We start from the raw sequence: 259,099 nt of genomic DNA on the forward strand, positions 1-259,099 counted from the left end.
AGGCATCGCTGAGTGTCCTAAGACTACCTACATGCTGTCCTGAAGACCGCCTATCAACCTGGACTCTAGATTCTCTCTAAAGAGGATCAAAGATGAGCCCCGGGGGACAGCATGAGCCAAGCAAGATGGCGCCTCTATAAAACACTTGTCTGCGCCACATTGGGCTGGGGCCGACCACTAAGCCCACCAAGAAAGCCTACCGGCGCCATAGGCAGAACGTAGTAAAATGTAAGAGAGAGAGAGAGAGAGAGAGAGAGAGAGAGAGAGAGAGAGAGAGAGAGAGAGAGAGAGAGAGAGAAAATTATTAGATCCTTAGTTCCATTAGGTACTGAAATAGATAAAATAGATAGTAAAAAATTAGATTGATCAGAATGTGAGACAGGTTCAAATTTATATAATCCTTCGTTTTCTTAGGTATTAAGATTAAAATAGATGAAATAGATGAATGTGAAAATAAAGAACGATAAATAAAATTAGATGAAAATAGATAAATAGACTCTTAATATAGGTCAAAATGTATAAGAGAGAGAGAGAGAGAGAGAGAGAGAGAGAGAGAGAGAGAGAGAGAGAGTTAATGTGTGTTTGCCATTTCTAAGGACCCAAAAATCTCCTCTTTTGAAGGAAGAAAGTTAAAGAAAGTAATGCATTAAGAAAAAGAAAAAGACGAGGAGGGCGAAGAGGAGGAAATGCAGATCCCAGAGAAAAATTAAGGAGGAAATATGAGCTGAAGAGAGAAAAAACGGAGGAAGAAGAAAAGGAAGAGGGAGGAGGAGGAGGAGGAGGAGGAAGAGGATAGATATGTTGTTTCTGGAGATTAAAATGCATCCGTGTTTTGATTTAAAAGACGTTTAAAACACAGCGCCGAGGAATGATAGAGGAAGAGGAGGAGGAAGAAAAAAAGGAGAAGAGGAAGAAGAGGATAAATATGTGTTGATTCTGAGGACTAAAATGCTTCCATGTTTTAACTTAGAAGACGAAACAACGCACCGCCGAGGAAGGATAGAGGAGGAGGAGGAGGAGGAGGAGAAGGAAGAAGAAAGGAAGAAGAGGAAGAAGAGGATAAATATGTGTTGTTTCTGGAGACTAAAATACTTGCTTGTTTTGACTTAGAAGACGAAAAAAACGCAGCGCTGAGGAAGGATAGAGGAGGAGGAGGAGGAAGAGGAGGAGGAGGAGAAGGAGGAGGAAGAAGAAAAGGACAGATATCTGTTATTTCTGGAGACTAAAATACTTGCTTGTTTTGACTTAGAAGAGGAGAAAAACGAAGCGCTGAAGGAGGAGGAGGAGGAGGAGGAGGAGGAGGAGGAGGAGGAGGAAGAAGAGGAGGAGGAGGAGGAAAGTGTCTGCGAATGAGGTTTAAGACTCGCAAGAAAAATTTGGCGTCAGTGTGGGAATTCGCCTCTTAACTTTGAGGGGAAGAGAGGGGAAGGGGGGGAGGAGAAGGAGGGGAAGAGAAGGGGGAGAGGGGTAAGGAGAGGAGGGGAAGGAGAGGGGATAGGAGAAGGGAAGATAGGGGGGAAGAGAGGGAGGAGGGGATGGAAAAGGGGAAGAGGGAGAGGAGAGGAAGAGTGTAAGAGAGGAGAGGGGAGAGAAGGAAGGAATAGGGAATGGGAGAGGGAAAGAAAGGGGAGGGGAAGGGAGGAAAGGAGAGAAAAGGGAATAAAAGGGAGAAAAGAGAGAGAAGGGAAAAGAGGGGAACTGGAAAGAAAGAGAGAGGAGGGAGAAAGTAAGAGAGGAGAGGGAGAGAAAGAGATAAGGAAGAGAAGAACAGGGTAGGGAGAGGTAAGGGAATGCAAGTGGTGAGAAGGGAAGGAGAGGAAGGGAGGAGGAGTAGAAGGAGGGAGGGAAGGAGGGGAAGGGAGGGGGAGTAGAAGGAGGGAGGGAAGGAGGGGAAGGAAAGGGGTAGGGAAGGTCTCCGCTTGCCAAAGAATCTCCTAAACCCGTTGAGTGGTCTGCCTCCTTCTCTCTCTCATACATTCTGATCTGTTATTAATATTCCTTTTCCTTTACTTACCCTTCCTCCTCCTCCTCCTCCTCCTCCTCCTCCTCCTCCTCCTCCTCCTCCTCCTCCTCCTCCTCCTTCACCTTTCCTTCCCCTTCCTCTCTGTTTTACTTCGCGTTTGCTTCTCCAACATCGTTTTCACATTATGATCACATTAATCTTTTCAACACCTCCTCCACCACCACCACCACCACCGTCACCACCACCATCACCACCACTATCACCACCACTAATACCACTTGCACTTTTCACCACCACACTGGCCATCACCACTAACAAGAATAAAATCACCACCACCACCACCACCATCATCACCACCACCACCACCAACATCACCACCACCAACAACAACAACAATAATAACAGCTTTTACTACTACTACTACTACTACTACTACTACTACTACTACTACTACTACTACCACTACTACTACCACTACTACTACCACTACTACTACCACTACTACTACTATTACTACTACTACTATTACTACTACTACTATTACTACTACTACTACTACTACTACTACTACTACTACTACTATTTCATTTTGCTCCTTTCTTTACAAACGTCTTATCTGCTTTTTTTTTCCCTCTAACATTTTACATTTTTTTTTTCACTGCATTCTACATTTTGTTTTATTTACGTCCTTTCCTATATTGATTTTTATACTTTATTTTTCTATTTTCCTCCCTTTTCCTTACTTCTTATCTCTTTTTTTCCTTTTCTCCCGTTTCTCCTTCTTCTGTAGTTTTATTATCTTTGTTTCTCTTTTTTCCCTTTTATTTCTTTCCTCTTTCTTTTCTCTTCGCCTTCCTTTTTTTCTTTTCTTTTTTGTCATCCTTTCATCTTTCTTTCAATTTTTGGTTACTTTTTGCTCTTTGTTTCTCTTTGTTTCCTGTTTGTTTTACTTCTTTCTCTATTTCCTTTTTCTACTTTTTTATCTTTCTCTCTTTTTCTCTCCTTGTAATTTCCTTAACTTGTTTTATTCTTTTTTTCTTCATCACTCGTATATTTTTTCAAACTTTTTTTCTTTCCTCCATTGTTAATCTTTTTTCTTTCCCTTATTTCTTTACTCCTATTTTTTCTCCTTTCTTTTTCTTTTTTTTCGTGTTTTCATTAATTTCTGAGCTCGTACATTTTTCCAACTCTTTTTTTTCCTTCTTCGTTAATCGTTCCTCCTTTCTCTTATTTCTTTACAACTATTTTTTCTCCTTCCTTTACTTTCTGCTTAATTTTTTTTTCTTTACTTTTTTATCATCATTTTCTTTTCTTAACTCGTATATTTTTTCCAACTATTTTCTTCCTTTTCATAAATATTTTCTCGTTACTTTAATTTCTTTCTTCTTTACTCTTTACTTCATTTTTCTTTATCTCCTGTTTCTCTTTTTTCCCTCAGTTTTCTTTTTCCAGCACTCGTATATCTTTTTTTCGACCTTTTTTCCCTCCGCCATTGTCAATCTTTTCCATCAGTCCCTGTCACCACCGACGTTGTCATTCTTTTTTTCCTTTTCCTTTTCCATCAGTCGCCTCGTCTTGCTGAGTCACGCCTCTCTCTCTCTCTCTCTCTCTCTCTCTCTCTCTCTCTTTCTTCACTTTCTCGTTTGTCTCTTTTCCTTTTCCAACTTTTCTCGTATTTTCTCGTTCTTCACTTGGCTCCCTTCCCTTCCTCTTCCTCCTCCTCCTCTTCCTCCTCCTCCTCCTCCTCCTCCTCTTCCTCCTCCTCCTCCTCCTCCTCCTCCTCCTCCTCCTCCCTTCATCATCATTATCACTTCTTCCGGAATCAAATTTTCTGAAGCCCCAATCGCTTAACTTTTTTCGGAGGTCAATTTCCTTCTGTCATCTTCGCCTCGCCTTGTTTCCTTCTTCTTCGTTCGCTGGTTTTCTTTGTTTCTTTGTTTTATTTCTGTTTCCTGTTTGCTTTCCTTCTTTTTCCTTCCTCTTGTTTCTCTTTGTCTTTTTGTCTTGTTTGTTTTCCTCTATTTTCTTTTTTTTCCTTTTGTTTATTTCTGTTTCTCTTTGTTTTTCATTCCTGTTTTTCATTCTTTCCTTTTTTGTTTTCCTTCTTTTCCTTCCTCTTTTTCTATTTTTTTATTTGTTTTCTTCTTTTCCTTCCTCTTTTCTATTCTTTTTTTTTTGTTTTCCTTCTTTTCCTTCCTCTTTTTTTTCTTTTCCTTCCTCTTTTCTATTCATTTTTATTTTCCTTCTTTTCCTTCCTCTTTTTCTTTTCTTTTTTTCTTCTTTTCCTTCCTCTTTTTCTATTCTTTTTTTGTTTTCCTTCTTTTCCTTCCTCTTTTCTATTCTTTTTTTGTTTTCCTTCTTTTCCTTCCTCTTTTCTATTCTTTTTTTGTTTTCCTTCTTTTCCTTCCTCTTTTCTATTCTTTTTTTGTTTTCCTTCTTTTCCTTCCTCTTTTCTATTCATTTTTATTTTCCTTCTTTTCCTTCCTCTTTTTCTTTTCTTTTTTTCTTCTTTTCCTTCCTCTTTCTATTTTTTTATTTGTTTTTCTTCTTTTCTTTCCTTTTTCATTTTTTGTTTTGTTTTTTGTTTTCCTTTTTTTACTTCCTTGTCATCTTTTCCTTGCCCTGTTTTCTTATTTTTCTTTCCTTTTTTTTTATTTGTCTTTGTTTCTTTTTGTTTCCGGTTTGTTTTCTTCTTTTCTTCTTTTTTTTCTTTACTCTTTATTGCCTTATTTCTTTCCTCTTTCTTTTCGCTTTGTTTCCTCTGTTTTCCTTTGTTTTCTCTGTTTCTCTTTTTCTCTTCTTTCCTCTTTTTTTTCGCTTTCTTTCCTCTTTGTTTTCCTTCGTTCCTCTTTTGTTTATCCTCTGTTTCTCTTTGTTTTCCTCTTTTATTTCCTTTTTTCTTTCCTGTGTTTTTTTCTTTCTTTCCTCTTCCCTTGCTTCCTTCTTCTTCCCTCTTTATTTTCCTTTGTTCCTCTTTTTTTTCCTCTTTTCTTTCCTGTTTTTTCTTTCTCTCCTCTTGCCTTGTTTCCTTTTTCTTCTTTCCTCTTTGTTTTCTACCATTTCGAGTTTTTTTTTCGTGTTTTCTCCTTTTCGTTCTTTCTTATTTCTCCCTTTTTACTTATTTGTTATTATTATTTCTTTCTATTATTTATTTATTCTTTCTGTAACACTTTCTCTTTTTTTGTCCTACTCACCTTTAGTCTTTGTTTCTTTGTCCTTTTTCCCTTTTCTTCATATGTGCCATTTTTTTTTTTTGCCTAACTCCTGTTCTTCTTTTGTTTCTCTCCCTCTCTTTTTCCTTCTTTCCTCTCTATAGCACTTTCGTTTTCTTTTCTTTCCCTTCCTCTCCCTTTTTTCATTCAGGTTTTACGCTTTTCTGCTCTTTTTTCTCTTCCTATATTAAACAATGGAAAAGAAAAAAGAACAAAGAAAAGAAGAGAAAGTGAAATATTCTTTGATCTCTTTTAACAAACTTTCTTTTCTTTATATAACGCTTTTTCTTTTATTTCCTTTCCATTTTTCTCCTATTACCTCGAACCTTTTACGCTCTCTCTATATTTTTGTTTTCTTTTTTATCTGTGTCCGTTTTAGATAACTTTTTTTTTTCTTTCTGTAACGTGATCTTTTTATTTCATTTTCATATTTTTTTACTTTTTCACTCAGGGTTTTTTTATTTTACATTTTTCCCTTTGCGTCCTTTATTCCTCCCCTTTGCTCTCCTCTTTCTATCTTCATCTTTTACCTTCTTTTCGCTTTGTGCCTTTTATTCCTCTCCTTTGCTCTCCTTTTCCTCTTTCTCTCTCTCTTTTACCTTATATTCGTTTTTTTTTCTCTATTCCTCTCATTTGTTCTCCTCTTTCTCTTTCTCTCATTTACCTTCTATTCGTTTTGTGCCATTTATTCCTCCCCTTTGTTCTTCTCTTTCTCTTCCTCGCTCTCTCCTATCTCATCGTGTCTACATTTACAGTCTCAAAGGAAAAAGGAAAAGTACATCTATAAGGAAAGACCCGCCAATACTTTCATCCTTCAATTCATTTTTTATGCTTTTCTTTCGTTTCGGGTCACCTTTTCCTTCTCCTATTTCTCTTTCTTCCTCTCTCTCTCCTATCTCATCGTTTCTACATTTACAGTCTCAAAAGAAAAAGGAAGAGTGTACATATAAGGAGAGACCCGCCAACACTTCCTTCCTCTCTCGCACACTGAGGCCACAAAAATTTGCATTGTGAGAGCCATGAAGGACATCCGCACTCAATACGCTCCATCGAGACGCCTTTTTGATGGATATTTACGGCCCTCTTTACAGCGTCGATGGGTGTGTTTGCCTTGTGCTGGGATGGGGTGTTAGTGTGTAAGGGGAGTGTGTGTGTGAGGGGATGTGTGTGTTTGTGTGTGTGTGTGTGTGGAGAGAGGAGAATGAAGGAGGAAGGAATGGAAGGAGGTAGTGGGTGGGTGCATGTCTGTTTTGTTTGTGTGTTTGTGCGTGTGTGTGAGTGTGTTTGGGTGGTGTTTGTATCGCCTCTGTACGTGTGTGTGTGTGTGTGTGCGAGGAGGAGGTGAGGAAGGAGAGAAAGGAGGAAAAAGAAGAGGTAGAAGTAGGTGTTTGTGGGGGGGTGGGAATGTGAAAAAGGTGGAGGAGAAAGAAGAGGAAGAAGAGAAGGAGAAAGTGGAAGAGGGAGAGAAAGAAGGAGATGGAAGAGGAGGAAACGGTGAAAGAATATGAGGAGGAGGAGGAGGAGGAGGTCTGTGGGGGAGGGAGAAGGAAGAGGAAGAAGAGGAAAAGGACGAAGAAGAAAAGGAGAAAGTGTAAGAGGTAGAGAAAGAGGGAGTCTTTTATTTTAACTCGAGTAGTGTAGTTTATTTGGTGTCCTTTTGTCATTATTATCACCAGCGTCAAGACAGGCAGCTCTTTACCACTTACTTCACGCTGCAGAAAACTCAGAAAGAAAAAAGTATTATTGAAAAATATATCAAAAACTTTTCAAATAAAACCAAAAAAAAAATCTACGATATTATCAACAGCGTGTAGGCAGGCAGGCATCTCTTTGGCACCTACTTCACGCTTCAGAAAACTCGTAAAAGAAGGGAAAAGTATTATTAAAACAGTATTATCAAAAGAATATTCAGAACTACTCAAAAAAAAAAGAAAAAAAAGGCTACATTATTACCAAGTGTGGAAGCAGATAGGCAGTTCTTTGTCACCAAATTCACTTTATAGAAAACATAAAAACAAAAGAAGTGTCATTAAAAGGAATATTAAGAACTACTCCCAAAACAACGGGAAAAATCTAGAAATAAAGGAAAAGAGAAGATAGAGAAGATAAGGAAGATAAATACGAAAAAGAAGAGATAAGAAAAGATAAGAAAAATAAAATATGCGAAAAAGAAGAGATGGGAAAGAGAGAAGAAACGAAAGAGAGAAGAAACGAAAAAGAGAAGAAACGAAAAAGAGAAGAAACGAAAAAGAGAGAAAAACGAAAGAGAGAAGAAACGAAAATGAGATAAGAAACGAAAACGAGAAAAGAAACGAAAGAGGAAGAGAAGAAAGAAAAAAAACGAAAATGAGAAAAGAAACGAAAGAGAAAGAAAAGAAAGAAAAAAACGAAAATGAGAAGAAACGAAAAAGAGAAAAAACAAAAGAGAAAAAAAAAGAAAATGAGAAGAAACGAAAAAGAGAAAAGAAACGAAAGAGAAATAAAAGAAAGAAAAAAACAAAAAAGCGAAGAATCGAAAAAGAGAAAAGAAACGAAAGAGAAAGTAAAGAAAGAAAGAACAAAAATGAGAAGAAGCGAAAAAAAGAAAAAAAAAGAAAGAAAAAAAAACGGAAATGAAAAGAAACGAAAAATAGAAGACAAGAAACATAGAGAGAGAGAGGGCGGCCGGCAGCTCGTTGGTACCTAATTCACGCGAGGAAATCCTACACTCCCCTGTTCTCCCCGGCGGCTGCATAACTTTGGCGGAAATACGTGTTATTGTAAGGCAGGGAGCCGGAAAGTAATGGGCGAGCCGCATTTTATCCGTGAATGAGGGGGAATGTGCGACACCGTATTGTCATCCCGTTGGACAGAGTTACGGGGGCGAAATATAACCTTGGCGGCGGCACTTATGATGGAATTTAATCTTTTATTCGTTTTGTTTCTTTTGGGTGATTCATTTTTGGGGGTTGTTCATTCTTCTCATTTTTCTTTGGGATTTTTCTTTATTTTCTTATCTTCTCTATCCTCTTGTTTATTTATGTTTACTCGCTTTTACAGTTTCCGTTTTTCTTTTGTTTCTTCCTTCAAAAATAAACAATCCATTCATTAACTGACGAAGAAGAAGAAATGACGGCAATGAACGTGATTGAGGAACGAAAGAGAGAAGAAACGAAAAAGAGAAGATACGAAAGACTTATACAAAAAAATTTAGATCTAGTTGGCTTTCTTCTTCCCGTTATAAAAGACATACATAGACCGGTTTCCTTGCCCTGCTGTAAGAGGCCTAACTAACTACCGTGTCATCAGAGTAATTGAAAAGGATGAAGAGAGAATATAATTGGTCTGATTGCTCTCAAGACTCTTCACGGCCCCTCTCGGCAGCCTCTCCGCTAATGAATTCCTGAGTGTTATTTGTTAATCCAATTGTGAGAGGCTCCAAGTCTATGTTAGGAGGATTTAGGTCATTATTTCTTCATCTATTATTAAAACCGTTGCTGCTGGGGCTGTTGTTATGGAAGGGAGTGAAGATGATAATGGTGATAATGATGCTGATAAAGATAACTGTAATGATGATAATGACAGTAATAATAATAATGATTCCACGAGCAGAAAAAATAAATGCAATCGGTTGTAATATTGGTGATCGGCATGGATTAGGGGACTCTGTGTGTGTGTGTGTGTGTGTGTGTGTGTGTGTGTGTGTGTGTGTGTGTGTGTGTGTGTGTGTGTGTGTGTGTGTGTGTGTGTGTGTGTGTGTGTGTCAGTCTCTGTCTCTCTCTCTCTCTCTGTGTCTCTCTCTCTCTCTCTCTCTCTCTCTCTCTCAAACACTTCCTTACTTTATTAACTTTTTTTCCACATTCAAAAGATTATTTACTCCTTTTTTTTTTCAACGCTTACATATTCTACTAACTCCATTTTCCTCGTCTTTTAACATCTCAAACACTCTGAAACACAAACACGTTCTTTTATTAACAATTCCTTTCGCCTTTCAATTTTTTATACCCTTTTCTATACTCTCAAAAAAAGAAAAAGAGAAGATACAAAAAGTAGAAGATAAGAAAAAGAGAAGATTAGAAAGATAAGAAACAAAAAAGAGATTACAAATTACATGCATAACAATCATCGTCGAGGGTAGGAATGAACCCCATCTCCACAACATGATCTATTCCGTGTTTCCAAGATTAGCGGAACTCTGATATAACGTTGCTTTCTCGCTTCGTTGTACGCAAAAGAAGGAACAGACGCAAGAGTTCCCACGCAGCGCATTAATAAAACAAAAGCCCATCGCTGGAGGCACACAGACGACTCGATCCTTCGCTGGAATCCTTCTTATTCTTCTCCTCCTCCGAGCCTTTCATCCACGGAGTTAATACAAGGTAGTGAAAGGCTGTTTCTTCTTCCTCGCCGAGTTTCCTCCTGACGAAACTAACACAGGTTCTTTTTAACCCCTTGACTGCGGATTTCCTACAAGAAGACATCACCAAGCTACAGAAATGGATCAAAAAGTGGCTGCTAATATTCAGTGAAGTAAAATATAAAGTCCTGCACCTTGGGAGTGGATATCCAGCACACCAATACCACATGAGAAACACTCCACTATCCACCACAGAGGCAGAGAAATACCTGGGAGTATGTTTCAAGCTATTAGTAAAGGTTAAACCCGTGCCAATCGCAGCGGACGGGTTCATACTTAGGAAGAAAACAAGGAATTTAGATATATGGTGAAACAAAAAGGACAAAAGAGAACATCGTAGAAAAAAAACGAAAGAAAGAGAATAGAAAACTAAAGATTGTATAAGACTAAAGAAACACGAATCTTGAAAAATGTTGAAAAGAGAATCGAAGAAAAGGAACTCTTGTGAGGAAATGAAGCCAATAACCTTACCGAAGAGTAAAACAAACAAAATAAAAGTGCCCCACAGAACAGAAGGAAGCATCAAACTCCACTCAGAATTGTGAATAAACTAAATGAAAAAAAAGAGGAATGAGTAATCTTTTGAATGACGAAAAAAGTTAATAAAGTAAGAAAGTGTTTGAGAGAGAGAGAGAGAGAGAGAGAGAGAGAGAGAGAGAGAGAGAGAGAGAGAGTAGAAATGGAGTACTTAGGAGAACGAAGGAATTACACACACACGCACACGCACACACGCACACACGCACACACACACAGTTCCCTACCCCATGCAGACCACCAATATTACCACCGATTATATTTATTTTCTGCTCGCGGAATTATTATTATTATCACTATTATTATCACCATTAACATTAGAAATTGGAGTCATAAAGAAACAAGTATCAAAAATATATATGAAAAGTTAATTATAAAGAAGGAAGGTAAAGCAAGGTAGGAACAGGCTGTCTCTCCTTCCGTTAAATTTCCTCCTGACGAGCTACCGCAGAATCTACATAGAAGTTATTTAATGGTTTACAGGAACAGAAATCAGGAATGGAACTAGAAAGGAATTGAAAAAGAATGAATAAAAATGTAGATAGAAATAGAAATAAATAGAAATAGATAAGAATAAGTAGAAATCAACTGACGAGCTAACGCAGAATCTACTTAGAAGTTATTTAATGGTTTACAGGAACAGAAATCAGGAATGGAACTAGAAAGGAATAGAAAAAGAATGAATAAAAAATGTAGATAGAAATAGAAATAAATAGAAATAGATAAGAATAAGTAGAAATCAACTGACGAGCTAACGCAGAATCTACTTATAAGTTATTTACTGTTTTAAAGGAACAGAAATCAGGAATGAGGCTAGAAAGGAATAGAAAAAGAATGAATAAAAATGTAGATAGAAATAGAAATAAATAGAAATAGATAAGAATAAGTAGAAATCAACTGACGAAGGTAACGCAGAATCTACATAGAAATTAGTTAATGTTTTACAGGAACAGAAATAAAAAAAAAAACAGAAATAGGAAGAAATAGGAAAGGAATAGAAATACTAGTAAAAAAAGACAAAATGTGGAGAAAAAAAAATCGCATTATAGAAAAAACAAATAATAAACAAAACGTGATAGTGAATTAGAGGTTGTATAAGACTATTAAGAACTGCAAATTTAGAGAAAACTAATGTGGTACAACAGAAGAAAGATTATCAAGAAATTAATAAGAAAACCTCACTGAAAAAAAAAGCAGAATAAATAATAAACACTGAAGGGAAGCAAAACGAAATTGGAATCATAAAGAAAAGAGATAAAATAAAAAAGGAAACAGTCATAAATAAAGAAAACGGAGAACTCCACAAAAAAATACAAACAAAAAAAAACAGACACAAAAAAAACAAGATAAAAACGAAAAAAAAATAGAAAGGACAAAAAACAGAATTAAAGCATTACGAGAATAAAAAGCTGAGAATAAACTAAAAATATAAATAAATAACTCTGATTCGAAAATAAAATCGATATAGAAATCAAGATAAAAACGAAAAAAAAAAACAAAGGACAAAAAACAGAATTAAAGCATTACGAAAATAAAAAGCCGAGAATAAACTAAAAATAAAAATAGATAACTCTGATTCCAAAAATAAAATCGATATAGAAATTAAGATAAAAACGAAAAAAACAACAACAACAAAGGACAAAAAACAGAATTAAAGCATTACGAAAATAAAAAGCTGAGAATAAACTAAAAATAAAAATAAATAACTCTGATTCCAAAATAAAATCGATATAGAAATTAAGATAAAAACGAAAAAAAAAACAACAACAAAGGACAAAAAACAGAATTAAAGAATCACGAAAATAAAAAGCTGAGAATAAACTAAAAATAAAAATAAATAACTCTGATTCCAAAATAAAATCGATATAGAAATCATCCGAAGAAAAGCCATAGTACCCGAGGGAGCTACCATTGCAGAGCCAGGCTAAGCTCTTAATCCACCTGTACGCCATCTGTCTGTGTAAAGGGGAACAAAGTGAAAGTGGACGGGAAAGAGAGGACGTGGATATGTGTGAAAAGCAGAAGAACGATAAAAGGAAGGGAGAAGAGAAAGTGAATACGTTAAGGGCAGAAAGTAAGAGACTGAAGATGGAAAGATTGATGGAATACCGAGGAAAAGGGGATTAAGTTTGGAGGTTCATAGAGAGAAGACGGGTATGTGGAAGAAGAAAGACTGAGGATGGAAAGATTGATGGAATACCGAGGAAAAGGGGATTAAGTTTGGAAGTACATAGAAAGAGGAAGAAGAAAGACTGAGAATAGACTGAAGAAGGAAACACTGAAGAAAGACTGAGAAAAAGATGAAAAATTAGGAGTATATAGAAAGACTGAGGATGGAAAGACTGATGGAATACCGAGGAAAAGTAGATTAAAGTTGTAAGTACATTGAAAGAGGATGTGTGGAAGAAGAAAGACTGAGAATAGACTGAAGAAGGAAACACTGAAGAAAGACTAAGAAAAAGATGAAAAATTAGAAGTACATAGAAAGACTGAGAATAGAAGGAAAGACTGATGAAATACTGAGGGAAAGTAGATTAAATTTGGAAGTATATTGAGAAAGGATGTGGATGTGTGGAAGAAAATAGACTGAGAATAGACTGAAGAAGGAAACACTGAAGAAAGACTGAGAAAAAGATGAAAAATTAGGAGTACATAGAAAGACTGAAATTGAAGGAAAAACTGATGAAACACCGAGGAAAAGTAGATTAAATTTGGAAGTACATAGAAAGAGGAAGAAGAAAGACTGAGAATAGACTGAAGAAGGAAACACTGAAGAAAGACTGAGAAAAAAGATGAAAAATTAAAAGTACATAGAAAGACTGAGAATAGAAGGAAAGACTGATGAAATACTGAGGAAAAGTAGATTAAATTTGGAAGTACATAGAAAGAGGATTTGTATTAGGGGAAAAACTGAAGAAAGATTAACGAAAAGAAAGTAAAGAAAATAGAAGTACATAGAGAGAGTATGGGAACGTGTGGAAGAGGATTGGTGATTGATGAAGGAAAATAAATAAAGAATTAGAACTACATTAAGAGATCATGTGGAAAAGAGATGAAAATTAGAACGAGAGAGTTAGTTAATAATAAATGTAACTAGCAATCTCTGAAGTACCTAATTTAGAGAAGGATGAGGAAATAGCAGGATGGCAGTGAGGAAATTGAGGTAAAAGGTCGGAACTGGTTAGGAGAAAATTCAAGAGAAGTGGGAGAGAGGGATTTGAAAGAGGGTGGAGATGGGCGTACTGTTAAGGGGGGAAGAGAAATGCAAAAATATGTAATACGAAGAATGAAAAAAAGTGCAACAAGGAATTTTAAAGGACCAAAATATAGACATAGTTTTAAGGGACTGGAATGAACAAAAATAAATAAAAGTAAGTACAACGAAACAATGAAAATAAGTTGAAATCAAAGAGAAAGCTTGAATACAGTTATAAAGATAGTGAATAGGCTTACTGGATTGAAAGGAATTAAAAATGAAAAATGTAAAAAATAAGGAATACGAAAGAAAGAAAATGGGAAGCAAAGAGAAAACTTGAATCGAGTTTTAAGATATAAAAAAATAAACGATATCCTAAGAAAACTAGAAGGTACAAGAATAAGAAATGTAAAGAAAACGAAGGAAGAAAAAGTAGAATACATTGGAATACATAGGAAGAACAGACACCAGAAGACCTATCGGTCTATGACGAGGGTGTCTGTTTACTACCGCTACTACTAGTAATCTACGTGTGGTAGGACAGGACAGAATAGATGAAGGCTCCTCCCCACCCACCTCTCCCTCCGGCAACGTGCCGGCAGGAAATAGTTAGAAGAGAACACCATGTGCCTTTAAGGAAGAAAGGGACATGGAAATTTTACAGTAAAGAGAGAAATAAGAGGAAACTACTACCCTTAACTTACACTACTGGTAACCTAAGCTGTGGGGGAAAATGACAATTACATAAGAACATAAGAACACAGAAACACAGGGAGACTGGAAGAGGACGAGTGGCCTACACAGGGCAGCCTCAGAATCCCCCCTAATACTCACGATGGGTGAGGTGTAGTTTCAGGGGCACAGGTGGAGGCTTGATCCTCGTTTCACCGGCGGTACTAGGCACGGCACCAGTAACCTGTCACCTTACTGCACCCACACCTCACTCCACCTGTCATGCGGACATTAACTGTTGCTTTACTCTATTGTTAACTTACGCTACTTGCAATCTAGGTTGTGGGGGAGAATAATATGGATTTAGGTTGACGTCTTGCTGCAATCTGGCTGAAAACATGCGAAGAAGGGTCAGTATAATCGTATATCCCTGAAGTACTTATCTAATGAAGACTTGAAGCTATTGATACTCTGTGCGCTAACTACTGACGGTGGGAGTCTATTCCAGCAAAGAGAAAGCTTGAATACTGTTTTAAAAGACCAAAAATAGGCATATCGGTAAGGGAACTGGAAGGGAATGAGAAAGAAACGTAAAAATAAGTAATACCAGAAAAGAAAAAGAATAGGAATCAAAGAGAAAGCTTAAGTCTACTTTTAAAGGACCACATATAAGCATGATGACTAGGAGACTGGAAAAGGACTATAAGGTCATATTTTAAAACATTTCCTCGCCCAAGTTCACATATTTGACAAGCCTTTCGTAGGAGTTTTGGGCATTTCCAGGGGTATGGGCATTTCCAGGGGTATGGGCATTTCCAGGGGTATGGGCATTTCCAGGGGTATGGGCATTTACAGGGGTATGGGCATTTACAGGGGTATGGGCATTTACAGGGGTATGGGCATTTCCAGGGGTTTGGGCATTTCCAGGGGTTTGGGCATTTCCAGGGGTTTGGGCATTTCCAGGGGTATGGGCATTTCCAGGGGTATGGGCATTTCCAGGGGTATGGGCATTTCCAGGGGTTTGGGCATTTCCAGGGGTATGGGCATTTCCAGGGGTATGGGCATTTCCAGGGGTATGGGCATTTCCAGGGGTTTGGGCATTTCCAGGGGTTTGGGCATTTCCAGGGGTATGGGCATTTCCAGGGGTTTTTGCATTTCCAGGGGTTTGGGCATTTCCAGGGGTTTGGGCATTACCAGGGGCATGGGCATTTCCAGGGGTTTGGGCATTTCCAGGGGTAGTTTTATGACCCTGGTGGTAGTTTGATCCTTCCTCTGTAGCATGAACCTAAAAAAAACACTAAGTAGAACCTGAATCATCCCCTCTTTGACCTTTTGAAATAGCTGATGTGAGAAGGGAAAGTCTTGTAATACCGGCCTGGATTAAGAATAAGATGCAAAAATGAGTGATATGAAGGAAGGGAAACGAAAACAACAAAAAGAAAGCTTGCAGTGTGTTTAAGAGAACCAAATACTGTCACCATAGGAGGGTTGAGGGAACGAGAATCTCTTAAGCCGTGAAATTAAAGAGATATGTTAAGAGGATGAGTGAGTCGGAGCAGAAAATTAAAGCGAAAAAGACGGAAAGATCAAGAGGTAAGAAGAAAGTCAGAGAAAAAAATTAGAACAGAGTAAGAAAACGTTGAGGATATCTGACGAAATATTGTGAGAAACAGAATAGCGATAAAAGGGAGGAAGAGAAAAAAGTAAATACGTTAGGATCAGAAAGTAAAAGAAAGTCACAGAAGAGAAAATAATTAGAACAGAGAGTAAAAGAACTTTGAGAATATAAGAAGAAATATTGTGAGAAGGAGAATAACGATACAAGGGATGGAGAGAAGAAAGTAAATACGTTAAGATCAGAAAGTAAAAGAAAGTCACAGAAGAGAAAGGAATTTGAACAGAGAGTAAAAGAACTTTGAGAATATTATGAAGAAATATTGTGAGAAGGAGAATAACGATAAAAGGAAGGGAGAGAAGGAAATGAATCCGTTGAGATCAGAAAGTAAAAGAGAGTTACAGAAGAGAAAGGAATTTGAACAGAGAGTAAAAGAACTTTGAGAATATCTGAAGAAATAGTGTAAAAAGGAGAATGACGGTAATGAAAGGGAGAGGAGAAATGGAATACGCGAAGATGAAAAGGTAAAAGAAAGTCATACAAGAGAAAATAATTAGAAAAGAGAGGAAAAGAACTTTGAGAATATCTGAAGAAAAAGTGGGAGAAGGAGAATAACAGTAACGAAAGGGAGAGTAAGACAAAAAAGAAAAGAGAAAGAAAAATAAGGAATAATTGTGAGAACATGAAAAAAAAGATATATGAATGATTGAAAGAATGAAAGACAAAATGACAGGAAAAGATACAGAAATATAAGAAAAATAAAAAGAGGAAGAAGGAATGACCGGGAAAATGAAGGAAAGAAAGAAAGGAGAGAAAGAGCGAGACGATGAAAGAAAAGAGAAAGAAAGAAAGAATGAAAAAGGAAGGAAGAAGGAATGACTAAAAAAATGAAGGAAAGAAAGGAAGGAGAGAAAGAGTGAGACGATGAAAGAAAAGAGAAAGAAAGAAAGAATGAAAAAGGAAGGAAGAAGGAATGACTGAGAAAATGAAGGAAAGAAAGGAAGGAGGAAAGAAAGAGTGAGTAGATGAAAGAAAAGAGAAAGAAAGAAAGAATGATTGCTGGAAAAAGAAGGAAGAAGGAATGAAGAAAAGGAGATTGGAAAATGAAAATAAAATAAAACCACACAAGAGAAAAATATTGAAGAGAAAAAAAAAACTTCAAAATCCCTTAAGAAATAGTGTAAAGACCAGAATAACGTAAAAGGGAATGAAAAACAATAGAAACGAAAGGTTGAATCATAGGAACAATGAAGTGTGACGAAGACAAGAAAGGAGATAACGAAAACAATATCCAAAGGGGGAAAGAAGAAATAAATGTCAACAAGAGAGAGAGAGAGAGAAGAATGGAATCGTAATCGTGTCAGAGGGTGAGACAGAGACGAGAGAGAGAGGATGACAGGGAGAACAGAACACGGAGGTAAGAGAGAGAGAGAGAGAGAGAGAGAGAGAGAGAGAGAGACAGAGACAGACAGACAGACAGACAGAGACACAGAGAGAGAGAGAGACAGACAGAGAAAGAGAGAGAGAGAGAGTAAACAAAATCTAAATCATTCGTGACAGAAATTGATATAAAGAAAACAAGAAAAGAAAATAAGAAAATAGATAACAGAAAGAAAGAAAGAAAGAAAAAAGGAGAACAAAGGTAAATCAAAATCAAGCTCATATAAGAATTAACAAAGTGAAATCAAAACAATAAAGACAAAAAGAAATATAAGAAAAAGAGTTAATAGGAAAACGAGGGTAATTAATTCTCCATAAAAAGATACCTCATTATAATTATTTTGTCCGTGGAAATTAAGTGAGCAATTATGTTAAGCAGGAAAAGCGAGCGGACTGACGAAGAAAATGTATTGAAGAAAGGAAGAAGAAACAGTTGAAAAAAAACGAAAGCATTTTAAGATCCTGTGTTTTATTGCGTCAGAGGAAATAAGATCGACATTAGTATAAGGAAGAAAAATGTTAAATAGGAAAAGAGAGCGGACTGACGAAGAAAATGTATTGAAGAAAGGAAGAAGAAACAGTTGAAAAAAACGGAAGCATTTTAAGATCCTGTGTTTTATTGCGTCAGAGGAAACAAGATCGACATTAGTATAAGGAAGAAAAATGTTAAGTAGGAAAAGAGAGCGGACTGACGAAGAAAATGTATTGAAGAAAAGAAGAAGAAAGAGTTGAAAATAACGAAAGCATTTTAAGATCCTGTGTTTTATTGAGTCAGAGGAAATAAGATCGACATTAGTATAAGGAAGAAAAATGTTAAGTAGGAAAAGAGAGCGGACTGACGAAGAAAATGTATTGAAGAAAGGAAGAAGAAACACTTGAAACAAAAACGGAAGCAATTTAAGATCCTGTGTTTTATTGCGTCAGAGGAAATAAGATCGACATTAGTATAAGGAAGAAAAATTAAAATAAAATAGTGAAACAAGAGGGAAGAAGGAGAAAAAGATGAAAATTTTGAAGTACATAGAAAGACTTAGAATAGAAGGAGAGACTGATGAAAAACTGTGGAAGAGATTAAAATAGAAGAAATATAAGAAAAAGATATAATAGGAAAAAAACGAGGATAATTAATTCTCCATAAAAAGATACCTCATCATAATTATCTTGTCTGTGCCGAGGTTAATGGAAAGGTCGCTCCATGCATATTTCCTTCATGCCATCTTTCTTTCTTTCCTTCCGTCTTCTTCCTTTTATTCTTTGACAATTATTCTTTCTCGCTTTCTTTTTTTTTCTTTCATCGTCTTAGTCTTCCATTAATTTTCTCAGCCATTCCTTTCTTTCCTTGATTTTCCTCTTTTTTTCTTTCTCTTTCCTCCCTCCTTTCTTTCTTCATTAATTTCTTGCGTATTCAGGGAGGAAGAAAGACTGGGGAAAACTGAAGAAAGATTAGGGAAAAGGAAATAAAAAATACAGAAGTACATAAAGAGAGTATGCGAAGGTGTGAAAATATTGGAGACTGATGAAGGAAAAGACACCAGGTTTTGTTGTAAGGGAAAATTTTCTTATATTCCTTTAATCTTTCCCTTTCTTTTATTTCCCTCATTCTCTCAATCATTCATATATTCTTTCTTTTTCTACCAATTATCCCTTCTTTTTCTTCCTCTTTTCTTTCATCGTCTCAGTCACTCTTCCCTCCTTCTTCTCTTTCATTAATCTTCTCAAACTTTTCTTCCTTCTCCTTTTTTTTTTCTAATTCCATCAATCATTTTCTTTCTCAATTATTCACTTATTCTTTCTTTTTAAATAATCGTCCCTTCTTTATCCTTTTTCCCTTTTCTCTCTCGTTTCTATCTTTTTTTTCCTCCTTCCTTTCTCTCCTTCATTTCCTCAATCATTCCTTTTTTTCCTCCTTTTTTCTAGTATTCTCTCAATCCTGCTTTCCTTCTTTTCCTTTCTTCTTTCTTTCAATTATTCACTTCAATCTTTCTTTTTAAACAATCGTCTCCTCTTTATCCTTTCTCTTTTCTCTCTCGTTTCCATTTTTTTCCTCCTTCCTTTCTCTCCTCCATTTCCTCAATCATTCCTTTTTTTCCTCCTTTTTCTTGTATTCTCGCATTCTTACTTTCCTTCTTTTCCTTTCTTCTTTCTTTCGATTATTCACTTCAATCTTTCTTTTTAAACAATCGTCTCCTCTTTATCCTTTCTCTTTTCTCTCTCGTTTCCATTTTTTTCCTCCTTCCTTTCTTTCCTTCATTTCCTCAATCATTCCTTTTTCTCCTCCTTTTTCTAGTATTCTCTCAATCCTACTTTCCTTCTTTTCCTTTCTTCCTTTTTGGTCAGCGTGCGGGCGTGGTGAACCTGTGGACTTAGATTCGAATCCCACCAAAACACACTAATTTTTCAAGCCATCGCTGAGTGACGGAAGATTACCCACATGCTACCCAGATCTTGAGTCAACCCTAACCTCAGCGACTTCGTTTAAAAGGAGCACCGGGGGGCAGCATGAGCCAACCAAAGAGTCATACATCACGGCAGCCACTATAAATAGCATTCGCCCGCGTCACTAACGAGCTGGTGCCGTCCAAGAGGTCCCTCAAGAGAGCCTACCGGCGTTACAGGCAGCAGGTAAAATAAAAAGTAGAAGCTAAGGTATAGAGTAGGAAGATATAAAGAAGGAAAAGATAGAAATGAAGAAGGAAATAAAAAAGTGTGAGTCAAGGAAGAGGAAAGAAAAAGATAACCACATAAAGAAGATAGAAGATAGAAATGATAGAAGAAAGAAAAGAAAAAAAAAGATAAAAAATAAAGATAGAAATGAAGAAAGAAACAAAAAGTATGAGTAAAAGAAGAGAAACTACCATGAAAAATAAAAATAAAACCACAATCTCCTTTAAAATACACGATCGGGGATAACATTTAGCAGGAAAACAGTAAAGCAAAGAAGTATAAGGTAAAGAAGATTAGTATAAGTGAAAGAAGAGGGAATCCTGAGCAAACCAAAGCATTAAATCCCCCTTGAAGGACACGCACCGCTATTTTGTCTCTGAGGCTTAGTGGGCGCCGCCTCTTCCTCGTCTGAATCCTGCAACATGAGACCCAACCCCTCCCCTCCACCCCCACCCCCTTCCACTCCTCCGTCACCCCCCCCCTCCCCCATGGCTCCTCCTACCTCTGTTTACTTTCTTTATCTTTCCTCGTCTCACTTTCCTTCCCCCTTCCTCTCTTTCCCTCATTTTCTCAATCATTCCTTCTTTACTCCTTTATTATTTCAGTGTTATCCTTCTTTCCTTCTTTCCTTTTCATTCTTTCAATCTTCCTTTCTGTATTCTTTTCCTTCTTTCTTTCATTTTTTTAGTATTATCCTTATTTCCTTCTTTTCCTTTCATTCTCTCAATCTTTCTTTCTGCATTCATTTCCTTCTTTCATTCATTTTTCTTGAATTATCCTTCTTTCCTTCTTTTCCTTTCATTCTTTCAATCTTTCTTTCTGCATTCATTTTCTTCTTTCGTTCATTTATTCTTTCATTTCTTTCTTTCCTTCTTTCTTTTTTTCTCTCCTTTTCCTCCTCCCTCTCCTCACATGTCTCCAAGTCTCCCTTCCATTCCCTCCATTCTCTCCCCCTTACCTCCTCCTCCTCTCAATCTTATTCCTTCCCCTTCTTCCACCTCCCCACTTCCTTCTCTCCACCCCTCCCTCTACCTCCAATCTCTTCCATTATTCCTTACTCTTTCTCTCATGCCTCCACTTCCCCTCTCCTTTCCCTTCCCCCCTCCACCTCCCCTCCTGCCTCCACTCCCTTCATTCCACCCCTCCACATAACTCCAATCCCTCTCTCCCTTCCCTCCAGTTTTCCTCTCGCTTCTCTCCAGTTTCTCTCTCTCCCTTCTCTCCAGTCTTCCTCTCTTTTTCCTCCACCTCTCTACACCTATCTACCTACCTCCAATCCCTTCCTTCCTTCCCTCCACCTCCCCACTCCTTCCCTTTCCTCTCCCCCTCTTCTCCAAATTCCTCTAGTCTTCCTCTCCTTTTCCTCCACCTCTCCACATACCTCCAGTCTTCCTCTCCTTTCTCTTCACTTTCCCATCTCCTTTCCTCTTCCCTACCTCCCTCCCTCCTCCCCTTCCCTCCACCTCCCCAGCCTCAAAACCACTCCCTTCAGGACCCAGTGTACCCAAAAATCTCTTACCTGAGAGAGAGAGAGAGAGAGAGAGAGAGAGAGAGAGAGAGAGAGAGAGACAGAGACAGAGACAGAGACAGAGACAGAGACAGAGAGAGAGAGAGAGAGAGAGAGAGAGTAAACAAACTGAAAATGAGTCATAACATAAAGCTGATATTGGAATTAACAGAGTAAAAAAAGATAGAAAGACAAAAAAAAAGAAAAAAATATTAATTCTTCATAAAAAGATACCTAGTCATAGTTTGTCAGTGTTAAATAAATTACCAATCTACCTGTATTATACCTCACCTGTCTTCCACTCTACCTGTCTTCCACTCTACCTGTCTTCCACTCTACCTGTCTTCCACTCTACCTGTCTTCCAATCCACATGCTCTTCTATCCACTCCTCCCAGTCCTCCACCGCCCTGTTCCACCCTTCCACCAGTCCTCCAGTTCACATCTTATGCCCTTCCACTACCATTTTGTCATCCACTCAACTTCTTTATGTGTGTGTTTGTGTGTGGGATGGGAGGGGGTAAGTGTATGGGGGAGGGGGGGGCTTGTGTGTGTGTGTGTGTGTGTGTGTGTGTGTGTGTGTGTGTGTGTGTGTGTGTGTGTGTGTGTGTGTGTGTGTTGTAATTTCTGTCTTTCGTCTTTGTTTTGTCTTTGTTTTTTTCTTTTTCTTTTCTTTTCCTTTCTTCTTTTTTCTTCCCTTATTCCATTCATCCTTTCTTCCTTTCTGTTTTTTCGTTTATTCCCTTCTTTTCCTTTTTTTTCTTTTATTACATTCTTCCTTTCTTCTTCCTTTCTTCTCTTGCTTTCTTCCTGTCTTTTTCTTCTTCAAGGAGAACGAAACTTTTCCCTCACAAAATTAAGCATTCCTTCGTTAATTCGTTAAGCCTTACGAAGGAGATTACGGAGAGTTTATGAACGGAGAGCGGAAAGTTAGGCGAGGAGGATTAACTGCGATTGGTAAAAAGATAGTTTAGTGTTTTAACCCGTGTCGAGAAATTATCAGGATTATGTTGAGTGGGATTGAAACTTTGGAAAATTTTGTCTTAAGGGGGGGTTGCCTTAAAATTAAAACATATACTTGTCTTAAGGGGGGGTTGCCTTAAAATTAAAACATATACATTTACTTATTCTTGAAATATAAATATGAGTTAGGATTTTGTTTTAAGTTAGGGGATGTTAACTGAGAGAAGGACAATGGTTTAATGGAAGAGGTACTGAAAGAAAATCGGGTTAAGGTTGCCGGGGATGAGGTTTAAGGGGGGCTACTCTAAAATTAAGGGAAAAGGGGTCAGATAGGTAAAAAGATAGTTCAGTGTTTTAACCCGTGTCGAGAAATTATCTGGATTATGTTGAATGTGATTGGAACTTTGGAAAATTTCTGTCTTAAGGGGGGGTTGCCTTAAAATTAAAACATATACAGTTACTTATTCTTGAGGTAAATAAATAAGAGTTAGGATTTTATTTTAAGTTAGGGGATGTTAATTGAGAGAAGAACAATGGTTTAATAGAAGAGGTACTGAAAGAAAATCGGGTTAGGGCTGCCTGGGAGGAGGTTTAAGGGGGGCTACTCTAAAATTAAGGGAAATGGGGTCAGATTTAGAGGATGGAAAAAAACTCTGGCTTTGTTGGAAAATACGTAAATTGTTCTTGGAGAAATTAACAAGAAATATAACTAAAGAAATGCAAACTACTAATGTGAAAAGATTATTGGTCATGGATTAGTTTGACTTAGATTGAAACTGGATTTTCTTTTTTTTTTCGTTGTAAGAAAAAAAAAATATTGCGTCTTTATTCGAAAATGCGCTGCGTTGTGAGGTAGTGCGTGGCGCCGTGTGGTGGCGTGGTGACGGCGTGATGATGTGATGGTGAAAGAGTGATGTAAAGTGGACTAATAGCTTTGTTGTTGTTGTTGTTTTGCGTTGCGGCATTCGTGTTGGGGTCTGGAGGTCGGCCCAGCCCGTTGTGGCGCAGGCAAGTGTTTATAGTGAGACCATCTTGCTTGACTCATGCTGCCCCCCGGAGTTCATCCTTGACCCTATCCTTAGAGAGAAAATTTGGAGTCCGGGTTGATGGGTGGTCTTCAGGACAGCATGTGGGTAGTCTTAGGCCACTCGGCGGTGACTTAAAAATCCCAGCTTGTGGCACCGGGCGGTAACCACTCAGCCACCGCCTCAACAGTGGTGTAGTGATTGTGGTGGTGGTGGTGGTGGTGGTGGTGGTGGTAGTGAGGATGGATGGATCTCGTTTCCAATGACACCACCACAATATCCGGTATGGGATGAGACCACCACCACCACCACCACTACTACTACTACTACTACTACTACTACCACCACCACCACAACTACTACTACCACCACCACCACCACCACCACCACTACCACCACCACCAACGCCACAACCACCACCATCACCACAACCACCACCATCACCACCACCACCTCCCCCTACTTCTACCATCACCACCACCAACACCACCACCACTAGCACCACCACCTCCACCACCACCAACATTCATACCATCACCATCATCACCCACCAACATTTTTCTCTAATTTTGTCTTTCCTCTTTTCCAGCTTCCTCTCCTCTCCTGTCCTTTCTTCTGCTCTCCTCTCCTCTCCTCTCCCTCCTCTCTTTCTCATATTTCAGCCTCTTCAAACCTTCTCTTTTTTATATTCCTGTTATTTCCTCTCTTTCCCTCCCTCCTTCTTCCACCACCTCATATTCCTCCATTTCCTTTAATTTGATCTTTCCTCCTCCTCCTCCTTTTCCTCCTCCTTCTCTTCTCTCCATTCACAGTTCTCCCTCCCTTTCCTTTCCTTTTCGTTCCCTCATTTTATCTCCCTCCCATCCGTTTACCTTCTCCTCTTTTTCCTTTCCCTTCCTCCTTCTTCTTTCATTCTTCTTTCCTCCTCCTCTTCTCTCTATTCCCATTCTTCCCCTCCTTCTTCGTTTCCCTTTCTTTCTCCTCTCATTCATATATTCTTCTCTTTCTCTTCGCTTTTCTCCCTTCCTCTTCTTTATTTCAATCCCCTTCTCTTCTCTCTAGTTCTTCCCTTCCCTTTTCTCTTTCCTTCCTTTCCTCTCTCAGCCATTTTCATTCTCTCTCCTTCCTTTCTCTCTCCCTTCCTCTTCTTTATTTCAATCCCCTCTCCTCCTCCTCCTCTTCCCTTCTCTTCTCTCTAGTTCTTCCCTTCCTTCTTCTCTTTCCCTCCTTTCCTCTCTCAACCATTTTCATTCTCTCTTCTTCCTTTCTCTCTCCCTTCCTCTTCTTTATTTCAATCCCCTCTCCTCTTCCTCCTCTTCCCTTCTCTTCTCTCTAGCTCTTCCCTTCCCTCTTCTCTTTCCCTCCTTTCCTCTTTCAGCCATTTTCATTCTCTCTCCTTCCTTTCTCTCTCCCTCCCTCTTCCTTTCTCTCAATCATCTCTCCAGTCTCCTTATCTCTTTCCTCCACTCGTTTTCTTCCTCCCTCCACCTTTTTCTGTCTCTTCTTTGTCTTCCCTTGTAATTTAATCCTTCCTTTTCCTTCTTTTTCTCTTCCTCTCCTTCGTTTAGTTATCCTTTCCTCCATCTCTTCTCTTCCCTTCTCTTTCACCTTTCTTTATCATCTTCACCTTCCTTTCCCTTTCTCTCATACGTTGATGTTCTCATTTCTTCATTTTCCTTTTCCTTTCCCTTTCATTCAGTCCCACCTTATCTTCCTCCTTTTCTCTCCCATTCCTCCTCCCTCTCTTCATTTCCCCTTCCCATCACCTCCCATCCATTTGTATTCCCTCTTCTTCCCTCTTCTTCATTTCCTTCCTTCTCCTCCACTTCTCTCCACGCCAAACCGCCCTCCTCCTCCTCCTCCTCCTCCTCCTCCTCCTCCTCCTCCTCCTCCTCCACCACCAAGCCCATAACTCACGCTTTGGAGATTGCTTCTTTACTTTGCGGTGGTGGTGGTGGTGGTGGTGGTGGTGGTGGTGGTGGTATTTGTGAAGGCCTGGTTAGACTTAGTTGTAGCGAAGGATGTAGTAGTAGTAGTAGTAGTAGTAGTAGTGATTGTTGTTGTTGTTGTTTTCTTCTTGTTCCTGTTATTAGTGGTGTTGATGTCGTTACTTCTCTTTTCTTACTGTTGTTTTTTGGTTGTCTTTTTAAGGGAGACGTGATGGAAGGGGTTGTTCGGGTTGTCTCATTTTTATTTATTTTTCTGTAGATTTTGGTTGCAGCGCCGAAGCCGAAGAATTGAAGAAGCAATCGAGTCTTACTACCAGCCAATACTTCGATCCTATCACGTCCTTGCTCCTCCTCTTCCTCCTCCTCCTCCTCCTCCTCCTCCTCCTCCTCCTCCTCCTCCTCCTCCTTTTTCTCGTCCTCTTTCGATGCGCCGTGACCTGCAACCTTACCTCCTCCTCCTCCTCCTCCTCCTCCTCCTCCTCCCCACCGTTGCCAAATACTGATGTAATCTAAGCAAACATTTTTTTTCTCTCCCTCTTTCCTCTTCTTCCTCTCTTTTCTTACAGCGAGGTTTGGCTAAGAAATATCTGCCGTTTACATTTTCATTTCCTTCTTTCCCTCCAGACCTCATTGTTTCCCTTTCTCCCTCTGTCTGTCTGTCTGTCTGTCTGTCTGTCTGTCCTTCGGGTTAGTCAGTGGTAAGATTGACCTCCGAACTATCAAACTCACCAATGTTCTGAGCTACTTATAGGAGACCATTTGTGTTCCCCCTCTTCATCTAGTTTCCCTTCCCTCCTCCTCCTCCTCCTCCTCCTCCCCCTCTTCCTCCTCCTCCTTTTCCTTATCCTCCAATCTCTCATTCAACTTCCTCCCATTCCCCTCCTTCTCCATTTTTTTTCCCTTCTGCTTTTATTTTTCCTCTTTCTCCTCCTCTTCAGCTTTTTATTTCCTCTCTCCCTACTCCTCCCATATCTTTTTTTCTCTCCTACTTCTCTTCAAACTTCTTATTCTTCTTCCTCTCTTCTCCTGATTCCTTCTCCTGCCAACAGAATTTTTTGTTTACTCTTCTTCCTCCTCCTCCTCCTCCTTTTCCTTATCCTCCAATCTCTCATTCAACTTCCTCCCATCACCCTCCTTCTCCATTTTTTTCCCTTCTGCTGTTACATTTCCTCTTTCTCCTCCTCTTCTTTCTCCTACATCTTCAGCTTTTTATTTTCTCTCTCCCTTCTCCTTTCTCCTCTCCCGCGGTTTTTTTTACCTCCTACTTCTCTTCAAACTTCTTATTCTTCTTCCTTTCTTCTCCTAATTCCTTCTCCTGCCAACATACTTTTTTGTTTACTCTTCTTCCTCTTTCTTTCCTCTAATTTATGTTTTCTTTTTGTTCTCCTTTTACTTACTTTATTTTGCCCTTCACTTTAACTGCCTCCTTTCATTTATCATCACCTTCATTAATATCTTCAGGCATCACTATCCAGCTCATTGCCAAAAGCTCTCCACCTTCTAATCATCATCAGCAATCATCATCATCATCATCCTTAGTCATTACAACTCAGCAGTAGAACAAAATCTTTCCACCTTCTAATCTGTAATCTCTTCAGCCCTTCACTCTTTATGCGCCTCTATTTAGCCTATCTGTTAACCCTCCTCCCTTTCCTCCCTCCTCGTGTAAGCCATTCTCCCCCCTAAGGCAATCATCATTATCATCATCAGCAATTTCTAGTCAGTTAATGGACAAAGGCTTTTCAACGTCTAATTTGTGCCATCTGTAGCTCTGCATCTCCACCCAGACAGTCTCTTAATCCTCCACGCTTTCCCTCTCTGCCTCTTAAGCCACTCTCACCAGTAGAAGAAGGGACATCAACACCACTACAACGTTTGGTTTTCCTATCGTCATTTCCCTTCCCTTTTCTCTCTTATATTCACCTTCTCCCTTCTTCCTGTTCCTCTCCCTTTCTCCTTCTTCTATTAATTCTTTTTGCTTCTCATATTTTCTTCTATCCATGAGCTAATATATGAACCAAGTCTGAAGTCTCTACGATGAAGAGAACCGAAGTTATGGACAATCTCACGTTTTATGCGACCTTGACCTTTGACCTTTGACTTCAAAAACATAATTGGTTCTATTCTGGATGGACACGAAGCTTCCCTGAAAAATTGGTTGAGATTTCCGCAAAATTTTCTTTCTTTCTCCCTTTTCCATTCTTTTTCCATTTCCCTCGTTTAGTCCCTTCTCTTCCTCCTCTACTCTCCCATTCTTCCTCCCTCTCCTCTTCGTCTCCCCTTCCCTTCACCTCCCATCCATTTGTATATTCTCACTTCTTCCCTCTTCTTCATTTCCTTTCATCTCCTCCACTTCTCTCCACGCCAAGTAAAGAACAAGAATATCAGACTTGTATCATTATCAACGTTACCACTAGAACAACAACAGATACTACTACTAATACTAATACAGCTACTACTACTACTACTACTACTACTACTACTACTACTACTACTACTACTACTACTTCTCTTCCATCATCGTCATCATCATCCTCAGCCATTAATAAGCAACAGCGTGACACAAGCTTTCCACCCTCTAATCTATACTCTCTTTTGTTCTTCACTCTTCAGGCGCCTCCATCCAGCCTGTCTCTTCACTCTTCCTCTTTCCCTCCCTCCTTTCTTTCTTTGTTTCATCCTTTATTTATTTATTTTTACTTTTTATACCTTCTGTCGCTGTGAAGAAGGGGAGAAAAATAGAAGACAGAAGCAGGAAAAGCAGAATAGGAAGAAAATGAGAAGGACAGGGATGGGAAGAAGTTATGGATCAGAAACCGGAAAATACAATATGCTGAGTACGATAATTCGGTAACGCTGCCCTTTACCTGTACCCCTTCACTCACCTTGCCGCCACTTAACCTCTATGGTCCTACCCGAGTATACCTGACATCACCTGTAAGTCATTAGCTCGCTGCGGAAGCCATTGGACCATACCTTTAAACAACTCGGCGCTCAGGCACACATATTTGGCAAGGCATTAGAAGTTGTGGGGTAGTTTTATGACCCTGGTGGTAGTTGGACCCTTCTTCTGTAAGCAAGGCATTCGCAGAAGTTGTGGGGTAGTTTTATGACCCTGGTGGTAGTTGGCCCCTTCTTCTATAAGCAAGGCATTCGCAGAAGTTGTGGGGTAGTTTTATGACCCTGGTGGTAGTTTGACCCTTCTTCTGTAATCACACATATTTGGCAAGGCATTCGCAGAAGTTGTGGGGTAGTTTTATGACCCTGGTGGTAGTTGGACCCTTCTTCTATAAGCAAGGCATTCGCAGAAGTTGTGGGGTAGTTTTATGACCCTGGTGGTAGTTGGCCCCTTCTTCTATAAGCAAGGCATTTTTATGACCCTGGTGGTAGTTTGCCCCTTCTTCTGTAATCACACATATTTGGCATTCGCAGAAGTTGTGGGGTAGTTTTATGACCCTAGTGGTAGTTTGCCCCTTTTTCTGCAAGCACACATATATGGCAAGGCATTCGCAAAAGTTGTATGGTAGTTTTATGACCCTGGTGGTAGCTTGACCCTTCTTCTGTAATCACACATATTTGACAAGGTTTTCGTAGGAGTTGTGGGAGGCATTTCCATGGGTAGATTTATGACCCTGGTGGTAGCTTGACCCCTTCCTCTGTACGAACACACATTTGACAAGGCCTTCGTAGGAGTTGTGGGCACTTCCGGGCGGTAGCTTAATGACGATGTCCCCTCTTTTGTACCATGAAAATAAAAATAAAAATAAACATCATAACTCGATTGACATTCTTTTTGGCCTTGGGAAATAACTGATAATGAGGCGTTGACAAAGCTTTCGTTGGAGTGTTCGGCATATCTAGTGGTAGTTTTATGGACCTGGTGATAGTCTGATCCTTCCTCTGTACCATGAAAGTGAAAAAAACACGTAATAACCCGACTTATCTCCTTTTCTTTGTAAATGATTAATATGAGGCGTTGACAAAGCTTTCGTTAGAGTGTTCGGCATTTCCAGGGGTAGTTTCATAACCCTTCTGGTAGTTTGACCCTTCTTCTGCATCACGAAAGTAAAATAAAATACTCAATATAACCAGACTGATCTCTTTTTCGGCCTTTATGAATTGTTGATATGAAACCTTGACAAAGCTTCCGTTAGAGTGTTCGGCATTTCCAGGGGTCGTTTCATAACCCTTCTGGTAGTCTGACCCTTCTTCTGTACCATGAAAGTAAAGAAAAACTCAATATAACCAGACTGATCTCTTTTTCAGCCTTTAGGAATAGTTGATATAAGAGGTTGAAGATTCTGCGACCACCAACCATGCACTGATTCACTCCACTTCATGCTAGAGTGTGTGTGTGTGTGTGTGTGTGTGTGTGTGTGTGTGTGTGTGTGTGTGTGTGTGTGTGTGTTTCTCCGGCATTTACACTCTCCATGGTTACGCCAGTGGCTTCATAACGTCAGGCAAAACGGCTAATAGACGTATTTTACCCTCGCCAGTGTTGCCAGACCCAGCGGAATGGTCGTACCTCTCTTTCGCCTCTGTACTCTGGGATGCTTTTGTGCGCTGGGGGAGGGGGGGGAGGGGGCCGTTATGTGTGTGTGTGTGTGTGTGTGTGTGTGTGTGTGTGTGTGTGTGTGTGTGTGTGTGTGTGTGTGTGTTTTTATATGTAGAGGTCATAAGTGTCTTCGTCAGGGCTTCTTTTGAATAACAGGGATGGTAGTGGTGAGAGAGAGAGAGAGAGAGAGAGAGAGAGAGAGAGAGAGAGAGAGAGACTGCTAATCCTATCCACATCCAACCATAATAAGAACTTCCACTCACTCACCCAGTCACCCTTCCACCTATCCACCCCCCTCATGTCCTATCTCCCTATCCACTCCACTCTTCTCTCTAGTCCTACTCCACCACCCATCCACCTATCCACACTTGTCCTCATCTCCCTATCCACTCCTGCCTCTAGTCCACCATCTAGTTCTCCATCATCCACATCTTTCATCCACTCTAACCAACTCCACCGCTACCCCATTTGTTAGATCCACCCGCATCCACACCCACAACCATGCACGCTAACACCATCCACTTAAATTCCACTCACTCACATCCACATCTTTCACCTCTTCTAACTAACCACTATCGTCGTTCTCTTGTTGTTGTTGTTGTTGTTGTTGTTGGAGAAGCTTCTAGCGGGTCTTTTTGTTCCTGTTGTTGTTGTTTTTTTTGTGTGTGTGTGCCCTTCAGCTGCCTCCCTTAATATAAAAAATAACTCTTCCAATAACGTACAAGTTCCACCCATGTCTAATCGCATAACCACACCACCATCATCCACCTAAGCCCCCTCCCCCCCAACACCCACTAACACACACACACACACACACCAACCACACACACAGTCCATAATCCGACCTATTTGCACGGTATCTAAACTAACCAAATACACCCACACACACCCACAGTCACACACATACACACACACACATCCCATTCATAAGCTCCACCTACTCGCATGCTCTCTGGACTAACCCAACAGATAAACTCCACCCACCTTCTTTAACCAACCCGAACGCCACCAGAGGAACAATCTATTATATGAACTCTGGACGGAAAGAAGCAAGACCATTTGAGCAACACAAGATAAGATAACTAGATAAAGAACAGCTAGAATAAGGAATCGAAGAGTGAGAATAAGTAAGTACAAATAAACACAATAAAAGAGCTGTTAAGGTAGGGAGATCTCAGCAGTTTACAGTCAGAGAAGTACAGAAAAATAGGAAAAGGTAAAGGAAAAGGAAAAAGACGAGGAAGAAGAAGCTGAAAATGAAAGTGAAGATGGTGATGTTGTAGTAGAAGAAGTAGAAGTAGAAGAAGCAGAAAAAAACAAGGGCAAGAACAAGAAGAACAATAACAAGGGAACCGCCGCCTCGTCAAGATTACGATAAAACACGAAAATGACTTAATAAAAACGACGATAGAGACAATAATAAAGAAAATACAAATAATAAAAGATTAGAGAATGAAGAAGTGAAGAATAGAAAAAATAGATATGAAAGATACAAGAACAAAAGATACAATAAAGAAATTAAAAAAAAAACGAAAAGAATTTGGAAAGCCGAAATTGACCTCACTTTTGGCCATTCGTCTGTACTTTCTTACATAGAGGCAGTGATTAGAGAGCTCTTTTTTTTTTTGCATTTATTTTTGCCCTTTACTCTAAAAAAAAAAAAAGATACGATAAATGATTCAGAAATACAAGGAAAAGAAACACGAAAACAACAGAAGGGCAGTTAAAAAGCCAGATCTCAACAGTCCATCTTCTCTAACCAACCCCACCACCACCACCACCATCACCATCACGAGGGAAATGGAAAAGAATGGAAAAGGGAGAAAGAAACTGGATGAGCGGGGATAGAAAGGAAAGAGGAGACGGGAGGAAAGAATTAGAGAGAAGAGAAAAAATATGAGAAGGGGATCGATAGAAAAAGGAGGAAGGGAGAGGAACAGGAAGTGAAGTGAGAAGGAAGAAGAGAGATAGGGGGAGTGTTGATTTCTTTACGTGTGAGAATGATTTAGCCCAGTAGCTGCAGGGATCATGTTTCTTAAAGGCCCCTCTAAGCGAGAAAATGAGAAAAAAACATCACTCACGTAAACCATTTCATAATATATATCAACGCATTTGTGATCAATTTATGAATCATCTGTTTTGGGGGTTATATCGTTGCAAAAATTTGGACCGTCGCTGCTACACGGTAAAGCCACACATTAGGCCCGTCGCTGCTACCGGGTTAAGGAGTGAAGGAAAGCAGTTAAAAAGGCAGATATCAGCAGTCCATCATCTCTAACCAACCCCACCACCACCACCACCACCACCACTCCATCGAAACCCGAGCTCCACTTCCTCGCCTCCTCGCTTGAGTGAACCAACAAATAAGTTCCCTGCACGCTCCCAACCCAAACGCAAGACTATTCATAACTTCACCCTCTCACACCCCTGCCCAGGCTTTACCGTCCACCGATCCGCCCTCGCCTCCTTTCCAGCGCCAGCAGCAAACAGTCGTCAGCATAAAATCACTCCACAATCTCACACTCCCTCGCCCGAAAGGAGTTTGACCAGCCGGCGGTGTATCTCGATTTGCTTATTGAGGCTCTGTCGCTAAATTGCCTCTTTCCGAATACATGGGAAAGGTGGAACTGATTGGGGCTGAGGGTCATATACTTTAACATTTCGGCGCCCAAGCACATTCATTTGACAAGGCTTTCGTAGGAGTTGTGGGCATTTCCAGGTTTAGTTTGATGACCCTGGTGGTAGCTTGACCCTTCTTCTGTACCATGAACTTAAAACAATACTCATTAGAACCCGATTGATCTCTTTTTCGGCCTTTGGAAGTAGTTGATGTGAGGTGGAAGAGTCTGAGGATACCGACCTGAGATAGAGAGATAAGGCCAGGGAAGGGAAAGGAAGGGAAGGGAAAGGAAAGGAAGGGAAGGGAAGGGAAAGAAAGGGAAAGGCAAGGCAAGGCAAGGCAAGGCAAGGGAGAGGAAGGAAGAGGAATTTAAGGGAAGGGAAGGGAAGGGAAAGAAAGGGATGGGAAGGGAAGGGAAAGGAAAGGAGGGGAAAGGAAAGGACAGGACAGGACAGGGCAGGGCAGGGCAGGGCAGGGAAGGGCAGGGAAGGGACAACTACGAGGCTCATGAACAAAAGCGAGGATTGGAGGTGCCGGGTATCATGAACTGTTTATTTGCCGGATTCTGCATGATTTATTTAGTGAGTTTGTTGTTGTTGTTGTTGCTGCTGCTGTTGTCGTGGTGGTGGTGGTGGAGGTGGTAATACTAGTGGAGATGGCAACAGTGGCGGCGGTGGTGGAGGTGGTGTAAGGGATGGTGATGGGACTGTCAGAGTTGTTGTTGTTGTTGGAGGTGGTGGATATTGTGTTCCCAGGTGTGGAAATAATAATAGTAATAATAATAAGGTATCTTTATGACGGTGTGTGTGTGTGTGTGTGTGTGTGTGTGTGTGTGTGTGTGTGTGTGTGTGTGTGTGTGTGTGTGTGTGTGTGTCTGTGTGTGTGTGTGTGTGTGTGTGTGTGTGTGTGTGTGTGTGTGTGTGTGTGTGTGTGTTTAAGCAAAGGAGACAGCACAAGGGCACAACAACAAAAGGAAACAACAACAAAAAAAAGCCCGCTACTTGTGTGTGTGTGTGTGTGTGTGTGTGTGTGTGTGTGTGTGTGTGTGTGTGTGTGTGTGTGTGTGTGTGTGTGTGTGTGTGTGTGTGTGTGTGTGTGTGTGTGTGTGTGTGTGTGTGTGTGTGTGTGTCTATTTGTTTGTATATGTCTATCTTTCTATTTGTTCCTTACCCCGTCTGTCTGTCTGTCTGTCTGTCTGTTTTTTTTATCTTTTCACACTTCGAGGTTTGTTTTCTTGTTTTCTTTGGTATTTCAAGTTGTTTCTTACACTTTATCACGAACCACTAACGTCTGAAATCGATTTTCTTATTCTTTTTTCATCGGACACTAAAACATTTCACTTTTGCATATTTTTTCTCAGGATCATTTTAGACGCCTTGCAGCAGTTAGTTCACTTTTACCTATATATTTGTACTCGCCAATCATTCTCCGCGTTAGACAAATGATAAATGTATAGTGGCGTTAGAAGCAGTGACAACCCAACTCGAATTCTTCATTCTTTCTCAAACAGTAAACCATTTAACATCTCGATAATATTTCAGGAGGTATTCTTTCTCATTTGTCTTATTTTCTTCTTTTTAGTCTTTTCAGTCCTTGTTTTGACACGAATCACTAACATCCCGACGCGTTTTCTTTCATTTCTCTCTCAAAACACTAAACCATTAAACATTTCGATCATATTTCTGGAGGTATTCTTTCTCAGTTGTCTTATTTTCTTCTTATTTGTCTTTTTAATCTCTATTTTGACATGAATCACTAACATCCCGACGCGTTTTCTTTCATTTCTCTCTCAAACAGTAAACCATTTAACATTTTTATCATATTTCTTGGGCCACTCTTTCTCAGTTGTCTTATTTTCTTCTTTTTAGTCATTTCAGTCCTTGTTTTGACATGAATTACTAACATCACGACGCGTTTTCTTTCATTTCTCTCTCAAACAGTAAACCATTTAACATCTCGATAATATTTCAGGAGGTATTCTTTCTCAGTTGTCTTATTTTCTTCTTTTTAGTCTTTTCAGTCCTTGTTTTGACATGAATCACTAACATCACGACGCGTTTTCTTTCATTTCTCTCTCAAAACAGTAAACCATTAAACATTTCGATCATATTTCTGGAGGGATTCTTTCTCAGTTGTCTTATTTTCTTCTTTTTTGTCTTTTTAATCCTTGTTTTGACATGAATCACTAACATCACGACGCGTTTTCTTTCATTTCTCTCTCAAACAGTAAACCATTTAACATTTTTATCATATTTCTGGAGCTATTCTTTCTCAGTTGTCTTATTTTCTTTTCTTTTTTGTCTTTTCAGTCATTGTTTTGACATGAATCACTAACATCCCAACACGTTTTCTTTAATTTTTCTCTCAAAACAGTAAACCATTTAACATTTTTATCATATTTCTTGGGCTACTCTTTCTCAGTTGTCTTGTTTTCTTCTTTTTTGTCTTTTTAATCCTTGTTTTGACATGAATCACTAACATCCCGACACATTTTCTTTCATTTCTCTCTCAAACAGTAAACCATTAAACATTTCGATCATATTTCTGGAGGTATTCTTTCTCAGTTGTCTTAATTTCTTCTTTGTCTCTTTAATCACAGTTTTGACATGAATCACTAACTTCACGACACATTTTCTTTCGTTTCTCTCTCAAACAGTAAACCATTCAGCAGTTCTATCATTTCTCTGGAGCTTTTCTCTACCAAACACTAAACCAGCTGTCTTCTTTTTCTTCTTTTTAGTCTTTAGTCTTTTTTTAGTTACTGTTTTGACATGAATCACTAACTTCCCAAACATCTTTTTTTTTCATTTTCTTCTCTCAAAACAGTTAGCCAGCTGTCTTTTTCTCTACATATTTAGTCTTTAGTCTTTATTGTTTTGGCTTTTATTTACTGTTTTGAAATGAATCACTGACAACCTAACACATTTTCATTCATTTTTCACTGTCAAAACACGAAAGCAATTGTCTATGTCTCTTCTAATCACCGTTTTGACATGAATCACTACAACCCAACACATGCTCATTCATTTTTCACTGTCAAAACGCGAAAGCAATTGTCTATGTCTATTTTAATCACTCTTTTGACATAATCACTAACAACCCAACACTTTTTCATTCATTTTTCAGTCACAACACGAAAGCAGTTGCCTATGTCCCTTCTAACCACTCTTTTGACATGATCACTAACAACCCGGCACAATCTCTTCCCTTTCCCTCCCCCTCAAACACTAAACTCTTCAATCATGTCGCTAAAGCTCTCTCTCGCGTGGCCGTTCCTTCCCTTTTACCTATATCTTTACGGCCACCAATCCCTCTTTCCACTTTTCCTGATTCATTCCCCTTCCCCGCCGTGTTGTTACTTCCCATTTGTCTCTCGGCCCATTAGTACGTGTTTCCAGGTAGTCGTTGCGCGGGACACGGACCAGCGAGCACCGGCCATTCTTTGCAGGGACGACACTCGCGGGCCATTATATGCACTCTCACGACGCTACTTCAGTCCCTTTGTCTCGACCGGTTCTCGTCCTCCGCCTCGTCCCATCCTTCTTCATCCTTGTTCTCTTCTTTTTTTCTCCTTACTCTTCTCTTTTCTACTCCTTCTACTCTTCTTCCTTCCTACAACTTTTCCTCGTCTTCCTCCTCCTCCTTGATTTTTCTTTTCCTCCTCTTCTCCCTCCTACTCCTTGTCCTCTTCAGTTTTCTCCTCCTCTTTCTCCTTATCTTCTTTCTCTTCCTTCTTGTCCTCCTCTTCCTCTTTTATCCCCTCCTTTCTCCTTATCCCATTCTTCTGTCTCCTCTTCCTCCTCTCCCTCTTCTTCCTTTTCCTCCTCCCCCTCCTCCTCCTCTTCCTCCTGTTCCTCCTCCTCCTCCTACTCCTCCTCCTCCTCCTCCTCCTCGAGTTTTGCGCGCTTGGATCTCGAGACTCAAGGACATAACTCGAGAACGTCGTGAGCTCTCCTTGTTGAGTTCCTGTCAAGACGCACCTTCGCCCTTACCCAGAGTTATGTTGTTTTCTGCTCTCCGACCATTTGTTCACTCTTTGGAGGCTCCTTTGTCGCAGCTTACCAGATACCGAATAAGAGGCGTGTTCGCATGTGTGAGGGGGGAACGGAAAAGTTGGGAACCACTGATCAACATCCTCCGTTTCTTTACAGCCTCTCCTACGTCTGCATACAATCGACAAGCGAGGAAGGATTTTTTTTTCTTAGTAATAAAATGGGGGCTTCGTGGTGCAGTGGTTAGCACACTCAGCTCACAACCGAGAGAGCCCGGGCTCGATTCCCGGGCGGAGAGGAAAAATTTGGGCGGCTTTTCCGATACCCTACGCCCCTGTCCACCCAGCAGTGAATGGGTACCAGGTATTAATCGGAGGTTGTGTCTCGTCTCCTGGGATCTGTTCCCTTCTATAATTCCTTCCCCTTCTGTCTCTCTCCGGCATATGACCACAGATGTTGCGCCGACTAAACGAAACTTTCCAACTTTCTAGTAATAATAGACAAAAATGGTGCTTCTAGTGAGACTTAACCCTGTACACCTCCTCGCTACGGTACATTCTCAACACTGTATCACTTCCCAGTCTCCCAAGTGCCCCGAAACCGTCACTAGAACAAAAAAAAGAAAGCCTTGAAGAAATAAAACCCTGTCATCCCAGTAAACGTAGATTAGGAAGTACACATAATAAGACTCACCATCCGCCCTTATGTAGATTTTTATTCCGTTCTTTCCAACCCTTTTTTCCGCCACTTAGAAGCTCACAGGAAGGCTCAGGAAGGTTACGGTCTGTCTGCCGGGGCGGACCAAGAGCTGCCTGCTGTTAGGAGTGCAAAAGTTGGAACAGTTCTTGAGCGAGAGGAAAAATGCAATGGTTTATGTTTTCCTGACACATCTTTTTCTTCCTCCTGGCTGGTTAGGTTGTCTGTGTCTGTCTGTGTCCGTCTGTCTGTCTCTTGCTCACTATCTTTCTCCCTTTCTCGTTCTCGCGCTCTCGTTCTCTATATCTCGTTCTCTTTCGTTCTCTTTCGTTCTCGTTTGTTCTCTCGTTCTCTGTATCTCGTTCTCTATATCTAGTTCTCTTTCGTTCTCTCTCGTTCTCTTTCGTCTCTCTTCTCTCATTCTCTCGTTCTCTTTTCTCTCGTTCCTTCCTTTCCTTCCCTTTCCTTTCCGTTCTCTCTCGTTCTCTTTCGTTCTCTTTCCTTCTCTCTTTCTCTTCTTCTTTCTCTCTCGTTCTCTCTCGTTCTCTTCCGTTCTCTCATTCTCTTTCATTCTCTCTCTCTTTTCATATTTTCTTCTCTTCATTACTGTCTTCCTCTAACTCCTCCTCTTCTTTTTCATTTTCTTTCTTCTCTTCTTCATCTTCATCACCATCATCATCTTTCTTTTCATCTTCTCTCCACTTCTCTTCTTCTACTTCTTTCTTTTCTCTTCTCTCCCCACCTTCTCTCGCTAAGGACTGTTATTTATGGAAGATTTTAGTAAGTGTAAAAAAATATGTTAAGGACAGGAGATAAGAGAATGGTTCCTTTTTTTTTCATCTCTTCTTCCTCCTCCTCCTCCTCCTCCTCCTCCTCGTCCTCCGGCTCCTCTTCCGTTTTCTTCTAGTTCTACTCTTCTACTTCCAAACCTCCTCCTCTTCTTCCAGCTCCTCTTCCTCTCTATTTTATTTTCCCTCCTCTTGTTTTCCCTCCCACTCCTTATTGTCCTCTTTATTTTCCTCTTGCTTCACTTCATTCCCCTCCTCTTCCTCCTTATCCCCTTCCTCTTCCTCCTTATCCCCTTCCGCTTCATCGCCTTCCTCTTCCTCCTTATCCCCTTCCCCCTCCTCCTTACCCCCTTCCTCTTCCTCCTTATCCCCTTCTTCTTCCTCTTCATCACTTTCCTCTTCCTCCTCCTCCAGAAACTGTAACTATACATGCAAGAGGAATCGGATCTTGGGGTCACCATCAGCAGTGACCTGAAGCAGACAAAGCACTGTAAAAAAATCATATCACAAAGCCAATACTATGCTCGGGTTCATAGCGAGGACCTTCGAGTGCAAAACGCCTGAAGTAATGTTATTCTTGTATAGCTCAATGACAAGGCCGCACCTCGAGTATGCAGTGCTGTTTTGGTTCCCTAATTACGAGCACAGGAAGGATATTGAGGTATTAGAAAGCGTTCAGCGCCGCGCTACGAAAATTATTATGCCAGACTCAATTAAAGGCTCAGCAGCACGAGGAACGACTCAAGCGACTCAGGGCCATTTTCACAGTTCGACATGATGGGTTAGTAAGCCTCGAAACCAATACCAAATTCCTTGTGTAGTGTTTGGTGTTCATATATAAGTTTAGAAATTTGAGGAAACTATGCTGGAAATCTCTTGTGTTTCTGGTGTTGCATGGAAAACCTCGCCATTATGAAGTGTAAAAGATTGAAGAGTTTGTTTCGGCGATGACAAAACCACTGTGTTGGACTGTAAAAATGGCCCTCAATCTCTGCACGCTGGAAAAGAGACGCTTACGAGGGGATATAATACAGGTGTTCAAGTACCTGAAGGAGTTCGGTAACGTTGACCACTCCAAACTCTTTGAATTGCACATCAACACAAAAACTAGAAACAAAGGTCTACCCTTTCACGCGAGGCGATATAGTACAATTTTCCATCAGAAATAGTAAATGCGAATACCATCAACCTTAAAAATCGAATCGAACGTTATTTAGCTGCGTCAGGAGTGAACTGAATACGAAGTGCTTTCATCTGCTCTGCGGCACCAAGGAACTGTCGAGCAGATGAAAGCACCAGAGCGGGCAACCTCGTACCGGGCTAATAGAATTTATGTTGCCTCTATGTTTCCATGTTTCTTCCTCTTGAACCCATTCCTCTTTCTCCTTCCCTTCCTCCCCGTTCCTTCTGTTTCCTCCTCCTCCTCCTCCTCCTCCTCCTCCTCCTGCAGTAATTGGGTAGCTTCAAGGGGCGTCCCAGGGATAACTCAGCCCCGAAGACGATACAACTCAGGCCACACTTTACGGCGCCTCTCTACGCCACCGCCGCCGAAGCTGTCTCCAGGCCCTTTACTGCCTCTGGTCTTGTCTCCGTCGCCACCTTCTTCGCCGACCTCCTCCTCCTCCTACTACTACTACTACTACTACTACTACTACTACTACTACTACTACTCTCCTTCTTCCTTTATTTTCCACCACCTCTATCTTCCTTGATATTGTTCTTCTGATTCCGCCTCCTCCTCCTCCTCCTTCTTCTCCTTCTTCTTCTTCTTCTTCTTTCCTCCTTGCCCTCTTTCACCTCCACTTCCTGGGGGTTTTCATCTCACTTTTTCTTCCTTCCTCCCTTCACTTCATCATTCTTTACCTCTTTTATTATCCTTTCAATCTTTTTTCCTCTCCTCCTCCTCTTCCTCTTCCTACTTCTTCCCTCCTTCCTTCCTTCTTTTTTCCTTACTCACTTCCTCTACTTCTCCCAATCCCTTCCTCCCTCCTCCTCCTCTTCCTCCTCGTCTTTCTTTTTTCATCATTTTTTAATTCTTTTATTTTCCTTTCAACCTTTTTTTTCCACTCCTCCTCCTTTTCCTACTTCCCACTTCTTCCTTCCTTCTTTTTTCTTACTCACCTCTTCCTTCTCCTCCTCCTTCCTCCTCGTCTTTCTTCTCTTCTTCCTTCTTCACTCACCTCCATGTTTTTTCCTCATTCGTTTGCCTCCTCCTCCTCCTCTATCCCCCAACCCCTTTCCCTTCTATTTTTCTGATACATATGCAAATTTTTCACCGTGTAAACACTGTCGCTGTCTTCAAAACAAACCCAAAGTAATACACGTCATACAAAACTACGTAATAAAAAACAGAGAAACACCAATACATCGTTTATCACTTGCAACTTTTCAAAACGCACAATCATCGCCTTCAGCACTAAATCTCTGAAGGCAAACAACTGGAACTAAAGGAAACATATTGGGGGACTTTCGCGAGGGGACGAATAGCCTAGGACGCGACGCTAGGCTAGGCTAAGCGGAAAATAGAAGCGCGAGAAAGAGGAAACTATAAAAAGCTGTGAAAATATGGTACGAGATTCGCTTCCCTCGTGGCGACAGTAGGAGAGTGAAGGGCCTTGTTAGCGCTAAAGGGAGAAGGGGGAATAGGAGAAGGAGGAGGAGGAGGAAGAAGCGTACAGGAGGAATATATGAGAAGGGAGAGACAGATGAAAGGGAGGAAGGAAAAGAAGGAAAGGTGGGGAGATTAAAAGAAAGGAAGAATTGAATGAAGGGGTGTATGGAAAATAGGAGAAGGAGAAGAAGAAGCAGTACATGACGAAGAAAGGAAAAGGTAGAAACAGATGGAAGGAGACCAGAAAGAAGAAGGAAGAGGAAAATGCGGAAAGAAGAGAGGAAGAAAAGAAAGAAGTAAAGAGAGATGGAAAGGAAGCAGGAAAGAAACAAGGCAGGAAACAAAGGAGAAGGAAGAGAAAATCGGACATGAGAGTGGAAAAGAAGGAAAGGTGTAGAGATAAGGGAGGAGAAAAAGAAGAAAGGGAGAAAAGTCGAGCTGAATGGAAGAAAAAAACAATACGGATGGAAGGAATGGGAGAAGAGAGAGAAAAGAGAAACTAAAGGAAATGATAAAGAAGTAGGAGGTAGAAGGTGGCGGTGGAAGCGGGGAAGGGCAGGAAGGGGAGGGGTAATATCATAGCTCATTGCAAGTAGAAGAAACAGAATAACAGAAGAAGGAGGGAGCGTAAACTATACCAAGGCGCGAGCGAGGACTGGCGCCGCGCGGGGATCAAAGAAGGAAACAAACTTCGATGTCTCGCCAGTGTTGCCAGAACCCAAACGACGCGATACCTTAAAATAACCACCCTGCTCTCAGCGCCTTCTTCCTCTCCCCTCCTCCTCCTCCTCCTCCTCCTTGAAAGGCTATTGTAGTACGCGGAAGGTATCGATTTATTAACCAGAAATGAACGGATGTGATTGCAAGGCAGGAAAAAGTCTTTGTGGTGTTCTGAGTATTGTGTGTGTGTGTGTGTGTGTGTGTGTGTGTGTGTGTGCGATTGATCTCGAAATGTACTGACTGACCGACTGACCGACTGCCTCACTCACGGGTTGCCTGATTGACTGACTGACTGCCTAACTGAATGCTGGGGAAAGATTAAAAATGAGGAAAACAAAATCTATCCACTTATTTTTATGGTCCTATTAAGAAGAGATCACTATCGTCGTTGTCTTACTTATATAATTTACTTTGTTTTCTTTTTTTCGTACAAAACTTAAAGAAAAAATTATATAGATGCTTAACACTATCGTCCTTATTCTTCAACATTTTGGGGCTCACACACTCGCATTCGATAAGACTTTCGTAGAGGGAGAGACAGATGGAAGTAAAGGAGACCAGACAGAAGAAGGAAGAGGAAAATGCGGAAGGTAGAGAGGAAGGAAAGAAAGAAGCAAAGAGAGAAGGAAAGGAAGCAGGAAAAAGACAAGGGAGGAGAAAATCGGAAAGGAACGGAGGAAACAAAGAAGAAGGAAGAGAAAATCGGACTTGAGGAAGGAAAAGAAGGAAAGGTGTGGAGATTAGGAAGGAGGAAAAGAAGAAAGGGTTGTGTTTTTAAGCCTAGTGGTAGTTTGACAAGGCTCTGCACCGCGACCATGAAAAACAGTTACCAGAACGCGATTAACCTCCATTGTGGCCTTTGAAAATCCTTGTTGGGAGAGGGAAAAAAATAAGAGAGAAGAGAAGGGAAGAAGAGGAAGAAAGGGCAGAGAGGAGGACGAGAAAGGGAAGAGGGAGGGAAAGAGGAGAAAGGGACAAAGAGAAGAGAAAAACAAACAAGAGTCTAAATGAATGAATGAATGAATGAATGAAAGAGCGTTAAGAAGGAATACAGGACAATAATCATCCATTTCTTTGTTCTCATAGGAAATAAAAACTGTTCCGGGTCTGTTATCACGTATATTGTTCCCTTTCATTATTTCCTTTCAATATATCACTCCGTTTTTTTGTGGTGTATCGGTCTATAAGAAATAAAAAGACTACGTAATCTCAACGCGTATTCACTGACAAAAATCAATGGGGAAATCAGTCAGTCTTTCTTTGGTAATAGTGACAATATATCTAAAGATCCCGAAGCTTTTTGGATAATGAAGGAGAATTAAATGAAAGAATAGACGGAGGAAAGGAAGAATGAAAATAGAATACGAGGTTGGGATAAATGAAGGGAGGAGGAATGGAAGGAAGGAAGGATGTAAAGACAGAAGGGAAAGAATTTGATTTGGTAAGTTTCACACACAAAAATAATGATAGTTAAAGAGAGAGAGAGAGAGAGAGAGAGAGAGGGGGGGGGGAAGGGGGGGAGTGACGGGTCTTGTTAGCGCTGAAGACGGAAGGAAGGAGAATGAGAGAGGACGTAGAGGCGAAGGAGAGGAGGAAGTGAAAAGGAGAGGAGGGAAAGAAGGAAGAGAGGAAGGAAGAAAGAGAAACTAAGGTGGGAAGATTAAAAGAAAGAAGGGAAGAAGAGAAGAAATATGGAAAGAAAGAATGAAGGGAAGGATAGAACGAAGCAAGGAAGAAAGGGAGGAAGGTGGAGAGTCTAGTAAAGAAGGGAGGAGGGAAAATAGGAAGAATAGGAGTCTGGAAGAGGAAAGGAAGGAAGGAGGGAGGGAGAGAAGATAAATAAACAACTAAATGAATAAAGGAATGAAAAACAAAAAAAACAAGGACAAAGTAGAGAAAGAGAGAGAGAGAGAGAATGGGAGAGAGAGAGAAGAGAAAGAGGGAGGGAAGGAGAGCGGAAGATGAGAAAAAAAAGAGAATAAATTGATAAATTGAGAGAGAAGGAGGGAGGAAGGAGAGAGAGAGAGAGAGAGAGAAAAATAAACAAAAAATGGTTGACAGAATAATAGAGAGAGAGAGAGAGAGAGAGAGAGAGAGAGAGAGAAGAAGAAGAAGAAGAAGCAGAAAGAGGGAGAGAAAGAGAAAGGGAGGAAGGGAGAGGAGAGAAAATAAGCGAATCAGGGAATGGAAAACAAAAAAAAATCGGAGAAAAATGCGACAAACAAAAAAATAACAAGAATAGTAAAGAAAGAGAGAAAGAAAAGGGGAAGAGAGAAGGAAAGAGGGAGGAAAAGGAGAGAAAGTAAACACAAATCCCAAGCTGAAAGGATGAATTAACAAAGGACAGAAAGGAGACGAAAAATAATGAGAGAAGAGAAGAAGGAAAGAAGAGGTAGAAAGGATAAAAAGGAGAACGAGAAGGGAAAGAGGAGTGAGGGAAAAAGAGGAGAGTAAAACAAACAAAAGTCTAAATGAATGAATGAATGAAATGAATGAAAGAAACAAAAAAGGGGACAGAAAGGAGATCTGAAGGAAAGGAGCACAATAGCCCACCTCGCGAGCCGCCTCTGTGAAAGGATTAAAGAAAGAAAAAGCTTGTTGGATCAGATTGTCTTACGTGCGAGGGGATGAGTGTTCTGAAGGCGTGTTCCGTGATGGTGGAGGTTGACTATTGTTGTTAAACGGATGATGATGATGATGATGATGATGATAACGGTGATGGTGATGGTGGTGATGATGATGATGATGATAGGAAGGAAGGAAGGACAGGAATAAAAACGAAGAAAACGAAAGATAACAAACAGAAGAGGAAGAAGAAGAAGATTAAGAAAAAGACGAAGGAGATTAAGAAGAAGAAGAAGAAGAAGGAGATTAAGAAGAAGAAGAAGAAGATTAAGAAGAAGAAGAAGAAGAAGATTAAGAAGAAGAGGAAGAAGAAGAAGAAAGGAAGAGGCAAGAAATAAAAGACGAAGAAAGGGAAAGACAAGAAACAGAAGAAAAGAAGAAAAAGAAGAACAAGAACAAACAAGAGCAAGATAAGGAAAGAGAAAAAAACAAACAAAAAAGGACAAGCAAATGAAGAAAGAAAAAGAGAGAACAAGAAACGAGGAAGTAGGACAAGAAAAAGATAAGAAAAACAAAAAAACAAAGAAAAAGAAGAAAAGAAAAAAAGAAAATGAAACAGAAACAACAAGAAACAAAGATCAGGACGAAGAAAACAAAAAGAAAGAAAAACGAAAGAAAAAACAAAAAAAGAAAAATGGTGAAAGGAAAAGAAAGAAAAAGTACGAAAAAAAGACGAAAAAGGAAAAAGTAGAATAGAAAAAGAAGTTGAAGAAACAAAAAAAGAAAAACGTAGTAATATAAAATAATTAAAAAGAGGATGAAAAGGAAAAACAGAAGACGCAAAAAGGGGGAAGAATAAAACAAATGAAAAGAAGACAAACAAAAACAAAATGAATAATAAGGAAAAGAAAAACACCGAAAAATAGACAAATAACCTTGAAAATAATAACAAAAAAAGGAGAAAAAATAAATTATATAAAGAAAAAAAATTCAAGCATTAAAGAAAAGTGAAAAACAGTGCTGGGCGAAAAGAGAAAAAAAGCAATATAAGAAGGAAAATAAGGGAGAGGCGAGAAAGAAGAAGCGAAGACGAAAGAAAGAGGAAGGAAGGAAGGAGAAAAGAGGGAATTAGATAAAGAAGTAATACACGAAGGAAAATAAGGGAGAGGCGAGAAAGAAGAAAAGAGGAGGAGAGAAAAAAGAGTATAGAAGAAAGAGGAATAAAAAGAGGAGATGAAGCAATAAACGCAAAGAATATAAAAGAGGTAGAGAAAATGAGGCAGTAAGGAGGAGAAAAAGCAGGCAAAGGAGTGAGGAGAGAGAAGAGAAGAGAGAAGAGAAGAGGTGGTGGAAGAAGAGGAGAATGAGGAATAAAAAGAGAGGACAAAGTGATATATATAAAGAGAGAGATAGTAAGGCAGTAAGGAAGGAAGAAAGCAAGCAAAGGAATGAGGGAAGAGGAAGAGAGAAGAGAAGAGACTGAAGATGGGAGGAGAGAGACAAAGGGAGATAAAAGAGAGAGGAAACGAAGCAGTAAGAAAGAAGAGAAGAGAAGAGAAGAGAAAAGGAGGTAGGAGAAAAGGGACAAATTAATATAAAAGAAAGAGAAAAATAAGATGCAAGAAAGAAAGAAAGCAAAGGAATGAGAAGAGAGAAGAGAGGAGAAGAGAAAAGGAGGTGGAAGGAGAGGGACAAAGAAAAAGCTTATGAGCAGAAACCTTTGATGAAAAATGGAGAAGGTTGCAAAATTAATTGTTGAAAGCTGTTGAATAGAAAACGAAGGAGAGTGTGTGAGCGAATGGCTGGCTGGGCAGGGAAGGGACGAGGCGGATTAGTTAAAAAGTGACGGGGAGAGAGAGAGAGAGAGGGGGGGTCGTCGTTAAACTTAATCCAGCTGATGGAGATAGAAATGAGCCTGTTGTCAGTTATCCTCCATCCCTCCCAATCTCTCATTTCTCTCTCTCTCTCTCTCTCTCTCTCTCTCTCTCTCTCTCTCTCTCTCTCTCTCTCTCTCTCTCTCCTCGTCTCGTCTCCTCTCGTCTCGTCTCGTCTCGTCTCGTCTCGTCTCCTCTCCTCTCCTCTCCTCTCTTTCCCTTCCCTGATACACTAGGGCCCAGCAGGGGTGGAGAGAATACAATAGTTGTTTGTGTATTTGAACACGAATACGAATACTTCAGATTCCAACGGGTACGAATTCGAATACACTGCAATGGTTTTCATTCGAATACAAAAACGAATACTTCTTGAAAGTATTCATGAATACTTTTCATTGAAAAATAATTTCTTGACGTAACTTGGTGAAGCACTGTTGTAAAGTTATGCAACAGTAAAATGTGCGCCTGAACCTGTACCATACACGACCACTACACGTCCGCCCAGGAGGCTGGAGTTGTCAGGCACAGCGACTGGTATTTGTGATAATAAATTTTGAAGTATTTGTCAGATTATTCGCAGAACACGAATATTTTTTCCTTGTATCCGAATACGAAAGAGAATGCTCTGATTTCTATCAATAATTACTCGAATAAGAATACATCCAAATACGGTATTTGAATGTATTCGAATACGAATACTCCATCCCTGCAAGGCCCAGCAGCTCCTCCTCACATCACGCCCAGCACGCGTTCAGCCTCGAAGCCGGTTAGGTACAGAGACGAGGCCCAGGGAAGCTGAGGGGGCAAATCACCTCCAAGTGTCGGGCCGCACAAAGGAGCCGGGTTCGAGTTGTCGGCCACGGCTTCGAAGACACAAAGGTGGTGGCCCGATGGGGGGGGGGGCCAAGGGAGGGGGTGATGGGGGGTGATGGGGTCTTTGTGAGTGGCGATGTTCTTTTGTTCTGTCCAAGTCGATCTTACCAGGAGGCTTTTGTTTTAGTTGTTTATGTTCGTCTCCCTCTCCTTACTTTCTCTTTCTCTATGTTGTTTCTCTCTCTCTCTCTCTCTCTCTCTCTCTCTCTCTCTCTCTCTCTCTCTCTCTCTCATATATTAGGCTCACTTAATTATGATTCTCACTAGTCTTATTTTTTTCCTCCCTCTCGGCCTCCCATTTATCGTAGGAATTATCTCCAATGTTTTTTTCCTCTCTTCCTCCCTCCCTCCCTCTCTCTCTATCTCTCTCTCTCCTCCCTGTCTTAATCTGCCCCATTAGTTCGATAAGTGATCTCTCGTTTGTTGTTGATGTTTTTTTGTTTGTTTTTTTGTATTAGTGGTGATGGTGGTGGTGATGGTGATGATGGTGATGGTGGTGATGATGATGAACTTCTTAACTTATTATTTTTTACACTTTTCCTTGTTTTGTGCTTATTAGTTCATCTTTGGTAGTAGTAGTAGTAGTAGTAGTAGTAGTAGTAGTAGTAGTAGTAGTAGTAGTAGTAGTAGTAGTAGTAGTAGTAGTAGTAGTAGTAGTAGTAGTAGTAGTAGTAGTAGTATTTGAAGTAGTAGTAGTAGTAGTAGTAGAATTATTATTATTATTAGTAGTAGTAGTAGTAGGACACTTATTAATACTTCTTCTAAGTACGTCCATCAATAATATTCGTTAATTGTGAAATCCAACTAACCATTTCTACCTCTATTACCATATCATATTTTTTTCCTTATCGATAACATTCCAATCATCAAAAACACCTAATTAATAACCGATCCTTAATTAAACACCAACACGGCAAAACAAACTATTCCCTCGGTTATTAAAATTAGCGTTCGCACCAGTGTTTGCATATCGATTAATTAATATCCGACCTGTTTAATCCATCTTTGTATTAATTAACCTGTTTTCTATTAATTTATTTTTTATTTATCTATTATTTTATCCTTTTTTGACCTGTTTAATCCATCTTTGTATTAATTAACCTGTTTTCTATTAATTTATTTTCTATTTATCTATTATTTTACCCTTTTTTGACCTGTTTAATTCATCTTTGTATTAATTAACCTGTTTTCTATTAATTTATTTTCTATTTATCTATTATTTCACCCTTTTTTGACCTGTTTAATTCATCTTTTATCACTAATTAACCTCTTTTTTTATTATTTTTCTATGTGTTGTTTTACCCTCATTCGACCTGTTTAATTCATCTTTTTTTCATTCATTAGCCTGTTTTCTTTATTTATTTATTCATTACTAATTATCTATCTTTCTTTTGCCTCATTCGACCTCCTTAACTCATCTGTCTTTCATTAATTAACCTTTTCACTATTCATTCTTTGTTAGTTTGTTTTGCTACAGTAAAGGAATTAGCTCAAGGGCAAAAAAAATATATAAAAATGAGAAAAAAAAATCTACACTGCCCCTATAAAAAAAGTTCAGAAGAGTAGCCAAAAGCGAGGTCAATTTCTATTCCTATTTCTATTACTATTTCTATTACTATTTCTATTACTATTTCTATTCCTATTTCTATTACTATTTCTATTACTATTTCTATTACTATTTCTATTACTATTTCTATTCCTATTTCTATTACTATTTCTATTACTATTAACCTATTTGCTTATTCACTCTCATTACTTAGTCAGGAAGCAGATTCGTCGCGGAAAGAAGAGGTAAACATTCTTTTTCTCTTATCTTTTTCTGTGTCTGGCGAGGTTGAGAAACATCGCCGGAGACAAGCACTTTGCCTAATGAAGGAGAGGAGGTGTGTGATGAAAAGAGAAATGTGAACCTCCTCCTCTTGTTGATGATGGGGGGGAAGGGGGAGGAAGAGGAGAGGGAGGATGGGGCGAGAGGGAAACGGAATGGGGGGTAAGAGAAGGGATGGAGGGATCGTGACAGGAGGGGGGGAAGGAGGGAATAGGGAGGGGACTGTGGTGGTGGTGGTGGTGGTGGAGGAATGGGTAGACAGGAGGGAATAGGGAGGGGACTGTGGTGGTGGTGGTTGAGGAATGGGTAGACAGGAGGGATGGGGGGAGGGGAAAGGGATTGGACTGTGGTGGTGGTGGTGGTGGTTGGGGAAGGGGTAGAGACAGGGGGTACTGGGAAAGGAGGGAAAAGGGAGGGGATTGTGGTGGTGGCGGTGGTGGTGAAGGCTAATACGATGACCAACCTTTTTCTATATTATTCTTTCTTGCTTTGCTGTATATATGAGACGCCAAGAGAAGGGCGTAAAGGACAAAGCCATTTATATCTTGTTTGCACTGGGAAAGGCAGACCAGGTTACACATCCCAGGAAGAACAAGATATAAGCTGCAGAGGAAAAGCGACCTTGTATTTAATGTATGGAGGGTCGTTTTTCCCTTGCCCCTAAAATCTTCTTCCTCTCCCAGTGCTGACTAGAAAACATGGCTCTGTCCCAGACGCCCTTTTTCCGCCGGACGCCTCATATAATCATTTCAATTAGTTTACCTTGTTTTTGTTTACATGGATAGACTCATTAGGTTCCTTGACCCCACTTTAGGCTCTCGATTCAAGGCCGTTTTCCCTCTCTCTCTCTCTCTCTCTCTCTCTCTCTCTCTCTCTCTCTCTCTCTCTCTCTCTCTCTCTCTCTCTCTCTCTCTCTCTCTCTCTCTCTCTCTCTCTCTCTCTCTCTCTCTCTCTCTCTCTCTCTCTCTCTCTCTCTCTCTCTCTCTCTCTCTCTCTCTCTCTCTCTCTCTCTCTCTCTCTCTCTCTCTCTCTCTCTCTCTCTCTCTCTCTCTCTCTCTCTCTCCTCTCTCTCTCTCTCTCTCTCTCTCTCTCTCTCTCTCTCTCTCTCTCTCTCTCTCTCTCTCTCTCTCTCTCCTCTCTCTCTCTCTCTCTCTCTCTCTCTCCATCTCTCTCTCCTATCCTCTCTCTCCCTCTCTCCCTCTCCCTTCCCCACGCCATCAACAACAGGAGGAGGTTCACATTTCTTTTTACGTGAGCTTGTCCGTGCGTCTATTTGCTCGTCCAGCTGACACATCGATCGAGAGTTGAGTTCCTTACGCCCCCGGAGCTCATTTTTCATCCTCTGTTAGGGTTAATCTAGAGTCCGGGTTGATAGGTGATGTTCAGGGTATTATGTGGGTACTCGTAAACCACTTGGCTATGGCTGAAAAGTGTCAAACCCTAGTCCTCCAGAATGTTGCGCCCACAAGCTAACCACTCAGCCACCGCTTCCCCTACTATTATTACTATTACTACTACTACTACTACTACTACTATTACTACCACAAATAGCACCAACGTCACCCATAACCTTATCACTCCCTCATCCACCACCACCACCACCACCACCACAGAAATATGACACCACCAATTACAGCATTCTTTCCCAGCCTGAGTGAAGGCCCCAATTAAAACGTGTCCCCTCTCAGCACACATTATTAGATCAAAGAATTTCTCTCTCGCTCTCGCTCTCGCTCTTCTCTTCTCTTCTCTTCTCTTCTCTCTCCCCCCTTTTCGTTTCACTTTTTCTCTTCACTCCTCCCTCTTTCCTCCTCTAATCATCCCCTTCCTTTCTCTTCATCATCATCCTCATCCTCCTTCTCCTTATCATCATCATCATACTTCTTCTCATACTTCTAATCTCTTTTCTACTTACATTTCTTTATTTTGCTTCATCTTTCTTCTTCTCCCTCTTTCTCCTTTTCCTCCTCCTCCTCCTCCTCCATTTTTTACTCAGCTTCAAACTAACATGAAAATCTGAAGAAAAAAATGTCCTACCAGTTCAAACGAAGTGATGCAGGACAGACATCACCAAGCCTTTCATTATGTTCCCTACTTTATCTTGAATCTCTTCTTCCACCTCCTCTTCCTCCTCCTCCTCTTCCTCCTCCTCCTTTTTACCCAACACTGCAGTATCCCATCCCTCCTCCTCTTCGTCCTCCTCCATTCTCCTTCTCCCACTCCACTGACCCCCATAGCTGTTACACTCTTCATTATAGTCTACGGTAAAAATGTGTGCTCGTTCATCTCTCTAATTATGACCCCCATCCTGGAGCCTCTGGTCGGCGGGGGAAAGTTTCGGCTGACTCTATCTTGTCTGGCTAATCGTTCTGGTGGGGCAAGGCAGGCTGGCTCACTCTGTCTCTTAAGGGGGGGGGCGTTTTCTCTCTGTGTGTGTGTGTGTGTGTGTGTGTGTGTGTGTGTGTGTGTGTGTGTGTCTGTCGATCTCGCTCTCTCTCTCGTTCTCTCTCTTGCTCTCGTTCTTTGTTTCTCGTTCTCGCCTTTTCATTTTCGCTTTCTCGTTTTCTTTCTCTCGTTTTCTTTCTCTGGTTTTATTTCGTTTTCTTTCGTTCTCGTTCTCTCTCGTTCTCTCTCGTTTTCTCCCTCGTTTTCTCCCTCGTTTTCTCTCTCTCTCTCTCTCTCTCTCTCTCTCTCTCTCTCTCTCTCTCTCTCTCTCTCTCTCTCTCTCTCTCTCTCTCTCTCTCTCTCTCTCTCTCTCTCTCTCTCTCTCTCTCTCTCTCTCTCTCTCTCTCTCTCTCTCTCTCTCTCTCTCTCTCTCTCTCTCTCTCTCTCTCTCTCTCTCTCTCTCTCTCTCTCTCTCTCTCTCTCTCTCTCTCAAATAGATTAAAGAAAATGTTTTATAAGACTTTGATGTTTTTAGACTGATTCTATTCCTTAATCTTTTTCTTCTTTTGTTTTGCTGATTTATCTTTTCACATTTATTTTCCCTTGTGTTTGTTCATTAGGGTTTTGTGTTTCTTTGTTTGTTTATTTGTGTTTTTGTGTGTATGTATTGGTTGTTTGTTTATTTGTGTGTGTCGCTGTGTTTGGTTATTGCTGTCGTTCTTTTTTTATTTTTTCTCTTTTCCAGCATGTTTTTAGACTCTCTCTCTTTTCTTCTCTTCTCTTCTCTCTCCCCCCTTTCTCGTTGCACTCTTTTCTCTTCACTCCTTCCTCTTTCCTCCTTTAATCATCCCCTCCCTCTCTCTTCATCCTCCTCCTCTTCCTCTTCCTCTTCCTCATCATCTTCATACTTTTTCCCATACGTCTAATCTCCTGCCTACTTACATCTCTTTATTTTGCTACGTCTTTCCTCTTCTCCCTCGTTCTCCTTTTCCTCCTCCTCCTTCTCCTCCTCCATTTTCTTCATCTTCAAACTAACATGAAAATCAGAAGAAAAAAATGGCCTACCACTTCAAAGGAGGCGATGCAATACAGACACCATTAACCCTTTCATTATGTTCCCTTTCTTACCTATGTGATATTTGTCTAAGTTCTCCATTAAGTATATTTGTCAATCCTTATCATTTTCATCTAATTGTACCTCTTTTTACTTACTTTCGGCTGCCTCTAGCTGTGATATTTGTCTAAGTTCTCCATTAAGTATATTTGTCAACCTTTATTTTTTTCATTTAATTGTTCCACCTCTTTTTACTTTCTTTCGGCTGCCTCTAGCTGTGATATTTGTCTAAGTTCTCCATTAAGTATATTTGTCGACCCTCATCTTTATCATCTAATTGTACAACCTCTTAACTTTCTTTCGGCTGCCTCTAGCTCTGATATTTGTCTAAGTTCTCCATTAAGTATATTTGTCAACCCTCATCTTTTTCATTTAATTGTACAACCTCTTAGCTTACTTTGGGTTGCCTCTAGCTTCCCATTTTCTCCTTTTCCAATCATCCAGCGCTATATAACCCTTGCAGTTGCGGCCCCAAAAAACAGAACGTCCAATCATTCATTTCGTATTCAATCAGTACCTTCGTCTTTTTTTTCCTTATTAACAAAAAAAATATGAATACGAAGATGCATTTCTCAGAGCTATCATGTTCCGGGAAGGTGTTTTTTTTCGTTGTTGTTGTGTGTATGTGTGTATGTATTTAAAACCGGCTACGTCTCTTTCATTCCGTATTACAAAAGAAGCTAAATATACATACACCTTTTTCGGAGCTGTCTTATATCAGGAATTATTTTTGTGTGTCTAATTTAAAACTCTACACTCCACTAAGGACTCACTAAGGACAGTCTGCCCATTAATTCTAGGCGTTGGCAGCGTAATTTACTGCAAGGAGAAAGTGTATTAACACATACAAGAATACATACTTTGAATACATAAAAGAATACATACTTTGAGGAGATGAGGGTTCGAATCGCCCTTTCTACATATCACAAGAATACATACAAGAATACATACTTTGAATACATAAAAGAATACATACTTTGAGGAGATGAGGGTTCGAATCGACCTTTCTATACATCACAAAAACACATAATTTTCCCAAGTATATTGCAAGCCACACAGACGCCTCCATTCACTCTTAGCGGCCTTCTTTAATTAAACCAGAGCAGGAATGTTATATAAAGGTACTAAATTGGACGCTATATCTACTATACATAACGCTCTAAGTAATGGCATATGCTATTTTGTTGATTTATACATATCCACATTCCTTTCCCTCGTGTTTGTTCATTAGTGTGTGCGTGTCTTCTTGGGGGGGAGAGGGGGAGGTGTGCGTGTGTGTGTGTGTGTGTGGGTGGGTGTATTTTTCTGTTTTCCTCCTTCGCTTCTTCCCGTTAGAGGTCGCAATAGTGGATCATCCGTTTCCATCTCCTCCTCCTGTCTTCTGCATCTTCCTCTGTCACGCCAACCGCCTACAGGTCTTCCCCTTCCCCCCTCCGCCTCACCACATCCATAAACCTCCGCCTTGGCCTTTCTCTCTCTCTTTTCCTCTTCCTGGCAGCTCCATCTCCAGCTTTTTCCTGATTTACCCAGCATCTTTCCTTAACATGTGTCCGAGCCATCCCCAGCATCCTCATAGCCAGCCTTCCTCTTCACATGTTCAAGCCATCTCCTGCATCCCTCTCCTGATAATACCCAGCATCTCTTCTCATACATGTCAAAACCCTCCCAAGTATACTCCTCCTGTACCCAGCCTCTCTTCTCTCCTCATGTTCAAACCCTCCCCAGCATCCTTCTCTCCTGATATACCCAGCCTCTCTCCTCTCCTCATGTTCAAACCCTCCCCAGCATCCTTCTTTCCTGATATACCCAGCCTCTCTCCTCTCCTCATGTTCAAATCCCCCCAGCATCCTTCTCTCCTGATATACCCAGCCTCTCTCCTCTCCTCATGTTCAAACCCTCCCCAGCATCCTTCTCTCCTGACATACCCAGCCTCTCTCCTCTCCTCATGTTCAAATCCTCCCCAGCATCCTTCTCTCCTGATATCCCAGCATCTCTCCTCCTCTCCTCATGTTCAAATCCTCCCCAGCATCCTTCTCTCCTGATATACCCAGCCTCTCTCCTCTCCTCATGTTCAAATCCTCCCCAGCATCCTTCTCTCCTGATATACCCAGCCTCTCTCCTCCTCATGTTCAAATCCTTCCCAGCATCCTTCTCTCCTGATATACCCAGCCTCTCTCCTCTCCTCATGTTCAAATCCCCCCAGCATCCTTCTCTCCTGATATACCCAGCATCTCTCCTCTCCTCATGTTCAAACCCTCCCCAGCATCCTTCTTTCCTGATATACCCAGCCTCTCTCCTCTCCTCATGTTCAAATCCTCCCCAGCATCCTTCTCTCCTGCTATACCCAGCCTCTCTCCTCCTCCTCATGTTCAAATCCTCCCCAGCATCATTCTTTCCTGATATCCCAGCCTCTCTCCTCTCCTCATGTTCAAATCCTCCCCAGCATCCTTCTCTCCTGACATACCCAGCCTCTCTCCTCTCCTCATGTTCAAATCCTCCCCAGCATCCTTCTCTCCTGCTATCCCAGCCTCTCTCCTCTCCTCATGTTCAAATCCTCCCCAGCATCCTTCTCTCCTGATATACCCTACATCTCTCCTCTCCTCATGTTCAAATCCCCCCTGGCATCCTCCTCCTGTACCCAGCCTCTCTCCTCTCCTCATGTTCAAACCCTCCCCAGCATCCTTCTCTCCTGATATACCCAGCCTCTCTCCTCTCCTCATGTTCAAATCCTCCCCAGCATCCTTCTCTCCTGATATCCCAGCCTCTCTCCTCTCCTCATGTTCAAATCCTCCCCAGCATCCTTCTCTCCTGATATACCCAGCCTCTCTCCTCTCCTCATGTTCAAATCCTCCCCAGCATCCTTCTCTCCTGATATACCCAGCCTCTCTCCTCTCCTCATGTTCAAATCCTCCCCAGCATCCTTCTCTCCTGATATACCCAGCCTCTCTCCTCTCCTCATGTTCAAATCCTCCCCAGCATCCTTCTTTCCTGATATACCCAGCCTCTCTCCTCTCCTCATGTTCAAATCCTCCCCAGCATCCTTCTTTCCTGATATACCCAGCCTCTCTCCTCTCCTCATGTTCAAATCCTCCCCAGCATCCTTCTTTCCTGATATACCCAGCCTCTCTCCTCTCCTCATGTTCAAACCCTCCCCAGCATCCTTCTTTCCTGATATACCCTTCATCTCTCCTCCTCCTCATGTTCAAACCCTCCCCAGCATCCTTCTGATATACCCAGCCTCTCTTCTCTCCTCATGCTCAAATCCTACCCAGCATCTCTTCTCATACATGTCCAAACCATCTCACTCGCAACTTCATAAGCCACACCATTTATTATGCCCTAAAACGTTCTTCTGAGTCACGTAATTTACATTCGTATAAGTATTTTGCAAGTATTAAAGTCATTCTTCATGATTCGTGACCTTATTCTTCCCACAACACAAGCAACATCGTTTTTTATGTCAATATTATACTTTTTGTCCCTTAGACTTCTGTGTGAGATACGTAATTTACATTCTTATAAGTATTTGCAAGTATTTAAGGCATTTTCATAAGTATTTTGCAAGGAGGTAATTCATTCTTGATCACTCTTAATTAGCCCGTCTGCTGTGATTTGCACGGATTCGGCTTTCACTGGTAGCCTGGTAACACATAGTCCCAGGTCCTTCTCTGCCTCTGTGGTGGATAGTGGAGTGTTTCCCATGTGGTACTGGTATACTGGATATCCCCTCCCAAGGTGCAGGACTTTACATTTTTCCTCATTGAATTGTAGCAGCCACTTTCTGCTTCATTCCTGTAGCATGGTGAGGTCATCTTGTAGGAAATCCGCAGTCAAGGGGTTAGCCCATTCCCCGCCCCAACACAGGCCACACCATCTATTACCTCCACTCCAGGCAGTCCGCCCCACAACCTGGTTAGCGGCCGTGTGTACGAATTCATTCCGCCTTAATCGAATCCCTTTATCAGGAAAAGTTACGGCGAAAAGGTTTTACCGTGTTAATCGTCCTTTGGGTCCCGGGAGGCTTGAAAACAAATGAATCACGATTTTTTTCTCCTTTAAAATACAAGTCGTAATCGCCTCTTACGTTTATCGAATTTGGATTTGTGTGTGGAGCGAATTGCCCGACGTGTTTCTTTCCTGCGTGGTATAAATTGCCCGACGTGTTTCTTTCCTGCGTGGTATAAATTGCCCGACGTGTTTCTTTCCTGCGTGGTATAAATTGCCCGACGTGTTTCTTTCCTGCGTGGTATAAATTGCCCGACGTGTTTCTTTCCTGCGTGGTATAAATTGCCCGACGTGTTTCTTTCCTGCGTGGTATAAATTGCCCGACGTGTTTCTTTCCTGCGTGGTGTGAATTGCACGACGTGTTTCTTTCCTGCGTGGTATAAATTGCCCGACGTGTTTCTTTCCTGCGTGGTATGAATTGCCCGACGTGTTTCTTTCCTGCGTGGTGTGAATTGCCCGACGTGTTTCTTTCCTGCGTGGTATAAATTGCCCGACGTGTTTCTTTCCTGCGTGGTATAAATTGCCCGACGTGTTTCTTTCCTGCATGGTGTAAATTGCCCGACGTGTTTCTTTCCTGCGTGGTATAAATTGCCCGACGTGTTTCTTTCCTGCGTGGTATAAATTGCCCGACGTGTTTCTTTCCTGCGTGGTATAAATTGCCCGACGTGTTTCTTTCCTGCGTGGTATAAATTGCCCGACGTGTTTCTTTCCTGCGTGGTATAAATTGCCCGACGTGTTTCTTTCCTGCGTGGTATAAATTGCCCGACGTGTTTCTTTCCTGCGTGGTATAAATTGCCGACGTGTTTCTTTCCTGCGTGGTATAAATTGCCCGACGTGTTTCTTTCCTGCGTGGTATAAATTGCCCGACGTGTTTCTTTCCTGCGTGGTATGAATTGCCCGACGTGTTTCTTTCCTGCGTGGTATGAATTGCCCGACGTGTTTCTTTCCTGCGTGGTATAAATTGCCCGACGTGTTTCTTTCCTGCGTGGTATAAATTGCCCGACGTGTTTCTTTCCTGCGTGGTATAAATTGCCCGACGTGTTTCTTTCCTGCGTGGTATAAATTGCCCGACGTGTTTCTTTCCTGCGTGGTATAAATTGCCTTTCTTCTGGACCAGTGAACCAAATGCTGTACGTAAGACTAAACACCAGTGAGATCAAGAACCGGATAGAAAAGATTAAAACTCAACCTGGTATTACAAGACACTTTGCCTTCTCACATCAGCTATATCTAAAGGTCAAAGGAGGGATCAATCAGGTTCTAATGAGTGTTTTTTTTATGCTCAGGGTACAGAGGAAGGATGAAACTACCACCAGGGTCATGAAACTACCCCTGGAAATGCCCACAACTCCCACGAAAGCCTTGTCAAATATGTGTTTCTAGGTTCATGGTACAGAAGAAGGGTCACACTACCACCAGGGTCATAAAACTACCCCTGGAAATGCCCACAACTCCCACGAAAGCCTTGTCAAATATGTGTTTCTAGGTTCATAGTACAGAAGAAGGGTCACACTACCACCAGGGTCATAAAACTACCCCTGGAAATGCCCACAACTCCTACGAAAGCCTTGTCAAATATGTGTTTCTAGGTTCATAGTACAGAAGAAGGGTCACACTACCACCAGGGTCATAAAACTACCCCTGGAAATGCCCACAACTCCTACGAAAGCCTTGTCAAATATGTGTTCTTGGGCGGCGAAATGTCTCATCATACGACCCATTATTTTGACCCCTTGATTCTTATTCGTCTTCAAATATACTTAATTTTGCTCTTTTTAGCATTTATTTTTAACTGTAAGCCCAAAGCACTATTAGGCTATATCTTAAAGTGCACTATTAGTCGGCCCCGTCTCAGTGGTACCGCGGGCTGATTTTTTTTATAGTGACGCCGTGATCATTCTTTGCTCACGCTGCTCCCCACCTTGTCGGAAGTCGCTGATGGTGGAGTTTATGGACTAACTCACTACTAGATAACACATTCTTTTACATATTTGAATTCACACTCGGGTTGTCCTATAAATGTCCAGGCAACTTCAAAATTGATTAGCCATGTATCAGTATAAGCCGCTGAGAGACTACGGCAGCCTAACTTAGTAACATATTTAGCAGGTCTTCTAAAAACCAAACGATACAGCTTCACGCTTATTCTTCAACCCAGACAAGACCCTTAACTATTACGAATCGTCTTGTTGCCTCTAACCTAACCTAACCTAACCTAACCTAACCTAGCCGCTGAGAGATTACGGCAGCCTAACTTAGTAACATATTTAGCAGGTCTTCTAAAAACCAAACGATACAGCTTCACACTTATTCTTCAACGCAGACAAGACCCTTAACTATACGAATCGTCTTGTTGCCTCTAACCTAACCTAACCTAACCTAACCTAGCCGCTGAGAGACTACGGCAGCCTAACTTAGTAACATATTTAGCAGGTCTTCTAAAAACCAAACGATACAGCTTCACGCTTATTCTTCAACCCAGACAAGACCCTTAACTATTACGAATCGTCTTGTTGCCTCTAACCTAACCTAACCTAACCTAACCTAACCTAGCCGCTGAGAGACTACGGCAGCCCAACCTAAGCAGTTCTTCCTCTAGAAACCCAAAACATACTTCATCACATGTTCTGCAGCGCCACGGAGACCATTAACTACCATGAACCCTTCTATTACCATTTCCGTAAGGGGCTCCGACTATTGGTACACGCGCGGAGACCATTTACTATCATGAACCTTCCTGTTACCATTTCCGTAAGGGGCTGCGACTATTGTTACTTAAGCCTGGAGGTCGATAGTCGTGTCGCGAGAGGTCTTGGCAGTGTCACGGGGAGGGAAGGAGAGGAAGAAGGGAGGACAAGGGAGAAGGCTGAGACCTCTTGTGCAGGGCTGGATTTATCGCGGGAGTGAGGTAATGAGGAGAATTGTCCCGAGAAGCAAGGCGCAGTAAGAAGCTGAATTTATAGCGGCAGGAGGAGGAGAAAGGAAGGAAGGGAAGGAGAGGAAGGCCCCAGGGATTAAATTTTTACCTGGAAATGTAAGGTGGAGTGGTAATTGCCTGAGTGGAGAGGTATTTCGAGTAATTGAGAGGGATGGAGATAGCGGAGTGGAATGGCGGTGGTGGGTATATTTCTTGTGTGTGTGTGTGTGTGTGTGTGTGTGTGTGTGTGTGTGTGTGTGTGTGTGTGTGTGTGTGTGTGTGTGTGTGTGTGCGTGCGTGCGTGCGTGCGAGAATTTACTGTTGGTAATGCAGGTATTCTAGCGCAGAGATCCTGAAATTTATCCATGTAGGTAAAATTGATATGGAGATAGGCAGAGATTGGGGTATTCGTATTCTGTATTTTTATTCGAATACATTCGAATACAGTATTTTGGTCTATTCGTATTCGTACTGGAATACTTGTCATCTGACATCAAAGTATTCGCCTTCGTATTGGAATACTTGGGAAAGTATTCGTCTTCTTCGAATAATATGCCGAATAATCTTTAATCCATCATCAGAAATAATAGTTATTGTTTCTTCCAAGTTACCAATTTTCGTTCCTGTTTGTCCGACGTGTATGACACAGGTTCACTAGCGTGGCCGCTGTGACTGTTGGGGTCAGTTGCCTGAGACATGCACAGAACACTGGCATCAGCTAGAAGTTCATGACGTCATTTTACTATTGATTAACTTTAGTACAATATTAGGCTCATTGCCGAGCTACCTACATGAAAAAAATTATTTTCAGCGAAAAGTATTCATTAATGCATTCACGAATACTCTCATGAAATGTTCGTATTTGTATTCGAATTATCAGTATTTCAGAGTATTCGTATTCGTATTCGTATTCGTATAAATATAAAGTTGTATTCACCCCATCCCTGGAGATAGGTTATTACAGCACAGATGACACAGACCAGTTTTGCGTATTTTTGGTTCAGTGTAACAGGCCGTACATATTGGCTATTGGCTCACAACGGGGACGCGTCACCCTTTGTTTACCAACTTTTTTACAATTTCGGTGTTGGCTACCGCAGCACCAGCACTTACTGGAGGACCAGAAGTCGAAATAACCACACCTTCAAAAATAATAACCACCAAACACGAATTATATTATACTAGAGAGGCTAGTAAACAAAATACAACCACGAACGATATATTTAAGGGACGAAACCTCTGATGTTGCCTCCTGCTGTCCGCGAGGTAGATAAGGCCTCCCGTACATTTGGGACTCAGTGATCATATACACAATACAAAGACGCAAGCCCTAAAACCTAAGACCAATGGATATGTTTTTTTTCCGGGCCAGCCGGTTTAGTGTTCTCCTTTTTCTCCTTTCTCCACTTCCCTTCCCTTCCCTTTCTTCCCCTTCCTGCCCTCACCTTGTCTTTCCTTTCCTTTTTTTTCTTTCAGTATCCTATCTTACTAAAGCTTTCTCTCCCTTCCCTTCCTATTCCTTTCCTTTTCTCTCTTTCTTCCCTTCCCATCCTTCCCCTCCCTTTCCTTTCCTTCCCTTCCCATCTCTTCACTTTCATTTTCTCTCATTCCGGTGTTTTGACAGGACTCCAAATAATAACGTATATTCCGGAATCCCGAAATAGAAGAAAAAAAACGAGTTCCGTAGTAATAGGACATCTTTGACAGTTCCCCGTGTGGCCGCGTGTGACGCTCCGTGTAGAGCCAATGTCGTATATTCTTAGGTCTGAAATTTCTCCTTTTTAACGGCACTCATTGATGATTTTTTTTTTTTCTTACCGCCTGAGTCATTTGTTTACTTTGTCTTCTTTCCTCTTTGCTCTTATAATTCAAAATATGGAGTTTGTACTTTTCGTTTATTTAATAGATGGCGCCACTATAAACACTTGCCTGCGCCATGACGGGGTGGGGCCGACTACCATCCAACCCCCTCAAGAGAGCCTACCGGCGCTACACGTAAAAAAAAATGCAATGAAAAATGTGAGCATCTTCAATGTTTTATGTATTTAATCTTATTTATAGAGCAGTTTAAAGGCAAAAAAAGTAGATACAAAAAATTTCTTCCGATCACTGCTCCTCACTAGCGAAAAATGAAAGAGCAACCAAATACATATATCAAAATAAATATTAGTATAGATATCTGGGATCATATAAAGCCGCAGGTTAGTGAGAGCAATATCCAGGTGATCACACGTAACACCTTTGACACGTAATACCAGTAACATGTAGCCATTCCCGGCCATTCCCAATTCATTACCGCGGACCTATTGACCGGAATGCTGTTATCCACTGATCCAATACTGAGTGTGATGGGAAACCGCTCAGTTCTCATTAGTCATCAGTTTATGTGGTGTGTGTGTGGGGTGTGTGTGTGTGTGTGTGTGTGTGTGTGTGTGTGTGTGTGTGTGTGTGTGTGTGTGTGTGTGGGTGTTTGTGTTTGTGTTTGTGTTTGTGTTTGTGTGTCTGTGTGTGTGTGTGTGTGTGTGTTTTTGTGTGTGTGTGTGTGGGTGGGGGGTTTGTGTGTGTGTGTTTGTGTGTGTGTGTGTGTGTGTGTGTGGGAGGGGGGTATATGTGTGTGTGTTTCTGTGTGTGTGTGTGTGTTTGTGTTTGTGTTTGTGTTTGTGTGTCTGTGTGTGTGTGGATGTGGGTGTGGGTGTGGGTGTTTGTGTTTGTGTTTGTGTGTCTGTGTGTGTGTGTGTGTGTGTGTGTGTTTGTGTGTGTGTGTGTGTGTGTGTGTGTGTGTGTGTGTGTGTGTGTGTGTGTGTGTGTGTGTGTGTGCCTGTAGTTTTCTCCACATAAGTAGAAGGGAGTGTGATCTTGCGTGTGTTTGTGTGTGTGTGTGTGTGTGTGTGTGTGTGTGTGTGTGTGTGTGTATGTTTCTTTATTGGTGTATGTGTCTGTTTTCTTTTGTCCTGTTTTGTTCTGTGTGTGTTTTTGTGTGTGTTTGTCAATCTGTTTCTTTTCCTGAACTCTCTCTCTTTTTCTCTTCTCTCTTTTCCTCCATTCGCTTTCCTTTCTCTTCTCTCCTCTTCCCTCCCCTGCTCCCACCCTCTTCCTTTCCTCTCATACACACACACACACACACGTACATATACCCACAACCTTCCTACACACACACACACACACACACACACACACACACACACACACACACACACACACACACACACACACACACACACACACACACACACACACACACACACACACACACACACACACACACACACACACACACACACACATCATCATCATCGTCATCATCATCTCAGCGCTCTCCGCCCCGACAAGCGCAGAGAGCCTCGCTAATGTTGAGTTCCCCCTCGTATGCACGGCAGTCAGAGAAAACGGGATTAGGTTGCTACATTGCTAAGAGAGAGAGAGAGAGAGAGAGAGAGAGAGAGAGAGAGAGAGAGAGAGTGCAGTACATGTTTTCTCTCCCTTCATGGATAAAAATAATGAAAGTCAAGTTCCTAAAGTATTTCTCTCTCTCTCTCTCTCTCTCTCTCTCTCTCTCTCTCTCTCTCTCTCTCCCTTAGCTTCATCACATAAATTAAAACAGTAGGCTAATTACCTAGCACAAATATTTTTCTAGTTAACATATATCATTTTGTTGTTGTTGTTGTTGTTGTTGTTATTGTTCTAGGGCAGTGGTTCCCAAACTTTCAGGTCGTTGTTCACTTTTCCTACATGATCCTTGTCCATACCCCCCTTACCTCCACCCCCCCACCACCACCACCACCCCACCTCCCCCCCCACCCACCCCCACCCCCCAACCATAACCCATAACTACAGTGAAGGTCTACAATCCTACACTCATTAGGTCCATATAAAAACCACCCTAGCAAATCCTGTAGTTTTATTGATTCCATTTGTTAGTTTGTTTGTTTTTATTTCTTAAGTATTGATAAAGATATTTGTATTTTGCCTTTGCTGAGTCTCATATAATTATTGAGTTGGTATTAAAGAAGTAATATAACGCCAACCCGCTGAGCTCCTTTGCTTTTATTTACGCATAGAAGTTGATCACAAATAAATAGATCAGTTGTTTTTTTGTTTTTTTTACAGCACAGGAGACAACTCAAGGGCTCAAAAAAACAAAAAAGAAAAAAACGCCCGCTACTTGCTGCCCTTAACCACTGTTCTATGGGATTGTTTAACTGATATTTTCTCACCTTTTCGTCATCGTAAATCAGTTAACATCAATGCGGAAAGTCTTACAATTGTGCCGTAGAAAGAGTAATGTTACTTTTAATTTGTATTCTTTAGAAAGACTTACTGCTTGGTGATCTAGTCGAATTTCAAAGGTTTAATTGGCACTGTTGTCGCGGCGCCATGAATACTATAAATCCATAAAAAAAAGTCAATCAATCAATCAATCAATCAAGAAAAAGTTCGATATTTTCAGGGTCCAAAAAGGAGATAAATAACAACTATATCAGATCAATTAACGAATCTACACCATACACTATACACTCCTTCTGTCTTTCCTTCTCCCCAACCTGTAGCTTCTCCACTAACCCACCTCCTCTTGCTATACCCTTGATTAAGAATAAAGTCGATTATATTTACGTTCAAGAAGGAGACAGGGCAAGGACTGGCTCACGAATAGGGTTATGGATCGATGGAACAAGTGTCATTACCCTTGATTAAGAAAAATGTTGATTATATTTACGTTCAAGAAGGAGACAGGGCAAGGACTGGCTCACGAATAGGGTTATGGATCGATGGAACAAGTGTCATTACCCTTGATTAAGAAAAATGTTGATTATATTTACGTTCAAGAAGGAGACAGGGCAAGGACTGGCTCACGAATAGGGTTATGGATCGGTGGAACAAGTGTCATTACCCTTGATTAAGAAAAATGTTGATTATATTTATGTTCAAGGAGACAGGGCAAGGACTGGCTCACGAATAGGGCCATGGATCGGTGGAAGAAGAGTGATTTATGTGTAAGTTATGCCGATACAATGGAGGGGTCATATTGGGGTTAGGATGATTTATGGGCGTGGAAGGCGGAAGGGAATATATGATGTCCTGAAGTTACCCTGTTCTTCTTTGTTTTAGTGTATTCTTATTTTTTTTTATTTCATTTTGTTTATCATTGAATAACTAATGTCCTGAAGTCACCGTTTTATGTTGTTTTAGTGTATTCTTTTTTGTTTCATTTTGTTTATCATCGAATATTTAATGTCCCAAAGTTACCCTGTTTTATATTGTTTTAGTGTTTTCATATTTTTTCTGTTTCATTTTGTGTATCATCGAATAATTAATGTCCTGAAATTACCCTGTTTTATGTTCATTTAGTGTATTCTTTTTTTTTGTAGTTTCATTTTGTGTATCATCGAATAATTAATGTCCCTAAGTTACCCTGTTTTATGTTCATTTAGTGTATTCTTTTTTGTTGTTGTTGTTTCATTTTGTGTATCATCCAATAACTAATGTCCCTAAGTTACCCTGTTTTATGTTGTTTTAGTGCATTCATATTTTTTTGGTTTCATTTTGTTTCTCATCCAATAACTAATGTCCCAAGTTACCCTGTTTTATGTTACTTTAATGTATTTAGATTTTCGTTTGTTGTTTGTGTCCTTTTGTCTCGTCGAAGTCCATTTTTTAAAGATAATCAGTGAACTAACGGTCGAATAAGAATGGACGTATATCGTATTGTCTTCTTATTTTTGTGTTCTACTGTTTTTTTTCTTGTATTTCTTTCTCGACATTCAATAAACTAACAAAAGACTAAGAATGGACGTATGTAGTTAAATAAGTTTCTCGTGTTGTCTCCTTTTTATTTTTGTTTTCTTCTGGATTTTTTTCCTTGTTGCATTTCTTTCTCGACATTCAATAAACTAACAGTCGACTACGAATGGATGTATGTGTTTAATTAAGTTTCTCGTATCATCATCATCTTATTTTTGTTTTCTTCAGGGGTTTTTTTCCTTGTATTTCTTTCTCGACATTCAATAACCTAACAAACTACTAAGAATGGACGTATGTGTTTAATTAAGTTTCTCGTGTTGTCTCCTTTTTATTTTTGTTTTCTTCTGTTTGTTTTTTCCTTGTATTTCTTTCTCGACATTCAATAACCTAACAAACTACTAAGAATGGACGTATGTGTTTAATTAAGTTTCTCGTATCATCTCCTTATTTCTGTTTCTTCTTTATTTTTTTTTTCTTTCTCGACATTCAATAAACTAACAAACTACTAAGATTGGACGTATATGTTTAAGTCTCTCGTCTTGCCCTTTTTTTATTTATGTTTGCTTGTGTTCTTCGTTCTAGTTCATTCCTTTCACGGTAATTGACAAGCTAACTACTACTAACTAACTAACTAACTAACTTACTACTACAAATGGATGTGTAACTTTTAAGTTTCTTGCTTTGTCCTTTCATTTTTGTTTCCCTATATTTTTCTTCGTCGTGCATTTCTTTCATGATATCTAACTGACGTATGGATGTATATATGTGCAAGACTCTTTTTAATGTTCTATTTATATGCATGTGTCTCCGTCTGCCTCTCTCCAGACTGCATTTTGGCCGAATATGTCAAGTCACTTCTATTGTTTATTTCAGTCTTGTTTCTTCTTTTTCGTTGTAGAGCAATTCATTTACGATATCAAATGGACAAATAGACTTATGTGTGTCTCTTTTGTTCTTCTTTGCTTTGCTTTTCGGCGCAGTGTGTTTCTGTTATGATATCTAAAGAGCGAGTGCTCGTATAGATGTAAATATCTTGTAGTTTCTTTATCTTTTTTGTGTCTCCTGATGTCTCGTTGAATGTGTATATGCGTAAGTCTCATGCTGTGTCTTATTCTTGTAATTCATTGTGTTTCGTAGTTTGCATTTTTTCCACAATACTTAATGAAGAAATAGGCAAAAACCGGCTTACGAACAGAGTAGCGGAGGAGCGGAACAATCTGAGCAGCGATGTAGATGAGGCTCCCGAAATTGACCTCACTTTCGGCCACCTCTTTTGAGTCTTTTTTGTTTTAGGAGCAGCGAGTAGCGGCCTTTTTTTGTTATTGTCTCCTTTTTTTGTGCCCTTAAGTTGTCTCCTTTGTTGTAAAAAAAGAAAAAAAACACAACTGAAACCTTTAAACGGGGATTAGATGCCTTAACGGACGGAAGGGACTTTGGTAAACAACCCATCTTCAAGAGCTGCCTTGGGTGGGTCGTCTGGCCTTTTGCAGTCACCTTATGTCCTCGTGTATCCTTGTGTAACGTTTGAGGAACTGTATCTGAACATATAAATAGTCGACTTTAGTTCCTTACTCACAGATACATACAGACAAAGGGCACTATTCGTAGACGCTTCCACCTCACATATCAACTACTTCCAAAGCCCTAAAAGGAGATCAATCGGGCTTTCATGAGTGTTTCTTCACGTTCATGGTACAGAGGAAGGATCAAACTACCACCAGGGTCATAAAACTGCCCCTGGAAAGGCCTAAAACGCATACGAAAGCCTTGTCAAATATGTGAACTTGGGCTTCGGAAGGTTGGAGAATACGATACGAACTCCCCTCTCTTGAAATGGTTGTCAAATGTTTCCCTCGCACACATTTTGTTTCCATTGTTCTTAAAACGCTTCCGCCTCTCACATCAACTACTTCCAAAGCCCGAAAAGGAGATCAATCGGGCTTTCATGAGTGTTTCTTCACGTTCAGGGTACAGAGGAAAGGTCAAACTACCACCAGGATCATAAAACTACCCCTGGAAATGCCCAAAACGCCTACGAAAGTCTTGTCAAATATAAGCTTGGCCGCCGGAAGGGTGAAGAATGCTGCACAAACTCCCCTCTCGTGAAATGGTTGACAAATGTTTCCCTCGCACACATTGTTTCCACACTGCCTTCTGAGTAAATACATCAAGCAAACACAAACCTTTTTATGCACAAACACAGACAGACGCAATATTTCCCTTCCTCCAGACACACAGAGAGAAGGGCGAATGTTTCCCTTACACAAATGTCCTTCACTTTGCCTGTTGAGTTAAGGCGTATCAACAAACACGAACCTTCTTATGCAAACAGACACAATATTTCCCTTCCTCCAGACACACGGTCCAGAAAACATGTCATTCTTCACGAGACGGACCGGGTCATATTTTTAAACAACTCGAGGCCAGAGCACACACACATTCGGCTCTCGTAGGAGTTTCGGGCATTTCCAGGGGTAGTTCAATGACCCTGGTGGTAGTTTGACCCTTCCTCTGTACCATGAACCCAAAAGAACACTCATTAAAACCCGATTGATCTCCCTTTTGGCCTTTGAAAATAGTTGATGTGTGGAGTGGAAGCGTCTGGGAAGAACCAACCTAAAGGCGACTGTGTTTTCCCTCTCACGTAATGCCCCGCTGTCTCCACCGCCGCCGACAACTCACGCAGACACGCACCTAAAAATAAACACCCAAACACCCAAACACACACACTCCACAACGAACACCGAGCCGCGATATATATTTCCCCGGGCGAGACGCTTCAGGAAACCCGTCACGTCCCTTCGCGTTGTCCCTCCATCCCTTTTTGATGTCCGAGTGGAGTGGCGTCCCGTGAATCTGGGCATCGTCGCGGCCCAGCGGAATGTTAAGTCAGCGTGAACGACCAACGGGCGACTCGCGGCCCAGACTGACCCATCGGTATTGACTGGCGGCGGCGGCGGGGACGGGGGTGGAGGCGGTGACGGAGGAGGAGGCTGAGGCGGTTTCTTCGGGACGTGGCTGTGATGATGGTTGGGTTTGGGGGGGGGGGGGGGGTCGGGAGGGTGAGGGAGTGAGTCTGGGTCCTGTGATGGTCTTTTTCAGCCGCCGACGTTGATGTATCGCCGCCGCGGTCCCTTGGTAAAACTATAAACAGGAGAATGATGGCACGCGAGGCCTCAAAAGACAGAAATAGCGGTGAGGAACGGTGACGATGTGGAGGCAAGACCTTTGATTGGGCATTGTGGGTTAGCTTAGGTGCTACGTAAGACCATAACAGAAATAGCGGTGAGGAACCGTGACGGTGTGGAGGCAAGACGTTTGATGGGCATTGTGGGTTAGCTTAGGTACTACGTGAGACCATAACTGAAATAGCGGTGAGGAACAGTGGCGGTGTGGAGGCAAGACGTTTGATGGGCATTGTGGGTTAGCTTAGGTACTACGTGAGACCATAACAGAAATAGCGGTGAGGGACAGTGACGGTGTAGAGGCAAGACGTTTGATGGGCATTGTGGGTTAGCTTAGGTACTACGTGAGACCATAACTGAAATAGCGGTGAGGAACAGTGACGAAGTAAAAGAAGAACGTTTGATTGGCTCTCTTAGCTACTAGGTAATATCAAAAAGACAGAAATAGCGGTGAGGAACAGTGACGAAATAAAAGAAGAACGTTTGATTGGCTCTCTTAGCTACTACGTAAGATCAAAAAGACAGAAATAGCGGTGAGGAACAGTGACGAAATAAAAGAAGAACGTTTGATTGGCTCTCTTAGCTACTACGTAAGATCAAAAAGACAGAAATAGCGGTGAGGAACAGTGACGAATAAAAGAAGAACGTTTGATTGGCTCTCTTAGCTACTAGGTAATATCAAAAAGACAGAAATAGCGGTGAGGAACAGTGACGAAATAAAAGAAGAACGTTTGATTGGCTCACTTAGCTACTACGTAAGATCAAATAGACAGAAATAGCCGTGAAAAACGATGATACAATAGAAGCAGCACTCATAATAGACGATATTGGCTCTACACGCAGCGCCACCCGCGACCACCCGGAGAACTGTCAGAGGAGTAATTTTCCTAGTGAACTCTGCTGTCTTTTTTCTATTTCGGGACTCCGGAATACAAGTTACTGTTCGGCGTCAACCGTCCAAACACGGCACCTGCTGGTCGGGTAAAAAATATATCGTTACCCTCATAAAATAATCGCCTAAGTCATTTTTCAGCGATTTCCAGGTTTTTCTCTACATCAATCCATTTTTGTACAGTTGCCTTCGTCATTCAGGGTTTGAGTGTCCTAGAATTGGCCTTTTCATTCCTGCCTAAATCTTAAGCCAAATGAGATAATGACAGTTCTTTTCTCATTTCCTGTAAAGTAGAAAATAATGACTTAGGCGGTTTGTTTACGAAGGTGACGATATATTACCCATTGCTCGTAGGTTTTAAGGTTTGCGTCTTGGTATGGTGTATATGACCGCTGAGTTCCGAATGTACGTGGACCCATACCCCCCTCGTGAACAGCCCCATACTGAACTTGAACATAGGTCGGTATATTCTCAGACGGTTCTGCCTCTCACATCAGCTACTTCCAAAGGCCGAAAAGAATATCAATCGGATTCTAAGGAGTGTTCTTTTAGCTTCATGGCACAGAAGAATGATCAAAGTACCAAAAGGGTCATAAAAGTTCCCCTGCAAATGCCCGAAACTCCCTTGAAAGGCTTGTCAAATGTGTGTGCTTGGACGTCGAAATGTTTAAGAATATGGGCCTTTAATTTGGGAGTCACCTATGGCTGTATTTTGCTTTCTAACACCTCTATTATAATTTCATTTGATGTTAGATGGGTATTGCTTTGAAGGTGTGGTTGTTTTGACTTCTGGTCATGAAATACGTGCTTTATACGCGCGTTTCTGCGGTAGGCAACACTGTAAAAAAAAGTTGTTGGCAAAGGGTAAATCGTCCCCGCCTAGACGGTCTATCAGATGCTAACCTAATAAGCACGGCAGCGAGAGGGCAGTTTATGTGAGCTCAGACGGCTAACCTCGGAACCACACTGCCTTTCATTGTCTGGGCATGGATGACGTCTGGGTCTTGTTAGAGGAGGTCCTGGCCACACTAACCTCGCCATTTCAGCGCTTACAGCCTCCCAAGAGACAGACGATTGGGCCATTCTTAGTTTTCTCTCGTTTTTGTGGCGATTTATTTTTTTGACGTAAAATAGTGTTTCGCGTTGTCTGTTTTCAATGTTTTTTTTTATCTTTGTCATTTGTTCAGTTTCATTTTTTTTTCTTATTTTCTTAACTGGCTTTATTTCTTCCACTTCCGTTTTCTGGTTTTCTGTCCTTTCCCTTTCCTGTAATCCGCATTTTTATTACTTTTTATTCCTTTTAACTACAAATATATCTTTCCCTCCTTCGCTCTACCTTTTCCCGCTCATTAAGCATTTCGGCGCCCAAACACACATTTGATCAGGCTTTAATAGGAGTTGTGGGTATTTTCATGGGTAGTTTTATGGCCCTGGTGGTAGTTTGACCATTCTTCTGTACCATGAACCTAAAATAACACCCATTAGAATCCAATTGATCTCCTTTTTGGCATTTGGAAATAGTTGTGGGTATTTCCATGGGTAGTTAAATGGCCCTGGTGGTAGTTTGACCATTCTTCTGTACCATGAACTTAAAAGAACACTCATTAGAATCCAATTGATCTCCTTTTTGGCATTTGGAAATAGTTGTGGGTATTTCCTTGGGTAGTTTTATGGCCCTGGTGGTAGTTTGACCATTCTTCTGTACCATGAACCTAAAAGAACACCCATTAGAATCCAATTGATCTCCTTTTTGGCATTTGGAAATAGTTGTGGGTATTTCCATGGGTAGTTTTATGGCCCTGGTGGTAGTATGACCCTTCGTCTGTACCATGAACCTAAAAGAACACTCATTAGAATCCAATTGATCTCCTTTTTGGCATTTGGAAATAGTTGTGGGTATTTCCATGGGTAGTTTAATGGCCCTGGTGGTAGTTTGACCATTCTTCTGTACCATGAACCTAAAAGAACACTCATTAGAATCCAATTGATCTCCTTTTTGGCATTTGGAAATAGTTGTGGGTATTTCCATGGGTAGTTTAATGGCCCTGGTGGTAGTTTGACCATTCTTCTGTACCATGAACCTAAAAGAACACTCATTAGAATCCAATTGATCTCCTTTTTGGCATTTGGAAATAGTTGTGGGTATTTCCATGGGTAGTTTAATGGCCCTGGTGGTAGTTGGACCATTCTTCTGTACCATGAACCTAAAAGAACACTCATTAGAATCCAATTGATCTCCTTTTTGGCATTTGGAAATAGTTGTGGGTATTTCCATTGGTAGGTTTATGGCCCTGGTGGTAGTTTGACCATTCTTCTGTACCATGAACCCAAAAGAACACTCATTAGAATCCAACTGATCTCCTTTTTGGCATTTGGAAATAGTTGTGGGTATTTCCATGGGTAGTTTAATGGCCCTGGTGGTAGTTTGACCATTCTTCTGTACCATGAACTTAAAAGAACACTCATTAGAATCCAATTGATCTCCTTTTCGGCCTTTGGAAATAGCTGATGTAGAAGGCGGAAGCGTCTGGATATACCGACCTCTGGAGTTCCGTGCGTGAGCGGAGAGAGGAAAAAAGAATGGGTCTAATCCGGCGTTGCTCTTGAGGACGCCTGGCTGTCTGTCTCCGGGTGAGCTTGAGTCTTTGGGAATGAGAGAAGCTTATGGACTTTGGAAGAACTTTAGAGAAAATATAAATGGGAGAGGAAGAGAGGGCGAGAAATAGGAAAAGAAAGGAAGAAAAGGAATGATTAACGAAGAGAAAGATAAATAGAAAGGCAAATATATCATCACAGAGAAAATAAAACGGAAGGAAAGTAAAAAAATATATATAAAACGAGAGAGAGAGAGAGAGAGAAAGAGAGAGGAAGAGGGACAGAGACAGAGAGAGAAGATGGCAAGAAAGAAAGAAAAAAGAAGAAAAAGAGAGCAAGTAAGAAAGGAAGCAAGCAAAAATGAAAAAAGAAAAGAAAGAAAATAAAGGAAAAAAAAGCAAAGAAAGTCAAAAAAGGACACAGAGAGAGAGAGAGAGAGAGAGAGAGAGACAGAGACAGAGACAGAGAGACAGAGAGAGAGAGAGAGAGAGAGAGAGAGAGAGAGAGAGATTCGTCCCCAGCTTTACGGACCGCTGTTGACTTCTGTAGAGTGCGTGACGCGGTGTTCAGAAGCAAGATTACAGAGCTCAGTGTGTCCAGCGCCAGTTTATTGAGTCTGCCAGCGAGTCTCCGAAGCTGTGGGGGCGATTCTTCTTTATTAGCAGCTCAGGGTTCAGTCTTTCCTACCCGCTTCCCTTCCTCGTTTCATCCCAGCACGCACACACGCACACACACACTCAATACAGTCCCTTCCTCCCCTATCCCTTCTTCTCTCCTTCATATCATAAACATACCTCCCATTTCCTCAGTACACCCTATATCCTCTCCTTTCCATTCCTTCCTATATTCCAGCACACACAAACGCACACACATTCAGTACAGTCCCTTCCTCCCATATCCCTTCTTCTCTCCTTCCCATCATAAACATACCTCCCATTTCCTCAATAAACCCTATATCCTCTCCTTTCCATTCCTTCCTATATTCCAGCACACGCAAACACACACGCAAACACACACACATTCAGTACAGTCCCTCCCTCCCATATCCCTTCTCTCCTTCCCATCATAAACATACCTCCCATTTCCTCAATAAACCCTATATCCTCTCCTTTCCATTCCTTCCTATATTCCAGGACACACACAAACGCACACACCAATAAGAAACACCAGCAACACACGAGGACACAGTAAAAAAATTGAGAAAAGGAAGATGCTTGAGAGACATAAAAAAAAAATATAGCTTCCCGCAAAGAAACATAGAGGTTTGGAACAGGCTAAGTGAGGATGTAGTATCGGCGAAGAGTGTGCACAGCTTTAAGGAAAAACTGGACAAATACAGATATGGAGACGGGACCACACGAGCGTAAGCCCAGGCCCTGTAAAATTGCAACTAGGTAAATACAACTAGGTAAATACACTCAATATATTACCTTCCTTCCCATTCCTTAACTTTCGCCTTTCCCATCACACACACACACACACACACACACACACACACACACACACACACACACACACACACACACACACACACACACACACACACACACACACACACACACACACACACACACACACATCCCATTTTCACATTACAGCCCCTTCCTCTCTTCACCCTTCCCAGATCACACACACACACACACACACACACACACACACACACACACACACACACACACACACACACACACACACACACACACACACACACACACACACACACACACACACACACACACACACACACGCTTATATATAGAGATGAGCATGAACGATTTATTACAGGGAAACAATATCACACGTATCTTTACAAGCGAGTTATACGATCCTGCTAAAATACAACAGAAAGAGGAGACTAAAATCGATGTGAAAATACAACACGCACCGAAGTCTATACAGAAACATTAATAAGTGAATGAATAATGAAGAAAGACCAAAAAAAGAAAACCGTCAGGAAGAGGAAAAAAGTAACTGATATACTATAATTCCACCTCGATAAACACCATCCCAATAAAAAAGCGATTAAATAAAGGATCCAGCACCATTACGGGAACGCCAACATATATCTTAGTCTATATATACATACATAGATACATAGATATACATGACTTCTCTTCCGACCACTCCCCTTTACTCTTTTATATAGGAGCAGTAATTAGCGGGATTATTTTTCATTGGTATTTTTTTTCATTTGCTGTAAAAAAAATTCACCCTACCCCCCCCCTTCCCTCTCTCTCCCCTTCCTTCACATACATACATACATACATACATACATCTCCCCAATACACTTTTTCTCCCTTTTTCCTTCGTCTCTCTCCATCACACCCACGCACACACACGTACACACACACACGCACACACACACGCACACACTTTCAATCCTTCCCAGCCACCTGCAATTCATCTTTCCACAAAACATTATATATTACTTTACCTATACTTTCTCTCTCTCTCTCTCTCTCTCTCTCTCTCTCTCTCTCTCTATCTCTCTCTCTCTCTCTCTCTTCTCTTCTCTTCTCCTTTTTTTCTTTTTTTCTCTTTTTTCTCTTTTTCTCTTTTCTTTTTCCTTTTATCTTTTATTTTTGTATTATTTTCTTTCCTATTTTATTTTTTCTCCTTTTTCTTCTCTTCTCTTCTTCTTTTCTCTTCTCTTCTCTTCTCTTTTCTCTTCTTCTTCTCTCTTCTCCTCTTCTCTTTTCTTCTCTCCTCTCCTCTCCTCTCCTCTCCTCTCCTCTCTCTCTCTCTCTCTCTCTCCTCTCCTCTCCTCTCCTCTCCTCTCCTCTCCTCTCCTCTCTTCTCTTCTCTTCTCTTCTCTTCTCTTCTCTTCTCTTCTCTTCTCTTCTCTTCTCTTCTCTTCTCTTCTCTTCTCTTCTCTTCTCTTCTCTCGCTCTCGCCTCATAAAATATATCCTCCTCCTTTCCAGTTAGAGAGAAGAAAAAAAAAGGAAGAAAAAAAGAACATAAAAAGGCAAAAAATAAAATGAAGAAAGCCAGCGCCATTACTTTCCACCTCGGTTGATAAAGTCTCGTCTCGCGCTCTGGGGGGTGAGGGGAGAGGGGGCGGGGGGAGGGGGGGAGGGGGAGAGGGGGAAATTTCTCTATATAATATCACGCAGTATAGACTCTTAAGATGTATGTTGGCGTCCCTCGTAAATGGTGTTGGATTCCTTGTTTTTTTAATCGGGTTTTTTTCGGGGTTTTTTTTTTTTTTTTTTTTTTTTTTATTGGGATGGTGGTTGTTTGTCGAGGTGGAATTGTTATGGTATCACTTTTTTTTTTCCTCCTCTTCTCTTCCTTTTTTCTGTCAGTTTTGTTTTGTTTTTTTCTTTTTTGGGGAGGTATTTTTGGGTGTCTTTTTGGTAGTGGGTATTTTTTGGAGTTGGTATTTTTTTGGTATTTTTGTTTTTTGGGGAGGGTATTTTGGGGGGTATTTCTGGTATTTTTGTTCTTTTAGGGGAGTATTTTTTTAGTGTTTTTGGTTTTGGGTGGCATTTTTTTGGTATTTTAGTATTTTTATTTTTTAGGAGTATTTTTTTGTTTTTTTGTTTGTTTTTTGGGGAGGGTATTTTGAGGGTATTTCTGGTATTTTTGTTCTTTTAGGGGAGTATTTTTTTAGTGTTTTGGGTTTGGGGGGAGTATTTTTTGGTATTTTGGCATTTTTTATTTTGTAGGAGAGTATTTTTTTGGTATTTTTGAGTGGTTGGTATTTTTTGGTATTTTTGAGGGATTGGTATTTTTTGAGTATTTTTGAGGGATTGGTATTTTTTGGTATTTTAGGGGGGTTGATATTTTCTAGTATTTTTTTGGGGGGGGGTACTTTGTGGTATTTTGGGGGGGGTTGGGTATTTTCTGGGGGGTTTTCTTCCTTTTCTTCTTCCTGTCATTTTTTCTCTTTTTTGGGGTATTTTCTTTTATCATTCATTCTCTATTTATTCTTTTTTATTGGAATGGTGTTTATCGAGGTGGAATTATTAATGTATCTTATTTTCTTCTCTTCCCTTCTTCGTGTGTTTTTTTTTATTTTTTTTATTTTTCATTCTTTATTTAATCGTTTTTCCTTTTTTTATTGGGATGGTGTTTATCGAGGTGGAATTATTAATGTATCTTATTTTTTTCTCTTCCCTTCTTCGTGTGTTTTTTTTATTTATTTTATTTTTCATTCTTTATTTAATCGTTTTTTTCTTTTTTATTGGGGTGGTGTTTATCGAGGTGGAATTTTTATGGTATCAAGTTATTTTTTCTCTTCTTCATCTTCCTCCTTTTTTCTTGTCATTTTTTCTTTATTTTTTTCTTATCTATTTTATTATTATTCATCGCGTGTTAAGGTTTATAAAGAGACGTTGTTTGTTGAGTTAGAATTAGTATAGTATCACCTTATGTATCTTTTTCCCTTTCTTCCTGTCAAGTTTATCGATTTTTGTATTTCTTTTATATTTTACTGCATTCGCTTATTAATGGTTATGTATAAAGAGAAGTTCGTGGTTCATGTTGTATTCTTATTTCGTTTTCTTTTCTCTATTTCTTTTATTATCATTTATTCGATTGTTAATATTTATGTATAGATGAATTTCTTGGTTCATATTCCTACTTTCATTTCTTTTAGATTTCTTTTCTGTGTTTTCTTTTATTTTCCTCTCACTTATAACGTTTGTGTGCTGTATTTTCACTTCAATTTCTCTTCCTTTCGTATCTCTTTCCTTATTCATCCGCTTGTTAACGTTTGTGTATAGTCTCGTTCGTTGGTGCGGGTTCTATTTTCATTCCGTTTTAGTCTCCCTCTTTTACCTGTGTTTTACCAGGATCATATAACTCGCTCGTAACGTTGTGTGTGTGATATTGTTTCCCTGTAATAAAGCGCTCGTGTTCATCCCTATTTATAACCATGTGTGTGTGTGTGTGTGTGTGTGTGTGTGTGTGTGTGTGTGTGTGTGTGTGTGTGTGTGTGAGAGAGAGAGAGAGAGAGAGAGAGAGAGATTTACATAGATTTACATAGAAAATCAGACCACACAGACCCCATGGTCCAGACTTGGTGGTCTGTCCTTAAACCTAAGTGATTTTACATTAATCAGAAGACTCCAAAACGTTGCATTTCTACTCTAGTTGATATTAAGTTGAAGGAAGTGACGGTCGAGCTTATTTTTGAAGGAGTCAATCGTGTTACACTGGACCACTGATGATGGGAGCTTATTCCATTCTCGCACTACAACGTTGGTGAAGAAAAATTTGGTGCAGTCTGAATTTACTTGTCTACATCTGAGTTTTACGCCATTGTTCCTCGTGCGCAAAGTGTCATCGATCATAAACAATGTTGATCTGTCTACATTCGTGAAACCATTAAGTATTTTAAAACATTCGATCAGTTTTCCTCAGGCGACGTTTCTCAAGAGAACATGTTAAGGGTAGAAAGCCTTTCTTCGTAGGATTTGTTGCGCAAGGAAGGGATAATTTTCGTTGCCCGACGCTGAACACCTTCTAATTTAGCAATATCCTTTGCATGGTGAGGAGACCAAACTGTACCGCATATTCCAAGTGGGGTCTGACTAAACTGTTGTAGAGCAGGAGTATTACATCTTTATTCTTAAATAAAAGTTTCTTTTAATGAAGCCCAACATTCTGTTCGCTTTATTTGCTGCATCGATGCATTGCTGTGAGAATTTGAGGTTTGACGCGATTTTGACCCCCAAGTCCTTGACGCATTGAACGCTTTTGAGTTTAACGCCGCGCATTTCGTAATCAAACTTTTTATTCCTCGTTCCAACTTGAAGGACCTGGCACTTGTCTACGTTAAAGGGCATCTCCCATCTATCCGACCAAGCTGAAATTTTGTGCAAATCCTCTTGGAGGCTTTGCCTGTCTTCGTCAGTGAGAACCGAGTTACCAATCTTTGTGTCGTCTGCAAATTTACTAATGCGGTTATTGAGTCCAACATCCACGTCGTTGATGTAAATAATGAAGAGCACTGGGCCAAGAACCGAGCCCTGAGGGACGCCACTAGTGACAGGCGCCCACTCTGAGTTAAATCCGTCAATCACTACTCTTTGTTGTCTGTTGCTCAACCAATTCGCGATCCATTGGTTTACCTGACCGTCAATACCTATTTGTTTTAATTTGTAAAGTAATTTATGATGCGGGACTTTATCAAACGCTTTCTGGAAATCAAGATAGACTACGTCCAGTGATTTGGTTACGTCATAAACAGTGAAGAGGTCGTTATAAAAGGTTAATAGATTTGATAGGCAGGATCTTTTGTTTCGGAAGCCATGTTGTGAGTCCCCAATTAATGAGTGGCTTTCAAGGTAACTCACAATTTGTCTCTAATTATGCCCTCAAGTAGCTTACCTACAACCGAAGTTAGACTAATGGGCCTGTAATTACCTGGTACTTTTTGTCTCCTTTCTTAAAATCGGTGTCACGTTAGCCTTTTCCAATCTGAAGGGACAATGCCTTGTCGCAAGGACATATTGAATACGGTTGTGAGGGAGGAGAGTATTTCGCTCTTTGTTTCTTTCAGCAGAGTTGGATATACTTTATCAGGTCCAGGACTTTTATTTGTTTTAAGTGATTTGAGGGCTTTAAGGACTTCATCGGGTTTTATTTCAAAGTTAGACAATGCATGCTCAGGATTTACATTAGTACTGGTGTTGGTGGTGGTGGTGGGAGGACTGTTATTATTAAACACCGAGGAAAAGTAATTATTTAATAGGTTTGCAACGTGTTGGCTGTCAGTCACTAGTGCACCGTCGCTGTTTATTAAAGGTCCAATTCCACTTCTGATCGCCTTTCTGTTGTTTATGTAACTGAAGAAGGATTTCGGATTATTTTACAGTTGGCTGCAATATTTTCTTCATATCTACGCTTTGCCTGATGCACTAATCTTTTTACTCGTCGCCTTGCATCATTGTAAAGTCTAATGTTTTCGGGCGTGCTTTGGTCTTTCTTTAACCTGTAAGACAATTTTCTCTCCTTGACTGAGTGTTTAATTTCGCTATTAAACCAAGGTGGACTTTATTAGTGTTAATTCGCTTCTCGCACAAGGGGACAAATGTGTCCTGCTGAGTGAGTAAGTGATTTTAAAGTTTAGCCAGGCGTCCTCTGCATTGCCGTCATCTGATAGTTGCATATCTATTAGTTTTCGTCGGATTTCTACGAAGTTGGCTCTTTTGAAATTGGGCACCTTAACTTTATTTTCAGTCACCGATGTTTGAGCTCTAATGTCAACGCGCACTAGTTTATGATCGCAGGAACCGAGGTGTTCTCCTACCGTGACATTACTGACTAGGTTATCTTGGGTCGCTATAACAAGGTCAAGTATGTTATTTTGTCGAGTTGGTTCAGAAACCATTTGGCTTAGATAATTTTCCTCTAGAAATTCGATCATTCTATGGGACTCACCTTCTGTACCCGACAGTGTCGCCCAGTCGATATGGGGAGGTTAAAGTCTCCTAGTATCAGTGAGTCGCTGTTATTAAGTGACTGCCTTAAGACGCTGTACATTTCAAGATCGCCATCAAGTGATTGCCCCGGAGGCCTGTAAGTGACAGATATATTTAAATTGACTTTTGCAATGTTTACTCGCACAAATGTTCAACGTTACTGTTTCTTGGTGTTTTGTCAGTAGGTTGCAAGTAGCTTTTGACAAAAGGGCGACACCACCCCTACGGTTTACACGATCATTGTTGAAGAATCTGTAGCCATCTATGTTGTATTCGGAACTTAAATCAATATTAGTGGTGTCGATAAATGTTTCGGTTATAGCAATTACGTCAAAGTTTTCTGTCAGAGCAAGACATCGCAGTTCATCAAATTTGTTTCTTAGGCTACGCGCATTGAAACTAAGGACTCTTAGGTTATCTTGAAGCTTGGTAATAGAGTTACTGGAGGGTTCAATGTTACGAGTCTGTTGCGGTGTGAGGTGTCTATTTACACGGGCAGGATGGAAGGACGTGGCTGAGAGTCGTTTTTGTTGTTCAGGCGTTACGTACGGAGAGAGAGAGAGAGAGAGAGAGAGAGAGAGAGAGAGAGAGAGAGAGAGAGAGAGAGAGAGAGAGAGAGAGAGAGAGAGAGAGAGAGAGAGTGTGTGTTTGTGGGGGGGGGGGATTGGTGGAAGGGGGAAGAGAGTGTGGAAGATAATGAGGAGGTGAGAGTGTGTTAGTGTGGGGGGGGAAGATGAGGGGAGATGTGCTGGTTTGTGTGGGTGGGGGGAATTAAAGGGAAGGGGATGGGAGAGTAAATGAGTGTGTTTGGGTGTGTGGGGAGATTGAAAGGTGTGGGGAGAGGGGAGTTAGGGGGGATATGTGTGTGGGAGAGATAGGTGGGGGGAGAAGGGGGGAGGATGGAAGAGTGTGAAGGGGAAGATAGAGGAAGACAGAGGGGGGAGATGGAAGGTGTGGGGGGGACATAGCAGGTGTGTGTGTGTGTGTGTGTGTGTGTGTGTGTGTGTGTGTGTGTGTGTGTGTGTGTGAGTGAGTGTGTGTGTGAGTGTGTGTGTGTGTGTGTGTGTGTGTGTGTGTGTGTGTGTGTGTGTGTGTGTGTGTGTGTGTGTGTGTGTCTGCGTGTGTACATTTACCCAAATTATCCATCTCATCATAACTTCCCTTCATTGTAATAATTATGTAAATGCAACTTCATCATAACCCCGAAAAAGGAAAAAAGTGTGAATCATAGTATCATTTTACCGACACTTGCAATTACTTAACTATATTTCCTCGTTATATTTTGTTATTTTTATTTCTTGATTTTTTACTTCATCCGTTTGTTTGTTGGTTTTTCATGTGTGTTTTAAGATATTTATTTCCCTGCACTTCTGTCCCTCTATTTCTATAATCTTCTATATTCTCTCGTCCTCTTTCTCCTTTTCTCTCATCGCTTTCACTTTCATTTTCTCTTTTTAGGCGTCTCAGGTGTTTGGAAATAATAATGATAATAACAATAATAATAATAATAATAATAATAATAATAATAATAATAATAATAATAATAATAATAATAATAATAATAATAATAATAACAATAATAATTGTGAGACTTTCAACAACACTACAAACTTTCACTACAAACTTATTTACTCACTTACTTACATACTGATCAATTAAAACAGTTGAAAAAGTATAAAAAAATAAAGATAAACTAAGTAATACAAAAATATAATATCCAAAACTATCAATTCTCCACCCAAAATTACCCTGATCTCCATTCCACATCAATAAGTAAGATGAAAGCAAAAAACAACAGAAAACTCAGCGTCTGGCGAGTCTGGCAATCCCCTAATCGAGAAGTATATAAACGCGGGACCCTTTCAAGTTTCAACAGTCGAGGCAGGAAGAATTATGAGGTGACAGCTGTTATAAGTTGGCTGATTAGAACCGCCAGGCACTCCACTTGATTTCCCGGGAGAGTCTTTGCATGAGAGAGAGAGAGAGAGAATACTAGACAGACAGACATATAGACAGAACTAGACAGAAAAAAAAAGACAGACAGACAGACAGGGAAACAGACAGACAGGGAAAAGGACAAATAAAAAGACAGGGATATATAGACAAAAATTAAGAGAGAGAGAGAGAGAGAGAGAGAGAGAGAGAGAGAGAGAGAGAGAGAGAGAGAGAGAGAGAGAGAGAGAGAGAGAGAGAGAGAGAGAGTACTATTTATTATTTTTATATGGTTTTACATAACGTGATATATTAGTTATTACAAATCTGACATGTTTACTTACTCTTCCATTACTTTTTTCTTTCCTTTTTTTCCGCTGTAAGATGTTCCCATTTCAAAATGCTGGGTGAACGCGAAATCAATGGAGAAAAATATTTGACCGCGCGATGATATGGATGAACTGAAATTTTCTTATGTAATTAAAACACACACACACACACACACACACACACACACACACACACACACACACACACACACGTAAACAAATACACGCACATACACATACCCACGAAGCCAACTTACCAAGCGACGTGTGTGTGTATGGATGTTAGTATTTGTGCGTCAGGAGGGGAAAGCCGGCACAGAGTTGTATATGTATGTAATTCTGTATAACATAACGCAGAAACACACCTTACCCTCCACCAACCTTACTGTATCACCGGGCGGGCACTTCAAGGTATAAATCAGTCTAACCAAACTCTCTAACTGAACTATCTTAAACACCTCTTCTTTTTATAGTCGCGGAGAAAGTGATGGTTGAGGTGTTGGTGGAGGTGAGGGGATGAACTCGTGGTGGTGGTCGAGGTGGTGGTGGTGGTGGTGTTGTTGCTGCCTCTCCCTAGTGGTGGAGATATGGGTAGTACATTGGTGGTGGTGGTGGTGGTGGTGTATGGTGTTGGTAGTGAGTTCTGGCAGGTCAAGGTATAAATCAGTATCTCCCAAACTTTTCCAGGCTGGCGCCCCCTTGACCCCCAGGTAAATTCCAATCGCCCCCCCCCCACACACACACACACATACAAACACACACATCTTCCTCGGTGTCTGGTATACTGCAAATCGAAACCAAACTCACGATAGATTGAAGGTCATGTTTCTCGTTTCAGTTTTATTATCTACAAAGCATATACGTGTTCCCTTAGCTTACCCTTAGTGATTGTGGCATAGATTTTCTCATTCAGATAATGGAAAAACAAAGATATCAGTTACTCCAAATGACACCCCGCCTCCCGCCTACCCCACCCCCCGTTTTCCTCATCGCTTCCCAGATCTTTCCACTGACCCTGAGATCTTTCCATCCCCCCTAAATCTTTCCACTACCCCCCAGATATTTCCACCACCACCCCAAGCCTCCCCACCGCCTCCCATATAGATTTTTCCACCGTCCACTTTGAGAACCACTGTTATAAAGCATCGCAGCCACAATCTTAAACCTTATAGTGTACGTGAACGCCCTCTGGAGGCTTGAGGATTTGTAGGACCAGTGCGCCGGGACATTTGGGTACGCGGATGGCCCCTTGTGGTAAAGCTGTTTTGGATTTCAACATGCAGACCACACCGTTCCTTGTGGTCTGGTGTTCTGTTGGGGGGGGGAGGGGGAGTGTTCGTGGGCTGAGTTATCATTAAGGTTTTTTTAATTTTGTTCTCTTTCCTTCGTCCTTCGTGGTGGTGGTGATGGTGGTGGTGGTGAAGGGATAAATTGATGGTTGGAGTCGAGATGGTGATGGTGGTAGTTGTGGTGGTGGTGGTTGTGATGGTAGAGGTGAAGGAATGAAGAGATGGTGGTGGTTGAGGTGGTGATAGTGACGATGGTGGTAGTGATGGTGTTGGTAGTAGTAGTGGTGGTGATGGTGGTGGTGATGGTGATGGTGGTGGTGATGGTGATGGTGGTGGTGATGGTGATGGTGGTGGTAGTAGTGGTGTTGGTAGTAGTGGTGGTGGTGATGGTGTTGGTGTTAGTAGTGATGGTGTTGGTAGCAGTGATGGTGGTGGTGGTCGTGATGGTGGTGGTGGTGATGGTGTTGGTAGCAGTGATGGTGGTGGTGGTCGTGATGGTGGTGGTGATCTTTTCTGGGAAGCCCCGTGTCTCAGCCGGCCTCTCTTCCTTGAACTGAGTCACCCTTAGCTAAGTGGTTGGCTCATCTTCGTGGGGTTTATTTTTTTACGTATAAAGAGAAGAACCGTCCGTTTGAGCATAAAAACTCTCGCTTGTGTTCCATTTTCTAAGAGAGCGTGGGCGGTAGAATGGGACGCACTTTCATACCATAATATATTGGCTTTTTTAACTTTTCCTTCTGCGACCCTTTCTTTAACCCGGTAGCAGCGGGGATCATGTTTCTTAACTCCTTGAATGCGGATTTCCTACAGTCAGACATCACCAAGCTACTGGAATGGAGCAAAAAGTGGCTGTTACAATTCAATGAAGAAAAATGTAAAGTCCTGCATCATGGGAGGGGATATCCAGCACACCAGTACCAAATGGGAAACACTCCACTATCCACCACAGAGGCAGAGAAGACCTGGGACCATATGTTACCAGGCTACCAGGGAAGGCCAAATCCGTGCCAATCGCATCGGACGGGTTAATGGTCCCTCTAAGTGAGAAAAATGAGAAAAAATCATCATTCACACAAACCATTTCATAATATATATCGAAACATCTGTGATCATTTTATGTATCATCTATTTTGGGGGGTTTAAATCGTGGCACAAATTTGGCCCGTCGCTGCTACACGGTAAAGCCACAAATTTGGCCCGTCGCTGCTACACGGTAAAGCCACAAATTTGGCCCGTCGCTGCTACACGATAAAGCCACAAATTTGGCCCGTCGCTGCTACACGGTAAAGCCACAAATTTGGCCCGTCGCTGCTACACGGTAAAGCCACAAATTTGGCCCGTCGCTGCTACACGATAAAGCCACAAATTTGGCCCGTCGCTGCTACGGTAAAGCCACAAATTTGGCCCGTCGCTGCTACACGGTAAAGCCACAAATTTGGCCCGTCGCTGCTACACGGTAAAGCCACAAATTTGGCCCATCGCTGCTACCGGGTTAAGCATTGCCGGTAGATTGGGACGCCCTTTCATACCTTAATATATTGGTTTCTTTAACTTTTCTTCCTGGGACCCTTTCTTTAAGCATTGCCAATAGAACGGGACGCACTTTCAGAGCCTAATATATTGCTTTCTGACCGTTCTTTCTGCGACTCTTTCTTTTAAACACTGCCCTTACGACTCAATACTTTAAGGCCAGTTCCAAAGTTCAATGCAGCGTCTTTGTACATGCTCAAACTAAACTTGTCCTTCCGTTATGATCGATAAACATAAACAGAGGAAAGTAGTGTCAGAAGGAAAATGATAAATGGAAAAACAGTTAGAGAAAGATGAAGGAAAGAGAATGAAATGAATGAAGGAGGGAGAGAGAAGAGAGAAAAAAAATAGACAGAAAAAATAAGAAACAGTTAGAGAAAGATGATGGAAAGAGAATTAAATGAATGCAGGAGGGAGAGAGAAAGGAGACAGTCCGCTAAAAGAACAAAAAAAAAAGAAATAGAGAGAGACAGACAAAATAAGAGTGTCCAAAGAAAATGATAAACGGAAACACAGTAAATGAGAAAGATAAAGGAAGGAGAATGAAATAAATGCAGGAGGGAAAGAGAAAGGAGACAAAATATGAGTGTCAAAAGATAATTGTTAAAAGAGGGAAGAAAGATACAAGGAGAATGATATGAAAATGCGTACGTGTGTCTGTGTGTCTAAATTCCCCGTACAATTTTATATTCATGAGATACATTGGCCTCTTCAGATTCCAATATTAATGTCGGTAATGGGAGCTGCTAAGTCTGGGCTGGCAGGATTTGTGAGCGATCCGTTTTCTTCGGTGATTCGTTTGAGAGAAAATGTGGGCGTGTTGTCTAAGGCTGAGGATGTGTGTGAGAGAGAGAGAGAGAGAGAGAGAGAGAGAGAGAGAGAGAGAGAAAGAAATATATGAGTGAGAAATAAATAAATAAAAAGAGAAATAAATAAAAAGAAAGAAAGAAAGAGAAAGAAGAGAGAGAGAGAGAGAGAGAGAGAGAGAGAGAGAGAGAGAGAGAGAGAGAGAGAGAGAGAGAGAGAGAGAGAGAGAGAGAGAGAGACCATAAGATTTGCAGTGATAGAATTGTTTTGCCAGACTTAAATTGTGGGAGCGTTGGGTCTTCAGTGTGTGTATGTGTGTGTGTCTGTGTCTGTCTGTTCCCATGTCTACCTTTAACGTGTGTGTGTGTGTGTGTGTGTGTGTGTGTGTGTGTGTGTGTGTGTGTGTGTGCGTGCGTGCGTGTGTGCGTGTGTGTGCCGGCGTTCATTAGAAGCTAATATCCGCGCTGTGCCTCCTGTTAATAGCCACGGACACAAAAACACAATACTGGAACATCGTAATTTTTTCCTCTCTCTCGCTCGACCGTTTCAGCTTCAATGGGACGAGGGAATGGACTCCACCGATTCCACTTTACCTGTACTGCGAAAATCGGTGCACCTGAGTTAGTTTACCTATATAATTAGTGTTAGTCTCAGGCAATTAGTCAGTTCAGATGATAATAGACCTGAAACGAATACAGTCAGTGATAGATATAAAGTGAATATATGCAGCAGAAAATATACGGAATACTAGAAAGCAGAGAAAAAAGAAAAGAGAAAATAGGAGAGGAAGACGAAAAAGAAAGAAAATTATATACAGAATAGTAGAAAGAAGAGGAGAAAAAGGAAGGACAGAAGAAGAGGAAAAGGGAAAGGAGGAGGAAAGAGAAAATAAAATATGTACAGAATAGTCGAAAGTTTGAAGAAAAAGAAGGGAAAGGAAGAAGAGGAAAAGGGAAAGGAAGAGGAAAGAGAAAAAAATATGTACAGAATAGTCAAAAGATTGAAGAAAAAGAAGGGAAAGGAAAAAGAGGAAAAGGGAAAAGAGGAAAAAAGAGAAAAAAATATGTACAGAATAGTCGAAAGAATGAAGAAAAAGAAGGGAATGGAAGAAGAGGAAAAGGGAGAGGAAGATGAAAGAAGAAAATTATATTCTGAATAGTAAAAAAGAAGAGAAGAATGAGAAGGGGAAAGAAGAGGAGGAAAAGGGCGAGTAAGAGGAAAAGGAAGAAATCTACTTGTATTTACTTAGTTTTAGTAGATTAGTTAGTCACTTAAGGTGATAATATACTCTTAGGTAGATATATAGTTAGAGAAAGTGAAAATATTAATGAAGAAACTGTACCGCTGAAAATCCATCCACCAAAGCTATTTAACATATTTACTTCGTTTTAGTAGATTAGTTAGTCAGTTCAGGTGATAATATACTCTTAGGTAGATATATAGTTAGTGATAGATAAAGAGAAAGTGAATATATACGGTGATTGAAGAAACTGTACCGCTGAAAATCCATCCACCTTAGTTATTTATCATATTTACATCGTGTTAGTCAGTTAGTTAGTCAGTTAAGATGATTTTCGACTCTAAATATACAATGAGTGATAGACGTACAGTAAGGGTAAATATACTCTCCTCCCGAAATTGACCTCTCTTTTTGGACACTCCTTTGACCTCTGTTCGGGAGCAGTGAGTAGCGGTTGTTGTTTTTGTTTTGTTTTTTGTTTTTTTGTTTTTTGTTTTTTTGAGCCCTTGAACTGTCTCCTTAGATGTAAAAAAAAAAAAAATCGGTCCACCTGAGTTAGTTTACATATATATTTAGCGTTAGTCATTTACACAATTCAGGTGATAATTAACTCGACAACACGATTAACCCATATAAAAACAAGCTCGACCAACACTTCTATCAGCTTCAGATTTGCTAAAGTAGAAATGTAAAGTTTTGGTGTTCCTTGGTTTGATATAATTTCACTAAGGTTTAAGGACAGACCACCTATTCTAGATCGTAGGTTCTGTCAATTCAGGTGATCAACGACCTATGCGAATTTTAATTAAGTAAAAATTCACGCACCTGAGTCACCTTTCTAAAACCTTTTCTGTGTTAATTAGTTAGTCATTTCAGGTAGATACGTTTTGAATATTAAGTGTGTAAAAACTCCACCCATTTGAGTTACTATATAAAATGACATTAGTGCATTCGTATCTCTCTTCGGTGGGCAATAAAAAGATATTAAAAAAATACCTTGCTTCGACAATAATGATTAAACTGGGACATGACAGGAATATGTATAAATTATTCATCTAATTACACCAATCTTTTTAATTTCGCTCATTGACATTCATAATTGTATTTATCACGGTAATAATTTTAAAAGGTGATTGAATACACACGCAAAGGTAAATGAACAAATACAGAGGATAAAAAGAGAATAGATAAATATAATAAAATGAAACAAAATTAAGATAAATAACAGACATATGCAGAAATGGAAAATATAAAAATAGGTGATAAAATAGAAGTCAAATGAAATATATAAAAGAAAAAATTAATATGATGGATAATAGAAAAATAAAATAAGGTAGAAAATCAATTGAATACATGAAAATAAATAACAGATGAATATATAAATGAATACAAAGAAAAATATATAGAAAAAAACGAGATATATACAAAAAAAAATAGATAACAAATTCTAAAAAAAGGAAAAAGTAGGAAAATCAAAAGAAAGTAAAAAAAAAGGAGGATAAAACAAGATAAATAAAAGGAACAACAATTGGAAAAAAAATATGTAAAGAAGAAAGGAGATAACGCAGATTAGAGATAAAGAAGAGACACAAGAATCGAATAATGATGAAAGAAAACGGGAAGATTAAAGATGTGAAAGAGTTAAAGAAAACCAAATAAGAGGATAAACTAAAAAAGAATTGATGTTGAGTTAAAGAAAACGAGAAGAGGAAAATTGTGAGTCAAAGAAAACGTAGAAAGAAGGTAAACTGAAAAAGAATTGATTTTGAGATTACGAAAAGGAAAATGAGGTTATGAGAACATTGTATTTGTTAACCCGTCAATGAAGAGGAGGAGGAGGAGGAGGAGGAGGAGGAGAAAGAAGAGAAGAGAAAGAGGAGGAAGAGGATGTAAAAGTAAAGAGGAGGTGGAAGAGGAGAATCAAGAACAGTAGAAAGAAGAAGAGAAAGATAGGAAAAAGGAGGAGGAAAAAAAAGAGGAAGAGAAAGAGGAAGATGAAGAGGGAAGGAGAAGAAGCACCAGGAAGAGTGATGGGGAGAGAGAAGCGGAGAAGAGGAATAGAAAAAGAAGAAAAAAAGGAACAAAAGAATAAAAAATAGAAGAAGAAAAAGAAGAAAAGAAAAAGAAGGTAGGAGAGGAAGCATCAGGAAAACTAGAAGAAAGAGAAGAATGAAGAGGAATAGAAGAAGAAGAAAAAAGAAGAAGAAGAAGAAGAAGAAGAAGAACCAGTAGAAGAAGAGAGGAAGAGAACCATCAGGAAAATTAGAAAGGAGGGAAGAATGAACAGGAATAGAAGAAGAAGAAGAAGAAGAAGAAGAAGAAGGAAAAAGAAGAAGAGGAAAAAGAAGAAGCTATGCGGTCCGTTTGTCTTGTTGGGAAAATACGTGACCAAAAATTTTATCTCGGAATCCAAAAGAGAGAGAGAGAGAGAGAGAGAGAGAGAGAGAGAGAGAGAGAGAGAGAGAGAGAGAGAGAGAGAGAGAGAGAGAGAGAGAGAGAGAGAGAGAGAGAGAGAGAGAGAGAGATCGTTGTTTTCTTTGTATTTCTTGATGTAAATTTGTATATATTGTTTTTTTCTTATTAAGTTGTTATAAAATAATTATCATTTTCGTGTACCGTTTTTGTTGTTGTTGTTGTTTTTGTTGTTGTTATTGTTGTTGTTGTTGTTGTTGTTGTTGTTGTTGTTGTTGTTTGTCTCGCTTTCTTCTTTCTTGTCTTGTTTTCTTCCTTCTAGAACGTCATCGTCATCCTTTCTTTTCATTATTATCATCATTTTCTTTTCTTTTCTTTTCTTTTCTTTTTCTTTTCATTTTCATTTTCTTTTTCTCCTATTTCTTTCTTTTTCTCCTTTTTCTTTTTTTTCTTCTTCATCTTCACCTCTATCTTCATCTTGTTCTTCTTCCTCTTCTTTCTCTTTTAATTTCGCCTCTCCTCCTCCTCCTCCTCCTCCTCCTCCTCCTCTTCCCGAAATAATCTCACCCACACAAAAGCCTTCCCTTCCATCCAGCCCCCCCCCCTCCCCCTCCCCTACCGTCCCCCCCCCCACACACACACACACGTCAGGGGGAATGACCAGGAGTCCCCATCAACGCCATGTTCCTTGATGGGGAGGAGGAGGAGGAGGAGGAGGAGGAGGGAAGAAAGAAAGACGAGTTGAAAAAAAAAGGGAAAAGGGAAGTGATAGGCTGAGGAGAAGGAAGGAAGGAAGGAAGGAAGGAAGGAGAAAAGGAAGAAAGGGGGAGAGAGAAAACCAAAGAAAGAAAGATAAAAAGTAAGACATGAAGGAAGGAAGTTGGGGAGGAAGGAAGTAAGGAAAGAAGGAAGGAAGAGAGGAAGGAGAAAAGGAAGGAGAAAAGGAAAAAAGGGAGAGAAAGAAAACCAAAGAAAGGAAGATAAAAATTAAGGCAGGAAGGAAGAATGTTAGGGAGGAAGGAAGGAAGGAAGGAAGGAAGGAAAGGAGGAAGGAAAGAAGGAAGGAAGGAAGTTAGGGAGGAAGAAAGGAAGAATGTTAGGGAGGAAGGAAGGAAGGAAGGAAAGAAAGGAGGAAGGAAAGAAGGAAGGAATGAAGTTAGGGAGGAAGGAAGGAAGGAAAGAAAGGAGGAAGGAAAGAAGGAACGAAGGAATTTAGGGAGGAAGGAAGGAAGGAAAGAAAGGAGGAAGGAAGGAAGGAAGGAAGGAAGGAAGGAAGGAAGGAAGGAAAGAAAGGAGGAAGGAAAGAAGGAACGAAGGAATTTAGGGAGGAAGGAAGGAAGGAAAGAAAGGAGGAAGGAAGGAAGGAAGGAAGGAAAGGAGTAAGGAAGGAAGGAGGAAAAGACAAGGTTGAAGAAGCATAAGGAAGATTGGAGGAAGGAGAGAAATGGAAGAGAGAAAAAATACCTTCCTCTTCTTCTTCCTTCTTCTTCCTTCTTCCTCCTCTTCCTCTTCCTCCTCCTCCATCTCTTCTTTTGTTTTTCACTTCTCGGTATCTCCTATTTCCTCGTTTTTCTTTCTTTATCTTTATCTCTGTGTGCTCCTCTTCCTCCTCCTCCTCCTCCTCCTCCTCCTCCTCCTCCATTGACTTCGCCTCACTGAGTATAATGTCTTCCTGGATTCGTTCTGGGCACCGATCTTTCTTTCTTCCTTTTTTTCTTCCTTTCTCTCGATTTCATTACTCACCTCCCGCCCGTGATAATGGTGGCCCGTCGACTTCATTCGTATGCCCTGACCTGAAGCTGACCTGACCTAACCTAACCTGACCTCACTTCCATCTGACTCTCCCTGACCTAGCCTGACCTCGCCTGACCTAACCTAATCTGACCTCACTTCCATCTGACCCTCTCTGACCTAGCCTGACCTTGCCTGACCGAGCTTAACCTGACCTCACTTCCATCTGACTCTCCCTGACCTAGCCTGACCTAGCCTGACCTAACCTAATCTGATCTCACTTCCATCTGACCCTCTCTGACCTAGCCTGACCTTGCCTGACCGAGCTTAACCTGACCTCACTTCCATCTGACCCTCCCTGACCTAGCCTGACCTTGCCTGACCCAACTTAACCTGACCTCACTTCCATCTGACCCTCCCTGACCTAGCCTGACCTTGCCTGACCTAGCTTAACCTGACCTCACCTCCATCTGACCCTCCCTGACCTAGACTGACCTTGCCTGACCTAGCTTAACCTGACCTCACTTCCATCTGACCCTCCCTGACCTCACTTGACCTAACCTAATCTAGCTTGATCTGACCTAACCTAACTTAACCTAACCTTCCGCCTGCCTGACCTGACCTAACCTAATCTACTGTTACCTATCCTGACCTAATCCCTTACTGACCCTACCTAACCTAACCTAACCTGACTCCCGCCTAACCTGACCTAACATAACCTAACTTGATCTTACTTGACCTGACCTCTGCCTGACCTGACCTAAACCTAACCTAACGTAACATAATCCAGCCTGACCTTACGCATTGCCTAACTTAACCTAGCTTGACCTTGCATCCGTGACCTCGTGTTTCTTGTGGGGTCATTGTTAGTCTTCTTGTGTGATGTCTTTTCCTTCCAATTTATCTTCTTCTTCTTCTTCTTCTTCTTCCTTTTCTTACTCCTTTTCCTTCTCTTCATCTCCATTCTCTTCCTCCTGCTTCTCTTGCTTCCAATCTTACCCCTCTTCTCCATTCTCTTTTCCTTTCAATCTTTATCCTCCTCCTCTTCCTCCTCCTCCTCCTCCTCCTCCTCCTCCTCCTCCTCCTCCTCCTCCTATTTCTCTCTCACTTTACTGTTTCCTTTTGTTTCCTTGCTCTCTCTCATTCCTTCTGTCTTTCTTTCCTTTTATATATTTCATTTTTACTTTACTTTTTTTCCATTTTATCTTCTTTTTCTTCTTCTTCCTCGTCTTCGTCTTCGTTTTCGTCTTCGTCTTGTTCTTCTTGTTCTTGTTCTTGTTCTTCTTCTTCTTCGTCTTCGTCTTCGTCTTCGTCCTCTTCCTCTTCCTCTTCTTCCTCTTCTTCTTCGTCTTCGTCTTCTTCTTCTTCTTCTTCTTCCATTAATAGCGTTGTAATTCTCATCAAAACTTCTCATGATTTCCTTCTTCCTCCATTATTCTCTTTGTCTTCTTCTTATGTTCGCGATTATCATCCTCTCTCTCTCTTCCTCTCTTTATCCGTTTCTTTCTCTTCCCCTCTTCCCCTCCTTCCTTCCTTCCTCTCTCTCCCTTCCCTGTTTCACACCTCGTTTTCTCTCCTCTCTTTGTCTCTCTCTATCATTATCATTTATCTCTATGTCTCCTTTATTCTTTTCTTCTTTTGTCTTGTTTTATTTTTCTTTATTCATATTTTTCTGTTGTTTCTCTTTCTCTTTTCTCCTCGTTATCTTTTTCTCTTTCTCACATTTCTCTTTCTCTTACTCTTTCGCTTTTCATTTCTTTTCCTTTCTCCTCTTCTTCTTTGTCTTCGTCTTTATCATCATCATCATTATCGATCTCTGTTTCTCCTTTCATTTATCTCTTTTTACTTTCTCATCCTCCGTTTCATTCATCTATATTTTCGCTTTCCTCTTCCTCCTCCTTTTACTTTTCCTCCTCTTCCTCTTCTTTCTTCTTTTCCTCCTCTTCCTCTTCTTCTTTCTTTTCTTCCTCTCGTTTTCCTCCTCCACCTTCTTGCCATTTATATCTATTTTCGTCCTCTTACGTTTCCTCTTCCTCTTCCTCCTCCTCCTCTTCTTCCTCCTCTTTATCGCCTCTATCTCACTCCCCTCATTCGTCCTTCTCCTCTTCGTCTCATTGGTCAAGCTCTTAATTTGCTCCATCATTATATCCTTCATTCTGTCTGGCTGACCATTCGTTTCCTCCTCCTCCTCCTCCTCCTCCTCCTCCTCCTCCTCCTCCTCCTCTTCTTCTTCCTCTTCTTCCTTCTCTTCCCCTCTTCACTTTGGAAAAGAGACGCCTGCGGGGAGATATGATACAAGTCTTTAAGTACCTGAACAAGCTCAGCAACGTTGATCACTCCAAACTCTTCACGCTACAAACTAACCTGAGAACAAGAAACAACGGAAAAACAATTCAAGCAAGGCGATGCAATACCGACATCGGCAGGAGTTATTTCTCGAATAGAGTTGTTCGCCACTGGAACAGCCTTCCTGCAGAAGTGGTTAGCGCAGAGAGCATCAACTCCTTCAAGAAACGCATTGATCGCCACTTTGCTGCATCGGGAGTGAACTGAACGTTCCCAAGAGTAGGTACACAAGTGCTTTAATCCTTCCCTGCAAGCCACTCCTATGGCAAACGGATTGATTGAATCACTGAACGCAGGCAGCCTAGTAATGAGCCAACAGGCTTTCTGCTGCCTGCTAGTCCATGTTTCCATGTTTCCATGTTTCCATGTTTCCTTCTTTGTTTGTTTCTCTCTCTCTCTCTCTCTCTCTCTCTCTCTCTCTCTCTCTCTCTCTCTCTCTCTCTCTTTTCACGTAAACGCCTCTTTTTACTTTGTTTTCCTATTTCTTTTCTTTCTCCTTTTCCAATGTTCTCCTTTTTCTTTCTTCCTTCCTTTTATTTTGATTTTTCCCTTTGAATTCCCTTCTGGTTTTCTGTGTTTAACTTCTTCCTTATGTTTTTTTTTTTAATGTTTCTTCTTTATTTCATTTTTTCACTTTTTCTTTCCTTTTTTATATTTTTCCTTCCTTTATTTCTTTTTTATGCCCTTCTTTCATTATTTAAGCCGTTCCATCTTCCTTGTTACTCTATTTTTTTTTATTTCCCTTCCCTTCCTTATTTTCCTTCTATTTCCCTTCTTTTTCCTGCTCCAACCCTTCCTTCCTTCCTTCCTTCCTTCTTTCTTTCCTCCCTCCCTCCCTCCCTCCTTCCCTTCCTTCCTTCCTTTCTTCCTTCCTTCCTTCCTTACTTCCTTCCTTCCTCCCTCCCTCCCTCCCTTCCTCCCTTCCTTCCTTCCTTCATTCCATCCTTCCTTCCTTCCTTCCTTCCTTCCTTCTCCTCATTCGTCATTTCTTTCTTCATTCTTTGGCTCCTTCCTTCCTTTCCCTAATTCCTTTCTTCCATCCTTCTTCCCCCTCTCTCCCTTCCTATCTTCGTTCCTTCTTCCTTCCTTCTTTCCTTTCATTCCTTCCTTCCTTCCTTCATCCACTCATTCTTTCCCATCATTTCCATTACTCTCCATTCCATCGTCTCCTCCTCCTTCTCTTCCCTTTTCCTAATATTCTTCCTTCTTTTTTCCTTTTATCCCTCTTCCCTCCTTTCCTCCGTATAACGTTTCCCCTTCTTAATTGAATATTCTCCTTCTTCCCTCTTTCACATCCCTTCCCACCCCCTCCCTCCTTCCCTTCCTACATAACCCCTCCTTCATCCTTTCTTTTCCCTTCCCTTATATCTTTTCATCCTCTCTCCCTCCCTCCTTCCCTCCTTCCTTCCAGTCCCTCCATCCCTCCTCCTTCACATCCTCCCAAACCCCTCCTTCTCTCCCTCCCTCCCTTCCTTCCTTCCTTCTTGGCTTAATAACTTCCTAACATAATGACTTACAGACTTAATGAGATGCAACATAATGAGTGAAGGACAAAGTAGCCTATCATCTTCTCGTATTAACTTGAAGAGCAGACTAGCCCCGCCCCTTCCACCCGTCGAGCCTCATGATTGGTTAGTTTAAAAAATGAGCCCCGCCCACTCTCGCTAGTTATTTTAAGCGACGTATAAATAGATAAAAAAAAAAGCGGTCCAAGAAATTAATCAAGAGTCTAGTCTGTAAAAATGTCGATATAAATAATACTCTGCCCTAAAAACTGTCAATATAGGTTCTTTCTTATAGTGGGCGTGGCTTAAATGCCAAGTTATCCTGAATATAATGTGTAAATAAACAAAAAATAAAAGTCTTCTCTGTAAAATCTCAATATAAACAAAATTAAAATAAAATCATAAATAAAAAATAAAAATAAGTAAAATGAAATAAAAATTAATATAGATAAAATAAAATAAAAATAAAAATAATAGTCTTTGTAAAATCTCAATATAGATAAGAGTCTGCCCTGAAAACTGTCAATATAGGTTCTTTATGATAGTGGGCGTGGTCTATCTAGCACGTTATCATAAATGCAATGTTTAGGTAAATGAAAATAGGTCGCCCTAAGAAATATAACAATAGTCTGCCCTGTAAAATGTCAGTATGGGTTTTTATAAGACTTCAGAATCAAAAGTTGACATAAAAAAACTCAAAAGAAAAAGGTATAGCATTAAAAGTGTAATATGAAAGTTCTATAGGGCATTTTCGTAATCAAGAATATTGCTATTATGTATATTAACTATCGGAAGAACAGGCGAGAAAGGTTTGAGGTAAAGATTAGGTTCTCTTTACAAACATTATTCTCTCTCTCTCTCTCTCTCTCTCTCTCTCTCTCTCTCTCTCTCTCTCTCTCTTCTTTCTGTCTATCTATCTATTTATCTATCTATCTATCTATCTATCTATCTATCTATCTATCTATCTGTCTGTCTGTCTGTCTATATCGGTGTTTCTTTGAATAGATGAAGAAAGAAAGAAAGAAAGAAAATAGGAATAAGAAAGAAAGAAAGATACGTAGTTACAGAGAGAGAGAGAGAGAGAGAGAGAGAGAGAGAGAGAGAGAGAGAGAGAGAGAGAGAGAGAGAGAGAGAGAGAGAAGAGAAGAGAAGAGAAGAGAAGAGAAGAGAAGAGAAGAGAGAGCACCTAGGGAGTTTTGCCAGCCAGACTAGTGTTCTGCGTGGGAGCCGAGGAGCGGGGATCGAACCTCTGTCAATACCCTTTGTGTCGCGCCCTTTATTTTTCCGCGCCAGGTAATTTTAACGCTGTGTTGATTAAAGGTATGAGAGAGAGAGAGAGAGAGAGAGAGAGAGAGAGAGAGAGAGAGAGAGAGAGAGAGAGAGAGAGAGAGAGAGACACAGACACAGACAGAGACACAGACAGAGACACAGACAGAGACACAGACACAGACACAGACAGAGACACAGACACAGACACAGACACAGACAGAGACACAGACAGAGACACAGACAGAGACACAGACAGAGACAGAGACACAGACAGAGACACAGACAGAGACACAGACAGAGACACAGACAGAGACACAGACAGAGACACAGACAGAGACAGAGACACAGACAGAGACACAGACAGAGACACAGACAGAGACACAGACACAGACAGAGACACAGACAGAGACACAGACAGAGACAGAGACACAGACAGAGACACAGACAGAGACACAGACAGAGACACAGACAGAGACACAGACAGAGACACAGACACAGACACAGACACAGACAGAGACAGAGACAGAGATAGAGATAGAGATAGAGACAGAGACAGAGACAGAGAGAGAGAGAGAGAGAGAGAGAGAGAGAGAGAGAGAGAGAGAGAGAGAGAGAGACTATAATTAGCCATCAAAGAGCAGATTTGGAAGATGATACGTAATTTTTTTTTTTAATCTATTTTTCTATCTAGTCTGTAAAGCTATCTATCTGGAAGTTTATCTGTCTATCTATCTCCATCTGTGTGTGTGGGGGGGGGGGTGCTTAAAGTTTTGGGGGAAGGGAGGGGAGGGAAGAGTGGGGGGAGGGGGGCGGAAGGGAGAGGGGAGTGAAAAAAAAAAAAAGAATTTGCTCCCTACCAATTCGCTATATATATTCTGTTGTATGTTATTTATTCTCCGCAACCTGTTTTTTTTTTTTTTTTTGTAATGTCGATCTCGTGTGTGTGTGTGTGTGTGTGTGTGTGTGTGTGTGTGTGTGTGTGTGTGTGTGTGTGTGTGTGTGTGTGTGTGTGTGTGTGTGTGTGTGTGTGTGTAGATATATATTTATCCGAGTTTTTTTCTCTTCTTTGTATCTTTGTGTTTGTGTGTGTGTTTGTGTGTTTGTCTGTCTGTCGTGATCCGTACATTCATCTTGGCTTATCCTTATGTGTGTGTGTGTGTGTGTGTGTGTGTGTGTGTGTGTGTGTGTGTGTGTGTGTGTCTGTGTGTCTGTGTGTCTGTCTGTCTGTCTGTCTGTCTGTCTGTCTGTTTGTTTTAGCCAGTCTCATCTTCTTGTATAATGTTCCTGTTTACTTAAGTCACCCTCCCCTTCCTCCTCCTCCAACTCTCTTTTCTTGTCTTTCTCTTTTTTTTTTTTTTTTGTCTTTTTTTGTGGGTTTTTCTTTCTCTTCCTGTCATTCGAATTATCTGCTTTTGTTTTTGTTTTTCTTTCTTTGCTATTTTTTTTCAGTTTTACTTTCAATTCCTCTTTTTCGTAACATTTCTTTTTTGTTTCTTTTTCTCTTCCCTCTTTCGTAATATCTGGGGGGGTTTTCGTTTGTCTTTCTCTTCCCTTCTTCGTAACACCTTATTTTGTTTGTCTTTTTCTCTCTTTCATAATGCATGTTATTTTTCCTTTTTTATTCTTTTTCAGTAATGACTTCTTTGTTTCTCTTTCGTATAATGTCCGTTTTTTTCATGTTTCTCAATTTTTTACCTATTTTTCATAATATTTTTCCTTCTCTGATTCACTCTACGTTTAGTGTGTTTCTTCTTTTACATCTCTCCTTAGTAACGCCTCTTTTTTTGACTTGGTATATTCCCCCTTCGTCTATATATAGCAGATTTTATCACACTATGGGTCGTATTACAAGACGTATCGCCACCCAAGAACACATATTTGACAAGGCTTTCGTCGGAGTTGTGTGCATTTCCATGGGTAGTTTTATGACCCTGGTGGTAGTGTGAGTCTTCTTCTGTACCATGAACCTGAAGAAACACTCATTAGAACCCGACTGACCCCCTCTTTGACCTTTAGAAATAGGTGATGTGAGAAGCGAGAGCGTCTTATGATACCAACCTATGTCTCCTCTTTTTTATATTCCTACTCATCCTCCACCTTTGAATTCAACACTCCCTCCCTTCGCAACACATCCTTTACTCACCTCTTTTGCATGTCCCTTCTCAACTTCTACCTTCAAATTATTCGCATTCTTCAGTTCCAACACCCTCGCATCATAACACATTCCTCTTCCGCCTCTCTTTTATATTCTGACTCAACCTTCGCTTATTAATTTAGTTTCAACACTTCTTTGCAACACATTCTTTCTGGTCTCTCTTTTGTCCCTACTCACCCTCCATCTTCAAATATATGTTCTTTAGTTTCAGCTCTCCCTCATAACTCTCTCTCTCTCTCTCTCTCTCTCTCTCTCTCTCTCTCTCTCTCTCTCTCTCTCTCTCTCTCTCTCTCTCTCTCTCTCTCTCTCTCTCTCTCTCTCTCTCTCTCTTATTTCTCCTTACTGTATTTTTTTCTTTTTCATGTGCTCTTCCCTTTTTCCTTCTCTGCCTTTCTTTTTCATTGTTCCTTTTCTTTTCTCTTAAGTGTCAACACCTTGCAACACACTCCCCGTCCTCACCTACTCTAGCTTCAACACCTTTCAACTCTTTCTCACCTTTGTTCTCTTCGTAGCATCTCATCTCCCGTCACCTCCCAGCATCTCACTTCACCTGACCCGAATGTTATCTCGGCTCACTCTTATCTAACGCACATAAACTGGACGCCTGACATTGCTCGTTAACTACCGCTCTTTGTTGCAGGAAAAAGTGGGTAAAGGTTGGCTGGAGGAGAAGAAGGAGAAAGAGATGAAAAAATAAGATGCAAGGAAGAAAAGTATAGGGAGGGAGAGGGATGGATGAAGGGATATGAGAGTAAGAAGGAAGTAGGAAGGGAGAGAGGAAGAGAGGGAGGAAAGAAGGAAGAAAGGAAGGTAGGAACGAAGGAAGGAAGAAGGGAAAAAGGAAAAATAGGAGGGCGAAAGGATGTTAAGAAAAAGTGAGAGGGAAAGATATTGAAAGACAGAGAAGAAAAAAAACGGAAAAGAAGGAAGAGAGAGAAAAAAGGCAAAAAAGGAAGGAAAGATAGAAAGACAGATAAGAAAGAAGGAAAATAAAGTAAAAAAGAAGGAAGAGAAAGAAAAAAATTGAGAAGAGGAAGGAAAGATAGAGAGATATGACGGAGGAAAGAATGGATGGAAAGAGAGAGAAAGAAAAAGAAAAAAGAGAAGAAAAGAAAAATAAGGAACTACTATGGAAAAGAAGGAAGAGGAAAGAGATACGGAAATAAAATAAAAGGAAGAAATAAAGGAAAAAGCAAGTGGCAGAAAACAAAAGGAAGGAAGGAAAAAGACAAAAAATAGAAAGAAGGAGATGAAACAAAAAGAAAGGAAAATGACAAAGGAAAATAAATGAACCGAAAGACGAAAGGAAGGAAGGAAAGAAGGAAGGAAGGAAGGAAGGAAGGAAAGAAGGAATGAATGAAGGAAGGAAGGAAAGAAGGAAGGAAGGAAAGAAGGAAGGAAGGAAGGAAGGAAGGAAGGAAAGAAGGAAGGAAGGAAGGAAAGAAGGAAGGAAGGAAGGAAGGAAGGAAGAAAGGAAGGAAGGAAGGAAGGAAAGTCGCATAAAATTTCTACACGATAATTATTCCCCGCTCCTGTAAAAAAATAATAAAATAACTTAACATGTGAGAGTAATATGTTTGTTTCTCTTTCTCTTGATATTTTGCTTTGCTTTAAGACCCTGACGTAATTATGCCGTTTGGGGAGGGACGGGGAGGGAGAGGGATGGAGGGAGGGGGGAAGGGAGGATGGGGAGTGTGTGTGTGTGTGTGTGTGTGTGTGTGTGTGTGTGTGTGTGTGTGTGTGTGTGTGTGTGTGTGTGTTTCCCTCTGTCCATTTGTCTTTTTTTCTTTATTCCTTCTCTTTTATCTTTTCTTTCTTTTCCTTCCCTTTTCCTTTCTCCTTTTCTTCCTTCCATTCTTTATATATTCACTCCCTTTCATTTCCTCCCTCTTTATCTTCCTTTCTCTTTTGTTTTTCCTTCTTTTTCTTTCTTTCTCTTTTCCTTCTTATTCCCAGTTTCTTTCATTCATTCTTTCTTTCCTGTGTGTGTGTGTGTGTGTGTGTGTGTGTGTGTGTGTGTGTGAGTGTGAGTGAGTGAGTGTCTGAATGTTTTAATACCAAGTCACTAACAATAATTCCTTAGCAACACAATCATTTCCGCCTTTCAATTATTTGTGTATAAAGAACAAACATAAAAACACCTGAGGAATGCAAATGACTCCGAACGCAAACTGGCCGAATGGAAGCCGGCAAATGTCACATAGACCATAAAACACTCCCCGGAAATATAGTTGTTCGTATATACAGAAAACAAACAGATAGGAACCCCGCCATAGCAAGTAACCAGAAAACAACAACAAAAAAATATATTCATTGTTTGTGCTTTGGCAGACTAGATACATTTTCCGTCTATAAAGATCACTCTGTACACGTATAAATAAAATGACCGCGTTTGAATATGTGGGAGTGAAATTTTAAAAGGCAATATTAATCAATGGCAAATCTACGTCGTGTGTTCCTGGAAGAGTAATTTTTCCTTTCTTCTATTTTCTTACTTCCTTTATTGCTATTTTCTCACTGTCAATGTTCTTGTGTTTTATTTCTTATTTTCTTTTTCAATATTTACTTGACATCTAGTTTGTTTGTTTTTTTCACTGGTTTTGCATTTGTGTTTTAGCCTTCTGAATTCTTTGTCTTTCATTCCAGGGTTTTTTTGAGTAATTTTTTCTTTCTTCTATTTTCTCGCTTCCTTTATTGCTATTTTCTCGCTTCCTTTATTGCTATTTTCTCGCTTCCTTTATTGCTATTTTCTCGCTTCCTTTATTGCTATTTTCTCGCTTCCTTTATTGCTATTTTTCAGCAATATATACGAGCAATAAATAGCCGAGTTAGCCGACTTCGTTTTCCGGAAATATGTTTGTGCATACTTATTTTAGGAAAGATGAAAGGAAAAATAAATGAAGGAAAGGTCTGATAAAGAAATAAGAGAGAGGAAGGAAGGAGAGAAGAAAGGAAGAAATAAAGGAAGGAAAGAAGAAAGGAAGAAATAAAGGAAGGAAAGAAGAAAGGAAGAAATAAAGGAAGGAAAGAAGAAAGGAAGAAATAAAGGAAGGAAAGAAGAAAGGAAGAAATAAAGGAATTAAAGAAGGAAGAAGGGAAAGAGGGTAAGGAAAAAGAATAGATAGGCGGGAAAAAGGAGGGAAGGAAGGAAAAAAGAAAAAAGATATAAAGAATGGAAAACAGGAAACATAGAAGGAAGGAAGGAAGGAAGGAAGGGAGGAGGGAAGGAAGGAAGGAGGAATAGATAATAGGAAGGGAAGAAACATGAAAGTAGATCAAACAAAAAACATTAAACAAACACCAAATCACTGAGCAACACACACACACACACACACACACACACACACACACACACACACACACACACACACACACACACACACACACACACACACACACACACACACACACACACACACACACACACACACACACACACACACTGAAATTTTTGAAAAAAGAGATAAAAGCTGAAAATGGAGGAAAAGGAAAAGGGAAAAAGACACTAGGAAAAGGAGACACTGATGGGAAAAAGGCAGTAAAAAAAGAAGATAGGGAGTAAGGAAGAGAGGAATAGTGAAGGGAATAAAGAAGGAAGGAAGGAAGAAAGGAAGGGAGAAAAAGAAAAAGGAAATAGGGAGGTAAAACGGTAAGGAAGTAAGGAATAAAAAAATGCAGGATTGAAACAGGAAAGCAGTAAGGAAAAGCGATGGAGAGAAGAGGGATGGAGGGAGGGAGGAAAGGGGGAAAATGGAGGAAAAGAGGGAGAGAAAACAACGGGAAGAAAGACAAGTGAGTGTGAGGAAAGGAAGAGAGAGAGAGAGAGAGAGAGAGAGAGAGAGAGAGAGAGAGAGAGAGAGAGAGAAGACTGGATACAGGCGAGATTGTTTTTCATGTTATCCTTTTGTTTCCTCCTCCTCCTCCTCCTCCTCCTCCTCCTCTGAAAATAGGCAAATAGGTAAATACAAACACACACACACAACCCAACCCAATTCAACCCAACCTAACCCAACCCAACCCAACCCAACCCTACCCAATCCTACCCTACCCTATCCAACCCAACCCAACCCAACACAACACAACACACTTCTGCAAACCTCATTTCTTCCCCCCATGAAAGTGACAACTCTTGTGTTCCGCAGGTGTGTTCCTCGCCCTGACTCTGCTCCTGTGTCTGGGCAAAAAGCAAGCCTTCTACGTCCGCCTCTGGTAACCATGGAGACGCAGGTGAGGAAGGAAGAGGAAGAGGAAGACAGGAAGCGCGGCAGGAGGCGAATGAGGAGGAAGAAGAAGCAAGGGAAGGAAGGAAGAGGAGGTGAAGGGTAAGGAAAGGAAGACCAACCACCAGCTGTCTAAAGGAAGGAAATGAAGAAAAGAATGAGAGAGAGAGAGAGAGAGAGAGAGAGAGAGAGAGAGAGAGAAGGAAAAGAAAGGAAAAATAAGGAAGAAAGACAGAAAATACAATCCCTACAGATTTCACGGTACAGACGAGGAGGTTCAAATTTAGTTACGAGAGAGAGAGAGAAAGAGAGAAAGAGTGAAATGGAAAGAGAGAAAGAATGAATGAAAGAAAGAATGAATGAAAGAAAGAAAAAGAAAGAAAAGGGGAAAGAGAAAGAGAGAAAGTAAAAGTGAGAGAGAGAGAAAGGAGGGGAGGGGTACCACCATCCTCCAACACTTTCTCATTAATTCATTACCTTATTTTCCCCTCACACTAAATTATCATCATTATTCACATTTATCATCATCATTATTACTACTATTATTATTACCATTACTATTATTATTGTTGTTATTATTTTTAGGCTCGTCTCCCGCCCCCCTTCCCCTCCCTCTCCCTGTTTGTTCACCGTATATAAGAAACAGGGAGACTAACAGAGAGGAAAGACGGCACGGGATTGGTCAGCGCCACAGCCAATAGCAACACGTGTCTGGTTGGTTCCTTTTGTGTTTATTTTATTTATTATTTAAGTTTATTTTTGTCCCTTTTCCTTCTGGTTCTATTTTCTTGTTTTATGCGATTTCCTCTTTTTTTCTGATTATATTTATTTCGTTTATTAATTTCCTCTTTTTTTATTTTGTCTTAGTTTTTCTCATTGTCTTCTTTTACTAAATTTCCTCTTCTTCCTGATATTTGTTTTGTTTTTGTTTTACTTTTTATTACGTTTTCCTTCTAATCGTCTTGTCTTTTTTATTCAATTTCCTCTGTCTTCCGATTTTCTTATTGTCTTACTTTATCAAATTTTCCCTTTTTCTCGATTTTCTTGTCTTCGTTAATGGAATGTCCTCTCTCTCTCTTGATTTTCTTATTGTCTTTCTTTATCCAATTTTCTCTTTCTCCCGATTTTCTTGTCTTCGTTTATTGAATTTCCTGTCTCTCGATTTTCTTATTGTCTTACTTTATCAAATTTTCTTTCTCTCGATTTTCTTGTCTTCGATTATTGAATTTCCTCTCTCTCCTTATTTTCTTATTGTCTTACTTTATCAATTTTTTTCTTTCTCCCAATTTTCTTGTCTTCGTTTATTGAATTTCCTTTCTCTCCTGATTTTCTTATTGTCTTGCTTCATTTACTCTCTTCTTTTTTCCTAATTTTCTTGTCTTTATTTCTCTATTTTTTTCCTTCCTTCTAATTTTCTTGTCTTCATTTCTCTGTTTTTTCCCTTCCTCCTCATTTTCTTGTCTTCATTTCTCTATTTTTTCCCTCCTTCTCATTTTCTTGTCTTCATTTCTCTGTTTTTTCCCTTCCTCCTCATTTTCTTGTCTTCATTTCTCTATTTTTTCCCTCCTTCTCATTTTCTTGTCTTCATTTCTCTATTTTTTCCTTCCTTCTCATTTTCTTGTCTTCATTTCTCTATATTTTTCCCTTCCTTCTCATTTTCTTGTCTTCATTTCTCTATTTTTTCCCTCCTTCTCATTTTCTTGTCTTCATTTCTTTATTTTTCCCTTCCTTCTCATTTTCTTGTCTTCATTTCCCTATTTTTTCCCTCCTTCTCATTTTCTTGTCTTCATTTCTCTATTTTTTTCTCTTCCTTCTCATTTTCTTGTCTTCATTTCTATTTTTTCCCTTCCTTCTCATTTTCTTGTCTTCATTTCTCTATTTTTTCCCTTCCTTCTCATTTTCTTGTCTTCATTTCTCTATTTTTTTCCCTTCCTTCTCATTTTCTTGTCTTCATTTCTCTATATTTTTTCCCTCCTCATTTTCTTGTCTTTATTTCTCTATATTTTTTCCCTCCTTCTCATTTTCTTGTCTTCATTTCTCTATGTTTTTCCTTCCTTCTCATTTTCTTGTCTTCATTTCTCTATTTTTTTCCCTTCCTTCTCATTTTCTTGTCTTCATTTCTCTATTTTTTTCCTTCCTTCTCGTTTTCTTATCTTCATTTCTCTATATTTTTCCCTTTCTTCTCATTTTCTTGTCTTAGCTAGTTACTTAATTATATACATCAAATTATCTGTTCACACCAATTTCCATTATTTTTTTTCCTTTTTTAAGATTGATTGATTGATTTCACAATTTAAAAAAATAACAAATAAGGATAAAAAGGACCTTCTCGCGACCTCAACCTTTAAATAATATCAAAAGGTTTTATTTCAATGGTTCTACTTTAACATTTGAATACTGTAGTTTTATTTTTACATATTCAGAATTATCTTTTTTTTTATTTCCCTTTTTTTTATTTCCATGCATTTCTTATTTTATTTATTTTGTTTATTTATTTTGTTTTATTAATGTTATTTTTTCCATACATATATTTATTGTAGTTTCCTTTCTACATATTCAGTATTATAATTTTCGTTTTCTATTTTTATACATTCGTTTTATTTTTTTCTCTATTCATTTTTCTTATTTTTATTTATTTTGCTGTATTTTATTTCTATTTTTCATACATTTATTTATTGTAGTTTCCTTTTTCAGGCATCCAGTATTTTCATTTCCTTTACTATTTCCTTATATTTATTTTACTATGTTTATCTTATTTTATCTATCTTATTTGTTTAGTTTATTGTGTATATTTTGTGTAGTTTCCTTTTTATTTATTCGGTATTATCTTTTCCCTTCTCAATTTTCTTTCACTTATTTCCATTCTTTTTTAGCGCCCCTCAATTCTCTCCTAATTCGTATCAATCGACTCTAATCCCTTTTTTCCCCCTCGCCGCTTCCATTTGTTACTTTATATTTTTTTCTACCCCTCGGCAAGGTAGGTTTCCGCTCCCTTTTTTATCCAATAACAATTTCGCTTTTCACATTTTTTTTTCACCCGACGCAACACTCCTTCCTTTTCCGCGTTCGTTTCTGGGTGAGCGGGCAGGTCGGGGCAGGTCGGGGCGGGGCTGGGTGGGATCGGGACGGGGACTGGGTGGAGCGGGATGGGGCGGGGGAGAGGTGGAGTTGAATGTGCGGTGTTGTTTGTGTTAGTGGTGCATATCTTTCTCTTGTTCCTTGTGGTCACTCGTCTGCATACCACGCCCTCTCCACACACCCTTTCCGCGACCTTGCCTCACCCCTGCCACCTCCCTTGCTTCTCCCTGTTAGAAAGCGTAAGGAAGAGAGAGGGAAGAAAGAGAAGGAAAAGGATGAAGAGGGATTCTTTATGCTTCCCTGTTCGAATATCACACCCTGTCCACACCCCCTTTCCTCGACCCTGCTGCACCCTGCCACCTACCTTGCTTCACCCTGTTAGAAAGCGTAAAGGGAGAAAGAGAAAGGAATGAAAGAAAAAGAGGAAAAAGATGGAAAGGTGTTATCTATGAAGGAAAGATGAGGAGGAGAAGGATAGCAAATGTTGGAAGAGAGGGAGGAGAAGAAGGTATTGGTGAGAAGGAAAATGGAGGAGGAGGGCGAGATTTGGAAAAAGGAAGGAGGCGGAGAAGAAAGAAGGAAAAGGAGAAGGATATTAAGAGGAGGAATTAAAGAAGGAAAAGCAGGAAAACTAAAAACCAAATAACTCAATCTTACCCGGCGACAACATGAAAAATAAGAACAACAACTATATCTGACCAGTCTGTTAGCTTGGCGACGCAACACAAGGAAAATGAAACACAAGAGGGACGGAACACAACTGGGACATGAAACGCAAGGGGGACGGAATACAACACAACTGGGACGGAACACAACACAACTGGGACGGAATACAACACAACTGGGACGGAACACAACACAACTGGGACGGAATACAACACAACTGGGACGGAATACAACACAACTGGGACGGAATACAACACAACTGGGACGGAACACAACACAACTGGGACGGAACACAACACAACTGGGACGGAACACAACACAACTGGGACGGAACACAACACAGGGGGAACGGAACACAACACAACTGGGACGGAACACAACACAGGGGGAACGGAACACAACACAACTGGGACGGAACACAACACAACTGGGACGGAACACAACACAACTGGGACGGAATACAACACAACTGGGACGGAACACAACACAACTGGGACGGAACACAACACAACTGGGACGGAACACAACACAACTGGGACGGAACACAACACAACTGGGACGGAACACAACACAACTGGGACGGAACACAACACAACTGGGACGGAACACAACACAACTGGGACGGAACACAACACAAAGCAGATAAAACACAAGATCAGGGGAACACAAGGCCAGGGAACACAACAGACGCGGAACACAACGGTCACGGAACACACGGGAGGGCGGGGGAGGGGGAGAGGGGGGAGAGGGAGCTTTGGCCACGAACTCCGCCAACTCTCCGCGAACTATCGGCAACTCGTATTTATTCACCACTTTATTATTGCTCAGTTGAGTGAACTCCCCAGCGGCGTGACACTCGTTCATTTGGCGTGCGTCCGGGCGAACTGGGTGGGGGATGAGGGGAGGGAGAGAGGGAGAGAGAGAGAGAGAGAGAGAGAGAGAGAGAGAGAGAGAGAGAGAGAGACAGAGAGAGAAAGATGTGAATAACAGGGTCAGGAAGGAAGGAAGAAAGAATGCAAGGAAGGAGAAAGAAAGAAGGAAAACATGCGAGATTTAGCAAGAGGAGAAAGAACCGTTACAGAGAAAGACAAAGAGAAACAGAGATAGAGAGAGACAGACAGACAAAGGGGAATATCAGTTTTGGGAAGAAAGAAAGGAAGAAAGGAGAAAGAAGAAAACATACAATATCTAGCAAGAACTCGACCAGGAAAAGAGTACAAACAGACAAGTAGATAAGGTAGATGATGATGAATAAACTTAGATAAGGAAAGATAGATAGTAAAATAAGAGACAGGAAACGATGAATATCAGTTTGGGAAGGAAGAAAGGAAGGAAGGAGAAAGAAGAAAACATACAATATCTAGCAAGAGTTCGACCATTAAAAGATTACAAACAGACAAGTAGATAAGGTAGATGATGATGAATAAACTTAGATAAGGAAAGATAGATAGTAAAATAAGGTTGGCTAAGACTAGAGAGGGTTAGGAAAAGATCAGGGGAGGATGGAAGCGAGGAGGGAAGAAAATAAAATAGGAAGAAAAGAAGGAAGGAAGGAAAGAAACGAACGAGATAAGTAGATGAAATAGATAATGTTGGATAAGGTTAACTAAAGGTTAGATAAGGTTAGATAAAGCAGAAAAAAGATTGGGGCAGAGAAGGAAGAAAGGAAAGTGGGAAGGAAATAAAAGTAGGAAGGAAGGAAAGAAAGAAACGAACGAAAGAAAGAAGGAAGAGAGAACAAAGGAAGAAAGAAAGGAAGGAAACACATAAACGAAAGAGAGAAAGGAAGAAAGAATAATACAAAGGAATGAATGAAGGAAGGAAGGAAGGGAGAGAAGAAGAAGGGCAGCAGAGGACCGTATGGAGTGCCTGCCTGCTTAACCCCCCCCCCCTTCCTCCCCCCCCCCTCCCCCAGCTGAGTGCCATTACTGCTTCGAGGTGAGGTGAAGAGCTAGGCAGGTGGGCGGGTTACCATAGCGACGGGAGAGAGAGAGAGAGAGAGAGAGAGAGAGAGAGAGAGAGAGAGAGAGAGAGAGAGAGAGAGAGAGAGAGAGAGAGAGAGAGAGAGAGAGAGAGAGAGAAGGAAGAAAGAAAGAGGAGAGAGAGAGAGAGAGAGAGAGAGAGAGAGAGAGAGAGAGAGAGAGAGAGAGAGAAGGAAGAAGGGACATAAAGGGGAAAAGAAGGAAAGAAAGAAGAAAAGGATAAACAGAGGAACAGAAAGAAAAAAAATGAGAGAGAAAAAGAGAGAGAAGGGAGGAGGAAAGAGGATGGAGGGAGGGAGAGAGGGAGGAAAAAAAATAGAGAAAGGAGGAAAGAGGAATGTAATACACGAAAGGAGAGAAGGAAGGAAAATGGAGGAAAAAATATGAACAGTTGAGAAAAAAATAAAGCTGAAGGTCTGGAAAGAGAGAGAGAGAGAGAGAGAGAGAGAGAATAGGAAAGAAAGAAAAAGAAAAGAAAACAAGATAAAAAATAGAAAATGTGAAAGAAAAAGAAATTGAATAAAAAAGAAACAGGAAAGAAAAGAAGGAAAAAAGAAAGAAATGAAAAAAAAGAAAGAAAAAGAAAGAAAGAAAGAAGGAAAGACAAAGAAGCGAAAGAAAAAAAGAAAGGCAGAAATAAAACAAAAAGAAAGGTTAAAGAAAGAAAAAGAAAAATATAGAAAACAAAGGAAGAAGAAAAAAGAGAGAGAGAGAGAGAGAGAGAGAGAGAGAGAGAGAGAGAGAGAGAGAGAGAGAGAGAGAGAGAGAGAGAGAGAGAGAGAGAGAGAGAGAGAGAGAGAGAGAGAGAGAGAGAGAGAAAAAAAAATCGTCTCAAAAGCCAAAAAAAAAAAGTGAGTGAATGACAGTGAGAGAGAGAGAAAAAAAAGAAAATTCATCTAAAAAGCCAACCTCCGCAAGTCCGTTTGATCAAATTAATGTACATTCAAAGGCAAAGGGCTCTCCAGGTAAGCTTTAAAAGGCATAATTAGCGGCCTTTGTGTGCGATTCAATGGCCTCTAAGATTATAAAAGGTCGGAACTCACACCCATCTTCATCCCCGAGGTAGAGAGGTGATGAAAAGACTCCTACACTCACCCCATCATCTTCTTTCATCCCTTCTTCTTCTGTCACTCCTTCTTCTTCTTCTTTCATCCCTTCTTCTTCTTCTTCTTCCATCCCTTCTTCTTTCATCCCTTCATCTTTCATCCCTTCTTCTTCTTCTTTCATCCCTTCCTCTTCATCTTCAGTACTCGTATCTTTATCTCTACCCTTCTTCTCCCCCCCCCCATCATTCTCTCTCTCTCTCTCTCTCTCTCTCTCTCTCTCTCTCTCTCTCTCTCTCTCTCTCTCTCTCTCTCTCTCTCTCTCTCTCTCTCTCTCTCTCTCTCTCTCTCTCTCTCTCTCTCTCTCTCTCTTTTTGTTTCTTTCTCCTCCCTTCATTTGCTTTCCTCACTTTTCTCGCTATTTTTTAAGGCATTTAAAATTTATCTACGTGTATATATTCCAGACAGTCATTTGTTTCCTTTCCTTCATTAGTCTCTTTATTTCCTCCCCTCCTTCCTTCAATACGTTCTTTCTCATTTCTCATTTATTTTTCATGGCATTTCAAATTTCTCTTTTTCATCTCTTTCAGTCATTCTTCCTCCTTTCTACACGTCTTTTTTTATTTTACTCTTCTCATTTCATTTCCTTCTTCTTTTTTACGTTTTCTTCTTAAAATCTCTCTTTCTATTCTGCTCGTTCTCCCTTCATTTAATTTCTTCTTCTTTCTCAATCCTAAGCGCATTTCCAGCGTCTGTTTATACCTTTATCAGAGCCATCCCTTCTCGTTTCCACATCTTCCTCCTTCTCTTTCACTCCTCTTCACCTCACTCTGCTTTAAGATATTTTCCAGGGCCGAGCTTTTCCATATACGTGTGTCATGGAGGTGGTCTTTCCTTTTTCCCACTTTTACCTCGAATTCCACCTCCCCCATTGCTGTTCTCTTCTCCTCCTTTTCCTTCCTCTTTCATTTCATCCACACGCTCCTTTCAAGACCTTTCCCGGGGCGCTTAGATTGTCTCCTTATGTATTTATCTCTCTCTCTCATACGGTTAAGTCCATTTCTATTCCGTATTCTTCTTTTAATTGACATTCCGTGTAAGGTGTAAATGTCACTTCACCTGTGACCTATCCTTCGTGTTCTTTCAGCCTTTTATTCTTCCTCTTTTTCCTTTCTCAGAGCTTCTTAGTGTCTCTTGAAGTCTTCGTTTAAAGGTTATATTGTAGAGAGAGAATGGTTAGGTAGGTAGGTATGTTTATAGATAGATAGATAGATAGATAAATAGATAGATAGATAGGCAGGTAGGTAGACAGATGTAAACAGACAGAAATAGATAGAGAGATGGATAAATGAGTAGGTAGACAGAGAGACAGATAGACAGATATAAGTAGAGTGATTGATTGATTGATGAATAGGTTTGTAGGTAGAAAAGTAGATAGACAGAGAGACATATTTTTACAGTAAAGGAAGCAGCTCAAGGGCAAAAAAAGATACAGAAAAATCCGCTAGATAGATAAATAAAGAAAGAGAGATAGAGACAGATAGATAGATAGATAGAGAGGGACACTTTCACTACTACTCTCACTATCCAAAAAAACTAAAACGATAGATAGATAGATAGACAGATACATAGATAGAAGAATAAGTAAGTAATTAAGCAGGTAGGAGAACAGACAAACGGACACTCATAAAGAGATAGACGAACACTAATAGATAAAGATAGATAGATAGATAGATAGATAGATAGGTGGAAAGAGAATTAGATAGACAAACAAATGAATAGAAAAGGAACAATTAAGTAAGGGGACAGATAGACAGACATATAAATAAAGAGATAAACAGACACTAAGAGAGAGAGAGAGAGAGAGAGAGAGAGAGAGAGAGAGAGAGAGAGAGAGAGAGAGAGAGAGAGAGAGAGAGAGAGAGAGAGAGAGAGAGAGAGAGAGAGAGAGTGTAAGGAAACAGGAATTAAGAAAAGCAAAAAAAAGAAGAAAATAATAACCAAAAATCAGACTCGTGACTGTAATCTAAAAGTGTACGAGTAATATTCCTCATGTATACGAAGCCTTTTACCTCTCACTTAAGCTTGATAACGCAAAGAACATCCGGAGTGAAAAAAAGAAAAACACAGGCGGTCATTAGGAAGATGTATATGCAAATGCGGCATGCTGGGACCGTAGAGTTACACAAGGGGATCAACTCGGCCCAGCAGTGAGATAGTAACGAATTTATATAAACCAAGTGATGCAGTTGTAGTATTCCTTATTGGTGATGGTGGATATCAAGAAGGAATACTACAACTGCATCAAAGAGTCTTTATTCATATACATAATCTCGCATCAAACTCCGCATTGCTATATCATCTTGAAGTGAAGTTGGTCGATGAGCGAATTAAAATAAAATAAATCGTCCAGTCTTGAAATCCACCATCAATAAGAAACACTCCAATGGCATCAAAAAGGCTTAATTCATATACATAATCTCGCATCCAACTTCGCATTGTCATATCGTCTTGAAGTGAAGTTGACCGAGGAAGCGAATTCAAGAAAAAAATAAATTCGTCCACCCTTGCAATCCACCATCAATAAGAAACACTCAAATTGCATCAAAAAGGCTAAATTCATGTTCATAATCTCGCATCTAACTTCGCATTGTCATATCGTCTTGAAGTGAAGTTGACCGAGGAAGCGAATTCAAGAAAAAAATAAATTCGTCCACCCTTGCAATCCACCATCAATAAGAAACACTCCAATGGCATCAAAAAGGCTTAATTCATATACATAATCTCGCATCCAACTTCGCATTGTCATATCGTCTTGAAGTGAAGTTGACCGAGGAAGCGAATTCAAGAAAAAAATAAATTCGTCCACCCTTGCAATCCACCATCAATAAGAAACACTCAAATTGCATCAAAAAGGCTTAATTCATATACATAATCTCGCATCCAACTTCGCATTGTCATATCGTCTTGAAGTGAAGTTGACCGAGGAAGCGAATTCAAGAAAAAAATAAATTCGTCTAACCTTGCAATCCACCATCAATAAGAAACTCAAATTGCATCAGAAAGTCTTAATTCTTATACATAATCTCGCATCTAACTCTGCATTGTCATATTGTCTTAAAGTGAAGTTGGTCGAGGAAGCGAATAAAAATTTAAAGAATCGTCCAGTCCTTGAAATCCACCATCAATAAGAAACACTCAAATTGCATCAAAAAGGCTAAATTCATGTTCATAATCTCGCATCTAACTTCGCATTGTCATATCGTCTTGAAGTGAAGTTGACCGAGGAAGCGAATTCAAGAAAAAAATAAATTCGTCCATTCCTTGCAATCCACCATCAATAAGAAACACTCCAATGGCATCAAAAAGGCTTAATCAGTATACATAATCTCGCTCTAACTCCGCATTGCCATATCGTCTTGAAGTGAAGTTGACCGAGGAAGCGAATTCAAGAAAAAAAAAAATTCGTCCAACCTTGCAATCCACCATCAATAAGAAACTCAAATTGCATCAGAAAGTCTTAATTCTTATACATAATCTCGCATCTAACTCTGCATTGTCATATTGTCTTAAAGTGAAGTTGGTCGAGGAAGCGAATAAAAATTTTAAAAATCGTCCAGTCCTTGAAATCCACCATCAATAAGAAACACTCCAATGGCATCAAAAAGGCTTAATTCATATACATAATCTCGCATCCAACTTCGCATTGTCATATTGTCTTGAAGTGAAGTTGGCCGAGGAAGCGAATTCAAGAGAAAAATAGATTCGTCCAGCCTTGCAATCCACCATTAATAAGAAATACCTCAATAGCATAAAAAAAGTCGTAATTCATAAACACAATCTCACATCAAATTCCCGCATTGTCACATCGTCTAAAGTGAAGTTGGCCGAGGAAGCGAATTCAAGAGAAAAATATATTCATCCAACCTTGAAATTTCACTGTCGCAAAGAAATTGGACACCTAATTACTTTTACCTGAGATTGACGGCCAGGTGTTCCGAGCCTTCAGGGGGGAGGAAAAGGCTCGTCCATCACCCAGGGGGACATTTAAAGGCCAGGGGGAGACTTTTGTTGATGTAAAAGGCAAAACAAGTTGAGATAAGTGAAGTGATCAACCCATATGTTTGTTGTTGTTATTGTTGTTATTATACGTTTTAAGGGGGAGAGAGAGAGAGAGAGAGAGAGAGAGAGAGAGAGAGAGAGAGAGAGAGAGAGAGAGAGAGAGAGAGAGAGAGAGAGAGAGAGAGAGAGAGAGAGAGAGAGAGAGAGAGAGAGAGAAACACGATTTAATTACTAGCCTCAACGCCATCCCCAGAGAAATACTTCCTCCTCCTCCTCCTCCTCCTCCTCCTCCTCCTCCTCCTCCTCCTCCTCTCTGTACCCGGCAACCTCTCCACCCACCAGATCGTCTTCCTCCCCTCGCACACACCCTCAGTTTATCCACTTTCTCCTCCACACGTGTTTTCAATCCATCAACACCTCCCTCCTCTTCCACTTAGGCCTATCATCCACCTTATAGCCACAGGTGAATTATCTTCTTCCACCCTCTTCCTCTTCTTCCTCCTCCTCCTCCTCCTGCTTTTCTTCTAATAATTGGTATCTTTGTGTCCGCTCTTCCTTTCCCATTTCTTCTTTCTCTCTCCTCATTCACTTCTCTTTCTTTCCTACTTTTTCCTATTTCTTTCCTTCATTCCTCTTTCTTTCCCCACCTCCTCTTTCTTCTCTTCCTCTCCCTCTAAACGGTATCTCTGTCTATCCTTTTTCTTCCCTCTTCACTCCCCTTCCTTTCTCTACTTCCTCTTTTTTCTTCTCTTTTCTCTAAACGATATCTTTACTTTTTTTCCATTCCAACCTCTTTTTTTTCCTTCTTCCTCATCTTCGTTCTCTCCTTTTCATTTTCCTCTTTTTTCCTTCCTCATTTCGTCTCTCCTTTCCTCTCCTACTTCTTCCTTCTCCTCCTTTCCCCATTTCTTCTTTCTCCTCTTCCTCTTCTTATCTCTTCTCTTCCTCATCACCACCATACCTTTCTATTCCCCTCTCCTCCCCTTCATAATAAGCCTCCTTACTCTCCCTCTCTTCCTCTCACTCTCGCTCTCTCCCGCAGTGTAGCCAGAATAAACAATCACCCCTAAACTTTCTGGATCGATGTCGTACAGAAGTTATCCTCTATACTTACGGTACGATGCTCTTTTGTTCTTTCTTTCTGTACGTGAAGGGCGAGGATGGTCACTTTGCTGGTGGTGGGTTCTCAAGGGAAAGGTAACCAATCAAAGGTGCTCAGAGACTTCGAACCCAAACCTTTTTATTTTGTTGTTGTTGTTGTTGTATTTTATTTTTCATCAGTATTTTCAGCAATGTTTTTTTTTCCTCCTTCAATAAACTGTATCTTCGTTTTTTTTATCTTCTCCCTTTCCCTCTTCCTATCTACTTCTTTTCCTTCCTTATCATCGTCTCTTCTCTTCCTATTTTTCCTTTCGTTTCCTTTATTTTGATTTTTTTATGCTACTTTATTTTCTCTCGTGTGTCATGTTTCTTCTCTTCCTTTTCTACTTTCTTCTTCTTCTTCCTCATCTTCGTCTCTTCTCTTCATTTCCTACTTCTTCCTTTCTCCTTCTTCCTCATCTTCGTCTTCTCTTCATTTCCTACGTCTTCCTTTCTCCTTCTTCCTCATCTTCGTCTTCTCTTCCTTTCCTACTTCCTCCTTTCTTCTTCTTCCTTTCTTCTTCTTCCTCATCTTCGTCTCTCCTCTTCCTCTCCTACTTCTTCCTTTCTCCTTCTTCCTCATCTTCGTCTTCTCTTCCTTTCCTACTTCTTCCTTTCTCCTTCTTCCTCATTTTCGTCTCTCCTTTTCATTTCCTACTTCTTCCTTTCTCCTTCTTCCTCATCTTTCTTTCTTCTCCTCCTTTTCCACATCTTCTTTCTTTTGTCTCTTCTCTTCTTCCCTTCCCACTTCCTACTTCTCCTCCTCCTTCTTTATCATCCTCTCTTCTCTTCCTATCCTTCCTTTCATTTCCTTTATTTTGATTTTTTATGCTATTTTTTTCTTTCTTGTATCGTGTTATCATTTTTCTTTCCTTTCTGGTATATCTTATTTTCATCAGTATTTTTAGATCGCTTTATTTTCTATTTTGGTTAACTCAATTGTGTTATGATGTCCCTTTTTGATCCAATCGGGCGTATTCTATTTATATTTCCAGATCGTTTTTTTTGGTTTCGTCGATGCTCTTTTGTTTCTCTCGTATATACATGAAAGGGTTTTATGACACGTCCGCTGTATGTCGGATCCGCTTCGCTACGATTCTTTCAAAATTCCACTATGGTATGTTTTAGGTCTATCTGAAGTGCACCGTGATATACAACAAAGGCCTGCAGTATGGTAGAAAAAAAGAGATACCTGAAAAAAAATATATATGATGTCCCCACGATTAAAATGGATATGGCAGGAACGATCATTAGTTTTGAGGGATGTCGTGTGTAAAGAGATTTTTTTTTTTTTTTTTTTTTTTGGCAACGTTTTTGGGTCACACGAAAAAACTGTGTACTCTATTTTTTTTGTTGTTGTTGTTTACGGTCCTCGTTTAACATCCTACGGCACCACATCACAACGCTATTATATTTTTTGTACTATCTATTTCTATCTATCTGCCTCTAGCTATCTATTTATCTACTTTATCTGCCTGCTTTTATTTTTCTACGATCCTCTTCCATTCTACAACACCGCATGTCAACATTATTATATATATTTCTATGCCTTTTCCATCCATCTGTCAGTCTTTCTATCAATCTATATCTAGCTATCTATCTACTTTATCTATCTACTTATATTTTTCAACTATCCTCTTTTCATTCTACAGTACCGCATGACAACACTATAATACATATTTTTTATGCATTATCTCTATCTCTATCTATGTATCTATCTACTCTTTATCTATCTACTTATATATTCAACTATATCTATCTATCTATCTATCTTGCATCATACCACACACACTTCGTATCAGAGAAATAGAATTGGAACGTTTGCCCACCATCGCAGGCGCGGGAAATTCAAATAGATCGTACAACAACACTTTTTTTCTATCTCTGTCTATGTATCTATCTACTCTTTATCTACCTGCTTTTATATTTAGCATACATATCTATCTATCTGTCTTGCATCATATCACTCACACATTTCATACCAGAGCAACAAGACAGGAAAGCTTGCCCATCATCACAGGGACCAAGTTGTACAAATAGCCAGAGAAATAGAATAGGAAAGTTTGCCCACCATCGCAGGCGCGGGAAATTCAAATAGATCCTAATACAACACTTTTTCCTGCTCTGGGTACCTGCTATTTCGAGATCCTAATGATTCCCAGAGCATAAAAAAAATCTCTTATATCAGCACTTATTTGAATTTCGCGCGGCTGTGATGAAGGTGGCCGAACTCTCCTATACCGTGATCCTGGTGGTCGGTACATGCAGCCCGCCACAACCCGTAACACACACCCAGGTATTCACGAGGTGCTTGTGGCGCGAGAAAATGGTCCTCATAAACTTGAATAAACGCCACGGGATGCAGGATTCACGGAGTAATTTTGCCGAAGAATTGAACTTTTTTTTTACGCCCACCGATATCATGTGAATCTGTTGACCATTACCAGCTTGTGTATCGCGTAATAATTCATCGTTTAATAGGGCTGTGGAGACAAGGTTAGTGGGTATGTAGATGTTAGGTTGTTGTTTTCATAAGCCCACTAATTTTATGTGAAACTATAAACCATTAATATTTTTGTATCAGTTATTCACTTGCTTCACGTAATAGGAATTTAAAATACGTGTTTCATACGAGTTTAATACCGGTTTAACGGGTTTGTAGAAATTGAGTTTTTGTGTAATACTCTCATCGATATTATGGGAAACTATAAACCATTAATATTTTTGTATCACTTAATCACTTGCTTTGCGTAATAGGAAGTTAAATACGAGTTTCATACGAGTTTAATACCGGTTTAACGGGTTTGTAGATATCGAGTTTTTTGTGTGTAATACTCTCACCGATATTATGTGAAACTATTGACCATTAATATTTTTGTGTCACTTAATCACTTGCTTCACACGTAATAGGAATTTAAAATACGAGTTTCATACGAGTTTAATACCGGTTTAATGGGTTTGTAGAAATTGAGTTTTTGTGTGATACTCTCACCGATATTATGGGAAACTATAAACCATTAATATTTTTGTATCACTTAATCACTTGCTTCGCGTAATAGGAATTTAAAATAGGAGTTTCATACGAGTTTAATACCGGTTTAACGGGTTTGTAGAAATTGAGTTTTTGTGTAATATTCTCCCCGATATTATGTGAAACTATTGACCATTAATATTTTTTTGTCACTTAATCACTTGCTTCATGTAATAGGAAGTTAAATACGAGTTTCTTACGAGTTTAATACCGGTTTAACGAGTTTGTAGATATCGAGTTTTTTTGTGTGTAATACTCTCACCGATATTATGTGAAACTATAAACCATTACCATTTTTGTGTCACTCAATCATTTGCATCATTTAGTAGGAATATAGATACTCGCTTTCTTCTTTTCCTACCATCCTCTTTCTCCCAAAACCTTTCCTCAGTATCCTCCTTCCTTCCTTCCCTTCTTTCCCTTACACACACACACACATATACACCTGCCCTCTTCTTCCCTATTATTCTCTTCCTTTCCTTTCTTTCCCTAATCCTCACCCTCTCCTTCCCTACCATCTTCTCCCAGAACCCTTCCTCAATATCCTCCTTCCTTCCTTCCCTTCTTCTTTCCCTTCCACACACAAACATATAAGCCTGCCTGCTACCTCCCCTTTCCTATCATTCTCTTTCTTCCCTTTCTTCCCCACCTCCCCTTCCTCTCCTTCTCTGCCGTCCTCTTCCTTCCCTTTCCTCCCCTTCTTCTCTTACCCCCCTCTCCATCCTCTTCCTTCCCTTTCTCTACCATCCTCCCCCTTCCTTTCTTCCCCTCTTGTTCACCCCTCTCCTTCCCTACCATCCTCTCCCAAAACCCTTCCTCAGTAACCTCCTTCCCTTCCCTTCCCTTCCCTTTCTTCCCCTCTTCTTCACCCTTCTCCTCCATCCCTACCGTCCTCTCCCAAAACCCTTCTTCAGTAACCTCCTCCCCTTCCCTTCCCTCCACACACATACGCATGCCATCTCCCCCATTCCATACCAATGCCTTATGCTATCCTATCCTCTCCTTTTCCCTCATCCTCCGCAGTCATTACACTTAGCATAAAAGCATCGGGCAAACTCACACAAGCACCCGGCCTGTAATACTCCTTCCATAATTAATACCAGCGAGGGAAATGGAGCGGAGTGGAGTAAAATTAGGTGTATGATTACCGGGAGAGAGAGAGAGAGAGGGAGAGGGAGAGGGAGAGGGAGAAGGTGGAACTGTAGAGAGAATGTAAATGAGGGAGGAAAAGGGAACAATAAATAGGGAGAGAAAGAAAGAAGGAATGATTAGCGAAGAAAAAAAGAAAAAGAAAGGTAAATATGTCTTCGTAGAAAAAATAAACAAGAATGGAAGGACAAAATATATGAGAGAGAGATAGATAGATAGAGATAGAGAGAGAGAGAGAGAGAGAGAGAGAGAGAGAGAGAGAGAGAGAGAGAGAGAGAGAGAGAGAGAGAGAGAGAGAGAGAGAGAGAGAGAGAGAGAGAGAGAGAGAGAGAGAGAGAGAGAGAGAGAGAGAGAGAGAGAGAGAGAGAGAGAGAGAGAGAGAGAGAGAGAGAGAGAGAGAGAGAGAGAGAGAGAGAGAGAGTTTAAACCTATTGTGGAAAGTTGCGAAGGGTGAGAAGCAAAGAGGAGGAGGAGGAGGAGGAGGAGGAAGAGGGGGAGGGGGAGGGGGAGGAGGAGGAGGAGGAAGAGGAGGAGAAGGAGGAGGTTGCATGAGGTGACGGCAAAGCAATATTGAAAAGTTAGAGGTGCTTAAAAAGGGGTCGAGGAAAGGGAAACGCGAAGGGAGGAGAAGGGAAGAGTAGGTCTGAGAGGAAGGTGAAAAGGGAAGGCGTTGGGATCATGATTTACATAGATTTACATAGGTACTCAGACCACGTAGAGAAGTGAAAAGTTAGAAGTGAGGTACGGAGATTAAAATAAAGAAAAAGAAAGGAAAAACAGAAAGCAACAGACAGACAAAGAAACATGAGACAGAGAACTTAATAACAGAACAAAAACGGTCTACGATTTAAAAGAAGAAAAAATGACGGAAAGGGAAATGAGAAAAAGAAAACAACCCCCCAAAAAAAGACAAATAAAAAAAATCTTGCAAAATCGGACCGAAAGACAAAAAAACAAAAGAAAAGCTTAAAAATTAAAAGAGAAAAGTCACCGTATGTTAAATTAAATGCCGCCAAGACTTTGCATTTCTACTTTAGTGAATGTTAAATTGAAGAAAGTGTCGGTCAAGCTTGTATTTAAATGAGTCAATCTCGCGTTACACTGGATTACTGAAGGCGGGAGTTTGTTCCATTCTCGCATTACAACGTTGGTGAAGAAAAATTTGATGCATTCTGAATTTACTTGTTTACACTTAAGTTTTGTGCCATTATTTCTCGTTCGCAAAGTGTCATCGATCATAAACAACTTGGGTTTGTCCACATTCGTAGACCCATAGAGTATTTTGAAACATTCGAAGGAAAAAGAAAAAAAAGTGATGTTATTAAAGGGAAATAAGGTGGAAAGGAGAATAAGATAGAAGGAAAGAAAGAAGAGTAAAAGAGACGAGGCAGGGCATCATGAGGGTAAAAGGGAAAAAAGATTATATTGTAAAAGAGAATTTGGAAAAGAGACTAAGAGGAAAGGAGAAAAGAGGAAAGAAAGGAGGGATAGTATGATGAGAAGGGAAAAATATGAAAAAGATTTATAAGAAGGTAGAGCTTTTTGAGGGAAAGAGAAAAATAGGAGAGGAATAGAAATAAATAAAAGAAAAGAGAAAGTAAATGATATATAACAAAGAATAAGAGAGAGGGAAGGTGAAACTTTAAAGAAAATAAAAATAGATAAGGACGAGAGAGAAAATAATATAAGAAAGAAGAAAAATAAGGAATAATGAATGAAAAGAATTAGAAAAAGAAAGACAAATATACCTTCACAGAATAGAAAAGAGAAAGGAAGAAGTAAAAACATATATGAAAGGATAAATAGGAAAGAAAATTTTTTAAAGGAAAAGAGAGAAAGAAAGAAGGAAAGAAAGAAAGAAAGGAAAAAAGGAAAAAGGAAAGAATTAAAGAAGAGAGAGAGAGAGAGAGAGAGAGAGAGAGAGAGAGAGAGAGAGAGAGAGAGAGAGAGAGAGAGAGAGAGAGAGAGAGAGACACAGAGACAGACAGACAGACAGACAGACAGACAGACAGAAACAGAGACAGAGACAGAGACAGAGACAGAGGCAGACAGACAGACAGACAGACAGAAAGAGAGCGAGAGAGCGCAATCATAACCAAAACCCAAAACGGAAATGAGAAACGAGGACTTACTTAGCGGTGCAAGGCGAGTCAATATTTGAGGGAGACGGAGAGGGAAAAAAGGAAGGAGGGAGGAAGAGAAATATTTAAGGAAGGGGAAGAGGGGAAAGGGCACTCTGGAGGAAAAATCAAGAGGGAAATGAGAGAGACAATTCAGGGGGGTGCGAGGGAGGGAGGAAGGATCTATTTAAAGGGGAGAGGCAAGGAGAGAGAGGAAGAGAAGGAACATTGAGAGAGAGAGAAAGAAGGTCGGGTTGAGCTTATCTGGTTGTCCCGAATTCTCAGACATTTTCGCCACTCAACAAATATATCGAAACCCCACAGAGGAGATTAACCAGGTTCTTATGACTGTTTATCTACGTTCACGGTGGAAAAGTCTTGTCAAACTACCCGTGGAAATACTAACAAAATCGCTACGAAAGCCTTATCAAATGTGGATGTGTAAAACCCTTATCCTGAGACGCTTTCGGCTCTTACAACAAATATATCGAAACCCCACAGAGGAGAGTAATCGGGTTGTTATGACTGTTTATCTACGTTCACGGTGGAGAAGTCTTGTCAAGCTACCCCGTGGAAATGCTAACAAAATCGCTACGAAAGCCTTATCAAATGTGGATGTGTAAAACCCTTATCCTGAGACGCCAAAGAAATGAGACTCGTACATAAACAAAACCTTGAGATAGAGATTTAAAAAGAGAAGCGAGATACATAGAGCTTTAAATAGAGAGATTGACAGGGATGAAAAAGGAGGATGAAAGAACAGAAAGCGACAGACTAACAAGAAAAAAAAACATGAGACAGAGAACTTAAAAAACACTCACGAGAAAGAAAAAACGTCCCACAAATAAGATATAGAAAAAGAAAAAGAAAAACACTTGCAAAACGGAGCCGCGAGACTAAAAGAAAACGTAAAAATTGACAGAAAAAAAATTGACAAAGGAAAACGAGAGAAAAAAGTGACAAAGGAAAACGGGAAGAAAAAAAAGCAACACAAGAGAAGAAGAAAATGAAAACAATCTTGCAAAATAGAACCATGAGAGAGAGAGAGAGAGAGAGAGAGAGAGAGAGAGAGAGAGAGAGAGAGAGAGAGAGAGAGAGAGAGAGAGAGAGAGAGAGAGAGAGAGAAGGTAACAGGGTATAACATTGAAAGGGAGGAAGAGGAGGCCTACCAATGTTTACCTGTTGTTAGCTCTCACCTGCATCTCCTTAGGCCTACCTGTTGTGCATTGATCGTCTTGTGTGTGTGTGTGTGTGTGTGTGTGTGTGTGTGTGTGTGTGTGTGTGTGTGTGTGTGTGTGTGAGTGTGTGGGTTTAGTAACTGTCTGTCTGTCTCGGTCGGTCGTTTTCTCACGTTTTCTCGTTCTCTCTCTCTCTCTCAAGATCGATAGCCTCTCCTGCTCACCTGAGAGAGAGAGAGAGAGAGAGAGAGAGAGAGAGAGAGAGAGAGAGAGAGAGAGAGAGAGAGAGAGAGAGAGAGAGAGAGAGAGAGAGAAAGTTGAACTGGTCTCTTCCCAACCCGGTATTGACTTGCCCATTCATGCCCTTCCTTCACCTCTTCCTCCTCCTCCTCCTCCTCTTCCTCCTCCTCCTCCTCCTCCTCCTCCTCCTCCGCCTTGAACGAAAGCAAACAGTCTATTGCTGACATGGTTACTCCGCCTCCTCAAATTATTCCTTCTTTTTATTCTTTTTTTTTTATGGCTTGTCAATTTCGTTTTGCTCGTTCGTAAGGTTTTCCATACTTCATTTTTTTTCGTTTTTGTTTTTTTTTTTTTTTTTTTTTTTTGTTTTTTGCTTCTCTCGTTCTGTAATTTTTTTTTTTTGGGGGGGGGTCAATCGTGCCCCGTTATGGTATGCTTTTCTTTTGTTTTGTTTTCTTGATCTTATCCGTATTTTCAATTATACATCTTTTCATCTTTTTTTTCTTTGTTAGCGTTAAAAATTTATACATGAACCTTTTTTTATTTCTCCTGTTCATCTTTTCCATTCTGCTTTTCTTCTATTCCTTTTTTATCGTCTTACGCATTTTTTCATCTTTTTTTATCTTATTTATTTTTCCTGTTCATCGTTTTCATTCACTTCTGCTTTTCTTCTATTCCTTTTTTATCGTCTTACGCATTTTTTCATCTTTTTTATCTTATTTATTTTTCCTGTTCATCGTTTCCACTCACTTCTGCTTTTCTTCTATTCCTTTTTCATCGTCTTACGCGTATTTTCAGCTTTTTTTTTCTTATTTATTTTTCCTGTTCATCGTTTTCATTCACTTCTGCTTTTCCTCTATTCCTTTTTTATCGTCTTACGCATTTTTTCATATTTTTTATCTTATTTATTTTTCCTGTTCATCGTTTTCATTCACTTTTGCTTTTCCTCTATTCCTTTTTTATCGTCTTACGCATTTTTTCATATTTTTTGATCTTATTTATTCTTCTCATTGTTACTTAATTCATTCGGGAACCTTTTTTTTTCTTCCTCTTCTTTGTTCCCATTCTCGTATGCTTTTCTATTTCATCTTCTCTTATTCATATATTCATCTGTATTTCTTTTAATCTTCTTATTGTTAACGTTATCTAATTCATTCGGGAGCCTGTTTTTTATCTTCTTCTCCTTCTCCTCCTTTTTCCTCCACCTTCACCTCCTACCTCCTCAAAGTGATCATTTAGGAAGAAAGCAATAGTCTAACTTGTGTAAATCGGTTCCACGTGAAATTAGGCGGAAGGAAGGAAAAGGGGAAATGAGTTCAGTGGTAGCGGAAAGATGAAAAAGTGTTAGTGGATGGTGTGTGTGTGTGTGTGTGTGTGTGTGTGTGTGTGGAAAAGAAGGTAAGAAAACAGTAATGAATGAAGGAAGAAGGAAAGAAAGAAAGGAAAGGAAAGAAAAGGAAGTAAAGGAAAGAAAGGAAAAGAAAAATGAGGCAGGGAGGCATGAGGTGTGTGTGTGTGTGTGTGTGTGTGTGTGTGTGTGTGTGTGTGTGTGTGTGTGTGTGTGTGGAAAAGAAGTCAAGGAAAGGGGTAATAAATGAAGGAAAAGGGAAAGAAAACATTGAAAAGGGCATGAGAGAAATGGGAAAAAAAGAAGAAAAAGAAAAGAAAAGGAAGGAAAGGAAAGAAATGAAAGAGAAAACTGAGGCAAGCAGGCGTGAGATGTGTGTGTGTGTGTGTGTGTGTGTGTGTGTGTGTGTGTGTGTGTGTGTGTTTTGACTGGCAGCGTCCAAGAATCGTGTGCCTTACTGGAGGTGGCTGCGGCAGGGGTATAGAGGACCCCATGCCGCCCCTACCATCTCGGCTGACCCCCCCCTCACAGCTCCCCCTGCGCCCCCCACGCCAAGGGACTGGGAGGGGGGCAGCTCTTTATGTATTAAAAAAAAACACCAATAAAAAAATATAAAAATAAATAAGTGCTAGGCATTTATTTTTCTATTAAGTTCGACCACAGCTGACTTATTTGACCATGTGTTTATGTATGTACAAAGCTTACTTACTTAGCATCATATTTTCTGAATGTCATGTTTTCTTCTGCATATACTCAAACACTTGCGTGATGTTAACTAAGAACCATTACGGTGAACTTGGAAAGAGCACAATGTCGAACGCACTCACAGCTGCATTCCTTAAGCGGCTGTTACACTGGGCATGTTTTCCGTGGATCTTCAGTCAAACCACGATATCCGCTAACGTGGTTCTCAATTGTTTCTTGTTATTGCTGCTGATAAAGATAATGAGTAATACCGTCGTCCTTCAGTGAAATCCACCGTAGCTTTGGAAGATCGTGGACACGTCAGAAAACCACGCAAATATGAGAACCACGCCAGCGGAAATCGTGGTTTGACTGAAGATCCACGGAAAACTTGCCCAGTGTAATAGCCCCTATACTATATTAGCAGGCAACCCCCACCTCTTTGTTTTCCGTACGTGATGGCTTGTTCATTTCGTATCGTAATTTGTAGTCCAGCCGTGACCTGCACCTACTGTTAAGCTTACGTGTGAGGGGGCAACCCGCGCCACACCGACGGGCTTGTCACGAGGAGGCAGCCATGGAGGAGAGGAGGGCGTGGAACCGTCAGCCATGGGTGTTCTCAAGGAGTCTATAGCCCGTATTTTTAAGCCCCGTTCACACTGTGCCGACTCTGGGCCACGACTACCCTCGACTCTAGGGTACACGAGGTCTTGGGCGTTGATGTGAAAGGGTCGGGCATGTCTTGAAAGAGGTCTTGAGGTTGCCGAATGCTGCGCCGACGTCTTGGAGCTTGGGAACCAACTTAATTGTCAAATAGAAAAGTCGCTGGGTTGTCGTGGCACAGAGTCGGCACAGTTTGAACGGGGCATTAAACGTCTCGGGGTCTCAGTTCGTCTGTTTGAAAAGCATCTCGTGGTAGTTGCTGGACTTTTCATGGACTGTTTTGCGATTCCCGTGATAGTTTTACGCGATCTCTGCTCCCTGGACTGGTAATCACCCATGAAAACCTGGTTAATCGTCCCTGTAGCCTTGGAAAATAATCGTAATTTGACCCCGAGACGTTTGAGAATATGGACTTAGAATCTTTGAGTGTCCTCTGGCACTTCATTGTCCTCGCGCGAAACATGGAGAGAGTGCAAGATTGGAGACCACGGTTGCCAGATTATCGTACTCAGAGCCGCGTATTCATCTGTTTCTGGCCCATAACTGTTGCCAAGAAACACCAATAATTAACCATTTAAACGTTAATCATATATAAAGGCAGTTATTTGGGTGATGAAAGCAGTCTTGAGGTCGGAAATCGGCAAACATAAGAGGCAGAGTACGACAATCTGGCAACGTTGACGCAGCGTTGCCAAATTATCGTACTCAGCGCATTGCATTTCTGTAGTTTCTGACCGATAACTCTAGCAAAAAAGAACGAAACCTATCAATATTTAACAGTTTTAACCCTAACTTTAATTTCCTATCGTTATTTGTGTTCTTACGACAGTCTTGGAGCCTAAAAATGATAAATGCAATGTTCAGTGTACGACAATTTGGCAACGTTGTAATGGAGATGCTGACAAGATCGTCCTCCTCATCCTCCTTTGGTTTTGAAGACGGTCGGCGAGGAGTGATTGTGTGCTGATGGATTGGTTCTTTACTTAGCTCGTTGCTGACTCACTAATTGGTTTTATATTAGCTTTTCATTCATGGTTGTGCTTTGGTTTGCTCAGTTCACCTTCTCTTCTGTGTTCCATGTAGCCGACCACATGTAACCACGTCTGAGTTGAAAGGCTAGACTGATTTTCCCTCCTCTGAAAGGTTCATGTTCTGTACCTAAGGATTATCATTGTGCAGTTTGTTTAGTTCGCCGCTCACGAGTGTTCTATGTAGCTGACTTGTACCCCCGATGCCCTTACATTCGACGGACGCCCAAGGGTCAGCTCCATAGTCCAACACAGTGTCTTCGTCAGCGCTCAAACCAAACCTTTCCGTCATGACCACTTCTTCGGCTTTTCATATAATAGGCCTACTAACGAGATTTCTGTATGGTTTCCCTAGATTTCGTGCATTCTATATCAGCTCCGAACAATATATTAGTAGATTCCGTAATATTTTGTTTCGTTCAGTAGCTTGTGAACCCGTTGGTGTCGAATTCATCTTGCACTAAAAGAGATTTCATGTTTAGTTTCCTCAGATTTCTTACCTTCTATGTGACCACCAAATACTATACAAGAAGATTTCGTAATATTTTGTTTCGGTCAGTAGCAATTGTGAACCCGCTGTTTAGTTTCCTCAGATTTCTTGCCTTTTATGTGATCACTAAATAATATACGAGAAGTCTTCATGGTATTTTGTTTGGTTCAGAAGCTTGTGAACCCGTTGTGTCGAGCTCACCTGATACTAATTAAAAGAGATTTCCTATAATCGAGAACCTAACCATTATGAACTGTATAAGATTGAAGAGTTTGGTTCGAGTGTTTACAAAGCCACTGTGTTGGACTGCGAGTTCGGCTCTAAGACTGGTTCGGAGCGTCCCGCCTGTGATACGTGGTTCGCGTTTGGTTCGGCGCCGCTGCTTCACTTCGAGGTTGTGTTGGTGTAGCATAATTTTAGCGACCATGTATTTTCTGTTCGTAAGGTTAGTTGAATGGGTTAACGTCTACAGTGTAAGTTTCCAGTATAAAGACAACTGTTATAAATATATGACTTGCAGAGATGCGTTTCATTGTATTTCTCCTCAACCCCGCCATTATGTGTGTGGTGAAAGTTGCCGGTTCGTCACTTTCAGGTAAGGACAAAATCATAACGGGTCCAGTCTTCAGGCCGAGCAGATGCTGGAGTTTGCTTGTGAGTCTTTGTAAGTTTGAGGTTGATGTTCCATTCACATCGCTGCCCAGGCGTAGAAGAGGAGTCGTCGAGATCAAGAATACTGACACTTATTGACCAACTGCATCCATGAGGTGAGTGCTCAACGAGATGATAACTTACCAAGGGGTCGTATTCCTAAACATTTCGGCGCCCAAGCACACAAATTTGACAAGACTTAAGCGGCTATTACACTGGGCAAATTTTCCGTGGATCTTCAGTCAAACCACGATTTCCGCTAGCGTGGTTCTCATTTCTTTCTTGTTGTTGCTGATGATGAGGATGGTGAGTAGGCTAATATCTTCGGTGAAATCTACCGTAGCTTTGGAAGATCGTGGACACGTCAGAAAACCACGGAAATATGAGAACCACGCCAGCGGAAATCGTGGTTTGACTGAAGATCCACGGAAAATTTGCCCAGTGTAACAGCCCCTTAATTACGCGCATTCTCCGCTCCTATGCTGAATCACCACACTAGGCGACTGATCATGTGACGGGACTTTTAGAACCAGACTAATCTCCCTTTTGGCATTTAGAAATAGTTCATGTGAGAGGCGGAAGTATTTTAGACTACTAAACAATTTTCTTTGATGCGTGAGCTGACTTATTCAGTTTGCATATGTGTGTGGGTTGTCACCGAGAGGCGACCGTGGTGTAACGGGTAGCACGTCCGTCCGGCAAGTGGAAGGACTCGGGTTTGATCCCCGGGCGGTGCTTGCCTTTCCTGGTGAACATTTGCATATACAATTTAAAAACTGCCCACATCTCGCGTACCCTCCCCTGTTTTTAACTATAGATGTATTCCTCTTCAGTTGTATTGATCTACTCAGGAATCGTTATAATGATGATTCCTGAGTAGATCAACACAACTGAAGAGGAATACATCTTTAGTTAAAAACAAGGGAGGGCACGCGAGGTGTGGGACCTCTATATGCAATTTAAAAACTACCCACACCTCGCGTACCCTCCCTGTTTTTAACTATAGTTGTAATCCTCTTCAGTTGTGTTGATCTACTCAGGAATCATCATTATAACGATTCCTGAGATACACAGCGTCCATATGGTTGTTTTGACACCTACAGGATTGGAACATTGATGAGAGATGAAAACGATAGACCAACTCAACTGTGAAATCAGTCGGGGAGTTCCCTGGCCAAAACGCTGCCAAATCTTATCTAATGTACAGGCACAGAATATATGATGCACAATTTCAAATAGTACGTAGATGACATGAGAGGGTGATGTATGGGGATGATGCGGCAGCGCTGTGAGTCTCGGGCCCAACCCAAACTGCCCATTATGTGTGGGACTACAGTATTCATAACACTCCCAATTAACAAGTTAAAAGTCAGTACTAGAAGTAAGCTGGAAATATACCAAATTCAACTTGAATAAGATTCCAAACTAGGCTAGAGATTGGCGCCCTTACTGAATGGTATAAAAACCGAACGTGAAGTGTAAGAGTAGGTACAGCATGTTGGAGAGTGATGACTTATTGAATCCAAGATACTGTAATGGTGTGTGTAATTCACCACCACGGCCTGATCACGAGTTGGACTCGAAATAGCTAGCAGGCACCTACCCTCCCGACATGATTTGCTCTTTTATAGTCGATCTCTGGGTACTGCCAGGACCTCACACACCACACACCCCATCCACCTTGCACAAGGGGAGACAGTAACCACTCCTTGTCAACGGAGAGAATCCGGCCTGAGCGGGGCTTGAACCGCCGCCTGTTAGGCCATGAAGCCTGACAGCGCAGCGCTCTAACCTATTGAGCTAGCGGAACGGTGTGTGTGTGTGTGTGTGTGTGTGAAATAAAAGGGAAGGAAAGTAGTAGTAAATGAAGGAAGGGAGGGAAACGCTGAAGAAGGAAGAAGAGAAATGAAGAAAAGGGAAGAGGAGGACCAGAAGGCCGTAATAGTGACATTTTCTTATATAATTTGTTCCCCAGTCCATCACGTTCTGAGTGCATGTTGTAATCTTTAATACATGCATGTATCCAGACCATTGCCATTCCTTGATTCCGATTACCTTAATTAATCATATCATTTAATTTTGCCCCACTATTCACTACTCACAATACCAGCATGTTTTGTTGTTTTTACAGTAAAGGAAGTACGTAGCTCAAGGGCAAAAATAAATGAGAAAAACAGAAGGGAAAAAAATATGGATTGAATTGTTATGAGAAGAGAAAATACAGAGAAAAAGGAAAAAACAGAAGGAAAAAATAAATAGAGAAGAGAAAATACAGAGAAAAGGAAAACAGAAGGATAAAATATGGATTGAATTAAATGTTAGAAGAGAAAATACAGAGAAAGGGAAAAACAGAAAGGGATAAAACGTGGATTGAATTAAATGTTAGGAGAAAATACAGAGAAAAAGGAAAAAACAGAAGGGAAAAAAATATGGATTGAATTGTTATGAGAAGAGAAAATACAGAGAAAAAGGAAAAAACAGAAGGGAAAAAAATATGGATTGAATTAAATGTTAGAAGAGAAAATACAGAGTGAAAAAGGGAAAAACAGAAGGGAAAAAAATATGGATTGAATTAAATGTTAGAAGAGAAAATACAGAGAAAAAGGAAAAAAACAAGGGAAAAAAATATGGATTGAATTAAATGTTAGAAGAGAAAATACAGAGAAAAAGGAAAAAAACAAGGGAAAAAAATATGGATTGAATTGTTATGAGAAGAGAAAATACTGAGAAAAAGGAAAAAAACAGAAGGGAAAAAAATATGGATTGAATTAAATGTTATGAGAAGAGAAAATACAGAAAAAGGAAAAAAACAGAATGGAAAAAAATATGGATTGAATTAAATGTTATGAGAAGAGAAAATACAGAAAAAGGAAAAAAACAGAATGGAAAAAAATATGGATTGAATTAAATGCTAGAAGAAAAAATAAAGTGAACAAGGGAAAAACAGAAGGGAAAAGAGAAAATATGAAATGCATTAAACGTTAGGAGGAAAAGAGAAAATACAAAGTGAAAATCAAGGAAACAAGTTGCCAAAAGAGAGGTCAGTTTCTGGAGGAGATCAAGGTCTTGGTAACAACTACTCCCTAATATTAAACATCCTCTGGGAAATAATACACATTCATAAGGATGGTGTTTATTTGTGATGTAGATATGAGCGTTGCAAAAGACTGAACACACACCAGGTCGAAAGATAAGTATAAAAGAATCACTAATGCAAATGCCACACAGCTATTTGCATGGGACTTCAGCTACCAATACATGACTTATTTTGACATAGATGAGATATAGGGTCATATTAATAAGACATTTCATCGCCCAAGAACACATATTTGACAAGGCTTTCGTGGGAGTTTTGGGCATTTCCAGGAGTAGTTATATGGCCCTGGTGGTAGTTTGGCCCTTCTTCTGTACCGTGAACCCAAAGAAACACTCATTAGAACCCGACTGACCCCCTCTTTGACCTTTGGAAATAGCTGATGTGAGAACCGAAACTGTCTTATAATACCGACTATAGTAAGAATGAACAGGTAAACAATGTATATATTATGATAGGATGAAAAAATATACCTTACTGCTAATATGAAAAGGGTGAACGAAAGTGAGCAAAAAAGGAAATTGGATAGGAAAATGCAGAGATAATGAAGGAGGTGGAAAGAATAGTTAAGATAAAGATAGACAGGGAGAAGAGAAGAAAATGTGGAGTGAAGATCAAAAAATACAGGAAATCAAGAATACAGAAATGTAGAAATAAGGAAAAAACAGTAAGGAAAAAGAGAAAAAAATAAGGCTTGAATTAAATGGGAGAAAAGGGGAAAATACGGAGTGAAAATAAAAAATAAAAAAATACAAGAAAGCAAGATTTATAACAGTAAAGAAATTGGGAAAACACAGTAGAATGGAAAAGATATAACATAGTGAAAAATAGGAGTAGCGGGAAGAATAAATAGCTTAGAAATAGGAAAAAAAGACCATATAGAGAAAGGAAAAGATAAGAGTGAAAAATAGGAAGAATAAATAGCTTGGAAATAGGAAAAAAAACAATATAGAGAAAGGAAAAGATAAAATAGTAAAAAATAGGAGTAGAGGGAAGAATAAATAGCTTAAAAATAGGAAAAAAATACAGTATAGAGAAAGGAAAAGAGAAAATACTAGTAAAAAATAGGAGTAGCAGGAAGAATAAATAGCTTAAAAATAGGAAAAAAACACAGTATAGAGAAAGGAAAAGATAAAATAGTAAAAAATAGGAGTAGAGGGAAGAATAAATAGCTTAAAAATAGGAAAAAAACACAGTATAGAGAAAGGAAAAGATAAAATAGTAAAAAATAGGAGTAGAGGGAAGAATAAATAGCTTAAAAATAGGAAAAAAACAGTATAGAGAAAGGAAAAGATAAAATAGTAAAAAATAGGATTAGAGGGAAGAATAAATAGCTTAGAAATAGGAAAAAAATACAGTATAGAGAAAGGAAAAGATAAAATAGTAAAAAATAGGATTAGAGGGAAGAATAAATAGCTTAGAAATAGGAAAAAACACTGTATAGAGAAAGAAAAAGATAAAATAGTAAAAAATAGGAGTAGAGGGAAGAATAAATAGCTTAAAAATAGGAAAAAAATACAGTATAGAGAAAGGAAAAGATAAGAGTGAAAAATAGGAAGAATAAATACCTTGGAAATAGGAAAAAAATACAAAATAGAGAAAGGAAAAGAGAAGATACAGATGGAAACTTTAGTGTAGGAAGAAAAATGGATATACGAGGTGAAAATTCAAACTTCAGAAAGAAGCAAAAATAAACTGTGCAATAATAGGGAAAATAGAAAGAAAAAGAGAAAAATACATAAAAAAAGTTAAGTAGAGCAAAGCAAGAAATGGTCTAAAAAGGAGAAGGGGAAGTACGAAGGAAAATATCATGAATAGAGGAAAGGAAGAATAAATTACAGAGAAAGAGAAAAAACATATTAAAGAAGGGAAAAGATTAAACATGATAAAAGTGGAAAATAAGGAAGTAGAAGAAAGGAAAGGATAAATCACAGAGAAAGAGAAAAAGCATATTAAAGAAGGGAAGAGATTAAACATGATACAAGGTGGAAAATAAGGAATAGAAGAAAGGAAGAATAAATTACAGAGAAAAAGAAAGACACATTAAAGAAAGGAAAAGAATTAAACATGATAAAAGTGGAAAATAGGAAGAAGAAGAAAGGAAGAATAAATCATAGCAAAAGAGGAGAAGAAAATTATAGAAAGGAAAAGATTAAATGCAATACGAAGTGAAAATTAATAGAAGGAAAGAAAAAACATAATAAAAAAAGGGAAAAATTGCAATAGAGAAGAAAAGGGAAAATACAGTGAAATTTAAAGTAGAGGAAGGCAAGAATAAATAATATGGAAATAAGTAAAGATTCAACAGAAAGGAAAAGCTAAAATAGAGAATGAAAAATAGGAATAGAAGAGGGCAGGAGTGTAAGGTATGGAAATAGGGGATAATGCAAGACTGAAGAGAAAATAAAGTGAAAATTAAAGTGGAGGAAGACAAGAATAAATAACAGGACAAGAAATGCTTAAAATATCTTGCATAGTTTCACTGCAGTCTCGGAGTTATAGTGGATATGGTTCAACACAATACAAAGAAATGCAAGTGTAATATGTAGATAATGTTAGCTTTAGGCAATGATGTGTTGGTGATGAACACAAAACTTGGCTCACATGAAAACCCTTCTGATACAACTAATGAAAGAACCGAAGATAATATTAAACCAAAAAATAAGCTCAGGTTAGATGTGATGGGCAGACTGCTGAGAGATGACAGGGAAGAGCAGAGTGCAGCCTTGATGTGAAGGAAATTAAAAGGGAAAATCCATAAAACCCAGCCATGCTTTAATCACTACTGGTTAAAATGCAACTTAATTTGGTAGCACATTCTTTGGAGGCCGTAGCCGGGAGTCTGTGGGTATGGTGCTCAGCTCATAACTGATCCCAGCTCAAGGCGGCTCACTGGTGAGAGGCAGCGCTCTCTAGTAGCCCTGGCAGAGCTGCAGGGTCTTAGCTGCCTGGTTTAGGGTGATTCTTAATTTCCTTTTAATTCTTTAAAGAAACAAAGCAACCAAATAAAACTGATGTATGTATTACAAACATTTTTTATTGGGAAAAAATGTTTGTTCTCAGTCTTTTTACAATCTAAGTAACTGTGCTACATAGAGTTGATGTGATGAGTGACAGTTAAGTATTTGAGAACATTTCATATTGGAAAAATTTAACGAATTTTAATGTGCCACATCTTATTCACTAGTTATTTTGTGTGTGTGTAATTGACTCATGGTCTGATTATGTACTGGACTCATGATTGCCAGCCAGCACCCTCCCAGAGAAAGCTTTGGAGACCATTCAGCTGATTTTGGGGCATAGCTGGGACCCCTCCCCCTCCCCCTCCCCAAGGGGGTTGCTCAAGTGGGGACAGTAACCATTTGTCAGCGAAAACATCTTTCAGCCAGAGCAAGGCTCAAACCTCAGTCTGCTGGGATAGCAGACTGAGAGTATAACCACTACACCACAGGAGTAATGTATGGGTGTGGGTGGGTGAGTGCATGCATGTGTAACAAGGAATCAGGCTGCCTTTCCTTACTTTGGCAACATTATAATCTTGTAAAGGATAAGTGTAAATCATTTGCATAAAAGATTTTTTTAACCCAAACAATCTTTCATGGAATTTGTGAAAAAAAAATGTGTTACAGGAACATGGCACATGTTCCTTAATTCAGTGTATACAGTGCAGATCAGTTACAAGATTTTCTGATTGTATACATCATACTCAGCACTGTAATTTACAACTGCTAATTATTAAATTTACCACACGCAATTCCTGATTCCATGATATTCATGTTCTCCTGTAACATTCATCGTAAAGGTTTACAGATTCACCAACAAACTGTGGACTGTTGGTACAATGTCATGTGTCCTAAACATTTTAAAATTCAATTTGTTCTGTGGCTTAGTCCTGGCCACAATGCTGAACACAATTGGTTCTACACACCACATCCAGCAAGGCCAGTCCTTGACATGAAAGATAATAATAAGCCATCATTGTATGGCAGTCTGAAAACAAGCAGATAGACCTATCCACACAAACACACACGCACAGACATGAATGTAGGCCTAGACAACAGACCTTGAGGCCAACGCAGGGTCTGGCACTTTGATGGAGCAGTGGTTATTATGGTTCTGCCCCAAACTGGGAATGTGCAGGTTTACTTCTTACAAATGGTGATACAGAAATTGCATAAGAGAAAAATATTTGTGTATTCGTACATCAACCTGCATATTTCATCACAACAGTGAACCAATCAGTGTCATTTGGCATGGCCTGTACATTGACCTATGTTAAGCCATTTGGCAAGGCTTGGACAGCACAAGGCTGCCCGAGTCAATGATGAAGCATTCAACACTGGAATGTGTGTCTGGAAGCACAAGATGTTTCTCGTTCTCTCACAGATTTGTACTCTCCCTGATGTAGCTATCCAGAGTCAATAGAAATTTAATAGACTGATAAACATCTATACTCATATAAGTACAGTTAATAAGTATTGTCTTCTAAACTGAAAACATGCTAGTGTTTAGTAGTCGTGAAAGGATTCTCTCTCTTGCACTCAAAAATAATGCAATGGTCCGACTTTCATTTCACAATGTTTTTCCATTATTATCAGTTATACAGACGGAAAAAGGATTCACATTACATAAGCAAGAACTAAAATGGTAGCATTAAAATAAATTCATATGATAATAACAAGTATTGTATAAGTTCACAAATTACTGTAATGGGTTAAAAGTTGAGACAGAAAAGAAGGATCATATCATAACAGCCTTTGATCCATTCCATACAAACACAGCTTTTTAAGAGGCAGTGAAGTGCCACAGCCAGCCTTAGTGATCATGGCACATTGTAAAGGTAGAAAAAATAATGGTTACTGAATAAAATAGAAGACATCTAGTAAGCAATGTATGGAAATTATGGCAAGCTAGAAATGAAAACTGATATGATAAAGAGTACTAAGCAGTCACTGCAAATTATAATCATCATGACATTTAACTCAACAGTAATTATTTTTTCATAAACATTAATGATATCGGCATGACAACCTGTTTAGATTATTGCAATTTGTTGTAAAATTAGGACTGAAAAAAATTAAAATGACAAATCACAGACCACCAACCAGTCACAATTAGGCAAAAGCTTCATGACAACTTGCAAGCATAAAGAAAATCAAACAACTGTAACTAGGGTTATAAGCGTGTTAACAATACTTGGAAACCTATGAATAATATTGATACTGAAAAATTACAAGACTTATACTTGGAATATGGGATGAGAAAGACAAACTCCTAAACCTATCACTCATGACACAGAACATTTCAGCCGTCTGCAAACATTGTGATATGTACTTTGGAAGATTCTTGAGCCAGTGTGACACCAATCGCATGTGACTGCTTCAGACTGTCCGTGTGATTCATCCAAGGTCTGATCACGTGCTGGACTCAATCACTACCCTCCTGGAGAGCTAAGAGTTTACTAGCTGATCTACAGGTACAGCTAAAACCTCCCCCCTCCCCCTCTTTCCCATCCCCATTGATCAAGGAGGGACAGTAACTGCACCATGTGAACTAAAAACTTTTCTGCCTGAGCTTGGCGTGAACCTCAGTCTGATAGGTGACAAGCTGAGACTGTATCCACCGCACCACCATATAGTGACGTGAGACATAGATAAAGGCTTCTAAGTCATCATATCTTGTCGCGATAAAAACGTACCCATTGAATGGCATTTTCACTTGCTTCCCTAAGATCTTGGTCGGTGCAGTGAGGCCCCTTTGGACATTCCCAGAGTAAGTGGTTCATAGTTTGCACTTCACATGGGCATTCAGGGTTGTTGGCTAATCCCCACCTGTGGAGGTTGTACTTGTTTTTTCAGACCTTTGCATGTGCTCTGTTTAACGTGACCCAGTCCTTCCTGGTCAGGTTGGTACCGTTGGGGAGGGTTCCAGCTTCTAAAGAATTTACGCCACAGGGCACCCATTGGCTCAACACTAGTGTCTGCCACCTGTCTCAATGGTCACGGTTTGAATCCTGGGCATGTTGTTGTTGTTCAGGGTGTTTGTTGTCTGGACGTGCCTATAGCCCCAGACTAGTATTTTACCCACAGTTGGGAAAATAATATTCTGCCATATAGATCAATTTATCATGTGCTTCATTGAGAAGTGGTAGAACTCCCCACAATTCTGTGTGTGTACCCCCAACGACAGCACATGAGTGTGTGTGTTTGTGTGTGAGACCTGATGTGACAAGTTAGCAAGAATATAAGAAAATTTAGAAAAGGCTACATGATACAGAATCGGTCTTCACTTCACTCCTCCTCACACAACATAATTTTGGAGCCACTTCTTGTGTTTCTCATTTGAATCACTGAAACAAAATTTACATTCTTGTTTGATCAATTGGTGATGGTTGTGTTCCAATCATTTTTTATATAGCTATGAGTGTTATCCTTCATAAACTCAAAATAAATTACCTCTTGGCTGATCAAGGGCAGTGATGGTTGTGTTCCAATCATTTTTTATATAGCTATGAGTGTTCCTTTATAAACTCAAAATAAATTACCTCTCAGTGAACACCAACACCTGCAACGACTGTATTCTATCTGTGTTCTAGCAGTCTTAACATGGCCAGGGTCGGGGCAGTGATGGTTGTGTTCCAATCATTTTTTATATAGCTATGAGTGTTATCCTTCATAAACTCAAAATAAATTACCCCTTAGTGAACACCAACACCTGCAACGACTGTATTCTATCTGTGTTCTAGCAGTCCTAACATGGCCAGGGTCGGGGCAGTGATGACTAGTACATGTAACACTGAACATTGACGTTAGTCCACAAAAGAATCACTTGAAGGAAGCTGCTGATGAAGAATTTATAAAAAGCACATAGAAAATTTGTTTGTGCAAAAATATGATATAGCTATGTATCTTTTTCTTACGATTATATACATGCAGATGCATAATAAATATATTTTTGTATATACATTGAAGAATCGTAAAACTAGTTACATAGTGACAGTGTATTGGTTATTATAGACCGAGATGTACATCCTCTCTATATGATAGTGTTACTGTTTCGTTACTAATGGAGTGTTGTTTAGTTATCTCCACTTCTTCATGAGGAAAGGAAACCAACCAGAGGCAAAAGACAGACAGGAAACATGCCCGCTTGATGTTGTTCCCAGCCCTAAAGAAAGATGGCCCACTGTGCACTGTTCCCAATAAGTGTTAATCATTTTCTGGCATCACACCAGCTGACAAATTTATAACCCACGCCATTTCAGCATTATAGGGAGACATCCTTTTAGCAAGATAGTGTTGAGATGTACTGTTTGTGGGAGAGAGATGTTTTGTTCCTTGATTCACACGTGTGCCGGGCAGTGAGCTCACCCCTCCCTGAATGTCCCGAACAAGCCTGGCAGTCCTCCGTCATGCACCAAGCTGCCATGTACTGAGTGACTGCCCTTGGTGTCCTTGGCTATTCAGGCAGCAAGTGGCCATTCTATTATGCATGTGGTTCCCATCTTTTTCCTGCTGTCTGGAGTATATCATCAAGTGTATGCAGTGAAAATAGTTACAGATGAATACATGTTATGATTATCAATGAAATTCAGTACTTGAATATTAATTGATAAGACCTAAAATGTGACAGTGATATGTCACAAGAAGTAACAGTGAGCAGAATCATAGACAGTCAGATTATTTATCTCTGCAATGCTTGACTTATATAATATTCATATACATATATAAACATTGAAATAGTGGTAACAATCATCAATGAGATTTCAAAGATGTAGCAAAATCTTCAATGCATCGTAATGTTTCATGCCGCACAGCTATTTCAGGGTCCCCGGTGATTACGGCATGCATGTAGCCGAACCTTTAACCCTTAGACGGCGGTGGAACTATATATAGACGGTCCAAAATTCAGTCAGTCAGTTTTGTATGGCAGAAATATAACAACACTTACAGACTGCAGTAGAATCTATATATAGACGATAGTTAAAACACCTCTTGTGCGGCGTAACTCTATTTATGCTACGGTCCTAAGGTTGGCAGTGACTATACATAGACGATTCATTTTGGGGGAGCTACCCTTCAAATACTGCTGCCGTCTAAGGGTTAAAGGTACGAGATTAAGGTCTTTCCAGTCACACTCAGGCCTGAAGCTGCTTGAATACAACATTTGTCTTTCATAATACAAACATCTAGACACTAGCTAACATATGTCTATCCGTGAGCCTCATTACAGTAAAAGTTCTTTCCTTCTACTGCCTTGACTAAGTATTCTTGTTCCACTTCCTGTTTACATACATCATAATCTCATTACATTCTCATCTCATAAAATAAAAACGGCAGAAACTATTTTTTTCTTGTTTATCATACGCTCTACAGGTTTTATACTGTCTTGCTCTGATTTCTTATCTAGTCCTATTTCTCTGGTGATCATTATTCCAGACGTTACGCTTATAACTCTTACAAGGCATTATAGGTATATCTGTACACATATCTTTCACTTCACTTCTCGGAGCAGAGCCACAGAATAGGCATCTTTGGCCACCTTCATTGCAAGCACCAAAAGATCCGCATGAAATTCAAATCAGTGCTGCTCTAGATCAGGAAAGAAAAGTTGGAAAGTTTTGTTTAGTCGGCGTAACATCTACGGTCATATGCCGGAGAGAGACAGAAGGGGAAGGAATTATAGGAGAAGGGAACAGATCCCAGGAGACGGGACACAACACGCGATTAATAACTGGTACCCATTCATTGCTGGGTGGACAGGGGCGTAGGGTATCAGAAAAGCCACCCAGATTTTTCCACTCCGCCCGGGAATCGAACCCAGGCTCTCTTGGTTGTGAGCCGAGTGTGCTAACCACTGCACCACGAAGCCCCTGTCGTGTCAGGATCTCAAAGGATTATCTAGAGCACAAAAACACTATTGTATCAGCATCAATTTGATTTCCACACAGCACCTTCGGTAACAACATAGTTCCTGTGATGAAGCTGGCCAAACTCTCCTATTCTGTGGCTCCGTCTCTGAGGATGAGGTTAACCAAGAGATAGAGAGGTAGATACAAGTTTCCCTCACTACCAGATGAAAGTTCAAGGTGTCTGGAACCTGGTGTCAACATTACCTTTAGCATTTTTATTTATCTCTATCTCTGATGTTCTTTCCCTTCATGGGCAGAAGAGGCTCAATTATCCCTATTTTGACACTCCTTCACAGCGCGTTCAATCCCTTGCCTGCCAACTCTCTCCCCAACCACTCTATTGAATCATTTTTTGGGTGGTCCCCCCTGATTACCTCTCCCTCGATACTACTCTCATTCACTCTTCACAAAGTCATCCTCATTCATTCTTATCACAAGCCATCTCAGGGCACCATGCTGCACCTCTGTACCACTCTGCAATCTTTTCTTTGCCGTTACATCCATACCAACACTCATACAGATCTTGACTACTTCCTCCACCTATCTAATTTTATGTAATGGAGATTAGTTTTATCCCCAGCACCGAGGATCGAACCCACGACCAGCAAGATGGGAACCTACCTGCCCAGTCAGCCATAGGGATACCCCCTCACTGACTCAGTTTGGGAGGCTTTCCGCATCAGGCGGATCCACTAAAGAATTGCAACCTGCTTCACCAGATCATAACTATTCAGCAGCTTATCAGTATTTTTAAACTTGATAAAATAGAGAAAGAAAGAAAACTGCAGTGCGTGTATTCCCTGCACCACAACAATCCTGCATCTCAGGAAGTCACATCAGTTTTAAGAGGACTATCAACTGAATTATGAATAGTGATATGAATGCTCAGAGTCATTCAAAGAAAAATCAAGAATGAACACATGCATCTCAATGGTTTGGGGTGTTGTATAATTTCAAGTAAGAACTTTCACTGTTCAAATCACCTTACTGAATTATAAACACAAGCAGTCTACTCTAGACACAGCCTTCAAGATCCTCAATAGTCAGAGCATACAAAGCAAGTGTTGCCAGATACATTGAGCTGTCACTGAACAAGGTGATTCAATTAAAATTCAGCTTGTTGGAAATTTTAACATGTAAGGTCTTATTTATTTTTTTTACACAATAAAATGATTTTATGAGAGAAGATGACTTGGTAGAAAACATTTTTTCCATACCAATTCCTGATAATTTATTCCAATAAAATATAAAAACTGCCTCGTAAATAGTTCAGCTCACCAATCATCAGAGCCACACCTTCCAAACAGTCCTTGTACCGGCCCTGCCTCACACACTTTCTCAATGCTCAGATATATTTACTTGCCTATCAATCACACTTGAACATTTTGTATTCTATCTATGTATCCCTTTTGAGTAAATGAATCACCTGAGCCTTCTTTCTGGGAATTCAGTAATATTACAAGTACCTGGCAGAGACTGTTCCCTTAGAACATTTTCTTCTTGACGGCCGTGTACCTCTCCATGTACTGAAAGAAAAGAATGGTGATAGTACACACTTCACATGCATTCTCTACATGTATATAGTGAGCCTATATACCATGATAAATGTGACCAATTCAAGACTACCCATTTCTACCCAGCAAATCTTTTATAAACATTTAAATAAAGTGACACTGGTGATTGTTACTATAGTCTTCCAAATATGTCGAGGCCGGTCTGGCGTAGGTTCCTGCAGATCCTTTCCTCCCCTCTGCTCTGCCACACAGTCCCAACACCTATCCCTTCCTCTCATATGTAAGCTATAGGTAACATTTGAGAGGAAATAATAGGTGTTGGGACTGTGTGGCAAAGCAGAGGGGAGAAATGGACCCGTGGGAGCCAACGCCCAAACGGACTTGACAATTTGGTTCCACTATAAGTCATTGCATCCAATCAAACAAAGGAGAAGCAGAAATACAAATATTCAGACAATGAGTTACATGTGGAAAAGGGAATGCCAACCCTCACTCCCATAGAAGGTAAAAATGGAAGAAAAACTGTACATTCTATGAGGCAGGGGAGGAGGAAGTAAGGAGAGTTCAAGGAGGAGAAAATGAGAAAAACAGCTCTCATCCAAAGCAGCCAAAGATGAAACAATAAAAAAACAAAAACTATTGAGGGAAAAGTTAAGGAAAGGGAGAAGGAAAGCAAGAAGACCAGCACTCAACCTTTGAGCATCCCGGTGCCTCTTGAAACTTCATCTCAAAATAATGGAACAAGAAAAAAGGGAAAGAAAGGAGAGAAAGAGAAAGGAGGAGGAGAAGGAAAGAGGAGGAGAGAAAGGAGAGAAAAAAGGAAAGGGAACAAGGAGGAAAAAAAGAGAAAAGAGGAGAGAAATGGGCAAAGAGAAGGAGAGAAAGAATAGAAAGGGAGAGAAGAGACTGGAGAGTGAGGAAAGAAGAGAAAAAAGAAGAAAAGAGAAAGGAGGGAAAGGGAAAGAAGAGTAAAAGAGAAAAGAGAAGCGAAAAATAAAGAGGAGAAAGAAGAGAAAGAGTAACAAGAGACAGGAGAGAAGAGAAAAGAGAAGGAGAAAGGAAACAAGAAAAAGGAGAGACAGAAGAGGAGGGACAAAACAGAAAGGCAAAAGAGAAACGAGAGAAAAAGGAGAAAGAGGAGGAACTATTCACCTTGGAGTAGCCGGGCACCTCTTCAATCTCCTTCATCTTAAACAGGTTCCCGTCAACACAGAGGAGGGAGACCTGGGAGTCGTTCAGCAGCTCCTCGGGGATGCTACTGATGGTTAGGCAATTCTCCTCCAGCCGAAGAGTCTTGAGGCGAGGGCAGGAGGCAATAGACGGGGATATCGCGGAAATCTGAAAAAGACACTAGTTGTTATGTAAATTCTTCTTCCTATATTGGCCTCTATTCTGTCCACTTGTTCTTTTATCTTTTAATGGAGCAGTGTTTAGTGGGCTTATTTGTTGTTCTGTTTGTTTGTTCGCCCTTGAGCTGCCTCCCTTGCTGTAAAAAATAAAGGAAGAAAGAAAGACCTAAACAGCACCATGGGAGTTGAACAGCTGAAGCGGAAATCTGAAGTGCACTAAAGATATGAAGTAAAAAAATAATCGTAGAAATCTGAAATACACACAAGTTGCAACGTAAATAAAAAACTAAACAGCGGTATGAAAGATAAACAGGTGCAGTGGAAGGCTGAAGAACACTAAAGATGCAAAATAATGAACTAATAAAGGCATAACACACGAACAGCCAGTAAGAATATAAAGAAAATGGGAAAAAGGGACCATTAATACTAGACTTAAGTGGAGACACCAGCTTGGCAACACTGACTTAGAATTTGAAGAACACTAAACATGCAGAATAATGATGCAATAGGAGCGTAGATGAACAGCCAGAGTGAGAATATAATTAAAATGGGATAAAGGGATCGTTATTGGTAGTCTTAAGTGGGGAATAAAGCGCGTATTATCAAACATCTTCGCGCCACAGCACATACATTTAACCCAGTAGCAGCGGGGATCATGTTTCTTAATGGTCCATCTAAGCGAGAAAAATGAGAAAAAATCACCCCTCACACAAACCATTTCACAATATATATCAAAGCATTTGTGATCAGATTATGTATCATCTATTTTTTGGGGTTTATATCATGGCACAAATTTGGCCCATCACTGCTACACGGTAAAGCCACAAATTTGGCCCGTCACTGCTACCGGGTTAACAAGGCTTTCATAGGGGTTGTGGGCATTTCCAGGGGTAGTTTTATGATCCTAGTGTTAGTTCAACCCTTCCTCTGTACCGTGAATCTCAAACAACACTCATTAGAGCCTGATTAATCTCCTTTTTGACCTTTGGAAATAGTTGATGTAAGAGGGGAAATCATCTCATAATACTGTCCCATATATACACCAGTTTGGCAACACCCACCTGGTTCATATTTATGTTGACCTCCACGGCCTGCAAACCCTCTATTCCATCGGGGACTGCAGTAATCTGGTTGCCGCTAAGGTCCACCACGTCCAGCTGGGATAAGCCACACAGCATCACGGGGAACTCAGTGATTTTGTTGTCACTGAAAGAACAAGTCCCTTTGATCACAAGGAACACTGCTATGAGGTATAACGGTCCAGTTTTATTGTCCAGTACAGCAAATTCGTAAGCTCCTCGACCAAACATAGAATACTACGAAAACTCCTTATAGCTCTAGTGTCTGGCATTGAGTAGAAATAACACTACATTGTGGAGAATATGGTTTAGTTTGGGCGTTGACAATGACTGTGTTGGACCGTCGAACTGAACCTAAAATAAAAGGATTAACCCGTCCGCTGCGACTGGCACGGATTTTGCTTTCACTGGTAGCCTGGTAACATATACTCCCAGGTCTTTCACTGCCTCTGTGGTGGATAGTAGAGTGTTTCCCATGTGGTATTGGTATGCTGGATTTCCCCTCCCAAGGTATATGATTTTACACTTTTCTTCATTGAATTGTAGCAGCCACTTTTTGTTCCATTTCTGTAGCCTGGTGATGTCTCCTTGTAGAAAATCCGTAATCAAGGGGTTAAAATAAGCAATGAGAGAAGCATTTTAGTATCACATGAAAAATTGGACTAACTACCATGATACTCTGTTGTATGCTTGATTTATGACCTTGAATATGGCACAACAGCAATGATATAGTATAGGAGCTTGTGGGATGCTTTTAATAGATAGCGTCATAGGTGGACCACAGGTAACATACTAACAGGTCCATATTAGCTTCAAATGTAAGGTATTAAATGGGTGTTAAGTAGATGTATGGATGATGAGAGGAGCTGCCATGTATAGGATGTCGAGCCTCTTGTACTCTCCTTGTATCCTTATGTTTCCTTGTCATAACGAAACATTGTGTAGAATAAACAGCCACATCAGAACTATTACTTTGATCTCTAATTCATGCACAGATACAGCATAAATAAGAGAAGCAAGCATTTCCGGAAAGCTTCTACAAATGTTGAAGTGTGTTATTACCACGCAAATGCCCACGCACCTGAGTATGACAGACTTGAGGTGCTTGAGCTGCGACATTGACTCTGGTATTGACGTGAGGAGGTTGGAAACGACTGATAATGATTCCAGCTTGCTTAGTCTTCCTATGTCATCTGGAAGACTCTCTGAAAATGCACATAATGTATATATATAGTCATTTCTTGGGGGGGTTCTCATTCAAAAGAGGTAGACTGAGAGCTGTAAATAACTTGGGCACATAACATCCAGAAAAAAACACCCTAAGAAACAATACACATGATTGTTAAATAGGACTAAATATTTCAGTTCACTTACAGGCTGCAACTTACATACCACAAACAAAGAAACTTACTATAAATAATCAGAAATTAGCTACCTAAAATTTGGGAGTTGAAAAAACATTCTTCTTCTGTTGTCTTACCTATTCTATTTCCATTTAGGTTCAGATGCTTGAGGTTGGAAAGGTCACACACAGACGGAGGAACGCCCTTTAGCTTGTTGGTGGAGAGGTCAAGAGTCCGCAGCACCTTGTTTAGGGCGGCCAGGTCTGGAAGCTTGGTTGAACAGTAACCAAGTCAGTGGAGGTATAGGGAGAATCTTTATCTTATTATTATTATTATTTGGCTCTCATGCTGTGCTCTTACATTCCTCAGTACATTAGCCTTTACTCAACTGCTCATTAGAAAGATTAATAATGAGTAAGACCAAGTAAAATAAATAGTGTATGACAAATACTAATCATTATAGTAATCATTATTAGTTATTAGATAAGTTTGGACATGAAGATAAATATGATCGAGTTGTCATCTGCCATTGTGAGTTGGGTCCTTTCAAGAATATTTACCCCAGAAAGCTAAATATTAAACAAGATCAAGGAAAACAAATCTAACATGAAGACTCGGGAAATTTGTTTAGTCATAGAAGGGAAAGTTTCACTGATCTACAGCTGTAGCTACAGCCAATGATATGACCATGAGAATAAGGACCTGACTCTATTTATAAATATCTATAACAACCCATTATTACACTTCAACAAGGGGGGGCTTCATCTTTCTCCATTTAGTGCAGGAGACGGTTGTAAAGAAAAAGGAATAGTACAACAAGATATCAGAACAATTAATATCAAACTTCACAGTGCGACGGATATAATACTAGATAAATACCTAATCTTTTAACATGCTGATCAGAAACAATACTGTGTAGGCTACCATCATTAACCCTTTCCATCCATGATGAAGACGTTGGAGTCACAGTATGGAAAAGGTCAAAAGGAAATGGAAGAGGGTTAATCCTCTTCTAAACCTCTCAATCCTCCTCTAAATTCCTCTTCCATTTTCTCTTAAGAGGTTTAGAAGAGGATTAAGAGGTTTAGAAGAGGACTAACGGTGACGCCGTCAGACGCTGATGTCGGCGTCGCCGGAGTGAAGGAGTTAATAAATAGGCCCACCCAACTTTCCTACAATATTTCCTTGTCATGCTGTAGAGCAAGGGTTCTTAAATGGGGGTATCCATAGCCCTTTGAAGTATGGGAACCAAATGCAGGGGGTATGGGGCTCACTTTCTGAATATTATTATGTAATTAATTTATTATTGGTTAGAATGATACATTATAAATGACACCGCTAATCAATATCTTTAATTTGTGTTAATTCATGAATCTAAAACTGATTAGCACCCAGTTTTATTACTTTTTATTTCTTTAGAGTAGGTATTATAATATTTGGAAGGCAAAGTGTGGTTCTAAATATGGGGAAAACATCAAACCACCCAAAATATTTGGCAACCCTGGCATGAAGGTCTTGTGACTCTTCACTGTGTTTTGAATTACATGTTCTATTCCTAGCTACCCATACCTGAAATACTCAAGCTATTGACATTTGAAATTCATATTGTCAACTATTAAATAGTATGGCTACTAGTAATGATGCTTTCTGCCTGCAGTCAAGCACAGGGTGTGTGACCATACTGAGCAATCCAGTGTGGGTCATCATAAGGTAATGAACCCCTGCTGTGGAGGGTGGGCGGGCCAGCCTGGCGAGGCAGCGTATACCATAAAGTACTCTAAAACTGTGCTTGTGGCCGGCTGGTAAACACAAGGTTTATTGGCGCCTGAGATCATAACAGGGCCGTCTAGACAAGAGAGGGCGAGGTCTACACAGGAGAGGGTGAGGTCAGGGGCGGCGCGGCACGCCCTCCTGTCAGCCCCACACCCTTTTTCTCACCTCCGTCAGCTTTCTGTTGGACAGCACCAGAGCGCCTGTCTTCTGAGCTGTCTCCATGTGGGCCCTGACCCCGCTGGATGACCCCTGACCCATGCTGACCTTGTTGCGTCACGCGTCAGCTGACCGTCAAAACAACACGGTAAACAAACACTGCTGCCAACGCCGGCGGGCGAGGAACGGCGGGATTGCCTTTGCAACGGCTCCGCCTTAACTTTTGTGACAGTTTTTTTTTGTCTTCATTTTCTTCCGGAGTTAATGGTTGAAACACTTGTATATCGGCTATTACGTAGTCTCTGCTTTGGTTTTCTTTGTTCTGTATAAAGTTTTGGTTTTGTCTTATTTCTGTATTTTTTCACAGTCCAGCCTCTGAGGAATGATGAAAGAGACACACACGTGATAGTGACACACACGATCGAAAAACTTCCTGCGTAATAGCTGGAAAGCAAGAAGCAGATAAACGGTGCAGAAGAACGGGAGGGAAAAGAGACTGAAAAATAAGAGACAACTAATCCACATAGAAGAGAGGAAGAAAGAAGGAGAGAGACCTAACAAACGTTCAAAAGAGGAACAGGTCTAAAGAAGAAGAAGAAGAAGGGGACAAAAAGAAACAGAAAGAAGAAGAAGAAAGTTGGCAAAAGTGTTCCTCGCGCAGTGCTGGGAAAAAAGTGTAGTGCGGCGACTATGCCTGATGAACGAGCCTCACAGAACCTCCCATACCTCTTTGGCCGACTCGGTAAGGAGTGGCTCTCGATCCGTCACGCTGGTTGCGGGTTCAATCCCAGGCAGCCGACGAATACCCTGATCTTGATTAATTTCTCGTGTTTCGATTCACGCAGAGGACGTGTTGGAAAATAGAGGAAATAGAAAAAGAAAATCCCGGGGCATGACAAAAGGGCACAAATGTCTGAATAAGTGAAGATAAGTGACTTTATTTCAGGTTAGAAAATAACATAACACTGAAAAGGAAGGTGTGTGAATATTGAATAAGAAGAAGGGAGGAACGAGAGGAGGAGTGTTACAGGTCTAAAGAAGAAGAAGAGGAGGAGCTGGCAACACTGTCGTCTGTCTGTCCCCCAGTCAGCTGAGATGGCGGCCGAGGAGGACGGGGTTTCTTTAACTCTTCTGGACCTGCCGGACGAACTACTGCTCTCCATCCTGTGTTGTAATGGCTTGCTGGTGCGGGACGTGTGCAGGGTGGCGTGCACGTGCTCCAGGCTGCGGGACATCACGGACACGCAGAGGCTGTGGCGCCATAAACTGCAGCAGATGTGAGTGACGGGTGTTTACTTGTTACTTGTGTTTCTTATTTATTTGGTCCCACTTCCGCCGAAGCGCTCTGCACATATTTTAATTCATTAAATTTTCAATATTGATCACAACTTATATGCCATGTTAATTGTCAATGCTTCCATATCATAGCAGTCAGAACAGAAATGTTTTTAGTTCTTTCTTGAATTTGGAGATATCCTTTGTTCTTCTAATGTCAGGAGGGAGCTTATTGTACAGTCTTGGGGCGGCAGAACTGAAAGCGCGCAATCCAACATTTGAAGAGTACCGTGGTTCATGAAGTGTGATTCCAGAAGTGGCTCGGCGAGTGTTAATGCCTTCACCTGGCTGTATTTCGTGTAATAATTCTCTCAAATACGGTGGACGGCCAGTAATCAAAGCTTGGTGTGTCAAAACACATAACTTAAATACTATCCTTGCTTTTATTGGCAACCAGTGGAGCTCTATCAGAACAGGAGTTATTCTCTCTCGTGGTGGAATTCCTTTGATTAATCTCGCTGCTCTGTTTAAGACCATCTGTAATTTCCTTAATTGGAGCTTTGGCAGGTTATAGTAGATCGAGTTGCAATAATCCACTCTTGATATAATATTGTTAATCACCAATTTCTTGATAGAATCTTCATCCAGGTATTTCTTGATAAAAGCAATATTTCTAAGGTGATATCCAGCTATCCTTACGACATTATTTATCTGACATTTCAGTGTCAAATTGGAATCCAACAACACTCCCAAGTCACGAACACTTTCAACAATATGAATTTCATTACCACCTATAATCATGTTACCATCACCAAAATAACACAGAGTGTCCTCCTTCCCCACAAGCATGAATTCAGTCTTATCATCATTTAATTTCAATTGCTTATAATGCATCCAATCCTTGACTGAATTAATAACACTATTGATCTTAGCACTTGTATTTTCAATATCAGTGATGGAAAAGTAGAACTGGGTGTCATCAGCAAATAACTTGAATCCTACACCATGTTGTTGTAGTATCCTGGATAAACTAATCGTGTTTTATGGGGCTAGTTAGGGGTTGGTGTTTGTTTCTGTGTGTTTGTGTATTCGTTTGTGTGTGTTGGTGTTTGTTTGAGTGTTGTGTGTGTTGGGGGGGCGTGTGTTTGGGTATGCATTGTTTGTGTGTGTTGGTGTTTGTTTCCGTGTGTTGTGTGTTGTGTGTTGTGGATTTTCGAATAGCACGGGGGTCCTGGGTCCCTAACCCCCATACTGTTTGAGGGACGACTGTACAGAAACAGACTGTAGTAATATTTATTTCCACAGCTGTCCGGAGATATGGGACTTACTGTCATCACACCAGGGAATCACAGACTGGCAGGAGGAGGTGAAGCAAATATTCTGTTTTGGAAGAGAAATGAGGAAACTGGTGTCGGGTCTGAGCCGCAAGCTGTACCAAAACCCTCACCTCACCACGGCCGTGTACAATGAGGTGGATGTCATGTTCATCTCCACGCCCTTTGCAGCCTACTACATGAAGTATGCCCTCACTAAAATTATTGAGGATGGAGCCCAGTAAGTCCAGTGACACTCACTAAAAAGTAGTTATTTTTGTAATTCATTCATTATCATTACAATAGTATGTTTATTTTTGCAGGGGGTTCCTTCTCTTTGGTTTCATGTTCTGGGATCTAGTATTCAATTTCATAATAGTCAGTTTTTCAAAATATAGGCACCCGGCATTCTGTGTGAGGTACTTTGTTTTCTTATTTACCAAAGAATAAAAGTTGGAAAATTAAAACCTGCTGGCACTGTGACTTGTGCTTGAAGTGCCTCTACATGTCAGTCATCAACCCTAACTTTAATTGCATCATCAGCCAAGTAGTTTTCAACATTGACACCTCAAAAAAATATATTGCTGCAAGCATAGGTGCGTTCCCTCTCATAATAATCACAGAGAGAGAGAGAGAGAGAGAGAGAGAGAGAGAGAGAGAGAGAATTTTAAAGCTAGTGAGATTAGGTGGGGATTGGTTTATAAGAACTGGCTTGTGTAGGACTGTTGGTTTACTGCAGACTCCTTATGCTCTTATGTTGTGTTATCATCATGTCAGTTTAGAAATTTTTAAACACTTTTAAACATCAGTTTTCTTGTACTTTCTAAAAGCACATTTTTCTTCTGCGTAAGACACCCCAGAAAACCAGTGGCTGTTGATAGTCACCAGGCGGAACACCAGCCACTGCCAGCTCCTCCGCGCCCTAACTGGCTGCGAGTGTTCCCAAGACCAGGCGGCCCCTGCACCGCCTCCTCTCAAAGGGGGGTTGTCGTTCACTTAGTTTTGGTCCTTTTGATGTTACAGTATGCGTAGTCATTTTCCCCAGCACTCCAGAGGTCCTTTTATAACTTGAGATAAAACTTTATAAACAAAAGGTAGACAGAGGCAACAGGAGCAGCAGCCCTATGTAAAGTGGGTACTGCTGCTGGTAAAGAACAAAAAAATGAGGTTCTCCTTTAAGTAGGTGCCCTCTTCAACTCAGTAGTAAATTTAAAGGAAAAAATAGTTATTCATTGTATGAAAAGACTGTAAAAATGAATAACGCAGATGTTATTCATTCAGCTAGTTGAGTTGAAAGATCAGGTTCATAAGAGGACTCCTAAGGTTGAGTGGCCACTGATGTTCCCTTAGCAGTGTTTTGCAGTCCTTAGCATGACTAACCCTGAGTGACGTGTGGTAATCGTTGAGGCTTCAAATCAGCCATCAGTGAGTGTGACAGTCATGTACAGACTGTATTGGCCCAGATGCAGACAAAGTATCTAAAGGCTTTTCCCCGTCCACTCCAGTTAACTTGAAGCTGTGAGTGGTTGAGAAGCAACTAAATTTGGAATGAATATGAGGGTAGCAAAACAGCATGGGGTGTGCATTAGCGTGCTCCTCACTTTTTTTTTTTTTTTTTTTTTTTTTTTCCCACCAAAAAATCATTGCTACAAAATAAACCCATATGTGACTGGTGGCATCCAGCTCTGATGCTCCTGCTGTTGACTGACATGGGAGTGGCCTACCGATTGCCACATGTCACCATGGCTTCCATTTCACTCAAATCTGGGGTCGCACACATCGGACAATACTGGCCATAGTGACCCAGTGACACTAAACACATTTGGACAGAAATGAATGTACCGAAGCACACAGGATAAGCCACAGAGGGGATACCCTGTGGCTTGTCACTAAGGTGTCTGCCTTCTGTCCCCAAGGCCAAGGTTCAATTCCCAGGTTGAGTGTTGGGAATAAGATTGATTCTCCTGAATAGATCAATTTCTCATGTGCCTTGAGAATTGACAATACACCCCATGACACTGGTGGCAGCAGGGGGATGGGAGGAAGCAAAATTAAGTTTAAGAACAAGCAAGTTACTTCATTATGTTGATATATGTAAAAAAAAAAGTAAGAAATAACAAAGCAAAAGTCAAGAAACAATAAGAATTTTCAGTATTGTCCCAGTGTTGCCGATGTTTGCGCTGAACTACTTGATGGCTCCAGGTCATCTTACACTGTATGGCTTTGCAACACTGATAGCCTGCTCTTTTGCCCTCTCAGATACCATTACCTTACTCTTACCAACATCTGCTTTTCAATTTTTTTCTCTTGTCAAAGTCATCCACAATCCTATGCAGCATCCTCTTACCATCTGTCAACAGCACTGTATCATCTACACAAAGGCCTGCCACCGTGGGCTGCTCTGTACCTCTCACTTCCAGCCTTCCACAATCCTATACAAGACTCTCACCTTCTACCAGTAGCTTCGCATCATCTACACAAAGGCCTGCCACCATGGGCTGCTCTCTACCTCTCGTGTTCAGCCTTGTGCCTAACTTGCCTACTCTGACTTTCACTTCTCTCATACAACCACCCATATATCTATCAAAAAGCCATGGTGACATAACATGCCCCTGCCTCACACCCACTCTGTGCTGAGTGCTGTTTGGGTGTTGGTGTGGGTGTGAGGCATTTGGAACCTGTACTCTATACTGAAATGAACATTGACAGTAAATTAGCAAATGTGACTGTAATATGCATGTGTTTGCAAAAACAGATTTAACACGTGACTCCCATTGTAATCATCATACACCCAGGCATGTCGTAACCTAAAGTCAAGTTTGTCATAATAAAAATAGGGAATTTTTCAACATAGAGAACTTGTATACAGCTCTAGAATTCCTTTCCTTTTTAAGGAATAGCACCAATAGGCAAAATCTTTAAAAAACACAATTGTACCATCTGTTTTACATCAGTATTCATATATATACACTAATAGATATCAGAAAAAAATGTGATACATCATCAAAGGTTATTTTAGGAATTGGTTTGATGAGTAAAACTACACTCATATTTTTTTCCAGATTATACTAAACCATATTTAGAAGAGCTGTATAAAAAACTTGATATACCCATCAAACTCCTGTAAACAGTAATATTTTTTATCGTCATCATCATCTCATTGACGCCTGCTCCTAGGAGCTCCCACCAGGGGATGGCCACGGCAAAAGAGTTTCCATCTCTCTCTATTCAAGCACTCCCTCCTTGCCTGCTCAAAGTTTCTCACTGAGCAAATAATGTAAATGAGTTTCATTTTGCCCCCGACAGATACACAAACCTGACTGAGAAGTATTATGCCCTGAGGGTGATAAGCCACGTGCACCAGGGGGTGTGCAGGAGGGAGTGGCAGGAGTTCCTGGCACAGCCCTCAGACCAGCAGTCCCTGGAGGTGGGCAGTATGCTGCTGGCCCGCTGGTTCCAGCCCCACACCAACGTCACCATCAAGCAGGTGCGGCCATGGATTATAGTCTGTACACCCTCAGCCTGACAGGGAAATTTAATCAACTCTTGGCTAGAATAGTTTTTTATGTTGAAAGTTCATGTTGATGTGGCCCAATGTTGTTGGAAGGTGCGGAGTTTCTTAAACGTATGGTACACATGTGTAAGAAGGCTGTGTCCAGGGTTTCAGCATTTATTAAAAAAGAGAAGAGATTTGTTTAAAAATATATTTTCTGAAATGTTATAGATGGTTGCTGAGATTGACCAGATAGCCGAGATGTGTCGCAGCAAGTTACGCACCGCTGTGCCTGACCACCCTGCTGTCCTGGCCCCGCTGGTCCCCTCAAGTGAGAAGCTGCCAAACTCAAAGTGGAACCGGGAGAGGTGTCAGCAGCTCTTCATGTGTATCAATGATGTCTTGTATAATCAAGTAAGTACGTTGTTTCTAAGTTTAGCTTTTGATGTTTATCGCGGTAGCTGCGGCAATCATGTTTCTTAACCCATTCGTGGTCAACCACGTCACCTGACGTGTTAATGTTGTTACTCCCTCTGGTCAACCACGTCATATGACGTTTTATTATTTTTTGTTTCCATGTGAATGAAATGCCTCTAGCGGTTTATAATTACGTTTATTGAAGTGTCAGGCATCATTTCTCAAGTGATGACTTTATTGACTTTATGCGCAACAGTTTTATTGGTTCAGAGCATGCTTATACAGTATGGCACGTAGATGTCGACTCGGTGCTCTCACTGATGAGCAAATTCAGCTTCATTTCAATGAAGAGGAGGGTGATACTGACAGTGAATCTACAATAGATGATAGTGATAAAGATGAAGATTATGTTTTTCAAGAAAGTGAAGAAAGCCAATCAGCAAGTGGATCTGAATATTATCCAGCAGACACAGCAGCAGCTGACTACTCCTCAAACATATGCTCTGGACCATCACCTACTCAACTATCTTCTCCACCTCCTTCCACCTCTAGGTGTTTATATCCACCACGTGGTGGCAGAACGAAGATGGCAAGACGTCGGAGTTCATCAAGCGAAGATGAAAGCAATGCGTCTCGTCCAAGAGTGACTCCCCCACCCGCCCGTGGTCTCACTCCAGCCAGACAGACGCCTTCCCGCCGATCCTGTAGGTCACGTGTTATGCCACATTTCCTTTTTGTGTTTCCTGTTCAGAATTACTAGCCTATTTTGAGACAAATTGTGTTCTTATAGCCTAGTCATACACTATCATAAGAATGTAGTGTTGTACAAAAGGAAACAATTGTTATGCCACATTTCCTTTTTATGTTTCCCGTTCATAATTACTATTTTGAGACTAGTTGTGTTCTTATAGTGATACAATATCATAAGAATGTAGTGTTGTGCAAAAGAAAAACAATTGTTAGAGGAAGAGTTGAAAATAATATCTCAGTGGTGAGATTACGTCTGGCAGCGCCGCGCCACAGGTGCCAGTTAAATGCCGGCGGGGCATTTAAAAAAAGGTAAGGAGGAAATTTCCATGTTATTTTCTTTATGTGGAGATATTTTTGGGTTCATTAGGCCAAAAATTTTGTTTTCCATTTTTCGTGACCAGGGGGAGTACACACATTGTAACATAGGTAACCACGAATGGGTTAAAAACCTCTCTAAGCAAATTAATGAAAAAAATCATCACTCACACAAACCATTATATTATATATATATATATATATATATATATATATATATATATATATATATATATATATATATATATATATATATATATATATATATATATATATATATATATATTGAGGGGTTTAAGTCATGGCAAGAATCTGGCCCGTTGCTGGTACGCAGTAAAGCCATATAGCACTGTCTCCAAGTTTGCAATGAATAGGTCAACATTGCGGGTCGCAAACGTTGAAATCGCAAACTTTGAACCATTATTCTTATGGGGAAAATTGAAAACCGTTCACATCTTTCACTTGGCCACCCATCCAGGCCCCAAAAATTCAATTTTTATTGAAAAATGAAATTGCGATATGACCCGAAAGGAAAGGGAAAAGTCTGCTAAAAACCAGGTTTTTTCACACCTTGTTGTGGTCCTTGACTCCCAATCTCGCTCTTACCCACCCCCTGGGCCTTTCCATTGGCCGCGGGAAGCATGGTGAGTGGGATCTGGGCAGCCAGGCGCATGTGTGCAAGCAGCCCCGACCACACGCTGAGCTTGAGCAGTTGACAGGCGGCTGATGATGGTGATGGTGATGATGAGTGTCGGCGGCGTGGCGTTTGCATCGGCACAACTTGAACGGTATTTTTATCGGGGCCCGTGTGTGTGTGTGAGGCTGTGTTTATTATGGGTTTGGGCTTCTCGATTTGCCAATTCTTATTTACCACATGTTGCACGGGACCCACTTCTTTTCTTCCATCTCTTCTTTTTCAAAAAGAAAACTACAACTCTGGCTCTGTAGGCAGCAACATTTCTTCAATAAATTTTCCTGTTCGTTACACCAGTAAAAAGTTGGAACGGTCAGTCCAAATCATAAACTGATTTCACAGTTGAGTTATACGGACTATTTTCTACAACTTTTATTCAATAAGATTAATTCCAGAATGAAAAATACTTCAAAAGTTTACCAAAATTATTTATTGTTTCACCACAACTTTGGCTCTCTATAGCCAGTAAATTTCAAGGTCAAAGATTATAAACTATATTTTTCAGACTTTATTGTGATTAAATGAGCAATTTTCTTCCAATATTTTTTTCTGTACGTTGCACCAGTAAAAAGTTGGAATTTTTCGGGAATCATGGAATTCCAGCCAAATGCGGCAACCTAGAAAGAAACAGATTTCTCAGCAGGCTGAGCTAGAAAATTTTCTATAAAACATCTTTTCTGACTTTTTCTCAGTTTTGAAGTGTATTTTTCGATGACTTTTGCGTCATTGGAGATTCCCCAAGAAAAACTTTTGCGTCGCTGAGGGGTTAATGAAGGAACAGAGAGTACAACAATTATAAAGAGAACATCTTTCATGAGAAACAACTGTGAGAAGGTTACAAGATTTCAAGATAGTGTGAAAGTTTATAATAAAATGTGAAATGGATGTATTGAATGCGAAGCTGGAAAAATTGTAGTGTTTATAACAATGCATGAACCAAGGTTTCACTTTTGAATTGAGAGCTCATGTTTGACCTCGCAGTATCAGTGGACCACAATTCATCATGGACGATCAGTAGCAATATTATAGTCATCGTCACTGCTGGTGCTTGGGTGAGGTGTACTTGAATGGTGTGCAAATGGTTGATGGGGCCAACCATGTACATTCAAACACCTTGGTTATGATGAGTGTTTCCTTGCCCTCAACTTTTTTTTTCTGTAGTAGTAGTAAAAGTAGTGGTAGTAGTAGTAGTAGTACAGGTAACTCTCTATTTACGCAAGTATTATGTCCTTGAAGAGGTCGCGTAAATCAAAAACAATGTAAATCAAACAAGAGGTAGGTTTGTACCTTTATTGCCTACTGTACCACTCTGACTCCTTTCCCTCTCGTGGTTCCTCCTCTGGCTGCCCTTCCCCTCGTGGTAGCAGAGCAGCGAGGGTGTTGTTGTTGAATAGTGTGGCAGCGTGGGTACTGTATTGTTGTTCAAGTGGCACGTAGGAAGAACTGAGCTCAGCTGTGTGGCCGCGGCGCCGTGTGAGTACAGTTGCGTGAGACATCTGGTGGCCACTCCATAAAATATCGCCTATAAGTGAAAAAAAACGTGTAAATTAAACATTTATTTGGATTTTAGACCCCACATTATTTCAAAAACGCGTAAACCAAACTTGCGTAAATCGAGAGTTACCTGTAGTAGTAGTGGAACAGTAAGTCACTTCCTCTTACATACTATAGAACAAATTAAGTCATTTTCTTAATTTTCAGCTCAAATTTGAGGGGAACAGCCATGACTACTACAACCTCAACAACTCCCTGCTGAACGAGGTGCTCAGCTCCAGGACGGGCATCCCTATCACCCTCAGCATCTTGTATCTGGCTGTGTGTCACCGCTTCGGCATCCTCCTTGAACCCGTCAACTTCCCAACACACTTCCTGGTGCGCTGGAATGTACCGGGGTGAGTAGAAAGAGAGAGAGAGAGAGAGAGAGAGAGAGAGAATGTGGAGTTGAGGGGAGGGAGGGTGTGTGTGGGGGTGTGTTCAGGAAGGATATGTTGGTATTTAACCCGGTAGCAGCGACGGGCCAAATTTGTGGCTTTACCGTGTAGCAGCGACGGGCCAAATTTGTGGCTTTACTGTGTAGCAGCAATGGGCCAAATTTGTGGCTTTACTGTGTAGCAGCAATGGGCCAAATTTGTGGCTTTACCGTGTAGCAGCGACGGGCCAAATTTGTGGCTTTACCGTGTAGCAGCGACGGGCCAAATTTGTGGCTTTACTGTGTAGCAGCAATGGGCCAAATTTGTGGCTTTACCGTGTAGCAGTGACGGGCCAAATTTGTGCCATGATATAAACCCCCCAAAATAGATGATACATAATCTGATCATAAATGCTTTGATATGTATTATGAAATGGTTTGTGTGAGGGGTGATTTTTTCTCATTTTTCTCACTTAGAGGGACCATTAACCCTTTCAATACGATGATGTCTACGTAGGCGTCATGAAGCCCCAGTAGCATATACGATGACGCGTACGTAGGCGTCATATTTCTATTCTGTTTCTTCTTCTATTGAGTTGTCCCGTACTTTGTGTTGGTTACTAAGTAAAGACGCCGTATGCTGTCCTTGAAATCCTATTGCTCCTCCCACCATCCTTGTTCCCACCAATCACAAAAAATGAGCTGCAGTATGCACCGCCTTCTTCCCACCTTGTGTCTAAAATTAGGAAGTCTCATTGGCTCTCTCTCTCTCTCTCTCTCTCAGACACCGAGGCGCCAACATTGCCAGATTGTCGTACTCGGCCTCCTGTCTGCCAATTTCCGACCCAAAAATCTGCCTCCTCGACCCCAATAATTGCCTTCATATACAGTTATCATTAGAATGGTTAATTATTGGTGTGTTTTGGCAATAGTTATGGCTCAGAAACCGGTAAATACGAGGCTACGAGTATGATAATTTGGCAACGGTGGCGCCGACACCATCACGTCTCGCACCTCTCTCTCCCTCTCTCTCTCTCTCTCTCGCTGATAATTTCTCGACATTCTTCCTCCTCTACACAATCATCTGCTTTCTCTATTTCTTTCCCCCTTGCCCCTTTCTCCCCTTTCTTTTTTTTGTTTTTATTTCGCGTTGACGCAGTTTATATTATGCATAGCAGGTATATGTTGACTCGTCGTGTATGCTGCTTTGCAAATACGGGATACATGTAATGAGGGCTTTCAGCAGCATAATATACGGAGGCGACAAGCAGATACATGCCGGCTCAGGTTTCCCGCACACGGCCGAGCATGCCGTATATCAGCCAGGCGGGCTTTTTGAACATCCGGCGCAAAGGGGTTAAGAAACATGATCCCCGCTGCTACCGGGTTAAGAAAATAAAATTATGGTAACAGAATTCCACTTGTAGGTGCTGCATCATATTCCTGACTCTGTTGTTTGTGGTTCCCTGGATATTCTTTACCCTCTGTCACATAATCTTTCACTTGCTTCCTCCCAGTTTTCTCCTTTCCATTCCCTTTAAACTCCTATTTTTTTTCTCTCTCTCTCTCTCTCTCTCTCTCTCTCTCTCTCTCTCTCTCTCTCTCTCTCTCTCTCTCTCTCTCTCTCTCTCTCTCTCTCTCTCTCTCTCTCCATTCCTGCAAAGTGGTCAGAACTGCTACACATTACTCATATTCTTCACATCCCAAACCCCCCACACAATGATGGCATGCCCAGCAACTTGTTTCTTGGGCACCTGGTCATGTGACAACAGTGCACTTAATATTTTCATTTATTCGCTATTGGTGTTACATCAGATAATTTATAACTAGTATTGGCTTCAAGACAAGCAAGTGTCAAAAGAAATGTTCATTTTAGTGTTGCTCATAAGCTTGAGTTAATTAAACAATTTGACTTCATAGTGTTGCTCTAGTGGCCAGGATTTGTGAACAGTTTGGAAGTGAAAAACTAATTGATCTTCACAGAACCATGGCAAGATCTAAAGCTCAGCCTTGAGGTATTATATTGAAGTTGTGAGGTTTGTCCACAACAAAAATTAAGCTAAAATAAAGACCTGAAAAGTTGTTTACAAATGGTTTACGCAGAAGCAGCCATATGGAGTGAATGTTACTGCTGTTGTCTTATGCATTACAGTTGAGAAGCTGACCAAGTGAATGGCCACTCATGGATTTTATTAATCAGGCTTACTAAAGACACTACATTTCTTTGTTTTGTTATGTTCATTCTGAAAAAAATAAATTCTGGGTTTCTCAGACAAAAAAATAAGGGTCTACTCATGTATAGTATATAGAAGTCATGGTCTAGATTATTTTGCTTGTTGAAAGTTCAATTTATTTTTCTTTTAAGACAATCTCATAATTTTTCTTAATCAAAAGCCTCTTCATTACCGTTCATCATTTGCCCTTTCTGTCTTTTTCTTTGCCAGGACAACAGACTACAAGTACATTGACGCGTTTGACAAGGGTCGACTCTTCAGTCCCACGGAGAGTCTGTCCGGAGTTCCCCTGCTGGCAAGCCATGGTGACATGTCACAGTTCTCCTGTGGGGCACTGCAGGTGTTTCAGAGGATGATCAGGAACATCATGAATGTGGCACAGATGCAAGCCAACCTCTCCAACCACATGGAGCTGTACTGCCCGGCCACGGAACTGCTGGGTCTGCTCCTCCCTGACGACCACGGTATCCAGGAGCTGTTGTTCAGGTGTGTTTCAGGCTTTCAGCACTGACTAAAGTGTTGGCAAGACAAGCCCAGAAGTAGATATGCTTGCTCCTTTCGGTGACCTCAAGAGGGTGGGTGTGGTGGAAGAATCCTCCTTTTTCTCCATCATGTACTATTCCCATCTTAGTCTCATACCTCTTCTATTTCACCGCAATATTGCCTCTATATTATATTACTATTTTCACACTAACTGCTTTTCTGAACTTGCTAACTGCATGCTTCTTCCCCTCCCACAGCAAAAGACTTTCATTGCCAGCTCACTCCCAGGCCATCCACATCTATGCAAGAGTTAACAAGAATCTTCTTTCTTTCATCCCTTTCCTTGGTAAACTTTGGAACAGCCTTCCTTCATATGCACTTTCCCTTAACTATGATTTGGAAAGCTTAAAGATTCTTCATAACAATCCATACCAGAAATCCACTTAGACCAGACTGATGCGTGATTGTGGCACTTTTTAACCAATCTGTGTTTTATATTTGTGGACATTTATTTAAACAAAACTCTTACAGACTCTCAATTAATCTCAATCACCCACCCTACGATGCCAACTCCGAGGGTCCCTCCGGGCAAGTCTCCATGCACATGCAGGCCCCCTTCCCATCCTTAGTAACTCCTGGCGGGATCTATTGACTTGCTCAAGCCACGAACTCTTTGGGCATCCCCTTGGCCTCCTCCACTCAGGATTGTCTCTTACAGAGACAACCTGATCAGCAGGGTCGGCTTCTGGGTAACGTGCCACGTGCCCATATAGCCTGAGTTGGCATTGATGGACTATGCAAGTAATAGGCCTCGAATCAGTCTCACGAAGTAATCACCGGTTTGACTCAGTCACTCCATCAATATCCCATGATTCTGCATAGACACTTATTACAAAAGACATCAATCTGCCTCTCCAAATCCCTATTTAGCATCCATGTCTCAAAGTCATAGAGTAAGACAGGGAGCACAAGGGACTTCAAGATCCAGATCTTTGTCCTTCTACACAAGTACTGACAAAGCCATTTACTCGTGCTGAGCGAGTCCATAACACTGTGGGCCAGGCCAATCCATCGTAAGACTTCCTCCCTGGTGTGATCATCCCCCCTGACCCTCACCCAAAGGCAACAGCTCAAGAGGGCTCAGAAGAGGGCATTCAGGGTCATTTTAAGCCCTGCTTACCACACTTACGACAATGCCCTGACCACCCTGAGTCTGCCAAGGCTCATTGACAGGCACCAGGACACCCTCAGAAAATTTGGCATCAACTTGCTGCATCACCCTCGCCACCGCCACCTCCTGCCACCCAACTCACCACCTCCCCCACCTGTTTCACCAGTCATCACAACAAACTTACCCCCTTCAGTGCGTTGCATACCGACTGCTACAAACTAAGTGCAGTGCCAGCAATAGTTTGGATGATAAACAATGTGCAGCAGAGATATCCCTGTCATCCCAAAGGTTGACAGGGCAAAGGTGTGGCTTAGCACCTTACCGCCATCCTCTCTGTGTCGAGACCCAGAAAACGAACAAACAAGAGGAATGGCCATAACAGTACAGTGCAAACATCTGATAGGACAAACACTAGCAAGGAGGGTGACAGATATACAACAGTGTAAACATCTGATAGGACAAACACTAACAAGGAGGGTGACAGATATACAACTGTAAACATCTGACAGGACAAACACTAACAAGGAGGGTGACAGATATACAACAGTGTAAACATCTGATAGGACAAACACGAACAAGGAGGGTGACAGATATACAACAGTGTAAACATCTGATAGGACAAACACTAACAAGGAGGGTGACATATACAACAGTGTAAACATCTCATAGGACAAACACTAACAAGGAGGATAACAATGAGGGTAATGGAAAACAGATACCCAGACCCAGATACAGAAAACAGATACCCAGTAGGCAGGGTCAGAAAGTGTGGATGACCATTCAAAAGACTAAACATGTCACGTGCAGTGTGACTACATGCTATAAGCAAATAACTGAACAGAGAAGTCACTGTGGGTGTGTCTTAAGAGTAAATCACGAATAGCAGGAGAAGTAAACAATACAGCATAATGAGCGAGCCAATGGTTGTTGACAGGAAGTATTGGCTACTTGTTATGTAGAAAATTAAGGCGTGTCAAGGATGTAAGTCCGCCTCAAGTAAAGAAAAATGTGACCTAGAAATCAGTGGACCGAGCCTTGCACTCGCTTCAAGCAGAGCTGCTCACTCACTCAGCTGAGAATGGCTGTTGTGATCTTAATCGTGACCCTTGTGAGGATTAATTCCCCGGTTAACCAGAGAAAGAAGCACAAACAGGAGAGAGAGAAAAAGAAAAAAAAGACAGCACTGGGAGGTTGAGAATGCTGCATTCCTCATCCAGATAGACTTGCCCCTACCCAGAATCTTCTAAACTAAAAGTCAATTATGGTGCCTATATAACCAGATATCAGTATTCCAACACCATGTACACAATCATATTTAGTCATTCACTGGAAATGTGGTGGTACATCACTTGACTCTTTCAGAATCTACTACACACTGGAAATCCACTATGATCGCATTATAGTTGGGTGTCAGAATCTCCTGGAGCATAACCCTTCAACCATACTGGAGGAGATGCTGACAGATTGTAAACAGATGCTGAAAAGTGAGATTGACATACCAAAGCCCATCACACCCAACCCAAGAAAGGCAGGAATCGCTTTTGCTACCGGTCTCATCATGCGCCACAAGGCCTACCACTACTCCTGTGTCATATTTGGCTGGGATGAGGTAAGATGTTTTTTTATTACTAATTTTTATAGCTATTCACCCTGTACTACTGACTTGAAGCACATCAAATTAGATCAGGTTTAAAAAGATGAAGGCATGGATGAAGATGCTAGTGTTGTGCTGCCGTGGTGCAGTGTTTAGCGTGCCTAGTTACAAATCTGCAGGCCCAGGTTTGAATCCCAGCCAGGGCAGTTGGCATGCAGCCCACCCAGCTTTTCATCCTCCCTTTCAGGCTGATTAATATATGGGTAACTGGATGTACCTAGGGAAGTTAAACTGTGTTAACATGAAATACTGCTGTAGCATGCCCCAAACTCTTAACTTTACCTTTAGTGTTGACCTGTATTCTGTGAGCGTCATGTAATGCAGTGGCGTATATTCTGGGTGTGCTGGGTGTGTGCCACGCCCATACAAGATGTATATAAAAAGATCAAATCCCCCAATGGAGTCAACAGCATGTACTTCACTTTAGCTGGAAACTAATATTTACCTAATTTTTGAGCCCCTTTATGAAATGCTGCAGTAGGTGTTCTGAAACAGCAGCACTTACCCAGAACATCATTATAACCACAGTGTTAGTAGACTTGCATCTGTGGTTACACTGTGGTTATAACGTCATATGGCATGGGGCAAACCGTGAGGTTGAGGGGATAAGGCGCAAACACATGGCTCAGGTGGGCCGTGAGACACCCGCACACTGCCGCATTCGTTTTCATCGCAGAAATTGTCTGCTTTAAATTATCATGCTTTTGCTTTACAACTAATTAATTAATATTTGAAATCAGAAAGTGTTAACAAACTGCTTTACAGCTATTGATTCCCAGTTACATAATTTAAAATAAAGATAAGAGTTCAAGAGTTGGTGCAAGTCTCCAGGATAAGAAACGAACACACTATACTCAGAACATTCATCATCAGTTGCTCGCGTGACCTTGACAAGTGAGGGTTACTTACTTAACACGTGGGTTGCTTCAGTGCTTTATGCTTTATGGCAGTGTATGTGCCTGGGTGCTGAAATGATTAATAAGACAGCCCTTAATGTTCCAGGAGTGCAAGATGCCGGTAGACTGGGTGAGGCGGATGGGCGTGGACTCCCTGCAACACAAGGGCAAGCAGCCGTTCTACAATGTGCTGGTGCAAGATGGCTCTCACAGGTGGGTCTTGGGGGCAGGCAGCACTCTAGGGCGTGTTGCTCTATGAATGAGTGTCTGTGTAAGGGTGTTGTTTATTTTGATCATTTTCTTTGTTATTGGTTTGTTTCTTTTCGTTTAGATTGATAATTTTCTTTGTTATTGGTCCGTTGGTTTTTGTTTAGATTGATCATTTTCTTTGTTATTTGTTTGTTTCTTTTCATTTAGATTGATCATTTTCTTTGTTTTGGTCCATTTGTTTTTGTTTAGATATTGCAATTTTTTTTTTTAAGAATGGGCATTGTTATTCAAGTAAAAACTGGGACATTAGTTAGAATATGTATCTGTGTTCGTTCTCTGTGTACCATCAGAGAAATTGAAGGAATAGGGATTTTTCATAGTCTTGTTCATTTTGTATATTTGATTTTTTTTTCACACCAATCACCTCATATCAGGAAAGCATGTATTGTAACCTTAGAAAACAGTTACCTGTTAACCCATCCGCTGCAGTCGGCACAGATTTTGCCTTCACTAGTAGCCTGGTAACTTATACTCCCGTCTTCCTCTGTGGTGGATAGTGGACTGTTTCCCATGTAGTATTGGTATGCTGGATATCCCCTCCCAAGGTGCATGAGAGAGAGACCTATTTATGTGTCTGTGGGGTTTGTCAAACTTCCTGTGGGGCGACATCCTGTGGGGCCTGTGGTCTCTCTCTCTCTCTCTCTTCTCTTCTCTTCTCTTCTCTTCTCTTCTCTCTCTCTCTCTCTCTCTCTCTCTCTCTCTCTCTCTCCCCCCCAGAGGCCAGTTTCACGTGGAAAACTAAAGCGTCGATTGGCAACGATCAAAACAAACAAAGTGAATGTGAAAGCGGCCCTAAGAATGAGTAGTAAAGTGCACTCTTTGGTGGCAGGCCTATTTGAGGAGGATACAGTTCTCTTAGCCATCACATCTCCCCTCCCCCACTAACCCTAAGGACGCTCCTCCCCCTAAGCTAATTTGATGCCTCATTGTGTGGTATGAATCTGACATAACGAGTGAAATGTTCATTTTCTGGTGTGTAAAATAAAGTTCTTCATATATCAGTGACAAAAATTACCCTTGGTTATCTTTAAAAAAATCAGGCCTAAGTTTTAATACTCGGGAGATGGTACGATTGAGGAATTGCAGTTTTAAATTGTTAAGGCTGTGCCCACACATGGTGGTTCTCAACTCTGAGGCCACAAGCTAGGGGTACGATTCATCAAGCCACTCTCAAAACTTCTCATTCGTAAGTCTTCTGGTAAATCTGTCCAGCATGAATGCTCCTTGTGTTTAGGTGGCTTCAGTGGCAATGATTGAAGTAGCAGCCGGGTGGTCACTTCATTCACTGCCATCTGAGTCGCCTAAAGATCAAGAGCATTCGTAGTGGACTGAGTTACCAGAAGACTTACCAACAACAGGTCATGTAAAGGGTGTGATGAATCTGGCCCCAGGTTTGTCAGCCCCAAACCTACATGTTTTCAATTGTGAGCCAGGCATGTTACCCACAACACCATTATTCTACAATTACTACATTTTACTTCACTTTCTCCACATACAGCTCTGGACATTGGCTTTCCAAAATAATTATGGCAGTTTGAATTTGTATTACTACCTCCCATTGGTGTGCCTCAGGAAGGTGCCCGGGTGACTCTAATGTACCTCATATTTACAGATATGCTGCTCAGGAGCATCTGTTGGTTAATGAAGAGCCAGTGCCAATCGGTCACCCAGACGTCGGCAAGTACTTCAAGGAGTTTACCGGGACGCACTACATCCCCAACGATGAGCTGGAGCAGCAGTACCCAGGGGATGGACGCGTCAGGAACAACATCCTGAGGGAGCGGGGATTCTTATAGCAGTCCGGGCGAGTCACTAGCTGTAAAAGAATCATGATTTCGTTAAGGAATCTGATATTTCATTTCTAAGCAATCAGCTGTGGAGTGAACAATAGCACTCCCTCAGTTCTTTCCTTCCCTCTGTGAGAGAAGGAAAGCTCAGCCACAAATTTAGACACCACCAGATGTCTTATTTGGTCTACATTGGAGTGTTGAGTTGCATATTTGTATCATTTCATCCTTTACTCTTGCTAATTGGACTGTTTCCTAACCATTAACCCGGTAGCAGCGGGGATCATGTTTCTTAATGGTCCCTCCAAGCGAGAAAAAATTGAAAAAATCACCCCTCACACAAACCATTTGATAATATATATCAAAGCATTTGTGATCAGATTATGTATCATCTATTTTGGGGGGTTTATATCATGGCACAAATTTGGCCCGTCGCTGCTACCGGGTTAATACTACTATGACTGTTACACACAAAGATGCAAGACTACTTGAGGCTAAACGACCTACACAGGGCAGCTCCAGCTAAAGGATTATTGATAGTGATGAGAATGTGTGCACTGATGCTTTATACTCTTTCTTTTTGTGGGGACAATTCTGTTTTAGTATTTTGTGTAAGTGCAGGTAATATTTGATAACACACTTCTGGAGGGTATTTGCCCCACCTAGGCTTTCCTTTGTGTATATTTGTCTTTCTACTAAAACTTTGTGTTAGATTTATATGTTTGATTTATATTTACTATTTAGACACACCACTTCCAGTCATGTCATCTGCAGGTCAGTGTAAGAGTAGCAAAACTTTTTCAGGTTTGCCTCTAAATAAATCCCATTTTTCTAGTTTGCCTCTGCACATCTTTTTATCCTTTGCCTTCAACTAAGTGCTCTCATGTTACATTGTATTGAACTCAAAGCAATGTGAGATTTCATAGTTGCAGCAAGGACATTAGAAAACATGCAATTTACATATAAAATTTTAAGGCTACAGAAAATTCAAGGAAGCTGTGGTAAAGAGGCTTTGCAGTAGGAAAATAATGTCTCAAATTATAAAGGCAAAGATGGGGGCATACGCTGTAGTACTCGCTGCCTTCAGTGATTGTCTTTAGCTGATCTGGGAACAGTGATATAGCTTTGGCATCAGCCTCTGCTGGTTACCCAATACTGATAAAATTTCAAGTTTATAGCATTTGACAACACAATGAAACTAAACTTTTCTATAGTGAAACCAAATTGTCAAGTCCGTTTGGGCGTTGGCTCCCGCGGGTCCATTTCTCCCCTCTGCTCTGCCACACAGTCCCAACACCTATTTTTTCCTCTCATATGTTACCTGTAGCTTACATATGAGAGGAAGAGATAGGTGTTGGGACTGTGTGGCAGAGCAGAGGGGAGAAAAGGACCCATGGGAGCCAACGCCCAGACAGACTCAACAGTTTGGTTTCACTATAGACTTTAATTCTCTTCTTTCACCCTCTTCAAGATCATTTAAGAAGGGAGGTTCATGACGGCCAGGTGCTTTCTCTCCCCACAGTATCAATCCTCAGGAACATTCTTGGCACCATGTCCTCCAGCCACACATAAACCCGGTAGCTGCGGGGATCATATTTCTTAAAGGCCCTTCCCTCTAAGAGAGAATAAAGGGAAAAAAATCATCACTCACGTCAACCATTTCGTAATATATATCAACACATTTGTGATCAGTTTGTGCATCATCTATTTTGGGGGGGTTTATATCATGGCAAAAATTTGGCCCGTCGATGGTACACAGTACAGCCACAAATTTGGCCCGTCGCTGCTACCGGGTTAAAAGCTTTGCCTGTCTTTGAAAGCGGGTATCACAAACTAAAGACACCACTTTTACTGCTTCTGGCACAACACAAACTAGCTCTTATTACTCTCTCTATCACAAATCATGCATATTCTAGATTAACTCTTTCCATATTAGCACTAGACTTCCACGAGCAACACACTACAACTAAACCAGTATTTTCACTATCACTCACATTAGTAAGCATGTAATGACCCCTCTTTGGCCTAGAGAGAGTACCATCAACTTTCCTTTGCCTCGGGGGAGTCATATCACTAATCTGGAAGTTAACCCGGTAGCAGTGGGGATCATGTTTCTTAATGGTCCCTCTAAGCAAGAAAAATGGGAAAAAATCACCCCTCACACAAACCATTTCATAAAATATATCAAAGCATTTGTGATCAGATTATGTATCATCTTTTTGGGGGGGTTTATATCATGGCACAAATTTGGCCCGTCACTGCTACACGGTAATGCCACAAATTTGGCCCGTCGCTGGTACCGGGTTAAGGAAAGCGCAGCAAAATTACATGTTTGAAGTCATATGATTGAGCTAACAAAGTGAGCACAAAGACTGATATAGGGGGTGAATACACTAATTTATCCTCTTCATGGACTACCACTAACACACACCACGTATAGGCTCAAAGTTCAGAGATGTGGGTGGCTGGCTGGTTGGTTCACAAGTAACTGGCCTCCCTTGACCAGAAGCCGCCCTAGCCATTCTAGCTAATGTTGATATATGCATATGAGGGTTGAGGAGACAAGATCTTTTAGTACAGGGGACAGCTAGACTACCATTGGAAGTCTTGCTAGGTTAGGTATATTTGTGTTCCTTTTAACCCAGTAGTAGCGGGGATCATGTTTCTTAATGGTCCCTCCAAGCGAGAAAAATGAGAAAAAATCACCCCTCACACAAACCATTTCATAATACATATATATCAAAGCATTTCTGATCAGAGTATGTATCATCTATTTTGGGTGGTTTATATCATGGCACAAATTTGGCCCGTTACTGCTGCACGGTAAAGCCACAAATTTGGCCTGCCGCTGCTACCAAGTTAATCCAGAGTATATTGAAGGAAAGCTATATTGTTGTTGTTGTTATTATTATTATTATTATTATTATTATTATTATTATTATTATTATTATTATTATTTTAGTAGTAGTAGTGGTGGTGGTGGTAGTTGCATTTTCTCATCCCATACATAACTTTGCCCTATCACCTCCTTTCCATATTATTTCACTCTCTTACTGTACGAGGCCTCAATCTCTCAGCTCCCTCTTGCCCACCTTAACCCGGTAGCAGCGAGAAAAATGAGAAAAAATCACCCCTCAGACAAGCCATTTCATAATATATATCAAAGCATTTGGGGGGTTTATATCATGGCACAAATTTGGCCCGTCGCTGCTACACGGTAAAGCCACAAATTCAGCCCGTCGCTGCTACCGGGTTAATATTCTAACATTCTATACCCATTCTTTCCCTCCATGGCTGATAATTTCCCTTCAAATCTGCCCCTCTATATAATTTCTTACTGACACTCACAATTTCTAGAACACATTTCCATAACATACTACTTGCACCCCTGTCTCTACCAATGGCTCAAAATCTTTTCCTGGCTCTGGCTCTGCTGGGAAACATATTTTCAACAGACATGAACTGGACATCCTGCCATACAAAGAATCATGGATATGTATATGCTCTGTGAAACCTACTTTTTTGTACAATAAATACTATTTCCTTTTATGTATATTTTTTTTCTTTTACACAAAATATAACCTAGTGCCTAAAGCAATACCTCTTACATACCTGGTTGAGTTCTGTGGAGTCAGTCATTGGGGGCATACGATGGGGGATGCGTCGCCTCGCCCACCAGACACCAAACCCAAGAGTTCCTCCAGGCAAGTTTCCATGCAGGCCGCCTTCCTATCCCAAGTATCTCCCTCAATCCATGGACTTTGTGGGCATCCCCTTGGCCTCCTCCACTCAGGGTCTGGTGTGGCTGCTGAGGAGAGAAAGATTACTGAATTTATGGCACCAAGCTAGACACTATGAGGTAAAATAAGTAGAGTCTGGCATATGAATGGAAGAAGTGTTTATTTAAGAGGTTCTCAGGAAAAACACAATACCAGTAATGGAAAGTAAAGATATTGAGAGTTGTGAAAGTCTTATACATAGGAACAGTGATATGATGTAATGTTTAAAGGAAAGGGAATGCTAGTAAAGTAAATGATGTGATGATGCAATGTTTAAAGGAAAGACACACTGCTAGTAAGGTAAAGTCATCACAGATATACAAGTAAAGATATGGGAGTTGTTAACCCGTCCGCTGCGATTGGCACGGATTTGGCTTTCACTGGTAGCCCGGTAACATATAGTCCCAGGTCTTTCTCTGCTTCTGTGGTGGATAGTGGAGTGTTTCCCATGTGGTATTGGTGTGCTGGATATCCCCTCCCAAGCTGCATGACTTTACATTTTTCTTCACTGAATTGTAGCAGCCACTTTTTGTTCCATCCCTGTAGCTTGGTGAGGTTTTCTTGTAGGAAATCCTCAGTCAAGGGGTTAAAGTCTTATACATAGGAACAATAAAATGATGATATAATGTTGAGGCAATCAAGAACATATCAAGAAGACGGAGAGAATTATTTAGTGACCCAGAGTTTTTTTTTTTTTTTTAACGCTTGTTGACACCGGGCGGGGATTGAACTCGTGTCGTCCTGAACGCGGCGCCGTCACGATATCCATTCAGCCACCGCCTCCCCATGCAACATTAACAGCAGATTAGAGGAAGAAAAAGAGAAACTATAAGCCAGGACCGAGTTCAAGAGGTAAAAGAGGAACAAAAGAAAACTACATAAAAAGATCTAAAGCGAGAATTTTGATATTGGTGTGTGAGGTGAAAGAGTGTGATGTCAGGTTCTACATACACGGGAAAGCTTGAGCAAGAGATATGAACATGAATATTTAAAGGTGAATGGTGTGCAACAATCTGGGTGTGTGGAGTGGGGCGAAGGCACCGTTGCCCATCGTACGACTCCAGAGCATATAGTGTTTTTTTTTTCTGACGCGTTACTATTGCCAGAAACACATCAGCGATTAATTTTTTATAACTACTACATTGATCTTGTTGGTTGGGCCAGAGACAGATTTTGGGTCGAGGATGGGTAAATATTAGAGGCTGAGTACGACAATTTGGCAACGTTGGACGGAGGGGAGAGTGTCTACATGTCTGTCTGTGTATGGGTGTGGGGGGTAGAGGAGGGGAGAATGTCTGTCTGTCTGTCTGCATGTGTGGTGTGTGTGTGTGTGTGTGTGTGTGTGATATATATACAGACTCTTCCAAAGACCGAAAAGGATATCAATCTGGTTCTAATAAATGTTTTGGGGTTCCTGGTACAGAAGAAAGGTTACACTACAAGAGGGGTCATAAAACTACCCCAGGAAATGCCCAAAGACTCCTACGAAAGCCTTGTCAAAATATATGTATCCCCTGGCACCGACACGTTAAACACATGACCCCCTTGTCTCTCGTCCTCCCTAGCTCCCTAAGAGAGACCCAGACATGGTTAAGTCACATAAGACGCTTTCAAACTTAGATAGTTTTAATAATGGCAGGAGGAGAAAGAAAGGCAGGGAGGGATGATGTAGGGGAAGGGAAGGGATCGAAGCAGAGGAAGGGCAGGGGGGAGGAGGGAATTAAGGCAGGAATTAAGGGATGTGACAGGGGAAGGGAAGGGAAGCAGAGGATTTACAGAGAGGAGGAGGGAAGGCAGGGAGGGGGGCAGCAGGGGAGGCAGGGAGGGGGGCAGCAGGGGAGGCAGGGAGGGGGATATCAGGGGAAGGGAAGCAGAGGAAGGGTAGGGGGGAGCAGGGAAGGCAGGGCCGACCACCGGGCCCAAGGAGGAAGCCTTCCAGCGGCATGGGCGGCTTAAATTCAAAATTAATCAATCAATGTGGGCACCCGCCGGGGGGTGCGTCTCTACCCTCACCCGGCTACGACGACAATTCCGGGGTTCCTCCGGTAGAGTCTCCATGCAGGTCCCCTTCCCATCCTGAGCACCTCCTGGCAGAATCTATCGACTTGCTCAAGTCACGAACTCCGTGGGCGTCCCCTTGGCCTCCTCCACTCAGCAGAGAACCCGATGAGCAGGATCAGCTTCAGGCCCTCAGGATAACGTGCCACGTGCCCGTATAGCCGGGGTTGGCGTTAACGGACTAAGCAGGTAATATATGTCGAATCAGTCTCACGGAGTAGTCGACAGCTAGACACAAAGTCATTCCAGAGATATCTTATGATTCTGCGTAGACATTAAATTACCAAAGGCATCAATCAGCCTTTCCAAATTAAAATTTAGTCCCCATTTAGTGTCCATGTCTCACAGCCATAAAGTAAGACAGGGAGCACAAGGGACTTCAAGATCTGGATCTCTGTTCTTCTGCACAGGTATCTACAACGCCATATACTCCAAGGATCAGAGATATCTCTCTGATCCTTGATATACCCGTGCTGAGGAAGACTTCCTGGCGAGACTCACCGTTGTTATGAGCTACGCCACCAATTTAAAGTGTGTGAAATTTTCCGAGACCTCAATGTCCTCGCCACACTCATGAACAGACTGTACTGTTTCATCTAGCAAGCCTCCTTCCGGTACAATGTGCGGCAAAAAATATATAAAGAAAAAAAAAGTATTGGGCTGTAGCGTACATTTTTAAACTTCAGTTTAGTTTTCAGTTTAAGTTAACTACGTTAAATAAGGATTAAAGTTCAACGTTATATAAGGGGAAAATATTCCGCTTAAACAGTCGTATCTCAGCACTTAAAGAAAACCTTGTAATATGATAAAGGAAAATATTGGCTAACTCGCCAATAGAACGTGGACAGACACAAGCCGAGAAAGGGACAACTGTGTGTGTGTGTGTGTGTGTGTGTGTGTGTGTGTGTGTGTGTGTGTGTGTGTGTGTGTGTGTGTGTGTGTGTGTGTGTGTGTGTGTGTGTGTGTGTGTGTGTGTGTGTAGGGGGGGGGGAGTTCGCGCGTGTAATTCACCTGTTGGTCTGCTGCGGGTCTCTCTCGAGACAGCCAGGACCTCGCACACCACACACCCCATCCACCTTGTTAAAGGTGGATGGGTGTTCTTTTTGACTCCCGGAACAGAAGAAAGGTCAAACTACCACCTCGGCCACAAAACTACCCCGTGAAATGCCCAAAACTCCTACGAAAGCTTTGTCAAATAATTGCTTGGGCGCCCAAATATTTAAGAATACTGCCCCAAGTGTCGCCACCTCAGTTCCCTTGATTGAAAAACCTCTAGAAGTTGATGTAACCGACCTTACATCTTTGAGTACCTCTTTTATTATAATTCTAAATTCTCTACAGGGAGAAGCAAGAGAGTGAGTGTGTTGGTTAGCTGGCAATCACTAGTACTCAACGGGAATGAATGAGTTCAATCGACGCTGAGTAGCTGGAAAACACATCATACGCACTAGACATTATATAATTAGGCTATATGGCAGGTTTATCGAAGTACCTATTAGTATGGCTCTTCGTATTACACTTCCGCGTTCTGTAAGTCCTGGGAATTACCTTCATTATGCTACTTAGCCATTACCCAACGAGTTACCAAAGACGAGCATAGACACTGTCACAACGAACTCGTGTTATTAGACATTTCGTCGCCCAAGCACAAACATGTGACAAGGCTTTCGTAGGAGTTGTGGGCCTTTCCAGGGGTAGTTTTATAAGTCTCAAGGTAGTTTGACAAGGCTTCGATCTGTACCATGAACTTTACAAAACACTCATGAGAACGCATTTTACCTTTTTTTTGGCATTTTGAATTACAGGTAAGTGAGGTAAATGTCATTAGCGTAGTTTTATGACCCTGGTGGTAGTTGAACTCTGCAAAACTCGTGAGAACGCATTTTCTTTTTTGTGTGTGGTCTTTAGAGGTAATTAATGTAAGAGTTGATCTCTTAGTTGTATGACCCTGGTGGTAGGTGAACAAGACTCAACAATACTCATGATGACGCATTTTTCCTTTTTGAATCGGAGGTAAGTGATGTTGAGAGTCGTTTATAGTGTAGTTTTATGACCCTGGTGATAGTTTGAACAAGGCTTATGTGGCATGAACTCTACAAAACACACTCATGAGAACGCCTTTTACCTCTTGTTCGGTGAGGAGGGCTTTAGAAGTAACTGATGTAAGAGTCAGTAGCGTCTAAGAATACGATCTGGAGCCTTACCTTCTAAAACACTGGAGCCAAGTTGTCCTCCTCCACACGTCCTTCCCCCGTGACGGCCTCCGCTCTTGTGCCCCAAATGCTTGGTTGGTGCGAGGCCGAACCACCGCTTGAACCTGCTTCGAAGTGAGTATTGAACATATCAGAGTGTGGAAAACTGATGTTTTCTTCCTACTCTACGATAAGAAGATATACATATATTTGATGTCCGGCTTGTACTTTGGCAATGATGTAACAAGTATGATAAAACAGCGTCTAGGAAACATAATTCTGGGTAGGCGGTGGCTGAGTGGTTAGCGTACGGGACCCACTTCCACCGCGTGATGGACGACGCGGGTTCGAATCCCTTGCTACCACCTCGGATTTTTTAGTCACCGCCGAGTGGCTTAAGACTACCCACATGCTGTCCTGAAGATCACCCATTAGGCAGGGTTCACACGAGCCACTTTTAGTGGTCAGTGGCCACCACAAAAAAAGGTCGCTACGAAAAATGGTGGGTAGGTGCACCCTGCACACGAGCCACTCGGTGGCGGCCACTAATGAGGTCAGCACGTGGGGTTATGGATCTCGTAGAGGCAGCAGCTGTCTGTGCTCTCTTGGAAGAAAGCGCTGAAGAAAGTACTGCCATGGGTTCACCTCATATATATATATATATATATATATATATATATATATATATATATATATATATATATATATATATATATATATATATATATATATATATATAGCAACAAACTAATTTAACATTATTTAAAGAGCTAAAAGAACACGATAATTTTTTTACTACTTCAGGAGGTCACAGGACAGGTTTAATCATCTTATGACAATAATTGGTCCACGTGTAACACGGCAGGACATCAACATAAAGAATTATGTCCCAGTAGAAGAGAGACTTGCGGTAATTTTAATATAAGACTGAACATGAAGAATATTAAGTCACATTAGATGTAATTTATTGACATAATTCAGCAGTCTTTGCGGTTACATAACATTTTCCCCTTTCTACTTCCGGGTAAATAAAACTACCACATTCAGTAATTAATCCATACCAGAATCAATTAATATGCAAAACTGTGAAACGAAATGAAACATTAATTCTGAAAGCATATACGAGCTTATCCATTATATCCTGAACACAAGTTATGCGTGAAGGTCATACTTATACATCATTATGACAGTTAAAATTCAGGTGTTCAAGTGTCAAGACAGAGGGAAAGCGGCGGGTGGCAGGGTGGTGGCCACCGATAGTGGCTCGTGTGCACGCTGCCATTTGAAACAACGGTATCTATCGCTGGCCACAGTGGCGTGGTCGGAAAATGGCTCCGCCCGCCACAACTCGCCACGGTTTTGTGGCGACCACAAAAAAAGTGGCCCGTGTGCATGCACCCATAGAGATGTGTGTGTTCTGTTTTGACCATTATTTTGTGGCGGCCACTGACCACTAAAAAGTGATTCGTGTGAATCCAGCCTTAACCCGGACTGTAGAGGAAACCGTCCAAGTGAATAAAAAATCAGCTCAGCCTACCGGCGCTATAGGGTGACACGTTAAAAAAAAATAATAATAATAATAATAATAATAATCAGCTTCGAACGGGTAACAAAGCAAGCAGTTGTAAGTGAACCGGAATGCATCTCAGTAATCACTCCTTAACAGTCAATGTTGTAAGTAAGTGTAAAGGAATATATACTGTTAAGGACCTAGACTAAATGTGTTCTTGGTTAGGTAGCCTGTGTGCAGGGAAAGCATATAACGAATGTGTCTTTCAGTTGATGCTCAGATTTTTTAAACGTCGACGATCGTGTTGGTATTTATTAAGCTATGTGGCTAGTTTAATTGGCTTTTTTGCTCCACTTTAAGGGACGGAGTTAGTTAGAAGTGTTGGATTTTCAGAGATAAGTCGACAGATTACAAACTTAAGTCGTTAAAAGTGATATTAGAAAATCAACAAAGTCACATAACCACGCCTTGAAAAATGAAAAGCTGAAGAAGAAGAAAAAGAAGAAAATGAAGAAAAAAAAATAATAATAATAATTATAATAATAATAATGATAATAATAATAATAATAATAATAATAATAATAATAATAATAATAATAATAATAATAATAATAATAATAATAATAATAATAATAATAATAATAATAATAATAATAATAATAATAATAATAATAATAATAATAATAATAATTATAATAATATCCGCCTTCCTCCATTGGGGTATATCCCCAACGAAATACCAAAAAAAAAAAATAATAATAATAATAATAAGAAGAAGAAGAAGAAGAAGAAGAAGAGGAAGAAGAAGAAGAAGAAAAAGATGAAGATGAAGATGAAGATAAAGATGAAGACGACGACGACGAAAAAGAATAATTGTTATAGTCTATCGATTCTAACGAGCCCTGCTCTGGCTTGGCAACAGACTTACATACTATAGACTGCCTAGCCCCCCTGGAAATCATGGCACTGATGGTGTATCAAAACCATATTTTTGTAAAACAAATTCAAATACTATTCCCAATACTGATTTTATTTTCCTAAATATTTTTCTCAAAAACATTATTACTTATGTCACCACAGCACACCTATGAACATATATGCACTAGAATATATGTTACTTTAAGCTTATAAACTATTCATGTGTAAATAGTATGATGCCAAGCACTTTGAAACATGTAGTGTCAAGCTAAGGAATGTACATTTGTATTAAAATGTGAATTTTTCTTTATTCTCCAGCAAGATGGCATAACTCTTTCTTGATAATCTTTAGGAGGCAGTGACAAAGTGATCAGGGAGCAGCTGTGTTGAATTTGGGGTCTCGATTTTAAATATCGCAGGGGGCTGGCCATTTTTCAAGGTGCCGTTGGGTGGCGGTATTCCCACATGCTGCTTTGAATTCTGTCTCTGATAGCAAGTGCATCAGAGAGCACCAGAAGGTGGCATGAGCCTCAATAGGCGACACAAATGAATCCTCTCTGCAACACCGATGGGCTAAGGAACATTCACTAACAGCCTATCCTTAACCTAAAGTTTATGGCAACAATAAACTCATCCTAAGAAAGAAAAAATAAATAAAATAAAGGCACCATAGGCAAAGTTGTAATTTTTTCTTTAATTTCAAAGTTCCCCAAAATTCTCATGGAAAGTTTTCCAACTTAAAATTCCCGGGAATTTTATAACCCTACTTCATCACCCTACACGTATTCCCGACCGACTTGGAGACATGCCCAACATTCTTGACCTTTTCCTAACCTCTAACCCTTCTACTTACTATGTCGAACTGTTCTCTCTGTTGGGCTCCTCCGATCACAACCTTATTTCTGTATCCTGTCCTATCACTCCTGTACAGCCTCTGGACCCACCGAAGAGGCGGTGCTTCTGGCATTTTACTTCAGCTTAGTGAGACGACCTGAGGATGTACTTTTCCGATTTCTCGTGAAATGATTACTGCTTTTAGGAGAGAGGCCCTTCTGTGTGTGCCCAGTGCATCACTGAGGTGATTGTCTCTGGAATGGAGGCATACATTCCACATTCTTTCTCTACCCCTCATGCTAAAAAACTTTGGTTCAATCATGCTTGTCCTTGTGCTATCAAAGATAGAGAGGCAGCTCACAAAAGGTACCAGAGCCTGGTAATCCTGCTAATCATGATCTTTACATTTCCATCTGGAATTGTGTCAAATCTATTTTCTGACTGACCAAAAACTCTTTCATCCATTGAAAATGCCACAATCTTGCTTTCTCTTATTCTTCCAGAGACTTCTGACACCTAGCCAAAACTATCTCCTCCAATTTCACTGCCTTATCATTCCCTCCTCTCCTTAGTCCTGACGGCAGCACCGTCATCACATTTATCTCTAAGTCTGAACTCTTTGCTCAAACTTTGTAAAAACTCCACTCTGGACAATTTTGGGCATATTCCTCCTACTAATCCCCCTCTGACTTCGCTATGCCTGTTATTAAGATTCTTAAAAATGATGTTTTCTATGCCCTCTCTGGCCTCAATCCTAAGATGGCTTATGGAACTGATGAAGTGCCTCTTATTGTCTTTAAAAACTGTGCCTCCGTGCTGCCACCCTGCCTGGTCTAACTCTTTTATCTCTGCCTTTCAACATCTACCTTTCCATCCAGCTGAAAGTACTCCAACATGCAATGCAGCCTTCGCCTAAGAAGGGTGACCATTCCAATCCCTCAAACTGCCATCCTATAGCTTTACTTTTCTGTCTTTAAAGCTTTTGAAACAATCCTTAACTGGAAGATTCATAAGCATCTATCCTCGTCGGGTCTCCTATCTGATCGCCAGTGTGGGTTCCGCAAGGGGCGTTCTACTGACGACCTTCTTGCTTTTTTAACTAACTCCTGGTCATCCTCTTAGCCATTTCAGTGAAACTTTCTCAGTTGCACTAAACATATCGAAAGCTTTCGATAGAGTCTGGCATAATTCTTTGCTTTCTAAACTGCCCTCCTATGGATTCTATCCCTCTCTCTGTACCTTTAGCTCCAGTTTCCTTTCCAGCTGTTCTATCTCTGCTGTGGTACATGGTCACTGTTCTTCCTCTAAACCTATCAACAGTGATGTCCTGCAGGACTGCCCTATCTCCCACTCTCTTCCTGTTATTCATCAATGATCTTTCAATAACAAACTGTCCTATCCACTTGTACGCTGACGACTCCACTCTGCGTTATTCAACTTTTTTCAACAAAAGACCCTCCCTGCAGGACACTGCAGAAGGTAGCGTCAAAATGACTTTCTTTGAAAGAAAACCAGGTAACAGGTATGACTGCCCAAAGAGAGTAGACACTGATGAAAAAGTGGACATGAAGTATATCTTTGCTGGCCCAATACACATGATAGGCACAACACCTTTCCATGTTGAAGGTGCTGATGAGGCCTACAAACAATTCAAAAAGTTCAATAGTACAGCTAGTGATAACTAGCTGAACTTGCTTCTATGGAAGCCATTATATATCAGTGTAAATATTTTGCTACTGTAAAAGCTAAATCTAAGTTAGTTATGTACTAAGATAAGTAAAAAAAACATTAAAATACACCTAAAAAATACTTTCAAGAAGCTCAAAAGAAAAAAAATTGGAGTGGATCAATTCACCCCAGAACAGTGGCTAAATTCACCCCAGACCATAAGGAAAGGTAAGCTACCTTTTAGGATTAAATAACTACTATAGTTTTCATCAGAATTTATCTTTTTCTTTACAGAATTTGCAGCACCAGATAAAGTATCTACCCACCAAATTTGGTTGGATTTTACAAATTAGTATAGGAAATATAATGAAAGATTAAAATACTAGTCCACATTCACCCCACTCGACGCTACAAGGTACATAAAAACACACACACACAATCTGCCCTGGATTCCTGATCTGGGCTATATTTTCTGTTCTCTATGCAAGTCAATGCTGCCCTCCACCACCCATTCTCTCCCACATAGAGCAGAACAACACAACACCTCAGTGGTGAATCCTCACATGTTGGGCAATCTCACTTTTGGTAATAAAACGCTTTCCACATACATCACAATTGAACCCTTTGTTGCCAGAGTGTCTTATGATATGGGTCTTCAGCTTTGACTTTGAACAAAATCCTTTCCCACAAACTTCACATTCATGATTTCTTTCACCTGTGTGTGTAAAGATGTGTGTGTTGAGGTTACTCTTCTGATTAAATCTTTTCCCACAAACTTCACATTCATGATTTCTTTCACCAGTGTGTGTAAGGATGTGTGTGTTGAGTTGAAACTTACGATTAAATTTTTTCCCACACTCTTCACATTCATGATTTCTTTCACCAGTGTGTGTAAGGATGTGTGTGTTGAGATGACTCTTCTGATTAAATTTTTTCCCACACTCTTCACATTCATGGTTTCTTTCACCAGTGTGTGTAAGGATGTGTTTGTTGAGGTTACTCTTCTGATTAAATTTTTTCCCACAAACTTCACATTCATGATTTTTTTCACCAGTGTGTGTAAGGATGTGTTTGTTGAGGTCACTCTTCTGATTACATTTTTTCCCACAAATTTCACATTCATGACTTCCTTCACCGGTATGTGTAAGGATGTGTGTGTTGAGATGACTCTTCTTAGTAAATTTTTTCCCACAAACTTCACATTCATGATTTCTTTCACCAGTGTGTGTAAGGATGTGTTTGTTGAGGTCACTCTTCTGATTAAATCTTTTCTTACAAAGTTCACATTCATGATTTCTTTCACCAGTGTGTGTAAGCATGTGTCTGTTGAGGTTACTCTTCTTGTTAAATTTTTTCCCACAAAGTTCACATTCATGATTTCCTTCACCAGTGTGTGTAAAGATGTGTTTGTTGAGGTTACTCTTCTCAAACAAAAACTTCCCACATGTAAGGATGTGCGTTATGAATTTATCCTTACTGAAACTTTCCTCACAAACTATGCATTTATGATAACTTTCAGCAGAGTGAGAGAGTGTACTTGTTGGGGCACCCCTTCCCAGGGAGCCTTTCCTTACACTCTTGGATTCCATTTTCCCTGAGCAGTGTGTGTAAGGCTGTGTCGAGGGAACTTCCTCTCAACTCTCAAATTGTCCCACAATCGTGGCACTCAAACTTTCCCTTTCCTTTATGGCTGGAGAAGGCAGCAGCAAGGTGGTGGTGGTCCTTCTGATCAGATCCTAATCCTCACACCAGTGAGTCTGCTCTGATATTGTTCCTGGCCACTCAGCTGCAGGCCAGCCTTGGGGGTGAGGGGGCAGAGTCTTTCCTAATGCTACACTCAAGGACCGAGCAAGCAGGTGAGGGGAAGGATGCACCAAGGAGCAAGGACACATAGGGCTGAGCACTGCAAATGTCTCAGATTCTCACACCAGCACCAGCAGTGGACATCAGGACACACTGAGTTGTGTGTTGTGTCCTTGCCCTCAGCTCCCTGCCTCAGACCCTCATTTCAGCACCAGCACCAGTAGTGGATGTCAGGACACACTGAGTTGTGTCCTGGCCCTCAGCTCCCTGTCTCAGACCTTCACTTCAGCACCAGCACCAGCAGTGGATGTCAGGACACACAGAGTTGTGTGTTGTCACTTGGCGCTGTCCTCCTCCCAGCACGGCTGATACCACTTCCTGGAATTTAAGAGAAGTGTTAAGTCATGACTACCAAGGCTCCCTTAACAAAGTTTATATTGCTGAAAATCTGTTCACTAAGCAACATTTTGTTGTGCCATTACAACATGGGTTAACTGGAGTGTGGTTACAGAACCCTAACTTTTCCCCTTTCACTCATACAGACCATTTATTGGCTCAACAAGATGCCGTGGCTAATTGTGTACAGTCAAATTGAAGACTTAGTCTGCCACTTTGGCCACGGATGCCCTTTAAGCACTCAGTAGTTCCTCTCCCAGGATTAACTAAAAGACAGACAAGAGATTTTACCTGGAGAGAAAGAGAAGTGGGAAGGTGTGCATTTACCTATTTGTAGTATACAGGGCCTGAGCTGAAGCTCAGTCGGTCCTGTCTCCCAATCTATATTTGTCCAGCTTTTCCTTTATTTTATGGACACTGCCCGCTTTAACACTGTCTTTGTTTAGTCCATTCCATGTATCCACACTCCTGTATGGAAAACTGAACTTCTTTAGGTCTTTCAAACAAGTCACCTTTCTCAATTTCTTACTCTGACCATTTAGTTGCCTCCTCCCTTCCATCTTGATGTGTCAGTGTGTGTGTGTGTTTTACCTAGTTGTAGTTTAACAGGGCCTGGGCTTACGCTCGTGTGGTGCCGCCTCCATATCTGTATTTGTCCAGGTTTTCCTTAAAGTTGTGCACACTCTTTGCCAATAATACATCCTCACTTAGTCTGTTCCAAACCTCTATGTTTCTTTGTGGGAAACTATATTTTTTTGTCTCTCAAGCATCTTCCTTTTCTCAATTTTTTACTGTGTCCTCGTGTGTTTCTGGTGTTTCTTCCTTCTCTTAGTAGTAACTCATTATCTACTTCCATTTTATTCAATAATCTATAAATTTGTATTAGGTCTCCCCTTTCTCTTCTTTGTTCCAGTGGTGGTAGGTCCATTTCCTTTAACCTTTCTTCAAATGACAAACCCTCCAGTTCTGGAACCATTTTCGTTGCCATCCTTTGTATTCTTTCTAGTTATTTACGTGTTTCTTCTTATGGGGAGAACACACAGTTTTCGCAAATTCCAATTTTGGTCTAATCATAGTGGTTATCATCTTTTTCATCATATCCTTATCCATGTAGTGGAATGCTATTCCTATATTTCTTACCATTCTATACGTATCACCGAATATTATATTTACATGACTCTCTGACTGTTGATTATCTTGTATTATCACTCCCAGATCTTTCTCTTCTTGAACTTTTAATATTTCTCCATCCCCCATTCTACATGTTCATTTTGGTCTCCCTTCACTCTTTCCCATTTCCATTACATGATATTTCTTCACATTGAACTCCATCTCCCATTTCTTACTCCAGTCCCGAAGCTTAATTAGGTCCTCTTGCAGAATTTCGGTCTTTCCTGTTTCTTATATGAGGCGTCCGGAGGTAAAGGGGCGACATCACCAAAACTTACTTTTGAATAAATCTCATTCAAAGTTTAGAGATGTGTACTGCACTTTCCTCTTGAACATATCAGAGTGTGCTTGTATTCATTTTAATTGTATGGCCTAGCTGTATGAAACTTTTTTTTCATTTGTATTGAAAAATGAATCAGTTTTAAAGGTAATTTTTTATACACCAATTTGGAAATTGGTTATGATAATAAGAGTATCCATTATGTATCTGGATTTTTAAAATCTATTTTGTTCACCTAAACTACGGTATGAACCGTTTCATTTTAAACCAATGTGCTGATTTAAAAAAAATATATATAATAATAATGCGAGGAGTCCCTGAGGATAATGTTTATTCCCAGGCTTTAACTCAGATGCTCCGCTTGGTGGGCAGCACGGCCTGTGACTGGCGGGGCAGAGGGTTAGGCGGGAAAACCAGCTCCTCATTGGTTCTCATGCTGCTGCCGTTGTCGCCTCTTTACCTCCAACAACCACTATATGATAATAAGGAATTCTTGTTCGCACTTATTACTAGTACACCAATTTCAATTTTTTTTTATATATAGTACCTACCTTTTTTTGGAAAAAAAAAAATGCAAAATGCATGTGTATATTGTATACTAAAAAACTAAAAATACCAGATTTGTTGATGTCACCCCTTTACCTCCGGACGCCTCATATGTCTCAGTAATTTCACACTGGCTGCAAACAGGCTCATGTAACTGCTTACTTTCTCCGGCATATCATTATTATATACTAGGAAAAGTATTGGTGCCAATACCGATCCTTGAGGCACTCCACTATCTACAATTCTCAATTCCAATTTCATAACCTTTATCACTGTTCTCATCTCTCTTCCCCTTAAGTAACTTTCCATCCAGTTCTACATTTTCCCTTTCAATCTTCCTCTATTTTCCAGCTTCCATAGTAGTCTTGGAAAGGTAACTCGATTTACGCAAGTTTGGTTTACGCGTTTTTGAAATAACGCGGGGTCCAAAATCCGAATAAATGTTTAATTTACACGTTTTTTTCACTTATACGCGATATTTTATGGAGTGGCCACCAGATGTCTCACGCAACTGGACTCACACGACACCGCAGCCACACAGCTGAGCTCAGTTCTTCCCGCGCACCATTTGAACAAAAATACAGGACCCACGCTGCCAAGTTACTCAACAACAACAACACCCTCGCTGCTGTGGAGTGGCCACCAGATGTCTCACGCAACTGGACTCACACGGCGCCACAGCCACACAGCTGAGCTCAGTTCTTCCCGCGCGCCACTTGAACAACAATACAGTACCCACGCTGCCACGCTACTCAACAACAACAACACCCTCGCTGCTGTGCTACCACAAGGGGAAGAGCAGCCAGAGGAGGAACCACGAAAGGGAGAGGAGTCAGTGATAGAATAGGCAATAAAGGTACAAACCTACCTCTTGTTTGATTTACATTGTTTTTGATTCATGCAACCTCTTCAAGGACACAATACTCGTGTAAATCAAGAGTTACCTGTATGTGGAACTTTGTCAAAAGCTTCAGGTCCAAATACATGCAATCTACCCATCCCTCCCTCTCCTGTGTTATGTCTATCACTCTTGTAAGTGCTCAGTAAGTTTGTTACACATGAATGCCCTTTTCTAAAGCCATACTGCTTTTTTGTGATTATATTGTGTTCTAGAAATTTCGTCCATTGTTTCTTCATCACTTTCTTGCATATTTTACAAACTATACTGGTCAATGACACTGGTCTATATTTCAGAGGTCCTTCCTTTTTCCCACTTTCATATATAGGGATCAACTCAGCCCTCCGCCACTCCTTTGGTACTTTATCAGTTGATATTGAGCATTTTATATCATATACCAGTCCAACCAGCTGATTTCTGCATTCCTTCAATATAAAACCGGAGACTCCATCCGGTCCTACTGCTTCCCTCTCTTCCAGCTCCTCCATTGTTTTATATATCTCCTCTTTAGTTACTATGACTTCATCCATTTGAACATTAAATTTCATCTTGTCATCTTGTGGTTCACTGAATTATGATTCTTTTGTAAAAACTTGCTGGAACCTCTTGTTTAGCAGCTCAGTTATGTTTTAAGGATCATCAATTATCTTATTTCCATCTTTCAGTCTTTCTATTTTTTCCTTTGGTTTGATTTTTCCATTTATGAATCAATAAAACAGTTTAGGTTCTTCCTTGCACTTTTCAACATCCTTTTCATATCCTTTTTCTTCTTCTCTCCTTATTTGCACATATTCATTTCTTGCTATCTTAAAATCTTCTTTTATTCCTTTGATTCTTATTTCTTTTCAATCTCTTCCACACTTTGTCTTTTTTCCTTTGCATCTGCACATCTTGCATTAAACCAATCTTTCTCTCCTCTTTCTTTGGGTTTATATAGTGGGACATATTTCATGATTCCTGTCTCATATGCCTCCATAAATATATCATACTTTTCCTGCACCTCATTTGTTCTCTTTAACTTTTCCCAGTCTAGCTTTTCATAATATTTCTTTAGATTTTCTATGTCCATTTTCCCATAGTTTCTCCTTTTTCTTTTATATGATTCGTCTTCCTCAGTGCCTTTCTCCTCTGTTTCCATCAGAGAGCAGTTCAGCATGCTCTCAAAAGACAGTTCCTCTTTCTTTCTACACCAGACTACATTCACACAACACACACACCTTTTCCCAAAATTCAAAATGGCTAACGAAAATACCGCCTCGGAGTCCCCGTCTGGGGGGGGGGGGGACCATAAATTCCCCCAGGGAGGACTCCCCTTCTGACTGCCGACTTGAGAGGTGTTTTGATAACTCCTCGAACCTCCTCCTTATCAATTTCTGCAACATTCGCGGTCTTCGTTCTAATTTTCATTCTGTGGAACACCATCTTTCCTCCTCTAAACCTCACCTTCTCTTCCTCACTGAAACACAGGTTTCTGAGGCTACTGACAGCAACCTCTACTCTGTTCCCTCCTACTATCTCTATCCTAAATTTCAATCTAAAGCTGGATGTTACGCCTACGTGCGCAACGACATCACTTGCCCTCGTGCCCACGACCTTGACTCTTCTGAATTTTCCACCATCTGGCTAGGACTTCATTGTCATTCTATTACTAAATACATCTGTGCTGTTTATCTCTCGCCTAACTCTACTAACTATGTAAAATTCTTTGACTATCTGAACTCTAAAGTGGAGCACATCTTGACTCACTCTCCCTTTGCTGAAATCTCCATCTTGGGAGATTTCAATGTTTACCACCAGCTTTGGCTTTCATCCTCTTCCACTGACCAGCCTGGTGAACAAGCCTACAACTTTGCTCTCCTCAACGACCTAGAGCAGTTGGTTCAGCACCCTACTCGTATTCCCGACCGTCTTGGAGACAGGCCCAACATTCTAGACCCCTTCCTTACCTCTAATCCTTCTGCTTACTGTCAAACTGTTCTCTCTGTTGGGCTCCTCCGATCATAACCTTATTTCTGTATCCTGTCCTATCGCTCCTGTACATCCTCTGGACCCACCGAAGAGGCGATGCTTCTGGCATTTTGCTTCAGCTCGGTGGGACGACCTGAGGATGTACTTTTCCGATTTCCCATGGAATGATTACTGCTTCCAGGAGAGACCCCTCCGTGTGTGCTCAGTGCATCACAGAGGTGATTGTCTCTGGAATGGAGGCATACATTCCACGTACTTTCTCTACTCCTCATGCTAAAAAGCCTTCGTTTAATCATGCTTGTTCTCGTGCTATAAAAGATAGAGAGGCAGCTCACAAAAGGTTCCAGAGCCTTCAAACTCTCGCTAACTTTGATCTTTACATTTCAGCCCGGAATCGTGCCAAATCTATTCTCCGACTTACCAAAACTTCTTTCATTAATAGAAAATGTCAACACCTTGCTTCTTCTAATTCTTCCTGTGACTTCTGGCATCTAGCCAAAAATATCTCCTCCAATTTCACTTCTTCCTCTTTCCCTCCTCTCCTTAACCCTGACGGCAGCACTGCCGTCTCATCTGTCTCTAAAGCTGAACTCTTCACTCAAACTTTCTGTAAGAACTCCACCCTGGACGATTCTGGGCATATTCCTCCTACTCATCCCCCCTCTGACTCCTTTATGCCTGTTATTAAGATTCTTCCAAATGATGTTTTCTATGCCCTCTCTGGCCTCAACTCTCAGAAGGCTTATGGACCTGATGGAGTGCCTCCTATTGTCCTTAAAAACTGTGCTGACACCCTGCCTGGTCAAACTCTTTCATCTCTGCCTATCAACATCTATCTTTCCTTCCTACTGGAAGTATGCCTTTGTACAGCATGTGCCTAAGAAGGGTGACCATTCCAATCCCTCAAACTACCGCCCTATAGCTTTACTTTCCTGTTTATCTAAAGCTTTTGAATCAATCCTTAACTGGAAGATTCAAAAGCACCTTTCCACTTCTAACTTTCTATCTGATCGCCAGTATGGATTCCGCAAGGGGCGTTCTACTGGCGATCTTCTTGCTCTCTTAACTGACTCTTGGTCATCCTCTCTTAGCCGTTTCGGTGAAACTTTCTCTGTTGCGCTAGACATATTGAAAGCCTTCGATAGTCTGGCACCAGTCTTTGCTTTCTAAACTGCCCTCTTTCGGACTCTATCCTTCTCTCTGTACTCCAGTTTCCTTTCCGGCCATTCTATCTCTGCGGTGGTAGACGGTCACTGCTCTTCCCCTAAACCTATCAACAGTGGCGTTCCACAGGGCTCTGTCCTATCACCCACTCTCTTCCTGTTATTCACCAATGATGTTCTTTCCATAACAAAATGTCCTGTCCACTCATACGCTGACGACTCCACTCTGCATTATTCAACTTCTTTCAATAGAAGACCATCGCAACAGGAAGTACACAACTCCAGACTGAAGGCTGCAGAACGCTTAACCTCAGACCTTGCTATCATTTCCGATTGGGGCAGAAGGAACCTTGTGTCCTTCAATGCCTCGAAAACTCAATTTCTCCACCTATTAACTCGACACAATCTTCCAAACACCTATCCCCTATTCTTCGACAACACTCAGCTGTCACCGTCTTCAACACTAAACATCCTCAGTCTATCCTTAACTCAAAATCCCAACTGGAAACTTCATATCTCCTCTCTCGCTAAATCAGCTTCCTCGAGGTTGGGCGTTTTGTATCGTCTCCGCCAGTTCTTCTCCCCTGTGCAGTTGCTATCCATATACAAGGGCCTTGTCCACCCTCGCATGGAGTATGCATCTCACGTGTGGGAGGCTCCACTCACACAGCTCTTCTGGACAGAGTGGAGTCTAAGGCTCTTCGTCTCATCAGCTCTCCTCCTCATACTGATAGTCTTCTACCTCTTAAATTCCGCCACAATGTTGCCTCTCTTTCTATCTTCTATAGATATTTCCATGCTGACTGCTCTTCTGAACTTGTTAACTGCATGCCTTCCCCCCCTCCCGCGGCCCCACTGCACACGACTTTCTACTCATGCTCATCCCTATACTGTCCAAACCCCTTATGCAAGAGTTACCAGCATCTTCACTCTTTCATCCCTCACGCTGGTAAACTCTGGAATAATCTTCCTTCATCTGTATTTCCTCCTGCCTACGACTTCAGCTCTTTCAAAAGGAGGGTATCAGGACACCTCTCCTCCTGAAATTGACCTTTCTTTCGGACACCTCTTTTGATTCTTTTTTGGGAGCAGCGAGTAGCGGGCTTTTTTTTATTATTGTTATCTTTTTTTTATGCCCTTGAGCTGTCTCCTTTGTTGTAAAAAATAAATAAATAAATAAAAAATCTCCATTATCTCATGATCGCCTTTTCCCATGGGATACACATATCTTAATTCATTCCCTTTGTCAGCACCAGGTCCAATCTCGCTGGATTATCATCACTCCTGTATCTTGAATTCTCAGTCACCCACTGCATTATTAAGTTTTCCATAGTCAGTCTTAGAATGTTTCCCCGACTAACAACACTTTTGTTTGCTTTGAGTAACCTACTCAAACTCTGAATGGTATCTTCAATCATCGTTTCATATTCTCCTCTTCCATGAGTTTGTTCTTGGTGGTACATAGGTTGCTATTATCATCATCATTTCTCTGTTCTTGTTCTCCAGGTTAACACTCACTATTTCTGCCTTTCCTTCTCCATATACTACAGATTTCACTAATAACACTTTCCTCATCATTATCATCACTCCTCCACCACCTTTACTCTTCCTATCCTTCCTCCATACATTGTAGTTATTATTAAAACACTATTTGAATGACCTCTTTTAGCTTTGTTTCTGTTAAATACGCAATCTTGTTTTCCTTTTCCTTGAGGTATAATCTTGTAATTCTAATTTTCTAGGTATTATCCCATCTATGTTAGTGTACATTACACTTAAACCCTTGGTTGTTCCAGTTTTGTTTAGCTTCTGTTCTTTTCAGCTTTTCCCTTACATACCATTTTTTTACTCGGTCTCCCAGAACTCTCTAAAAAAAAAAAATCTCTTTTTCCTCTTCTGATCTTGCATTTCATTCCATTTCTTCCTTTCTATTTTTCTTTATGTATATTTCCTTACATGCATCTATTTCCCTTAGTTTAGATGTTCTGTACAATATTTCCTCAGTCACTTTCAGTGATTTTAATCTTAATTTAACTGGCTTTGTTTTACCGTCTATGTAAGGACCCATCCTAGCAAATTCTTCCACCTCCTCCTCAAGGTTTTGTATTTCTTCATCATCTTTCCATACTGTGACGCCGACGTCTGCATCATGGATGGAAAGTGTTAAGGGACGAAATACATGTCCTTCAACCATAATATGAAAGAGCAAGTACTTAAAAGTAAAGAAAAAGGCCAAATCCCCTTCCTCTAATGATCTTGGGGGACTCGTGTGAAATCGGGGTTTCTGGTTGGGGGAGCATATTTAAGCTACTCCAAAAGAACTTTACATAACCTAACCTCTAACGGGGGGGCTTCGCCCCCTCGCCCCCCCCACCACATGCATGATGCGCCAGTAAAACTAGAGAAGTACAACAGTACGTGAAACCTTGGAAAGGTTATTATTCTCATGGAGGCAATATTGGAAGCACATGGTGAATCTCAATATTTACCTTTTTCCTAACATAGGGAAATTTCCCTGTGTTGCTAGCAACCTGCCATGAGAGGAAACAAGTATTTGAAAACACACAACCCCAATCAAGGCTATCATTCCAGATATTTAAAAAAATAAATATTTAACAATTATATGCCGTATGGTATATAACATACTGACGGTTAACCCGTCCACTTCTGCTAAGTTAATGCTAGATCATTGTTACCGAGTACTTTGTGGTGGAAAATAAACCGATTTGTGACAGCTGTCATCCAGCCCTGACGCTTCTGCTGTCAAATGACCCGGGAGTGACTTACCGATTGCTACCTATCGTCATGGCCTCCATTTTACTCAAATTTTGAGTTGCGCGCATTGAACAAAATCCGTTTTTTGTGATACGTGCTTGTCACAGCTTGATGCGCCCACGCGGCACCAATTAAGCGCATCCCATGTGATACACCCACGTTACTGTTTGAATATGGTGAATTAAAAGATAATAGGTTGAGGAAACTTTCCTCAAAGTTTTGGGATAAGGGATTTTTCCCGATTTTAGGGAAATTTTGGAGGCCCACATTTCAATCAATTTGCCTTCTCACACCAAAAACCAAGATTCCCCATAGACTCCCAGGGTCTCAATGACAATACAACGCTCTCAAGGCTGTTGAGTGTTAGGTGTACAACGCATCCCATGTGACACGCCCGTGTCACTGTTCGAATATGGTGGTATTGAAGGGACTCGATTTTTGGGTTATTTGACATCGCAATGTGCCTCCTGAGGGATACCAATAAAGAGGCTCAATAGTCAGTTAACACTTACCGAGTGGTGAAGTAGAATGATAATTTGAGGAGACTAAAGATGAGTTGAGTGTCGATGTATCCGTCCCTCAGGCAGCCCGAGGAAGACTGCCATTAAGCTGCCCACATGTCGGGCTGGCAGCGCGATACATCCCGCGTAGTAATGTTTTATGAACGTAATCGTTTAAAATTATAAAATACAAATACTTGCGAAATTATTTGCTTTAATATAGAGAAGAAAATAACGTAGAACTCGTAAAGACCGTTTTATGTCCGAAATTGTAATGATCCATATGCGTTCTGGATATTTCTGACTTAGGAACTAGTTTGTATGGTGTACTGCAAGGCAACTATGTGGCACAGTCTGTCTATAGAGGCCCTGGTGAAACAATAACAATGGACTTGGAAAATAGAAGCCACCTAACTTTATAATTAACGAGGCTTGCCACCCTGGCCCCTCCCCAAAGTAAAACATATACGAAAATGCATTATAATAATTTTTTTGGTTAAGATTCGTTTTAGGTCTGTGCCAGTATCTCATTACCTACCTTATGAAACATCAGTATCTCTTCATATATCTTTTCTACAAACCTTCAACAGTCATGGAAATGCTTTGAAAAGCCAATTCAAGGACTTTTTTTTTTTACTCTTGAAAATAGGGGATAATGTTTACAAAAAGCTCCTCTGCTGGCGGTGTTCGCGAAATACCTCCTCTGAAATAAGTCACATATACATGAGGGTCCAGGGGCGCAGCCCCCTGGTTAGTAAGTCGTCCCGACCCTAAGCCCTCTGCGAGCTATTTTGTCATGCCAGCAGAGGAGGCGACGCACTTTCGTAAACATTATCCCTATTTTCAAGAGTAAAAAAAAAGACCTTGAATTGGATTTTCAAAGCGTTTCCATGACTGTTGAAGGTTTGTAGAAAAGATATATGAAGATAGTGATGTTTCATAAAGTAGATTATGAGATACTGGCACGGACCTAATTCGAATCTTTACCATTTTTTTTTCACGTGCTATATTTCTATGAATATTGGTTTGGAGTGGTGCTCCCTAAGATTAACCCCTAACCTCGACTCCCCTTCTAATGAGGGGGCTTCGCCCCCCTCGACTACCCCCTGCTAGAGACAGTGAAATTGCGTGGTTTCCATACGTGGTAAAAAATCCCTCGAATACATTTAAACTACTTCAACCAAACTTTACATAACCTTGCGAGGGGCTTCGCCCTCCAGGCCTACAAGATCCTGCACGGCCTGGAGAATGTCGACAGCTCACAGGTATTGTTGACCCTTGCCCCGAGAGACCTGAGTTGAGTTGTCGGTCGGGAGTCTTGCCTTTATAACGACACTCCCTGATGTAGCTTTTTCTGGGTCTGTGGTCTGTCTCTCTCGGTCTGGGTCTCTGAGTTTTTCTTCACGCCTGCTCTTCCTCCCCGCCACAACAAAGGCCGCCGCTTCAGCTGGCAGAGGCACCCAACGACAAACAGGAGGAACTTCTTCGATGCCAGAGTGGTGACCAAATGGAACAGTCTCCCCTCCAGTGTTGTGGAGATGGTTATCGCTGCAGTGCTCACCTCATGTACGAAATATGGACGAGGAAACAGTCAGCTGACGAGCCAGCGGTCCACGGCCCTGCACGGTCCAGTGACGACATTGTTGGAACACGCGTATAGCCTGAGCAATTAAATATTTCGCAGTTCCTCTACTTCCACTTATAAATAAACAAAAATGTACTTCTTATTCTGATAACATAATTCTCACTCATACGCTTCACTTTGGAGTACATATTTTACGTTGTCAATAAACGTGACACCTTGCTTCTACACCAAAGTCTTATAAACGTGTTTGTATCTAATTTTTTTCATCAAATTCCGGTCAAGGTGGACTGAAATTCATGTATTTTACGCCAATGAGAATATACTAGCAGTTCTCTCTCTCTCTCTCGCAGCAAAGTGTGCCAGATGTGTAACAGGGGTGTGGATGAAACTGTGGCGCATGTGATACTGTGTGTGGGAGGTACCGGAGAGAAAGGACGGAGATGATGAGGGTGGCTGAGTGAGGTGGGCTGGGATGTGAATGGTGATTGATAGTTTATTGTTGCAGGTAAACAACAAGGGAGAAGGGAGGAACATAAGAACGGAGAGGGAATGGATGCTGCTGCTGCTGGGACGAGTGATGAAGCAAATGAGAGAATTAAATAAGCCATGAGGAGTTTTCTGGAAAAGATGTGTTATGCAAGAAATAGGGAATAGGAAGATTTTAATGGATATATACTGCTTGATTTCTTTTACAGGTTGTGCCGATATTAGGCCTGACTCTCCAACGGGTCACCAACAGCAAGAGCTCTTGAAGTAGAAGAAAAAAGAACAGGTGAAAGAAGACGAATGAGGAACAAGAGGAATTAAGAAAATGAAAAAGATGAAAAACAAAAAAACAGCAACAACAAAACAAGAACGTTTCCAGGAAGGGAAGTGTACTGGTGTTCTGCTGATCCTGTTAGACTTATAATTATTGCGTGCTGCGCATTTGACACGTACGGTGGAGCACAGTTTATTGCTTCAGGATTGTAAATTAAAATATCAGAATTGTGGGTGGTGAGCTGGATTATCTGAGGAGCTACCTTGAGAACAGAACAATTACTGTGTGCAAATAGGTAAATCGTTCTCTGCTCATAAAATTTTGCAAAGAGGAGTACGTCTCTCTGGGAAGTGTACTGGTCCAATCTTATTCTGTGTGTATATCAGACTTTCACATTTGCTGTTTGTAGCTGAGTGACGTGGAAAACAGTGAAGATAAGTTGAGCAGAATTATATATGGATGATATGTTGGGAAATGGATGAATTCTAAGCAATGAAGCTGCATGAATGAGGATAAAACTGCATGCTTGATTGTGGGGAAGAACAATTAAGGATCTCAGGAGACTAGATATTTCCCCTCTTCGGATTAAAGATGGCAGGGTCAGCATCCCACCCCGTCAGTTAAGTCAGGGTCAGCATCCCACCCCGTCAGTTAAGTCAGGGTCAGCATCCCACCCCGTCAATTAAGTCAGGGTCAGCATCCCACCGCGTCAGTTAAGTCAGGGTCAGCATCCCACCCCGTCAATTAAGTCAGGGTCAGCATCCCACCCCGTTAATTAAGTCAGGGTCAGCATCCCACCCCGTCAATTAAGTCAGGGTCAGCATCCCACCCCGTCAATTAAGTCAAGGTCAGCATCCCACCCCGTCAGTTAAGTCAGGGTCAGCATCCCACCCCGTCAGTTAAGTCAGGGTCAGCATCCCACCCCGTCAGTTAAGTCAGGGTCAGCATCCCACCCCGTCAGTTAAGTCAAGGTCAGCATCCCACCCCGACAGTTAAGTCAGGGTCAGCATCCCACCCCGACAATTAAGTCAAGGTCAGCATCCCACCCCGACAATTAAGTCAGGGTCAGCATCCCACCCCGACAATTAAGTCAAGGTCAGCATCTCACCCCGTCAGTTAAGTCAAGGTCAGCATCCCACCCCAACATTCAAGCTGGGGTCAGCATCCCACCCCGACAATTGAGTCAGGGTCAGCATCCCACCCCGACAGTTGAGTCAGGGTCAGCATCCCACCCCGACAGTTGAGTCAGGGTCAGCATCCCACCCCGACAGTTCGATTCCCACCGAAACACGCTAACTTTTCAAACCACCACCGAGTGTCGGAAGATTACCCACATGCTGCCCAGAGATCTTTAATCAACCCTAACTTCAGCGACTTTGGTCAAGTGGAGCACCGGGGGGGGGGGGCAGCATGAACCAAGCAAGTCATGTATCACGGCAGTCACTATAAATATAATTCGCCTGCGCCACTAATGGTCTGGGGTCGCCCAAGAGGCCCCTCAAGACAGCGTACCGGCGCTATAGGCAGCGAAAAAAGTGGGTGTGCAAATGGTTGAAAATAAGGACCCTGGCTATCCTAACGAGGATTTACAGTGTTGGATAATTATACCATAGTGTTTTGTTTCCATTTGTTTATTCATTTATTTTTATCGTTTCTGAAGACTTGTGGGCGTTAAGAGACCGAGATCGCTGGGCTGGAGGTAATAGGCTACTCGATAATTATGTACTGTAGCGGGAGCCTGAAGCCATCTCTCTCTCTCTCTCTCTCTCTCTCTCTCTCTCTCTCTCTCTCTCTCTCTCTCGTTAACACACACACACACACACACAAGGATACACTAAGGTGGGGTTCATGAGGCCCACAAACATAAACACTTTAAACAGTCTCCACTGCCGCTCCTAAATGGCCACAGCTGCAGCCAACACACAGTTCGTCACCGCCGTTACTGCCAAAGCCGCGGCCGCCATCACCACCGTCACCAACACTAACACCACTATTACCACCGCCAGTACAAACACGGACGGCGGGACAGAGGAAGGGTTCTCCGTGGCGGTGTCAAGGCAGGTGTTCGGTGGGCCGTTGAGTAGCCATTCGGAGGCACCAGCAGCAGAAACCGTCAGGCGTGTGATGCTCTCCGACTTGTAAGTAACACCTTTCGTTTGGAGACAACTGTCGCCTATTAGAGCAAATTCGATCTTGAAGAATGGGGAAGACACATCCGTCACGACCCTTGCTTCCACCTTCAATAGATTCCACGTGGTACTGCTCAGGTTGCAACTTTTGACAGAAAGATATTCTGTAATTTTTTCTTCGAGCGATTCGTCCTCCCCCATGACCCAGACACCCTCAAAGTCACCTCCCGGCTTCACATACAACGATGTCGACGTGGCTTTTTGTGGTTCTGTTTCACTCTCCTGATAGACTGTTTCGATTCCCTTCTCCACGACTACATCAGGCTCGACACAGTCCCTGGCGGAGGCGAGGCCGATGGCGCCCACGAAGACCACAAGGAGCAGGACAGCCACAGCCACGCGTCCCGCCATCACCAGTGCGCGAGTGTGAATGTAAGTATTAAATGGAAAACCACACGGATGTAGATATTGTGCCTGTGAGTGTACTACATGGAAGAACACACGGATGTAGATATCATACGCGTCTCTCTCTCTCTCTCTCTCTCTGAGAAGAAGAAGAAGAAGACAAAATAAAATAAAAAGAAGAAGGAGGAAGAAAAAGAAGAAGAAGTAGACGAAAAAGTAGAAGACGAAGGAAAAGAAAAAGATGAAGAAAAATAACCAACAACGACAACAAAGTTTTCTTTCAGAGCAAAGAAAGGAACAAGTGACGCATCAGCAGGGACGCCGAGGGTGGCAGGACGCGGCGGGAGGATGTGAATGTGACAATGTTTGTGATACTGAGAGACAGCGATCATGTTTGTTCCTAGACCTTACGGAAGTCACTGAGAGAGAGAGAGAGAGAGAGAGAGAGAGAGAGAGAGAGAGAGAGAGAGAGAGAGAGAGAGAGAGAGAGAGAGAGAGAGAGGTGGGGGAGGGGGGGGAGCGATTGATTGATTGTTTATTGGCCTCAACCCCTTAATGACGACGACGCTGCTGGCGTCATATAGTTTTTTCTGACGTAAGCAACGAGCATATAATTATGACGCTAGCGGAGAGCGAGAAAATCTGTGGAAATTGAATGGCGCGCTTAAACTATGTTTCTGTCGATGCTAAGTGACTAACTGGCACCTCTTTTGTTCCTTAGACCAGTAGTTCATCACAAATTTGGCTCTCTGTAGGCAGTAAATTTCCAGGTCAAAGATTATGAACTATACTCTTCATACTCCATCGTGATAAAATGAACAACTTTTCTTCAATATTTTTTTCTGAACATCGCACCAGTAAAAAGTTGGAATTTTGGGGGAATCATGGAACTCCAGCCAAATGCGACAACCCAGAAAAAAACGGATTTCACAGCAGGTTGCACCAGAAAATTTTCTATAAAACATCTTTGATGACTTTTTCTCAGTTTCAAAGTGTATTTTTCGATGACTATTGCGTCATGGGGGATCTCCCGAGAAAAACTGTTGCGATTTAATGGGGTTAAGGTAGTTACAGACAAAATTAGACAGTGTTTAAGAGACACTATTCCACTGAGCCGCAGCTCTCTGTGGACTATATGCTAAACCTGGAAATGAGCAGACCAGGTGCGACAAGGCCTCTCAATGATATATTAGAGATTAAATAGAACAGCAATGTGGTTAACCCAAAATGCATAGTATATTCATTCGCATAACAATATAAGATTAATCAAAGTAAATACTCATCCCTGCTTAATATAATAACAAAGTAATAATAACAATAGTAATAGCAATAATCATAATAATAATAGTAATAATAATAATAATAATAATAATAATAATAATAATAATAATAATAATAATAATAATAATAATAATAATTATGATAATAATAAAATAATATTAGTCCAATTTTTATACTCCAGCTGTCGGTCAGGGTGGCTCGGAGGGCATTCGGCGTACACTTGCCAAACGCCCGGTGACTGCGCCAAGATTTCGTGGCGCGTTCGGCGGGCGGTCGGTGTGCACTCGCCGAACGCTCGCTGACTGCGCCAAGAATTTGTGGCTCGTTCGGCGGGCGGTCGGTGTGCACTCGCCGAACGCTCGCTGACTGCGCCAAGAATTTGTGGCTAGTTCGGCGGGCGGTCGGTGTGCACTCGCCGAACGCTCGCCGACTGCGCCAAGAATTTGTGGCGAGTTCGGCGGGCGGTCGGTGTGCACTCGCCGAACGCTCGCCGACTGCTCCAAGAATTTGTTGCGCGTTCGGCGGGCATTCGGTGGTCGGTCGGCGGGCACTCACCGAACGCCCGCCGACTGCGCCAAGGATTCGTGGCTATCATTTCTATAATTTTCTATCTATCATTTCTATTTATTAATTTATTGAGACTCCCACAACCTCAGGTCTGGTAAGCCGATCACTGATGATGGCATGTGAAGCTGGTCGCTGATGGATAGCGGCATGAGGCAGGCTGCCTCTCGCCTAGCCAAGAACGCTGGACTTGCCACACTAAAAGTTTTACTTATATGCTCAGTAGTTAATTTATTTCGCATAGTACTTATTTGTTACTTTCACCACTAAACATTAGAATGATAGTGGATTAGGTTCATTATGAAAGCCAGCTGCATTTGACTAAAAACATACGAGATAATGCGAGTAAAAAGTGTGGGTTGTAAATGTTTATATCACTCTTCATTCTGTGTTAGTTATGTCATGGAATTAAAAAGCTTATGTTAATATAAAGTGTCATGTGATAGAAAAATGTTTCCTGAATACGATGACACTATCAGAGTTATGTTAAAATGGAAAATAAGGAAGATATGCACCATTTAATGACAAGATTTATGCGCTGAACCGCACTCTCCCTGCCGCTGCCTCACCAGTCATCCCGACGCCGCGGCCGTTACCCCGAGCGCCCTGCTGCCGAGACACAGCTACATCTTGTTATTAAAAGCTGCCGAACTCCCTTCGTTTCCACTTTATCTAAAATATGACAACACCATCGTGTTCAGGATAACTTTCCCCATCAGATGTTACCATTTTATGAACTGTAGTTTAGCAGTTCCATGAAATAATCAGCGAAGAATAAAATGTGGTATAAACATTTATGACTCCATCTTTCACTTCACCTCTCCGTAATTTCTTTAATTTTTGGTTTACAGAGAATTGACAAACATATGTGAGATCTGCAGTCATTGCTGAGTGTAATGGTACCAATCAAAACGACTGATCTCGCATATGAGACGAGTTAGAGCAAAAAATACAGAGGTGTGTCGCATCAAAGAGTGTGTCAGTGATTAGTGAGTGAGAGGAGCGGCAGCCAATCACAGAGCAGCTTACAAACCTCTCGCTGGGATATATATATATTCAATATATATATATATATATATATATATATATATATATATATATATATATATATATATATATATATATATATATATATATATATATATATATATATATATATATATATATATATATATATATATATATATATATATATATATATATATATATTATATATTATATATATTATATTATATATATATATATATATATATATATATATATATATATATATATATATATATAGCTGTTCTGGCAGCAAAATGGCGTCCGCTGGCGAGCTACAGCTGTCTACCACCCGCGCGCCCTCTGCCGCCAGTGAAGAACACTGCCAACGCACACAACATGTCGATTCCCGCCACAACCCAATCGCGATTATTCGATGTTTTCTGCCTCACCTTTGGACCACCATCGTGCTGCACGCAGCGTCATCGAAGCCTAAACCCCGGAAGAAGCCGATGATGACCATAGCACAGGTGAAAGTGATTAGAAGGTGGACCGTGGAAGGAAAAAGCGAAAGACTGGCCGTTAGTATGACGTGTTTCTTGCCAGCAGACCATTTTATTTTTTTTGCTGGTAGGGAGGGTTTTGGGCCGTGACCGCCCATATGTATTTTCCCCATGGTTATTAAGTTCGCCATTTGCGCACCTTCAGACCGTCCATATGTGCGCAAATGGTGGGGTTTGACTATATATATATATATATATATATATATATATATATATATATATATATATATATATATATATATATATATATATATATATATATATATAAACAAGGGATGGGGGCATGAGGATTTCTTTGAGGGCATCATGCAAAAAAAGTTTTCGAGCCACTGGTGTAAAGGAAAACATGAACACTCAAAAAGGGTGCTCAGAAAACCATTTTTATTAATTAATGTGAAATTACAGAGACAAATGAAAACAATTTTTTTTTTCAAAACCTATAACTATGACATTTTTTTTCCTATTAAGCTCAAAGAAAGGATCCAGGACAGCAAAGCATTTGAACCAGACCTTTAGAGAAAACCACAAGTTATCAAAACTTAATGGAGGAACCAAATTATTTACTGTATGGAAAAGTACTGATGACTAGTAATCATGTATAGTTGAGGAGGTCACAACTCATTTTCTTATGTGCTTAGCTCATTATTATTAATTTTTTTCACCTAATGATAATGCCCAAAAACGAACACATAATAAACCCACCACTAAATCTACTCTGCTGCCACTGACAACAACGGTGTAGCACGAAGCCTACCACACATATTTCCTGTAAATAATCAACACAGCAAATCTGACTTAACTAAATCTAACCTAATATGATCCAACCTAAACTAACCTACCTAACCTACTCTACCCATGATAAATATATATTTGACATTGTAATATTATGATTATTATTCATTTGCACAATAATGATGCCTCAAAACACTCAAAAGAGCTTAAAACTATCAACTGGTGTACATACATACATATTTGGTTTCAAAAGAAAGCAAATTAAATGTATTATTCATAAATGGGAAGAAATAGGGTTGAATACTAAATAAAATAAGAAATAACATGTATAATAAGGCGCTTAATATAGGTTGATTTATATAGTGAAATGATTATATAAAAATAGTAACTTTTTATATAGATATCTTAAAATGATTTTAATACAAGATAGTCAACATATTGAAGTGTTCATATATGAATTTTTATGCAGATATATTAATGTTTGTGGCGTCAGGAAGGTTTTTCGTCGCGACGCGTGAAATGAGTCAGATTCGGCGAATTTTCGTCGCGACTTCTGGTCAAGCTCGAGCAAAAACTACTGAAGCTAGGAAGACGTGCTTAGTGGCAAATGAAAGCTCTATTAATACAGATTAACAATCAAAAGAAAAAAAATGGAAAGTACTAAATAAATAAAAACAATTATAAGCAAAAACCTAGGACGTGTCCAAATCGCGGTAAAAGGGCCGAAAAACAGGCTATTTTGTGACGGCTCGACGACACACTTGAAATCGAGCTATCAAAAACTCCTTCAAGCTGGTCAAACTACATTGTCAAGAGTTGCTACATGCCAAATTACAGCCTTCTAGAGGCAATAGCAATGCCACACTAGACAAAAACGGCAAAGTGTCTGGAGTTCGTCAAAATCGCTCTCGACAGGGTTTACGTTTCGAGCTCTAGCAACGAAACTACTGAGATAAAGGAAATGTTGCCACATTGGTTGGAAAGCACATTTTGTTAACTAAAGTATTTGTTAAATAAGTATTTGAAATTCTCAAAACAGGTTTCAAGGTTGGGAACTCAAAAATAGGAGTTTTTTTATTATTTTGCGAGTTTATTCCCGTTTTTTACCCTTACAGGTCGAGTTAAAGCCCGATCGCTAAACAAAAAATATAGCCCTTTCATTTTGCCGTCGATTGATACCAAAAACATTTCTGTAGCCCCAGAATTAAGGGAATTATGACGATTCGCACCAAAGCGGTTGATTTTCCAAAACTCACGGGTTAATGACAGGGCTGGGGCAAGTGTCGGGTCCATAGTATAGGGTTCACTGAGTCACTGGATGGTAAAAGGGTAACGGGGTCAGATGACATATCGGGTCAAGTATCAAAGAAATGTAGTGAAGAACTGATAGATCAAACTCACGACATATTAAATTGCTCAATTAGGACTGGCACAGTGCCAAGAGAATGGAAAAAGGCCAATGTGATTCGCATACATAAAAATGTATACAGAGAAGAACCACGAGACAATAGACCGGTCTCACTCACAAGTGTTGTTTGTAAATTATGCCAAAGAGTAATAAAAAAATAAATGAGTTGACCATCTGGAAACTAAAATTATAAGTGACAGACAATTTAATTTCGACAAAGACCGTGTGTTACAAACTTAGTCTGTTCTCACTCAAGAGTAATTGACATGGTACAGGAAAGTGGATTAAAAATTGCGTTTATCTGGTTTCAAAAAAGGGCATCGACAAAGTATCACCTTAATGAGTACTATGGATGTTGGGACATAGAGGGAGAATTGAGATGGATGAAGGAGATTGGTGATGAGGGATTATTTGATGGACAGAGAAATAAGATTGGTGGTGAGGGACGAAAAGACAGAGTGGAGAACAGCGACGAGTGGAGTGCCACAGGGCTCGGTGCTGGCACCAATAATGTTTTTTTATCTACATTAATGATATGCCGGAGGAAGTGTCCAGCTATATGAGTATGTTTGCAGATGATATCAAACCCCTGAGAAGGATAAAGGAAAAAGAAGTTTATGAGAGGCTTCAAAATAACATAAATGAGATACATGAATGAAGTAAGCAGTGGGAAATGGAATTCAACACAAAGAAATGCCATATAATGAGAATAGGAAAGAGTAAGAACAGACCCAGGGCAACATAAAGTTGAGTTAGATAGATATAGATCCAGTAAACAACGAAAGGGATATTGGAGTGATTGTTCAAGATACATTGACCCCTGATAAACACAAATATAATCTTTGAAGACGTTTTTGTTCCAATACCTTAGAATATCATTTCATTATATAGATAAGGATGTGATGAAAAAAATCATAACGGCAATGATAAGACTAAGATTGGAATATGCAGCATTGATTTGGTCCCCCCACAGAAAAAAAAAAATAAGGAACCAGGAAAGGATACAGAGGACAGCGGCCAAAGTGGTACCGGAGTTATTGAGTCTGCTATGTGAGAACAGATTGGAGGAAATTGATTTGGCGACGCTTGAGGAAAGGACACGAAGAGGAGACTCAATAGCTTTATATAAATTTACTAATGGATTGGACAAATTTACGACCTGGTTGTGACAGAGGGGAGGAGGGGACTGAGAAGACAGTAAAACGCTGAAAATGGGAACATGTCTGAATGATAAAAAGATGTACACTTTTCCATGCAGAAGTGTATGTGAGTGGAATGGTCTAAAAGAGGAGACTGTGGAGGCGGCGAGTGTCCATCAAATAAAGGAGAGTTTGGATGAATATGGACAATGAGACAGGACTATCCGAGCTTAGCTCAGGCCTTGTTAACCACAAACAGGTAAATACAAATAGGTAAACACACACACACACACACACACACACACACACACACACACACACACACACACACACACACCACACACACACACACACACCACACACACACACACACACACACAAAGGAATACACTAACGTGTACTGTTCCTCCCGACGCACATCACACACACTTGCTCGACGATATATTTAGACTATTTTTGGGGGGACTTTCAATATTTTTATAGATATATTTCAAAACTTTCATTGTGACCCGCAGTACCACCAGCATCATCACTGCCACCACGATCACCATCGTCACGCACATTCCCACCGACAGTTCAAACGGCTGCACAAAGAAAGGGTACTCTTTAGTGGTGTCAGGGCAGGTGTCTGGTGGGCTGTTGAGTAGCCATTCGGAGGCCCCAGTAGCAGAAACTGTCAGGCGTGAAATGTTCTCAAACTTGTAAGAAACAGTTTTCGTTTGGAAACAACTGTCACCTCTCAGAGAAAAATTGACCTTGTGGTTTGAGAGAGACACATCCTTCACGACCTTTGCTTCCACCGTCAATAGATTCCACTTGGTATGGATCAGGTTGCATTTTGTGACAGAAAGATATTCTCTAGGATTTTCTTTAAGCGATTTGTCATTCCCCTCGACAAAGACACCAGTAAAGTCACCTCCCGGCTTCACACACAACGATGTCGACATGGCTTCTTGTGGTTCTAGTTTACTCTTCTGATAGATTATTAGTTCTTTCATCTCCACGACTACTACATCAGGCTCGACACAGTCCATGGCGGAGGCGAGGCCGAGGGCGCCCACGAAGACCACAAGGAGTAGGACAGCCACAGCCACGCGTCCCGCCATCACCAGTGCGCGAGTGTGCATGTTACTACATGGAAAACACATAAAGGCAGATATCAAGCTCGCTTATCGGATAAGAAAGATAAGCTTTAGTGACAAAAAATGTGTTGATGCGAGCGATATTGTCATATTATATCGTCCTCGTTGAAGCAGGTGCGAATGATTTTAGGATTTTGTGTTATGGAGGTGGAGGAGGGAGAAGGAGTTAGAGGAGGATAAAACAAACAGAAGGAGTAGGAAGGAAGAGAGAAAAAGGGGGTATTAAGAGGAAAAAAAGAGTAGGAAGACAGGGAGTGAAGGAATGGAGGAAGGGAGAGAGGCAGGAAGGAAAGAACGAAGGAAGGGAGGACGGAGGAAAGAAGGAAGGAAAGGAGGAAGGAGGAAAGAAGGAAGGAAGGGAGGACGGAGGAAAGAAGGAAGGAAGGGAGGAAGGAGGAAAGAAGGAAGGAAGGGAGGAAGGAGGAAAGAAGGAAGGAAGGAAGGAAGGAGGAAAGAAGGAAGGAAGGGAGGAAGGAGGAAAGAAGGAAGGAAGGGAGGACGGAGGAAAGAAGGAAGGAAGGGAGGAAGGAGGAAAGAAGGAAGGAAGGGAGGACGGAGGAAAGAAGGAAGGAAGGAAGGAAGGAAGGAGGAAAGAAGGAAGGAAGGGAGGTAAGAAGGAAGGAAAGGAGGGAGGTAAGAAGGAAGGAAGGGAGGGAGGTAAGAAGGAAGGAAAGGAGGGAGGTAAGAAGGAAGGAAGGAAGGGAGGTAAGAAGGAAGGAAAGGAGGGAGGTAAGAAGGAAGGAAAGGAGGGAGGTAAGAAGGAAGGAAGGAAGGGAGGTAAGAAGGAAGGAAGGCAGGAAGGAAGGCAGGAAGGAGGAAAGAAGGAAGGAAGGGAGGAAGGAGGAAAGAAGGAAGGAAGGGAGGAAGGAGGAAGAAGGAAGGGAAGGAAGGAGGAAAGAAGGAAGGAACGGAGGAAGAAGGAAGGAAAGAAGAAAGGGAGGAAGGAGGAAAGAAGGACGGAAGGAAGGAAGGAGGAAAGAAGGAAGGAAGGCAGGAAGGAGGAACGAAGGGAGGAAGGGAGGACGGAGGAAAGAAGGACGGAAGGGAGGAAGGAGGAAAGAAGGAAGGAAGGAGGAAGGAAGAGGAAAGAAGGAAGGAAGGGAGGAAGGAGGAAAGAAGGAAGGAAGGGAGGAAGGAGGAAAGAAGGAAGGAAGGGAGGAAGGAGGAAAGAAGGAAGGAAGGAAGGAGGAAAGAAGGAAGGAAGGAGGAAGGAGGAAAGAAGGAAGGAAGGGAGGAAGGAGGAAAGAAGGGAGGAAGGAGGAAAGAAGGAAGGAAGGGAGCAAGGAGGAAAGCAGGAAGGAAGGGCGGACGGAGGAAAGAAGGAAGGACGGGAGGAAGGAGGAAAGAAGGAAGGAAGGAGGAAAGAAGGAAGGAAGGGAGGAAGGAGGAAAGAAGGAAGGAAGGGAGGAAGGAGGAAAGAAGGAAGGAAGGGAGGACGGAGGAAAGAAGGAAGGAAGGAAGGAAGGAGGAAAGAAGGAAGGAAGGAAGGAAGGAGGAAAGAAGGAAGGAAGGAAGGAAGCTGGAACGAAGGAAGGAAGGAGGAAGTAGGAAAGAAGGAAGGAATGGAGGACGGAGGAAAGAAGGAAGGAAGGGAGGAAGGAGGAAAGAAGGAAGGAAGGAAGGAAGGAGGAAGGAAGGAAGGAAGGTAGGAAGGAGGAAAGAAGGAAGGAAGGAAGGAAGGAGGAAAGAAGGAAGGAAGGGAGGACGGAGGAAAGAAGGAAGGAAGGGAGGAAGGAGGAAAGAAGGAAGGAAGGGAGGAAGGAGGAAAGAAGGAAGGAAGGGAGGAAGGAGGAAAGAAGGAAGGAAGGAAGGAGGAAAGAAGGAAGGAAGGGAGGACGGAGGAAAGAAGGAAGGAAGGGAGGAAGGAGGAAAGAAGGAAGGAAGGAAGGAAGGAGGAAAGAAGGAAGGAAGGAAGGAAGGAAGGAGGAAGAAGGAAGGAAGGAAGGAGGAAAGAAGGAAGGAAGGGAGGAAGGAGGAGAAGGAAGGAAGGAGGAAGGAGGAAAGAAGGAAGGAAGGAGGAAGGAGGAAAGAAGGAAGGAAGGAGGAAAGAAGGAAGGAAGGGAGGAAGGAGGAAAGAAGGAAGGAAGGGAGGAAGGAGGAAAGAAGGAAGGAAGGAAGGAAGGAGGAAAGAAGGAAGGAAGGCAGGAAGGAGGAAAGAAGGAAGGAAGGGAGGAAGGAGGAAAGAAGGAAGGAAGGGAGGAAGGAGGAAAGAAGGAAGGAAGGAGGAAAGAAGGAAGGAAGGGAGGAAGGAGGAAAGAAGGAAGGAAGGGAGGACGGAGGAAAGAAGGAAGGAAGGGAGGACGGAGGAAAGAAGGAAGGAAGGAAGGAAGGAGGAAAGAAGGAAGGAAGGAAGGAAGGAGGAAAGAAGGAAGGAAGGAAGGAAGGAGGAAAGAAGGAAGGAAGGGAGGACGGAGGAAAGAAGGAAGGAAGGGAGGACGGAGGAAAGAAGGAAGGAAGGGAGGAAGGAGGAAAGAAGGAGGAAAGAAGGGAGGAAGGAAGGAAGGAGGAAAGAAGGAAGGAAGGGAGGACGGAGGAAAGAAGGAAGGAAGGAAGGACTGAGGAAAGAAGGAAGGTAGGAAGGAAGTAGGAAAGAAGGAAGGAAGGAGGACGGAGGAAAGAAGGAAGGAAGGTAGGAAGGAGGAAAGAAGGAAGGAAGGGAGGAAGGAGGAAAGAAGGAAGGAAGGGAGGAAGGAGGAAAGAAGGAAGGAAGGGAGGAAGGAGGAAAGAAGGAGGAAAGAAGGAAGGAAGGAAGGAAGGAGGAAAGAAGGAAGGAAGGGAGGACGGAGGAAAGAAGGAAGGAAGGAAGGAAGGAGGAAAGAAGGAAGGAAGGAAGGAAGGAGGAAAGAAGGAAGGAAGGAAGGAGGAAAAAAGGAAGGAAGGGAGGACGGAGGAAAGAAGGATGGTAGGGAGGACGGAGGAAAGAAGGAAGGAAGGGAGGAAGGAGGAAAGAAGGAAGGAAGGAAGGAAGGAGGAAAGAAGGAAGGAAGGAGGAAGGAGGGAAAGAATGAAGGGAGGAAGGAGGGAAAGAAGGAAGGGAGGAAGGAGGGAAAGAAGGAAGGGAGGAAGGAAGGAGGTAAGAAGGAAGGAAGGAGGACGGAGGAAAGAAGGAAGGAAGGTAGGATGGAGGAATGAAGGAAGGGAGGAAGGAGGAAAGAAGGAAGGAAGGGAGGAAGGAGGAAAGAAGGAAGGAAGGGAGGAAGGAGGAAAGAAGGAAGGAAGGGAGGAAGGAGGAAAGAAGGAAGGAAGGGAGGAAGGAGGAAAGAAGGAAGGAAGGAAGGAAGGAGGAAAGAAGGAAGGAAGGGAGGACGGAGGAAAGAAGGAAGGAAGGAAGGAAGGAGGAAAGAAGGAAGGAAGGGAGGACGGAGGAAAGAAGGAAGGAAGGAAGGAAGGAGGAAAGAAGGAAGGAAGGGAGGAAGGAGGAAAGAAGGAAGGAAGGGAGGAAGGAGGAAAGAAGGAAGGAAGGAAGGAAGGAGGAAAGAAGGAAGGAAGGGAGGAAGGAGGAAAGAAGGAAGGGATGAAGGAGGAAAGAAGGAAGGAAGGGAGGAAGGAGGAAAGAAGGAAGGAAGGAAGGAGGAAAGAAGGAAGGAAGGCAGGAAGGAGGAAAGAAGGAAGGAAGGGAGGAAGGAGGAAAGAAGGAAGGAAGGAAGGAAGGAGGAAAGAAGGAAGGAAGGGAGGACGGAGGAAAGAAGGAAAAAAGGAAGGGAGGGAAGACAAAAAAGTAGTAGTAGTAGTAGTAGTAGTAGTAGTAGTAGTAGTAGTAGTAGTAGTAGTAGTCATGGCTTCAGCGCTGCGAGGACGAAGATTCAAGGTCAAAAAGGTGTTTATCTCCCCCTTCCCCCCTTGCTCTCTCTCTCTCTCTCGTATATTTCCTATGATGCGCCTCTTTCCCTCACCCATCCCTTCATCCTCCCTTCCCCTCCTCTCCTGTACTTTCTTTTATACTATACTCTCTACTTATACTATACTCTCCTTATCCGATACTTCTTTTACTCATACATTTCTTCCTTTTCCCTTACCCATTCTTTCTTTTACAGAAATTCTCTCTATTTTCTCCTTTCCTACAGGATTTTCCATTCTCACGCCCATTCTTTAACTTACTTATTTCTCTCACCGTACGATTCCTCTCTCCCCCTCATCGACCCCTTCCATACATATATATCCTCTCTTCCTTTTCTTTCCTGCTGGCTTTCATATTCTCACGCCTATTTTGTTTGCTCCTCTCCAATCAATCAATCAATCAATCCTATGAATATGCACTTCCCTCACGCCCATCCTACATCCCTGTCTTCTCCCTCACCTAGCACTCTCCCTCTTACGAACACTTTTCTCACGCCCATCCTACATCCCTGTCTTCTCCCTCACCTAGCACTCTCCCTCTTACGAACACTTTTCTCACGCCCATCCTACATCCCTGTCTTCTCCCTCACCTAGCACTCTCCCTCTTACGAACACTTTTCTCACGCCCATCCTACATCCCTGTCTTCTCCCTCACCTAGCACTTTCCCCACGAACACTTTTCTCACGCCCATATCCTACATCCCTGTCTTCTCCCTCACCTAGCACTCTCCCTCTTACGAACACTTTTCTCACGCCCATATCCTACATCCCTGTCTTCTCCCTCACCTAGCACTCTCCCTCTTACGAACACTTTTCTCACGCCCATCCTATGCTCTCTACCTCTATGCATATTCCGTCCTTTTTGGGTCCTTCACTGAGCTCCACCTGCCATCTGGTGACCCTGGTGGAACTATCAAAAAAAATTATGCATGCAGCGCACGTCCAAGTAATATTTCTGGCTAGTTTATCGCTACTATATAGAACTCGCATATTTTATCTCATGGCTACGGTATAGACACTTGACTTACGAACAGTATTAAGAAACGGGAAATGCAAGAAATAGAAAATCAAATATTTTTTTACCACAAATAATCGTCAAATGCTCTATGTTGTTCTTTTAAAGTTCCATATAGTGAATGTAATAATATAAGATGATAAAGATGTATGTATTATGATAAAAAATAGAAATATGAAATCAGTTTAATACATGCTGTCGGCAGCGTACGATATGTTTAGCAGCAGTGTAAACAACCTCCCGCGCTCTGCTTGAAGGGACAGAGGAAAGCATCGTGTTGAGGCAGCGGCGTGCCAGTCGGGGGAATGTTGAGTGGCAAAATTTTCAACACTTCCACTACTGTTGTAAGAGAGTGAGATCATGACACCATGCTGGACTTGTTTGGCTTCTCTTTCCTTGCATGAAGGAAATATTTACCCAAGAGACCGCATTCATGCATTCCTATTAACCACGGGATGGAGTGTTGTAGGATATATATATCGATGAATGCTCTCATTTTGCCAACAATACTCATTATTACGACATGAATAATGTACAGCACTCAGATTTTTTTGGTGTAAACATGATAGTGACCATTACAACTCCGATATTTTGCTAGTTTGGTACAGAAAAGTGTCAATAGGCGCACCTAACATGTGGGGTACAAACTTGGCGGAGGGACTGTTTTTTGGGCGCCATTAAAGGTAATGGCTAAAGAGTAGCTTAGCCGGATATTTTGTTTTTATTTATTAATGATCCACGAGACATCCTGGAGGTAAAGCAAAGTATGTGCTTATCTTTGTGTTCATTCATACACACACTGGTAACATTTCTGTGGAGTCTGATTCACTTATTAGAGTGAAATTTTATTGTGATAAACAGTCACAAATTCGTGTCACTAGTAAAAATGAAACTAGTACTTTAAGTTTTGCCACCATGAAATATACACAAATAGATAAATATGAAAGCGCACTCGACGGCGGCTGAAAAATCCCAGCTTGGTGGCACCGGTCGGGGATTGAACCCGCGTCGTCGCCGTCACGCTATCCATTCAGCCAACTGGACGAGTTGTGCACGACACCTGTAATGCCTTTAACATTACTGAATTTGGTGTCGTCTGATCTCTTTTTCTGTTTTTCTTTGTCGGAGCAGCTAGCGGACTTTTTTGTTGCTATTTTTTGTTTTTGCCCTTGAACTGCCTCCCTTGCTGTAAAAAAAAAAGTAATTGAATTGCAAGAACCGAATAAACCGAGTAGTACTCACTCAAATCCAAGAACCGAGTAAACCGAGTAGTACTCACTCAAATCCAAGAACCGAGTAAACCGAGTAGAACTCGGACCGAAACTCACATCCCTAGTGTCTGGTACTGTGCGCCAATAGCAGTCAGTGGTAGTGACGGTGAAGTTGTGTTCAACTTGGATGGGCAAGGTAAGTTTGGTCACTTTGTGGCTATTTTATTTGCTGAAATATTAAAAAGTAAATGCTGTGTCGATTTGAGTAACATTATTAATAGAAAATGCGCGGCATTACTAAGGACAAAAATTGATAAATGGCCCAGAATCATTCTTAAAGGAAAAGTTTGATGCAATAGAACACTATCGGTATCCTTGCGTGCACTGTGGAAAGTGGTGTTGTGTGTAGTTGTGTATTACTACGCTACATACAGAGATGGCATATGTACGGTACGGTGCAACATAGCGAAGTGTAGTGTGATGGAGTTTAATGTAGTGCAGTGAGGCTGTGTGTTGTGTGGTGTTGGTTGTGGTGTGGCTGGGTGTGATATGTAGTGTGGTGTGGCTGGGTGTGATATGTAGTGTGGTGTGGCTGGGTGTAATATGTAGTGTGGTGTGGCTGGGTGTGGTGTGTAGCATGGTGTGATGTCGTGTAAGGCAAGGCTGGGTGTGATGTGTGGTGTGGCTGGTCGGGTTTGGTGTGGCTCGGTGTTATGTGGAATGTGGTGTAGCTTAAATAATGTGAGGGGTAATGAGTGAAGGTAGGTGTGGAAAATGGGTTAATGGGTAAATAATGGTTGGGAGCCCCTGCTCTCGAGGAAACCGTCCAAGTGAATCAAGAATTAGTTCCGGGGGCAGCATGAGCCAAGCATTAATGGCGCCACTATAAAAATTGCCTGCGCAGTGACGGGCTTGGGCCGACCACCAGGCCCATGAAGAAAGCCTGCCGGCGCTACAGGCGAAAACGTAATATATATATATATATATATATATATATCTATATATATATATATATATATATATATATATATATATATATATATATTACGTTTTCGCCTGTAGCGCCGGTAGGCTTTCTTCATGACAAATTTTGATAATGAATGTGATTAGAGGGGCAGAACTCGAGAAATAACTGAGTGAGCGATGAATACTGAAGAACTAGAATTTGGCAGGCTGTCACCAGCCCATATATCTCGGTGATGAACCCAGCTCTATGGAGAAGACACACTAATGAATAATTGGGTAGCGTAGCTGTCGAAGAATTAATTAATTTGGAGGATTTTTTCTGGGAATAATTTGAAGTTAACAAGAAAATTATAAACGAACTGCAGAGGCGATAAAAGGGTTCATAATGAGATATTTGAGAAAAGGAGGACAAGGGAGGAAACGGGGGTGGTGAAACGTGAAGGCTGTTAGGCTACGTATGAAAGCGAGTGCTCTTTCTCACGCCGGGGAGCGTGGGAACGAGATGAGGAATGCAGCACGTTATAAGTTTTGCTGTTAAGTATGTATGTAGTGTTAAGCAGGCTAAAAGGACAATGGGTCAACCGGCGCGCAGAAAATGACGTCAGCATGTGGAGCGAGGAGAGATGAAATAGAAAACGAAAGTATTCACGTCGAACAGTAACGCAAATAAAATCGAAAGTAGCCTATTTACGTCGAGCGGTAACGTAAATAGAATCGAAGCAGGCTTTCATTGTCTTTGTCTTTGATTGACAAATATCGTATCTTCTAGGTTTCTATAGTGAATTTAACACACAAAGAAATTACGTACACACATCTTTAGGTAATGTTTCTTGCTTATACACACTGTAATTCACTTGACTGTCTATATATGCATATTCTAGACACAGTATAAAAATACAAATTATGCTAAATACCTTTTTGGCCACAATGGGAGAGCTTAAACTTTTGATCCTGGCGTTAAGCAGGTGTAATGTGCGAGAAGTAAATAGAGTGGAATGGGTATCGTTACATAAATTGATGTTATAAAGAATTAATGATCATGTCAGAGAATGTAAGTGATCCTATTATTAATACATAACATTAATTCCTATAATTATGACATTGATTATTCTGGCGACTCAGCGATAATTTATTTGGCTCTATTGTATGTTTTGTAGGCATGTATTGACGGATACGAATCTACAGTATAATAATTTTACACTCAAGGCTTTTAGGTAAACAGACCCGTCTCAGTAAGAGGCTGCGCAGCTATACGTTAACCATTAGTTCGCCCCACCAGTGAGTGAGGGTCTAGACGTTAATCAGAATACTGTAGGTTGAATTATGTGTAGGCTATTAATTAAATTGAAATATTACTATTGGAGTATTAAGTCTTCCTCATTTCCGATTAGCAGTTTATAACTTGAAAATCAAGTGATAGGCCTGTTGATAATTAAAAACCTTAATTCAAACCTGTACCGGTAATTACATTGAATTTGCAGCCACGTCAGGAGTTATTCTGGGCTCTATTAGCAGCTCACTTCAGTGTTATGCTTCAACCTGTACTCATGTTAAACTTTGCTAATAAATGTGTTACTGGTATGTGTAGTTTTTACTTCCCCCCTACCAAGGATGGAGTGAATACGAAAGTTGTGTATTCGAATACGAATACGAATACTTCAAATTCCAACGAATACGAATACTTCTTGAAAGTATTCTTGAATGCATCCATGAATACTTTTCATTAAAGAAAATCTTCTTGACGTAAGTGGGTATAGCACTGTTCTAAAATTATGCAACAGTAGAATGAACTCGTCAATCTATTCCATACACGACGCTTACACGTTCGCCCAGAAGTCTGGAGTTGTAAGGAACAACGGCTGTTATTTCCGATAATAAATTTTGAAGTATCTGTCAGATTATTCGCAGAATACGAATATTTTTCCCTTGAATTCGAATACGAATGAGAAAACTTTGATTTCTATATCAACAATTATTCGAATACGAATTCACCCAAATACAGTATTCGAATGTACTCGAATACGAATACTCCCTCCCTGCACCCTGCCCACGCATAAATGTAGTGAGAAGACAGTATAGTTGAAGTTGCGAGATAGCCTGCCTCTGATCATGACGTCATCAAACTGACACTCCAGCGACCCTGCCACTGCCACTGCCAAGGCCATCCCACAGCCCGTTGTGGCGCAGGTAAGTGTTCACAGTGGCGCAATCTTGGCTCATGCTGCCCCATGTATGAAGCGTTATCTTGCTACAACTAGAGGCGAGGGAAAGGTAACGCAGGGAAATGGTGAGAAATGAGAGGCAGTGAAGCAAAAGTTGTCCGACATAATCCGTCATATCTTTGTTATCTTAAGAACTTGGTCCATATATTACGTACAGATTATCGTAATCTACAATATTGTTTTATTACGTAATTTGTTCCAAGCGCATCTTGATTGCGTCATGTGTAGCAAGTGTTCTAAACGTTTTAACGTCTCGTATGTTTTTTTTTTTTTTCTGCCGTTTACTTTGAATGACAATTGTTGTTTACGTTTTATGTCGTGTTTTGTGTTTTGAGTTTTTAATTGTTTAGGCTTTATCTTTTTTTAAATGCTCTTGCTGTTTTACTTTTCACGTCCTGTGTTTTGTGTTTTATGTCAAGTGTTTTGTGTTTTGAGTTAACTTGTTTAGGCTTTACCATTTTTTAAATGCTCTTGCTCTTTTACGTTTCATGTCCTGTGTTTTGTGTTTTAAGAGTTTGTTATGAGCTTGGCGTGTTTTTAGGTACAGTATTTGTAAGAGTTAAAGAGGCAGATTATTTGTGTTTGTTTTGGTGTTTGTTTCAAGGTTTCACATTTTACGTATTGTGTTTCAAGTGTGTCGTGATTGTGCTAAGTGTACCAAGTGTTCTAAACGTTTCAGCTTATTGTAAGTGCTTCTCTGGCATTTAATTTATATTTTCTAAACGTTCAGGCTTTACTCCTTCAAATTCTATTACTGTTTTACGGTTTTATATCCTGTTTTGTGATTCATGACTCTCTTTTATGTGCTTTATGTGTTTTTAGATGGAGTATTGTGAAAGAGTTGAGAAGGTGAAGTAGTTGTGTGTTTCGGTGTTTGTTTCAAGTTTTGCGTTTGATTTGTTTACGTGTTCAGATTTTATTTCATCGTTTGGTTCTGGTGTTATTTATATCGGTCCATATGTTGTATTACTGTTTTATGATAACTTTTTTGTATGTTATGGTCAATAAATTTATCTCTCTATCTATCTGTGTGTGTGTGTGTGTGTGTGTGTGTGTGTGTGTGTGTGTGTGTGTGTGTGTGTGTGTGTAAATACAACGTCACACAGTTTAGTGTAGGACAAAAAAGGTATTAAAATCTAACAATAAAATAAAAAATAAGTAAGGTGGTTTTTCCCTATTTTACACTTTAACTGAGATGTTTTTGTCCTTTTTTTGTCCTGAGTTTTTTGTCGCAAAGGAGTTTTAGTCCTATATAGGGGGGTTCAGTCCAAGTTTATTTTATTTTTCATCTCTGTCTGAACCTTCACAGCCACTGGGGTCAGGGGGCGAGTGGGAGGCTCCTTCACTACCTCAGCTAAAATGTCACAACTTAAACCTGTGATAAGCACCTTAGTCTTGCAGAGGCCATGTGTGCAGGTAAGGGACGAGGGTGTAGGGTGGTAAGGGGGCAAGGGTGGCAAAGGGGATATGGTGGAGGAGACGGTGGTGCGGGGTGAGGGTGGCAGAGGGGCTATGGTGTGAGCAAGGAGGGGTATATGACATGTACCAATGTAACAATAATCAGGGGGTAAAAAAATGGACAAGAAAATAACAAGTCTATCTGACAGAGGATCGCCGAGGCGCTGGTGGGCAGAGAGGAAATTTAAGAGGTGTGTAGGTATAATAAACTGTAATTATTTTGTGCCCATGATATGCAGCAATGTCTCGTGAACACGATGGTCTTTTTTTTTTTACAACAAGGGAAACAGTTCAAGGGCTTAAAAAGAAAGAACACAATAATAAAAAAAAACCCTCTACTTACTGCTCCTGAATAGACTACAGAGGAGTGCCCAAAAAGAGAGGTTAATTTCGGGAGGAGAGGTGTCCAGATACCCTCCTCTTGAAAGAGTTCAAGTCGTAGGCAGGAGGAAATACAGATGAAGGAAGATTGTTCCAGAGTTTACCAGCGTAAGGGAGGAAAGAGTGAAGATGCTGTTTAACTCTTGCATAAGTGGTTTCAACAATATAGGGATGAGCTTGATTAGAAAGTCGTGTGTGGCGAGGCCGCGGGAGTGGGGGAGGCATGCAGTTAGCAGTTCAGAAGAGCAGTCAGCGTGAAAAAATCGATAGAAGATAGAAAGAGAGGCAACATGGCCGCGGAATTTAAGAGGTAGAAGACTATCAGTAAGAGGAGGAGAGCTGATGAGACGAAGAGCCTTACGCCCGGATTGTTAAATCTTCCCTTCGGCTCACGGGAACTTTCGTCACAAGAGTCGTGCCGTTAACGTTACCCCGCGCCTCCGTGGCCCAAAAAGGTCCCATCAAGTGGTTCCGTCCCATACATGCATACTTTTTTTTTTTTTTTTTTTACGTCTCCGCCCATTGCGCTGGTAGGCTTGCTTGAGGGGCCAGGGGCGAGATTCATCATATCATTTACCGAACCTCTGTCTGGTAAGTTTCGGGGTATCTCCGCCCACCCGGTAAATCTGCATTCATCAACCACTTACCGGACCCGTGGTAAGGCCAAAAGTTACCGCCCATCCTCTATTATAGCTATTTATCTGGTGTGGTTAGTAAATACATATTGTAAACCATGTCATGCCTCTTTAGGCCACACACCTATATATATATATATATATATATATATATATATACATATATATATATATATATATATATATATATATATATATATACATATATATATATATATATATATATATATATATATATATATATATATATATATATATATATATATATATATATATATATACATATATATGTAAAGGTGTTTTCATGCCGACGTTGGAGGCAAGACATTCCTTAAACGCTGATAAGATAGACGATTATCCATAACCACATTCTTTTTCAGTCGACGCAGCAGTTATTACATTCTTTATCTTCAAATTCCTGTCAGCTGTGCGCCACATGATGTGTGTAGATGGCGTAACACAGGCGAGGCGGGTCGCGGTCTTTCAGTGATTGTCGTCGGTGTTGAGCAAACGTAATGAACTCTATTCGCTACTGTTGGTGGCACACTCGCCAAACAAAAGAGTATTATGGTGACCAGCTGCCGACACACACACACACACACACACACACACACACACTAAACGGCTTATGTAATGTACTCTCAGTTTGCACCAAGGTGGTGATGCCGTGTGTGGCAGCCTGAACTACTGCAGTGCTATACAAGGCTGTGATCTCTGCAGTATTTTACTTTAAGGACTAGTATTTACTCTGTCTCTGTATTCATTCCCATCTAGTGCTTGGGCAATGTTCTCCGTCCCCACATTTTATTGTCTTATTGTCCAGGGGGAGGTACCGCCCCCTCCCTTGTTGTGCTTTCCTTCCTACCATTGTATCTTTTTAGTTTCATGGTGCTGCCTACACATGTATTAATAGTTGTATAATCACACTCTGTCCTGCCTGCGGGTTGGGATGGCATGTTCCTCCCTTCTCCCTTGTTGTTTACCTGCAACAATAAACTATCAATCAATCAATCACCAGAAACCCTTTGTAAACACCAAGCATTCTAAGATACGCGGACGAAGAATTTTGAGACACCTCTCCCTGCACACTGATAAGCCTTGTCGCTTGATCTCGATAATGCATTGATCGTATGCTGAGGTGTATAATGAATATATCGGTTAAGTAATCGTAGTATAATAATTAGTTATGTGTTGCGGTGATAATTCCTCGTCACAAGGGAGTTTATTCGTCTGTAGGATGACGGCATTCTGGTGCTAACTAATTTAGCACCGAGTCACTGACGTTGGGTCGTCAATGCATTACAGAACTTATTGGCAGAATTATTATGACAGTGTGTGGTGCCTAGACTAGCCTGATGGGCGAGCCTCCCATAACTCACTCAGCGAGGGGGTGCACCTCTTTGGACGACTGGTTAAGGAGTGGCTCTCCCGTCTCGCTGGTCGTAGGTTCGATCCCCGGCGCGAGAATAACCTTTCCTTGTCTTGATTCATTTCTCGTGTGTTTCGTTACACGCTGTGGTCATGTGGGAGTTTAGGAAAGGGAAAATTCTGGCGTTGCATGTGGTATGATCAAATTATTGTGTAACCCATTCCGCTTCAGGATATTATCAGTCACTTTAAACGCTGTGGCTGACGTCATTCCTGTTCAGATAAGGAAATGATAATGCTAGGTGGTAGTTTATAAGTATAATTGTCAGTAAAAGTATACAAAATTGTAATATCTGCCAAAATCAATACGCAAACCACATACTGCGACAGCATGGTTGAGAATACGATTATGAGGATGGGAGGTATTTATTTAATGAGGAGTGTATGCACCCGCTGCGCCGATTTTCTATTGCCCAAAAACTCACTGCGAGTGGGGAGCCTTCTTCTTTGGCCGACTGGTTAAGGGGTGACTTTCCCATCTCGTCGGTTGCGGCCGGGTTCGATCCCCGGCGCCGGTAAAACACTTTCCTGGTCTGGATTAATTTCACGTGTGTTTCATGACACGCTCAAGGTAAAGAGAATGGAAGGTAGGTTCACCAGGGTGGGGGAGAGGTACCTAAATTTGTTTCTTCTGCGCATGGCATCACGTGAAATATGACTAAGAGGTCAGGGCATGGAAGAGAGGTCAGTCTCGCGCGCACCAGCCTCCTGACCGGAGCTCCTCACTCACTCAATAGGAAACTTAGCTTAAGTGTGTTTTCTTTCAATATGCTCTTTGTATTGTGCGCGGTTGTCGGTCAATTTATGTGAGAGGAAACAGTAATATACGGTTTCATCGGCTGCCAAGAGATCAATAACTTAGAAAGAAATGGATGGAAATATGATATAAAAGAATTTTATTCTCGAGCAGATTCTGTTGGCTTTGTGTGTGGTCGTCACTTTGAAACTATAGCTTTTAAAGGGAACATAAAATACGAATTGCTTGGGTTACCTGTGCCACCAAACAACATAAAATTCAAGCAAACCGTGTTGTCTTTCGCCTTTATTTTGATTTGAAAATATTCTTTTGAGTCCGTACTAGAGTTATTGCCCGTCAATATGAGTATACAGTCTCTGCTGCACAAATGTCACCAGGCCACCCATCTCATGCTTAAAGAGCACTAAAGATCTTATACAACGTCAGTTATACCGACATATTAGTAGAAGTGGCCGCCCTCACTACTTCAGTGGCACCTAACGGGTAGAAGAGTTAAGAAGTTGTCATTTATGATTCGTGGCTAGATACCACTTGGGCGACTTTGGTGTCGTTTGCCGTAAATGGGTACCTGTGCATTTTTCTTATTATCACATCTGATCGGCAAAATGAAGGGCACAAAACTCTGATGTTTCTAACTAGTTAGACATGCCGTAAAAAGAATAAACACGGGCATAAAATTTCATGTTGGTCGCAGACATTAGTTCTCCATCACTGAGTATATACCAGGCTACCTGTCATTATCTTTAACTTTAAATTACACACATTTCTTTAGACGTCCGCGATAATATTTACCGCACCAATATGGCGGCCAGCGGCCGGCCGTATAGGCCAGTCAAGCGAGCAGTACCTACTCTACCACAACTTTATTTCGCGTGACGTCACACCCTGCGCGGAGCGGCCGGTGAGAACCTACCTCCCCTTCTCTTTACCTTGGACACGCTGTGTTTGTGTGGGTATATAGCGAAAAGAATTTCAAGCAATGCGTTTTTGTTTTGTTTTTTGTTCATCAAATTCGCGGAGGCTTTAGTCTACACCATGATGCTCACTTCCGTTACCGAATAATATCACAAATATCCATTTGTTCCGTTTTCATGTCTGATATTATCGTTATAGCATCACAATTAAATATCAAACGATTATTTCCAACACACTGAACATTTATCACACACAATTTATCTTTGAGTACAAACACTAATTAATAGTCATGATCAGTTATGTTACGAATTCTCTCAATTTCAGTCTGGAGAACTACACAACACTGGTCATTCGCTGAGTGGTTGATTTCAGGCTTCTTGTACCTCACACAATTTATGCATTTCTTCTCAGCCATGGAGCAATCCTTCGATTTATGATCGCCAGAGCATTTGAAACATTTTGGGGCTTCCCCATTTCTCTTAGGAGTGCAGTTGGCCTCAAGATGGCCATATCTCTGACAGTGATAACATATAATTGCATGGTATCTGTCTCTCACTCTGTATATTCCCCATTCTAATTTTAACTTGTTATGATTCTTGTAAATCAGCTCTCTCACAGTTGGGTCACACCTCAAAATGTAGTGCATCGTGCCGCCAGCTGCAGGCTTGCTAAAAATCAGCTCAATGTTATTCTCCACACCCTGAATTGTGTGTAAAAACTCATTGCGGCCTAAGATGGTCGCCTTTATTTTTTCCTTGGTCTCCTCTTTATGCACATTGCATATCATGGTCTTTGGTTTCATCTTTACAACACTCTTGGTACTAATTTGCTCAACAGACTCCAATTTTTGGGCTGCCTCATTCCTCATGTTAATTCTCATCATCAAAGTTCATTATAATATTACCTCCATTAGTGAATCTTGAATCAGTAATCTGAATGCCTTGTAATGCCTGGGAGACTTCACTTTTTAACTCAGTAACCTTTATATCTTGCCCAGAGGCTTTGACAACAAGTAGATTCTTCTTAACTTTCCTCCTGCGTTTGGTGACTTCAGCCCAGCTTGCACCCGCTGACTCTGCATAATCAGCGCTCTGCAACACATCAACAACCTCCCCAAGCCCTTCTCTCACACTCACAGCGTAAGACTAACTTCTTCCTTTACCTTGATATTTCCTTAGATAATTCTTGCTTGAATCCATCCAATTTCTCCACAATTTTGGTAGCCAGAGATGCTTTATGAAGGCATCCATGGGTTGCAAACCCAATTAATTTTAGGTATATTATCCTGGTCAATTCCAGAGATATAAGCACATTTCACATGACACCATCTAGGACACAAACAGCAGCCAACCCACTTCCTGCTTGTGAAATCCTCACAAACGTAGCACAAATCCCTCACGCCCCTGGCTCTGACGACAGCAGCCATGCTGACACAGCTCTCTCAGCACGGAGCCAGGCAAGACGCGTCCGCTCAGCTCCACAACTCACTCATCTGATTTTTTGTGTCCATACTCCCAAACTTTTCGGGGCTTATTGGATAAGGCTTTCGTAGTTGTTGTTAATTTGTGGGTATTTCCATGGGTCGCTTAATGAGTCTTGTGAAAGTTTGACAAGGCTTCTGCACCATGAATATGAAATACACTATAGCTCATGAGAGCCCGGCTGATCTCCTTGGTGGCCTTTGAAAATATTTGTTGTTTGTGTTGAAATGCGTCTGAGAATACGGGACGTACACCATGATGTCCACTTCTCATCTTGTTATATAGCTACCCAGCATTTTGTATCCACTGTACGTACTTGTTGAATGAAAAAGATAAAATGTAGCTAGATATTTAGCCATCAAGGATTACATCGAAGACAGTCCCCCAAAAAATATTATAGTTTTTAATAACGGAATTAATAATGATAATAATAATAATTATTATTATCATTATTATTATTACCATTATTATTAAAATGCATAAATGTATGATTATCTACTAAGTCCCGTTAACGTAAAGAATATGTTTAAAGCTAAAAAGAAAAAAAAAACGTGAAATACTCCCCCAGAACATGTATTTACACCACAGTTTATTCACGCTCTGCGAGTTTCGCCTCGCTGACTTGTCTAGTGCGCGTATTGAGCGGGTACTGGACAAGGGGGAGAGAGCTGCGGCTGGTCGCTATTGATGTACAAAGACTACCTCTTAATAAATGATCCAGTTCTGGGCCAGGATGATTTACATGACTGTCACTGAATTCAGAATGTGGAGATCACGTTGATCTTCTGTGCCTAAAAGTTCTTTGCCAAATGCTGTACTTGATACATATGAGCAGTGCTCACAAAATTATCCTGTTACAAAGAAATTATTACTTGTTTATGCCACTTTGCCCATTTCATCTGCTACAGCTGAACAAAGTTTTATTACATTTAAACATATAAAATCATACAGACGGTCAACTATGGGTGAGGAGAGATTGGATGGGCTTGCAAAACTATGCTTTCACCGTGAACTGACCAACAGTGATCTGATTGAAAATTTCGTTACGGCTGTTATTGATATATTTTCATAAAAGAAAAAAAGACGAGGAAACTTTATCCTGTAATTTGTCCATCACAACACACACACACACACACACACACACACACACACTGTGACACACACACACACACACACGACACACACACACCGCCGCTGGGGGTCTCTCTCTCTCTCTCTCTCTCTCTCTCTCTCTCTCTCTCTCTCTCTATATATATATATATATATATATATATATATATATATATATATATATATACATATATATATATAGTCATTGCTTTTGCCATAAAATTTGTGGCCCTTATGCTACAGTGAATTGAATTAGTTTTAATGTACCAGTGAGTTCCTCCTAAAAACAAGTAGCTTATGTTATCTAATACATTACTGTGGCTCAACACTTGACAAAGAATTTTCATTTATTTTTTTTATTTACCAAAGCACTGCTAATACAAATTACATCGAGTAAGTAAACTCAGGAGCAAAATATTTCTCCTCCAGCTTCTTTTCCACATTCACTTCACAAAAAAAAGTTAATGAAGCTCCTCTTGTAACCTAACATATCTTAGAAGTACAATATGGAAGACAGGCTGGGATGGGAAAAATTAGTAACCCAGAGACTGGCCTACAATGTCTACTTAATAAAGTAATACTCGTAGGTAAAGTGGGGAGCATGCGATATTGCTGCGCGTTGCATCGGTGCTCATTTCCGCCTCCTTGACCTTTTCAGCCTGTGGTGGACTCGTCTCCACTAGCCCGGGGACACTTGGCCCTATGCCGTCTGGATTCCCAAAATTTACCTTCCCCAAGTTTCCCCAGGTACCCGTTTATCGACCAACCCAAAAGGAAGGACGAACAGGAACAATAGCTGGGTGGGCTGTGCGCCGAAGGCATCTAATCGGACTCGAACCGGTGCCCCGCGGAGTGGTGGGCGGTCACAGAAACCACTCAACTACAGAGGCGCAGAGGCTGGGGTGTAAAGAGAGAAAGCCCATTTTAACTCTCACTCTGCCCGGGAATTGAACCAAAAATCTCTATTCAACCGAAAAAATTCGGTTGCGAGCCGAGTGCCAAGTTTTCAGTGCCGAGTTTTCTAGATCCGCCACTTTCTATAGTCCTGCCATCACGACCTTGTCTTCTCTACCTTTCTACTTCTGTTTCTTGCATTCCTCTCGTCCTTCCAGCCTTAAATCCACCTTTCCGGAAATCCCTGCTTCTTGCATTCCACCCTTTCTTCCTTCACTGTCTTGTTGGGCGAGAACGAACCTTAAACGTGAAGTGCATACCATCGGGGAGTATTACTGATGTTGTTTGACCATGATTCGGCGTTCTTAGCAATCATTGTCATCCGTCAGTAAGGTCTTTCCCACCCAGACAACTAAGCCAGGTTCTGCATCCCACCCAGACAACTAAGCCAGGTTCTGCATCCCACCCAGACAACTAAGCCAGGTTCTGCATCCCACCCAGACAACTAAGCCAGGGTCTGCATCCCACCCAGACAACTAAGCCAGGTTCTGCACCCCATCCAGACAACTAAGACAGGGTCTGCACCCCATCCAGACAACTAAGACAGGGTCTGCACCCCATCCAGACAACTAAGCCAGGGTCTGCACCCCATCCAGACAACTAAGCCAGGGTCTGCACCCCATCCAGACAACTAAGCCAGGGTCTGCATCCCATCCAGACAACTAAGACAGGGTCTGCACCCCATCCAGACAACTAAAGACAGGGTCTGCATCCCATCCAGACAACTAAGCCAGGGTCTGCACCCCATCCAGACAACTAAGCCAGGGTCTGCACCCCATCCAGACAACTAAGACAGGGTCTGCACCCCATCCAGACAACTAAGACAGGGTCTGCACCCCATCCAGACAACTAAGCCAGGGTCTGCATCCCACCCAGACAACTAAGCCAGGGTCTGCACCCCATCCAGACAACTAAGCCAGGGTCTGCATCCCACCCAGACAACTAAGCCAGGGTCTGCACCCCATCCAGACAACTAAGACAGGGTCTGCACCCCATCCAGACAACTAAGACAGGGTCTGCACCCCATCCAGACAACTAAGCCAGGGTCTGCGTCCCACCCAGACAACTAAGCCAGGGTCAGCATCCCATCCAGACAACTAAGCCAGGGTCTGCGTCCCACCCAGACAACTAAGCCAGGGTCTACATCCCACCCAGACAACTAAGCCAGGGTCAGCATCCCATCCAGACAACTAGGTGGTGTGCAGACCCAGACCCAGACCCTGGTGGAGGCGGAGCAAGGCTTCTGTTACCGTCAACTCTACAAAATACACTCATGAGAACGACTTTTGCATTATTTATTTATTCATTTATTTTTTGCGGGGAGGGGCTTTAGAAGTAACTGATGTAAGAGTCAGTAGCGTCTAAGAATACGAACTCGAGCCTTACCTTCTAAAACACTGGAGCCAAGTTGTCCTCCTCCACACGTCCTTCCTCCGTGACGGCCTCTGCTCTTGTGCCCCAAATGCTTCGTTGGTGCGAGGCCGAACCACCGCTTGAACCTGCTTCGAAGTGAGTATTGAACATATCAGAGTGTGGAAAAGATTGATATTTTCTTCCTTCTCTACGAAAATAAGATGTATATAATTGATTTCCGGCTTGTAGTTTGGCACTGATGTAGCGAGCTTGATACAGGAGCGTCTGGGAAACATAATTCTGGGCATCAGCTTCGAACGGGTAACAAAGTAAGCAGTTGTAAGGGGAACGGAATGCATGTCAGTAATCACTCGTTAACAGTCAGTGCTATAAGGGAATCCGATACTCCATACTGAGGACCTAACTTTATTCTTGGTTCTATAGGTGTGTCCAGGGAAAGCACAATAATGAATATGTGTTTCAGTTGATGCTCAGATTTTTTAAACGTCGATGATCGTGTTGGTATTTATTAAGCTATGTGGCTAGTTTGGCTTTTTTGCTCTACTTTAAGGGACGGGGTTAGTTAGAAGTGTTGGATTTTCAGAGATAAGTCGACACATTACAAACTTAAGTCGTTAAAAGTGATATTAGAAAATCAACAAAGTCACATAACCACGCCTTGAAAAATGAAAAGCTGAAGAAGAAGAAGAAGAAGAAGAAGAAGTAGAAGAAGAACAAGAAGACGAAGAAGAAGACGAGGAAGAGGAGGAAGAAGAAGAAAAAAGAAGAAGAAGACGAGGAAGAGGAAGAGGAGGAAGAAGAAGAAGAAGAAGAAAAAGAAGAAGACGAAGAAGAAGAAAAAGACGAGGAAGAGGAAGAAGAAAAAGAAGAATTGGGCTCCTATTACGACTATTTTCCCAAGGCCACAGAGAAGAGTAAAGTGTCATACGTTCACCATGGTCTGATCACGCGCTAGCCTCATGAAAAGACTCAGAACTGAAGAAAAACAACAACTATACATAAGTCAGCCAGCCAGCCAGTATATAAGTGTGTTTTGAGAGATTGTGAGTGGGTCAAGGAAGAGAGATTAAACAGAAAAGAATAAAGGGGAAATAGAAAGGGTGGAACAGGTCTGGTCACGTGAAAAAAATATATGTATATATATGTAAGCCAGACAGCCAGAAAATACGTGTGATTCAGGGAAGGGAGGTCGAGGAAGAGAGAGACATAGAGATTAGGATTAAACAAGAGGATAACAGATAAATGGATTAATGAAGGGTAGAAAGGAGACGAATAATAATAATAGGCTAACTGAAAAGTATAACTTGGAAACGAAGAGTGAAGAGAAAAGAAAGACAAAGGAAGAGATATAGATAGCGAAGTAAGAGAGAGAGAGAGAGAGAGAGAGAGAGAGAGAGAGAGAGAGAGAGAGAGAGATAATAATAATAATAATAATAATAATAATAATAATAATAATAATAATAATAATAATAATAATAGTAATAATAATAATAATGATAATAATAATAATAGTAATAATAATAATGATAATACCTATCATTGTTATAATGATGATGATGATATACAGCAATTATAATAATAATAATAGAACGATAACAATAATAATAATGGTAATGATAATAATAATGATAATAATAATAATAATAATAATAATAATAATAATAATAATAATAATAATAATAATAAGTGAAAATAAAAGTTATAATAATAATGGTACTCAACAGTTGAAAATAATAGTAATAGTGATAATAATAGTAAAAGTAATAATAATAATAATAATAATAATAATAGTAATAATAATAATAATAATAATAATGGTAATAATAATTAATAGTAACATAATGCGTTATATACATACATAACACATAATGACATTGAATAAGAGATATATGCAGCTTTTATTGTACGGATAGTATATATTTTTTTAGATGATTTTTAAAAGAATTTAGGTTTGGAAGGAGTTTTATGTGTTGAGGTATTGAGTTCCATAGTTTGGGGCCATTGCATGACAGGGAGTGTTGATATAGGGACAGGGCGTGTGGAGGTACATTTAGAGTGTGGCTGGTACGAGTGTGATAGTTATGGTGGGGTTGCAGTAACATAGTATGTTCACTTTTTGTTTTATACATATAAATACCCATATGGAGTTTATTTAAATTGAAAAGTGTTAAAGTATTTGTTTCCTTAAAGAGTGGTAGTGTGTGTGCGTAATATTCGCTGTTTGTAATAATTCTTATTATTTTCTTTTGTAATCGGAAAAGGGGTAACAGATGAGTTGGGTAAGTATTACACCAAATGGGTATGCAATAACTTAGAATGGGTGAGACATGAGCATCATATATGATTTTCAAAACATAACGAGGCATGTGATCTCTAATTTTATAGAGAAGGGCAACTATTCTAGATAGTTTAAGGCACATATTTGATATATGAGGTTTGAATGTTAGTGAGTCATCAAAAGTGATCCCTAATAGTGTATGCTGGGTTGTTCTTTTTATTATACTGTAATTGTAAAATAATGGAGGTAGAGATTGTGTATGTTTGTTGGTGAATAGCATATAATAAGTTTTATTTTGATTTACTGTTAATCTATTGCTCACACACCATTTATAGAAGATATCCATTTCCGAATTGGCTTTATGTACCATGGCAGTTGGGTCTGTACCAGTTATATAGAGAGTTGAGTCATCGGCAAACAATATAGATTTACAATTTTTGAATATATGTGGCAGGTCATTAATGTAAATTGAAAATAGAATTGGACCTAGAACACCTCCCTGTGGTATTCCATATTTAATAAGCCGTGGTGTGGAGGAGTGGTCGAGCAATTTAGTGGATTGAGTTCTGTTTATCAAGTAGTCTCTGAACCAGTCATGTATGATCCCTCTAATGCCGTAATGATATAATTTTTTCAACAAAATGTCATGTCGAACAGTGTCAAATGCTTTTTGAAAATCTATATAGATACTTAATAGAGAATTTTTTTAATCTAGTGTAGAGTAGATTTTTTCACTGAAATTACTTAAAGCATTAAATGTACTTAACCCTTGCCTGAAACCGTATTGATATGGAGTTATAACTGACTTATTCTCTAGGAAATTTACTAGATTAGCTTTCATTATTTTTTCGAATATTTTTGAAAATACATTTAAAAGAGAAATTTGTCTGTAGTTACTTAAGAGATCTTTATGGCCCTTTTTATAGATTGGAATTACATTAGCATGTTTTAGACATTGTGGGAATTTACCATAGAATATAGATTGGTTAAATAGAATTGATAAGGGAGTGGCTAGTTGGTATTTGTTGTTTTTTTATAAGAGATACAGAAATTTCATTTGTACTAGCTTTTGTGTTTTTTTAAGTTGTTAATTATAACGATTACCTCTTGGGGGTCAATATGAGGAACTGCCATAGATGTTAAATAATTGTTGGGGAGAAAGCTAATAGGGTCAATATTAGCTGGTGGAATGTTACTATCTAGGTGAGGTGCAATGTTCACATAGTATTCATTAAATGCTTCAGTTATTTCATCTGGACTTGTTAATATTTTGTTGTTATAGGTCATAGGAAATGTAATTTAGATTAGTTCTATTGTGATTGTTTTTTAAATCATTAATAGCTTTCCATATTACTTTTGTATTGTTTTTAAAGTTTGTAAATGTATTCATATAATATGATTTCTTGGCAGTTCTTATCGTTGTGTTTAGTGTATTTCGATACTTCTTATAATACTCCTCAGATATGGCCCCAATTTTGTAGTCCTTGTACAAATTGTTTTTAGTTTTTATGGATTTTAAGATAGCTTGTGTGATCCAGGGACTATTAAATCGTTTTTCTGATATATGTTTTGTTTTTATAGGAAAGCATTCCTCAAATAGGTCTTGAATTTTTTTTATGAATCTAGCACAATTTAAGTTAACATCTTGTAAAGATAGATAGTCTTGCCAGCATATAGAGTTTAGTTTAATTGAAAACAGTTCTTTATTATTATTAGATATGTCTCGGATTTTTTTCTTATAGAGTTTCTGATTTGCTTTGGGAGTTGATATATTTAAGAATATTGGGAGATGATCTGAGATGGGAAAGTGCAAAATACCTTTTTTTATTTTAATGTTAAAGTTTATGTATATGTGATCCAAAAGTGTCGGTACACCCAGAGATGAGCTGTCAGGAAATCTGGTAGGTCTAGCAATGAGTGGAGTGAAGTTTAATAGTTGTATATTTGTAAGAAAGTTATTTGTTGGGATGTGAGAAGTATGTTCAAGTAAATTAATGTTAAAATCTCCAATCAGCACTATTTTATTATTTTTTGCTTGATGAAAGAAGAGAAAGAAGAAGGAAGAGAAAAAAAGAAAGAACAGGATAGGAGGAAAGAGGAACGAGGGGGAAGGGAGGGAGGAGGATAAATGAAAAAATGGAGAGAAGTAGAAGAGAAGAAAGGAAAAAGATTAGAAAAGACGGAGGAATGACAGAAGAAAAGGAAAGAAGAAACAGAAGAGAAAAGAAATTGATAAAGAATAAAAGGAGGAAAGGGCGGTGAGAGAAAAAGAAAGGACACACGAAAAGGAATAAAGAAGGAAAGGAAAGAAGAGGAAAAAAACGCGAAATAAGAATTGATAAAATATTAGAAAAGAAAGATGAAAGAAGAAAAAAAGAAGGAAAAAATAAAAGAAAACAGAAGAAGACATATATAATAAAAAGAAAAGAAGAGAGAAGGGACGAAGAAGGAAGGGATGGAAATTCTAAAAAAGTACACACACACACACACACACACACACACACACACAAAGCCGACATTTTAATCAATCCAGTTTATTTTTTTTCCGCGATATCCTTGAGTCCCTATCTCTCAGTTCATATAACCCAATGTTCCCTAGACTCGAACACAAAAAAGAGAGATACAACACGTTCTTTTGGCCTTAACGTTCATTTGATCCAGTGTGTGATCGTTTACGTTCATATAACCCAATGTTCCCTAGATTCGAACACAAGAAAGCGAGATACAACACGTTCTTTTGGCCTTAACGTTCATTTGATCCAGTGTGTGATCGTCTACGTTCATATAACCCAATGTTCCCTAGATTCGAACACAAGAAAGCGAGATACAACACGTTATTTTGGCCTTAACGTTCATTTGATCCAGTGTGTGATCGTCTACGTTCATATAACCAAATGTTCCCTAGAATCGAACACAAGAAAGAGCGTTTCAGCACGTTCATTTAACCATCTATACGTTCATTTGATCCAATGTCTGATCCTCTACTTTCATGTCATCCAAAATTTCCGAGAATCGACCCCGAGGAGTATAAGAAGAGAAGTAAAGTTCATTTTCGAACCAACACAATCTCCCTTCTGGCGATTTCTCACATTGGTACGATAAAAAAAGTCTAAATCGAGTTGACTTTGTATAATTGGAATAGTTTTTTTTTGTTTACCGGACTTAGACACATCATATATCTTTTCTTCATTTTTTTCCTTCTTTCTCTTTGTTCTCTAATCTGTTTCCTTTTCTTGTAAATCCACAAATACACACACGCACTCACACAGAGCAGGCGACTCTCGCCCTTGTTGTAATCTAATTGCATCAGTCGCTTCCTTTCATTGTCCTACGACTATCTTTACCCCACTTGAAACATGTCATGTGTATCTTTTATATAGAGATGTTCATGCGTCACGCCCGCCTATTCTGGAGAGAGAGAGAGAGAGAGAGAGAGAGAGAGAGAGAGATTTACATAGATAACCAGACCACACAGACCCCATGGTCCAGACTAGGTGATCTGTCCTTAAACCTAAGTGCTTCTACATTAATCAGATGGCTGCAAAACTTTGCATTTTACTCTAGTTAATATTAAATTGAAGGAAGTGACGGTCAAGCTTGTTTTTAAAGGAGTCAATCGTGTTACATTGGACCACTGAAGGCGGGAGCTTATTCCATTCTCGCACTACAACGTTGGTGAAGACAAATTTGGTGCAGTCTGAATTTGCTTGTCTACATTTAAGTTTTGTGCCATTGTTCCTCGTTCGCAAAGTGTCATCGATCAAAAACAGTTTTGATTTGTCCACATTCGTGAAACCATTAAGTATTTTAAAACATTCGATCAGCTTTCCTCGGAGGCGACGTTTCTCAAGTAAAAACATGTTAAGGGTGGAAAGCCTCTCTTCGTAGGACTTGTTGCGCAAGGAAGTGATCATTTTTGTTGCCCGACGCTGAACACCTTCTAATTTAGCAATGTCCTTTGCATGTTGAGGAGACCAAAACTGTACCACATATTCCAAGTGGGGTCTGACTAAACTATTGTAGCGCGGAAGTATTACATCTTTATTCTTGAATAAAAGTTTCTTTTAATGAAGCCCAACATTCTGTTCGCTTTATTTGCTGCATCGATGCATTGCTGTGAGAATTTGAGGTTTGACGCGATTTTGACACCCAGGTCCTTGACGCAATGAACGGTTTTGAGTTTGACGCCGCCCATTTAGTAATCGAATTTCTTATTTCATGTTCCAACTTGAAGGACCTGGCACTTGTCTACGTTAGAGAGAGAGAGAGAGAGAGAGAGAGAGAGAGAGAGAGAGAGAGAGAGAGAGAGAGAGAGAGAGAGAGAGAGAGAGAGAGAGAGAGAGAACTTGGTTGAGGTAATGAAAAGGTACATGTTTTAAGTTCAAAATATATTGTTTGCGAAGCACAACAATAACGGTATACGAGTATACAAGCTGCGGACGAGTGAGTGACAACGTGAGTATGTCACGGCTGCCAGCCTCATACTGACTCGCTGCTGGCAGAGAAATGCAAGCTATACAGAATTGTATTGTCACATGATTCTTGAGTGATATGAAAAACTCCGTGCATAACATTGCTCGGGTACGGGGACAATTTGTCCTCAAATTAAACAAGTAAAAGACACAGACACACACACAAAATAATTGAAGTATCTAAAACAGAATGTTGTGCACGGTGGTAACTTTACGAACATTGCATATAATGAAATAATAGAGTAGGCTAAATACGGGACATCCATGGAGTCTTGGAAGAAATGGTAAACAAAAAATGGAATATAAAAAGGAACATTTGAGAGGTCACAATAAGTATGTGGCTTTACATAATAAAAATCAAACCACCAGGAAAATAATTAGAATGGTAGTTGAGACAAGGAATAACATGGGTAGTAACACGCGGGAAAAATGACACAGCACCACCAAGGTTTAGCATGAAATCAAGTGAAAGTGATATCCACATACAGGTAAGATAAAAAAAAAACTAACCTAATGGTAATAATCGTAACCTTGCGGGCAATGGTAATAACACGGGGTGGCATAAAAATCACATGTAAAACTAAGAATGTCAAGATCAGTCTATGAGGGTACAGAACCTCGATATATAGTCACAATAAAAGTTACATCTAAAAACAAAATAAACACAATAGAAAGATAAAATTACAAAATATGGCGTATGTGAGCTGGCCTGTTATAGGAACATGGCGATAGGGAAAACAGTGGAAAAAACAGAATGTATATTGTTGCACAACCTCTTGTATAAGGGAGTTACATTAAAATACATTAAGATACAATTGGGCCGTATTACTAAACATTTCGCCCCCCAAGTACACATATTTGACAAGGCTTTCGTAGGAGTTTTGGGCATTTCCAGTAGTAGTTTTATGGCCCTGGTGGTAGTTTGACCCTTCTTCTGTACCGTGAACCTAAAGAAACACTCATTAGAACCCGATTGATCGCCTCTTTAGCCTTTTTTCTCAAATATAGTAGCTATGAAACTATGAGTGGTAACTGAACAGGGTGATGAATCAAACCTTAACGGGTGTTGCTAGGTTCCTATTTACCAGCAACAGGTTACCATGTGACGGAGATGAACACCGAGGCCACACACAGCTATGCGTATGCCCCCAACTTAACCCTACCTTTACTGGACACATCACTTATAACACCCAGTAAAACTAGCCAAGTAAATAAATATAATACCTTAATACAGTAAATATCATTGAGACAAGAATGCGCCATGGCGTGACTAAACAATTACCCAAATATCCCACAAACATATAATGCATGTTGCAAAGTATGGGTAGCTGCCTAGCAGGAGCAGTCTATTTGAGATGATTAATACTTATCTCCTGGTATGACATATTCTTTTTATGTGGTTCTGTTTTACACCAGGATTTAGCTATGAAAGTGCTACAGCAAATTTACCCCAGAATTCACAATAACAAACACTGCGGCATGTATCATCCGGCCGCCTTCACTCCCCAATCTCTTTACAAACTAACAGAAACCCACTTTAACCTTGTGGATGGTAACCTATCACTGCTAAAATTGTAACCTATTGCCGCTGAGGGTAGTAACCTATTGTTGCAAAGGAGAGTAAACAATCACCCTATGTATGAGACTTACCAAATCAACTCAGATACTTCCATAGCTGTCTCCTTGTGATAACAACACCACTTTAAAAAGCACGATAGTTTGTCCAGAAATGAGTAGTCTGCGTCTCTAAAATAGGTAACAAAAATTTGCTAAACAATAGCAGGGGCGCAGCCAGAAATACAATCAGAGGGATTGGAGAGCAGAAAAAGGCTAACCAAGAGAAATTTGGGGTGGTGCCCGGCCCATCCCTGGCTGTGATAGTGGTCCAAGGTACTACAAATTACAAAGTAACACTAAATTGTTCACCGAGCATGTATGAGTGCATATATTCTCCCCTGGTGAATCTCTGGCGAGCATCACAAGCCCTCCATATATACTTTCACGAGTGCTTCCAGCAGGATATTTGATTCAATAGTGTAGGGGTTCACAATCACCACATATTCAGTGAATGGTGTTCAATACGGTTGACACGTCCTTATAAAGTGATGTTTTGATAGCACTGAGACGTTTTGTTCATTGTTTTGGCAGCGGGTCTTCCTCTTCTTCATCATGCAGTGTTGTGTTGTGGGGAAAATCTGCCCTAGATCCGGGTTACCATCACACGCGGTGTCTCGAGCCGCCGTCAAGTTACAGCGCGCTGAGTTCGAAAGTGTTTAGTGAAGAGCCTAGGAAAGCCTTAAGACATTTTTTGTGGCTTGTGAACATCGTAACTCTTTAGTGAGCCAGGGCCCCTGTACCAGAAATATGCAAATGCAAAAGGTAAACAAACACACATACACACAAAACACACAAACACACACACACACATACACACACACACACACAAACACACAAACTCACACATTCTCTGAGTCCACTTCCATCTGAGCCGCTTTTCCGTTTCACCGACTCCTTCATCACCACATATATCACCACCAACATCGCCAACACCACCACAAACACCAGCACTATCACCGCCATCATCGCCATCACCATCCCCGCCGTTACCACCGCATACACCACTCCCACCACCACCACTTCCACCATGAACACCACTATCATTTTCATCGACACTTGAGGCTTGCCAGAGGAAAAGTATTCATTAGCTGAGAGGGGGAAGATGTATGGCGGGCCGTTGAGCAGCCACTCGGAGGCGCCAACAGCAGCAACCGTCAGGCGTGCGATCTTCTCCAACTCGTAAGACACAGTTTTCGTTTGGACACAAATGTCACATGTCAGAGAAAATTCGACCTTGAAGAATGAAGAGGACACATCCTTCTCGACCTTTGCTTCCACCTTTACTAGAGTATACCCGAATCTGAGCAGGTTGCATCCTGTGACGGGAAGATATTCTCTAGATATTTGTTTCAGCGTTTCGTCCTCCGCCGTGACCCAGACACCCTCTAAGTCACCTTCCGGCTTCACAAACAACCCAAAGCCACCTGCCTGCTTCACAAACAATAATGTCGACATGGCTTTTTGTGGTTCTATTTCATTCTTCATATGGATTATCTTTTCTCCATATTTTTCCACGACTACATCAGGCTTGACACAAATCCTGATGTAGGTGACGATGAAAGCGCCCATAGAGATCACAATGAGCAGGAAAATCTTGTGTCCCGCCATCACCAGTGCTTGCGTGTGAATGTAAGGACTACATGGAAAAACACGAGGAGGCAGATATCAAGCTCGTTTATCTGATAAGATAGACGACTTTAAATGAAAAAAAAATGTGTTGGTGCGGGTGACATATTGTCATTACATCGTCCTCGTTGAAGCAGCTGCGAATGATTTTAGGATTTTGTGTTCTGGAGAAGGAGGAGGAGGGAGAAGGAGTTAGAGGAGGATAAAACAAACAGAAGGAGGAAGGGGAAAAAAGAGAAAAAGAGGGGGGGAACAGAAAAAAAAGTATTTTTACATAGATTTACATAGAAAATCAGACCCCACAGACCCCCATGGTCCAGACTAGGTGGTCTGTCCTTTAAACCTAAGTGATTCTACATTAATCAGATGGCTCCAAAACGTTGCAGTTCAACTCTAGTTAATTTTAAGTTGAAGAAAGTGACGGTCGAGCTTGTTTTTGAAGGAGTCAATTGTGTTACACTGGGCCACTGACGGTGGGAGCTTATTCCATTCTCGCACTTTTTTTTTTTTTTTTTTTTACACCTATGGAGACAGTGCAAGGGCGTAATGAAAAAAAAAAAAAAAAAAGGCCCGCTACTTACTGCTCCAGAACAGAGATAAGGAGTGTTCGTAATCAGAGGTCAATTTCGGGAGGAGAGGTGTCCTGATACCCTCCTCTTGAAAGAGTTCAAGTCATAGGCAGGAGGAAATACAGATGAAGGAAGATTGTTCCAGAGTTTATCAGCGTGAGGGATGAAAGAGTGAAGATGCTGGTTAACTCTTGCATAAGGGGTTTGGACAGTATAGGGATGAGCATGAGTAGCAAGTCTTGTGCAGCGGGGCCGCGGGAGGGGGGGAGGCATGCAGTTAGCAAGTTCAGAAGAGCAGTCAGCATGAAAATATCGATAGAAGATAGAAAGAGAGGCAACATGGCGGCGGAATTTGAGAGGTAGAAGACTATCAGTATGAGGAGGAGAGCTGATGAGACGAAGAGCCTTTGATTCCACTCTGTCAAGGAGAGCTGTGTGAGTAGACCCCCCCACACACACATGAGATGCATACTCCATACGAGGGCGGACAAGGCCCCTGTAAATGGACAGCAACTGTGCGGAGAAGAACTGGCGGAGACGGTACAGAACGCCCAGCCTAGAGGAGGCTGATTTAGTTAGAGATGAGATATGAAGTTTCCAGTCGAGATTTTGAGTTAAGGATAGGCCGAGGATGTTTAGTTTAGAGGAAGGTGATAGCTGGGTGTTGTCAAAGAATAGGGGATAGTTGTTTGGAAGATTGTGTCGAGTGGATAGGTGGAGAAACTGTTTTTGAGGCGTTGAAGGACACCAGGTTCTTCTTGCCTCAATCGGAAATAATAGTAAGGTCTGAGGCTAAGCGTTCTGCAGCCTCCAGCCTTGAGTCGTTAAGTTCCTGTAGGGTGGGTCTTCTATTAAAAGAAGTTGAGTAATGCAGAGTGGAATCATCGGCGTAGGAATGGATAGGACAGTTCGTTTTGGAAAGAAGATCATCAATGAACAACAGAAAGAGAGTGGGAGATAGGACAGAACCCTGTGGGACACCACTGTTAATAGGTTTAGGGGAAGAACAGTGACCGTCTACCACAGCAGAAATAGAACGGTCAGAAAGGAAACTGGAGATAAAGGTACAGAGAGAAGGATAGAAACCGTAGGAGGGTAGTTTGGAAAGCAAAGATTTGTGCCAGACCTTATCAAAAGCTTTTGATATGTCCAGCGCAATAGCAAAGGTTTCACCGAAACGGCTAAGAGAGGATGACCAAGAGTCAATTAAGAAGGCTAGGAGATCACCAGTAGAACCCCCCTTGCGGAACCAATACTGGGGATCGGGTTCCGGACAAAAGTTCGAAGTACGTAGGGTATAAAGTGCGTCATGTCAAAAGTTCGTAACGGAAAAATATCGTAATGGAAAAAAATCGTAAGGTTAAATGTTCGTCCTGCAAATGTTCATTAGAAAAATGTTAGTACACGTAAAAGTTCGTATGGAAAAAGTTCGTATGCAAATGTTCGTACGCAACTGTTCGTACGCAAATATTCGTCAGAGATAAAGTTCGTATGGTATAGAAAAAAACTTCGTATGGCAATAATTCGTAGGATAAAGTTCTTTTGATTTTAGGACCAAAGTACGTATGGAAATAGTTCATATATATATATATATATATATATATATATATATATATATATATATATATATATATATATATATATATATATAGATATAGATATATAGATAGATAGATAGATAGATAGATAGATAGATAGATAGATAGATAGATAGATAGATAGATAGATAGATAGATGTGTGTGTGTGTGTGTGTGTGTGTGTGTGTGTGTGTGTGTGTGTGTGTGTGTGTGTGTGTGTGTGTGTGTGTGTGTGTGTGTGCATTTTTTAACATAACTGAGCGACCAAAAGGTCTCCCAGTGGTGAAAAATAGTCGTCCAGTAAAACTTTTTAAGGTACTGGGCGACAAGATTTTTATTCTTGAAATAATTCCTGGAGGCAGTGGCTCATCATGTCTGTGTGCTCAATGTATATTATTTTGCGTTAACGGGAAGGCGGCGGCGGCAGAGTGCAAGGTTATGATCAATGTCAATATAAGTAATGTCGGGACACGCGCATCGGGGGAGAGGCAGTATGAGGGAGGGATGGGAGGTATAGCTGTGACGTATCATGGGGTGGCGGTGACAGAAAATGGATGAAGTAATGCTTGAGCAGAGACGACAGTAAAATGTCAACTTTTAACGTTTATTTAGTTCTTACATGAATTTTTTGTTACCACACTACATGTAATGTTATAGGTTGATTTTTTTATTGTGAAGCCTTGGTAATAGGTTAATTTTCATGACGATCAAGAATCGATCGATTTAACAATTCGTTTATGAAAAGTTAGGATGGAAAACTGGTCTAACGATAGACGTATATGGTTTCCTTGCTCTCCACATGGGTTTCATAATTCAGTAAACATGAGGATAAGGGAGGACATCTACTACTACAACAATATATAATCATAAAACTCTTTGGGCCCACGCATTTATTACAGCCATAGACGACGGGGGAAGGTGGCTTTTAGGGTTTGAGCTCCAGATCTTTCATCAAAAGCCCCAGATTTTTTTAGGGTTTTAAGGTGTTAAGATATACTATACATATCTTTTAATTAATTCATTAAATAATTAACTTTATTCTAGTGTAAGACGTATCATAAATTAATATTGTCATTATACCAAAGTCCCCAGAAGTCACTATCTATGGGGTTGTTTTTATTTATTTTTCCCAGGGGAGCATACACCCGGACCCCTCCCCTTTGTCAGACAGGGTTTAAGTCCCCGATGTCTACAATGTCTAGCATCGCCCCTGATTACAGCAGAGGATATTATCTGATGTTGCACCAGACAGGCTATATTTAGTGACATCACTGTCATCGTAAATCTGTAATTTTGCATTTTATATATATATATATATATATATATATATATATATATATATATATATATATATATATATATATATATATATATATATATATATATATATATATATATATATATATATATATATATATATTGTTGGGCATGGCGTCGATGGGGAAAAGTATCGCGATGGCGAGCGGACACGACCGCAACACCACACACGACCGTGACTTCAGAGCGACTGAACTCTCGGCTCAGTGTACCCCAGTGTACGTCATGCGCGGGAAGGGACGGTTTTACAAGGCCAAGAGAATACAAGGTCCCTTCAACCTCGTACCAGAATTCTTCTCTTCTGCGCAGTGACGTCACGGGAAGTCACTTACTCCCGCCCACGGTCCCACCCCACCAGTCTTCGCCTGACCATTGGTGGGGATGCATCTCGTTTGCTCCATTTTCTTTTATTTCCATGGGTGACTAGCATTTAGGCTCCATTTTCTTTTATTTCGATGGGTGACTTTAGCATTTAGGATTAAGGAACTGAAGCAGTCACACAATTAATGGGCTAGAAGTCGGTACTGGGCATAAGTGGTTAAGGTGTTACAGAGGGTGTCAGAGGGAGGACAGGTGAACTGTTCAATAGAGGATGATTGCGGCGAGTAAGAATATGTCAAAAAATACTTGGATAAGAAGGTTAATCACATACACACACACACACACACACACACACACACACATATATATATATATATATATATATATATATATATATATATATATATATATATATATATATATATATATATATATATATATATATATATATATATATATATATATATATATATATATATATATATATATATATATATATATATATATATATATATATATATATATATATATATATATATATATATATATATATATATATATATATATATATATATATATATATATATATATATATATATATATATATATATATATATATATATATATATATATATATATATATATATATATATATATATATATATATATATTTATATATATATCTCTATATATATATATATAGTACGTACATAAAAAAATTATAATGGCAACAACAATGATAAATTGTAATAATAGTAATAATAACAGTAATAATTATAATATTACTAGTAATTATAGTACTACTACTAATGATAATAATAATAATGATAAAGTAATAAGTGTAGTAGTAGTAGTAGTAGTAATAATAATAATAATAATAATAATAATAATAATAATAATAATAATAATAATAATAATAATAATAATAATAATAATAATAATAATAATAATAATAATAATAATAATAATAATAATAATAATAATAATAATAATAATAATGAGAGAGAGAGGGAGAGAGAGATTTACATAGAAAATCAGACCAACCCAGACACCCAGAGACTAGGTGGTCTGTCCTTAAACCTAAGTGATTTTACATTAATCAGAAGGCTCCAAAACGATGCATTTCTACTCTAGTTGATATTAAGTTGAAGGAAGTGACGGTCGAGCTTATTTTTGAAGGAGTCAATCGTGTTACACTGGACCACTGATGGTGGAAGCTTATTCCATTCTCGCACTACGTTGGTGAAGAAAAATTTGGTGCAGTCTGAATTTATTTGTCTACATTTGAGTTTTACGCCATTGTTCCTCGTGCGCAAAGTGTCATCGATCATAAACAATGTTGATCTGTCTACATTCGTGAAACCATTAAGTATTTTAAAACATTCGATCAGTTTTCCTCGGAGGCGACGTTTCTCAAGAGAGAACATGTTAAGGGTGGAAAGCCTTTCTTCGTCAGATTTGTTGCGCAAGGAAGGGATCATTTTTGTTGCCCGACGCTGAACACCTTCTAATTTAGCAATGTCCTTTGCCTGTTGAGGAGACCAAAACTGTACCACATATTCCAAGTGGGGTCTGACTAAACTATTGAAGAGTGGAACTATTATATCTTTATTTTTTAATAAAAAGTTTCTTTTAATGAAGCCCAACATTCTGTTCGCTTTATTTGCTGCATCGATGCATTGATGTGAGAATTTGAGGTTTGACGCGATTTTGACCCCCAAGTCCTTAACGCATTGAACACTTGTGAGTTTAACGCCGCGCATTTCGTAATCGAACTTCTTATTTCTTGTTCCAACTTGAAGGACCTGGCACTTGTCAATGGAGGATAAGGAGTTGAGGAATGGAGGAAGGGAGAGAGGCAGGAAGGAAAGAACAAAGGATGGGAAGATGGAGGAAAGAAGGAAGAGAGGACGGAGGAGAGCAGGAAGGAAGGGAGGACGGAGGAAGTAAGGATGAAAGGAAGAGAGGGAAGACAAAAAAAAAGGAGGACAGAAGAGAGGACGAAAGTAGTAGTAGTTGCTTAAATTACAGGCTCACGGAGTAGAAGGTAAAGGCGGAGTAGATCACTTAGCAATAGGAAGCAAAGAGTGTAAATCAATGGTAAAAGATCTGACTGGGGATGTGTTACGAGTGGGGTCACACAAGGGTCAGTATTAGGTCCACTTTTGTTTATTATTTATATCAATGACTTAGATACAGGAATTAGTAGTGATGTCAGCAAGTTTGCAGATGATACCAAGATCAGTAGAGTAATTGAGTCGGATCAGGACGCAAGTATTCTCTAAGGTGAACTCAACAGATTGTAAGACTGGGCGGATAAATGGCAGATGGAGTTCAATGTAGGGAAGTGCAGTTTTCTGAGTGTAGGTAGGAACAACCCCTCTCATAACTATTGCTTAAATGACACTCTCATAAGCAGGTCTGGGTGCGAGAGAGATTTTGGGGTCTTAGTGAGCTCTGATCTCCGTCCAAGGGCACAATGCATTCAAGCTAGAAATCGAGCAAATAGGGTATTGGGATTTATTTCAAGGAGCGTAAGCAACAGAAGCGCCGAAGTCTTCCTCAAACTATATTTAGCATTAGTTAGACCTCATCTTGATTATGTAGTTCAGTTCTGGTCACCGTACTATAGAATGGATATCAAAATGTTAGAATCGGTGCAGAGGAGGATGACTAAGATGATTCAGGGGTTGAGAAACTTGCCATACGAGGAAAGACTCAAACAGTTAAACTTGCATTCTCTAGAAAGGCGAAGGGTGCGTGGAGACATGATCGAGGTCTATAAATGGATGAAGGGCTTTAATAAGGGAGATATTCATAAGGTTTTGTTGGTAAGAGAACCGGGTAGGACACGAAGTAACGGGTTTAAACTGGATAAATTCAGATTCAACAGGGACATAGGCAAAAATTGGTTTACTAACAGGGTGGTGGATGAGTGGAATAGGCTTAGCAGTCATGTGGTGAGTGCCAATACAATTGTCACATTAAAAATTAATTAGCAGCAGTAGTAGTAGTAGTAGTAGTAGTAGTAGTAGTAGTAGTAGTAGTAGTAGTAGTAGCTGCGAGAACGAAGATTCAAGATCAAAAATGTGTTTATCCCCCCCCTCCCCCTTGCTATGTATCATCATCCTCTCTCTCTCTCTCTCTCTCTCTCTCTCTCTCTCTCTCTCTCTCTCTCTCTCTCTCTCTCCTGTACTTTCTTTTATACTATACTCTCTACTTATACTATACTCTCCTTATCCGATACTTCTTTTACTCATACATTTCTTTCTTTTCCCTCACCCATTCTTTCTTTTACAGAAATTCTCTCTATTTTCTCCTTTCCTACGGGATTTTCCATTTTCACGTCCATTTTATAACTTATTTATTTTTCTCACCATACGATCCCGTCCTCCCCCTTAGCCAACCCTTCCGTGCATATGTAATCCTCTCTTCCTCTCCTCTCCTGCTGGCTTTTATATTCTCACGCCTATTTTCTTTGCTCCTTTCTTATCATACATCCCTTTCTTCACTCTAGCCCAATTAACACTCTCCCTCTTACGAACACTTTCCTCACGCCCATCCTACATCCTGTCTTCTCCCTCTTACGAACACTTTCCTCACGCCCATCCTACATCCTGTCTTCTCCCTCTTACGAACACTTTCCTCACGCCCATCCTACATCCCTTTCTTCCCCCTCTTACGAACACTTTCCTCACGCCCATCCTACATCCTGTCTTCTCCCTCTTACGAACACTTTCCTCACGCCCATCCTACATCCCTGTATTCTCCCTCTTACGAACACTTTCCTCACGCCCATCCTACATCCCTTTCTTCCCCCTCTTACGAACACTTTCCTCACGCCCATCCTACATCCCTTTCTTCTCCCTCTTACGAACACTTTCCTCACGCCCATCCTACATCCCTGTCTTCTCCCTCACCTAGCACTTTCCCTCTTATGAACACTTTTCTCACGCCCATCCTATGCTCTCTACCTCTATATATATTCCGTCCTTTTTGGGTCCTTCACTGAGCTCGACCTGGCATCTGGATGCCCTGGTGGAACCACCAAAAAAAATATGCATGCACCCAAATAATTTTTCTTACAAGTTTATCGCTATAGTATTTAGAAATCACATTTTTTCTCATAGCTACGGTATAGAGACACTTGACTTACTAGTAGTATTTAAGAAACGGGGAAGTGCATGAAATATGAAATTATTATTTTTTTTACCACAAATGTCACATGCAACATGTTGTTCTTGTCAGCGCTGATAATATTGACGAATATCCACCAACACATTTTTTTTCAGTCGACGCAGCAGTTACTACATTCTTTATCTTCTAAGTCCTGTCAGCTGTGCGTCACGTGATGTGTGTAGATGGCGCAACACAGGCGAGGCAGGTCGCGGTCTTTCAGTGATGGTCGTTGGAGGTGTTGAACAAACTAGGCAGGGTCCAGAGAACACTATCTTCTATGGACCCTGGAACACACGTGATATGAACTTTATTCGCTACTGTTGGTGGCACACTCGCCAAACAAAAGAGTATTAGGCTGGGTTCACACGAGACACTTTTAGTGGTCAGTGGCCGCCACAAAAAATGGTCGCCACGAAAAATGGTGAGTAGGTGCACCCTGCACGCGAGCCACTCGGTGGCGGCCACTAATGAGGTCAGTACGTGGGGTTATGGGTCTCGTAGAGGCAGCAGCTGTCTGTGCTCTCTTGGCAAAAAGCGCTGAAGAAAGTACTGCCATGGTTTCACCCCATATATACTTAGCAACAGACTACTGCGTGTAGCATTCCACACATCATTTACAGAGCTAAAAGAACACGATATTTTTTTTTACTACCTCAGGAGGTCACAGGATAGGATTGATCATCTTATGACAGTAATTGGTCCACGTATAACACGGCAGGACACCAACACGAGGAAGTGTGTGCCAGTAGAAGAGAGACTTGCGGTAATCTTAATGTAAGGCTGAACAAGAAGAATATTAATACACACACACACACACGAAACGGCTTATGTAATATACTCTCACCAGAAACCCTTTGCAAGCACCAAGCATTCTGAGATACGCGGATGAAGAATTTTGAAACACCTCTCCCTGCGCACTGATAAGCCTTGTCGCTTGAAGTTAAGTAATCGTAGTATGATAATTGATATGTGTTGCGGTGATAATTCCTCGTCACAAGGGCGTTTTTTTCGTCAGCAGGATGATGTCATTCAGGTGCTAACTAATTTAGCACCGAGTGACTGACGTTAGGTCGTCAATGCATTACAGAAATTATTGGAAGAATATTTATGAGTGTGTGTGGTGCCGAGACAAGCTTGATGGGCGAGCCTCCCGTAGCTCACTCAGCGAGGGGGGTACCTCTTTGGACGAGTGGTTATCTCAAGAGTGGGCGCCGGTCACTAGTGGCGTCCCTCAGGGCTCGGTTCTTAGCCCAGTGTTCTTCATTATTTACATCAATGACGTGGATGTGGGGACCAATAATCTCATTAGAAATTTGCAGACACAAAAATTGGTAACTCGGTTCTCACTGACGGATTTGCATAAAATTTCAGCTTGGTCTGATAGATGGGAGATGCCCTTTAATGTAGAGAAGAGCCAGGTCCTTCAAGTTGGAAAAAGAAATAGGAAGTCCGATTACCAAATGAGCGGCGTCAAACTCAAAAGCGTTCATGCGAGACCTGACTTGTGAGCGTTAAGAGACAGATCGCTGGGCTGGATCGAGGTATTAGGCTACTCGTTGAAATTATGTATTATAAGGAGAGCCTGAAGCCATCTCTCTCTCTCTCTCTCTCTCTCTCTCTTGAAGTAAAAGAAGAAGAAGAAGCAGTAGAAGAAGAAGAAGACGAAAAAGACGAAAAAGACGAAAACGAAGACGAAGAAGAAGAGGAAAAAGGAAGACGAAAAGAAGAAGAAGAAGAAGAAGAAGAAGATGACAAAGACGAAAAAGATGAAGAAGAAGAAGACGAATGAAGAGCAAGAGGAAGAAGATGAAGATGAAGCAGATGAAAAACAAAACAGCAACAACAAAACAAGAACGTTTCCACACATTCTTGGTTTTCCTCCAGAGCGACGAGAAGAACAAATGACGCAAGAGTAGGATATGACAAGAGGATGAGAGAGAGAGAGAGAGAGAGAGAGAGAGAGAGAGAGAGAGAGAGAGAGAGAGAGGAGGGGGGACAAAAAACCTCGCTGGACGCTGCTCCGACAAAGGAAACAAGATCGAGAGACCAGAGGAGAGGACAGTTTCCGTTGGGGAGGCGCCTTGGTCCTCTCCTCTGGCTGGGTCTTGCTGCGGGGGAAAGGGCGGCGCTGAGTGGGAGGCCATTTCGCCTTGTCTTGTGTGGAGTCTGAGTTGGAGGCGTGAAGGCTACACCGAATAAGACAACAGACTTAAATCATCAGTGTGTATTTCCTTCAAGCGTTATGAGCAGCACCATATCTTGCCGCTGGGCACTTTTTAGTTGTTTATTTCTGACACAAACTCAAGTGTAGCGTAAATGAACAAAGAACATGTGTATCCGGTCGGCCATCGTGACATACAAAGCGATGAATCATGATTACCACATCAACAACAAAAATAACAGCAACAACAACAACGGCAACAACTTCTATTACTACAACTACTGTACTACTACTACAATACTCTACTACTACTACTATAATATACTACACTAGCTGTTACCGCTGATGATGTTGTTGCTGCTGCTACTATTACTAGGCCAAAAGTAATAAGTTACATATGATAGAGATATTCATTCCTAACTAACTACGGATTGATGTATGTAGACATCCGAGTACATATATCAAACACATAGCCTACCTGGGGAACACATTGCGGGAAAACAAACTAACCACACACGAACCACAACTTATAAATTATCATAATCAAAGGCATGAGTTCACCTCCTAATCTGCCAAGGTCCTGCCTCGCCGATAAGGACACTTAGCAGGAGTTTTTACAGAGACAGAAGTGTCCGGCGAGGTATTCTTGTCGGGGCCTGCGACGTGATGAGGAGACAGCTATACAAAAAGGTGGAGTTGAGACGGACGTGTTCCCTGTATCTTCCACGCGCGAGGCCTTGCTTTAGTTCACCTTCTCACGCAAAGGAATAACAGTGGTAGGAGTTAAATTCGGAGAGATCGACGGAGGCGACGTGGTCTCCACGCCCTTCTGTGTTAAGATGCTGGTTCATACCCTGTCCCTGTTATTCCCATTACTATAATATATATATATATATATATATATATATATATATATATATATATATATATATATATATATATATATATATATATATATAAACAATCCCCATATATTCACAATAACAATACTTCACACTAATTCAAAATCAAAATGGAATAACATGCACAGAAACATCTGAGTAAATCAACAGCTGAATCAACTTTGCTTGTAAAGTTGATTCAGAGACTCCACAGAGTCTCCACCCAGCCTCGGCGCCACTGTTGGGGCCAGGGACAACAGCCGTGCACCGCCGCCTCCACGGGACACGGCAGCGGCGGGGGTCACGGGCCGGGCAGGGGTTCATACAGGCTGTTCTCGGTGACCTGCACAGAACCTCTTGTGCCTCCACCTCGGCGGCCGGTCGGCTGAATGCACCTCTACATTGTTAATGATGATCTTTTGTATAGTTTATCATTATCATCAACATTCTCTCTCTCTCTCTCTCTCTCTCTCTCTCTCTCTCTCTCTCTCTCTCTCTCTCTCTCTCTCTCTCTCTCTCTCTCTCTCTCTCTCTCTCTCTCATTAACACACACACACACACACACATGGATACACTAAGGTGAGGCAGAGAGTTTCCACTGCCGCTCCAAAATGGCCACCGCTGCTGTCAACTCCTTCTGCGTCACCACCTGTACTGCCAGCGCCGCAGCCGCCATCACCACCACCACCCACACTAACGCCACTATTACCACCGGCAGCACAGGTGTGTTGGACGGCGGGCCAGAGCAAGGGTTCTCCGTGGCGGTGTCAGATGTGGAGGGCGGGCCAGAGGAAGGGTTCTCCGTGGCGGTGTCAGATGTGGAGGGCGGGCCAGAGGAAGGGTTCTCCGTGGCGGTGTCAGGGCAAGAGTCTGGTGGAATGAGTAGCCATGCGGAGGTGCCATTAGCAATTATCCTCATGCGTGTAATGGCCGATGAACTGTGAAATGTATCTTTAGTTTTGATATAACTGCCGACCTCCAGACGAAATATGAGCCGATAAGGAAAAAGAGGCACGACCTTTACCTCCACCTTTAATAGATTCCACGTGGTACTGTTCAGGTTCATGCTCTCACCAGGAAAACAAACTTCAGTTGGTTGTACAGTTTCGTCCCTCGTCCTGATGCAGACTGCCTTAAAGTCACTTCCCGGCTTCACGTATAGCGTTACTGACATGCTTTTCTGTGGTTGTTCTGTAATTTTGTAATAAACCCCTTTAACGGTGTTCTTCACGACAATATCAGGCTTAACACAGTCCCAGGCCGAGGCGAGGCAGAGGGCGCCTCCAAAGCCGAGGGCGAGCAACACAACCACAGCCACACGTCTTGCCATCACGGAATCACAAGAGAGAGAGAGAGAGAGAGAGAGAGAGAGAGAGAGAGAGAGAGAGAGACGGATATCTTTTAAAGAGAGAGAGAGAGAGAGAGAGACCCATCTCTCTCTCTCTCTCTCTCTCTCTCTCTCTCTCTCTCTCTCTCTCTCTCTCTCTCTCTCTCTCTCTCTCAAGCAAAGTTATTAATGCGAAGGGCAAAACTTAAGAATAACCACTCCAAACCAATATTCGTAGTAATTTAGCACGTGAAAGAATTATTATTATAATGCATTTTCGTATACGTTTTACCTTGGGGAGGGGCCAGGGGGGCAAGCCTCATTAATTATAGAGTTAGGTGGCTTGGATTTTCTAAGTCCTTTGTTATTGTTTCACAAGCGCCTCTATACACAGACTGAGCCTCATACCTGCCTTGCAGTGCACCCTACAAACTAGTTCCTAAGTCAGTAATATCCAAAATGCGCATGGATTATAACGATTTCGGACAAAAAAACGGTCTTTTAAGAGTTTTACGTTATTTTTTTCTCTATATTAAAGCAACTAATGCCGCGGCTATTTGTATTTTCTAATACATTCGTAAAATATTACTACGCGAGGGTATCAGCGGCGGCACCTAACGGTGGGTTCCTGAAGTCAGTTGTTTTCAAGCCGCCATAATGGATGGAAGGCCCGACACTCACTCCCTCAAAATATCCGTCTACTTTACCTTTCGGTAAGTGTTAACTGAGTATTTAACCTCTTTATTGGTGTGCATGTAGGTTGACAAAAGGACCGATTACTATCCCAGTACCGGGTCCAACAAAGACACGGGCGTGTCAAGTGTCACATATGGTGTGACAAGCACGTGTCAGAAAACAAATGGATATTGTTCAATGCGCGATACTTATAGTGGAGTTTGAGTAAAATGGAGGCCAGGGTCATACGTAGCAGTCGGTAGGTCACTCCCGCTTCAGTTAACAGCAGGAGTGTCAGTTCGATCTGGATGACAGCTGTCACAAATCTGTTTTATTTTGTACCTTAAACTACTCGGTAAAAATTATCTAGCATCAACTTACAAGAAGTGGACGGGTTAACCGTCAGTATTGTACCATATGTAATTATGAAACATGACATTTCCCAAGAGTTGCTCGACTACGATTGGGGTGGTGGGGTGGGGGTTCAACTACGCTGACCATCCAATTGCACGCCCTACACTCGTCAACAGACCCGCTGCAGCGGCTACTACGTTATATAGGAATAGATTACAAGAGTATACGTTAAGGAATTTCCTTTCTTTAGAGACTAGGGATTTTTCCCGATTTTGGGGATTTTTGTAGGGACATTTTGAAAGCCCATTTTTCAGTGATTTGGCCGTCTACCACCAAAACCACTGTTCCCTACAGGGATTAATCGAGCTAACGACCACCAAAACCACAGCTCCCTAAAGGGATTAATCGAGCTAACGCCGCCGCCGCAAAATAGCTCGCATTCATTACCTACCGAATGAAGCATCACTAGGTCTTCATATATTTTTTTTTCTACAAACGTTTGGTTAGCGACAGTACGCTTGGTTAGCGTTGGTATGCTTGGTTAGCGACGGTACGCTTGGTTAGCAACGGTACGCTTGGTTAGCAACGGTACGCTTGGTTAGCGATGGTACGCTTGGTTAGCGATGGTACGCTTGGTTAGCGATGGTATGCTTGGTTAGCGACTAGCCCACGCATGTGAGACCAGGTCCACCACGCGTGGTTATTTTTTTTTTTAGAACACGCAACCCAACGGCTGCCGTGCTGAGGGCCGGGTATAGCCCGGGCCTGCTCAGCCCGAGTCCCGGATGACCTTGAGTCATGGCTCAGGGCTGTATTGGGGTGGTTAGCGATGGTATGCTTGGTTAGCGATTAGCCCACGCATGTGAGTATACGGTAGGGATTTTCCTTACTTTCGAGACTAGGGAATTTTTCCTGATTTAGGGATTTTTCTTGGGAAATTTTGGAGGGCCATTTTTCAGTGATATGGGTTCCCCCCCCCCCCAATACCCCGGTTCCCCACAGTTCCCCAGGCTTGTCTTGGGGGATTGGGGGGGCTGGGGTGGTGGAGGGGGTGGAGTGGTGATTCTTAAGATTTACCGGCAGAGGCAACACCAAGGAGACTATATAATAAAATCTCCTTGGGCAACATGTACACAGGATATCAGCTGTTGTGCTCACCCTCTCAGACTCTGTTGGATCAGCCTTATATAGCTGTAGCCTGCACCTCCATTAACACTCATTCGTCGACTATACAATATATCCCCCAAAGGCTGTGCACGTACTGCCTTAGCTTATGTAGATTCGAACAAAGCCACAGGGCCCATATGCTCAAACATTTCGCGGCTTATACACCCACATTTGATAAGGCTTATTTCGTGGGGAAGGCCGGTTGTGTGCGATTCCACGGGTAGTTTTATAAACCCGTGAATGCTACAAAACACTCATGAGAACGTGTTTCACCTTTGTAAGTGACCTATAAGCCTCACCTTCACAAACACGAGTAAAGTTGTCTTCCCCCACACGTCCTTCCTCGGTGACGGCCTCTTCTCTTGTGCCCCGAATGCCTTTGACGGTGCGGGGCCGAACCACCGCTTGAACCTGCTTCGAAGTGGGCATCGAAGCCCCCGGAACCGTTTCGAATTATGCAAAAGACTTATTTCCCTTATTACTTCACGATAAGATAATAAAAGAAATTGATGTCCGGCTTGTTTTCTGGTATTGATGTTGAGCACGTACACTAAAAGGCCAGCTGGGACGCGCAATTTTGAGCTTCAACATCATAAGGGGGAGGGAGAGGGAGGGAGAGAGAATGTGGAGATGAAACGATAGCAAAGATAAGCACGGGGGAAGATGAGTGGCAGTGGACGGGCGAAGATGAAGAGGTGAAGGTCTGGAACAGTGTTGTCCAAACTGGGGTCCGCAGCATAAATCAAAGGGGTATGTAAAAAAACGATGAACACACACACACACACACACACACACACACACTCCGTGGCGCAACTAGTTAGAGCGCTGCCAGTCTTCACGTTCTGATAGGGCGGCGGTTCGAGCCCGCTCAGGCCGGATTCTTTCCGTTGACTAGGAGTGGTTACTGTCCCCCCTTGAACAAGGGTAATGGGGTGTGTGGTGTGTGAGGTCCTGGCAGTACCCATGGATCGACGATAAAAAACACTTTCTCATGTCGGGAGGGTACCTGCTGGCGATTACGAGTCCAACACGTGATCAGGCCGTGGTGAATTACACGACAGAAACTTTCCATGTTCTATGAAGGAAAAGAGAGAGGGAGGGACGGGTACCTAAGAAGGACGTGTACCTTAATATAATATAATATAATATAACATAAATATAATACGGTATGATATAATTGAGTTTAATCAGCTATAAGGGGTATGTAACAGTAGGAGAAGGTAATACAGGGGATGAAAATTTTTGGAAGGAGGAGGAGGAACACAAGAAGGGGGATGAGAGGGGGCAGAATTGTACACAGAGGAGGAGGAAGAAGCAGGAACACAAGAAGGGGGATGAGAGGGGGCAGAATTGTACACAGAGGAGGAGGAAGAAGCAGGAACACAAGAAGGGGGATGAGAGGGGGCCGAATTGTACACAGAGGAGGAGGAAGAAGCAGGAACACAAGAAGGGGGATGAGAGGGGGCAGAATTGTACACAGAGGGGGAGGAAGAAGCAGGAACACAGGGAAGGGGAGGAGAGGGGGAGGAAGAGTACACAGAGGAGGAGGAAGAAGCAGGAACACAAGGAAGGGGAGCAGAGGGGGGAGGAAGACACAGAGGAGGAGGAAGAAGCAGGAACACAGGCAGGGGGATGAGAGGGGGAAGAAGTGTACACAGAGGAGGAGGAAGGAGCAGGAACACAGGGAAGGGGAGGAGAGGGGGAGGAAGAGTACACAGAGGAGGACGAAGCAGGAACACAAGGAAGGGGAGGAGAGGGGGAGGAAGAGTACACAGAGGAGGAGGAAGAAGCTGGAACACATGGATGGGGAGGAGAGGGTGTGGAATAGTACACAGAGGAGGAGGAAGAAGCAGGAACACAGGGAGGGGGAGGAGAGGGGGAGGAAGAGTACACAGAGGAGGAGGAAGAAGCAGGAACACAAGGAAGGGGAGGAGAGGGGGAGGAAGAGTACACAGAGGAGGAGGAAGAAGCAGGAACACAGGGAGGGGGATGAGAGGGGGAGGAAGAGTACACAGAGTAGGAGGAAGAAGCAGGAACACAGGGAGGGGAGGAGAGGAGGAAGAGTACACAGAGGAGGAGGAAGAAGCAGGAACACAAGGAAGGGGAGGAGAGGGGGAGGAAGAGTACACAGAGGAGGAGGAAGAAGCAGGAACACAGGGAGGGGGATGAGAGGGGGAGGAAGAGTACACAGAGGAGGAGGAAGAAGCAGGAACACAGGAGGGGATGAGAGGGGAGGAAGAGTACACAGAGGAGGAGGAATAAGCAGGAACACAGGGAGGGGGATGAGAGGGAGGAAGAGTACACTGAGGAGGCGGAAGAAGCTGGAAAACAGGGTTGGGGAGGAGAGGGGGAGGAAGAGTACACAGAGGAGGAGGAAGAAGCAGGAACACAGGGAGGGGGATGAGAGGGGAGGAAGAGTACAGAGGAGGAGGAAGAAGCAGGAACACAGGAGGGGGGATGAGAGGGGAGGAAGAGTACACAGAGGAGGAGGAAGAAGCAGGAACACAGGGAGGGGGATGAGAGGGAGGAAGAGTACACAGAGGAGGAGGAAGAAGCAGGAACACAGGGAGGGGATGAGAGGGAGGAAGAGTACACAGAGGAGGAGGAAGAAGCAGGAACACAGGGAGGGGGGATGAGGGGAGGAAAGAGTACACAGAGGAGGAGGAAGAAGCAGGAACACAGGGAGGGGGATGAGAGGGGAGGAAGAGTACACAGAGGAGGAGGAAGAAGCAGGAACACAGGGAGGGGGATGAGAGGGGGAAGAATTGTACACAGAGGAGGAGGAAGAAGCAGGAACACAGGGAGGGGGATGAGAGGGAAGAGTACACAGAGGAGGAGGAAGAAGCAGGAACACAGGGAGGGGAAGGAGAGGGGGAGGAAGAGTACACAGAGGAGGAGGAAGAAGCAGGAACACAAGGAAGGGGATGAGAGGGGGAGGAAGAGTACACAGAGGAGGAGGAAGAAGCAGGAACACAGGGAGGGGATGAGAGGGGAGGAAGAGTACACAGAGGAGGAGGAAGAAGCAGGAACACAGGGAGGGGGATGAGAGGGGGAAGAATTGTACACAGAGGAGGAGGAAGAAGCAGGAACTCAGGAGGGGGATGAGAGGGGGAAGAATTGTACACAGAGGAGGAGGAAGAAGCAGGAACACAGGGAGGGGGATGAGAGGGGGAGGAAGAGTACACAGAGGAGGAGGAAGAAGCAGGAACACAGGGAGGGGGATGAGAGGGGAGGAAGAGTACACAGAGGAGGAGGAAGAAGCAGGAACACAGGGAGGGGGATGAGAGGGGGAAGAATTGTACACAGAGGAGGAGGAAGAAGCAGGAACACAGGGAGGGGGATGAGAGGGGGAAGAATTGTACACAGAGGAGGAGGAAGAAGCAGGAACACAAGGAAGGGGATGAGAGGGGGAGGAAGAGTACACAGAGGAGGAGGAAGAAGCAGGAACACAGGGAGGGGGATGAGAGGGGGAGGAAGAGTACACAGAGGAGGAGGAAGAAGCAGGAACACAGGGAGGGGGATGAGAGGGGGCAGAATTGTACACAGAGGAGGAGGAAGAAGCAGGAACACAGGGAGGGGGAGGAGAGGGCGACGAATTGTACACAGAGGAGGAGGAAGGAGCAGGAACACCGGGAGGGGGATGAGAGGGGGAGGAAGAGTACACAGAGGAGGAGGAAGAAGCAGGAACACAAGAAAGGGGACTTGCTACATGCCTATTTATATATATATATATATATACACATATATATATATATATATATATATATATATATATATATATATATATATATATAGTGTTACGCCAAGGCTTAGCTTAGTTTAAATTGTAATTGGCGCCACGTGACGTAATGAGGGTTCCCTGCGGCCCCGTTGAGGGGGCGGGCTGGAGAGGGACGCCATGCGGCGAGGAAGAGTGGAGACGGAGAGAAGACAAAGGACGCGCTCGCCTGTGCTCTGTGCCTTAGGACTTAATCGCCTGTGATTTGTGCCTTGACTGCCTCCCCCTTGGACTATAAGGATTGTACAACGTGCTATTGCTTAGTAAACCCCAAGAAAGTCCGCCCTGTATTTAATTGTGCCTCGCTGTGTGCTCTGTGGGTGTGTGCGAGTGTGTCCGCCGGAGTGTCTTTGTGTCTGCTGTCCGCCTCGTGGGAGCACTGTGTTTTCCATAGCGAGCCCAGTTTAAGTAATTGGGAGAGCACCTGTCTGCCTGTGTGAGGGGTAGACAAGTGGAGCACAACAGTGGTGTCAGGAGCGGGGTGGAAATTGTGCTGTGAGTGGACGGGCAGACAAAGAGTGACGCCTCGGGCACAATGGAGCTCGGCGAGCACGGTGCGGCTGGCGGAGCGAGTGGTGGGGGTAGTGGTGACCTTGAGGCTGATGAAGACGCTAAGCCTGGCCAGCTGGAGTTAATTGCCTCAATGTTGGCTGGCTTGAGGCAAGAAATAACGCTTCAAGGTCAAAGCAGGCACAGCAGGCCGAGGCCTGAGGCACAGGCCAGCAGGCTTGAGGAGCAGGCCCGTGAGCAGGCCGAGCGCCTGAGGCACAGGCCAGCAGGCTTGAGGAGCAGGCCGTGAGCAGGCCGAGCGCCTGAGGCACAGGCCAGCAGGCTTGAGGAGGCACTACAAGCAAGCTTGGCTGTGCGGCAGGAGGCACAGCAGTATACCGATCAGGCCAGTGAGGAGGTCCGGGGTGACCTACAAAGGGGCCTAGAGGCACTGAGAGGTGAGGTGCAGGAGGTAAGGTTTGAGGCGAGGCAGGCTGCCGTGTGCTGCCCCAGAGGAAGTGCAGAGTGAGCCTTTGTGTGATTGGGGCAGTGTCAAGCCTCGCTGAGGCCACGCAGTGCATTCTCTGAGCCTCCGGGCCTGGCGTGTCCGGCCGGGGGTCACGGTCGGGGTTCAGCGGCTGGCGTGGGCTGCGGCGGGGCGCGAGCGGCGGCCCCGCCACTGTTGCCAAACAGCCCGCCACCCTCGCCTCCTCACCTAAACCCTACCCTGCCTCCTTTCTTGCCCCGAGTGCCTGCCTTCTACCCTGCTCGTTCGTTTCCTTCCCACGACCACCGCAGGCGTAAGCCGGCTGAGTATGACGGCAAGGTAGCTTGGGAGGCCTACGTTGCTCAGTTCGTCATGCTCGCAACAGCTCAAGGGTGGACTGAGGAAGAAAAGGCGCTGCAGCTGGCAACGGCGCTGCGGGGCCCGGCACTCGAGATTCTCAGCCACCTTCCAGCCACCAAGCAAGCTTCTTTTACCAGCCTGTCGGAAGCCTTGCAGCGCCGCTTTGGGCACCGTCACCAGGCTGAGGTGTACAGGGCTCAGCTGAAGAAGAGGGCGAGGCAGAAGGGCGAGACGCTGTCACAACTGGCGCAAGATGTGGAGGCCCTTGTGAGGCGGGCTTATCCGGCTGCTGGTGAAGACATGACGACCGTCCTCGCCCGTGACGCCTTCGTAGATGCTCTGCAGGACCACCAGCTGCAGATCTACGTAAAGCAAGCCCACCCTGGTGACCTGCAGGTGGCTTTGGCGAGGGCCATGGAGTTCGAGGCGTTTCTCAAGACGTCAAGCCGCCTCGCTGACTACGCCAAGCCTCGGAACGACGTGCGAGGCCGGAAGGCGAAGTTCGAGCGTAAGGCGGCGTCGAGGGAGACGAGCCCCGAGTTTGGTGGCCGTTGCTGGGGCTGCGGTGAGAAGGGCCACAGACGCGACCGGTGTCCGAGGGGGCGAACGACGCGTTCCTCGACCGGCCGAAGTCTGGGGCTTACAGACTTGCTGCAAGGACTGCGGCAAGTCTGATCAACGCTCCAGCGACTGCCCCAAGCCGAAGCAAGTGGCGCAGGCGGGAAACAGCAGCGGGCTGGACAAGGGGGCGACTACCCAGCCTGCCAAGGTCGACACGCCCCACTTGTGTAAGATGCCGCCATACCACTAGTTCGGTGCAGGTGGAGGGCAACGTAGACGGTAAGTCTTGCCGCCTGACAGTCGACACCGGGGCTGAAAAGACCCTGGTGCGCCCCGAGTTGCTGGACGCTGAGCGGCTCCGCAGAGATTGTGCGGCGTGACGGGGCATTGCGTGGCACTCCAGGGGCCTGTAGTGGCTCGTGTCGGCGTGGGCGGCGCAGAAGAGCGGCTGCCAGTGTACGCCGCCGACCTGGATGAAGAGGGCTTGCTCGGTTTTGACTACCTGGTGCAGACTGGCGCATGTATCGACTTTGGACGGAAGCGGATGAGGGTGCACGGACAAGAGGTGCCCTGGCTTCCGGAAGTCGGTTGTGCCGAGGTAGTGACGGCCGAGCGACTGCACCTTGCCCCCAGGACGGAGCGACGAGTCCAGTGTCGACTGTCGAGGGTGATGCACGACGCGGAAGGCATAGTAGAACCCTCAGAAAACCTGCACCTGACTGACGGTGTGGCAGTCGGGAGGAGCCTCGTGGGGAGCGGGGAGGAGTTAGTGACAGTACTCGTTGCTAACTTCTCTGACGAGGCTCGGCGACTACCCGCTGGTGCCCGACTAGGCACATGTGAAGAGGTGGAGCGAGCTGAACAGCCGTCGAAGAGTGCGTCTACGCCTGCGGAGGGAGTGCTGCCTGACTTCCTTGAAGACCTGGCGCTCAGGGGCTCCGCTAACCTGACGGAGTCGCAGGCGGAGAGGGTGCGCCACACCTTGACGCAGTACTCAGACGTGTTCAGCCGGGGCGACTTGGACTTGGGCCGCACGTCGCTGGTGAAACACAGCATCAACACTGGAACCAGCGCGCCCATCAAGTGTCCCCCTCGACGTATCGCACCTGCCCGACGAGAGGAGATGCAGCGCACCGTCAACGACCTGGCAAATCAGGGGGTGATCGAGAAGTCCGACAGTCCGTGGTCTTCAGCGGTAGTCCTGGTTAAAAAGAAGGACGGCACACAACGCTTCTGTGTGGACTACCGGGCACTGAATGACGTGACTGTGAAGGATTCCTACCCCCTGCCGAGGATCGACGACACCTTGGACGCGCTGGTAGGGGCGAGGTGGTTCTCCACGCTCGACCTGAAGTCGGGCTACCACCAGGTGGAGATGGCCGAAGAGGACAAGCCGAAGACAGCCTTTTCCTTCGGGCAGGGCTTGTGGCAGTTTAATGTCATGCCCTTCGGCCTCTGCAACGCCCCTGGCTGTTTTGAACGTCTGATGGAGCGGGTGCTGGACGGCCTGCAGTGGAGGACGGCCTCATCTACCTCGACGACGTCATCGTCTACGGAGGCACCTTCGAGGAGGAGCTGGGGAGGCTGGAGGAGGTCCTGCAACGCCTGAGGAAGGCTAACCTCAAGCTCAGCCCCAAGAAGTGCTCCCTCTTCCAGTACGAGGTGCCGTTCCTGGGGCATGTCGTCAGCAAGGACGGCGTGCGCACAGACCCGCAGAAAGTGGCAGCAGTAGCAGACTGGCCTCGGCCCACTAACGTAGCTGAGGTCAGGAGCTACTTGGGTCTGTGCACCTACTACCGTCGCTTCGTGCAGGACTTCGCCACCATCGCGGCGCCCTACACCGCCTCACTCGTAAAGGAGTGCCTTTCGAGTGGGACGAGGCGTGCCAGGCTGCGTTCGACGGCCTGAAGAGGGCCCTTGTGGAGGCGCCGGTCCTGCCGTACCCCAACCCGAAGCTCCCTTACCTGCTTGACACCGACGCCAGTGCGGAGGGCATCGGGGCTGTCTTGTCGCAGGTGAAGGATGGAAGGGAGCACGTGGTGGCCTACTACAGCGCCAAGTTCAGTAGGCCTGAACGCAACTACTGCGTGACCAGGAAGGAGCTGCTGGCAGTAGTAAAAAGTCTCGAGCACTTCCAGCCGTACCTCTACGGCGCTGAGTTCACCGTCCGGACCGACCACGCTGCCCTGCAGTGGTTGAAAACACTGAAGGCGCCGGAGGGTCAGCTGGCGAGGTGGTTGGGAAGGCTCGAGCAGTTCAACTACCGGATTGTTCACCGCCCGGGTCGTGTGCACAGCAACGCCGATAGTTTGAGCCGGCGCCCGTGTGAGGCAGGTTGCTCTCACTGTGCTAGCAAGGACCCCGACCCTGTGACTCGACGCCCGTGTGAGGCAGGTAGCTCACATTCCGTCCCTGAAGGACCTGACGCCGTGAGTCAGAGCCCGTGTGAGGCAAGCTACTCACACCAGGCGCGTCGGGACCCTGACCCTGTTTGCCGACGCTTAACAGTGCCTGCCAACGCCACTGAAGGCAACGACCGGTGGCGTGAGGCAGAGCGCAGACCCCGCTCTTGCTCCTGTAGTGCGTTGGCTCAGGGCCAGCGAGGAGCGACCCGGTGGGAGGAAGTGTCGGCGGAGAGTCCTGCCACTAAGTGCCTCGTCGACCAGTGGGAGACGCTGCGGTTGACCGGTGGGGAGTGCTAGTAAAGCGCTGGGAGGTGTTAGGCGGAGTGGGCAGAGACGCCTGGGTAGTGGTGGTACCCCGTGCAAAGCGTGCTGAGGTGTTACGGAGTTGCACGCCGGTGTTACTAGTGGCCACTTGGGCTAGAAAAAGACCCTTAAACGTCTCCGCCAGCGCTTCTACTGGGTCGGTATGCGGAACGACGTTTCCGAGTGGTGTCGGGCCTGTGACGTTTGTAGTGCGAAAAAGGGCCCCACACGCCGGAATCGGGCTCCGCTTCAGTTGTACAGCGTGGGGCGCCAATGGAGCGGGATGCTGTAGATATTGCTGGCCCGCTGCCCATGACGCCCAGGGCAATCGTTTCGTATGCGTCGTGATGGACTACTTCACGAAGTGGCCTGAGGCGTATGCGCTCCCGAACCACGAGGCTGAAACAGTGGCGAGTGTCCTAGTAAACGAGTGCTTCACCCGGTTCGGTGTGCCGTCAGAACTGCACTCAGACCAGGGCCGTGAGTTCGAGTCCCGTGTGTTCCGTGAGTGCTGCGACTTGCTGGGAGTGCGGAAGACCCGAACGACGCCACTCCACCCGCAGTCGGACGGGATGGTGGAGCGGTTCAACCGGACACTCGCACAGCAGTTGGCCAAGTATTGCGGGGCAAACCAGGAGGACTGGGACGTCAAGTTGCCCGCAATGCTGATGGCGTACCGGTCCGCTGTGCACGAGGCCACTGACTATACACCCGCACGTCTTATGTTTGGCCGCGAGCTCAGACTCCCCGTGGATCTGGCGACGGGGCGGCCGCCGGACGTGGGCCTGCCGACTGTCACCTCTGGCTTCGCTGCCGCGCTGCAGGAGAACCTGGTCGAGGTCCATCACCAGGTGCGCGGCAAGCTCAGAGTGGCAGGCCAGGCGATGAAGGACTACTACGATCGCCGCATGCGGGACGTGAAGTATGCGGTGGGTGACAGGTGTGGCTGCATAACCCTCGCCGGAAGAAAGGGTTATCACCGAAGCTGCAGAGTCCCTGGAGGGGCCCTACACGGTGATTGCAGTCCTGTCCGCTGTCACCTACCGCATCAGGATGGGCCTCAAACGCTCCTCTGTCGTCCACGTTGACCGGCTCTGGCGCTACCATGGGCCGGGCCGTTACTCCTGGGGTACTGGCGCTGAGGAGGACCCTGACTACCCCAGTAGTGACGAGGAGGACCGGGCAGAACTTGACCCGGTGGACGTCGAGGTCGCGGATGATGTGGAGGAGGAGGCAGGTGGAGACGCCGACCTGGAGGCCGGCTCTGCTGGTGACCTGGACCAGCCCGCTGCCTCTCCCTCGCCCTCACCTCCACCGCGACGACCAAGACGTGAGAGGAGGAGGCCAGGATGGCTTACAGATTTTGATACAGAATGATTTGTTTAGTTCCCCAGTTATGTTTTATTTGTTTTGTTAAGTTGGCGAGGCGGGTCGCCTGAGCTTTAGGGCGTAGTGTTACGCCAAGGCTTAGCTTAGTTTAAATTGTAATTGGCGCCACGTGACGTAATGAGGGTTCCCTGCGGCCCCGTTGAAAGGGCGGGCTGGAGAGGGACGCCATGCGGCGAGGAAGAGTGGAGACGGAGAGAAGACAAAGGACGCGCTCGCCTGTGCTCTGTGCCTTAGGACTTAATCGCCTGTGATTTGTGCCTTGACTGCCTCCCCCTTGGACTATAAGGATTGTACAACGTGCTATTGCTTAGTAAACCCCAAGAAAGTCCGCCCTGTATTTAATTGTGCCTCGCTGTGTGCTCTGTGGGTGTGTGCGAGTGTGTCCGCCGGAGTGTCTTTGTGTCTGCTGTCCGCCTCGTGGGAGCACTGTGTTTTCCATAGCGAGCCCAGTTTAAGTAATTGGGAGAGCACCTGTCTCTGCCTGTGTGAGGGTAGACAAGTGGGCATAACAATATATATATATATATATATATATATATATATATATATATATATATATATATATATATATATATATATATATATATATATATATATATATATATATATATATATATATATATATATATATATATATATATATATATATATATATATATATATATATATATATATATATATATATATATATATATATATATATATATATATATATATATATATATATATATATATATATATATATATATATATATATATATATATATATATATATATATATATATATATATATTCAGACACATAATGAAAAGCAGAAAAAAACTGGCTGACTATTATTATTATTATCATTTATTATTATATAATTCCTCTTTATTTCTTCTTTTTCTTCTTCTGATCATTATTGTTATTATTATTATATATCTGCATGATAGATAATTCAGTCACTTAACGACGATTTCGGTGTTCTACATAAAATGATAATAATAATTAAGATTTTTTTTGGGGGGGGGTATTTTCGTTGGGGATATACCCCAATGGAGGAAGGCGGAGCAAGCCGCGCAACCCCCCAGACGGCTGGTAGAGAGATACCCAATTCTTTCAAGGAGGAGGCCCAACAACGGGGCTGAGGGTGTCGGAAAGAGCCCATCTTTCCACCCCCATGGTAACTGATAGGTCTCGATCCCATACGCTCCAGGCACCCTGCCAAAGCGCAAGGCCGAGACTCTACCACGGGACCGCCCCCATTTCAATAAAAATAATAATAATAATGATAATAATTATTATTATTATTATTATTATAATAATAATAATACAAAAGCATGCGACGAAGATGAAACAGAGGAACAGATGCAAGGGTGTCAGGCATGCGGGGTAGAGAAGGAGACCCTGGAACACTTTATAAAAGTGTTACGCCACCCCCTACCACACACCATCCACGGGCAGGCAGGCGGCGTGATCCCCTGGAACAGGGCTACTCAACCATTATGAGCAAAGGTCCAGTTAGACAAGTACAAATGTATGCAGAGATCCGATTAAATATTGTAGCTGGGCCCCAGCTCCAGGAGTAACAAAATATAATTTTACATTATGAAAGTCCTAGCGATGGATTCTTGCAAGTGTATTTCCTTGACTGATTGTAGGGCCTACAGTCAGGCAAGGAAATATACTTGCAAGAATCTATCACTACCAGGACCATGTAAATCAGTTATATTTTTCTACTGCTGGAACTTGGGGTCCAGTTACAACACTCATAAGGTCCGGATTCGGACCGCGGGCCGCCAGTTGAGTAGCCCTGCCCTAGAACAACCACACGAGCACCAGTCACGCACAGCGGCCCACACCGAACACCGAGGGGAGGAGGGAACGAGGCAGGGCACAAAGGATACACGTTCAACACTAAGTTCTAGTTTAATGACAGGTTCCTCACACAGTACAGCAACTTTCAAGGGCACAGAACAGTTAATCAGGCACAGTACAGGGGCACGGCAGACACGCACACCGGATGCACACAGCTCGCGAGCGGAGCACTCAGCTGGACACTCTCGCCCGTAACTCCCCACTGCCGACTCAGCACCTCCTCTGCCCGGTGGCTGGAGGTCCCGGGCTCCCCTCTGTCTCTCTTGTCCCAACAAATAGAGTTGCACCATGCTGAGCTAACATTGCATCATGCTTCACATACAATCATTAACATACAGCACATTCGTAACAATAGAATGCAACAGGTACAATAGACAGAGGCAGGAACTGGACAGATAAGTAACTAGAGCAATTGGGAGACAGGAGTGGGAAGACAGGAAGGAGGAGGAGGACAGAGGCTTGAAAACTGTACTGGGACTGACTGATGACAGAGACACACATATGATAGTGACACACACGAAGAACTTCCTGCGTAATAGCTGGAAAGCAAGAAGCAACTAAACGGTGCAGAAGAAAGGGAGGGAAAAGAGACTGAAAAATAAGAAATAGAAGAGAGGAAGAAAGAAGGAGAGAGACCTAACAAGCGTTCAGAAGCGGAACAGGTCTAAAGAAGAAGAAGAAGACCGTTCGGCGAGATTCATGCTACAACAAACATTTACATTCAAGTTATTAACATCACATGATAAAGTACAGTTCTTTAGCTTCAACATTATGCAAAAATATGTTCTTTATAGTAAATAACATCTCTGCTACAAACAAAGAAATTCATTTGCTACAGTCAACCGTCGCTCACGGCATCACGCGTGGCTGGAGCTGGGTAATCAAAACTCCATCATTATCCACAGCGACATTTTATATGCCGGCATGGCTGGAGATCTATCTATGCGGCGCGGGCCCGGGGGTCTTAATTGTCTCCTTGTGGGGTTCCCCACACACACACTTCTACAAATGATCGAGTATGGCAATAAATGGGGGCTCCCAAATGGACCATCTGGGGGGGGCGGCGGGCCCCTTTGTTGGGGGCCTGGGGGGTCGGCGGCCTGGGGGGGCCGTCTTTTTATATGACCCCAACACCCCTTCCCTTAGTTACGTCACTGAATTTAGCCATTGGACTTGAGCCTGTATCATGGCACCCCCCTCAAGCTGTCACCCGGGGCCCCCCGCCCCCCCTTACTACGCCACTGGAAGAAGCAGAACACAAGGATCGAGGGGGATGAGAGGGGCAAGAAGCATGTACAATGATCAAGATGTGAGTATAGAAAGAGGAGGTGGATAGTTGGCCAGGCAAGGTACAGCTCATTACAGAGATCAAAGACAGAGGGGGTCAGTACAATCACTGGGTGTCAATCCGCTACAGAGGTGATCGGTCTAAAAGACCTCTGTAGTAGGAATATTTACAATGTATTTCCATCATTGGCCAAGGCACGCCTGTTTAAGGAAGTAGAGTTATCATTTTTTTCAGCAAGGGAGGCAGCCCAAGGGAAAAAAAATAACATTCACACAAAAATATATAGGCGCTGCTGCAGGTGAAAAAAATGAGAGGCAGTGGCTGAGTGGTCAGCATGCAGGCGCAGTGTCCTAGAGGACCCAGGTTCAAGTCCTGCCCGCCGCTACAAGCTGACCAAGTGGCTTAAAACCACCCACATGCTGTCCTGAAGGCCACCCATCAACCCAAACTCTAGCGAAACGATCTACAGTGGAGCAAAGATGAGTTCCGGGGGGCAGCGTGAGCCAAACAAGACGGGCCACTATACACACTTTCCTGCACCACGAGCGGGCTGGGGCCGACCAATGAGCCCCATTAAGATAGCCTCCTGGTGCAACAGTAAAAAAATAAATAACAAAGTCATTTTAGGAGAGGTGGCTTGATACTTGGTCTGCCCCTCAAGGCCCCATGAGGAGCCCACAGGAGCAACATGAAATGAAGGCCTTGCTGCACCCACGGCACCCCAGGCCCCTTTAGACTCTCGATCAGCCTCACATCCCACGGGAGGAAAAGGAGGGACAGTGGAAGGCAGACAGGGAGAGACAGATGAAAAAGTGGAGGAAATTACATATTATCAAAAGTCGAAGCAAAATTTGTCAGACAAGGGACAGGCGTCTGAGGCTGAAGGAGGAATGCCATGAAGTCTCCACTGCAGAGTTGGGCAACAATTCTTGATCAGAACTCTCCTCACGGCTGCGATGAGTGTGGAAATGGTGGTTCTTGATGAGGGAGTGAACACACTGGGAATTAGGAAAAAGCCATGTGCCCACACAGCACTCTGCAGTAGATT

General features: G+C 41.6%; 3 protein-coding genes and 1 long non-coding RNA gene across 14 annotated transcripts; 1 reads left to right on the forward strand and 3 right to left on the reverse strand.

The window, feature by feature from the left end:
- Positions 1-128,959: 128,959 nt before the first annotated feature.
- Positions 128,960-145,379, reverse strand: LOC127001198 (leucine-rich repeat-containing protein 57-like). Of its 2 annotated transcripts, none has more exons than XM_050865419.1 (7): positions 145,067-145,379; positions 143,266-143,398; positions 142,867-142,990; positions 141,768-141,912; positions 140,510-140,695; positions 135,627-139,369; positions 128,960-135,387 (listed from the first exon to the last, which is right to left on the reverse strand). In XM_050865419.1, exons 1-6 carry the CDS (start codon positions 145,157-145,159, stop codon positions 139,328-139,330), a joined length of 723 nt encoding a protein of 240 aa, XP_050721376.1. In that variant the 5' UTR covers positions 145,160-145,379; the 3' UTR covers positions 128,960-135,387; positions 135,627-139,327. The 2 variants fall into 2 exon arrangements, with proteins under 2 accessions (XP_050721376.1, XP_050721375.1); XM_050865418.1 differs by having other exon boundaries at positions 135,477-139,369.
- A 453-nt stretch (positions 145,380-145,832) lies between these two features.
- LOC127001196 (F-box only protein 21-like) lies at positions 145,833-167,267 on the forward strand. 2 transcript variants are annotated; one of them, XM_050865413.1, is made up of 10 exons: positions 145,833-146,334; positions 147,638-147,886; positions 148,497-148,623; positions 150,950-151,132; positions 151,370-151,552; positions 155,016-155,206; positions 157,668-157,943; positions 160,474-160,720; positions 161,768-161,874; positions 163,544-167,267. In XM_050865413.1, exons 1-10 carry the CDS (start codon positions 146,153-146,155, stop codon positions 163,725-163,727), a joined length of 1,929 nt encoding a protein of 642 aa, XP_050721370.1. In that variant the 5' UTR covers positions 145,833-146,152; the 3' UTR covers positions 163,728-167,267. The 2 variants fall into 2 exon arrangements, with proteins under 2 accessions (XP_050721370.1, XP_050721371.1); XM_050865414.1 differs by lacking the exon at positions 148,497-148,623 and having other exon boundaries at positions 146,144-146,334; positions 150,952-151,132.
- On the reverse strand, positions 154,591-155,082 carry LOC127001199 (uncharacterized). The gene is made up of 2 exons (XR_007754890.1): positions 154,939-155,082; positions 154,591-154,836 (listed from the first exon to the last, which is right to left on the reverse strand). It is a non-coding gene; the product is annotated as an uncharacterized LOC127001199 (long non-coding RNA).
- On the reverse strand, positions 162,252-220,765 carry LOC127001197 (zinc finger protein OZF-like). Of its 9 annotated transcripts, none has more exons than XR_007754886.1 (4): positions 189,738-190,140; positions 171,760-171,875; positions 167,331-167,523; positions 162,252-163,747 (listed from the first exon to the last, which is right to left on the reverse strand). XR_007754886.1 is itself a non-coding variant. In XM_050865416.1 (2 exons), the coding sequence occupies exon 2, from the start codon at positions 178,264-178,266 to the stop codon at positions 177,223-177,225; it is 1,044 nt and encodes a 347-aa protein (XP_050721373.1). In that variant the 5' UTR covers positions 178,267-178,858; positions 220,625-220,765; the 3' UTR covers positions 176,938-177,222. The 9 variants fall into 9 exon arrangements, 2 of the variants coding, with proteins under 2 accessions (XP_050721373.1, XP_050721372.1); XR_007754884.1 differs by having other exon boundaries at positions 167,331-167,526; positions 171,760-171,872; positions 189,738-190,108; XR_007754883.1 differs by having other exon boundaries at positions 167,331-167,526; positions 189,738-190,108.
- Between the last annotated feature and the right edge of the window lie 38,334 nt (positions 220,766-259,099).

This window comes from Eriocheir sinensis, chromosome 20, assembly GCF_024679095.1.
Source record: "Eriocheir sinensis breed Jianghai 21 chromosome 20, ASM2467909v1, whole genome shotgun sequence".
Lineage (NCBI taxonomy): Eukaryota > Metazoa > Arthropoda > Malacostraca > Decapoda > Varunidae > Eriocheir > Eriocheir sinensis.

Bases quoted from the DNA above. Each gene is read 5' to 3' on its own strand.
- LOC127001198 (XM_050865419.1), bottom strand. From the start codon at position 145,159: ATGGGTCAGGGGTCATCCAGCGGGGTCAGGGCCCACATGGAGACAGCT. The intron at 143,399-145,066 runs GTGAGAAAAAGG...TGTTCAACCAAG, and splicing joins CCAACAGAAAGCTGACGGAG to CTTCCAGACCTGGCCGCCCT. The intron at 140,696-141,767 runs GTGGGTGTTGCC...TGTCTTTTTCAG, and splicing joins TCAACATAAATATGAACCAG to ATTTCCGCGATATCCCCGTC.
- LOC127001196 (XM_050865413.1), top strand. From the start codon at position 146,153: ATGGCGGCCGAGGAGGACGGGGTTTCTTTAACTCTTCTGGACCTGCCG. The intron at 151,553-155,015 runs GTAAGTACGTTG...CTTAATTTTCAG, and splicing joins ATGATGTCTTGTATAATCAA to CTCAAATTTGAGGGGAACAG. The intron at 161,875-163,543 runs GTGGGTCTTGGG...TCATATTTACAG, and splicing joins GTGCAAGATGGCTCTCACAG to ATATGCTGCTCAGGAGCATC.
- LOC127001197 (XM_050865416.1), bottom strand. From the start codon at position 178,266: ATGGAATCCAAGAGTGTAAGGAAAGGCTCCCTGGGAAGGGGTGCCCCA.